Source organism: Vicugna pacos, chromosome 12, assembly GCF_048564905.1.
Source record: "Vicugna pacos chromosome 12, VicPac4, whole genome shotgun sequence".
Taxonomy (NCBI): Eukaryota; Metazoa; Chordata; class Mammalia; order Artiodactyla; family Camelidae; genus Vicugna; species Vicugna pacos.
In genome coordinates, this window is record NC_132998.1 from 12627236 (window position 1) to 12839358 (window position 212123).

The 212123-nt window shown below is 46.6% G+C and overlaps 6 protein-coding genes, 3 long non-coding RNA genes, 1 other non-coding gene and 1 pseudogene across 33 annotated transcripts; 7 read left to right on the plus strand and 4 right to left on the minus strand.

Annotated features, from left to right (window-relative positions):
* The first annotated feature begins 11236 nt into the window (after positions 1–11236).
* On the plus strand, positions 11237–16105 carry BCDIN3D (BCDIN3 domain containing RNA methyltransferase). The gene is made up of 2 exons (XM_006202948.4): positions 11237–11491; positions 14788–16105. Exons 1-2 carry the CDS (start codon positions 11258–11260, stop codon positions 15430–15432), a joined length of 879 nt encoding a protein of 292 aa, XP_006203010.1. The 5' UTR covers positions 11237–11257; the 3' UTR covers positions 15433–16105.
* Positions 16106–24612: 8507 nt separating this feature from the next.
* LOC107033424 (exosome complex component RRP43 pseudogene) lies at positions 24613–25532 on the plus strand (annotated as a pseudogene).
* Positions 25533–28519: 2987 nt separating this feature from the next.
* Positions 28520–58649, plus strand: NCKAP5L (NCK associated protein 5 like). 4 transcript variants are annotated; one of them, XM_072972831.1, is made up of 14 exons: positions 28577–28652; positions 33435–33496; positions 45386–45447; positions 46525–46683; positions 47392–47460; positions 47573–47611; positions 48294–48413; positions 51118–51231; positions 52349–54978; positions 55909–56071; positions 56348–56429; positions 56913–57221; positions 57296–57438; positions 57735–58649. In XM_072972831.1, the coding sequence occupies exons 4-14, from the start codon at positions 46561–46563 to the stop codon at positions 57945–57947; spliced, it is 4005 nt and encodes a 1334-aa protein (XP_072828932.1). In that variant the 5' UTR covers positions 28577–28652; positions 33435–33496; positions 45386–45447; positions 46525–46560; the 3' UTR covers positions 57948–58649. The 4 variants fall into 4 exon arrangements, with proteins under 4 accessions (XP_006203009.1, XP_072828933.1, XP_072828932.1 ...); XM_072972833.1 differs by having other exon boundaries at positions 46555–46683; XM_006202947.3 differs by lacking the exon at positions 33435–33496 and having other exon boundaries at positions 28520–28652.
* A 13173-nt stretch (positions 58650–71822) lies between these two features.
* Positions 71823–89747, minus strand: TMBIM6 (transmembrane BAX inhibitor motif containing 6). 3 transcript variants are annotated; one of them, XM_006202946.4, is made up of 10 exons: positions 89641–89747; positions 80986–81073; positions 80471–80579; positions 77917–78037; positions 76648–76696; positions 76444–76541; positions 76167–76246; positions 75635–75735; positions 74890–74965; positions 71823–73840 (listed from the first exon to the last, which is right to left on the minus strand). In XM_006202946.4, the coding sequence occupies exons 2-10, from the start codon at positions 81039–81041 to the stop codon at positions 73817–73819; spliced, it is 714 nt and encodes a 237-aa protein (XP_006203008.1). In that variant the 5' UTR covers positions 81042–81073; positions 89641–89747; the 3' UTR covers positions 71823–73816. The 3 variants fall into 3 exon arrangements, with proteins under 3 accessions (XP_006203008.1, XP_072828935.1, XP_072828936.1); XM_072972834.1 differs by lacking the exon at positions 89641–89747 and adding an exon at positions 88899–89187; XM_072972835.1 differs by lacking the exon at positions 89641–89747 and adding an exon at positions 82908–82929.
* LOC140700125 (uncharacterized) lies at positions 89082–89867 on the plus strand. Its single transcript, XR_012078352.1, has 2 exons — positions 89082–89224; positions 89613–89867. It is a non-coding gene; the product is annotated as an uncharacterized lncRNA (long non-coding RNA).
* Positions 89868–92359: 2492 nt separating this feature from the next.
* On the minus strand, positions 92360–107387 carry LOC140700124 (uncharacterized). Its single transcript, XR_012078351.1, has 3 exons — positions 107255–107387; positions 99637–99828; positions 92360–92649 (listed from the first exon to the last, which is right to left on the minus strand). It is a non-coding gene; the product is annotated as an uncharacterized lncRNA (long non-coding RNA).
* Positions 107388–107633: 246 nt separating this feature from the next.
* Positions 107634–159627, plus strand: FMNL3 (formin like 3). 5 transcript variants are annotated; one of them, XM_072972836.1, is made up of 27 exons: positions 107634–108021; positions 137704–137787; positions 139774–139854; positions 140130–140206; positions 143316–143399; positions 146511–146663; positions 147845–147953; positions 148136–148212; positions 148563–148656; positions 149743–149817; positions 150399–150509; positions 150951–151100; positions 151530–151631; positions 152636–152915; positions 153373–153441; positions 153525–153649; positions 153850–154052; positions 154797–155031; positions 155169–155237; positions 155369–155449; positions 155551–155680; positions 156345–156505; positions 156830–156931; positions 157289–157381; positions 157660–157783; positions 157887–158003; positions 158704–159627. In XM_072972836.1, the coding sequence occupies exons 1-26, from the start codon at positions 107896–107898 to the stop codon at positions 157976–157978; spliced, it is 3087 nt and encodes a 1028-aa protein (XP_072828937.1). In that variant the 5' UTR covers positions 107634–107895; the 3' UTR covers positions 157979–158003; positions 158704–159627. The 5 variants fall into 5 exon arrangements, with proteins under 5 accessions (XP_072828937.1, XP_031538879.2, XP_072828938.1 ...); XM_031683019.2 differs by having other exon boundaries at positions 150954–151100; XM_072972837.1 differs by lacking the exon at positions 157887–158003.
* On the minus strand, positions 143690–143796 carry LOC116282715 (U6 spliceosomal RNA). Its single transcript, XR_004192297.1, has one exon. It is a non-coding gene; the product is annotated as a U6 spliceosomal RNA (small nuclear RNA).
* A 271-nt stretch (positions 159628–159898) lies between the features above and the next one.
* PRPF40B (pre-mRNA processing factor 40 homolog B) lies at positions 159899–180208 on the minus strand. Of its 8 annotated transcripts, none has more exons than XM_072972842.1 (26): positions 180075–180208; positions 173928–174008; positions 173026–173169; positions 172659–172724; positions 171969–171996; positions 171728–171753; positions 171483–171593; positions 171076–171196; positions 170969–170993; positions 170533–170739; positions 170174–170303; positions 170026–170090; positions 169352–169516; positions 169146–169254; positions 168633–168783; positions 167813–167946; positions 167052–167166; positions 166812–166903; positions 162549–162665; positions 162187–162324; positions 161883–161978; positions 161548–161634; positions 161152–161329; positions 160831–160892; positions 160575–160718; positions 159899–160474 (listed from the first exon to the last, which is right to left on the minus strand). In XM_072972842.1, the coding sequence occupies exons 1-26, from the start codon at positions 180075–180077 to the stop codon at positions 160382–160384; spliced, it is 2688 nt and encodes an 895-aa protein (XP_072828943.1). In that variant the 5' UTR covers positions 180078–180208; the 3' UTR covers positions 159899–160381. The 8 variants fall into 8 exon arrangements, with proteins under 8 accessions (XP_072828943.1, XP_031538886.1, XP_072828945.1 ...); XM_031683026.2 differs by lacking the exon at positions 180075–180208 and adding an exon at positions 179014–179067; XM_072972844.1 differs by lacking the exon at positions 173928–174008.
* On the plus strand, positions 165539–169272 carry LOC140700127 (uncharacterized). Its single transcript, XR_012078356.1, has 3 exons — positions 165539–165630; positions 167957–168036; positions 169164–169272. It is a non-coding gene; the product is annotated as an uncharacterized lncRNA (long non-coding RNA).
* A 159-nt stretch (positions 180209–180367) lies between the features above and the next one.
* FAM186B (family with sequence similarity 186 member B) lies at positions 180368–204715 on the plus strand. Of its 8 annotated transcripts, none has more exons than XM_031683022.2 (8): positions 180368–180595; positions 189245–189470; positions 193371–193553; positions 195480–197142; positions 197664–197856; positions 199620–199798; positions 200487–200672; positions 203396–203723. In XM_031683022.2, the coding sequence occupies exons 3-8, from the start codon at positions 193448–193450 to the stop codon at positions 203535–203537; spliced, it is 2469 nt and encodes an 822-aa protein (XP_031538882.1). In that variant the 5' UTR covers positions 180368–180595; positions 189245–189470; positions 193371–193447; the 3' UTR covers positions 203538–203723. The 8 variants fall into 8 exon arrangements, 7 of the variants coding, with proteins under 7 accessions (XP_031538882.1, XP_006203201.2, XP_072828940.1 ...); XM_006203139.3 differs by lacking the exon at positions 180368–180595 and adding an exon at positions 188196–188426; XM_072972839.1 differs by lacking the exon at positions 180368–180595 and adding an exon at positions 188196–188426 and having other exon boundaries at positions 200487–200677; positions 203396–203532.
* Positions 204716–212123: the final 7408 nt, after the last annotated feature.

Below are 212123 nucleotides of genomic sequence, written 5' to 3' on the forward strand. Positions count from 1 at the left end.
TCTGGTAACCACTACTCTTTTCTCTACAAGTTTATTTTTGTTTGATTCATTCATTTATTTTGTTTGGTTTTTTTGTATGTTTTTTATATTTATAAATACAAATATGATCCATTTATTATATCATAGGAGTGAAATCATGTGGTATTTGTCCTTCTTTCTTTTTTTGTGAGTCTAGCTAAAGGTTTGTTAATTTCATTTATCTTTTAAAAGAATCAGTTCTTAGTTTCATTGATCTTCTCTATTGTCTTTTTGGTCTCTATTTCATTTATTTCTGCTCTGATCTTTATTATTTCCTTCCTTCTACAGACTTTGGTCTTCATTTGTTCTTCTTTTTCTAATTCCTTTAGGTGTATGGTTAGATTGTATATTTGAGATTTTTCTTGTTTCTTGAGGTAGGCCTGTGTTGCTATAAACTTTCCTCTTAGTACCACTTTCGCTGCATCAAATAGATTTTGGTATGTCATATTTTCATTTTCATTTGTCTTCAGGTAATTTTTATCTCTCCTTTGATTCTTTATTGACCCAATATTTGTTCAGTAGCATGTTGTTCAGACTACATGCTTGTGATTTCTTCAGGCTTCTTGTTGTAGTTGATTTCTAGTTTCATACCACTGTGATCAGAAAAGATGCTTGATGTGATTTTGTTACCGAGTCCAAACTTGTTCTGCTCGCTGCATGATAGGCCAATAAACTGGGAGACGAGGTGTTGGAGCAAGGAATAGCGACTTTATTTGGAAAGCCGGCAGACCGAGAGGATGGCAGACTAATGTTTTGGAGAACCATCCTGCTCCAGTCAGAATACAGGCTCCTTTTATACAAAAAAAAACAGGGGAGGGGGGTGTGGTTGGTTGTTGCATACTTCTTGGTGTAGGAAGTCTCTGTTCCTTCAGCTGTCCACATCCGCCAGGTCACGGCTCCTGCAAAACCTCCAACAAAACAAAGGCTACCCTCTATTCTGCAACTTGTTGTCTTTATATAAGTGCAGAAGTGTTAATATCCTTAAAGGTTAGAGCCTTGAGCAAAGGCTCTCCTGTTTACCACATGGGCTAAAGGCAACATCCATTTACAAAAGATGCAGAGCTAGCAAGAATGAACCCAGAAAAAAGGGCACAGAGGCTAAAACCAAAGGAACAGATCCAATATAGAGTCAGATCTGTTCTCCTCTATTACAATTTCAATCTTCTTAAATGTATTGAGACTTGTTTTGTGTCACAGTATACGGTCTATCTTTGCAAAAGTTCCATATGCACTTGTGAAGAATGTATATTCTGCTGCATTTGGATGAAATATTCTGTACAAATCTATCTGGTCTAACATTTCATTAAGACCTTTGTTTCCTTATTGACTTTCTGTCTGAATGATCTATCCATTGATGTAAGTGGGGTGTTAAAGTTCCATAGTATCATTGTGTTGCTGTCAGTTTCTCCCTTTAGGTCCGTTAATAATCATTTTATGTATTTTGATGCTCCATTATTAGGTGCATATATATTAATCACTGTTATGTCTTCAAAGAATTGTCCCATTTATCATTATATATTGTCTATTTTTGTCTCTTGTTTGGCTTGAAGTCTATTTTGTTTGATACAACACAAGCACTGAGTATGGCTCTTTTGGGCTCTTATGGCCATTTGCTTGGAGTGTCATCTTCCATACCTTCGCTTTGAGCCTATGTTTGTCTTGAGAGCTGAAGTGAGTCTCTCAGGCAGAATATTGTTGGATCTTATTTTTTAATCCATCCAGAAACTCTGTCTTTCGATTGGTGAATTCAATCCATTCACATTTAGGGTGATTACTGACAGATGAGGATTTGGTACTGCCACTTAATCTTTTATTTTCTGGTTGTTCTATATCTCCATTGTTTCTTTTTCCTTATGTTTCTATCTGCCTTTTTGGTTTGGTGGTTTTATATGAGGTTTTTCTCAGTTTCCTTTTTTTTATGTTTCGTGTCTGTGCTCCAGATTTACGTTTTGTGGTTACCATGGGGTTTTGTATACAGCATCTCATAGAAAAATAGTCCGTTTTCTGCTGATAATATCTTAGATTCTTTTATCTATCCGGGTTCCATCCTTTTCCTCTTCCCCTTTTGTGTTTTTGTTATTCCAAATTGTTTTTCATTTCTTTTAAACAGCTTTATTGAGATATAATTCACCCATTCAAAAATACACAATTCAATTTTTTTTTTAATATTCAAAGGGTTGTACAACCATCACCACAATCTAATTGTGGGACATTTTTGTTCCATCCTTACAGTCAGTCCTCACACTCACCTTTCCCCTATCCCTTGACAACCATTAACCTACTTTCTGTCTCTAGACATTTGCCAAATCTGGACATATCATATAAATAGAATCATACCATATGTGGTCTTTTGTGACTGGCTTCTCTCACTAGCTTAATGTTTTCAAGGATCATCCATGTCATAGAATATATTAGTACCTCATTTCTTTTTATTGCCAAATAATATTCCACTGCATAAATATACCACATTTTATTTATCTATTCATCAATTAATGGACATGTAAGTTGTTTTCACTTTTGGCTATATGGACAATACTGCTATTAACATTCATGTGCAAGTTTTGTGTGGACATGTTTTCATTTCTCTTGAGTACATATGTGGGAGTAAAATTACTGGGTCATATGTACCTACATTCAACCTTTTGAGGAACTGCCAAATTGTTTTCCAAAGGAGTGGTACCATTTTACATTTTCACCTGCAATGTATGAGGCTTCCAATTTCTCTACTTCTCACCAGTATTTTTATTGTGTGTCTTTTGTATTTTAGCCATCCTTGTGGTGTGCAGTAATATCTCATTGTTTTGATTTGCATTTCCCTGATGACTAATGATGTTTAGTATCTTTTCATATGCACAGATTTTTTCACAGACTACTTTTTAATCACAAAGGGAAAAATGGTAACTTTACAGCAGAAAAACCTGTTAGATTCCACCTTAATCAAAGTTAACATACAAATAATTGACACCATTGTGCCTTCTGATGTGATGTACTGAGAAGGACACATTCTACAGTATTAAATATACAGTAAAGGGAAGTTCAAAAACTAAAAAAACAGAGAAAAAAAAGGAAGGAAGGAGGAATGGATGATAAGAAAGAAGGAAAGGAGAAAAGGAAGGAGGATGGGAAGGAAACTGGCAGTAGTGACAGTTACCAAGTATCATTTGGCATATCAAGTATCCTTTCCTTAGTCTTATTTTCTTTGTCCTCTTCGTAAAACTGTACACTGTGGAATTAATTACACCCAAGCAGTGGTACATGCTGAAAACATAAGTAGGCTCAGATAACGATAACATTTACAAAAATTCACAGATGCTAAGTTCAAGGTGAATTAAGGAGAGGAGCTGAGGATGTCTGGGGATACATTCCCTAACCTTTTCTTTATAATAACCTTTATTTGTCTTTTTCTGACTACAAAACTAACACATACGCGTTATAGAGGGCTTGGGAAATACATTACTTTGAAGAAGAAAATAAAAGGGCAGTCAGAGAAAGAAACAGAAAGGATTTAAAACAAACTAGGGGAGAGATGGAAATCAAGTGTGTGTGTGTGTGTGTGTGTGCGCGCGCGTGCGCAGGAATAAACATTCTTTCTCTTCTCCCACGACCCCCCTTCCTGAGTTCTTCTGATTTGGTTATATCCATAATCATGTCAGTAAGTTTCCCCAAAAGGCTCTCTAAACCTCCTATTTCAAGAGTATAATCCTGGCTGCCAGTTATCTAGAAAGCAGTAGGGCAAGAAATCTGGGGTTTTCAACATTCAGTGTGTATACTTTCACTTAAGCCTGAAGCAGGTGATCCTTGCCTCCAGTGGGCTGGTATCCCCCAGACCAGAGATCCTCTGTTTCACCCTGTTCACTTTGCTGCCAGGGCTGGAAGCAGGCAGAGACGCAGTCAGAGGGCTACATCGGGTGGTGGAAGGGGTGGAGGTATACCTGCTTCTTAAATTGATTCTCTAACAATTCCTCTCATTTTTAAGATCTTTTTATTTTAAAACAATTATAGACATACAGGAAGTCACAAAAAGGTACAGTGAGGTCCCTTGTACCCTTCACTGTTTCCCTCAATGATTACATCTTATATAATTATACTGTACTACCCAAACTAGGAGATTAACATTGGTACAAAATGTGTACATAGTTCTCTGACATTTTATCACACAGATTCAAGTAGCCACCACTATAATCAAGATACGGAACTATTCTATCACAACCATCTCCATTAAACTACCCTGTTATGGTCACATCCACCCCCTACCATCCCTAACCCTAGCAAACAATTCATCTGTTTTCCATTTTCTGTAATTTTTTCACCGTGAAAATGCTATACAAATGGAACCATATAGTTTGTATCTTTTTGAGTTTTTTCACTCAGCATAATGCTTTAACATCTACCCAAATTGTTGCATGTTATCAGTAATTTGTTCCTTTTTACTGCTGAGTAATACGTATCATGCTGTAGACTACCACGTACCAGTTTGTTTAACCATTCACTTACTGGAGGAAATTTTGGTTGTTTCCAATTTTTAGCTATTACAAATAAAGCCACTGTGAATATTCATGTAAAGGTTTTGTGGGGGATATAAGTTTCCATTTCTCTAGGGTAAATACCTAGGAGTGTGATTGCTGGGTCATATACTACGAGTGTGTTCATTTTCCAAAAAAAGTTTTATTGAAATATAATTCACATACCATACAATTCACCTATTTAAAGTGTCCAATGTAGTATTTTTTAGTATATTTAGAAGGTGTGAATAAACCATCAGTGTTACCAACCTGGGTTCTTGGATTCTTTAATCAATAGAAATTGTTAAGAGGCTAGAAATTCAGGTAAGGCTTTATTGGGACTCACTGTAGCATGAGGGAGTGAAAACAAGTAACAGGTTCCCTTGCTCACTCTTTGAGAGGGGATGAGCTAGTCCTTTAAATGGGGTGAGGGCAGGGGCAGAGGCGTGGCTCAGGTGGTCTGCCCACCCCCTTGGAGGGGCTGTGTGCAGGAATCATGCGTGTTACTCTGCTTTTGCTCTCGACAACTCAGAAGCGGCCAGTGGGTTTTCACCTCTTTGTAGCTTGTTGTTCATAATTTGCCCCAGCTGCTGCATGCATGCTGTTATTTTTAGTTCCTTATAGTTTCTTTGTATTTTGTTGCTCCAGGAGTACAGGCACTGCAGTAAAGGACCCCAGGTCCCAGGTCCCAGCCTGTCTCATCACCATAATCTAATTTTAGAGCATTTTGTTCCCCGTCAAAAGAAACTCTATAGCCATCAATCCTCATTCCTCCCAACTCCAGTTGTTGTTTGTTTGTTTATTTGTTTGTTTTTTAAGAATCTGTAAAACTGTTTTCCAGAGTGGTTGTGCCATTTGCATTCTCACCAACAATATATGACAGATCCAGTTTCTCTGTATACAAGATTTCAAGTATTCAGTGTTGTCAGTATGTTGTTAAGTTCACTCATCTAATAGATGTGTAGGGATATCCTGTGGTACCCTTAGTTTGCATTTCCTTATTGGTTAGTGATGTTTAACATCTTTTCATGTATTTATTTGCCTTCGGTGAAATGGTCTCAGACATTTTTTAGAGCTGAGTGGGTCCATGAAGCCTGTGAGAAGCAGAGGCCCCCTCTACCCCTCCCCTGACCCACACTGAATTGAGACACAAGGAAGAAATAAACCTTTATTGTGGTAAGCCACTGAGATTTGGGAGTTGTTTGTTATAGCTCTTAGCCTACCCTGACTAATTTGGTTCCATCTTTGGAGAAATTGCCGTTACCTCCTGGGTCTCAGTTTCCTCATCTGAAAATGAGGGGTTTAGAACGGGTACTCTATTGGTTGCCTTTCAGCTATAATACTCCATTTATAAGTTGCGTGGCTACTATTTCCAAGTGGTCTAAAACTCTATAAGAATTAACTGCAGAACTTCTCAACCATAATAACAAGTAAATTTCTCCATTTATAGATGCTTTGTGTTCCAAAAGTCCAGGTATGAATCCCCTATTGGAACATAGTTTCTGTGAGAAAATAGATCTAATATTTTAAAATATACATAAATTCCTGCTTAACTCCCAGTTCTGAGGCCCCCTCAAACCCCAGCTGGAGGCAGTGAGTGAGGTGGGAGAACAGGGACTGAGCAGAGGCTCTGGGCATGATTAGCAAGGGACAGGATGGGAGGATAGGATGGGCTGGAGCATGGGCCAGGATATCAGCTACACAAGGTTCCTTGAGAGGCCTCAGAAGCCATTATACCTGTGAATAGTTCCTAACTTGGATATTTTCAATTCTATGTATACTTCTTCACTTTAACTGTGCTTGGGTACATGTTCTGGGCAGGGCAGAGATGGATTTACTGTGGAGTAAATAAAGCTCAAACTTCAGGGTCCTCTCTCACACCCAGGACCCTTCCAAGGCCCTAGAAATGTGATAGTAAGGTCATTTGATTTTATAAAATTTGAAAAAGTAAGCTATTTTAATTGCAGGTAAGACTGCTATTTCCACTTTGACTTCCCCTCCTTCACATTTCCCCTTGTGTTTGAATGGCACTGGAGTGGCCACAGGCATGCCTGGAACCCAGCTAAGGAGAAGTTCAGTTGGGGATACACTCTGTTTGGGGTCTATTCACAGGGTTTATAGTTACTTCCACGCATAGTTGAGCTATTACAGCTATTACCTGCCGCCCAGACGAAGGAACAGTTCCAGGAATCTCTTATTCACCTAACATGCTGACTCACCTGAAGCTGTGACCTGAAGGTGCAAGGCCAGAGCTCAAATCAAGACCTAGACGTGTCCTATGACACCCAACATCGGAAGTGTGTGGGAGCAGAAGAAAATCAAGTTTTGAAAATGTATGAAGCCAGAAGCTCGTATGAAGAAAACTCTTCCAATTGTCAGCTGTACAAAAATATAAATAGAGGAGTCTGTCCTTATTGACAACCAGTCAAAACAAGTTTTGTCCTGTCAGCAATATACTCAATAACACAGCATATATCGTTACAAATGTACCATACATGCTTTTCTTTTTTGATAGGAACTGTTCGAAATACAATTTATCAAAACTCCTATCTTTACACTTTTTGATGACTTGACACAAATTTCTGGTATCAATGCAGATAATGAAAAACTCATAATACACCATTTATAATGAGGTTTTCAAAGACAAATTGTCTAGAAAATGTTGTCAATTTGAAGAGTGTATCTAAGATTAGTCCCTGCACAAGAAAATTTGAAATGCTCTAAAATAGTATAGCTCTTAGATGAAAGAAATTTGATCAAGGTTTTCCCCCAATTTGATAACACACGTAAACATTTACTTGACATTGCCAGTAACAAATCATGAACCTGAAAGAAACTTTCCCAAACAATCAAATAATAAAAAAGACAAATTTAATCTGCCATGCTAAGAAAAGACTGAATTATCTTTCTAGTCATCTCAGTAAAATGGTATTATCAAATCATTACCATATAAAGAAGCAATCAAAGTGAATGCAGCCCAAAAATTTAAGAAAAAAGTAATACTCAACTGTGACTTGCATTTGATTCATCAAACTAGTCTGGGAATTTCTGTGATGTTTGTGGTACTTGTCAGCTTTTAAAAAATTATAACTTGTGACTTATTTTCTCATTGTAAATAAATATTCACTTTCATACCAATCTTTATGTCTGTAATTTTTTTTTTAAAACACTACCCACCCCCACAATTGTCTAAGCATCAGACTCCACAAACTCTGGCCCATAGCAGTGCAAAGCATGCTCTTAGGTACTACTACAGCAACAGAGGTATTGGGGTGGGTTACTCAGGCCCCAGGCTCAGGGACTGAGTATTGTCAGGTCACTGGGGCTGATCAGGCTCTGAAAAATGGGCACAGGTTCAAAAAGTCACCAGAGTGAGTCAAATTAAAATGCCTCCTTATGGGCTCACCTCTGAGGCATTTCAGGTCCCCAGTAACATTACCAGCTTCACGCCTATCTTTGCTTCTTGAGGATCCCAGGATCAGAAGGCACCAGCCCTTTACCACCTAGGACTGTTGCCTATTTTCCTTTCAGTGTTTTGAGAACTCAAAAATCATGCCTACGTCCTTAATGAAATTTAACTCTTTACTGGCAAAAATATATTGTGTTTAAACAGGCAAACAAAAGAGTGTTTACACAAGCAAGGTGGTTCTTGATTTTTGAAAATTAAGGGTTGTTGAGTGTTTGTGCTAGCATCATCTAGTGACAAAAAGGGGTAAGCTCAGCTCACCAAAATCTATCACTGGGGAGAAAGATAGTTGTGCTGCTGTCTCCTACCCCCTCTTTCCTAGAAGTTGTGCAGAATATTGTGGTTAACACAATTCCACTGTGCCTTCTGGTCATTAACTTATGTCCCCAAATAGATCAGACAGAGAAGAAAGTATTAAGCAAAAATTGAGAGGAAGAGAGGCAGGGCTTATTTTAACCTCTGATGGCACTGTCTGCAAAACTCTTGCTTAAATCCTTGGGAGAAGTTCAGCAAACTGCTGGCTTGATGAAGCTGGAGGCCCCTTTAAGATGGCTGGCCAAGTTGGGAGAGGTCAGCACAACTCTGCAGATCCTTGGCTGAGCCTGTTGGATATTCTGGGCCATCATGGCTTCTGACTTGAACCTGCTACCTAGACTGACCACCCCACCACCAACATCCCAACCCCAGTTTCTCACCCTACTAGCTATTTTTTTCTTATCTCTGGCTCAGCCCACATCTTATCTAGCTCCATTCCACCACATCTGGTTCAGTTCAGTTCCTTTCCTTCTTCCTTTTTGATTTTCCCAAAACAGACCTGGCTTTTGTTGGCTACTTACAACCATTATGGTGTTTGGGTTTTTTTTTTTTTTAATTCCATTGCAGCAAGAACACTAAACATGAGATCTACCCTCTTAACAGGTTTTTAAGCATACAGTACAGTATTGTTCTCTATAGACACAATGTTGTACAGCAGATGTCTAGAATTTACTCATCTTGCATAACTAAAACTTTATACCAGTTGATTAGTAACTCTTTCTCCACACCCCAGCCCCTGGCAACTACCATTTGATTCTTTGCTTCTGAGTTTGACAATTTTAGATACCTTATATAAGTGGAATCATGCAGTAATTGTCTGGCTTATTTCACTTAGCATAATGTCCACAAGTTTCATCCGTGTTGTCATATATGGCAGGATTTCCTTCTTTTTAAAGATGAGTAATATCCCACTGCATGTATATATCACATTTTAAAAACTGAAATATAGTCAGTTTACAATGTTGTGACAATTTCTGGTGTACAGAATAATGCTTCAGTCATACATATACATATATATTTCTTTTCATATTCTTTTTCATTATAGGTTACTACAAGATATTGAATATAGTTGCCTGTGCTATACAGTATAAACTTGTTGTTTATCTATTTTATATATAGTAGTCAGTATCTGCAAATCTCAGACTCCCAATTGATCCCTTCCCATCCCCTTCCCCCCGATAACCATGAGTTTGTTTTCTAAATACCACGTAACTTTTATCTATTCATCTGGACATTTTAGTAATTTCCATACCTTGGCTATTGTGAATAGTGTCACAATGAACATGTGAGGGCTAATATATCTCCAAGAACCTACTTTCGATTCTTTTGGATAAATACCCAGAAATGGGATTGCTGCATCATGTGGTAGTTCTATTTTTATTTTTTTGAGGAACATCCATACTGTTTGCTATAGAGGCTGCACCATTTTTCATTTCCACCAACAGTACACAAGCATTCCACTTTCTCCACATCCTTGCCAACACCTCTGTCTTTTGTTTTGGTTTTCATAATAGTCTATCAGCTGTGAGGTGGTATCTCATTGTGGTTTTGATGAGCATTTCCCTAATGATTAGTAACGCTGAGCATCTTTTCACATACTTTTTGGTCATCTGTATGTCTTCTTTGGAAAAATGTCTATTCAAGTCCTTTGCCCATTTAAAAAATCAAGTTATTAGTTTTTTGCTTTTAAGTTGTAGGAGTTCCTTTAATTAATTTTGGAAATTAATCCCTTATCAGATATATGATTTGCAAATATTTTCTCCCATTCCATAGGTTATCTTTTTACTCTGTCAGTGGTTTCTGTTGCTGTGTAGAAGCGTTTTAATTCAATGTAGTCCCTCTTGTCTACTTTTGCTTTTCTTGTCTGTGCTTTTGGTGTTACATCCATGAAATCATTGCTAAGATCAGTCTTGAAGCCTTTCCCCTGTGATTTTTTTTCCTAGAAGTTACACAGTTTCAGATCTTATGTTCAAGTTCTTAATCCATTTTGAGTTGATTTTTGTGTAAGGGTCCACTTTCATTCGTTTGCATATGATGTTTCCCAGTACCATTTGTTGATACTGAGTATTCATTCAACAAACGTTTATTGAGCACCTTTTGGCCAGGCATTATGGTAGGGAGGCACAGGGGATTCAAAGCTGAGACTAACATAATGGTTGCAAGTACAAAGTGCTTGGGTTCAAATCCTGGTAGCATTATTTCTAACTGTGCCACCTTGGGCAAATTACTAATTTCTCTGTGCCCCAATGTCCTCATTTATATAAAAGGGATAATAATTATGGTTCTTTCCTCACAGGGTTGGTGTGAGGATTAAACAAATTAATACATGTAAAGGGCTTAAGAAGGTGTCTGGCGCCTGGTAAGGACTCTTAGGTGCTGACTCTTAAGGCATAGTCCATATCTCTCAAGGAGCTCACAGTCTACAGTTGCCCTTGTTCTCCTGTCCCACGTGGCAGGCAGAAACATCTGGGTCTTCTGGCACCTCAAGTGACCCATAGCTCCTGCCTAACATTTCCGGGAATCACAGGATGAACCGGACGCAAGTTCCAGTGTCACAGATTCGCCGTGTGACCCTAGACAAGTAGTTTCTACTCTCTGGGTCTCACTTTATGCATTTGTAAATGAAGTTAGACCAAAACTGATTTCCAAATCCCAACAAACTCCTTGTTCTTGGTAGCCCAAGTTAAAACTATGCTAGCTTAGGCAAGTCATTTAACCTCTCTGCACTTGTTTCACCAGAAAAATGGGATAATATTACTAACCACCTCCTACGTTACAGCGATAGTTCAACAAAGTAACGAAAGCCCAAGCATCCGCGATCGCTTAGGGTAGGCGGCCTTTAATACACACCCGCCTTTGCCATTCAGCGCACGCGCGCTGGAGCCCAGACCTCGCTCGCCGGGCGGAGGTCCCCGACTTCCGGTTCCGCGGGGGTCCGGAGGCCAGATTGAGACTAATGGCGGCGTCCATGAAGCGGGCCACCGGGGGCGTTGAGGAGGCCTCGGCGGAAAAGGAACAGCGAGTTCTGGAACCCGGGGCCGCCCCATTCGGAAATTTTCCTCATTATTCCCGGTTCCACCCTCCAGAGCAACGGCTCCACCTCTTGCCCCCAGAGCTACTTCACCGGCTCTTCCCTCAGGGTCCCGAGACGAGGCCGATCCTGGGGCTCGACGTGGGGTGTAACTCCGGGGTGAGTGACGGGGGAGGGATCCGACGTCGGTTGAGATGAGAGGTTGGCAGCTTTCACGTCCACTGGTGTTCTGGTCTGGGCGTGGCATCACATCCGTCACAACTTTCCCAAAATGAGTTTAAAGGCGTAGAGTTCGATCCCGAGCTGCTGCTGTCTGACCTCCAGGGTCCCTGCACCATCTATTTTAGGAATCTTGGGGAGGAATCATTTTCAACTACGTTCCAAATTCCTGCGTCCCCGCCTCCTCTCTACTCCTCACGGCCAAACCCCGGGTGGGAAGGGCCATCGTGTCTGGGCTTCCGGCGCTTGCCTCCTGTCCAGCGTGGCTGGTGACTTGGCTGCGGAAGAGGGGGCCTCCCAGACTCACGTTGCGAGCCTGGAATTGGAAATGGTTTACTGGGAGAGATGAGACAGAGGTGACAGAATCATGTCTGGAATTAAGATTCGTGTGAAACACGGTGCAGAATGGACCCTGGAACCAAGTGGGTATTTATTTTAAAAGCAATGAGTTGGCCAAGTACAGTGGAGAGGATCGAGAAAGAAAGCATCCTACCAGAGGAAGGCATTGCCACGTTTTCTTACCACAAAGTATTCTTAGTCGTACAATGATTATAGTCAAACCACAAACACAACAGTGAAATGTCTCTCTGACACCTATTTGTAGCCACTAGGATATCCCAGAGGAGCAAGCATTCTGACCCTATGATTATAAATGCTTCAAAAGTTAGTACCCCGACTCCATTCCAGACCAGGAGCGGCAGAGGGTGAGGAAATTTTTACTGTGTTGCTGGCCTTAGGCAGAAGAGACTTTGGTTGAGGGTTGAGGGCTGTAAGGACTCAGCTGGTAAATGAGAGGGAGACATTTAGATACAGGCTAAAAGTTGGAATGAGCAGATGGGTGGGTGTCTGGCTATCCCTTGCAAACATTTCTCTGCTGTGATTATATAGGAAGTCTGAGGGGGAAAGTAATGGAAAAGAGACTGGGCTTAAAGACTTGGAATTTCATAAAAGGCAATAGCAAACTACAGGAGATTTCAAAGTAGTATATATGCACCTTAGGGGCAAGAACATAGTTGCAGTTAACTAGGGCAGTGGTTCCCAAGCCTGCCTGTACATTTAGGGAATTTTTTATTTTGTACTTAAGAAAAAAAAAATGCTTGCACTTCATAAAACAAAAAAATTCAAAATACAAACGGGCATATAGTAAAAAGAAACTTCTTCTGATCCTAAGTCCTCTCCTTCCGCTATGCAATGGCAACTCCTGTTTATAATTTCTTGAGTGTACACAAGCATTTCTGTATGTATAACTATCCCACTTCTTCTAGTTTTACAAATAATAGTACACTGTTTTGCACCTTGCTTTTCACTTAATAATTTGGAGATCACTCATGTTACTGCATTGTTTTTTAGCAGCTTCATATTTCATTAATAGATGTGGTATAATTTGTTTGTTGTTGTTTTTTTTTAATTTAAAAAACTCCTAGGCCCCACTCTAGACCTAATGAATCAGGATCTTGGGGGATTGAGCCTGTGAGTCTGAATTTTCTTTTTTACTCTAGGGGACTCTAGGACTGGGGAATTGAGGATGGAGAGGATGAAGAGATGTGGAAGATGTGACAAAATGACTGGTCAAACATGAGGCACACCCAAGATCAGATAGGAGGAAGGAGACAGCAGAGAAGTAAAAGAGATATGGGGAGAAATTTTTAAGCAGCATAGTATAGGACCTTCCTACTCAAAATGTGGTCCTTGAACTACAGCATTAGTATGATTTGGAAGCTTATTAGAAATACAGAATCTCAGCCCCACCCCAGATCTACTGTATTAACATCTTTATTTTAATAAGATTCCCTAGATGATGTGTGTGTCTATTAAAGTGTGAGAATCCTGGTATAGAGGAAGGAACCTAATGTAGCCTAAATCTTGCCGTGCATTAACCATGTGACATTGGACAATTCACTAGCCTCTGAACCATAATTTTTAAAATACAGGGTTTTTTGTGAACCATGCCACACATGGAGAACGTGCATAAAACATAAATTCATACTTTATGAATTATTTTAAAGCAAACACCTTTATGACTACTGTCTAGATCAAGTATAAAAGGCTGTCAGCACCCGCAGAAGTCTCCCATATGCCTTTTCCTGCTCATAAACCCCTCTCTCCACCCAGAAGTGGTAACTAGCCCAACTTTTATTATTATTCTTTCCTTGCTATTACTTATAGGTTATAAATAAATAGTGAATTTTTGTATCCCTAAACAATGTAGTTTAATTTCATCCATTTTTTAACTTCATATAAATGGAAGCTTGCCATGTATTTTCTTTTGTGTCTTGCTGTTTTACTCAGCATTATGTATTTGTGTGAGTCATCCATGTTGCTGCACTGAGCTGAATTCCTTCATTTTTAATTGCTATCTGGTATTCCATCTTAATCCATGCTACTATTATTAGACATCTGGTTGTTTCCAGCCACACTTTCTTCACCTGCACAAAGGGCATAGGATTGTTGCACAGAGCAAATGAGGTAATAAAAAATGCCTTGAAAAAATAGATTAGAACAACACAAATTTGAGTTAGTTATAATGGTTATAGAAGTCAAAGTTAGAGAAAGGAGATAGTGACTTGTTTAAAAATTTAAAAAGTACTAAGATGGTGAAAATCACAAATCATTGGATTTGGCTAGAAAGAGGCAGCAGTGACTTTTGAGAGTAATGGATGCAAAAGCAGAGTAAGTCTCAGAAAGGGTGGTGAAGCATAAGACAGGTAGTAAAACTGAAGCTGTAGAGCGAAGGCTGAATGTGGACTTTTTGGAATCCAGACTTTCCCAACCACAGGTCTGAGAAGTAGATTTTTATAAGGTGGTGCTTGCTCTGTTCCTCACCTTCCTAGTAAGGAGCTCTGGTTATGTCCCTGAAGCTCTTTCATACTCCCTGGAATCTGAGATATACAAAAGAGAAAAAGATGGTGAGTTTACCAGCATATTACTTAAGCTGGAAAATACTGCTCTGTACTCCTTTGCTGCATCCATTGGGCTGTAACTTTCAACCATACAACCCATCAGTGTCAGCAAAGTATAGAGATGATGCATTACAGCCTGAGACCCCTGGAGGGCGCTGACGGCCTGCTCTGTGGAAAACTTTTTTGGGGCAACCTCCTTAGCCTATATTTTAGGAACCTCACGTCTTATAAAGCCAGGTGTAAGTTGCAGTCTGTATGGGAGGATAAGAGATATAGGTTTCTCTTCCATTCACTGGTTGAGAACTGCAATGACAAAGCTCTTTTGGATTCCTCTAGGATCTGAGTGTGGCTCTATACAAACATTTCCTTTCCCTACATGATGGGGAGACCTGCTCAGATGCCTCAAAAGAACTCCATCTCCTCTGCTGCGACATAGATCCAGTCCTGGTGGAGCGAGCTGAAAAAGAATGCCCTTTTCCTGATGGCTTGACCTTTATCACCCTGGACTTCATGAATCAGAGGACCCGGAAAATTCTCTTGGGCTCTTTCTTAAGCCAGTTTGGACGTTCGGTTTTTGATATTGGCTTCTGCATGTCAGTAACCATGTGGATTCATCTGAACCATGGAGACCAAGGCCTGTGGGAGTTTCTGGCCCACCTTTCTTCCTTATGCCGCTACCTGCTTGTGGAACCACAGCCCTGGAAGTGTTACCGGGCAGCTGCAAGGCGTCTCCGGAAACTAGGCCTCCATGATTTTGACCACTTCCACTCTCTTGCCATCCGAGGTGATATGGCCAATCAGATTGTGCAGATCTTGACCCAGGACCATGGTATGGAATTAGTATGCTGCTTTGGCAACACCAGCTGGGACCGAAGTCTTCTCCTCTTCAGGGCAAAACAAACAACAGAGACTCATTCATCCCCTGATTCACTGATAGAAGAGGGGAAAGAAAGGAACAGATTAAGATTCTGGAGACAGTGAGATGAGAGGGTGGGAAGACCAGGATACAGATATTGAAGGAGTTTTATACTAAGAATTAAGTTCACTCTCCTTAAATCTTGGTAGTTAGGCAGCCTCAAAACCTGGCAGAAGCTTTTAAAATGTCCAAGACATGCAATGAAAAGAATCAGTATCTGTTCCCCATTTGGGGGAATGATCCTCAAGGAAAATATTTCTGTGGAGCAGTCATCTGGGCTATCTGGAATGAGATGGCCTAGAGAAAGTGATCCTGGTTCTGGGATATGGAAGGGGCTGCTTTTAGTGGTAATTTAGGAAGACTTAGACCAGGTTGGCCTTAGAATGTATTCATTCCCTGAACTCCTTGAATCTGATCTGCCTTCAGGCTTCTGGACTTATTCTGTGAGTCAAAGTCTCACAATACAATCTGGAATGAAAAGTCACTGGCTTGGCTAAAGGAGAGCATTGGTAGGAAAAACATCTTTCCAGAGCAGGCCAAGTTTCCAACATGCCCAGGCTGAGCACAGCAGTTACATATACAGAACTAGCTAAGATGCATTGACTGGCACTTAAAAGATGTTTTAAAGATTTAAATTATGAACTCAAAATCCAACTGGTACAAATGAAATGAATGAAGTGGGACTGTATACAGAATATACAGTTATATTTTATATATAATAAAAGTGACTGGAGTATGGTTGAGAATGCCCTGTGAACCTGGGGTAGATAAGAAGCTTCTGCTTTTAATCACTCTAACCATGAAGGTTTTCACTCAAGAAAAAACCTCACTCAATCTCAAAACAGAAAATACGCTAGTGAGTAAGTTAATTCAGGACTCTTTTGGCAGTGTCCTCTGCCGGAGCACACCAGTATGGGGGTTGGGGGCACACACCAGTCAGTATCAGGGTGGGAATAGGTACAGGGAAGCATAAGCAAAATGCAGTCTGCAATTGGATGGCTACAGCATCAGTCCTGTGGAATAAGTGTCACTGATCTGGCAGGTTTTTATTTTTAAAACACCCATGAGTCCACTCCAAGGGAAAGTGGAAGATGGAGAAAGATTTGGTGGAGAGAAGATGGAAAAATAAAACATACCTAGCTAAGAAGGGAGATTAGATTGACGAGCTTCAAAATCCCTAAGGTCCTATTATTTATGTTATAGATGGAGGAACGGGGAACAGAAGAGTCTAAACCACCAATTGGAGGTTGGACCTCTTGAAGGAAAAGTTAGTAAAAGTTCCTACTAAGGAATTTGAACTTTATGCATGAGAGAGCAGAAGCTAGAGCAGTCGCTGAATAATAGAAGGGTGGAACCAGAACCTTCATTTAGGAAAACCAATTTTTCTATTTTGTGCAGGATAATTGTATGGTTGGTGCCATTTCCAATCTCATTTAGACTCCAATACTACTTCTCAATCTTTTTATATTGCTGCTCCTGATCACTTTTATTCTAGTGACTCTTCCAGACTTTTCCCCTTCTGCAGGCTCTTGACTCTATTTCTGCTTCATTAATCTGAGTAGGTGACCTAACCACAAACTAGTGGCATTCTTGCTTGCTGTGTCAGGAAGTCTTTTTGAACACCTACATCTTCCCTCCTTTCCACTTCTAAACTTACCCAGTGAGCTTTTACCCAAATAACCCCTGCCTAAGTCCCTGATCCCAACTTCTACTACCTCTCCTAAATTATGTTTTATTGAAGATCCTTTTGGTGTCTCCTTGGCCTCATTGACTCCTCCCCTATACACCTATCAACATGCTCAGGTCTCTCTTCAAAACGACAAACCTTGTGTCCTATCTCCTCCTCAAGCTTTGCAATCTTTCGCTCCATCTACTTACCACCAAACATGAGCAAAGCCCTTGAAAAAATAAGACTCCACATCCTCTGTTCCCTCAGCCCACATTCATCAGTGACCACCTGAACGCTATATCTGAGACCTCTTTTCAGTCCTCCTCCTGGGCCATGGAACCATTCAACACGCTTGACCCCTTCTTCCTTGTTAAACCACTCTTCCTTGGTTTTTCTGCCATACCTCCCTCCCTTTATTCTCCTCTCTACCCATTAAGCAATTGGTTCAGATTTTAATTTGCATAAGAATTACCTGGGGAGTCCTGGATTCATCTCCAGGAGCTGTGTTTCAAGTCAGAAATGGGGCTTAGGATTCTGGTTTGGTTTGGTTTGGTTTGGTTTATTTTTTTTGCATTTTTTTTATTGTAGTAAGTATACAATTTTAATTATTTTTAGGTGTATGTTCTGTGACATTAAATACATTCACAACGAGGAATCTTTTTAACACATTCTCCATATGATTTGATGCAAGTTGAAACAGACCAAGCTTTGATGCTTACAGTTCATTAGGGTCCATCCAATCCTCTACTACATATTTTTTCCTGGGGTGAGTTCCTTCACTCCCATGCCTTTAACAACTACCTGTATGATCATAGCCCCCAAATATATTGGTAGCCCTACCTCCACAGTTCCAGATTAATATTTTTCCTGTTTTATAGTCATATTCCCCTAGACAGTTCTTTGGCACCTCAAATTCAACATATCCCGAAAGCAAACTCATTGCCCTCATTCCAAACCTAATCCTATCTCAGCTGTTGGCATCCAGTCATTGCTCAAGCTGCAAACTTTAGATAACTCTCCTCACATATACTTCCCACACTGAAATAGTCACAAAGTCCAGTAGATTCTACCAATAACATGTAAGTCCCATTTATTCCATCCATGTGGCTGGCGCCTACCAAAGGTTTCTGTGTTAGGTCAACTACCCTCCAGTCCATTCTGTTGCTGCCAGTGTTTCCTTTCTCAAATAACTAGCTATGCTAGTATTATGCTTAAAAACCTTCAGTGGTTTCCTGTGGCCTAGAGTCCTGTCCTTTATCCAGTGCCTAAACCAATTTGTTCAGTAAAATAGCCGCTTACTGTTTAAATTTAAATTAAGCAAAATGAAATAAAATTTAAAACTCAGCTCTTCAGTCCTCCTAGACACATTTCAAGTGTTCAGTAGCCATATGTGACTAGTGACTATCTTATTGGACGGCACACATATAGAAAATTTTCATTATTGCAGAAAGTTGCATAGGATGGTTCTTGTCTTCAGGCTTTTCCTCCACGCATCAGCCACGCTGAACTTCTTAGCACAAACTCCTGCTTCCTTTCTCTCTCCCCCAACTCTCCTACTCTCAGACGCTACATTTTCTCAGAAACCTTCTCCAACTCCTAGAGCACTTTGCATTTGTTACTGTATTCTAGTGGGAACTTTGCATAGAAGCCTCTATTACAATATTCACCTCATCATATTGTAATCGTTCATATGCCTCTTCCCCACCAACACAAGACTAAGCTGTTCAAGCCCAACTTATTTTTGTATACCTAGGCCTAGCTCAGTGTCTGACATGTAGCAGACAGCTGAGAAATGTTTGTTGGATGTATGAATGAACAAAAGAGAAATGCACCTGAATTCAAGTATTGAGAAGAAAAGGGAGATCTATGATTGGGCAAAAGACTGCCCAGGATACTGTGAAAATGGGAAGAAATTAGAAAGTTGGAAAGAGAATAAGCATAGCCTTTGGCATGGAAGTTTGAGTTGTGTTTCTCAAACATATCTTTAAGATAAAATGTCCATTTCAGGGCATTCATTATTGATGGTTTGGAAGAGGACAGCAGATAAAGACTAGATATAAAAATTCAGAAGTCATTCACATAGAGTGATATTTAATGAGTAGTAAATTCAAAAAATAAGTGAATATGACAGGAGGAGACCAGATCCTAGGTCTGAGGGCTGCTGATAGTGTTTGAGTGAGGGGAAAAGGAATAACCAAAAGAGGTCTGGTTGGAAATAGGAAAAAAGAAAAAAAGATAATAATAGACCATGTGCTGGACAACATAACTTTAAATCCTTGATACAACCCCATGGGTTAGATACTATTATTATCCTCGTCTTGCAGATCTGGGAACTGAAGCACATAAAGATTAAGTGACTTTCCCAAGGTTATGCATCTAGTAAATGTGGACTTTGAACTTAGGCAGTGGGGTTGCAAAGACTGGGCCTTGGCTGCTATGCCTTGAAATGTAACAGAAATTGAGACTGGGAAGAGACTCTAGAGAGCAAGTGTAAAAGAACATGGGCTTTGGGGTTACTGGGTTTCCTCAAAATGTGTGTTCACACTTGGGAATAAGAGACCCAGCCAGGCCACTCTTAGCTATCCCTGATGTTCTTAGAATTCTCACAGAAGTGATGCCTAATTCTGGGTTGAGTACCTGAGTAGTACCCCTGCTGCTGCCTACCAGTTAAACAGGCGCATGTAGCAAACATAGACACTTACATCTCCATAAGTCCCAGCTATCCTCTCACTGTACCCTTGACTTGCCAGCAACCCTAACCTTCCCCTGAATTCCCAAAATTCCCAATCTGCCACTAGCTTTGACTTCTGGGTAGGACCTCCTAAAATGGGTTTCAGTCTGTTTCATGCTTGGGAAGTAGGGATTCCAAGGCCAACTCCCAGATGTAATAAGATCTCAAGCTCAGTCAGATCCTTCTCAGCCCTCTGGGATTCAGTTTGGCCTGGGAACAGTGCAGTGGAAAAAACATCAGGTTTGGAATCAAGATGTGCCAATAACTCATTATATGACCACCGTATTCAATTCATTTAGCCTCTTTGAGCCTCAGTTTACTCATCTATACAATAGCAATAACAAAGTCTTCCTTTTCCTATGCCCAAATGAGCTAAAGGATATGAAAGTATTTTACAGAATATGAAGTGTTAAACAAAAACAAGGTATTACTACACTCTATGCATGCACAGACCAGAACTATGCCTGTTAGATCAAAGGCTTACGAGAAAAGCATCTCATCTGTGTAGAAAACATGCATCCTACTATTTTGAATAATTTGTTCTTAAGATGAGGAAGTAATAAGGAGTTCAGCTTCAGCCTACAGAACATTTTAAAGGAAGCGATGCTGGGAGGGAGTGATTGTTGCTAATAGAAATAAGGTTTATGATGGTCTCAGAGTAATAATGGTGATTACAGATGTGAATTTACCTACTTCTCTGTGGGTCTTAATTTAAAAACAGTTTGAAACCTTATGACCCTGCTGATGCTGTCTCTCCTCACCAAGGCAGTGCAAAGAAATATAAATGGGGGCTGTGGCAGGCTGAATAATGGTCCACCAAAATGTCCTCATCCTGATCCCTGGAACCTGTGAATGCCACCTTAAATAGCAAAAGGGACTTTGTAGATGCATACAGATGTGCAGATTAAGGATCTTGATTAAGGATTAAGGATTTTGAGGTCAGGAGATTAATCTGGATTATCAGGGTTGGCCCTAAATGTTATCACAAGTGTCCTTATAAGAGAGAGGCAAAGGGAGATTTGACCACAGTACACGTAATGACAGAAGCCAGAAGTTGGAATTATGTAAGGAAGGGCTGCAAGCAAAGAAATGCAGTTAGAAAAGGCAAGGAAATGGATTCTCCCTGGAAGCCTCCACAGCCCTGCCAATACCTTGATTTTAGACTTCTGATCTCCAGAACTGTAAGAGAGCACATTTGTGTTGTTTTAAGCCACTAAGTTTGTGATGATTTGTTACAGCAGGAGAAGGAAACTAATACAGGGGCTCTGACTATAATGAGACTAGACCACAGGCCAGTGATACCTGTCTCACCTTCCTTGATGGCAGAAGATGGCCACAGTGACCAAAAGAACAGGCTGGGGCTCCATCTGGGTAGGTAACTGAGGAATCTTCAATCAGTAAAAGCTTCAAGAGATGCTTCAGCATCTGAACCTGACCTCTTCCCTCCTAACATTTTTATTGGCTGAGCAGTTACCTGACCTGTTGGAACTGTTGTATTTGAAGTCTGTGGCAGTTAGTTTCAAAAAAAGATGTGTAAATAGTGCTCATAAAGATGAGGCCCTGGTACCAAGAAGGCAATGATTGTGTAATGGCCTAGGCGAGCCCTTGAAGATGGTGAGAATATCTTTGGCTCCAAGAAAAGATAATCTTTATTCTTAAGCCAGCCTAATTTAGGAACCGACACCAAACATGACAAGAGACTTATTGAGGGAGACAAGACTAGAAGGTGGTCCTGGATATACTTTAACTTTAAAAAAAATATGTAATCCAATATTTCCAAAAATTAGCATTTCAACATGCAGTCACTATAAAAATTATTAATGAGATATGTTATATTATTTTTAATACCATCTTTAAAATCTGGTGTATTTTACACTTACAGGTCATCTCAATCTGGACCAGCCACATTTCAGATGATTAGCCACATGTCTCTAATGCTACACATTTATGGCAAATCAAAAAGTAATTTATCAAATCCCTTTCATATATTCAGCATGCTTTTAGCTTCTGTTGGGGGTAAGGAAAAGTCAGTTAAACAACCCTGGACTTGCAAAGGTTAGATTTGAATCTTTCAGCAAATATGTTAAAGTTGAGATGAAAAGGAGAGACTCACACATGGTAGCATGTGATCATGTGAGCTTCAGATAAGGAAAAATCTTTGTGGACTACAACAGGGATGGGAGACTTTCTGAAGGATATGGGATTTGAGCTATCCCTGAAAGTCAACCCTCCGTATCTGCAGGTTCCGCATCCACAGATTTAACCAACCATGGATTGAAAATATTTGGGGGGGAAAATTCCAGAAAGTTCCAAAAAACAAAACTTGAATTTGCTGTGCACCTCCAGCATAGCATTTACATTGTATTTACAACTATTTACCTAGCATTTACACTGTATTAGGTATTATATGTAATCTGGAGATGATTTAAAGTACATGGGAGGATGTGCATAGGTTATATGCAAATACTACAACATTTTATATGAGGGACTTGAGCAAACATGGATTTTGGTATCAGTTGGGGTCTTAGAACCAATCCCCCATGGATACCAAGGGACAACTGTATAGCTTTTCCAATGATGACAAGAGGGAAAGGAACATGCCCTATAAGCCATGTAGAAAGGAACCTCTTGGCAAGGGTACACAGGAGTGGGTGTTTTGTACATTGAGAACAGACAGGACTGGCTGGTCTAGAATGGAGATATCAGTATTTATCAAAAATGTTTACTGCACATACCCAGGAGTTCCATTGCTAGGAATTTATCCTGCGGATACACTCACATAAGTAATGCAAGGATTTGTATACAATGTTATCCATTACAGCTGGTTAATAAAAGTGAAAAGCTGGAAACAACCTAAATGTCCATCAGTAGGAAATAAATAATATGGTACAGCCATAGATTATTATGCAAATGTTTAAAAGAACAAGGTAGATCCATATATGCTAATATCAAAAGATCTCCAAGATAGTTTAAGTACAAGAAGGTGTAGTATAGTATGAATGGTTAGATCCCATTTTTGTACCTTATAAAAAGTATATATACATAGAGGATAATAAAATATCTAAAAGTGAAAAATCAAAGAATAGCAGTATAACCATATTTAATCATATCAAAGAATCAGCCAAAAAGTTAAAAAGGCTCATTGTTGAGAGTGGGAAATGCAGCAAATAATTGCTTCCATATTTTTTGATACTTTAACCACATGCACATAATGTTTTTTAAAAATAATTAATTTTAAATAAGTAATTTTGAAAATTAAGTAGTATCTTTCAAAAAATAATTTTCTAAAATAACTCTCATCCCCCATTGCCCCACCCACCTGTCTAACTTTTCCCTCAAATCATAGCCAAAATTCTTTTTTTTTTTAAGCCAAAATTCTTGACAGAGTTTTAAACACTTCTTGTCTTCATTCCTTACTTTGTACATCTTTCTCAACCCTTCAAAATTTGGTTCTGCCAAAGTCACCAACCACATGTGGCTGAAGTCAGCGGTTATATCTTAGTCCTGATCCTGCTTGATATCAGCAATATCAGGAACTATTTGGTCCTATTTTGGAAGCCACTTGGGCTCTGGTGACAGCACTCAGCCGATTGTCTTCCTCCTTCTCTGGAGACCCCTCTGTAATGTTGCTGTTCCTTAGGGTTCTGTTCCAGTCCTTCTTTCCTTGCATGTTCTCCACTCCATGGCTTCAGTTGCCACTCATGTTCTGATGTTCAGATGATTCATAAACGTCTTATCTCTAGTGCAGATCTCTCTCCTGAGCTTCAGAATTACTTATGCAATCCATTATACACCAGTACTTACCAAACTCTTCCACATCTGGCACACATAGAAAATGATGGTGTTTTCATGGCAGTCCACCTTACTGACACCGCTGTCTGTTGAAGGGAGCTTGTGCTGCTCTGAAGGTTGAGAAGATCAACATGCAGCACATCTTTAACCTCTTCCTGAGGCACAACAGTTGGGAAGCTCTGACCTCTTAGACATTTCTACTTGGATGTCTCCCAGCATTTCAGTGTCAACTTGTTTGGAAGTGAGCATATCATTGCCCAGACCTGCTCTTCCTCAAGTGTTTGGTATTTCAATGAGTGGTCCTACTACCTGCAAGTTACCCAGTCCAGAGGTCTTGGCTTAGCTCTCTGCTTCCCTCCACTGCCAATCCCAATACCTGCTGATGCTAATGCTATTTATTTCTTGGGGTCAACTCATCTCCATTATCACTATCATTTTCCTAGTCCAGAACACATCATTTCTCATTTTTTCCTCAGTTACTATAAATATTTTCTGTCTAGTCTCCCTGACTTCAGTCTTGCTCTCTTTAACCTGTTCTCCACACTGCAACCACAGTTATCTTTTTAAATAAATGCTGTTCTGATTGGGACAACCCCCTGCTTAAAACCATGTAAAAGCTCTGCACTGCTTTTAGGATAAAGTATGATCATCCCACTACTTACCTTTCCAATGTCATTGCTTATTATACCCGACATGAATTCCTTATTAGTTATCTAATACTACATGCGTAGTGCCTAGCATACAGTAAAGATTCAATAAAAATTTTTGAGTGATGAAAATGAGAAGAAAGGGGTTCAATAACCTGAGCAGATCCATCATTATCTGTGCTAGGAAGGTTTCAAAACACATACTGGCAATGTTGTTAGAATCCAAGGAATATGTTGTCCCACGTAGAATTAAGCAGCACTAGCAAAGATCTATTCCTATTCAGCAAATGGACCAAACATTAGCCTCTCCCCAGCTCCTTTCTTCTTCTAAGCAGGGAAGACATGAAGAATGCAGAATGCACTCAGAGTCAATCCAATCTGGAGAATAGTCAGATTATTAAAATGTTTTGAGGCAGACGCGTAGGCGGGAAGATGGCGGCTGGGTTCAAAACTGTGGAACCTCTGGAGTGTTATAGGAGATTTGTGAAAGAAACCTGCCATCCTGATGGAAGAGAACTTGGTGAATTCAGAACCAGAACTGTCAACATAAGTTCATTTGGTACTGCCGATGGTTCTTTAGTGAGATGGAAATACTACAATAATTTGTGGAATTTGGATCACTACCAACAGATACCCCTGATAAACTATATGTTTTTCCTAATGTGGATTCATCACCTCTGTGTTCATGGAGTTTTTCTTCTGGACCTCCTGGAGAAGAGGTCCAAGTGGCCAACCAGTTCATTGCAGATGTCACTGAAAATTCACAGATAATTCAGAAAGAAGACTTAATGCATTTCTCCAGGAAAGCTTGCTTGAGTTCTATACTGTGATCTCATTTGCCTCAACCATGATGGAAACATTTTGGATGCCTGTACATTTGCTTTGTTAGCAGCTTTAAAAAATGTACAGTTGCCTGAAGAAATGAAGAAACTGCTTTAGCAGAAGTTAATTTAAAGAAGAAAAGTTATTGGAATTTTAGAACTCATCCACTTGCAACTTCCTTTGCTGTGTTTGATGACATTCTGCTTATAGTTGACCCTACTGAAGAGGAGGAACATCTGGCAACCGGAACCTTAACAGTAGTAATAGACGAGGAAGACAAGCTATGTTGTCTTCACAAAGCAGACGAAAGTCGACTGACTGGAGTGAAACTTCAGGACTGTGTGAACCTAGCAGGTACAAGACACAAAAAAGTTAAATAAAAAAAAAAGATGATGAAGCATTTGAGACTATGAAATTCAAATAAACAACCACCACATTTTCAAAACAGATTTGTAAAAACTATTTGTTACACTGCACTTTTATACTAAATAAATATCAAACTACATTCTTCTGGGGAAAAAAATGTTTTGAAAGGTCAGTTACCAACCTGACCATCTTCTGATGTCAGGAATTCTAAACTGGGGTCAGTTCATCAACCAACTTAACACAGTAGCCAAATGGCTACAGTGCCAAACTGAGTCATGAAGCTGCTCCAACGCTGAATGAATGACCACATAGTATTGAAGCAGATGAACCCATTCAAAGTTCTGATGTGAACAGTGAGGGCGTGGTTCTCTGAGATGCCATACTAGTCATTCATCAGCACTAAATGCACAGTTAGACCATGCCACCAAACTGGTTTGTTACCAACAGCTTGCAGCAACCAGAGACCTCAGAGACATAGTTTGTTTTATAACACAGGTAACCCAAGTAAAGAACAGTTTATGATCAGTGATACATAACAAGGGTGGAAAACCAACTTTGGGACTTCGGTATAATTTTTAATAAGTAAATAATACCCGTAAAGAATTAAAGTGTGTTAAGCCTCATCAAAGGCAGAAAGCAACCATGGAGCAATGATAGCTATATTTCTTTCACCCCCTGTCAATGAAGATAAAGATCTGTGAAGCACAGAGAATCTGCCAAAATCTGACTGTGAACTTTCAAGTGTGCAAGAGCCTTTAAGTTAAGGAGGGCAGGTATTTGCTCTGACAAGTGCAGATGTTCTGGCTGTGTTTATTAAACAAGGGTAAACATCTGAATGAAAAGCAAAAAAATCATCTAGATGGTTTGTTTGCTTCCAAAATTTAGTTATTTGGAAACATCCAAAAATAGTTAGAAATAATTTGACACAACACTGTAAAATGATTATGAATCAATAAAAAATGTAAAAAAAAAAAAGAAATAAAGAAGACAGAGCCTCAGACTATCATAGAAGTCAAAAAAAAAAATAGTTAGAAATACCTGGGAGACTCTTAAGGTTTTTCCACCCCATGGCTTTGGAATGCAATAGATTCGTGGCCTTTTACTGGACTTTTAAGCCCTTTGAGGAAATTATCATGTCTAATTTTTGTGGTAACCCTAGGGCTAGGACACTGATCCCTATTCAATAAATGTTAGATGATTGAATGAATAATAATCAATGCTGTAGGATTACAAAGATGCCACTATCTACCATCAAGAAATAAGGTGAGCTTTCTGAAAATGAAAACACATTCACAAAAGGATTTGCACAAGAATGTTTACAGCAGCAGCATTCACACTAGCCCCAAACTGGAAACACTTAAATATCCATCAGCTGGAGAATGGATAAAAAAATTATGATATATTCATACAATGGATTATTACTCAGCAATAAAAAAATAGACTATACATGGCTGAATCTCAAAAACATTACTAAGCTAAAGAATATAGACACAGAAGAGTACAAACTATATGATTCCACTTATGTGAAATTCAAGAACAGACAAAACCATGGTGATAAAATTCAGGAAGCTGCACAGTTGGCAGATGCAGGGTAATCAACTATACAGGGGCATGAAGGAATTCCCCGGGGTGATGGTTCAGTGTCTTGTTTCAGGGGTTACATAGGTGTATATTATTATTGAAATTCACCAAACAAAACACCTAAGATCTGTGCATTTTATTGTATGTGAAGGATAAGTCAATTTTTAAAGTTGTTTTAAAGCAAGGATGAGAGAGCTAGTGGGAGTAACCTCCATGACATCTTTTAGGCTCCAGTAATCACTGTTCTCAGGCACTCTTTTCATCAAGCTACCCCTATACTCAAGAAGTCAAAATGACTTTTTTATAACCTGTCCTGTCAAGTCCATATCCTCATCCTGGTCTTCAAAAAAACTTTCTCCATTAACTTATCCCACTTCCAACTCTATCTGCCGATGTTATCTGCTCACTGTCCCATGCAGATAATTTGTTCTTTCCTACCTGAATTTCCTTGTGACCTTCCCTTGCCTGTTCCTACTCAGATTCTCTCTGTGCCCTTCAAATCCCATTTTAAATCAAGGAGCCTCTTTCAGAGAGGAACTCTTGGTTAATCCTAGCCAATCTGAGCACCCTATGTTCCCTCAGTTTTTATGTTCATTTATCAGATAGTGTGATGCTTTAATACATCCCTAGTGTATCAGCAACAGAAGCAATTTTAATAAAATGGGCAGAGACTGTGGCTAGGGATCTTTGTATTTTCTCCGCAGAATCCTGTTCAGAACCTGCACTACTGGGCCAAACTGTTAAGATTATGTGATATCAGGACAAGGGCAAATAGTTGTTTAACCAAGGACCAATGATAATGGTATCGAAGAGAGCTCTGAGGCCCTGTAGATGTAGGTGGGTTGTTCGCTTTTCCTCTTTTAAGCACGCAGTTACTTGAACAGGGAAGAAATTCATCTCCACGGAGATAGCAAGTGGCTGAGAACAAGGCTGTATCCTTTTTCTACTCAGTTTTCCCTCCTCCTAAACCAGTGAGGAAAAGGCCAGCAGCGCTCTAAGAGGCTCGGAGCCTGTTTCCAGCGCCCAGGTTTCCATATTGCTGAAAGGACCCGATCTGGGAAGAGGAAAAGGGAGGCGGGAGCATTTAAGGCCAAGCAGGCACTTAAGCCTCTTCCCATAGATTTACACCCAACACGTATGCAGGAAGGCAAATTACAAACACCGACGCTCACAACCACATACACACGTGCACGCCCAACCCCACAGAAGCAAACGCGCATGCCTATGGGTCCGCGTGCACCTACTTAGTTTTCTCTGCTATAGGTGCCCCTCATTCCACCCCCGCTCGGCCTAGCCCAGCTTCTCCTATCCCGACACTGGGGAGATTTACCAGACCGGACCTGGCCAGGTCTGGAAAGACTGTTTCTCTGTAGGGGGGAGGGGAGGTCCTTCCCTCTAGGGCGGAAGCCGCGCGCTCGGGCCGGGCGGACTTAGCTTTCGTCCTGGGAACATCTGGAGGGGGCTGGGAGGGGCGCGCATTCAGGGTAAACGTGGATTGGCTGTGCAGGAGAAGGGGGCGGGGTCTGGGCGAGGGGCGGGGTTCACTGGCCCCTTTAAAGCCTTGACATCAAGAGGCGGCCCCAACACCCCCCTTTTTCTCTGCCCCCCGCCCCTGGAGCCGCGGCCATGGACCCGGCAGATCCGGCCTGCCCTGGCCCAGCTCAACACCTGATTTCGGTGAGTTCTGGGCCTACTTGGGATATAAAGGACGGCAAATGGGTGGTCTGTAAGCCCTGGGCTGGGGGTGGGAGGTATGGAGGGTAAGGCTCTCGTGGCAGCCTTGGGTCAGAGAGAGCGGCGCAGTTTCCTGCCCGACCTCGCTGCCCGCCCCTCCCTTCTGCCTCACCTCACCCCGGGGGTCTGGCTGCGACTCTGTCCACCCCCACCCTACCCCCTCCCGCCCCCCGCGCCGTCCTCGCGCACACTCCGTGGCCCCGGAAGGGAAACTTTCCGGAGAGGGGGATGTTCCGGGGGCCGGTCTCCCTCCCTTTTGAAAGCACTGACCTTGCCCCAGCTGCGCACCCCACCCCACGCGCATCCCACCGTCCGGGTGCCGCTTAGCGGTGTCGGGTTGTTGCAGTGGGGAGACTCTCCCCAAAGCGCAGGCGCGGAGGCGAGCCCCGGGCTCCTCTTCGCACTCCTTGCAGTCCTGGTGGCCTGGGGCGGTAGGGCGTGGGGGAGGTGGGGAGAGGCGGAGAGATCAGGGTCTCCCGGAGCGACCCTTCGATGGCTTTGGGGGGCTGCGGGAAGGGGAGCGCGGTGGGCTGAACACTAAAGAGAGGTTGAGAAAGGGAGAAGGGCTGGTCAGGGAGTGGGGCCAGGGCAGCGCCTGCAGGAAAGGCTCTCTGAGTCCTGGCTGCGGTGCCAGAAGAATGCAGAGAATTTATCTGTGCCCGACACTCCCCTGGCCTAGGCCGACTAGGAAAGCGGCCGTCCGAACCCCAGCCCCCCTCTCCTTAACCTCGGTCCAAGGCCCCGCAGTCTCTCCAGCCCTGGCACTGCCCCCAAGGGCACGAAGGACCCTTACCTCGTACAGGCCTGGTTTTCCAGGTGTCACAGCGCTGTCCATCAGCTTATCCAGCTGCTACTCCTTAAATGCCCGCCTTCCTGAGAAGCCAGGGGTCTTAGGCTGCCAGGTTCTCTGGCTGTAAAGGCAATCCTTCTATTCCCTTCCTACCACTGCTCGTCCTCCCTCACGGGTCCTCCTGCTTAATTACAGTTGTTTGCCAGCGGTAATGGTAGAGGCAGATGCCTGGGACAGGTGTGGTCCTGGAGGACAGAAGCAAGGGATTAACATCTAACCATTCTATAGGCAGTACTTTGGGGAAAAATAAACCTAGCCCATTTGCCTTTTTGCAGACCCTCTCTTGCAAGACATGCCAGCTGACTGGGAGATCCCTTGTCTTTCAAAAAAGGAGACACAAAATTCACTTCTCATATTAGGTCCCTGCCTTTCTAAGAACAACCTGGGGTTAGCGGGTTTCTTACTTCAGAGAAACACTTATATTCGTGTCTGGGGAGATATTCCCACTTAGTTCAACTTTGTTTTCAGTCTGTGGTCTGTGCATGAGGTGGCATGAGCCCTCCAGCATCTCTCTCCAGCTCAGGCCTTTGGAAGAGAGTGAGAACCAGAAGGGGCAGATGGTCTGGGCTGCAGCGAGGAAGGCCCTTCTACAATAGGCAGGCAGACACCAATGTGTACGAGGACCAAGCTGCTATCACTGTGGAATGGGAGTGAGAAGCTCTGTCCCCTGCTCTTTCTAGCTTGCTGTGTGATCTTAGCCAAGATAATTTGCCTCTCTGGTGCTCCTTTCCCTCAACTGTAAAATTTGGCGGTTGAACTTAGAAAGCTCTACCATTCCCTTTCACTTTTTGACATAGTATGTTTCCACTGATGTGTGAAGTTGGAGGGGAGTAAGGTCCTCCAGCAGGGTGGCTGAGTTTGGAGAGGTAGGTTACTTAGGATTAGAACCTTGGGTGGAGGGGAGCAGACTCCCTTATCCTGCCTGACCTGCTCACCCCTGGCGCCTTGGCGTATGAACTCCTCCTGGCTGGGATTTGGCCCACCCATCAAGGCCTCTAGTGAGACGTCCTGGCAGACCAGTCTTTGAGCTGGGCCTTTGGGGAGGGGTTGAGAGAGGAGGAGGCAGCCAAGGGCCAGCAGGGTGAACAGATTCCCAGGAGACAGTTTGTATCTCAGCTGTTGGGACTTGTTTTAAGATCTAGGCAAGGGAATACAGTACACTCATCCACCCTGTTATGGGAAGAGGACAAGGAGAGCCCCACTGCTGTTGCCCATCCCACCCCTTGGCCCTACTCACCTCCCCCAGCTCCAAGGCAAGGGGCTTAAGGAATCTCTGCTGCCCTCAGCCAGAAACCTAGACCCTGCCCTGCCAGCCAGGCATCAGCAGGGAGAGGCTGCCGCAACCCCACCTTTCCAGACTCCTTCCCTCCTGGGGGTAGAGCTTTCTCAGGAGTCAGACTCTCCAGGTTGGGACTTGCTCAATAGCCCAAGAGCCAAAGGCCTTCACGTTCTCCTTGTTTGTTTTCATCCTTGGTCTCCCAGGTACTGAGGGGGATGTGGAAGAAGAGGTGGTGTTTAGAGAGGCCATGGGATTGGTTGGACGTGGGGCACATTCTTCTGCATTGCCTGCCCCTCTGCTGGCTCCCCTGGGCCGGGGGAGCCCTCTTTTCTGGACCCTGCTGCCTGTGGGAGTGAAGCTGCAGCAGGAGGTATTTAGGTTAGACCCCAGGGAAACCTTCCTCACTACTGGGAGCTGGGAGCCCCTGGAATGGAGAATGGCAGCTCCCAGGGAGGTCAGTTTCCCAGAAAGTGGTTAATGGTGGAGTCCCTGTCAGAGTGAGGGATGCGGCTGTTGCTAGGCAGAAGCTGCTGTTTCCTCTTGGGGTGTGGCTCTGAGCCCTGCCAGCCAGAGGCCCTGTTAGAAGCAGGAGGAGAAAGGACCCTTGCCTGATAGCTGAAGAGAGGTCCCTGTCCCCATCAGCCCTGGAGCACCAGAACCGCATCTCTCAGAACAAGTGCTGCTGCCACCCCTGCTTCCCCGGCTCCTCCCCTAATTCACCACCACTACCACTGTCTGCTTTGACAATCTCACCCGAACCTGGCAGGCTCCTCCAGCCCTAGTCTGGCTGCACTAATAGACTGATTGGATTTTCTATACTTGGAGTTTGGGATTTCTGATTGAACATGCAAATTTATGTAAATCAATCTGGGATCTGTCACCACATCTAAACAACATAGAGTCATAGGCTGGAAGGAATCCTAGAGACAGTCTAGTCCAACGCCCTCATGTTAAAAATGGGGAAGCTGAAAAAAAAAGTGGGGGGAGGGGGGTGCACTGAATTCAAGGGGGAAGTGATTCATACAACGATGAGTGTCAGAGGCAGGCCTCCTGACTCTGGTCTAGTGTTTGACATTGTACTATTCTGTCTTAATTTCTTGTGCATGAGGGGGCCTGACTGCATTAAAAGCCAAGAGGGCAGTTCTTGAACCTGAGCTTTCAGAGGGCTGAGTTCTGAGATGGTCAGAGTGTTACCTCAGGGTGCCCCAGAGGCTCTGGTCTGCTCTCTTAACATGATGAAGAAAAACCACTTCAAGTCCCTTAGAACAACACCCTTAATATTTTTCCCCAGGCCCTGCTCTGGAGGGTTGGAAGACAAGGTCATTGGCTGCTGCCTGCCTGGCTTGGCCGGCATGGTTTCCCAGAGCTGAGATTGTGTCTGTTCCTAGCATCTCTCATAGTACCAGGCATGTAGTAGGCTGCGGGTGGGTCTGCATGAGCAATGCCTCCGTCTTTATACTTCCATCCACATTCGAATCTCTGCTGCTTCCCTCGATGGCCATAGTGGGGAAAGATCTTTGGTCTTCTGTGACTCTTTGCCCACACTCCCCTATGCTCCTGGAAGAGGCACAAGCCAACTGAGCCTCCTCTGCTGGTTTCTAAAGCAGTGACCACTAGGCAGGTTTTGCTGTAGGAAGATCTCAATATTTTAAGATCAGTACCCAGAACAAGGGTAGGGTATTGTGCATGTGCACGAGGTCCTGGGTTCAATCCCCAGTACCTCCATTTAAATAAATACATAAACTGAATTACCTATCCCCCCCAAAAAAAGTTTATATAAAAATCAGTGCCAAAGATGGGTGAGGACTGCAGAGATGGTCTGGGGTCCAAAAGAAGCAGGCTTTCTACTTGACATGATTTTGATGTGACCTAGCCACCTGGCTGCCAGGTACCCCCTGTACCTGTGGTGCAGGGGTATTTGGAATCTCAGCCCTCACCCTGTGGTGCCTGTGAGCATTGCAGAGATGGCAGAGATGCTCAAAGCAGCTATTGGCCTGCTTGCAGTACTTTGGGAGAGTAGTGTTTTTGGCTCAAGATCAGAACCCCAGACTTCCAACCAAGGCTATCACCAGGCCCTGTTGCAGCCTGGGGAGGGGGCTTGGGACATATACCTGGGGTCGTCCTCACCTTCACCCCAAGCATGGGTCTGGCTGACTCTGAAAGGAGTGCCTTTGTCTTCAGCATCCTCCCAAAACACAGCAGGTATGGAGTGGGTACCTGCAGTTCCTCACTGCCCTGTGGCCCTCATCACCTATATCCTTATTTCCATGTGAGGGAAAATCCTTCTCCCTGGGCCTCAGTTTCCCAGCTTATGTTGATGGATTAATCATACATCATCTTTGAGGCGTGGCACCTGCTTGATAATTACCGTTTCCCCTGCTCTGGGAGTTACACAGATGAAAGAGGCCTGAAGAGGCCAGGCTATTATTAAGGTGAATTATCATTGCTGTTATTCCTGATTTCTAAAAATCCAGCAGCTGCTGAAAAGAGCCTAGTCAGGCACAGCTCCCTGAACCTTATGCTGGTCCTTAAGCTCTGGGAGTTCTCCATTATTCACTAAGTGTTTTGTTTTGTTTTGTTTTGTTTTAATGTATAGATATTTGCAAAGGAGAGATGCCCCATTCTGCTGCTCATGCTATTGCCTGCAAGGCTTAAGTGGTGAGTGCTGCTTGAGGCGTTGGCCTACAGTTCTCACTCTCATTCAGGGCTTGAAATTGTCCTCCCTGAACACCCTCTGGGTAGGAGAATAATGAGGTTTTTCCTTGACAGGACTGTGAGGGGCCCTGGAACTCCTGGGATGTGGCCCTGGGGTTCTCAGCAGCTGCAGTTCCCAGGGACTGATTCATTTTACTCCAAGCTGACTTGATGTGGGGGCTGTAATTGGCCCTTTTGTGTGAGGATCTGTTGAGACACCCCCAGAACCTGCCTACAGCAGCCCCAGGTGCTTCCAGGAGTTGTTTTCCTCACCTTACCTCCACCTGCCCAAAGCTTTCCCCTTGCCCAAGCTCTCACCTCTGCCTCTGCCCTTGGCCAGACTTACCCCCTTCCCAGGGGTAAGAATGAACCTAGTTCTCATCCAGGTGGAAGTGTCCCCAACCAGCTTCCAAATAGTTTGTTGCTACCAGCGCACACCACAGTGTGTGTGTGTGTGTGTGTGTGTGTGTGTGTGTGTGTGTGTCAGGGGATCTGCCCTAGGCCAGGGAGAGATTTCTGGAAAGAAAGGGAGTGAAAACACTGGTGTTCCTTGACTGATGCCCCCACACTCATCTATCTAGACCTCCTCACCCCTCCCTTGCCGCAGGAGCTTGGTCCTTACTTCCTAACATGGGAAGAGAGTAGATGGCCCCAGCTGGAAGGGGCTTTAGAAATCACCTGGTCAAGTGGTTATTCCTTCTAACTTTAAAAAAAAAAAGTCATGTTTTTGTTTTTTTCATTTTTTAAAATAAAGTCCAAAAATCAAAATGATACGAAAATGCATACATTGAGAAATTGCACTCCCTCCTCCACCCCCTTCTCCCTCCATAGACAATCACATATTAATTTTCTTACATATCCTCAAGTTTTTTATACAAAAATAAATACAAATATTATTTTCTCACCCCTACCCCAAAGATACCATACAGCGACACCTTCATCTGTCACTTGTAGGCAATGTCTGCATGTGCAGAGATTTCTTTTGCCACCTCTGTCAGTTCTCTGGTTTCTGACCTTCACCACCCACCTCAGGATCCCCCAGTTGACCACAGGCCAAGATCAGGGTTCATTCACCTTCATATACTTCATTCAGAAGCCAAAAGCAGTCTCTGAGGAGTTCTCAAGCTATGGCCAGCATTTACTAGGTGCTAGGTATAGGCCAGACTCAGGGGGTACAGTGGTGATCCCAAAAGTCCGCATTAATCAAATAATTAAAGTTATAAAGTTATAGCTGTGATGGAGACTGCAAAGACAGGGCAAGTATTGTCAGACCAGGTCATCAGAGGCCCTGCCCAGCCTGGTGTGTGTGGGAGTATGCGTGTGTTGGCATGATGCAGCACAGAGCTGGGGCAGGAGTCTGGGGCCAGGACTGCAGATATGGTACCATGTGACCTGGAAAGCTGGGTTTCTTAACTTGACTTCAGTGGCTTTTCTTCCTTCTACCCCAGTCTGTGGGATGTCCTGGGTCCCTTTGAGTTTTATCATGCCCAAGATGAGAAGCCCCCTTCTCTGCCAGATAGTGCCACTGATGCTTCCTCTCCTACCTCCATGCCACTGCCTCTGTTTCTCCAACCTGTGCCTGTGGGCTCCTGAAGCTGGAGCCTTCCTTTTCACTGCAGGCTGAGGGGAAGTTGGGGGGTATTTGCTTCTTGCTTCCTCTGTAGACAGCACCTCACTTCCTGTCCCTGGGGCTAGAAAGCTAAAGCTCTTGATTTTGCTGTCCCTTCCTCTCTACCCCCTTGCTTTCCTCGGAAGCCTGTGTTGCCTGTAGGAGGAAGGCAGCATCAAAGCTAATGGCTTCTCTGTAAAGGTCCTGCCATGCTCCTCACCCCAGCACCCCCCACCCCATACAAGGAGACCTGTCTTCTCAGCTGCAGTTCCTTTCCAGATGTGAGCTCATCCTTCTCTTCTATGCCCTGCAGGAAGAGAGGAGTCATAGTTCACCCATTTTACAGATAAGAAGACTGAGTCCAAGGGATTCTAGGCTTCCCCTAAGGGGAAGGCAGAATGGCTGAGCCAGAACCGAATCCAGGGAGCCTGACTCCCATTTGTGGGCACAAATGAACAGAGCCCAGTGGGACCTGTGGGTGAACCAGAGCTACTATCTCCTCCCAGAGCAGAGCTGGCAGCTTAGGAGATCACCTGTGGGCTGTGGCCACATGGTGCCCACTGAGTCAACATTGAAGCTGCCTCGACGTGGAAGGTACTTGGCTGGCCAGAGCCTTTCCCTTAGAAGAAAGAGGCCATTATCTGAACCACTGAGGGCTGAGCATGGGGACCTAGGAGAGTACATGCCCAGCTCTTTGGGGCCTGCAGGTATAGCCTCCCAGGCCCTTTTTCCTTCTGGATCTGAGAGCAGATAGCTGCCATTCCAGTAGTCAGCTCTGCCATCGCCTGCAGGATCCTCTCTGCCTTGGTTCCTCCTAGGGGACCCAGCATGTCTCTGGTTACACCCAGGACGTTGAAAAGATGCTGACTCTCCTATTTGGTCAGGGAATAGGAGAGGAGTTAGTAACTGGTATGGGCCAGGGTACCAGGAAACACTCACCTTCAAACACCCTTCAGTCCAACTGCACTGTCTTTCTGTTCCCATACACACCCAGAGAGTTCTGCCTCCCACTGCCTGAAGTGACCCCCTTCCCTTTCCCTTGTACCTAAACCCTACCTGTCTATAAAGGCTCAGTTCACTGGATGCCTCAAATTTGGAAAAACTCTTCCAGCTCCAGCTTAATATTTCTTTCCTGATTTTTAAATTTCTCCAGACTTCTCTTGTGGCACCTCCTTCACTGTACAGCTATGTGCCTGCATGTCTTACATCCCCTACTAATCTGAAAGCTCCAAGAAGTCTGAGAAGAGCTGTCTCATCTCTAAACTGCCCCCCAATACCCAGCACTGTACCTCATACTGAGTGATCTGCCAAGAGTATCTGCAGAATGAATAGATTAGTCCCTTTGCCAGAGGGCGTCACTGGGGCCTGGGCATAGGTTGAGAGCTTGGACAAGATCACATCAATGTTGGGGACAAATCTGAAAATGTCCCTTCCTTAACACCTCATTATGGCTTGCCTTATGGTCCTTCAGATCCACTCGGATGGAGGATCCTTGGGGACCTTTAAGGGAACCTGATGAGCCCACTATCCATTCTCACCTATCCCTTCTTTCTAGTCTTTTTCTGTCTGGAATGAAAGGAGATCACCAGGCCCAGGGTCTCATTGGCAGGAAGTAGTGAGAGAGAACAGAAAATAAGCAGGGCGCCTCAGGGAGCTCCCATTCTAACAGTGTGGAAGTGCCCCCTTCTCACAAGAGTACTAGAAAACAGGATGCATTACAGCTTGAGGTACTGACCTGCAGGAGGCACTTGAGGAAGAGAGATCAACATGGGCCACATCAGTCCAGACAGCTTTTCAGAAGAACTGCTCTTGGGGCCAGACCAGGGCAGGGTTTCCAGGGTCGTGTTGAAGGCTTTCATCTGTCCCTGAAGCAGTAGGAGGTCATGGGAAGATTTGAAGCAGGAGGGACACAGTCAGATTTACAGTTTTAGAAACAAGATTGCTCTGCTGGAGCTTCTTGGAAAAGAGATTGTGGCAGGGAAAATACAAGACAAGCCTGGAACATCTTTATAATTCCAGAAAGTAAGCAAATGTTTTTTAAAAATGATTTTTTTTTAAATAAATGGAGGCGGGTTGAAAGAACATAGTAGCCAACCTGAGAGAATGGCTGGAATTTAAGCGGCAAAATAAGGACTCATGATTAATATTGGTTTATAATCTAAAGAATGAAATAATGCCTAGGAGTCCATACTAATATAAATAAGTAATTAAGTGAATAAATGGGAGTTAAGAGACAGCTTTTCCTTACAGAAAACTTCCAATTAGTAAAGTACAAGGAATGAGGGAAATTGAAAATTATCCTTGAAACACCATAGTAATTGCTACAAGCAGGATCCACTGATGAATCCTAAAATTAGTGAGTGAAAATTGAAGCAGAAACAGGATTTTGCATGGTCACAAAGTATTGCCACCCATCCCCCAAATATTTATTAAATACAAAAGAAAAATATTTTATGGTGGAGGAAACCACTAGTAAATGCCACTTAACCTTAAGTGATCAAGGCTAACATCACCAGTAATAAGACATCTCAGCATCTTGTATACATACCCCCTGATATTATGCACTGAGAAAGACACATCACCTCTGTGGTGTTCTTTTCAAAAATCCATAACCTCAATCTCGTTGGAGAAAACATCAAACTCACATTAGAGAATATTCTCCAAAATACTGCCCAGTTGCCTTCCAAAGGGTCAAGGTCACAAAATACAAGGGAAGACTGAGGAACTGTCATGGATCATAGGAAACTAAGGAGACATGGTGATTAAGTACAATGTGGGGCCCTGGATTGGATCTTGGAATAAAACCAGTGGAAAGGACATCAGTGGAAAAACTAGTAAAATCCAAGTAAAGTCTGTGGTTTGGGGTTTTATTTAATTGTTTTGCTAACAAACAATGTAGAAGAATGAGAACATGCTGCTATATCTGTTTTTTTTTTTTTAAAAAGCATACACACCACTAATAACACAGAAGTAGAGGTGGAAGATGGCTGCAGGGAGAGGAGGAGCGTAGTAGACAAGGGAAAAGTTGTCTGGGGGGAAATGGTCACCATCAAGACAGTGAAAAGACAACCACAGAGTAGGAGAAAAGTTTTGCAAATCGTATATCTGTAAGGGGCTTTTGTTCAGAATATATAAAGAATTCTTCCAACTCGATAGAAAAAAGACACAGAACCCAATTAAAGAATGGGCAAAGGATCTGAATAGACATTTCTCCAGGGAAGACATACAAATAAATGTCCAATAAGCACATGAAAAGATGCTGGACATCATCAATCAGAAATATAAATCAAAACCATAATGAGATACACTAGGGTGAGTAGAATCAGAAAATCAGACAAAAGCAAGTGGTGAAGATGTGGAGAAATTGCAACCCTCATACACTGTTGATAGGATTGTAAAATGGTGCATCCACTTTGGGAAACAGTTTGGCGATTCCTCAAAAAGTTAAACCTAAAGTCACCATATGACCCAGCAATCCCACTTCTAGGTGTATACCCAAGGGGAAATGAAAAAACTTTCATCTACACAAAACTTACACACTAGTGCTTATAGCAGCATTATACATAATAGCTCAAATGTCCATCAGCAGATGAATGGATAAACAAATTGTGGCATAGCCATACAATGGAATATCATTTGGCCGTAGAGAGGAATGTAGTACCAGTATATGCTTTAACAGGGATTCACCTTGAAAACATTATGCAAAGTGAAAGATGCTAGTCACAAAGACCACCCATTATATGATTCCATTCATGTGAAATGTCCAGAATAGGAAAATTATACATTAGGACAGAAAATAGATCAGTGGTTGCCTAGGTTTGGGTGTGAGGGGGTGATAACTAAGGGGTAATGAAAACGTTCTAAAATTGACTGTCGTCATGATTGCATATATCTGAATATACTACAAACCACTGAATTGTGTACTTTAAATTGGTGAGTTGTGTGGGAGTTGAACTATGTCTCAAAGCCTTAAAAAAATAGTCCAGCAGGAAATGGCCACCAGGGGCACTTGTGCCTAAGAAGGCAATGGTGACTGAAAAATACTGTTTGGATTTAGCATTGTGGCAGTTACTGCTGAAGCTGGACCAGGTTGAGGAAGGAGTGAGAAGTGAGGACGGCTTGATTTTTGAGAAGTTTGGCTGTGAAAGGCAGAAGAGGGCAGTATCTAGAGAAACATAGGGGGGGAATTATTTTTAAGATGAAAGACACCAAAGAAGTTGTAAACGCAGGTAGGAAAGATCCCTTGAAGAGGGAGTTATTGAAGACATAAATGAGGAGGGTCTGCGGCCTGAAGGACTGGCCTGACCTGGGAAGAGGGCAACCCCGCTGCTGTAACTGGAGGAGAAGGGGAGGTACAGAGGTATTCCGATGGGGCTGGGAGGGTGATGGCAGGAGATTGGAGAGGTTTCCCCTGTGCTGGCTTTAATCTTCTGGGGGAATAAAGAGGGGAGGTGGTAAGCCAGAAATTTGAGGCCAGTGGAGAGGGTGTGAAGTAGTCATTGCAGAGAATGAGAGAGCAACTAACACTAAGCCTTGGTAAGAGTGCCAGTCAGGGCTAACCATCTGGCTGAGATGGCCTCTGGTGAGGAGAGAGTGAGAAACAGTGTGAGCAAAAGCCTGGGGACAGGAGTGCCAAGACCTGTCCTTTCCTACCCTGAGGCTCTAGGCTTGGTGAAAGAAGCAGTGACTTCTTTCCATCGAGGAATCCCAGGAATCTTCTAGAACTGCACTGTCCATATAGTAGCCACCAGCTGCATATGGCTATTTATTTATTTATTGACGTATAGTCAGTTTACAATATTGTGTTAATTTCTGGTGTACAGCATAGTGATTCAGTTACATATGTACCTTTTCATATTCTTTTTCATTATAGGCTATTACATGTATTGAATATAGTTCTCTATACATAGGACCTTGTTGTTTATCTACTTTACATATAGTAGTTAGTATCTGCAAATTCCAAACTCCTCATTTATCCCTCCCCACCCCTTTTTCCGCCTGGTACATGTTTGTTTTCGATGTCTGTGAGTCTGTTGCTGTTTTGTAAATAAGTTCATTTGTCTAATTTTTTTGATTCCACATGCAAGTGATTCTATATGGTATTTTTCTTTCTCTTTTTGGCTTACTTCACTTGATATGATAAACTCCAGATCCATCCAGTGCATGTGACCATTTAAACCGAAAATTCATACCACTATATGTAAAACAGATAAACAACAAGGATTTACTCTACACTGTAGGGAACTATATTCAATATCTTGTAATAACCTAAATGGAGAAGAACTGGAAAATATATATATACATATATATGTAGCTGAATCACCTTGCTGACTTGAAACTAACACAATATTGTAAATCAGCTATACTTAAATAAAAAAATTATTTATAATTCAGTTTTTCAGTTGCACCAGCCACATTTCAAATTCTCAGTAGCCATGTGTGGCTGGTGGCTACCATATTGGAAAGCACAGAATAAACATTTTCATCATTGCAGAAAGTTCTCCTGGGCAGCACTGTTCTAGAAAAGTGATTCTTTTCAAACTATTTGGTCTAAGGACCCCTCTACGCTCTTAAAAATTGAAGACTCCAAAGAGCTTTTTTTCTCCCCAAAGAGCTTTGGTTCATATGGGTTACACCTATTGACATTTACTGAAATATAAATTAGAACTGAAAGTTTCCGACATTTATTTAAGTCATTTAAAATAACAATAAACCTATTACATATTAACAGATTTTATGAAAAATAATTATATATTTTCCAAAGCAGAAAAAATAGTAAAAGCATTGTCCTTCATTTTTGCAAATCTGTAATGTCTAACTCAATAGAAGGCAGCTGGATTCTCATTATCTGCTTCTGTATTCAATCTGTCATGTTGTCACGTGTCTCTGGAAAATGCCACTATATACTCTTGAGAGAATGAGAGTTAAAAAGGCAAATAATGTCTTAGTGGTATTATGGAAACAGTTTTGACCCTATGGATTCCTTGAAAGGATCTCAGGGTCTTTGAACCACCCTTGGAACCACTGTTTTAGAAAGGCCTCTACTTGGAGTGAAGAAACTTGTCCCTGAGAAACTGAGTGATTTGTCTAAAGTCACATAGTAAATAAGTTATATTGGGACTATCAACCTTCTGCCTTCTGGTCTGAGGCTTTTTCCAGTACCCTTGGCTGGGCTAGGATGGGCCCAGCTGGGCTTTTGGGAGTGTGGCCTAGGCTTCTTGGCTACAGAGCCCCTGGCGTGTGGCCCTATAAATAAACCCATTGTGTCTGTGTCAGAGCCCCTTCCCTCTCCCCACCCCCAGCAGCTGCTTTTATTATTGTTGGGTTATGCTGTGGACAGGGAACATGAAGAATCAGGGGAGGAGAGATAAGAGGTGTTGAAATCTGTAGGCCTTTTGGACTTGTAACATTACTGCCCTTCCCTCCTGCGCTGCCTAGAAGGGCAGGAACTGATCTTACCATCGGTTCAAAAGAACCTACACCAAGGTCTGAAGGCTCTTGGAGTGCCTCTAAAGAGGAAGTTGGAGGAGGGATGTAGTGGGCCCCTTCCCCATGGACACAGGCCTCTCAGAAGGGCTATTGTGTTGTGGGGCCAGTTGTCAGGAGGAGGGAAGGAAATTCTTGTCTGCCTCTTTCCCTGAGGAGGGAGGAGACCATTTGGAATACTTAGGACTAAAAGGTGCCTTAGGCAAGATTAAGGTGGCCACTTTCAGGCTAGGAATGCCCTGGTGCCTCAGTCCTTATTTTCTTCCCCACACCCTACCCCGGCCCAGGGCTGATCTTGTCTGGAAAGGAGTGTTTGCTGTGGGTGCAGAAGTTGCTGTTTACAAGTGGACTCTTGGGTGTGACGGAGATTCCAGAAAGCAGCTGGGGGGTGGGGGGAGCAGAGGGAGAAACGGTTGGTGTTACGGATGATTCTGTTATTAAAGTGAGCTCGGTCTTTGCCTTCCCACAGCTGCCCACCCCTCCCCCATCTCCTGGCCTCTAGCTTTACTCCCTAGAGGACTCTGGGGGGAACAGCTTGTGAGTGAGGGGCTCCTCAGGGCCCGAGTCCTTGGCTAAGGGCCAGAGTAAGGGAGCCTGGAGGACAGGCTTGCTGCCATCTCTCTGGCCCCATCCTCCCAGGCCTGGACTCTGAGTTTAGGGTGGGGTCTTGCCTGTGCCCTGGCTGGGGAGGGGGTGGGAGCAGCAGGCTCCACTCCTTTGATCTCACCGACTGAAAGGCCAGGACAAGCCGATCTCTTCTGGGCTCCTGCATGACTGACTAGGCTGTAGAGATAGTGGTCACCTGGATTCACTCAGTGATTGGGCTGAACCAGCCTCGTCCCTGTCCCCTGTCACCCAGAGACCCCTGAGCAGCTGTTCCCTCTTCCCTGTCTCCTCTGAAGGAGGGCCAGAGAGGCTCTGCTCTACCTCCCTTCCTCTTCCTCCCTCCCCTCAGCACTGAGGTCACCTCCCTCTGAATCAGGCCTTTGTCAGGGGCGGGGTTGCCCGTTGGCAGTTCTGGCGGGAGAAGCCTCCCGCTTCAAGTTCTGAGCTCCCACCCACTGCAGCTCCATCCCTACTCATCCTGGCCAGCATCATGTGTTCCAGACCCACATCCAACATCCGGGATATGTTGTGGGACCACCAGAGGAATGTTTGAAACCAGGGCCATCCTGAAAAGCCCAGGCTGGGGGTTTTCCTGGGCCCAGGGTGGGGCTGAACACAGAAGACGTGAGTAGTAGTTGAGGGGCCTGAGGAAAGAGGAGGATGCGCAGCCCCCTGGGGAGAGGGGCCTCACTGACACCCAGCAGGGACAGCCGCTGGGGAACACTCGGGTGTTTTTTTTTCCCTCATGAGATTTATGTCTAAAACCCAGACTCTGAAGGGCCAAATTCATAATTGGGCTCAGATTGGGAGCTGGAGGTGGTATTATCTCTCTGGATTTTAATATTCCCTAGAGGAGGGTAAAGATACAGGAAGTTTTTTTTTTCACCATAGAAATCTTGTGCTCAAACTCACCCTACTCACAGTGGCCCTCCTCCCTAGCGCCGAGTTTAAATGCAGGCCTCTTCCAAGTGACTCAACAATCCTGGCTGACGGCTTCCTGCCCCCTGCCTGTGGCCCTGCAAACAGAGAGGGCTGGTCGTCCTGAGTTGGCCAGACCACTCACTTCAGCTGAGGGCAGAAAACTTCTCCCCAAAATGGAGCTGAGTCACAGCCTCCCTTCAGCCAGCACTCCTGGAACCTCTCCTGGGCCCGCTCGTGATACACAGCCTGACCCACATGACAGAGCTGTTGCTCTTGGGTGGCTTGTCACTTGGAGGGTCACCTTCAGGTCACAGTGGGGCTCAGGCTTCCCTGTCCTGCGATCCTCAGGGGCTCCGATCAGGAGAGTGGCAGCAGTTGACTTTTGGGGGTGTATTGGGTCCCTGCCCTCCTCAACACGCACAAAATCACACATATATCCTGCACAGCCAGCCCCTGCAATCTGGGCCTCAAGCCTACCCTGGATACTTCTTTTTTTTAAATTTCTGTTTTTTTAGGAGAAGATATTCTCCTGAACCACCTTCACCCTTAGTTTAGTTTTTGTTGTTGTATAATGAACACAAAGATTTGGGGTTTCTCCTGCTTTAATCCTTCCCTTTTTTGGCTCCCGGACGCTGCCCTATTCATCCCAGTCCCTTCCTTCACCCTCCCAGTGTTTTTTCTCACACTCCCCAAGATGCCCCCGCACCCCGCCCTTCTAGTCCTGGAGGTGTCCACCTGGAAATAACGCTGGTGATCCGTGGGCACAGGCCTTGCCTACAGCAGTGGGAGCCTCCGCCTAGCAAGAGGATGGTAGCCCCGAGATGAGCGTTGTGGGGTGGGCTGGAACTGGTCCAGTGGTGAGGTAACTCGAGGCCTTTCTTGGTTTTAACCCCTATTTGTGTTTGTGGGAGGGAGTATTTTTCTTGAATTTTTTTTTCTAGGCCTGTGCATTTCTAAATATACCGAGCAAGATAATGTTATAAGCAAAGTTATACTTGATACATTTTTATAATGTTAAAATAACAAAGGACTTTGGATTGTGGTGGAGTGTTAAAAATAAATATTACACAGTTTTCCCTTTTTACCAAGTTTTTCAGAAGCCCCCTTCCCACTGTTGTGCACACATCTCCCCACTCCCCAGAAGAAGCATTCTCTCCTTCATTGTTACCCTTTCTCTTTCTGGGGTATCTGGCAGAGAAGAATGAAGGCTGGCAGGGAGGGGATTGGAGAGGAGGTGGCCCCTGAGGGCCAGGCAGTGGGACAGCACCTCAGATCATCAGGAGCCCCTCCTCTTAGGACCCCAGGGTGAGGGGCTTGGGACTCAGGGTCAGCTTGCAGGTGAACAGCTGGAGTAGCAGCAGGCTCTGAAATGTGAAAAACCTCCACTTATTGAGTCCCTGCAAGACACTCTACATGCATTATTTCACTTCATCCTCCAACAACCCTATGGGCTAAGTATTCTTACCCTTATTAGACAGGTGAGGAAACAAATTTTGCATAGTCAGATTCTAATCCAGATCTATCCAACCGCAAAGCTCCAGGAGCACTGGGACTAACTGTACAGAGATGCAGTACAACATGTGTGTAGAGAGGCCACACAGGAAGGGGTCATCCAGGCCTGTCCAGCGTGCTTTGTGAACCAGCCATATGATTTGGGCAGCATCCTATGCCTCTGGAGCCTGCATCCTCACCCAGGTTGGCACTCCCCTTGAAAGGTCAATAGGAGAATCAGGTGCACTCAGTGGTGCATGGAAAGTGCCAGCACACAGCACACACTCTGGGTGTGTGAGTGTAGCTTCCTGTGCCTCGCTTTCTTCATCTCAAATATAGGTGTTGCTAGTAGCATTTAATTCCCTTTGTGGCAGTGAGGATTAAAGATGACAGTGTGTGTTGTGGAAGGACTGAGTTGCTGTTCATTCCTGTCTGGCTGAGAGCTGAGGAGGACCCTTGCTCTGGCTCTTTCCTCTGCCTGGAATGCTTTTCCCACTTCAGGATTCCATCCAGCCTTCATTCAGGTCCATACCTTGCTATCACCTCTCAGTGCCTTCTCTGGGCCTGATGTATGTTCATTGGTTTATCTGATACTACCTGCCTCCCCCAGTAGAATGAAAGCTTCATCATTTTGGCTTGTTCATCCCTGGGGCCCAGGATGCCATGCAGCAGGAGCCCAGTAAATGCTGGTGGAATGCGCAGCTGACATTGTCTCTCTCTCTCTCTCTCTGTCTCCACAGGCAAGGTGACCATTCTGGCTGCTAGAGTGCGTGTGCCAGCCTGGGTGAGGAAACAGAGACAGGTGAGGGGCTTTGGAGCCCATGTGTGCTGGTGATGGGGGCTGGAGGAGGAGGGCTGGGGGTGGGACAGGCAGCCCCTCTGCCCCACTGAGGGGAGAACGTTCAGGTACCTGATTCATGAGCTGCCGAGGGCTCCTCGCTTCCTTGGTCCAAAATTGCTAACTAACTAAGCCCTTTTTGTGGGAGCTTCACTGGGTCAGGGAGGCAAGTAGTTGGTAGACTGGGGGCCTCCACCCTTTTACATTAGGAAGGGCTTCCCATCTATTGGAAATTTGTACAATGTGTGTGCAGAGGAAGGAAATGAGTACTTTTCTCTAGCTGAGAAATTGAAACTTAAATGGAAGATGAAGACTAGTCAGATAAGCCAGGAACTGTGGCAACAGTTTGAGGTGAGGGGGATCACATAACACGATCCACGTCAGAACCTTGGCTCTGTTGTGTTCAGACAGTGACAAACTAGTCTGTTCAGTCATCTGTCTGTGACACTCCAGGTATCACACCAAGAAGTGTGAGTCTAGACCGTGAAATAAAGACAATATCCTGCCCTTGCAGTTTGATAGTCTGGGGGGGACAGTTACAGAACCAGGCAGGAGTGGTTCCTGATCCAGCCTTAGAGCGGGGGCCCTGAAGAATGAATAGGAAGGAGCTGGCCAGGTGGAAGCAGAGTGAGTGGGTATCAAGAGACTCTGCAGAGGGCCCGGCGTGCACAAAGAGGCTTGTCCCCTGGGGCCTCGTGGAAGATGGGATCCTTGGAGGCATGCAGGCTGCCTCCTACTCTCCGCAGGAGGATACAGGGTGCCAATTTGAGGTCAACCTCAGTGGAGAATTCAGGTTTCTTGGCTTCTGGCCAGTTCTGTGTGACCCGTGATAGGGTGAGGGCAATTATAGGGGTTTATAAAACAATGGTCTCTGTTCTTGAGATGGGAAGAGTCCTTGTGTGTCTGTCCCTTGAGCAGGAGTCTTAGCCTGACCCTGAGTTGTTACAGTGTCTTTGGCACATCGGTCACACTGCTGCAAACTCTGAGAACACTGACAAGTTTCATCTCTGTCCTTGCTCACCTCCTTGTGCCCTGGAGTAGCCTGCCAGGGCTTCTCTCACTTGTCCCCAGGGCCTGATGTCGGAGGCCATGGACCAGCCTGCTGGGAGTCCTGGAAACCCGAAGCCAGGAGAGGGTGGTGATGGCAGCATGGAGCCGGGTACCTGCCAAGAGCTCCTGCACCGGCTGCGGGAGCTGGAGGTGGGGCACAGGCCAGGACGGGGGCAACAGTGCTGGCCAGAGCTCTGGGGGGCTTGATATGGGTTCTGGGTGTGGGTGGACCTTCCTCTTAGCCCGCTTTGCCAGGCTGGAGCAGAGCTGAATGTTTCTTTAGCAGAGCCCCTCTGAGAAGCCGTTTCCTTGCTCTTAGCAATCCAGCCCGAGTGCCAGCTCAGGACAAGAGGCATGCACAAGGGTGGAGCTGTCCTAACCCCCAAAGTGTCTTTCTTCTTTATCCTGTTTCTCCCCTGCTTTCATGCCCATGCACCTCTAGGCAAGGTATGGGTCACAGAGGCGACAGGAAGAAGACTCTCAGGAGTTGAGGGACGAGGACATGGATCCCTTTACCATACTCTTAAGACACTGCCCCCTCTCCCTCCAGCCTCCTCTGCCTTCTTCCCAGGGAAATAAGGGTTACTTTCAGCACCTCCCACATTAGGTCCTCCTGGCCAGCCTCTCCAACCTCATTGACTGAAGTTGGGGTAACAAAAAAACAGCCATCTCAGCTCTGCCTTCTTGATGCCCTTGGTCTATCTTCGCAGGCCTCTCCCTGGCAGAAACAGACCAGAGCCAAGAGCTGGGGCAGGGATGTAGCTAGTAGACTCCTTGCCTCCCCTTTCCCAAGAGGAGTTTGCACTGGGGAAGGATGATCCCTTAGCTTCCTATGTGCCTTCCCCATCCCTTCTGCAGGCAGAGAACTCAGCACTTGCCCAGGCCAACGAAAACCAGCGGGAGACGTATGAGCGCTGTCTGGATGAGGTCTGTGGGACTGAAGCTTGGGTTGCAGGGAGGATTGCTTGTCTGCTCCAGGCAGAGGCTGGGTTGGCTGACAGCTCTTCCTCAGCTCTGCCTCGGGGCTTTCTGTCCCCAGGTGGCCAATCACGTGGTACAGGCGCTGCTGAACCAAAAGGTAAAAATCCACAGGAGACATTCTCACCCGTAGGCCCAGACACCCTGGGAGGAGGCCCTGGGTACAGTAGGAGAAGAACTTCCTGGGACCCCCTGAGCCTGCTCAGCTAGGGCATAGAGGAGGGAGCTGGTGGAAATGGCCTCATGGTCCTCCAACGAAGTCCCCTTTCTCTGTTTTGGGCAGTCCATACTGTTCTACCTGGAGCCACGGGTGAGCTAGGTAAGGCCAGGTCTCTAAGCTATGATAAATTTGATTTGGACTTGAATCCTTCCATTTTCCTGGCCCCAGCTAGTTTCTCCAGGTTGTGATGGCCCTGATAGTAATGTTGCAAAAACTTTTTGACACATGGGCCACTCTGACCCCCAGGTCTTCCTCTGCCTTAAATGGGCCCTTCTTTGACTTGTGGTTTCCAAGAGGCAGGGGCTTGGCTCCAGGGATGGGAAAGTTGCCACAGAGAATGGAATTACCTCCAACCATGGGTGGTAGACTTTAGAAAATTTACCCTGCAAGATGTGATAGCCATAAATGTGGGCAAGCTCAGCTCCCTCATAGAAGAAGGTTGCAAGAAAAGGGCATGCCCAGCAGGAGTGCCCGCCACTCTGATGAAAGCGACTGTGCTCACGTACTCTCCCTCTCCCCACCATCCTCTCCTTCTGCTCCCTTCTGGGCGGGCGGGCGGCAGGACCTGCGGGAGGAGTGCATCAAGCTGAAGAAGAGGGTGTTTGACCTGGAACGGCAGAACCAGATGCTGAGCGCCCTATTTCAGCAGAAACTCCAGCTCACAGCAGGCTCCCTCCCTCAGGTGGGCACAAGTGATTCTCCGTCCTTCCTCATATCTCAGCTTCCTGCCTCCTACTAACCCCATCATCATTATCATCCTCTTTTCTCCCAGAATCCTACAGAAGCAGGCCATCAGCCATTCCCCTCCATTCTGGGGGCTGTGGCCATCCAGGGCAGTCCCACTTAGCCTGATAGATCTGAGCCTTAGATGGGGGGAAAACTTCCTGAGTCTCCTTAAGCTTTGCTGTCCCCCACCTCCCAGGTGCTCCCCGCCCAGCTGGATGGTATCCTTTCTTGTTGACAGAGGAGGTCCTGGCTTGCTCCGCCCTGTGTGGGGAGATGGGTGGAGGCTCAAAATGCAGTCATTTCAATCTCCCAAGGGGCCCCTTTGGCCACTGCCTTGCCTCTTCTTGGCCAGGGGCAGGGGTGGGGAGGGTGTAAGGCACCCCTGCTTGGTGTCACAGAGAGGTCAGGAAAGGCACTTTACCCAGATGACTGTGTCACACCTAGTTGCTTATGTCCACCACTGACAACAGCATGGCTACAGATGCCGGTCCTTGCTTCTAGCCCTGACACCTGCCTCACTCAGGAGAAGCAGGAGGCTGTTGGGAGGGAATCCTGGGCTCAGTGAAGATGTCCTTTGGGGTCCACTCTGTCAGGAAGCCCCAAGGGTAGGGTGACACCTGGGGGGATCAGGAGCATCTCTAGGTTCCCAAGGTGAACAGTGGGTTCTGAGGTCAGCCAGCCACCCCCATCTTGACGAGAAACACCTTCTGTGTGTGCATCTGAATTTGTGTGTCTGGAATGCAAACCAGGCAGCTCTTGGCCCCCAGACCCTGAGTAGGAAGCCCTCAGCTCCCTGGGAAGCCTGACCCCTGGCAGAGGAACGCTCTCACCACCATGGCCTTTTTACAGCCCGTCTCACTAGGCCGGTGCAGACCTGGGTGGATCAGTGGCCATGACTCTGCGGCTGCCCTTGCCCTGGGTCTGTCCCTGCCATAGGGTTTACCCAGGAATACCTAGAGGCCTAACCACACTGGCCAGGCTTGCCCCATCCATACCCTTCTCAGTGACTGATGATAACAGAGGTGTAGATCATCCATAAATCATTTCTTTTTTACTTAAATGAATTCTGGGATTTGAATTGGGATTTTTAAATGAATCTGGGTCTTTGGGGCAATAGATTTATCTTCCCCAGAAGTAACATGACATAATGGAAAGAGCACGAAACTTGGCCTCAGATAAACTTGGGTTGGGTCCCTAACTTAGCTAATTCTTAGCTGTGTGACCTTGGGTAAATTATTTAACCATACAAACCAGTATGGTTATAAATGGGGATAAAAATACCTATAGTGCAGGTTGTTGTGAGGAATATCTAGTGCTTGGTTCACAGTCAATAATTGGCAGCTAGTTATCATTATTAATCTTATTCCCAAGTTGTGCTTTGCTGGGATGGAAGCTCCACTGAAGCAAATGCTCATGAAGCTATTGTTGTGAGCAGTGCCTTTGCCAGCACGTGTGACATCAGACAGGGCTGTGGCCCATGCAGAACGAACGTAACCCCTGAGAGCTGGGCAGTAAGGCAGGGCACAAGCGGGACAGTGCTATCCAAGAGCCCAGAGGGGAGAGAGGCCGTCAGAGATGGGCTGGGGAGCCCTTGAAGAGGTGACGTCGGTCCTGGGCCCTGAAGGATGGGAGACTTAAAAAGAGTAGAGTAGGGATTGGAGAGAAGGGATTCCCTGTGGAAGGAACAGATCAGGGAATCCCAGGGAGCAAAGAGCTGTTCAGCTGGACTTGAGCAAAGGATACGTGAAGAGCAGTGAGCGAGGCAGAGCTGGGGACGGTGTCAAGGAAGAACCGGCCAAGATACCGGCAGAGCCGTTCAGACTTCTCTCCAGAGGCCTTGGGCAGGCAGAGGCTTTAAGTGCAAAGATGCTTTAGACGAAAAAGAAAAAGATGCTTTAGGCTGCCTGGTGCACAGGAGATTGAAAAGCCACCCAGCCAGGTCAGGGAGACTGAAATGCTGAGCAGTGTCCAGGCCAGGGGTGTGAGGATCTTTGGCTGAAAGAGCTGCTGCGGATGGACAGACCAGAGAGACGCCCCAGAGACAGGATTTAACAGCTGTGGAGAATGAGAGCCATAGGAGAGTTAAAGCAGACTTGTTTCTAGTCAGGATGCCTAGGAGAAGGAAATGACACTCTGAGGGACTAAGAAAGAGGTGACCCATGGTTAAATACTACTTTCATGATTCTCAGAATAGAGGTTTCACATGCGACCAGTCAGGGGAGACAGAAGTGATAACTCACGCCATCTTTTTTCTGCCTGTTCTGTTAGTCTGAGCCATCCTTGTGGGTGCTGGGTCACAGGTGGTCAGAACAGGAAGAGGCCTCAAGGCTCACCTTCTCTGTAATCAGGGAGGAGGCCCCACAGAAAAGTGGAGGGTCCTGGAGGCATAGTGGACTCCCAGGTTAGATCTGCCCTGCCCCACCTCCCTGCCTCCTGGGCTTGCGTGCGCTTCTTCAGTCTGCCTGTGCCATGGTCTCCCAAGGCTTTTATGATCAAGTGGTGGGACAGTGGTGAAAGCCACACCTTGGGCCAGGAGACATCACTGAAGGAGCAGACTTGGAAGAACATTTCCCAACCCCTGGATGGGAAAGCATAGCTTCGTGAGTGAGTAGGGACCTGGGACAGACAGGACCTTTGCTAACCTCGCCTCTTCCCTGCAGATCCCACTCACCCCACTCCAGCCACCATCAGAGCCACCAGCCTCCCCCTCCCTGAGCTCCGCCGAGGGACCGGCCACCTTGCTGCCTTTGGGGCGCTGTGCTGGGCAGAGAGAGGTAGGGGGGCTGGGTACGGTGGTCTGTGGCTTCACTGGCTCCAGGCTCGTTAGTTTGTGCTTCACAGCTGTTTCCTCTTGAGTCCCAGGGGAAAGGTTGCTTCTGGATGCAGATTCTTGTCCAGACTGGGTGTGAGCCCTCAGCTAGCTGTCAGCCTCATACCAAGAAAAATAGATCCCACCCCAAGCCACTGGCCTCACAACCAAAGGCATTAGTACTGCAGTAAGACTCATGATTAACACATCCTTAGCTCTTACTCTGTCTGTGCCAGGCACTGTGCTGAACACCTGGATCTCATTTATCTTTTTTTTTGTAATTTTTGGCATAAATTTAATAATCTTACACATATTTATTTATCCAGACCCAGAACTATGATTATTTATTCATTCTTTTGCATATCTGGTTTCATTTACCTTAATTTATGAGATTAAATGTAATAACCATTCTGTTGTGCAGATGATACAATGAAGCTTAGAGAGTAAATAACTTGCTGAAAGTCACATGACTAGTTAAGCAGTGTACCTGGGACTTGAACCTACACAGTCTGGCTCCAGATCCCATGTAGTTAACCACAATACCAGACTGGACTGGGCCTAAGAAGGGGCAGGGCAGAAGCAGGAAAGGGCATGCAGTGGAGTCATTCCCAGTTTCCTTCTCCATGGGGATCAGCTCCACAGGACAGCTGTCTGACCTGAGAAGGCCTGGGGTTGCCTTCAGTGACTGACTTAGGACTTGGCCACGTCACATCTCCTTTGTGAGTCTCTGTGTTCTTTTTGGAGCCTAAAAAATGAACAGGCCTCCCTCCCCTGGGACAAACATAGATCTCAGGATTGTAGGTGGTCAGCCCTGCTGATCCAAACAGGGGTGGGAAGTGGCACTGGGATAACCAGGAAGAGGGGTAGGTGCCCACCCAACCCCCAGTGCACCAGGAGGAAGAGTTGGGGTAACCAGGGCTCAGAGACTCTTGAGGGAACTGAGCTGGCCTATCCCAGAAGCTATCAATTCCTTTTGGGGACACAGACAAACCAGGCCAGCTGTGTTCCTGACATACTCAGTTTTGCCCAACTCAGGTCCCAGGACTGCACATGGTCTCCTCCTCGTGCCATTTCTCCCCTAGGTGTGTTGGGAGCAGCAGCTACGGCCAGGAGGCCCAGGACCCCCAGCTGCCCCACCCCCAGCACTGGATGCCCTATCCCCATTCCTTCGAAAGAAAGCCCAGATCCTGGAGGTGCTGAGAGCCCTGGAGGAGACTGACCCTTTGCTTCTCTGCTCACCTGCTACCCCCTGGCAGCCTCCAAGCGAGGGTCCTGGCTTCCCAGAGCCCATCAACGGCGAGCTGTGTGGCCCACCCCAGCCTGAACCCTCTCCCTGGGCCCCCTACCTGCTCCTAGGCCCTGGTAGCCTGGGAGGCCTGCTGCACTGGGAGCGTCTCTTAGGGGGCCCAGGAGAGGAAGAGGGTGTTGGACAGCCCTGGGGCCCTAGTCAGGGCTCCCCACAGGCCCAGGGCACCAGTTCTGGGCCACCCTGTGCCCCAGGCAGCAGCTCCTCCTCCTCTTCTGATGAGGCAGGTGACCCCAATGAGGCACCCAGCCCCGACACCCTGCTCGGGGCCCTGGCCTGCAAACAGCTGAACCTAGGCCAGCTCCTCGAGGACACAGAGTCTTACCTACAGGCCTTTTTGGCCGGGGCTGCTTGCCCTCTCAACGGGGACCACCCAGGTCACAGGCAGCCAACTTCCCCAGACCAGGGGCCCCCCCAGCTGTCCAAGTCCAAATGCCTCCCCAAGTCAACCTGGGGTGGGGGTACCCCAGAGGCCCACAGGCCGGGCTTTGGTGCTACCTCAGAGGGCCAGGGGCCCCTCCCCTTCCTCAGTGTATTCATGGGTGCAGGGGACACCCCCCTGGGCTCGCGGCCTGGCCACGCCCACTCCTCATCTCAGGTGAAAAGCAAGCTCCAAATTGGCCCCCCTTCTCCTGGAGAAGCCCAGGGACCCCTTCTGCCCTCTCCAGCCAGAGGTCTCAAATTTCTAAAGCTGCCTCCAGCCTCAGAGAAGGTCCCTAGCCCAGGAGGCCCCCAGCTCAGTCCCCAACTCCCTCGGAATTCCCGAATCCCCTGTCGGAACAGTGGCTCAGATGGCAGCCCCTCCCCGCTGCTGGCCCGCAGGGGCCTGGGTGGAGGAGAGCTGTCCCCGGAGGGGGCGCAGGGTCTGCCCACCAGCCCTTCACCTTGCTCCACAACCCCAGACACTGCACAGCTCAGACCTCCCCAGCCAGCCTTGTCCACTACACTTTCCCCAGGACCAGTGGTATCTCCTTGCTACGAGAACATTTTGGACCTTTCTCGGAGCACCTTTAGGGGGCCTTCCCCAGAGCCACCTCCATCCCCACTGCAGGTGCCCACCTATCCACAACTAACTCTGGAGGTGCCACGGGCCCCTGAGATCCTCAGAAGCCCTGGAGTCCCCTCCAGCCCTTGCCTCCCAGAATCCTGTCCCTATGAGAGTGGTCAGGAAAAGAGTTTGGACAAGGTAGGCTCAGAGTCTCCCCATCCTGGCCGCAGGACCCCAGGCAGCTCCTCCAAGAAGCCTGGCCAGGGGGTGGGGCGGCGACCTGGGGATCCTGGCTATACACCTCTACGGGACAGACTGGCAGCCCTGGGAAAACTGAAGACTGGCCCTGAGGGGCCCCAGGGCCCAGAGAAGAACGGGGTACCAGCCAGGCCTGGCACCGAGAAGGCCCGAGGAGCAGGGAGGTCAGGGGAGAGCACCGGAGACATGGGACCCCCGACCTCCAGGCCCCCTGAGCAGCCAGAAGCCAAGGGGGGCCTGCGGGGGGCAGTAGCCTTAGGCACAAGCAGCCTGAAGCAACAGGAATCAGGGCTCCTGGGGGACCCTGGGACCCGAGTCTACTCTTCTCACTCCATGGGGGCCCGGGTAGACCTGGAGCCTGTTTCACCAAGGAGCTGCCTCACCAAAGTGGAGCTGGCCAAGAGCCGGCTGGCAGGGGCCCTGTGCCCCCAAGTACCCCGCACCCCTGCCAAAGTGCCAACCTCAGCCCCCAGTCTCGGCAAGCCCAATAAGAGCCCCCACGGCAGCCCGACAAAGCTGCCTTCTAAGTCACCCACCAAGGTGGCACCCCGACCTGTGGCCCCACCAGCCACCAAGGAGCCCCCCAAGCCTGACAAAGGGAAGGGCCCACCTTGGGCAGACTGTGGTGGCACCACAGCCCAGCCCACACCCCCAGCACCTGGCCCTGTTGACCCAAGCCCAGGCCCCGAGGGGCAGGCCCCACACTCAGCCATTGAGGAGAAGGTGATGAAGGGCATTGAGGAAAATGTGCTGCGGCTCCAGGGCCAGGAGCGGGCGCCTGGCACTGAGGCCAAGCACCGCAACACCAGCAGCATTGCCAGCTGGTTCGGCCTTAAGAAGAGCAAGTTGCCAGCGCTGAACCGCCGCACAGAGGCCACCAAGGGCAAGGAAGGGGCCAGCGGAGGCTCCCCACTCCGGAAGGAGGTCAAGATGGAAGCCCGGAAGCTGGAGGCTGAGAGCCTCAACATCTCCAAGCTGATGGCTAAAGCGGAAGACCTGCGCCGGGCGCTGGAGGAGGAGAAGGCCTACCTGAGCAGCAGAGCCCGGCCACGACCCGGGGGACCAGCGCCAGGGCCCAGTGCAGGCCTGGGGCAGGTGCAGGGCCAGTTAGCCGGCATGTACCAGGGTGCTGACACCTTCATGCAGCAGCTGCTCAATAGGTGAGAGCCTGCGACCAGTTAGCAGGTAGACAGTGGCTGGGGCCACTTTTCCCTCCATGGGAACACCTGAGGCTAGAGCTGGGGCTTCCCAGAGGCCAAAGGGGGTCGGTGGTCAAATGGCCCCAAAGCATCTGGGGATTAATGGCCTGCCCCAGAAGAGAGATCCGGGGCTTGAACCAGAATCTGGGGGTTTGTGTCCCAGTGCCCTTCCTCCCTGCTGTCTGACATTAGACTTGCTGAGACCCAGTTTCTCATTTGAGAAGAGTTAACAGTCTACATTTTCAGAGATCGTCTCCAGTGTCAGATGAGGCAGCCTGCCTACGTGCCAGTGTACAGCAGTTAAGGGAATGCTAGTACCTAACCATGTTAGAAGATGAAGGTCTTCCCTCTCCAAAGTTTTCTGCCTTATAGAACAAGAAGGGGACCCTGCCCATCTTGCCCTTTGGCACCTGCCATAGACTCAGCAAAGGGAGCTGTGGTTGAGAGAAGAGGCTACCCTATCTTAGGGTCACTCTGTCTGGGTCAGGTAAGGCAGAATGTCCACAAGAATCAGGCCCCAGGTAGGGTGTGGTTTTGACAAGTGCACACAAATTCAGCTGGGGCAGGCAGGCTGTGTCACATGTGGACCAGGATGTGACCGTGTCTGCTCTCTACCAGCAAACATTGTCAAGAGGTCTCTAGGCTTGACCCTGGGTAGCTTCAGGAGAGTTCTCCCATCTCCCCTGTCCCAGCTGGTCCTCTGGGGTTTTCCCTGGGGTCTCTGCCTGTTCCAGTGTCAGGAGAGGTTGATAGGGGCAGCTACCAGAAATATGTCCCCTTACCTAGGGGCAGAGGGTGCCTCACTAGGCCCAGCACCATTGAAGGGAGCAAGGCCAGAATGTCTGGGTGCACCCGGGCCTCCCTCACCTCCATCTGCCCTGCTGCCCCTAGGGTGGATGGCAAGGAGCTGCCCCCCAAGAGTTGGCGGGAGCCCAAACCTGAGTATGGTGATTTCCAGCCAGTGTCCTCTGACCCCAAGAACCCTTGGCCAGCCTGTGGGCCCCGAAATGGCCTGGTGGGCCCTCTTCAAGGCTGCGGAAAATCTCCTGGGAAGGTAAGTCCTGGGACAGGGGCTGAGTGGAAGGCCTGGCTTTGTGGCCCTGCCAGGTCTCCTGCTCCCTGGGGGGCTCCCTTTCCCTGGGGGGCTCCCTTTCCCTGGGGCTTGGAAGCTTCTGGATGCATGTCTGGTCTTCAAGGAGCATGGGGAGGGGACAAGGCCTCTTGAGGGCTACAGGTTGCCAGGACTCTCAGACCCATTCTCCAGGGGTCCTAATGGAGGGGACTAGGGTGGAGGGAAAATGGGCTCTGAAATCTCCTGTACCCCGTACAGCCAAGCTGTGAGCCAGGGAGGCGGGAAGAGATGCCCTCAGAAGACAGTCTGGCAGAACCAGTGCCCACTTCACACTTCACAGGTCAGCAGGGTCAAGAGCCAAGACTAGGGGGAGGGTATATAGCTCAAGTGGTAGAGTGCATGCCTGGCATGCACAAGGTCCTGGGTTCAATCCCCAGTACCTCCTCCAAAAAAAAATAAATAAATGAATAAACCTAATTACCTCCCTCCCCCCCCCCCAAGAAAAAAAGAGCCAAGACTAGGACCTGCCCCCACCCGCTGCTCACTCTATTCCTGTCACTGCAGCAGGTGCCAGGCCCTGAGTGCCATCTTGGTGTCAAGCACCAGTGGGCCCTGGGGCTGCACAGGAATAAATCACTCCCTGCATAAGGTAACTGCCCTGCCCCTCCAGAATGGGGCAGGGCAGGCAGGGACCACTGAGCCTGTGGAGCCAGGAGAGGCCCTAACCAGGGGTGGAGCCTGGGCGGGGGCAGGAAGCTAGAAGAAGGCAGAGGGGCTCAGCCGCCTGCAGCCTCACATCCCTGATTTACCCTCTTCTCCCCAGCCTGTGGCTCTTTGACTCGAACCCTGGACAGTGGCATTGGGACATTCCCACCCCCAGACCATGGCAGCACTGGGACCCCCAGCAAGAATCTTCCCAAAACCAAGCCACCACGGCTGGAGCCCTCACCCGGGGTGCCCCCAGCTCGGCCCCCACCCCTTACCAAAGTCCCTCGCCGTGCCCACACACTGGAGCGTGAGGTGCCTGGCATAGAGGAGCTGCTGGTGAGCGGGCGGCACCCCAGCATGCCGGCCTTCCCTGCCCTGCTCACCGCTGCTCCGGGCCACCGGGGCCATCAGACCTGTCCTGACGGTGAGTGTCTGGGCAGGTGGGTGGGCCTCTCTGGGAGCTCCACCTACCACCCACCTTCCCTTTGTCCCGGACAGATCCCTGTGAAGACCCAGCACCTCCCCCTCCTGTCCAGCTGGCCAAGAACTGGACCTTCCCCAATGCAAGGGCAGCCAGCGGCTCCTCTGACCCTTTCCTATGCCCACCCCGACAATTGGAGGGGTTGCCCAGGACCCCCATGGTGAGCATGGCCGAAGGGGACAGGGAACAGCACTGGAGGGCAGAAGGGAATGACATGGGGTGAGGTACAGCCCTGTTCCGGAGTAGGAGCGCCTGGATGACCCTCTGGTCAGCACACCCCCATGCCTTCTCACACCCCTCTTGGGGAAAGGGATTCTCTCCCTTCCGGGAACCTGGTAGGACTGTGCTCAGTTGTGCCTCCAGCACAGCTGCAGCGCCCCCATCAGGTGGACGGCGCCTCTCAGGCCGGCTGAGAGGAGAGAGGAGCTTCCTCCCCAGCCTCCCTTCCTTTCCTAGGCTCTGCCGGTGGACCGAAAGCGGAGCCTGGAGCCCAGCCGCCCAGCTGCTGCGCCCCAGGGCCCAGCATTTGGGGGTAGCCGCACCCCCAGCACGTCGGACATGGGCGAAGAAGGGAGAGTGGCCAGCGGGGGCCCCGCAGGGCTGGAGACCTCAGAGTCTCTCAGCGACTCGCTCTACGATTCGCTGTCCTCCTGCGGGAGTCAGGGCTGAAGGGCTGCGCGGGGACATGGGCCCTCTCTGGAGTTGGCAACCACAGACTGGACCGGCTCTCCTCGCACCCGCCCCTTTGGGGCCCTGGAGGCTTCTCCCAGAAGGGACCAAGGAGGCAGATGGACAGGAAGGTGAAAGGGGGTCCCCGGCACACCCCACTGCCCCCCGCTGCTGTGGAGGAGATGACCGTGCTCAGCTCAGGGAGAGACCCCACCCTTGGTCCCTTCTCTCACCCAGAATAAGGCTCTTCCTTGGAGAGACTGGGGGTTCAAGGCTGCTGTGTCCTGGCCCCCAGCTCCCACTTCAGGCTGAGCCATCTTGTGGTGCTGGGCTTCCTGCCCACCGGCCGTGCCATCTCCGCCCGCTCTGGCGGCTCCCCTGCCCCGGAGGCCCTGCAGGGCCAGCCCAGAAGCCCCATGCTGGTGGAGTTTAGGGGCAAAGGGTCAAGTTGCCTTCTTTCTCTGTCTGCCCTGGTCCTCCCTGCTGTCTGGATGGTGCTGCCCTCCCCCGCCCCAGTTCTTTGGGGTCCATTTGTCTGTCTTCTTATTTTTTATCTTTTATTTTTTATTTTTTATTAAAGCGCCTGGCCCAGTCCCCATCCCTCATCCCCGCGCTGCGGTTAATTTATCTGTCGTTAAAATTGCGGCTGCTCTGCTTCCAGCCTCTACTTCTGCCGTATCCCTAATAAAACGTGGAGGCCTCTCCCTGCCCCTGATTCGACTTGTTCTGTGGGAGGACTCAGGGATGGACAGGTGGGTGGAGACTGTGTGGGCACCAGGGTGTGGGACTCTAGGGACCTGGACTCTGCCCAGGTACCCTTGTGGGACAGCCCCCCACCACCAGGGGCATGGGGCAGCCCCCACCACTAGGGTCGTTGGCTGGCGTCGCCTGAGAAGGTAACTCAGGGTTGGGGAAGTGGGGCGTGTTTAGGCCTAGATGGCGCTTGGGGGTGTGGAGATGCTGCTGCCCCACGGCTTGATCAGGGCAGAAGGCTTGGGCTGCCCCTCGGTGGGGGTGGGGTGGGGTGGCTGTGGACACCCACTCAAACCCTGGACATACCAAATCATGTAGGTTGTGCAAACTCTGAACCTCAGGAGCCAGAGGGTATACAGAGTTGTGTCTGCAGCCTCCTGTTACTACAAAGGGAAGCACAAACGGGTCTCAAACTTGCCACCTTCTGATCTCGCCTTAGACTTGGGCTTTTCCCAAGTCTTCTTGCCCCTATTTCTACCTCAGATTTCAACCAGAAGTTCCTCTGGCTCTCAGATTCTCACTTCAGGATGGGGAGGCCAGGAAGAAGGCTGTGCAGAAGGATCTAGGCTTCTAGGAGTTATTTCGGGCCCTCCAGGTGACATGAGAAGGCTGTGGGGGTGGTCATGGCTCTCTAGCCCATGGATTTCCTGTTGCGCATGGAACTGGGCAGTGACTTAAAAGTGAACCAGGTGGCACCAGCCCACCTCACACTGGCCAGCCAAGTTGGGCCTGGGAAGGATGCAGGATAACTTGCCCAGAGTGCCCACCTGTCATAGTCTGCACCTGCTACTTCCCCTGGCATGCTGTCTGGGGGCCACCTGGGCATCGTACATGCTTAACACCCCCGGCCTTGTGACCGAGACCCTGGACATTTTGTCATGGAGGTAGGTGGCTCTGTAATGAATACCTGGTCTGTTGACACCACAGGCTTGCCGAGCCAAAGTCAAGAGTTCCTGGATAAGGAGTAGTGCTGGGCCCATTCACAACTTGGTTATACCACTGGACACCGTCCTGTGCTCTGACCAGCCCAGGGGAGATTGGGGGCAAGGAAGACGTCAGCGCCTCCTTTATCCTAGCTCCTTCCAGCAGTGTCTTTCCAGCCCTGTGAATGCTCTAGAGAGCATTTAACTCCCTGTTAAATATCTACCGTGTTGCCGACCTCCTGATAGTTAACCTGCACCCTAGCCTTGCAGGAGGAAGCAGCAGCATTCTCATTTCACAGATGAAGACATCGAGGCTCAGAAACGTTCAGTGGTTTTCCAAGGCTGAGAAGAAATGGAGCCTGGCGGGAGTGATTCTTTTCTGGTGTGTAGCTTTGCTTTCCAATGCCAGGATTTTAATTTCCTCTTCCTTTTTGTCCTTGGTTCACACCTCGTGGACAGAGCTTGAGGACACTAGACTGGGAGTCAAGAGTCTTAGCCATTGAGTCGGGTTTCGTGGGGAAAGTTACATCCCTTCTCCCAGTCTTGGTTTTCCTTATCTATGGAAAATTGGGAAGTGGGGCCAGACCAGCTTTCCCCGTAGCTCTCTGCTGTTCCCACCCCTCCCCCGGTCTGGCTGATCTCCCTCCTGTTTCCCTTAGTTGATTTCATCACTGGGGAAATTAACAAGACACGGAGAAGGGTCAAGTCAGATGTCTTGATTTTCTTCAAATGTCAAGATCCCATTTTCTTACTTCTGTCTTCTATTTCCAGGTATTTATCTCACTGTCCATTCAGCTTTTATGGGCTTAAGGATGTTATTGCCAAGCTGTAGATCTCGCCTCTTGCCAAGCAGGCTCAGAGAAGTCTACATCCTTCTCTTAACTTTTCATTTCTTGGTTTCTCAAGCCTTTTTCTGAAACTATTTGAACCTGATGGATTACCTCATTTCCTTGTTAGAACTGAATTGTTTGCCCACAGGATATTTATCCTATTTCTTTTCCGGGAAGGAACTTGGCATGGTGGGTTCGACTCTGGACTCCACCTCTTACAAGCTGAGACCAAGGGTCTATGCATGTTTCTGTCAGCAGGGTCTGCTCGGTCTGCTGCCAGGCTCTGTCCTGCAGTGTCTGCAAACACGTAGTGGCACCATGGGCCCCGGGGCAGCGTGGACTACCTGGGGAAGTATCTCACTGTCAGTCACCAGAGCAGAGTAGCATCAGCCACACCTGGTACCTGGAGCCAGCCTTTCCTGACAGACCGTTCCAAGGTGGGCAGCTCTCATTCCTGAGTCCCCCAGTGTGCTACTGAGGGGTACTGGGCCCAGACAAGCCACCCACAGCTCACATAACTGTGTGTGCCCTCCACACACACTGAATATTCCATCTGAAGTAATTTTGTGGAGGGGGACATAACAGGTGAGTTCAAGACACTCCCAGGAAACCGATTTCTCCTTGCACTTCAAGGAAGGGTTTGGCTGAAAGACCGCTCGATCCTCATGAGGGCAGAATACTTCATATCTCAGTTTGCAACATCTGTTTGCAGGATTAAGGTGACCTTACGGTTTTCTCCGTGAACAGTAAATGGGTGAATGTTTGCCCTACTACTGTGACTGACCCTGGTCTTCTAGATTTCCCAAAGAAAAGAAGCCAAAACTGCCAGGCCCCACCTTGACCCCCAAAAGTGGCATCAAGGCACCGGCAAGAGACTTTGAAAAGGTTCTAGGTTCCACCTCACTGGGCACCCTGCCTCTTGCAGGAAATGTCTCAGAATGTTAACTGAGGCTTTCTGTGGGTTGCCAGTGGTTTTTATTTTCTTCTTTACCCTTTTCTAGATTTTTCTACAAATAGTATGTTTTGTTTTCTATATCAAAAAAAGTTTAAAAAAAGAAACCATTATTCTCTGCAGCAAACTCCAGATACATACCCCCATTTGATAGTCCTGGGTAAGTTAATTCAAGTATATAATTACTTTTTTTAAGACATGTGAATTTAAAGTAAATATAAGTGAGCATTTCTATGATCTTGAGGTAGGAAAGAACTTTTTTAAACCCTTTTTTGTTTATTATTAAAGACATAGAGATTATAAAAGTGAATATTCATGGTTAAAAAGAATAATTGAAATTGAATAAAATATTATACAAGGAAGAGGAAGAGTCTTTCATACTCCAGCTCCCAGTCTCACTCCCCAGACATCACCCAAGTTGACTGGTAATCTTTTAACTCACTTTTTTTTTTTTTAATTTCCTTTGGTGTGAGAGAATTTGCTTACATGTCATTATGCATTCTTCCAAATCAATTTTTTTAAGGAATGTGATTTTATTGTAGTATAGCCAACCCACTTTTTAAATGCACAGACACACAGAGCATGTGTATGTTGACTTTTTATTAGGCAATGGGATTATTCAGTAATTACTGATCTGCTTCTTTTAGCACTTACTAATACATCTTGGAGATCTTTCTGAAGCCCACGAATCTCCATTATCATACACGGTCTTCCATTGTACAGGGGCCATGTTTCTATGTTTTGCCATGACAGACAATGCTACAGTGAGCATTGCATGTGTGTCTTTGGCCACTTGTGTATTTCTATAAGATAAATTCCCGTAAGTGGAATTGCTGGGTCATAGAATATGCTTACATTTTTTATAGATATTAACACATTGTACTTCAACAATATGTAAGTGGAACTATCTTCCACATCATTGAGTATTATCAAACTTTGTATTTTTAGCCAATTTAGCAGGAGTAAGTGATCATGTAGAATCTTGGAGCCCAAAGTAGGGACTTTGGCTTTTACTCAGAGTGAAATGGGGAGCAATTAGAGAGTGATAAGAATAAACTGTGGAGGGCAAGTATGGGAGGAGACCAGTAAGGAAGGCTCTTGGGTAACTTCATTGGGAAACTGAGGCCTGTTCCAGGGCTGAGACACTGTAAACAGCAAGAGGGATTTGCTAATGTAATTGACGTGAGGGAAAGAGAAGAGTCAAGGATAACGCCAAGGTTTTTGGAGCAATTGGTAGGGAGAAGTTGCTATTAACTGATACAGAAAAGACTGATAGAGCAGACTTGGGGGAGGGAAGATCAGGAGTTAAGTATTGGACGTGTTAAATTTGAGATGTCTTGGCCAACATCCAATGGAAAACATGGAGTAAGCAGTTTGTTATAGAAGTCCAGAGTTCCGAAAAGAAGCCTGGGCTGGAGATAAAAGTTGGTAAGTCATCAGCATATGGCTGTTATTTAAAGCCAGGGGACTAGATGAGATCACCAAGGGAATAAGAAGAGGAACGGTCTGAGTCCTAAGCCCTAGGATGCTCCATCTCTTTAGAGGTCAGAGGAAATGAAGCAGAAATAGCACAGAACACAGAGGGGAAGTACTTTGAAACAATATACATATTTCACTTTCATCAAACTTTCTATTTATGCATTTATTTATATCAGTATGGACTCATGGTTTCCTATTTTATTCAATGGTTTGTAATCCATTACAGTCATTATTTACTTTGGTGCTTGAACTGTCCATGATTTGACCAGTAGGAGCTCCTTCAAACTGGCTTGGTTTCTGGGTTGTTTTTTGACAAATCCCCATCATTCTTTTTGCTTACTTACTTACTTTCTGGCATAACATGTTCAAGATTCACCTTCCCAAACCCGGCTCCAGAGTCAGCCATTTTTCCAAACAGCCCTGATTTCTTTTTGTGGGAAAGATATCCAGAAACCAAGATCTGGGAGCTGGGGATGCTCATTGTTAAGTGGGAGTTTTGCTCGGCTCTAAGAGAAGGTTTCTTAAAGACAGAAGAAGTTAAAGCATTTTCTTATACTTCTAGGAATAATAGAATAGAGAAATTTTGATGATGCAGGAGAGAAAAGAGGAACTTATTGGGCTCTAGTGCACAAGTGGCCTTAAGCAGCATCCACGGTACAGGAAGGAGGAACACACAGAGGCAGGTGGGTGAGTGTATATGGTGGAGTCTACTTATAGAAGAACTTTTCTGATTGCTTCTGTTTTCTCATGAAAATAATCAAGATCATCAGCCAAGAGGAAGGCTGGGAGAAAGAGGTGTTGGAGGTTTGACAAGAGAAGATAGTATGGATAGTCATTTAGGAGCTCAAGAGTTTATGAGTAGGCTAGAGGATGTAATGGGAGTCCCAGGCAGCAGGAAGGGTCCACTTGAGGTGAGGAGGAATTAAAAGTGAGAGTTACTAACATGAATGTGTTGGGGGGTGTTCTGCAATATTAGGTACAGAATAGGCAGCAAATTGGATTAGCCAGGGCTGCCAGTTTGCCAAATGAGTGCAGCAGAGAGAGAGAGAGAGAGAGGCAAGGCAGTTAAAGTTATGTGCAAGGGAGAGATTCTATTAACTGGCTGTGGGCTTTACATTGGTTAAGGAGGGAGAGAGAACAGTCAAGGAGAGAGAACAGTCAAGGAGAGAGGCATGAAAGAAAGTAGAATCCGTAGACTGAAGGTCTTGGTGAGATCAAAGGAATTTGGGAGATACAGTACCAGTGGGAATGAGATGAAAAGATGTTGGGAAAAAATGAAGTGGTGGTCAGAGGGTGGGATGCATGAAACTGAGATTATGGGAGAATGGGAGATGTTATGGGTTGAATTGTGTCCCTCTCCCACTTAAAAAACATTGAAGTCCTAAACCACAGTGCCCTGGAAAATGACTTTACCAAAGTAATCAAGTTAAAAATGAGGTCATTTGGGTGGGCCCTAATCCAGAGTGACTGATGTCTTTATAAAAGTGGAAAATTGGACACAGGGAGAATTCCATGTGGACATGATGGCAGAGATCAGGGGTGCATCTACAAGCCAAGGAATGCCAGTGACTGCCACAAACCACCGGCAGCCAGGGGAGAGGCCTGAGGAGCACAGATTCTTCTTCAATAGCCCTCAGAAGGAACCAACCCTGCTGAGCCCTTGACCTGAAATTTCTAGCCTCCAGAACAGTGAGACAATAGATTTCTGTTGTCTAAGCCAACCTGTGATACTTTGTTACGGCTGCCCTGGGACATTAACACAAGGCGTTGCAGTTACCAATGTCAACAAGGTCCAGGGAATAACCATGGGAGTGAGAGGCTCAGGTAGGGTGGAGGACAAGGTCATTGGAGAAGAGATCATGAAACTGAGAGGCCAGGAGACTGGGAGGATTATCTATGTAGATCCTGAGACCTCTTAAGAATTAGGACAGAGCTAGCATCAAAGGGAGTGACAGTGAGGCAGGAGCCAAAACCTCAAGAGGAAGTAACCCAGAGATTGGTAAGTGAGGGGGGAAGGGAAGCATGGTGGGTGGAACAGTCTGAGTCGCGAGATTCAAAGCTGAAGGACTTCAGGGAAGAATGATCTGAGAGCAGCGCTGAAGAGTAAGGAGGGCACGTGGGCTGAGGGAGAGGAAGCAGCACCCACTTGAGAGGAAAGAGGGAGAGCCAGGAGGGCAGAGGGACTGTGTCCGTGCTGATGATGAGCCGTGAGCCCTGGAGGGCCAGGTGGAAGGGTTTCCGAGACAGGAACAGAGAAGGGAATGTGTGGGGCTGTGAGGGTCAGAGTGTGGGAGACAGAGAGTCATCACATGTCAGTGGGAGCAGTGACAAAATATGGTGGCCACGCTTACCAATTTACCACAGAGGGACTCTTTCTTCACTGTAACCTTTATATCTTTTGAATTTCATACCATGTGGATGGGGAAAGTGGTGATGATGTAGAAGAGTCACTGCAGATAGAGGAAAGGAGCCAAGCTAAGGCCAAGTGAAGAATTTTTCAAAGGAGGCTGGAGCCCAGTGGAGGCTGAGAAGCAGGAATGCCCAGTGGGAGAATCGTCAGGAAAGTGGGATTTTTGTGGCGCCTGTTTCTTCTCTGAGCAGGTGCAGAAGACTGGTTCTAGGACTAGAAAAGGAAGATTGTGGGATTAGTACAAGGATGGGCTTTGCTGATGAGGGAGTCGAGATGGCTGGTGAGGTCATCCTCTGTAGGCTCCAGCTTGAGCAATAGTAATGACATGTAAGAGCAAACACATAAACAGCATTTAGTGTGCCAGGCACTGTTCTAAGTGCTCTCACATACTAACTCAGTTAGTCCTCACCACAACCTTTTAAGGTAGGTATTGTTTTTATCCCCATTTTAATATGAGACAGTGAAGCTCAAGCTTAAAAAGTTGCCCAAGGTCAAAGCTTGACTGTGGAAGGGCTGTGATTCCCACCCAGGCAGTTCAGCTCCAGAGTCTGCATTAAACAAAGAAGGAGATGCCAGGAAGGCACTGAAAGGAGCAGGAGGGGTTAAGGTGCAGGACTGGCGTTTCAATGCAGACAGAGTGCAGGTGAGAAGGGGAGAGAGCATGCCAGAGCTGGAACCACGCCGGCCGTGGGCTGTATGCCAGATGCGGCTGGCAGGAATGAGCCAGAGGTGACCGTCCTGGGAGGGAGAAGATCTAGGAACTGGGGGGCTGGGTGACGGAGGGCCATCCACAGAAGCTCTGAAGTATCCCAAAGTGATGCAGACAGAGGGAGAGGACAGTTGGAGACAGGTCTCTGAGAAGTGCAGAGAATGATTCCTGCAAGAGTGAGCAGGCAGGGCAGAGTCTGGGTAGAGGGCAGCTGGGGCCTAAGGCAGCAGAAGCCATCAGGAAATGGAGTTTCTGTTGTTGACCCGTGTGGAAGCCAACAGGGTAACCCTGGGGACCTTCTCTAAGGCAGGAGCCCTCCAAAAGTTATTTAAAAGTTACAAATTTAAATTTGCTGCACACGTTCTTTGTTGTGATTCTTTGTACTTAAAAAATCATTTCCTACAGAACAAAAATCATTTCCTACAAAACATATGGCCACCAGGTGGGGCAATATTGGCAGCGCCCATCTGAGAGGTTTGAACTGCCACCCTGTGGCGAGAAGAGCAAGTGCAGGGTGTCCTCCCTTGGTGGTGACCAACACAGGGAATCCTGGCTCCTCTCTCCCCACACCCACCACATGCATTGCAGAAAGGACAGAGAACATGCATATGTGGACGAGGACAGACATAGACTCTTCCCTGTCAGAGTCCGTTTCCCCTGGAAGCTACCCTATTCCAGCCCCCCGCTTTTTCCACAGCCAATCCCAAGGTAGGAGCAAGGGAGCAGAAGGGACTCTGGGCCTGGCTTGCCTCTCTTCCTGCCCCTTTTGAAGTCAGGACACTCTGCTGGGGGCCTGCATCCCCTTTCATTCCTTCATTTCCTCATCCACCCACGCTGTTGTTTATACAATAATCATTTGTGTGTGCACTTAGTAGGTGTGAAGTGCTGAGCTGGACCAGGGATCCAGAGATGAACGTGGCGTGACCCAGCCCTTTGGACACACAGTTCTAGTGGGTGACGCCAGTCACTGGGTGATCGGTCACAGGAGAATGTGGGTAGTGCTACGATGGGGGTAGTGCTACAGACACTATGGAGGGCCCAGAAGGGGCTCAAACCTAGTCTTGGGGGCCCAGAGACGGCTTCCTAGATGAGGTGGTGTCAAAACTAAGACTCGCAGGGTGAGTGAGGAGTCAGGCAAAGAGGGTGGGGGTGAGGATTCTCAGCAGAGAAATGAAAATGCCAAGGCCTAGCAGTGATGGATCAAATGGAACATTCTAGCATAATGATGAGTTTATGATGTCTGGAGCACTGAAAGATGAGAGGACAGAGGTGAGCAGGAGACCTGAATGTACGATGAAATGTTTGGACTTTGTCCTGGTGGCAAAAATTAGCCATGGAAAAAGTTCAATGTTCACCATCAGAAAGAGCCATCTAGAAATAGTGTGCAGAGTGCATGGGAGAGACCATAGGCTGGGGACTGGGAGGCCAGTGAGGAGGCTGGAGCAATACTCCAGGCAAGATTCAGTGGGGCCTGAACTAGGGGCTGGGTTAGAGGGCAATGGACAGACTAAAAATATTTCCAAATGCTCCTTAAATGATGAGGTTCCTGGAGTTTTGTTGGGTTCCCTCATTCCTCATAAAATAATGAGGAATTTTAATTATATGAGATCCATCTAAGTTGTGTTTATCTATGACTTTTTATTGCAGAGTAGTATTCCCTACAGCGGTGAGGTGCACAGTTTGTACATTCCCCTGCTGAAGGATGTTTGGGCTGTTTCCAGGTTTGGGCTATTACCAGTAAAGCTTCTCTGAACATTCATGGACAGAGAATGTTTTTTGTGTAAACACAAATTTTCATTTCTGTAGTATAAATACCCAGTAGTGCGATTGCTAGTTTGTATGGTTAATATATTAAATTTTATAAGAAACTGCCAATTATTTTTCAGAGGTTGTACCATTTCACCTCACCACTGTGAGGGATCCAGTTGCTCCACATTCTCACTAGTACTCGGTTTTATAACAATTTTTTTAAAAATTTAGCCATTCTCATTGGTGTGCAGTGGTATTTCATTGCTGCCTTGATTTGCATTTGCCTAATATCTAGTGATTTAACATCTTGTCATGTACTTATCTGCCATCTGTCTCTTCTTTGGTGACGTGTCTTGAGTTCAAGGAGCTGACTCACTTGTGTGGTTTTAAAATGTACCAGATCATCCACATCTCTATCCCTAACTTCTCCCCTGAGCTTCAGACTCATATGCAAACGCCTCCTGGCATCTTTGTAGAAGTCCCTGACGGCTGTCATCTCCACATGTCCAAAACCAAAACCGCCATCCCACCCCCAGTCCTGGGCCTCCTCAGTGGAAGAACTAACACTTGGAGGATTTACTATGGGCTGAATGCTGTCCTGAATGCTTTATGTATTTTAATAAACTTAATCCTCCCAACCATCCTATGAGGTAAGTACTGTTTTTACCTCCGTTTTACACGTGGGAGAATGAGGCACAGAAAGGTTGAGTAACTCACCCAAGTTTGCAGAGCTGGCAAGTGGCTGGTAGGACTGTCCAGACTCCTGAGAGTCACCCTGGGGTCTCCTGTCTTTCTCTCTGCGTCTGTTCAATCACTAAGGCCTGGACATTTCACCTCCTGAATATTTCACTTCATTGCCTATCTTTGTATCCTTATAACTGCTGTTCTATTTCAGACCATCTTTTCTCTTGTCTGGACCATTGTTAAGTACTTTTTTTTTTAACTCTTTATTATAGAAAATTTCAACCCTACAAAAACTAGAAAGAATAGTACAATGAATATGTCCATTGCCTGGTTACAACCAATATAAACTCATGACCATTCACTTCTACACCCTCTACTCCCTGCTGCCACCCAAATGCATTATTTTGAAGCAAATCTTGGGCAGTGTATTAATGCATGTATAAATATTTCAGTATGCCTCTCTAAAAGATAACTTTTAAAGAACACCGTCACAATTACATGACTAGCATTATGCATTAGCAATATTTCTGTAAATCATTGACTGTCTAGTCCGTGTTGGAATTAGTTATCTACTGCTGTGTAACTTAGTGGTTTGAAACAATAATAAACATGGTCATTCCCAGTTTCTGTGAGTCAGGAATTCGGGAGCAGCTTAGCTAGTTCCGGCTCAGCGTCTCATGAGATCGCAGTCACTTGGAAACTTGACAGGTCCTGGAGGATCTGCTTTCCAGGTGGCTCATTCACACTGGCTGGCAAGTCGGCACTGCCTGTTGGCAGGGGCCTCAGGTCCTCTCTGCAAGGACTCTCCACAGGGCAGCTTGAATGGCCTCAGAACCCGTGCCTGGTTTCCCCCAGAGCAAGTGAACCAGGGAGCCAAGGAGGAAGCTGCAGTGCCTTTCATGGCCGGGCTTCCTAAGTCACAAATGCTTCTGCAGTGTCCCTCCCCTCACACATGCCAGCCTGTTTCAGTGTAGCAGGTGTGGATACCAGGAGGCCAGGATCTGGGGGGCATCCTGGAGAATGGTTATCACAGGGTCAAAGTGCCCCAGTTCCCCTCTCTCTTTCATTTCATTACAGTTGGTTTGTTTGAATCAGGATCCACAGAAGGTCTACATCACTGCATTTTCTTGATATGGCTCATAAGTCTTAACCTCTAGTCTCCTTTCCCTCTTTTGTGATTTCGGTCTTGCTTCTTTGCCTTTTTTTTTTTTTTTAAGAAACAAGGTTGTTTGTCCTTAGAGTCTTGTATTTACTAAACTTTGCTGCTTTTATCCCCATGTCATTTAACACGGTCCTCTCTCATCCTTGTCTTTCCTGGTACTTAGATTAGAACTTAATAGTGATTCATATTCCATTTTCTTTGCAATTAAACTTTATTGGTAGTGTTTGCATCCATCAGAAGGCATCAGGTTGTGTCTCTTAACATGATGTTGGTGGCTAGCAATTATCTTCACCCAGCTTCATTGTTTCATCAGAGGTTTACAAAATAGTGATACCAACCCTGTAATCCTGTCATCTATTAGTGAATACTTCTACAGAGAGAAGCTTTTACCTACTTTTTGATTACTCTATAGTTTATACATAAAAGAAAGGATAAATGCTTCTGTTTATTGACAAGTATTCAGAAGTGACAGGTTCCTAGCTTTCTCCAAAGGAGACCAATAAAATATTTTTAAAATATCATGAACTTATGAGTTTAAAAATACTTGATTTCAATCCGTTGCACTTATAATTCCTGTTGATGCTCAGATTACTCCATCTTTGGCGGGCAGGAGCCTCTTTAGATTAGCCTGAGTCCTTTCGAATTATACTGAAGTAGTCGGTCGTCTTTAATAGATAGCTGCTTTGCTTTCTGACATAACATTATGTGCCAGGTTTATCTTGTTTATTTCCTGTGCAGACCTCTAAGCATCATTTTTCCAAGGAGCACTGGTTCCTTTTAGTGAGAAATGAGAGACCACAATCTGGGCATTAGTGTATAATTGCCTGTTAACTAGTCCCTTTCCTCCAGTCTGTTCTCTAGTCACCTGAGATGTGAAAACACAAATCTGACCTCTCCCTTGCTCAAAGCCCTTCTGTGCTCTCTGCCGCCCTCAGGACAAAGCCAGCGCCTTAGCGCCAAAAGTCAGGTCCTGTTACTGCTTACCTCCTCCTCCTCATTTCCTACTAGTTCCCTCCTTAAAATTTACAACCCCGCAAAACCTTTTGGCCGCTCCCGCGCTCCCCATGCTGAATCATACTCCTGTGCCTTTTCTCATACTAATCCCTTGACCTGAAAACACCCAGTCCCTCCATGGCCTTTCTGAACCTGGTCACCCGTCTCACTTGACTTAATCTCACCTGAGCTCAGTATCATCTCCAACGCTTTTCTTGGAATCACAGGCGGGGCTGTGTCTCTCACCGCTGCCCCACCTCATGGCCCTGTGCTTACGTTTAAGTGCTTCATGTCTGCACGTAGCTCTCCTGTGCTGCTCAGCTTGATGACCAGAAAGTAACTGCCTTATCCATCTTGACCCCCAGCATGAAGCACGTCACCTGGTGTGGAGTGAACGTCCCCACCTGAACCCCCCGCCCAGGCAGGACGGACTGTCTCTTCTCCCCACACCGTGGTCCTGGACTTCCGCCGCCCACCAGCGCCTCCCCCACTTTAGTTCAGCTTGCAGGTCTGCTAGGCATGGAATGAGCTGCTATGTTAACCTCTTCTGTCTAACTTGTGATTGGTGGGCCAGTTGGGGAGAAGACTAAAAGGGAGCTCTTTTACTCTGGTTACAAAGATTGGGGGTGGGGAGATTTTGCCTCAAACACCTCACATTTCCTGCTCCACCCCAGCTGGAGCCTTGGCCAGGAGTCAGAGTAACAGGAAGCTCTGCCTACAATGAAGGTGACAACCACAGGGCAAGTGTGCCAGAATGAAGTAACCTGATCGTAATGCAAACTCGGGTTTCTAATTTCAAATGTAAACACTAGGAAGACAAGGATTTTTATATTTTTACTGATAATTCCTAGCATCAATAGAGCCTCTCCACAGTGGGTGACCACAAATACTTGTGATGCTTTTCCCATTATGCATCCCCAAATTTCAAAGCTTGGCTGTACACTGGAACCAACAAGACGTGCCGCTACCACGAACCCCCTACAAAAAAGGCTGGGCAGAGGGAGGAGCAGAGAAAGGCCTGGGCTGAGTATGGGACATAAAATTACCGACATCTGTGGCAAACTAGGGCTACAGAGGGAGGCCTAAGTGGGGGTCTCCTTGTTTCTACTTATGCCTAGAGCAGAAACGTAACCCTGTCCCACTCCCAGCCCCGAGAACAAGAAGTCAGATAGCACCCCAAACCCCATGTTCAGCTGTGGCCTTGAATTTCACACACACACTTACACCAGGAAAAGGTTAAGGAATTTTCTTTATTTTTTACAAATTAAGACTATGTAGATTTCATATATTTCTGAATCAAAAACACCTTTGTCTTCACAGTATGAGTTAGAGAATGCAGCCTGAGCTGAAAACCAAAGAACTAGAAAAGAAAGTGATAATTACAGTGATTACTGTATTAAAAACCTTTTAGGCATTTTCTTTAAAAGTAGTTTTATATCTTGTCATTCTTGGCACTGTTTCTAAAGAAAAACTCCTTTATCCCAAGCAAAAAAGCACAAGAGGTGGAGTTTGGCTTCAAGAGATGTAACTCAGACTCTCAGGCCTAGCAGAGAATCAACAAATTTATGGAGAGTTGCTTTAGGGGGTTTAGCAGGAAGGAAATCCCTTTTAGTAAATTCTCAAGCCACACACTGGAGACAACGTCTGAATCAGAGGGCAGCATCCTCTGCAGAAGCAAGCCATTCTGGGTGGCATGCTGCTCCAGGAATCCACACAGCCTGGGAAGAAAACTGCTTCATGGGATGGCAGTGATGTGGTGCGCACTGAACCAGTACCCACCGGGTCAAACTGTACTGGTTGTGAACAGTGGAAGCCAAAAATGGTGTCTCACTAGCAATGAGCTTTCGATGGCTCAGCCCCCCTTACACTAAGCCCTGTGAGCTCCCAAGGCTGCCTGCCCTGCTGTGCCGGCTGACTGTGGCAGCCCACGGGGAAGGAGCTGGGGGTCCCCATTAGTGCTGCCCCCCTGCACTTGCAACCACAAAGCTGTAGGAAATTAGAAGTCTTGCAGGTTTCATCACTTAGCCCATGCCTGAAAGAAGGCTGCAAATTTCTAGAAACAGGTGAACAGACCAAAAACTAAAGTGCATCTGTACAATGGACATTTATCCACGGCCCCGAATCTCTGGCCTGACACTACCTATTAGTGCCCAGGTGGGGTAAGACAAAAATGCACACAGACTGTTACGAATGCTGCCTGCTAAGTCATCACAGCCCTGTTCCATTGGTCTGAACAAAGATCCACTCAGTTAGAGATTTTGTTCTCCCCTGCCACAAACAGGTCCTTAATCTCAGTTTGTCTGGCAGGATTAGTTACAATCACCCCCAGAGGCACAACCATTCCCCTTCCCTATCCTTCCTCTCCTGGGACCCTTAATCATAGCCACCTGGTAGAGGCCACTCAGTAAGGTGATAACCAAGAAGGAAAAAATAAAGACCAGGGGAAGTTTGGGAATTCTACATTATCTTGCCAGACATAATCAGCCTTTTCATAAATGCTTGACAAGAATCAGTCTTCCCTTTGTGCTGAAATCCTCCCACCCCGTGGATGGGAAGCAGGCAGATTCCCTGAGGCTCAGACGAGGGATGGGAAAAGGGAACACACACAAATCCACGCTCCTTTTGTGACAGCAAGGAAGAAAGGTGCGCTTGCCAGACCAGCAGCAACTTGGGCAGCTCAGAGGAAGCAAAGCGTCCACCAGAAGGGGCTTTTCATTTTCTTTGCGGGGTTGATCACTCAGATACAATGAGCCCGAGTAACAATGGGACCAGCAAACGTCATTCCAATGGAAAACACACCGCCCAGTCCCACAGGAACTGCGCACAAACCAAACAATGCTGAGGAAGGAAGGGCCGGGGTGGCTCTACCAAACAGTTCAGGTCCACTTGGTGAAGCTCAGTCGGAAAGCGGACTCCTGGAGTTTGCTTCCTCTGCAGCTCTGGCTCCTCATCCTGGTGGACTGGCTGCCTGAGCAGAAGAGGAGGCCAGGGATGGGGCTGACAGAAAAGGGAGTGGGGGAGAACCCAGGAACACGAAGCCAAACTCCAAACTATAGTCTGCTAATCAGTTTTTTGATCAAAAAATTCAAAATAGAGAAAACCACAAAGTACAAAAGCTTTTCTGATGCTTTCATTATCATAGAACACGCCACCTGTAACGTGTGCAAAGAGGAAATGAGGAGCAGAGGGAGAGAAAGTCAAACTGGGGAAGGCTGGACAGTCATTTCACTTCTTCTCTTTCTTCTTGTCCTAGAAATGGAGGAAAATTATCCAGTTAACTTCTGGCATTGACAGTCAAGCTAAAACTCTTGAGTGAGCCAATACTGCACTGCCTTTGGTTAGGGATCAGGACAATAAAAAGAAGAAATGTTTCTTCAGTGTAGAAGGAACCAAATCTTAACCATCTTCCACTGTGGTGGTTGCCCAAGTTGCTGACAGACTTGACAAAAATATAGGTTAAGCAGCTGTCCCCACTCCTACCCCAAGAGTACAGAGGTGGGCGGCCTGACCACTCCTGGCTACTCACAACCCTCACAGCTCAGATCCCCACCAGTGAAGGCTGCAGGCTGGCAGTCTACCCTAAAAGAACTAAACAAGAGGCCATGACCGAGCCAAGATCAACTTTCCATCAGGCCTGAGAAGGAAGCATAAATCTTGGGTATAAACTCAAAATAACCTAGTCCAGTTCATTCTGCTGGGTAGAAGCCCAGTATACCATCACATGAATGAAAGGTGAACTGTTCTGACTGAAACTGAGGGGCCTGCCTGGTGCTCAGTCCAATCACAGCACAGGCCGGACAGAGAACCACCACTCCCGTCTGGTTGCCTGCTTCTCACCACCACACTGTCTCTCGTTCCACAGTATGTTCTGTAAAGAAAAGCCTATGCTTTCATTTGTCCCCCTACTGGAGTGGACTGTGTTTGCCACTCACTAACCCTGCAGAGAATGCCTCTCGTAAATTACAAAAGCTGGCTGTCAATATTCTACAAATCCCCTAGGATACCTTTTTGAGTCACAACTATCTTTACAGCCTTTAAATTCTTCTTAGATTGTTTCGTGCTGCCACTGAAGCTCTTCCCCTTTTGATACTCATCTCAGGGATTAGTTTTTTTAAAAAAGGATTGTTTTTCCTTGCTCCTTTTCCTCCAATAGCTAAAGACTTCTGGTTCACCTTTTGCTCAGTGGCCTGCCTTACAGCCACCCTGGACCCAGAGTGTGAGCAAGTTCTCATGTATGAAGTGCACACAGATGCCGAGCTCAGGAGCCCGTCTTTCATCTTCGGGTGGTACTGACTAACCTTCTCATTCATAGCCAGGATCATCATGAGTTTTCTGAAGAGGGTAACGAAATCTAAGAAGAGATCAATGCAGTGCCTGAAAGAGAAGAACCAGATTTCAGGCTGCACCGCCCACTTTTCCTTCACGCCAAAGCCCACAAAGGGGCAGCACATAAAAACCCCACCCCATCGCCACGAGCCAGCTTCCCCAGCACTCCACCACCGCTGAGTAAAACTCCAGTTTGGGATCCTTTTCAACTCAGTGAAGCCACGTAGCATAGAGAAAAGAAAACATGGGCTTCAGGCTCTGCAGAGGGCCAAGTCCAAACCCTGAACTATCACTAACTAGTTACGAGACTGGAGGGATTACTACATTAAGAAAATTGTATCTAAAAGGTTTAAGGAATACAACAGTATAGAGAGTAAACGGTGAAAGAGCCCTTTCCCTCCCCTCTGCCCAGAGGGAACCACTATTCAAAGTATGGATTAATATTATTTGTCCAATTTTTAAAAATGCAATGTCATTCAGGGACTGAGGGAGGTGACACTATTTGGTACACAGTGCCAAAACCATGGCTATCCTATCACGTACACCCCTGAAGGCTGGCCGCAGAAATCAGCCAGTGCCATCTGGTCCACGCTTAGTCTGATGTGGAAAGAAAGGTGAGTCAGGCAAAGCGTCATCCCAGAGATTCAGAAAAGAGCCGTGGAATGAGAGAGTATACCAAACCCTTCATACTCATTAAAGACCAGTTTTCACACTCACCAGATATAGTCTTTATCTCCATGTTCAGCCTTTTCAATAATGAGTTGAGTATCAAAAAGGACAAAGCCACACATGACCACCAGCCCCACATACAGGTTTGCCTAGCAAAGGAAGAGTGAGATGCGGTCACCACCCGGCTGACACTGCGGAGATGAAAACCCGCCACGCTCTTCTCTGGTGCTTGGCCACTTGAGAGTACATCAAACGCTAACCCTACTGACAAACACAATCCTGCACTTAATTATTTTTTATGTCACTGTAAGAGCTTCAATCATTTTAACAAGGAGCCACTGTTGGACTGGCTTTAGAAAAATGCTCTCTGAGCAAACTATCCTACCCACTGCAATGCCCAACCACTGCTCAGTCTGTACTTTCACCTGTAGCAGAAGGATCCACCCCAGGAGGGTTAGTGGGGAGGCTTTAAGGGCACTGCCAGCAAAGATGAGAATTCTGGAGAATATCTTGCTTTAGGGGGTTAAGCAAGAAACAGAAGAGGCAAATGGCTGCTGGAGAGTTATGTGCAAAGTCTCACCTGGAAAAGCCAAACGGATCCAAAGAAAAGATTCGCCAGGGAAAAAAGGAGCATCAGGCTCATGGCCGACATCAAGATACCTGTAAGAGATGACAAAATGCCGTCCTGAGAAAAGCCAAAGCAGAGAAATCTCATTAAGTTCATTCTTTACTTTCCCTTCAAAACGAAGGCTTTCAATTTCAACCCAACAGTCTCAAGTTGGAGGGTAGGGAAAGGGTCCTTGTGAGAATCCTGGCTGAAGCGGAGACCCTCTCCCTGCTTTCCAATCCACACATACCTCCCAGAAAGAGATAGCTACGGCGCCTGGCATAGAGTGCACTCAGGGTGAAGCAGGTGAAGATCACTGCTGTGCCTATGAAGGCAGTGGGAAGGATGCTGTTAAAGGAAAAGACCATTATACCAAGGGCATAGGTATATCACCTACATTTAAAAGGTATATTCATAAAAGTAGAAATACGTAAGACACTACTAACATAGTTACCTGGGGTTGATGGCAATGCACAAGTCCAGAGCAGGGCCCAGGCCACCTCCTAGAAAACAAAAAAACCCCAGAACACAGTATTACCACCAATTCTTGAAGAGGACCCTTATCCAAGAGCTGATCATCAGTAGCTTAGGCATGCCTACGGTCCTAGAAAACAACAAAACATGTGGGCTAAAGTGATCAAATCTCTCTCTCTCTCCCCCATCCTCAACTGTTTTCCAGAGAACATATACTTGACAGAGCTGCAAAACTGTCCTCTTGGCTAAAAATCATGGATGACCCAGGAGGAATAGAGATTAGGAAAAATGAAGCAGGCACGTCAAACATTTTCGAGGTAAACTGCAAGGCTGAAAACTCTGAAGAGCAGTGATGTGAGACTAATGTGGGCCAGACCAGGAATTAGAACAGAAGAAAAGGATAAAGAGCAAAACAGTGCCTTGTGGCCGACAACCTGTAGTCATGAGGACTGACTTCCTTTGTAGCAGAAAAGGCCAGACCGGTTCTGCAGGTGGACACCTGCCAAGAGGAGGGTGCAGCAGCAACCTGCTCCAGCCCCCACATCTCTACTCTGGCTATTCTCTCTCCTGATAATCCAACCTCTTTAATACCTGCAAGCACAAGCTTTCCCTGATCTAAAAATCTTAATCTCTAAATCCCTTCCCTTCTACAATTTCTTCAACACTGTATAAATTAGACATACTAAGAACAAGTTGTACTAACTCAAATACTGCTTTGCAAGTATTTTTATTATGTAGCTTGAGACCTGTTTCCCTTAATGATAATTCTAGAAGAGCTGTGCTTTTAATTCTTTTCTTGAGAATCAGCAAAGTGCCCTGTAGGATGGATCTCAATGAATGGCTTTAATTAACTGTCTGCAAGATTTAGAACAGATGCTCCTAAGGTAGTTGCCAGTATGGGTCCAACTAAGTCAGATTCTTAGGCCTAGTTTAGTCCCATGTCCACTGTTAACAAGTTTTGCTATGTAAGCTCATGAACCTCATTCATTCAAGCACACAAACGCTCATTTTTGGGTACAAAAGTAGAAGTCACAGTTACTAGGCACAAAGAGCTTACTGTCCCGGATGCGGAAGCAAGACGCACCTATATGAAATGAGAAAGCAGTACAAGGCACACTCAAACACAAGGCAAGACAGTGCAGTGTGCCAGATGGGGTGTCTCAGAATAAACACATTATCTTGGATCTTAGTCTAAAGAGTATTAAAAATAGTTTCCCTCCCTTAAAATTAAACCAATCCCTTAACATACCTGTAAGGAAAGCAAATCCAGCAAGAAGTACCAGTCTTTTTTGCTCAGTTTCACGGCTATGAGGTGTCGCCATCAGCCAAATCATCAACCCCAGGGAGCCCAAGGCAGAGAGCAGGCCAGCCTGTCAGATGCAGAGTCAATAATTAAATGCTTGAAAGTATCAAATTTATTTTGCAGGAGACCTTACTGGGTTCAAACAGTCATCTGAACTTCCTAATATTTGCTTCTGGAAAAGGCAGTGACGGCTGAGGATAGAAACCAGAAGCCCTGAAGGACAGGGTTAGGACCACAGTGGATGCTGCAGGCTCTTCTAGCCTCTTCTTGTCCATCAGCTACAACTACCCAAGTCAAATTATGAGCTTTGCCCAAGAAATAGAAAAGATGAATCAAAGTGACAAGTGCTTGAAGCACATTCCAATCTGCACAAGTAGAAATGACCCCTTCCTGATCACTTTAAAACACACACAAATAGATATACACATACAGAGAGAAAAAAACTGAATGTCTGTGTCTCCCCCATCACAAATTCATGTTTAAATCCAACCCCCAATGTAATGGTATTTGGAAGTGGTATCTTTGGAAGGTGATTAGGTCACAGGGCAGAGCCTTCACGAAGGGAGATTAGTGACTTTATAAAAGAGATCCCAGAGAGCTCCTCTGCTCTTTCTACCATATGGGGATACAGGAGAAGATGATGATCATTTACATAGGAAGCTGGCCCTCACCACACAACAAATCTGCCAGTGCCGTGATCTTGGACTTCCCAGCCTCCCAAACTGTGAGAAACATTTGTCATTTAAGCCACCCAGTCTATGGCATTCTGTTACAGCAGTCTGAACGAAGTGAGATGGAGGGTAAGAACGAAAAGGTTAAGAGTAATTTTGGTGTGATGGGATTGTGGGGTTTTGTATCTCCTTCCTATCGCTAGTTTGTTTTCCAAATTCCCTACAATAAACATGCATTAGTTTGTAAGAGAAAAAAAAATTTTTTTTTCTTCAAAAGAGAGCAAGTGGGAAAAGTAACAGGCATTAGAGAGGAAAATCATTAAGGATGTGTGTAGACACTGAAGTCTGTTCCTTCTTTTATTTTTATTTATTTATTTTTTTGTTCCTTCTTTTAAAGATAGGGTCGATCCTTATTTTTCACAGTAGGCTCCATAAAGTCACTGTGAGCAATTAGTTAGTGAATACTGAACAAATGCTCCTGGAGGAAATAAAGGTTTAAGTTCTTTTGAGCCTCTCATCACAGTATTTTCAACAACTGATCAATACATAACCTTGTTTTATGTGTTTTTTGCTTAAAGACACTTTGATATATACTGTTGACTCATTAACACAGACCTCCTGCCCAACAGCACTGTAACTCATGCCTGAACAAAGCTTATCTCACACACGTATTTTCTCCAAAAGGCGTATCACAGTCCTGCACGTGGCTACACCAGACAGCGCTTTAGCGCTATGCCTGGGGCCATTTTAAATATCAAAATCACCAACAAAAATGCAAAAAATGTGGCACTCAATAAACTATGAAAAGGACACTTGTTTATAGTATGAGAGCTTGGAATAAGGCAGTGCTGCCTTGTTCTACCTCAGGTAGAATATGGTGCAACGGGCAACTCAAATTTTTTGCTGCTCTGTGTACGGCAGCAACTGTTTGCAAAAGCACCGTGAGGACTGACTTTAGGGTTACAAATGAATTTTGGCGAGCAGGTAAATTCACAGATACGGAATCCACGAATAATGAGAATGACTGTATTTTACTACATTACTTAAACAAACAAAACAACCAGAAACCAAAAGGGCCACCTTTGCCTAAAAGGTGGAATGTGTTTTAGTCTAAATCTGAGGGACCAAAGCCCTACCTGAGTGTTTAGAGAATTTTTCATACAGCGCCTGCAGAGGACACTTCTCCTCAGCAGTGGCAAATGCCAACACAGGCACACCCCTGTATTACGCTAAAAAGGACACTAAAAGGGACGAGTCTTAGTTAGCGAGCCTTCAAACTTCTTGGCTATTCCTCAGCTGTCCGTCTTATTGCTGCCAGTCAAACCCAAACTCCCCCTCAATGAAGGAAAACAAGTTGTTGAAGGTTTTCACTCAATCACGCAGATAGAAGTGTATCAAAGAATAAAATGGGTCAAATTCTTTAAGGTCTCAACCCTGCCTCTCCTGATAATTAATCATACAATCAGTGTTTTGTATCCAAGTACTCCACAGTCATTACAGCAAAAAGGAGGAAGAATGGAAGAAAAAAGGCTACTGTGAAGAACCATCCCAGCACGCACGTCAAGCCTCTGCTCAGTGGGTGGAGGTCCAGTACGTCAGCAGCACACCACTCAGTGTCAGGGTCAAGACATCCTGTTTGCAGTATCCAGAAAGGGCACAGCTGCCAGAAATGGCTTGGCATGTCCTGACTTACAGATTGGCTCTGGCTAGGTTCAGATCCCAAACTACTGAAAAGGACTAAGGAGGGGCATAGGCTTGTACCACCCTGCTGACCTAGTTTCTTCCTAATGCAATGTGCCACAGCAACTAGAAGAAAAACCTGCTCTTACCTGAATGAAACGGGTGACCACATGGACATAGGCCCCCGCGGCTGCCACAAACATACAGAGGGCAAAACTGGCATAGACCTTCTTCAGGTGCTGCTGCGTCGACGGGGTTCTAGGAAAGAATGTTAATAATGGCCATCACTCTGGGACCAATCTCATCTCTAAGCTAAGAATAATTTTCCTCTCTTCTTCCCAGGGTATATATGAAAGTTATAATACAATAACAAAAAAATAAGGCTTTGAAAAATAGGTTAACAAACAAAATCTTAAATGCTGAGGAAGAGCCCAAAGCCCCAAATTATGAACAATCGGTACCCAAATTAGAATAACTAAATGGCTTTCCAGTGACCACACAGTAGCCCTTAGAATTTGCTGCTTTTATCAGATCCTCTGGATTCCAGCAAAGTTAGTATGTTAATTTATACATACGAAAGTTAATACACTAGGAAAAGGAAAAAAAAAACCAAGATATGAAAGGAAATGTAATAAGGAAATACAGCCAAGGTCAAAGCACTTACATGTGGGAAAATTTTAAAAGTGCATCAAAGTTGATCTTCCGATCAAATATGTTCATGATGCTAGAGTCTGTGGGACACAGCCTCCACTCTGTAGAATCAAGGATATAAGAAAAGTTATTTTAAATATACAAGGACATATAAAATAACAACTTTCTTATAAAAAATAGCAACATATAAGTTTAAAAAAATGAAAGTTATCGAAAGTCCCACTGCCCTAACACCACTTTCATTTTTATATATTTCCTTCTAAAGTATATTTGCAATCATACCCAACCATTTTAAAGGGGACAAAGGAAACGAACCTATCTTCTTTTTTTAACATTTTTTATTGATTTATAATCATTTTACAATGTTGTGTCAAACCTATCTTCTTCTCCCCAAATTGTTTCATTACTAGAATTTGATTTCTATTCTTTCAGAAGGTAACTTGCCCCTTTAAAAGACAGTTTGTATACTGTATACCAGAAATTGACACAACATTGTAAACTGACTATACTTCAATAAAAAAAGAATGCAAAAGGGGAGGGTACAGCTCAGCGGTAGAGCACATGGTTAGCACACATGAGGTCCTGGGTTCAATCCCCACCCAGTCCCTCCATTACAAGATAAATAAATAAATAAACCTAATTATCTCCCCACCTCCAAAAAAATTAAGACGGTTTGTTTGTTAAGAAATTCTCAATTAGCAATCTAGTTAAAAGGGACTCATTCTTACTGGAATATAAAGCAATTTATGTCATTGTTTAAAGATGCCAGAGAACTCCCTCAGCAAAGGCATAGACGCTTAAAGATAAAAAAGAAAAAAAGATAAAGCTGGGTCTGGCCCTAGGACTTGCATTTTAAAAATATACATTTAGAAACTTTCCACCTAATGCATTTTAGAACTAAAATGAAAGGGACCTACAATTTTAAAAAGAAGGAAGTTCCTCTATGAAAAAGGGATTTTTTTAAAAACACAATTTCAGAACCTTTCCTACCAAACAGACTAGTACAAGGAATTTCTGCATTCTTCACCCAGATTTCCTAAATGTTAGTATTTCACCATATTTGCTTTTATCCCCCACCCTCATACACAGCAATATATAGACTTAAAAATTTTTTCCTAACCATGCAAGACACAATGCCCCCTTACACCTAAACAGTACATATACCCTGAAAACAATGATCAAAATCAGGAAATTAACAATGATAATACTATCTTCTGATCTACAGATCTTATTCAGATCTTGTGAACTGTCCCAACTGTCAGAAAGGGCATTTCAAAACTGACCTATACCCAGGTTACATTACATTGATACCATAAAGTCAGGATCTTAGGTTTCACTCACTCCCCATGCCACATGCACATTATATAAACACATTTAATCTATAGAACTAAAAATCTAATCAAGAGCTTTCATCTTTCCTAAATATCAATCCTCAAGATTCTTATTAGACCCATAATAATCCATTCATTTCAAATCAGCCAAAAAGGGGAGGAGATGAGGGGATTAAAACACGAAAGGTTTAAGCTGTTTGAAAGACAGGCCAACTACTCATGCTCACTCTATCAGCACCTAGCCCAGGGCTCAGCAAAGTTAATCTAGGTAGTAAGAGTTACAATCTCGGGGGAAGGGTATAGCTCAAGCGGTAGAGCACATGTTTAGCACGCACAAGGTCCTGGGTTCAACCCCCCAGTACCTCCTCTAAAAATAAATAAATAAATCTAATTATACACCCCTCTTAAAAAAGAAAAAAAATAAGAGTTACAATCTCCAAACCAACTTCCTGAGGAATCCTGGGCCAGTGGAAAGATGCCATTCTTAGAACTCACAAGCAACACTACCATTTGTTTCTGGAGGCTCTCTCTCACAAATGAAACAAGTTCAACGGCTGGCTTGCTTTCATTTCCTCTTTCCTTTCACACCAGCATCCCTACTCACCCCAATTGTATTCTTAGTTCTGTTCTGAAGAATGGTACAGTGAGAAGCTGCAGAATCTACTAAGGCTGTTCCTCTCACCTCTAAGTCACTGGGCTCTGGGCCCTCTTGATCTAGATGGTGCAATTATTGCATGCTGTTGCACAGCCAACCACAGCCTTCTATAACCATGATGAATATGTCCTCTAGAGAGCACACTTACAGGATGGCAGAATCCAGCACCTGGAAAGTGTCTTTGTTTAAAACTTCCATTAACAGCCCTAATGACATCCCTAGACAGAACTTGCAACAGTACTGAAGCAACCTTCAGAGCCAAGTTTCTCAGTATTCACAACAAAGCTAGAGTGCCTCTTGCTTCCAATTTCAAGAGTTAAAAAGGAGGGAGGTGTTTCAATTCTCAAATACCCTGGGGATTTCTAGTCAGAAAGGGGCAATGCTCTGTAACCAGACCCCACGGAGTGGGAAGTGTGGGAGGGGAGAATGGCAGAAACTCTTCTTTCCTGGTTTGCTCTTTGCCATTTTCCAGGGGGTACTAACTGTTTCACTTAGAAGTGCAGGTAGAAAAGCCAAAACCATCAAAAGTTGGGAGGTAGGGAAGTGTCAAATAAGAATTCCTCCATGATTTAGCGCCTTGTGATTTAAAATCATTAAAAAATTAATTAAATACAACCAGTTTTGCAACATTACTACCAATTCTAAAATTTAAAAGAAATATGTAACTAACAAATTTTCTAGATGCAAAGGTCCACAGCAATTTTAGTAGCAGTTTTATGGGGAAAAATGCAATAAAGTATACATTTATTTCAAAACTGTTAAAATTAGAGGGGGAAAAAGTTAGGTCTTAGAACCAAGGAAACATATGATAGTTTGCTCTTGGTCTGTTCCAAATAGACAAAACTAATATACAGATAAGTAATGAGTTAAAACTGTTCTTACAAGTTTTGCCAGACAGACTAAACTTACCAGTTTTCTATCTTAGCTTCAACTACTTGTGCTCAGAAGTTGCACATAAAAGATATTCACATTTCAAGGGTTCATATGCAAACTCAGCTGAACAAGATTAAATTGCATTCATAATTCAAAAATAGCAGCTCCCATACCAAAAATATTTTCAGTCCCAGGAAAAGTTAGCTCTCAACAGGGCTTGAAGTATTCAAATCCATTAAGGGGAGGGGGAATCCGGTGGGGGAGGGCGGGGCTGGCAGGTATAGCTCGGTGGTAGAGTTGTGTGCTTAGCATACACAAGGTCCTGGGTTCAACCTCCAGTATATCCATTAAAAAAAGATAAAAATAAATCTAATTACCAACCACCCAAAAAACAAACAAACCAAAAAAAACCCCCCAAAACAAACAAAAAAAAAAAACCACAAAAACACAACAAAACCCCCAAAACAAACCATTAACTAGGTAACTTGGCTAAAATTCCAGAGGGGTCCCTAAGTGAAAAATCTTTCTTGAAAAAATTGTACATTAAAATGATAAGTTTTATGTTATGTATACTTTACCACAACAAAGGGAAAAACTACATTACAAGTTACTTTAAAATTATTCAATATAGCAATCCCTCTAATAGACATCTAAGCCCATGACAAAGTGGATACCTACCACAGCAAGTGTTTAAAAAAAAAAAACAAAACAAAACCCAAGGTGGATACAGTATTAGTCTGTTTCACCCTGGACCACAACTCATCAAATCTGGAAACTGGATCCTCTCTCCCACTCCCCAGTTCTATGCTCAAATCAAACAGGGAGGTAGACAGTGCCTCCTAGACTCATGGGAAATATGCCTGCATTGCGTATGTAAATGAGAAGTAACCGTTCGGTGCTAAATCATAACCACATTCCTTTAATTTAGTTCAGGATTCATTTTATGCCTTCATCCTTAGAAAGGCAGAATACCAAAACTTGTCAGAATCTGTCAAAATTTGTCATGCATATAGCGCTGAAGCTTTGTTGGGAGTGTCACCATATGTGGTTCTCCAGGCTGGCCTCCTCTGCCAGAGCCACCCCAAAACAAAACAAAAAAACTTACTGTATAGTTTTATCAAGAAAAGAAAAACTTAAGGGTCTGCTTTCATTTGAGGAGGGAGGGGCAGCAGGAGCAGGCAGGAGGAGACAGATATTTTTAACAATGAACATCTACATCTTCTTACATATTGTTAAATCTCTTGTTTTGTTCTAGGAATATTCCTTACCCTTTTCCTAAAACAAAATATTATTATCAAGGGCCAAGCTTTAAATTAAACAAACAAAAAAATCTCCTCAATCTTTATGCCAACACCTATTAAGTACAATGCATATGAAACATGGCTGAGTGGACAAAAGCAATGCAAAACAATCATGTATTTAGCATTCATTTAAAAAAAACCCTTTGCCTTTGAAAAAAAGAAAAGCTTGCTGACTGCTGAAGCCAGCACAGAAGCTGCCTCAGCATATACAATTTAACAACATTAAACCAGCAAGTCAAAGAAACACAGTTCACACATTTAATTAAACATTTAGTTGTGAATTATATGGTTCTTCATTCCTGTTGTTGTAATTCAGCCATCTTGAATCCTGTCCCCACGCATCCAGAAGGACCAAATTGATACTTGAGAGAAGAAAAATCCCATTTGATTAAAAAGAGAAGGGGAAGGGACTGTAGTAGTAGTTCTTAGTTAATTTTAGTAGTTCTTCCTACTGAATAGTTTTAAGACTCTGTATAACCACATCTCTAGCATCGTGGTTAAGAGCATGGCCTGCTGCGTTTGAATCCTGGCTATTTCCTTAGCTGTGTGATGCAGCAAGTTTTTGGCACATAGCATCACTGTGCTTCTGGTTTCCTCATTTGTAAAATAATTACACATAATATTCCCTACTTCATAGGGTTGAGGACTAAGTGAGATAATACAAATAAAGTGCTTAAAATAGTGCCTCATACATAAGACCAGCTCAATATAACAACCATTATTTTACTACTGTAACTCATTATTCATGTCCTAAATGCATGATTTTCCCTTTTAAAAGTCTGATTTTAGAAGATATTTATCATAGGCCTAATTTACATATGCTCTGTATTTTAATTTTAAAAATATTATTCAACCATAAACCCAGAGCTAGCTATATCCTGAAGGTTTAATATCTACCCAAAAGACAGAGTAAAATTAAATGGGGGTTGGGGGAAGCCTAAGAAAACTATAAACTGGAATTTAAGAGTCTCTTGCTCTACCAACTGAGCTAGCCAGGTGCCTATAAACTGGAATTTAAAGGAACTTGATAAATCTTACTACTGATTAAAATGATTTTTGTTTCAATGGCATGTCTCTCCTCTGGCACACTTACTCTACCTCCTGTCCCCCAGGACCACAAATGTGTTTTGAGACAGCCTAATAACAACTAAGTGATAATCTGATATGGTAGAGAATTTGATGAAGTAAATGTTTATTAGCCTGATGCTTTCCTTGCCACCCCTAGGAGATAGGTCAGTTTGGTTTCTGGAAATCTAAGGAATTCTGTTTTGACTAGTGCTTTGATCGTCCTAGATTTGGACTCCAGATGTCCCAGCCCATCATTAACTTGGACCAAAATCCCTGGATTAGGTAGCACTGAATCTCTAGGGGGCTGTCTCAGAACCAAACCAGTAATTGGAGATGGAATGGCTACTGCCTTCAATAAATTATTTTTTTTGCACCACAATGACTCTACTGAATCTCCCTCTCTATCAGCCCAACTGTTTGACAGACACTGAATCATAAAAAGGTCCTAATGTCCTAAATACATAATCATCCTCCAGTATAAACCAGCAATCCCTCCCTAATAACACCATATTTAGCCCAAATGGGAGCAAGCACAGATTAGGACAAGCAGCACACCCACTTCACTCAACCCTCAACCTTGCAGCTCTTTTTTTCAATTTGGATTCCAGCTACTTGTGCACACACTTTTCTCACACATTTGGTTTTAAGCACCTTGAGAGAAGAGCTTGCATGATTCATCTCACTATCCCCCATACTTAGGCACAACCAGGAGTCTCCAGAGTAAATCTCGACCCCATCAGCTAATCAAGAGTGCAGCAACTTAAAAGCAACACTCCCTAGCTGGCTCACAGAGGAACCTACCTTAAAGAGGTCACTCAAGTGGCCCTAAAAGTCAATCTCTATAGTGTTTCTCTCCTTGACTGGAACACTGTTTTGAAAAATATAAATGTGTATAATATAAAAGCTACTCCACAAAATTTGGTTAGAAACTCTAGAGGAAAACAGGGTGGAGTGAAAGACACTTCTACCAGATTCTACAGCCAAGTCAGAGAAGCAAAGGAAAATTTAGCAGAGAGCATCAAGAGAATATTCGGTGTTTTCTCCGAGGAGACTAATACCCTTGGGTAGTTTATGAAATAAAGTGAAACTCTTCAGGCCAGCAATAGTACCTTCTATAACAATGCCACTGACTACGTGTATATGAAATTTTACAACTTTCAAAGTGTTTTAGTATATAGATTACCCATTTTGATCTTCAATCCATGAAAAAAGGGCAAAAATGATTAGTCCTACTTTAAAAGTTCAAAAAGAAAGTTCAAAAAGGCAGCATAACAGTGGCACAAGCACTGGAGTTGGAGTCACAAGTCCTGCCATTTTTCTACCACATAACTTTGGGAAAATCATTTTACCTAAGGTCACCTAGATTTCCTTATCTGTAAGATAGGGTGATTAGCTAACATCTCCTCTACCAAGTTTACTGAATGCCAACACGAAAATCTGCATGAGGAAGAAAAAATCTGTGTGAAATTACTGTTAAGTACTAAATACTTTATAATGGACATTAAAAGGACATTAGTATTGGCCAACCTCAGAAAGTTAAAATAAAAAGTAGAGCCAGAAGCAGGTTAGAGGTCTTCTGACCTCTAAAGTCTGGTGCTCTATTATTACACCCTACAGTAGAAAAGCAAGTTTTCATTAAGGCAGTTTCAACTATAGGTCAAGAGAAATCTTAAACAACAAAAAATGCTGATTCCCATTATACTTTTCTATACTTTTCAGCATTTCTACAACAAGTATGAACCACATGAATAATCAGGAAAAGAAACCATAAATGCTGACTAAAAATCTGGATTAATTTTCCCTTTCCTATTCTTTAGGAGAGTGAGACTTCAGTGGATCCAAAGTGGGGAAGGGAGAGAAAGGAAGAGGGTACTAAGCCATGTTTCCACAGCAAGATAAATGGAAGAAGGAAACTCTGAATCCAAATTACAGACTGCATTTCTCAAGGATTCAACCATTCTGTCCCCACTGGAAGAAAATGGCAGAGAATCTAAATGTCAACATATTCTTGAAGCCAGAACAAATAGTATTAGGCAAAGAGGAATAAGAAAACACCAAAGAGAGTAAATCTAATAATTACAGACGTGTGTTTGCAGAAGCCATAAGAAATGTGGTTACGCAACTTTAATCTTGAACTGAATTTTTTCTAAGTCTGCTTTTACTTTTAATTTTTTTATTGAGTTAGTCAGTTTACAATGTTGTCAATTTCCAGCGTATACATGAACGTACATATTCATTGTCGCGTTCTTTTTCGCTGTGACCTACCACAAGATTGAACTGAATTCTTTAACTACACATTTAACCAAAAGATAAACTTGAAATAAGTATCAGTAAATAACTACAAAAATCCATTCGCCATTAACCTTTAACCTTGAAATCTTTGTCTATGTTTTCAGGCACAGTCAGCTCTTCTATGCGGTTACACATTCACAAGTTAATTATTGCTAGAACAGAGTCTCAAGTTCAGAGGTTTTTGTTGTTCGGTCAATGAAAGGCTGATGGGGCAGGCAATGCAACCTGGGCTGGCACGAGCTTGCAATTCCTTGCTTAATAAATACACAAAAACACCACAGCTCCAGCAAGTAGGTTCAAGAAAAAAAAAGAACAAAACAAAACCGCCCAACTACGCCTTTCCACAGCGGACTTTGAGAAAGACGCCCACAAGGCTCAGGACCAAGCAAAGCCAAGGCCACCTCACCTGTCCAAAGGTAACCAATCAGACCAGAGCGGGGCTGCTCTGTGGGGCTGGCAAGCCAGGCCTGGCCCCGGTCTCTCCTCACCTCCCGCCTCTGCTGTTGGCTTCCAAGTAACTAAGGAGCCTCGCGTGTCACAGAGAAGTGTGACATCACTCGCCCTGCGGTGACAGGGCAGCCTGCCGGACCAGGCCCTTCACCGCTCCTGGCCCTCGCCGCTCACCGAGAGGCGGCCTGGCCCAAAGACCCGCAGGAAGCCAGGGATCGGCTGGGTGAGGCGGGGAGGACCACAAACCCGTGAGGTTTCGCTTCCATTCTCCTCCGAACGAAGGTGTGGGCGACGTGCCCTGAATTCAAGGGATCGAGGCTGGGTCGGGGCCAAGGAGCCCCTGCATCTACACTTGGCGGAGAAGGAGGGACGCGGACTAGAAGGAGGCAGGGGCCTTCACTAGCTCTCCCGTGCAGAATTGGGGGCTTCGACGCCCCCCCGCAAAACCCCGGCGGACTCGCGCCCGCCCCTCCCCCGCGCCAGTACAGTTGCGCGTGCGCGGTACTAGTTCCCCATCTCCTCCCCCCACCCCCCACCCCGCCTAGCTTTCCGGAGTCCTGTCGCGGAGCAGGGCCCCGTTCCCGCAGCGTGCAGTCTTCCCAAAAACAGACACTACTCTCACTCTTGTTCAGGCAGTAACTGCTAATCCCCTTTCTATTTCTCACTCCAGGCTTCAGCAACCCTAGCTTCAGACGTACCTTCTGCCTCGGCTCTCAGGAGCCCACACTGTTCTTCTGACACCGGATATGCTTCTGACTACCAGGGTCCGCTCCAAACTCTTTACCTTGAGTCCGCCCCTCAAGGGAAGCTCCGCCCCCACGTTCCACCTAAGGCCAATTCTCATTGGCTGTTGATTGCACTTCTGCCTTTTCATTGGTTGTGAGTGCATAAACAACGGCCGCTTACTTCAGAGCCGTTTGCGTAATGCCCGTGTCAATCAAGCCTCTGGCCGCCAACTGGCGTCGTAGCAAGAGATCTCCGCCTTCTTCCCCTCATAGTAAGGAAGGGTCGCAGTCCAAAGTCGCCTCTAGTGGACAAGAGAAGAGAGGCAGGCTCCACCCAAGACAGGGCAAGTAACGCAGCCTCCACCACACGCGGTGGGACTCTGCAAAGTCCTGGGATTCTGGTTTTAGGCTTGTCATGGAATGTCAAAGGGGGAAAGAGATTCAGAGAACACAGAGAAGCGCTCTTACAGGGGCCAATTTACAGTGAATCTAGTGAAGCTTAAGCTTCAGAACACCTTTGAAGGTTCAGCGAATTCTCTAGGAACGCGAGGAGGACTTAGCAGCCCCAGTCCTGCATTGGACGCACGGACCCCACACTGGAGGTCACCCTCTAAGTCCAAGTGGTGGTCCTGGGGTCGCGGAGGTGGGGGGCGGTGGCAGTGGGCTGCCGGGCCACCTCCCCTTCCATCTTTCTTGAAGGAGGTGGGTGGTAGTGGGGTGAGTGGGAGGGAACAAGGGCGGCTACCTGGCCGAGCTACCCTGGCAGCCCTGACTAAGTCAAAAGAGATCAAAGAGCTGGATCTCCCGGAGGACTTGTTCCCAAAGAGAAGCAACACCTGTGTAGGGATTTATAGTGAGGACTTGTGAAGATGATTTAAAAAAAAAAAGTTTTTACACTATCAGTTTTTTTCAAAAACTTTTTTTTTGTTTTTGCTAATTTATCTTTCTAATATCTTTATAAAAATAATACAACGTGCATAGGAAGAGGCAAAGTATATGCAGCCAAAAAAATTAGTAGAAAAAGAAAAAAGAGATTACAGCGGTTCTCAGGCAGTTAATAAGAGTAATGTGAGGTTTTTGGATTGTGTGATGTTTGTGGTTTTGTGCGCATTTTAAAATCTGTAATGATTTCTTGTTCTAAATTAATGTTGACTTTATTACATAATTTTGTATTCTTTTTCTTAACTATGCCTTACAAGTATAGATGTTTCAGGCTGCACAAAGCATAGATCTACACCTGCCTCTCATTTTCCAAGTGAGGAAACAGGTCCATGGACAGAAAAGGTTCTGGAAAAATAAGATAGGAAATTTAGATTAAGCATTTGATCAGTGGAGATTGCATCAGAATGCAGGTTTTAGGAAACTGCTTCCTAGAAGGATAGAATATCTTCTGAGTAAAGAATACAAATGTGCGGGGTATGATTCTCAGTCCACAAACTCAGATATACAATAAACATTTTATTTTCTATAGTGCACCCTAATGTTTACTCTGAACCTTATACCACTGGAATGGGAGAAAATGTATTATCAGTCTTCCCTGGAGTTTCCTCTCCCTACCTGACCCTAATTTCTGCCACATTTCTGGGGCTAAAGTGCTTGGGAACAGGGCCTATCTGGTTCCTGGTCATCAATTCACACAAGTTGCTGCAGAGGTTTTTACCTTTGTATTGGTGTGGTCCTTTTAGGTACAGCAGTAGCTATTTCCATGCTATATTTAAGGCACAAGAAATCTTTTGTCAAGCAAATACTGAATTATCCACTTAGAACAAGCGGTTACTAAGAGTTTGACCTGTACAGTGTTGACTAACATAGGTTACTCATTCACTGATAACATAAGATTATTCACTCCATTTCTGGTTCAGGGTCTCTCATGAGGTTGCGGTCAGATGTCAGCCAGGTATGCAGTCATCCAAAGGCTTGACTGGAGCTAGAGGAATTAACTTCCAAGCTATGGCAGACAGTTTGGTGCTGGATGTTGGTGGGGGGCCTTCGATCCTCTCCAAATGGGCTCCTCCATAGGGCTGTTTCAATGTCCTTACAGCATGAGGGCTGGCTTCTCTCAGAGGGAGCAATCCCAATGGCAGAGAGAACTAGATGAAAGCTTTTTTTATGACTTATTCTCATAAATTGCATAGCAATCACTCTTTCATAATAATACCCATATTCCCAGACCCCTGTCCAGGGTTCTGTGCTTCAGAGGTCCTCATGCTTTGGAGGGCCTTCGTGGAAATTTTCTAAATCTCCCTCATGTGCCTCGGACCAGCCTGCGCCAGTAGTGCTTTGAGGCTCAGCCCAGACCAGGTCCTGTGTGAGCCCTTATCCTAATTTCTCCCTTGCATGACATTCTCCAATCCCAGGATGCTGGAGGAACTCTGGAACTCATGCCTATGGCATTTTTCCAAGACACTGTGACCAGGTCTCAACTCCAAGAGGGCATTCTGGTGAGCTGATCACTCTTGCTAGCCAGCACAGTATATCTTTTGTGGAATTGCATGAGACTGAGCCTCCAGAATCATGTTCACATGCCCACTTAGTGGCCAGACAGAAGATGAGCTCGGGGCTCTGGGTTACCAACCGTGCTCCACCAACCCTCGGGCCTGTGTCATGTGTGTTGGTCCCTGTATTGATCCTTTCCTGTCAGTGTTCTGACTGTGGAGCTATGTGTGGTCCATTGCACCAGAGGACAACAGAGTGACAGCAGGCATGTTTTATCCAGTACATCACCACATACAACCCCTGCCCCAACCACCCCATCACTGCCATGCAAGGCAATCACTCCGTTTCCTCGAAAGACTCTGGGACATATATCAGACAGTCCTCTGGGAGTAGTTCCACCTTTCTCCTCCAAGATCATTTCTGGGTGCTTCTGAGACTTGTTCCACAGTGCTGAAAGTGCCCAACTAATGTCCTCTTTTGCTTCTGAATGATGTGATAACAGTGTTCTCCCCCATGCCAGTTGTGGTGAATCACTATGCTATACACCTGAAACAAACAGAATACTGTAAATCAACTATACTTCAATTAAAAAAAAAACAGGGTATAGCTCAGTGGTAGAGTCTGTGCTTAGCATGCACAAGGTCCTGGTCTCAATCCCTAGTACCTACATTAACAACAACAACAAAAACCAGTGTTACTGTTACTTTTCTCCATGTAGGAGATCTGAAATTAGCCAGGAATGACATATTTAACTGTAGAGAACATGAAGAACTTGAGTCCTGAACATGAACAGGAAGGAATAGTACCTGGACACTGAGGAGTCATCACATCCTCTGATATGTGCAATAAACTGTTATCTCTTCTCTATCCATTATTCTAAATCTTCATCAGTAAATCATATACCTCACACAGGCTCATAAGTTTAGTCAGACATTTTTAAAATGAGATATAATTCACATACTATAAAATTCATCCTTTTAAGCTGCATAATTCAGTGTCTTTCTAGTATATTTACAAGGTTATGCAACCATCACCACTATCTAATCCTAGAACATTTTCATTGCCCCAGAAAGAACCCATTATCAATCACACCCAACTCCCCTCTCTCCTCAGTGCTGGCAACCATTAACTTACTTTCTGTCTCTGAATTTACCTATTCTGGACATTTCATATAACAGAATCATATAGTATGTGGCTTTTTGTATCTAACTTCTTAAACTAAGTTTCATTCATGTTGTAGCATGTATCAGTACTTCACTCCTTTTTATGGTTGAATCGTATCCCATTGTATGGCAATACCACATTTTGTTTGTCCATTCATGCATTGACATTTGGGTTGTTTCCACTCTTTGGCTATTGTGAGTAATGCTGCTGTGAACATTTGTGTATAAGTTTTTGTGTGGACATATGTTTTCATTTCTTTTGTGTATATTCCTAGAAGTGGAATTGCTGGGTCACTGAAGCCATAATTGGGGTTTTTTTTTTTTTAATGACTTCGAATGCTTTGACACTTATCATGTCTATTTCCTCTCTTGATCTTATGGCTACTTCACATAACACACTACAGAAGAAGTGATGCTGTGTGACTGCCAAGGCTAGGTTGTGAAATACTGTGAAGCTTCTGCCTGTTTTTCTTGGAGCACTTGTTCTTGGGACAATTCTGGAGACTCTCTTAGAACCCAGCTGCTGGCCTGTGTGTTTAAGTTACTTGAAGGGGATCATGTTTAGGTGCTCCCATTGACGGTCCCATCTGAATCCCACTTTGGAGTCATCCTAGCCCAGATGCTACACATGTGAGTGATGGAGGCTTCAAATGATTCTAGCCTCCAGATATTTCTAGCAGTTCAAGTCTTCCCAGCTGATACCCTGCTGAGACCTGTCCAAACTTGTCTCATAGAATCCACAGGCCTAATAAAATGGTTGTTGGTTTATGCCAAGTTTGGGGTGGCATAGATAACTGTGTTATTTCTACAGACCAATAAGAAAAAGACCGAAACCAACATTAAAATGAGCAAAGAGTTTAAAGAGGCAATTCACCCAAGAGAAAACCCAAATGGCCAATAAACACATGAAAGTATGTTCATTCACAATAGTAATTGGAAAAATGCAAATTGAAACAATTGTATACCATTTTACACAAGATTGGCAAAATCAAAAAGCCTGACAGCTCCAGCATTGGTGAAGAAATGGAAAAACAGGAAATCATCACTCTTGGTATAACGGAAAACTAGCATAAACATTTTGGAGAACAATTTAACAAGGCCAAGCAAAGCTGAAATGAACTCACCCACAACTTCTAGGCATATATTTTAATGTATATGTATAAAGGTGCCTCAGAGGAGGATGGTTGGTGTATGAGATTAGAGAAAGGAGATTTCACATATTTATAATAACCTACTTACATGAGAAATTATCTGAAGCAAAAGTTGTGTAATACTAAAATTGATTAATTTTGAACAATGGGCACTTGGGCATTTATTATTATTCTTAGTGCTTTTCTGGGTTTCCCCTTCTAAACTTTTCAAATTGAAGGAAAATAAAAATTTAAATATTAAAAAAATTCCTATTCGTTTTAGGTATATGTGAAGTACTTCTATTTTGAGTGGGCCTGTGTCAATAAAATCCCATTTAGGAAGATAGAATACAAATGGGTGAAGCAGACAAGGTTTGCCTATAATACAAATAGTTTTTAAAAACTCTGCCTGCTTTACGCCATTCATATCATCCTCCTGGCTCTGAAGATATTTGGGTTTACTGACTCTCAGGCCCCTGTAGACTTCCCACAACCCCTGTCCTGTCTCCAATCCAGGAGAGGGAAATTCTTCTTAGTTTGGTGGTCCTTCTCCTTTCTTATCTTGCCAAGACACTATGCCCACACCCTTAAGGACTTTGTCAAGGAGGGATATGCTTGGCAGGCGTTATTTATTCATCAGCTCTGCCCTACTTTCCTAATCCCCCCAACCCCTTCCCCAACCAAGGCAATAAGCATAAAGCCAACTAACTGCTTGATAGGGGAAAATAGGGGAGAAACAAAGTAGAATGTCTTAAAATGGGATTTAAGGCATTCAACCATAGCTGCCATGTTTGGAGAAACTACCATCTCATAGGCATTATATGCTAGATCCTTTTACAGTGTCGTGAAATTTAAACAGACAAGATTCCTAAATTAGACTGCATTCTTCCCCCTTGCTTCTTTATTTGTCCACATCACTGTCTACCCTTTGGTTCCTATTCTACCCACTAATGCCAAGCTCAATTATATAAAAGTCACCTCCCAAGAGAGCTTGGAACCTGGCTTTTAGAAAGCATAGAAATATTCTTGGAAAATGGTTCAAGCAGACTGTTTCTATATAGGACAGAGGCCCAGGGAAATCAGTCCACCTGAAAATCCTCAGTGTATATGTCCAACCTAAAGTTAAAGGAACAGGAGACCAACCATCCATTTACCTGGGTCTGAGGGGTTTTCCAGGATGCAGGATGTTCAGTGCTAAAACCAGGACAGGCAAATCATGCTGATTGGCAGCCCCAAACCTGAGACAGAGTGGAGGTTGTAGGATGGAGGGCTACGTAGGGAAGATGATAGGAGAAGAGAGAGCTAAGTAATCTCCTCTAACAGAAATGAATTTGAAGGAAAATTCTGTTGGGTTTCCAATTATTTCAAAGAGCATAGATGTAACTAATGATGAAGAAGCAAAAGACCTCAGGAAGACCTCTTAGACTTTGCAATTTCTTCATATTTGTAATTTGTTATCCTTTGTCTGTTTTTTTAAGTGAGCAGGAGCAAAACACTTGTGATTATAGGTAGTTTTATTTTTTTTCTTTTTACTGTGCCATCTATAAGAATACTAGTTAATATGTATAGTATACTGCTTCTTACATGCTAGACAGTGTCTAAGATGCTTTGTATGTATCAACTAATTTAATCCTTGCAATCACCCAGGGAGGCAGGAGCAAGTATTACATTTAAAATGAAGAAACTAAGACTCAAAACAGTTTGCCCAAGATCACCAAGCAAATTTGAGTTCTGAATACCTCATTCCAAAGTACATACTCTTAATGATGAAGCTATACTGCTTCTCATTGTAAAATTGGCATATATTGTTAATATGATTAGCAGGCTGGATTCCTCAGCATAGGGCAAGGATAGACAACTTGGAATGACTTGGTACCACAGTCTCAACTCAACTGTAGGAAGGCTGAGTGGTTCCCCAACAAATGGCAGTAAACATGGGTTCCTTGAGGTCATTTTTTTCTGTATCTCACACCTTTCCTTATCTACTTTTATAAGCCCAATCCCTCCTTCAAACTCACTGACCTTGTTCTGCCCAGTGGTTATGAGAACAAGCAGCTAAGAGGAATGAAACCCACTAAAATCCACACCATCACCTATAAATGTGTGAGTATTTAACACTGTTTAAGATTCAGGAGGAGCCTTTCACATACCAGATCTTATTTGCAATTCTGTTAACATCTGATGGACAGGAGTGAAGCAAACTGAGCTATCTTTTTCCAATTATGGGCTATTTGTATTATGGTCTATTGTTACTGAAGACTGACAGGAGAAAAAAACTACAAAATACAGTTTGCAGTATTTTGCACTATTCAACTCAACCCCTTCTAACTTTTCAGAGTGCGGTGATAACAGTAACAAAGGTATTAGAAGAATATTTTATTCTTTTCAAAGTAATTTTCTGTAATTCACTTTATCTGTATAACAACTCAGTGGAGAAGGTAATGCAGATATTATTAATCCCATTTTACAGATGAGGAAGCTGAAACTCAACAGTTTCCGTAAAGAGCTATGGGAGAGGCTTCATTTTAGAAGTAATTATCTCTCTCCTTTTCACTGTGGAGCCTCAGTCTGTTTCAGATCAATTTCTTCAGTATTTCCCAGTACTTTAAAGTCTACACTCTTCTAACCCATTACCATTTCCAAGCCCCAAACACTTGGCCAACCTTTTCATCTGCTTCCCCTGGTCCTGCCTGTCACTTAGAGAAGGTAGTGAAACCAAGCAAAGGGCTCATTTGGCTGCAACATAGAAAGCCAACCTCTGACAGTGCCAGTTTGCAGCAAAGTGAGGATTTATTGCAGGGCACCAAGCGAGGGAGTGGAATAGAAGCCTCAGGTCCACTTGCACTTGGTTTTTGAGTTAGGGTTTTTGTTTTTTTTCTTAACGAGAAAGAGCAAAGAGGCTGGGATTAGTTATCATCGTGCGACATTTCTATGACATTTCTTAATTGTAGTTTTGGGAGTCAGGATATCTCTGGTTTTTGATCCTCTAGCCAGGTGGTCCATGGCTCAGGGGTCTGTTAGCTCATCTTTCCCTGGAGAAACTACCTGAGTTTGTACAGTAGTGATGTTATCTACAACAGCAGTTTTAGTCATTAATGTCATTATTGACAACAGCAATTTTAGCCATCTGATTCTGACTGATTAGCATTAAGTTAGTACAGGATTGAGGTCAGAGGGGACAAGAAAGGGAATAAGATTTTGGATAGAGAGGTTAATTATTAACTCAGCAAGGGAACTCAGTTTTAGGGGAACTTGGTTTCAGTAGAAAGGTACTACATTTGTGTAACCATCTCTTACTGCACTCACTCCCTAAATCACTATTCACAACTGATGAGCCAAATCATTTCTTCCTTAAGGCTTCCACGTCTTTTTTTCCTTGCCTTACTGTGATGGTTTTACAGTAGGTCCACAAGTTCTTTGAGACTCCTCCTTTCAAGAGGTGGAGCTTGAGTCTCCTTTTACGGGTGAACTGGACTTAAATGAGTTGCTTCTCATAAATAGAATGCAGATCTTCCTCAACTTACAATGGGGCTACATCTCAATAAACCCATTATAAATTGAAATTATTAAGTGCTGAATAGTTCATGTAATTTATTGAATGCTGTACTGAAAGTGAAAAGCGTAATGGTTGTGTGGGTCCAGAATGGTTGTAAGTGTGTTGGTTGTTTACCCTCATGTCACGTGGCTGACTGGGAGCTGCAGCTGCCTGCTACTGCCCAGCGTCAGGAGAGAATATAGTGCTGCATATCAGTAGCCTAGGAAAAGATTAAAATTTAAAATTTGAACTACAGTTTCTACTGAATGTTATTGCTTTCACACCATCACAAAGGTGAAGAATCGTTAAGTTGAACAATGGCAAGTTGGGGACCTTCTATGAAGTGGAAGTGGTGACAATCAGGAGAACTAGGTTAGAAAAAGCGCTGCACCTTCTTCTCTGCTCTCTCTCTGATCACTCATGACCAGCAGCCATGTCAGGAGGACACTCAAGCAGCCCTGGGGGAAAGGCCCAGGTGGTGAGGAACTGAAGCCTTTTGCCAGCAGCTAGCAAGGAAGTAAGGCATCCTGCCAAAGGCCATGTAAATGAGGCATCCTAAGAGCAGTCAAGCCTTCAGATGACTGGAGCTCCAGCCAATAGCTTTATTGCAGCCTCATGAGCTACTCTGAGCCAGAAGCACCCAGCTAAGCCTCTCCTGACTCTGAGAAACTGTAAGATAAATAACTTTTTGGGGGGCAGTTGTTGTCTCAAGCCTCAAAGTTTTGAGGTAATTTGTTAAGCAGAAATATATAACTAATACCCTTAGTCAGTTTCCTTTCCTGATTCCAGCTAATAATGTGATAAAGCTTGAGGTTTTCACAGCTTGAGCACAAGGGTGCCAACCATTGGAGTAAAGAGGGCAACTAAATGACAAGGAGATTCTGTGGAAGAACTAGGCACATGACCCAATTATTGTTTTAAAACCATCTTTCTAGCTAATTTGTGGCAAATAGATTGTGAGGGTGTAACAGGGAAGAAAAAGGATCTGACTCCATATTGGATCTGTTTCTTTTACTTTAATCTTTGTATTCTATTGCTTTTGCTACAAGTTAATCACTAAAGGGATGTTGCCAGAAGTTTAATTTATACATAATGGCCCATCTCTGGGAACCCTGCCTCTCAGGTAATGAGTGTTAAGCTAAAATACCCTCCTCACAGGAAACACCTAACCGGGCCCACCTGTGAATGAGTACAGGAAGAAAGAAATTAACATGCCCCTCCAGAGGCTGACCGGAAATAGGAAATGTTTGACTTTACTTCCTCCCCTTTTAGTATAAAAGAAGCCTGAATTCTAACTCAGGCAAAAGTTCTTTGGGACACTAGTCTACCATCTTCTCGGTCTCCTGGCTTTCCAAATAAAGTCTCTATTCCTTGCTCCAACAACTCATCCATCGATTTATTAGCATGTCATGCAGTGAGCAGTATGAGCTTGGACTCGGTAACAAGAGAACAAAAGTGGCATTCAAAAAAGGAGTTATAGGAATAGAACAAGCAAGAGAGAATGTGGGCTTGGACCAGAAGGGCAACGTGTGAAGATGGAGAGAACCAAATGGACATTTTACAGAATAGGGAAGTTTTGTGTTTTGTGTGTGGGGAAGGCTGGCTTCTGTCTAAAATCACTTTCTTCAGGGGAACCAATGCCTTCTAACTGCTAAATCCAAAAACCCAATGGCCTTTTTCTAATCATTCTCCTCCTTGAAATTACCTCTTCCATTGGCTTTGCTGGTGCAGCAGTACCTGGCTCCCCGTCATGCACTCAGACGTTCCATGTCTGTGTTTTTCTCCTCATTCCTCCATAACTCTCAATAACACCACAGTCTCTCTTTTACTCGGATTGAGACTTGGAGTTATTCTCAATTTTTCTCTCTTCTTTCTTCAACAAATATTTGTCAGCTCCCTAATATGCACCAGATGATATATTGAACGTTAGAGATACATTTGTGCGAATAGGCACGGCCCTAGCCTTTATGCAGTTTTCACTCTACTGGGAAAGACACATCAAACAATCGCATAGTGAATATATACAAAGAGTTCAGGCTTTTTTTCCCCCCAGTCTCTGCTTTATTTTAATTTTTAAATAACTTTATTTAGGTGTAATCGACATATTTAAGGGAAAACAATTTCATGAGTTTTGACATGAAAGCATCATTGTAATAAAGATAATGAATGTGTTCATTATGCCCCCAAACTTCCTCATGCCCCTTTGTAATCTCTCTTGCCTTCACCCTCCCCTATCGCTAGGTAGCCACTGATCTGCTTTCTATCACTATAGATTAGTTTGAATTTTCTGGAACTTAATGTCAGTGGAATCATACAGTTTGTACTTTTTTTTTTCCTTTGGCCTCTTTTGGGTTAGCATAAATTTGAGATTCACTCATTGTTATGATATCATAGTGCATTTCTTCTTATTCCTGAGATGTATGGATTACCATAATTTGTTTATCCATCATCAGGTGATGGACTTCGGGATTTTTTTTTTGCTGTTATACATAAAATGTCAAGAATATTTGTATATAATTCTTTGTGTTCCCATCTGTTTGCTTTTCATTGGGGTGACATCTAGGAGTAGGATGACTGAATCATATGGTAGGTATATGTTTAATTTTTTTAAATACTGCCAAATTGTTTTCCAAAGTGGTTGTACCATTCATTTTACATTCCCACCAGTATATGAGAGGTCCACTTTCTACATACACATCCTTACCAACACTCAGATAAAACGTTTTAATTTTAGGTGTATAGTGGTATCTCATTGTGGTTTTAATTTTTGCATTTTCTTAGTAACTAATGATGTTGAATATCTTTTGATGTGTTTATCTGTCATCCATATATCTTCTTCGGTGAACAATCTCTTTAACTCTTTTGCCCAATTTTTCTTTATTGGGCTGTTTTGTTTCTTATTGACTTTTGAGAGTTATTTCTATTTTCTGGATATAAGTCCTTTGTCAGATATGTGATTTGCAATAGAGTCTCCTAGTTTGTGGCTAATTTTTAGTTCTCTTAATAATGCCTTTCAAAGAACATTAGTTTTCAATTTTGATGAAATCTGGAATATACATTTGTTCTTTTAAGTACTAAGGACAGCTAAGAAATTTTGCCTCACCTAGGTCATAGAAAAGGACAAACTGTAGCTTGAGGGGAAGACTAAAGAGACCAGAACCAAAGACTAAATCAGCCACCAGGGTGGGCACTGGGCAAGGTGGGTGAGGGAGGAGGAAGAGACCCAGTTGCTGATAAGACTCTGGGTGGATTTTCATACAAGTAGAGTGAATACGGTTAAATAGCATTCAACATATATCCTCATATTCCCAGCATGTGTTCTCCTTCTAGTGTGCTGTCTTATACTGCAGAGGCTGGAAAGTTACGGATTATATTTCTCGGAATAATTGTAGGCAGTCAGATGTACTCAGGTGAGAAATAGAAGGCAGAAGTGAGACAAAGGCCATCATGCTGCTACTTTGGCTGTTTCTCTGGCAAGCAAGGCCACAGAGATGTGATGTATTTCTATTGCAGTAATCCAGTGATGCCTCAAGCTTTGCAAATATTGAGAGGCGGTTGCATCAGAGTGTAGCAGGGGCAATGTCCTGATAATAGCTTCCAGATCCCTGGATCCCATTTGTAACCATTTGTAATTTGTTATCAAACCCCATCATCAGTGGAGCCCTCCAGGTGCCCCACCCTCTCTGACTATGGAAGAGGTAGCAGCTTTCCTGGCTTTTGTCTTGTTCTGCAGCTCATGGCTAGGGTCTCAGCCCAGAGTGGACTCCTCTACAATTTCCAATTGATTTTGTAAGCACCTATGTCCTCATGTCCTTATGCTACTTGGAGGGGTTTTTGTTTCTTGCATTGAGCCCTGAGTGATACAAGCAGTCAGACTGTATCTGACAGGAATGATAAAGAATCAAAGGACTCCCGTGGTGTGGGAAGAATGTCACAATATATGAAGTCATTCATTTATTCAGTGAGCATGTAACAGACACAGAGTGGGTGCTATTGCTAGACGCTAGGAATGTCTGCCTGCCCTGAAGGAGCTTATGCAATCTGATGATTCATGATATGATGATAGAGATATGTTGGAACACTACGTGCCCCCGGACATGTTCTCATCGAATTTGGAGAAGTCATGAAAGAGGTGACCTGTAACCCTGGCTTTAGTAGATGAGTAGGAATTAGCCAGCAAAGAGGAAGGGGAAGATCCTCTGTCATGAACGGTGTAAATTTTTAAGAAAAACTTTAAAATGTCTGTATTCACATTTGCCCCTCTTCCCCGAGAGAGAGGAGGAGAGAGCAGATGTGTGTTTCTAAAGATCTTAGAGGAGGGGGCCAGGGATAAGGTAGGAGCTTCGTAGGTGGGGAGGACACAGGTGGAGGCAGAAGTTTAGAAGCATTTTGAGTAAGGAGGTGGAAGTAGTTGACCTAAGAGAGAATTATGGGTTTCCCTAGCTACTAAGGGTAAGGCAGCCTCAAGCTGGCCTCAACTTAGTCTTCTTTACTCTCTCACATCTCACAAGGGCATCGGAATGGCGTGGGATTCCAAGTCCAAGGCCAGGTTCAGTGCCAGGGTCTCTATTTACCAGCTATAAGAACTTGGACATATTACTGAACTTCTTTTAGTCTGTTTATTCATCTACGCAATGAGAATAATAATATCTTCCCCCCTCACAGTGTTGTGAAGGTCAAACCAGATAATGGATGTTAAAAGACATTATAAATTATAAAGCACTATAAAAATTTTAGTAACTATTATCTAATAGGTAACTAAGTCTTGTTGATTCTACCTCAGGTGTATCTCTGTTATAGACTGAATCGTGTCCTCCCTAAATTCATACATTGAAGCCCTATGCCCGAGTGTGACAGTATTTGGTGACAGGGCCTTTAAGGAGACAATTAAGGTTAAAGGAGGTCATGGTGAGGCACTAATTGGATAGGATGGTGTCCTTATTAAGAAGAGGAAGAGACACTAGAGCCCTCTCTCTATGTGAGTGCGGAGGAAAGGCCACGTGAGGGCCCATCGATAAGGCAAACACCTATGAGCCAGGGAGAGAGGTCTCACCAGAAACCAACCCTGATGGCACCTTGATCTTGGATCTCTAGCTTCCAGGACTGTGAGAAAATAAATCTCTGTTGTTTAAGGCACCCATTCGCTGGTATTTTATTACAGCAGCCCGAGCAGACTAATGTAATCTTTCCCCCCAACTTCACTTCTCTTCATCCCCCCATCCTGATTTTGTTCAAGCCCTATCTTCTCCATATCATCTCTGCAGACCTCTCTGCATTCTCAAATGCCGCTAAAGGAATCATTCCAAAAACTATACTTAAAAACTGTCTAGGACACAGGACTATCTACAGCATGATCACGAGACCCCTCTGGACTTGATTCACCTGCCTTTCTAGCTTTGTCTCCTGTCCTCCCACTACATATCCTATGCTCCAGCCTTACTAAAATTCTTACCCTTCCTCTGAAATTCCACACTCTTTCACAGCCCTCCATTTTTGCCTGTACCCTTCCTCCTCTCTGAGCTGCCTTTTCCCCTTCCTGATCACCCCTCCTTCCATCACCTTCTCACCGCACTGTCTCAGTTTTTCCACTGGCACATCTATTTCTCCTTCAGCCCAGACTCGAGTGTTAATCTACTCCCCAGAGCCTTCAGCAGCACTTGGCACACCCCTCTATTACATCACTTATCACACTGTTCTGTAAACATTATTTTGAGAGTCTTTTCTACTAGAGTCTGAGAACCTGAAAGACACCTATTCATCACTGAATCTTCCTTTGTACTTGAAACAAAACAGGTACTGGATACATATGTCTTACATAAACAAATAAGAAAAGCCCACAGTCCAGACAAGACATACACAAAAAAATTGAACAACAAAAGGCAGTAGAGGAACCATGAGTTATATATCGGGTATCCTCCACGGCACCTAGCCCAGTGTCTTGCATGCAGTAGACTCTAGTAAATGTTGCTGAATTAAGTTTCAAAGAAAAAGTAGAGAAAGTAAGAGTCATGATCATTTAAATCTGGGAGAACTCCAGGATGGGATTTAAAAGCTGGTACCCACTAATGTAATGCCAATGATCCTATCTGGTGCCTTCAAACTTGCTCTATCCTCCTCCCCCTCTCTTTCTTATCTCCCTTGCTCCAGACTCTGAGCTCTTTGGAAGTTGGGGTGGGGGTGGGGGTGGGGGGTTGTCTATTCCTCATCTTTGTATCTTGCATGCTTTCTTTATGTACCGGTATCTAGCCAGATGCTTTACACATGATAAGCATCCAGTAGTGTTTGTTGCTTTTTGTTAAAAACCAACGATTTTGCTGAACCTGGGGGAGATTTGAATAAACCACATAGAAGAAAGCAGAAATCCAGATCAGGGACCCGGCAGGAGTTATTTGTTTCCTACTGCTGCTCTAACAAATTACCATAAAGTTGGCTTAAAACAACACAGATTTATTATCTTACAGTTCTAGAGGCTAGAAGTCTGAAAATAGGTCCTACAGGGCTAAAATTAAAGTGTTAGGGCCACGTTCCTTCCAGGGGCTCTAGGGGAGAAACTGCTTCCTTGTCTTTTCCAGTTTCTAGAGGCTGCTGCATTCATTGGCTTATGCCCCTGTATCACTGTCACCTCTGCTTTTGTTGTCACATCTCCTTCTCTCATTCTGTGCCTTCTGCCTCCCCCCTTCTTCCCCTTTAAGTACCCTTGTGGTTACACTGAGCCCACCCAGATAATCCAGGATTATCTTTCCATCTCAAGATTCTTAACTTAATCTCATCTGCAAAGTCACTTTTGTCACATAAAATAACATATTCACAGGTTCTAGGGATTAGGATGTGAGCACCTTGGGGAGCCATTATTCTGTCTACCACGACAACCAAAGCTGAAGACACAAGAATGAACACACAGCTAATGTTTGGAGATGGACCTTTCCAGCTGAAGCAAAGTGTTCATGAATATTAGAGCCAAGTAAGACAGGGAGAGTAGATTGAAGAGGTACTGGGGTTTGGAGATGATACGGATAATTAAACCCGGATTAAGTTTTGGCTTTATCCTGCATAAAGTAAGAAAGCTTTGAAGGTAGGTGAGCAGAGAGTTAACAATGAAAGAAGTAATTTAGCAGCCTCCAGAAGACTGTAGAGTATGTAAATTTGGTGGTCAAACAAGACCAAAAATAAAAGGTTTGGGACCAAGAGATCACACAAGGGTGAATACCTTGCTGTTTACTGTCTTGTCAAGTCTCTGCTAGATGTTCCTTAAGCTTCCATAATGAATGACTGATGAATTATTTCCCCTACTGAAGTCTCAATTTTTTTTTCTAGTGTTAAGTCCTCAGTTGTGTTATAACTCATCTGTCCTAGAAGAGTCTGCTACAGCAATTGGGAAAGTGCATGTTTGGGGTGGCGGTGGCAGGGAGGAAAAGAGGGGATAAGATGTGAGTTAATTGATTTGTCCAACCAATTGGAAGAGGCTGACCTCGGCAGTTTCAATGGTCTGCAAAGACAGGGACTCCACTTTTTGGTTGTAAGCAATAGAAACCTAACTCAGACTGACATGCAAAACTTTAGAATTTACCAGCTTTAAATTCTCCAGTCTCGTACATATCCAGTTGCCTAGTGGCTACCTCTACTCGGATGTCCAATCAGCAAATCAAACTCAACATGGCCAGAACACTATTCCTGATCTTCCCTTTCTGGCTTGCCCTCACCAGATCTACTCCCCCCACAATCTTTCTCCATTTCAGTTAATGAAAACTCCACCTTCCCAGTTGCTCAGGTCACATGCTTTGGAGTTAACTTTCATTAACCTTCCACATTCAAATTGTCAAACAATTCTATTGGCTCTACTTTCAAATCCATCGAGAATCTGACCATTTCTCTCTACTTGTACAGCTACTACCCTCCTCCAAACCACCATCATCTCTCACCCATATTATTGTAATAGCCTCCTAACTGGTCTTCCTACTCATGCCTCTATTCAGCTTGTTTTCAATGCAAGAGCCAGAAGCTCCTTTAAAACATAAGTTAGATCATGTCACCTCTCTGCTCAAAATCTTCCAATGGCTACCTATCCTACTCAGAGAAAAACCAAAGTCCTTGCAGCAGCCTACAATGCCCTGCACAATATGGCTTCTGGTTACCTTTCTGACCTCATCTTTTACTACTCTTTCCCTTGCTCATTGCACTCTCACCACACTGGCCTCCTTCCTGTTCCTCTAACACATCAGACATAGAATGCACCTGACATTTCCTCTGTCTGGATCATTCTTTCCCCAGATAGTCACATGGAGTACTTCCTTTCTTCAGATCTTTATCCAAATGTTATCTTAGCAGTGAGGTCTGCTGTGATTGTCCTGTTTAAAATATTAACCCCCTTCCACCTCTTTCCCCTTTCAGTTTTATTTTTATTTACACTTAATCACTAACATCTATACATTTTACTTATTTAGTTTGTTGTCTACCTCTTTTCCTACCCAGAGTGCAAATTCTGAGAGCAAAATGTATGCCTTTTTTATTCACAGATGTACCTTCAATGCCTAAAACTATATCTGACATATAATAAGCTTCTTAGTAAATATTTGTTCAATAAATGAATGAAAAATCAAAGTGATAACTTCAGGCATGGTTGGATTCAGGTTCTCAGCGTGTTATTAAAACTCTCTATCTTTTAGCTTTGCCTTCCTTTTCATTGGCTTTATTCTCAGGCAGTCTTGAGGTGTTATAGTTGATGGCATAACAGCCACCGGCAGCTCCAGATTTACAGCCTTAATGGGAAGAGAGTGCCTCTTTCTTGATTATTCCAGTGAAAGCCTTAGAAATGAGTGTTATATTCTGGGCTTAGGTCAAGTGTTAATCCCTTAAACAGTGTCTAAAGGTAGAGGAAGAAAATACTGTAATTGGCCAGGCCAGGGTCATGGGGCCTCCTGGAATGGGGGTGAAGTCACTGAGAACAAGGGAACATAGTCCCCTAAAAGGAAATGGCGTGCTGTCACTTGAAGAAGAAGGAGGTAGGCCTGGCTGGCAGCAACAACAGATGTCCATCACATCATAAATGATGACCCACCAGGCAGACCTAGCCCAGAACAGCATTCTCCTGCCCCTCCATTTCCACATCCAATCAGAACAATCTGAACGCTGGTAAAGTCCTCTCCTAAACGCCTTTTCATCTGTCTCTGTCAGTTAAAGTATTCCCCACCCCTGAATGTCCGGTTCAAATATGATCTCCCTTATGGTGACTTTTTAACAGATGAGGTCTCTCCCCCACTCCTGGGCAGCCTAGTTGTTCCTACTTCTTTGGTAGTTATCTTTTCTCACTATACCCTGTATCTTACCTAATTGTACACATTTTGAGCTGCTGTGGAAAAGGACCGTTTCCCGCGTTTCCGAGCAGACATCTATCTCAACGCCCTCAGCAACTGCGAGGATTAGATACGCACCAAGGCCGCCAGGGCGCGCCAAGCGTCAGGCGCGAGGCCGCCAGGGGCGGGAGGCACTGTGATTGGCAGTTGCGGCCGTCAATCGGGCACAGGCGCGGGCGGGGCGGGGCGGGGCGCCCGGGAGGCCTGTGGGTGAGAGGCGGGGCCTGCATGAATGGGGCGCGCGGCGCGCGGCTGCAATCGGCGCTCGGGGGGGAAGCAGGAGTCCCGGCCGGGAGTGGGTGGGAGGAAGCGAAGTGGGGGGGAAGGGGAAGAGCGCGGGGGGCGGGGAGGGGCAGCGTCGGGGCGGCGCGCCGAGAGCGGCGAGGAGGAGGGTGTGAGCCAGAGCCGTGGCCGTGGTGCCGGTCGCTTTGGTGCCGCTGTCCGCTGCGTCGCCTCCCGCCGGACCCCGAGGAGCCCCCGGCAGCCCTTACCCAGCAGAGGAGTCGGGACTGGGGTAGCCCGCTCTGAGGGAGGAGCCGGGTCTAAGCGGCCGAGCCCAAGACCCTCGGGCGTGGGGGTGGGGGGCTGAGGCCCCTGAGGGGGCCCCCGCCGCGATGGGCAACCTGGAGAGCGCCGAGGGGGGCCCGGGAGAGCCGCCCTCTGTCTCGCTGCTGCCGCCGCCCGGCAAGATGCCGATGCCTGAGCCCTGTGAGCTGGAAGAGAGGTTCGCCTTGGTGCTGGTGAGAGCTGAGCCTGGTCCCTTCCCCCTCCTACCGTCCCGCCAGGTCCTGGCGCTCTGGGTGGGATTTTACCCGGGTTCCCCAATCTGGCCCAACACTTCAGTCAGGGCGCCGACAGACGTCGGGCCCCAGTGCCTTCCCAGGAACTTCAGAGCAGCCCCGACGGGGACCTCCCGAACGACGCCTCATCTGCTGGACACTTTAGAAGGAGGGGTCCCCAGCCTGGGACCGCCCCAGGATCCAGAATTCTTCCTCTTCCCTCCCCCTTCTGCCTCCCTTCCCACTTCTTGCCACTTCCCTGACAGTCTCCCCGGGTCCCTTGAATTCTCATGCCAAAGCCTCTGGCGGGTGCGGGAGAATTCAGAAGCTCAGGGCCAGCCCACCCTTAAGCGTAGGTCCGACTATGACTCTGACTAGGGAGACTGCCTCTCATGTTAACATGGAGGCTTTCCAGGGAGTGGGTCCTACTCCCAGCCCGGACCAGATGTTTGGGGGAGCGGAGGGGGAATAAAGGGGGCCTGGCAGCTCTTGAAGGGGGTGGAATAAAGAGTGATGCCATTCTTCTTATTTTCAGAACGGCCTGCAGGCATCCTGCAAAGTTACAGTGGGTTTGCCTAAAAGGGCTGAACATGTGGATGAGCCATTTCACTAGTGTATTTTTCCAATTGAAACAATACACACAAACCATCCCGCCTCCTCCTCCCCTCCTTTTTATGTTAAGCCCTAGTGGCTGTTGTGCTTTTTGCCTGTCCTTCTTTTTAGTCTTTCTGTAGGTTCTTAAGTGATCTGTATGGATGAGTTTTTAGAGCTGACTTTGAGACTCTTCTTTGGTGTGGGAATTGGACCTTAATGTCAGTGGCTCTGTGGACAGAGAGGATCTGTTGGAGCTAAAAATGAAGTTTTGGAGAAAGAAAGTGAACTACGTGATAGAACATTTGCTAACAGAGGTAAATCTTAGAGAAACTTAGGGAAATAGTTCCCAGTTCTTCAAAGAACTCTCTAAGAGGCAGTGTTAATGCTGCAGTTATTGTTACTATGGCCTGAAGGGCTGACTTTGCCTTTGCCTGTAAGGAGGGATAAGCTGTGGACTTAGCAGCCTTATTGGATTTCATCTGCTTTGGAATAGGAAGATTAGATCTGTTGGCATCAGTGAAGCTGTCTAGAGATCCTGGCCTCTCTGATAGTGCAGAGCCTGACATCAGCCCACTGGCACCACAGCCAGATCAGAGAGGGTCCATGGGGTTCCCAGGGGAAGCTGGCACCTCTCTGCCCATTAGCTCTGTGAAGGGCCAAAGGGATCTGGGCCACACATCCTGTGGCTCTCTGCATTTCCCCCAGCCTCCTCAGGGCAATGGCGTGACTCAGTGATTACTAATGTGCTGTGGCCATCTCAGAGCCTGAGGAGGAGAGCCTGGGACTCGGTACCCTTGAGAACAAGAGCTCAACTGTTGGGGAAAAGAGTGGGAGGGAATCTGCACTCCAGTGGGGGTGTGAAAATCCCCATCGAGTGGCATGAGGTAGCTACAGAAATTGGAGAGAAAAGGATGGTCAGAGGTGGACTGGGTAGGGGGCTACCTTAGGTAGGGGCCCAGCTGTTTGTTGTGAGAGCTCACAACCAGAGTTGATCTTATCCTCATTGGAGTTTGGTTGACAAGTTTGTTTAGTTGGCAAATTAATGGCTTGATATTCACAAAATGCACATGGTATCCTGATTACTAGCCCGGACCACCCACTTGCAAACCTTCCTTTCTATATAAAGTTTTGATTTGTTTCCTTGTGGCTTTTGGTCTTGTTTCTGTGTGCCTGAGCTGTTGCTGCTGGGTTTGGAACAGGGCAGGCCAGGGCTAGTTAGCTATCTTAGAAGAGAAGGGGATTTTACCTCTGTTTTCCAACACAGGGGAGTCATGCTTTCTTGGGGATTTGAGTTCTTCTCTGGGGGCTCTTAAAGACCCCTCTTTCCTCTGTTCCTGAAACATGCCCTTTTCCACCATCCTTTGAAAACAGTGCTGGCTGTTGGATGTTTGACCCTGGAATAGGCTCAGGTGTATTTCCTGACAGTCAGGAGAAGCATAGCGTAGTAGGAAAAGCAGGGGTTCTGTCTTAGCAATTGTCTTAACCTCCCTAAGCCCAGATTTCCTCATCTGTACAATGGGGCTAATAATTCGCATCCTGGGAGGATTTTGAGAAGCAGGTGAGCCATGTATATAAGGTGCTTGGCATCCAGTAGGTACTCAATATAGATTAGTTTCTTTTCTTGATTGTGTAAAAGAGTCAGATAAGTTTCTCCATTTTCACCATTTTCTTTCCCAGATTGTCAGCTTCAGTATGATTGATCTGGTTTATGTAAAAGCTATTTGGTGGTTTTATTGAGATGATGTGCTAGTGTCCTGGTTAAACATATAGATTTTCAAGTCAAAGTGGGCTCAAGTACTGGCCCCTCTTAGTCTCCAGTTAGAACAGTGACTTCAAACAAGTTACTTAACCTCTCTGAGTCTTAGTTTCCTCTTATAAATGGAGATAATAATAGTATTTGCCACATGAGGTTATTGTGTGAATTTAACGAAATTAGAAGTCAGGTACTTAGTGAGCAGAGTCTGACATCTACTATATGTTTAGTAAATAGCCATTTAAAAATTTGTAGCTTTTAGCAGTGACTCAGGTCTAAGATCACTTGTGTTCCCAAAAAGGCATTAAGTTCAGAAATCTCATGAAACCAATTACTGCATTCTGTATAGCCAGTCTCAGAGTATGCTGCTGCTGTCACATAGAGGGCTTCCCCAGTCCCAATATATCTATGGAAAACCCCCCTGAAAAGCACCCTGGCTGGGGAAGTTGTATCATTGCTGAGTCAAGACCACAGGCTCCTAGCTTTCTAGTGCTGACATATGATCTGACCCACAGCCTGTCAGCTGAGGTTGGAGAACTCGAGGTCTGAAGCTATGAGGTGATTTGTGCAGGACATTGATCCCAAGAGTCCTAACCCAACCCAGTGCCCTAATCCAGGGCTTCCCTACTGGTATGCTGGGATACTGACCCCCTCAGCCCTGGGGGCAGCTGAGATCCTGAATCGGTCCCCTCTGGCCAGATCTGCTTCCAATATTTACCCAGTTTACTGTACAAATAGTGTTATTTTCTAGTTGTGCTCTGATATTAAAAAGATTTGAAACTAGTGTTTCCTCTGGATCCTTTGTTACTCCCTGTCTTGGCAGCAGCCTCCATTCTCTTGAGGACTGAGAAGTTTAGGATGGACAGTTATTGGAATTCCTCTTTATTAATTCTTGTATGAGAGCTGATCTCTAGTCTGGCAAAGCCGCCCTCTGTAATTTGGTCCAGACTAGATTACTACCCAACCTTAGTTACCCAGAAACTAGTATACTGGCCAGTACTGGCCTTTCCTTAGAGAGGGGAGGCAGAGGGCTTTAATGGTTTAAAAGGATAGCTGCCTGCCTTTGCTGGGTTTGCACCCTGATTTTTCTGTTTGCTGGCTTATTACAAATTTGAAACAAAGTCTAAAATCTAATGCCAGAAAAAGCTCTGAATATCCCTCAAGAGGAAGCTCTCAGGGCATGAGGATGGGGTTGTGTGACAGGCTGTCCCTGCTGTGGCTCCTCCTTTAACATTTCCCTCGTGATGACTGATGAGTTGCGGTTTTGCTGTAAGTGTAGCATTGATGTGGGGGTTAAGCTGACCTGGGTGCTAGTTGTCAAGAGCCTTTGAGGGGCCTCCTTTGACACAGAAAGGGGCTGGGAAAAACTTGGACTAAATATCAAGTTCCAAATCGCCATGATGGAAATGTTTTTCCCAGCTCTGGGGATTGTGGTGAATTAGTTCAGGCTGGAATAAGACTTGGGGGAGGGAAAGGGCCCTTGACAGCAGCTGGTCAGAAGAACCCCCTTGTTTAGAGACCCCACTGAGAAGACCCTAGGCCACAGAGAGGAGCCTCATTCCTTGACCTTCCCCTGTGACCCTGCTTTAGACTGGGGGAGGTGTGGGGAGTAGGTGGGAGGGAGATGAAACTGCTGCGGTGGACTCCTTGTCATTGGGAATGTTTTCATTGCTCAATGGGAGACTCAGCTTTTTTTCTTTTTTCTCTTAAAGTAATACTCATTCTCTTAAAAAAAAAAAGTGTGGGCAATTTAAAAATTAGAAACGATCAAAGATTTAGATTGAAGAAAAAAATCCATATTTTCTCCATTATTTTAGCAAATGGAGACAATGTGTTTTAAAACCTTTCAATTTTTTTTGTCTACATAGGGTTTTGTACAGTGTTGCAATTGTAGCATGTATGTGTAGATATGTGTACAAACACATATATATATCCAATTTGGCTCCTTCTCCCCTGCTTTTGTTATTTCATTAGTTTTTCCAGGGTAGTCTTTGTAAACATTTTTAAATGCTTGTACAATGGTCTGTAAAGTAAATGTTCCATTGTTTACTTAACTGTCCTCCTATTGTTGGACATTTAGGCTGTTTGCTTCTGTTTGCCATGGCAAGCAATGCTATAATGAACATCTTGGTGTACCTTTTCAATAGTTAGTTTTCCTTAGGATAGAAACCCCAAATTGAAGTTGCTAGATTGTGGGATATAATGTTTTTAAGGTCCTAAATATGTATTTCCAAACGGTTTTTTAAAGAGATTAATGCATGTGAGTGTCCTTATAGCGAGGCAGGAGGATTAAGAAAAGCTTTTCTCCAGATTATGGAAGTAAGACATGTTTATTAAGCAAATTTAAAAGTAAAGAATATAAAAAGTATAAATTATATAGAAAAGTATAAAGAGAATTAAAATCACCTGTAATCTCTCCATCTACTATTAACATTTTGATGTACTTATTCACATTTTAACAATTAGAGTCATACTGTGCATATTGTTTTATAAACTGACTTTTAATTTCACTATTTTAAACATTTTCTCATTTGTTTAAATATTTTTCAGTATCGTGATTTCATGGCTGCAAAGTACTACAAAATATAGTATTTTATTACCACCTTATCTTATATTTTTCCCCTTTTGTTGCTACTGTAATTAACACTGATGACTATCCTGTGCATAAATATTTGTGTGTATCTCTAATTATTTCTTTGGGATAAATTGCTAGAAGTAGAATTATTGGACCAAAGGTATATGCTTTTTTTAAATTGTAGTATAGTAATGTGGTTTTTCAAGGCCTTTGAGAAGTATGCCTTCTAAAAATGTTGTATCAATTGGTTTTTCCACGGATAATGTGTCTCCCTTTCTCTGTAAGCAAACTAGTACTGAATGGTTTAACTTTAAGAATTTTTGTCAATTTAATCAGTGATAAATGGTATTTTGTTTTACTTTGCATTTCTTTTAACATTTCATCATAAGTGTTTTGGCCATCTTTTGTTTCCTTTGCTGTCTGTTGGGGATTTACTATATATTCATATTTCTATGTAATTCATTCATTATTGTAATGATTCATTCATTATTATATATTCACATTTCTATGTAATAAAGGTATACATTTTCCACACTTTTTCATTATAAAATATTTTTCAGAGCACATATAACTATTATGTAAGATTAAAATAATAATAAAATGGATACTAGTGTATCCACTGTCGAGTTCTTAGAATTACTTCCTGCCGCATAATTTCTCCTCCCTGCTGTTTTATCTGTGATGAAAAAAGTCCTTTAGCTCAGGACTTATTGGGTCTGTTTCTGCAGCTGGGACAGTCCAGGTGGCAGCCACACCAGTGCTTCATAGCTCTGTCTGTGGGGAAACAACCGCTACAGCTGGTGAGAACAGGAACTGATCGTGGTGGAAATAGCTAATCTTCAATGAAGTGAAAAAAAGAAGCCAAGGTAGAGAGGAAATGAGACCACAGATCCTCCCGTGCCCCTGAGGTTGCCTGGGAAGGCTGGTCAGAGCCGGGGCCCTGGTTCTGTGGTTAAGACCAAAGTATCTGCCCCAAAGCTGGCTACAGTCAGCCCAGGGCACAGCAGCACTGGCTGCCTGAAGTCAGCGTGTTATCTGGTCAACCAGGCTGGTCACCTCCATTCTGGGGAAATGTTTCTCCCAAGTCTGAGCTGAGCTGATGCAGTGCCAGGGAAAGGCCAGAGGTTCATTCCAGTTCGGAAATGTACTTCAGAGAAAAGGAAGGACCTTTTTCTTTGAAGATAAGAGAGGGTGCTGTCTCCACACAGCCCCCGCCCCGTGCTCCTTGCTGGGGACTTTAGGGCCCCCTTTCTGAATAACACCGTATGGGAACTTAAGGGCTTTAGGATTGTCATCCATGAAGAAGAGAGTTCCAGAATAAAGATAAACTAGGCAGCTAGAATTCCTGAGTTCCCATTCCCAGTCTCTCTTTTGTCTCCCTCAGCAGAGCCACATTTTTGTATCCTGTTTTCCTTACACAAGGAAGAATGCATCCCCCAAGAAAGATGTAGAGGTGGCAAGCTGCCCCTCTGTCCTCGAGATGCTTTGGTTGTCTTTGCCTGCCACCCTCCTCTCTGCTTCTTCTTTTCATCTTTCAGAATCCTCTTTCCAGATTCTCTTATCCTTTCTGTCTTCCATCACCTCACCACAAAGTTGAGGGGTGGAAGTTTGTGTGTTGGGTGGATAAGGTTCTGGGGGAACCTTTACTGATATGCACCCTCTTCTCAATTTATAAAGTACTTTGAGGTCCTTGAAGGGTATTCTAAGTAATGTTCAGAATCACAAGAAGATGGCCGAATTATTTACGTGGCAAATTTTGCAAGTAGAAGAAGGAGTTAGGCTGTTGTACCCGTGGTGGTTCAATTCTTGTCCTCATCTCTTTCTCTTGTCCCCTCCCCATCTTTTACCACCTTCTCATCCTCACCCAGGTTATTGCCAGGACTCTGTGGGCTGGTGGCCCTGCCTCTGACTCCCTAAAACATTAACAGGGAAGGGATATATTCTCTTCCTCCTCTGCTTGCTCATTTCTACTCAGATGTAGACTGGAGAATATCATAGCTTCCTCCAACTGCTCAGCCCCTCTTAAAGAGCTGGGCATAAGCCTGGTGTCTGGGTACTTTAGGAGATGGTTATCCTGTTTTAAGAACTATCTACAGCTTACAGCAGTTAGTTTCTGCTCAGTTTTTACCAGCTTCTTTGCAAGGAGCTGGGGAGCCTGTCCCTAGATCGACCCAATATTTCCCATGAAACCTTAAGAAAACATCTGTCCTGGATGGAAGTAGCTGATTTGAGACTCTTGCAGGCTAAGGATGTTTTGAAAGAAAGAACATTAGTTTTGGAATCAGAACACTCGGGTTCTGATCCAGCTTTATAAACTCTTCTTTTCCCCAGCTGAATGACCTTAGGCATAGCCAATTTCTGAGCCAATTTCATCCTTATGAAATGGGTGATGATAATACCTACTTTACAGGGTTTTGCAGTTGTTTAAAGTAGACAACATAGTAAAAATGCTTTATAATCTATAAAAGCTTTACAAATAATATTTATAGATTACAGTGGGCATGTACGTTACCCACTATACCACCTCTATTCCTATAAGTTAAAGTGGTTTTCAGCTGGTGGTGGTATTGTCCCAGGAGGGAGTTTTTGGTGAAAAGTGAGAATGTTTTGGTTATCCTAGTGACTAGGGGTGCTTCTGGCACTTAGTGCCCGAGAGCTAGGAGTGTTGACCATCCTGTGGTGTTTGGGTCAGTCCCACACAATAAAGAATGATCCTACCCACATTGCTGATAGCATGTCTGCTGAGAATTAACTTCTGTCAATCTGTACCTCAGTCGACTTGGGTCGCAATTGGGGATGAAGCTTCAAGAGGAGTAAAAGTAAAGGAAGGGCAACAGTTTTTGGTGCTGTCTTGTTTTCCCATTTCCTATTACACCTTCAGTCAAGAGGTGGACTTCCATCTTCTTATTACATCTTTCTGTAGGTTTAAGGACTGATTCCCTGATTCCCTCTATACTGTGGGTTCTACCCTAAGACTTATCAAGAAGCAGTTTGGGGTATACGTGCTTCACTGCTGACTTTTACTAACCCCATTAGCTCCTCAAGCTGGGGTAAAGTTCTTTTAGTTTGAGAATATATTTGAGAGCTCTTTCAATCATGCTTCTGGATTCTTTGGGATCTAATTAAACCTGTGACCCCTAGTTCTTTGCACACATGCAATACTTTGGGGGTTTAAAACTCATTCTTAGATCTGCTAGGGAATCCCTGGCTTTGGGCCTAGAGGAAGGAAGAGCTGGATGAGGAGAAGTCACTGCAGTAGCTCCTTAATACAAACAGTACTCAATATTTTTATAAGGGGAAGGGAGCCCTGGTTGCCAGTTCAGATAAAATGTTGCCTCTGCTGCAGTTCCAAAAAAGGGAGCTTGTTGAAACTTGGTTGACTCCCATTCAGAGGGAGATATTCTGGCCCCTGGATGTCTTAATTTAACTTTGACTAAGGATACTTTTTGGTAGAATCTGCCCCTTTGGGCCAGAACTTCCAGGAAGATCCAGGTAGAGATGACAGAATGCACTCTGACAAGCCAGGGGAAGCAATGCCATCTTTGCAGTGAGGTTAGGTCATATCCTATGCTTGCAGGTGCCACCCGCCCAAAGCCGCAACTGCCTCCCATAGGCCTAAGGTCTCTGGGAAAATCCAGACAGTTAACTTCCTGGGGTGTGCCTGAAAGGGGACTTCAACCATACAGTCTCTAGCAGTTACTTCTACCCTTACATCCTTTTGCTTTCTACCTTACCCAAAACAAAAACAAAACAAAACAAAAAAACCTTATACATTTTTGACTGCTTAGGATATTTCATACTAAAATTTTTGAAGAAAAATTCAGATCTTTTGGGGGCCTTATTTATTATGAAAAAAGATTTTTCAGGACAAGGTTAAAAATCTTTTTTTTTTTCTGGGTGAGTCTCCCATTTCATCTTTATAGGAATGGCTCAGTTTTCTGGTCTCCACCAAATGCTTGGATTTAACTTGTATAGGTTAAGAAAAGAGAATTCACCTTTGTTGAGTGTATGCCATGTGCTTTTACATGTGTTTTCTCATTTAATTTGACAACTGTGCTGGAAGGCAGTTATTTCACTTCTGTTTTACAGGTGATGAAAACGGCTCAGAGAACCTGGAGAAGGTCTCAGCTTAAATGTCACTTACTTAGACTTTAAGTAAAATTTTTGTTAGATTTTTTTGTTCATGCTAAAAGGATTGCTAGAAATACAGCTTCTAAAAGATGCTTAATCCTTGACTTTATATGTATATTTTTAAATGTGTAGAAAAATTTCTGGAAGGATGCAAATAAGACTAATAACAATAGTTATCTCCGAAATACGTAATAGGAAGAACAGGAAAGTCATAGGGAATTTAGCTTTATAATGTTGACATTTTTTACAAGGAGCATGTATTTATATGCTAGTTATAGTATTAAAAGTTAAAGAAAAAAATTCTCAACCTCATTTGAAATCAAGGAAATGAGCATTTCTCTGATACACTTTTATACCAATTGTCTGGATAAAATTTTAAAGACCGACAGTGTCCATGTTTGTCATTAATGGTACATTAATATACCACTAATGGTAGTGTAATTTGGTACAGACATTTTAGAAGACATTTTATAGGGTCTGTCAATTTCAAGTGTGCCTACCCCTTAATCTGGGCATCTCACTTCCCAGGAAACTGTCCTACAAAACTGTTCATACATGTACATAGAAGTGCATGGAAAGGGTCCTCAGGTCTGCATTGTTTAGCAGTAAAAACCTGATTGTCCATTTCCTGTCCAAATCTATTTCTTTTCATTCATCTAGTTACTCAAGGCAAATACTGGGAGTTATCCTTAATTTTTCCTTCTTCCTTCTCCATACCCAGTCTGTTAGCAAACCCTGCCAATTCCATCCCCCCAAATATGTCTCAAATCTATCTATCCATTCTCCTATCTCTACTACCACTGCCTCAGTCCAAGCCAGTATCAACTTTGGCTTGTATCATATCCAATCAACTGGCCTCCCAACTTCCTCTACTGCCCCTTTCTCCATCCTCCCATCCATTCTCCACAAAGCAGCCAAACTTAAAATACAAGTCAAAGAGCATCACCTTTCATGGCTTCTCATTGTCTTTAAAAAAAAAAAAAAAAAAAAGCGAACTCCTCACCTTGGCCCTTAAGACTGTGCATTATTTGGCTCCTGCTGACTTCTTAAACCTTACTCACTCCTGATTGCCAGCCTCCACGTTAGCCTTCCTTTAGTTCAGGACAATCTCCTTTCTTCTCTCAGGGCTTTTGGACAAGCTGTTTCCTCTCCTGAAATGCCTTGTTCCTGGATCTTCAAATGGCTCAATCCAGTTTATGCTTCAGGGCTCAGTTTTAATAATACCACCTCTCAGAGAGTCCTCTCTTCCTTATTATTCTCTATCTTCTCATCATATTAACTTCTTTTGTATTATTTTAAAATTATTTGTTTAATTACTTGTTTATTATCTGTCACCCCAGACTATTGGCTCCATGGGAGTGGAGACTTTCTGTATGCTTATCACTGTCCAGCCAAATACCCAGCACTGGGTAGATACTTAGTAAATAGTTGTGGCTGATGGGAGTCTCCAAGATATGTGTGTGTGTATAAATATAATCATCTAATTCCTCAAAAAACTAAAAATGGACTTACCATATGACCCAGCAGTCCCACTCCTGGGCATATATCCAGAGGAAACCCTAATTCAAAAAGATACCTGCACCCCAGTGTTCATAGCAGCACTGTTTACAATAGCCAAGACATGGAAAAAACCTAAATGTCCATCGACAGATGACTGGATATAGAAGCTGTAGTATATTTATACAATGGAATACTACTCAGCCATAAAAATGATAAATTAATGCCATTTACAGCAATTTGGATGGCCCTGGAGAATGTCATTCTAAGTGAAGTAAGCCAGAAAGAGAAAGAAAAATACCATATGATATCACTCATATGTGGAATATTAAAAAAACGGCAAATGAACTTATATATAAAACAGAAACAGACTCACAGACATAGAATACAGACTTGTGGTTGCCGGGGGCGAGGGGGGCGCGTGGGAAGGGACAAACTGGGAGTTCAAGATTGGCAGATACTGACTGGTATATATAAAATAGATAAACAAATTTATACTGTATAGCACAGGGAAATATATTCAATATCTTACAGTAGCTTATGGTGAAAAGGAATATGAAAGTTAATAAGTGTATATTCATATATGACTGAAGCATTGTGCTGTACACCAGAAATTGACACAACATTGTAAACTGACTATACCTCAATTAAAAAAACAGAAAGAAAGCAAAAAAAAAAAGAGGCAATTAAAGGGAGACCATAAAATGCTTTATAAAGCCACATGTTTGTATGTAAATGTATAGTAAAAGGGCCTGGAGCAATCAACACCAAGCTGTTGGTCACTGTGGTGACCTATGAGGGGGATGGATATGGTTGGGGGCCAACAGTGACTCCGTTTTTATTCTGTAAGCTTTTGAGCTGATTAATTTTTAACAATATGTACCCATGTATTTGTTCTTCCTTTAAGGGAAAAGGAGGAATAAAAATAGGGGAGGAGGGCTCAACTTTTATTGTAAAAAAGAAAACTCCTCTTTCTTGCTCTCTGCACTGAGCCAAAAGAAGAGAGCTAGAGGGAGAAAGGTCACCAGTGGGGTCATTCCCTGCCCTGTGCCGAGCTTGGCATTAGTTTTTATGGTAGAAAGAACCCTAAGATATGCTCTTCTGCCCTGAGGCTGTATTTTAAATTCTTAAAAGTAGGCACAATCTTGGTTCCCCAGACACAGCCAGATTGTATATTTTTAGCCTCTTTGATTTCCAAGCCAGTGAAAGCTGCACCTCTAGTCTTAGCAGAGCTGGAGCAGGTGAAGTCAGCAAAGAGAATAAACATGAGCTCTGGGCTTCACTGCAGCTAAGCTTCTCAGAGTCAAGTCAGTTCAGCAGTCCCGACCCCCAGGGAAGCCCTGTTCTCTAGATTCTTGTCTCCCAGAAATGTGGATAGCTAATCATTTTCATAGCTAACGTTTATTGCATGTTAATTGTACGGCAGGCACCTTGCAAAGCTCTTTACACACATTATCTCATTTAATCACCATAACTCTATGAAGTAGTTATTATTATCTCCATTTTATAGTTGAGGAAATGGAGATCCAGGAAGGTTAAACAGCTTGCCTAGGATCACACAGTTAATAGGTGGTGAAGTCAGAATATGAACAAGCAGTTTATCTCCAAAGCCCACATCCTTAACCATAGTCTCCTTCTCTTTTGAGGGTCAGTCCCTCTTGACTTCAGTACTGCTTTGGTGAGGATTGTATGGATTACTGCAGAATATAGGGAAAGTAGAACCAATTTTCCTTTGCTGAGAGGTGAAGTGGTCAGATTTGGGCTTTGGAGTCAGCTATCCTGACTCCAGGGTTTGAGTCCCAGCTATCATATTGGGACATTCACTATTCAACAAATATTTCTTTTTTTTTTTTTACACTTTTTAAATTGAGTTATAGTCATTTTACAACGTTGTGTCAAATTCCAGTATAGAGCACAATTTTTCAGTTATACATGAACATACACACATTCGTTGTCACATTCTCTTTCGCTATGAGCCATTATTAAACAAATATTTCTTTTTTTTAAATTTACTATGTGCCAGTGATACCACTGGGGATACAGTGGTGAAAAACAAATACCAACTCTGACTTCATGAAGTTTAGAGGGAATGACAGATGTTAAACAAATAAATATAAGCAAAGAACAGGTTGTTAGGAGAGGGCATAACCAAGGCTCCCTCCAAATGAAGACCAGGGGCAGCCTTGGAATCTATGAGAGACTTTCTACTTTCATTTAATTTTCTTTCTTTTCTTGATTTATTTAAGGAGTATGTCTTAGGTGCCTGCTGTATATACAGCACTTTCTCAAGTGCTTTGGAGAATACCAGAGAAATAGAAGATGATGCTCTCTAAGTTGGAGGGACAAATATATGTATATTTAGAACTGTACTTTGAACAACTAGAGAATTAAAACAAGTGCGTGTCCTCAGGTTATCTGTGAGGCTCTCTGTGTGCCTCAGTTATTTCATCCATAACATGGGGATACTGTTTGTCTTGCCTAATCACATGTTTTTGTGAAGACCAAATGAGATCATGAGGTGATGAGGTGGCACACAGCTCTCAGCACAGGACTGGAGAGTTAGGGAAGGATTAGTGTGGCATAGGATCGCTAATCAGGCACTCTCAGGAGGATGTGGACTTTTAGTCAGGTCTTAAAGGTGACAAGTGTGGATCAGGAGAGAGGAGGCTGTAGGCTGGAGCATTATGGGAGGGGATTAAAGAGGAAGAATGAGCCAGATACATGAGGGGCAGCCAGGAGCCCTACCTGCTGGGATAGAAGATCCTAGTTAGAGACAGAGAGGTGAGCTTGGATCAGAATGGTTTGTCAGTTCAGAGTTTTGTCTGAAGAGCCCCTGATTGTCAGAAAAGGCTCTGGATGCCTGCCTAGTCTTTCCACGGGGAATAGAAATTAGCTGGCCATTCATGAATTTGCTTGTCAAGTTGAATGATTGAAATGTACAAGAATTAGGCCACTCTCACCTTCTGAAATGGACTGTATTCTGCCTATGGAATGTGTAGCTCTCTAAATAAACTTTCTTTCACTTAGAAAAATATATACAAGAAATAAATGCTCAGTCCTTACAGGTTAGGGGAATCAGAATTATTTGATTTAAGTAAAACTGGATAAGAGATGATCCCACATGTTACCCCTGAATTGCAGATGTCTAAAAAATGCTTCTATTTCAAGTCACTAAGTTTGGGGCTAATTGTTGCCTTTGCCAAATCTTTCTTGCCTTCTTTTAAGGTAGAATGTTGTCTTGTACTAGATAATTTGTATTATTAGCAATACTTTGTTCATGGTAGGTATTCAATAAATACTGCTCACTGCAGAGTGTCCAGTGTTTTTGACCTACTTTCTACCTGCTGGTGTTTTCTTGTACTCTGAACTAGGGTGAGGGGTTGGGGAATGTCACGTCCTCCAGCTAGTCATCCAGGCCAGACACCTGGGATTCACTCTAGGCTACTACTCCTCTCACCTTCTTTCCCTGTGTACTACCACTGCTGTAATTGGTCCTCATCTCTTGCCTGGTCCATTGTAGTAGACTCCTTAGTGGTCTCTCTACTGCAGTCTTGCAGACCCAGCTCCCGCATTCCCTCCCATCCATCCTCATAGCCATATGTAAAGATCTAGGTGAGGGATTTTCTAGGAAGAGCAAACAACCTGAGTAAACCTTGTGGTGGGAAAGAACTTTGCACATTCAAGGAACTGAAGGAATGCCAGATTTGTGGACCACGACGCTAAAGAGAGGTCTAGGAAGGCAGAAGAGAGGTTAGCAGGGCTCAGGTCATGGGAACCTTGTCAGCCTTGGTAGGGAGTTTGAGGAGTGACCTGATCTGCTTTATAGTGTAAAGAGTTCACTGTGGCTGCTGTGTTGAGAGCCCTGGGATCTGGCCTCCCTCTGGGCAGCATGCTGGCCCGAGTGAGAACTCCTCAGTCAACTCTGGCCAGCAGAACAATCAATCGTGCTCTCTGCCTTTTCAGGTTTGACTGGTGCTCAGCCCTCCCTCCTGTACCCGCCTCAGGCCAGAAAGGGCAGTGCCTCTGCTAGGCTGGCCCTGGTGTTTGGCGTGCCTGCTCGTGGACTGAGCCTATAATTTGGTGGGTTGGCTGGTTACAAAAATAAAAAGTATGACCTATAACTAAAGCTGAGTGGATTCAGTAAAGAGAGAGCTTTTAATTTGCAGAGGTCCTGGACTGTATTTAACTGAAGGAGAAATGTGTCTCCTCCCTAGTCACTGCTCCATTTTCTCCCTTGAGTACCTGCTCTGGGGCGGGTTGGGGTTTGTGGGCCTAGGGGTGAGTTTTAGGGAGATATTTAGAAGGAATGTTAGGGTCCAAAAACAGGTTTGATGGGGCTTCCTGGGAAGTCAGCATTATTTAGTCTTGCTTCTCATGTAGCCCACTGAGAGGGAAGTAGAGTTTTCAGATGTTTGTGTGATCACTCATTTATTCATTGAACACAAATGTATTGAGCATTTACTCTGTATTTTAGACTTTAGAGATCCCACTGTGAACAGGAGGGACAAAGGAGACTTGTCACATGGAGTTGAAGTTGTTGGGGACAACAATAAACACATATACAAGTTTGTAATGGAATGTTAAGTAGGAATAAGTGAAGAAAAAGAAGGTCAAGAGTTAGAGAGTAATGGGGGCAAAGTTTTAACGAGGTGGCAGTTTCAGGGGTTGAGGTATGAGAGAAAAGCAAAATAGTGAAGGCAACTTTCTGTGGACTCTGGATCCCAACTCTGGAGAGTTCCTCCAGGACAGGGGCTCCCAGAGCAGCACAGCCAGTCTGGGCAGAGTGGGATCCATGCTCTTCGGGGGCTGGGCTGGCTCCTAGCCCCAGGTGGGCCACTTAGAGCCTGTGGTTGCCTCTTCCTGGCTCCACTTGTCAGAACTGTCTTCGGGGCTGGGCAGAGTGCTGATTAACTGCAAACAGATACTTGTCTTTCCAGGGCTCCCCAAGCCTGATTCTCTCAAGATTTCCTGAAGTCACCGTGTGCTCTTGGCTAGAGGAGGACTAAGAAGTCTGGCCTGGGAAGTTGCAAGGAGTGCAGGGATTCCTTCTGCCCGTGACCACTGCTCAGCCAGGCCTTTTGCAAGGGCTTTGGGGTTCAGTGGATTGGATTTGAAATCCTGGCTCTGTCATTTATTAGCTCTGTGACCTTGGGCCAGTGCTGTAACTTCCTTGAGCCTCAGTTTCTTTATCTGTGTAATCAGGATAAGAATACTTAGCTTCTAGGGATTTTGTGAGGATTAAATAACATATGTGAAGAATCCAGGACAGGGTCTGGCATAGTGGGTGCTCAGTAAATTTTAAGTAGAAATATTATTTTAAGACCACTAACCTCATAAAGTCAGGGATCTGCTATTAAAGAGTCCAATGAAGATATCCAACAAATACGGATTCTTGTTGATGCATAAGAGACTGACCGATTCTACGTACCTCGAAGTTGTAAAATCACTGAATTGCACACCATGTTAGTCACCTTGCTTTCCTGCTTGATGTTGCTGGCCTTGTCATGACCTCACCACTGGCCTTAGGACCTCCGGAAACCAACACAGCCCTTGGCCTGCCCTTTAGCACATTTTGTCTCTAGCACAGCCTTCAAAGAATAAGACTTTAAGACCCTTCTGGACTAGGGCATTTACCAAGGCTGGACTAGCTACTAAGGTCCAGACCTGTGCTCCTGGGACTGTATTGAACTCTGGAGTGGTGGTGGCCACTGTTATGTGGGCTCATTTGCAGACTGAGGAGATCACAGACTCTCTCCCCCTCAAAACCAGCCTCAGAGTCAGGCCCAGACAGTGTTCTAGTATGGGTGGACGAGATCTTTGTTTGAACCTTCTGTGTCCAGAGTATGCTTCGGCCCCTTACTTTGGACAGCTTTCTTGTTTATGGTTGTGGTTATTTTGTTTTTACTTGCCGCTCACTAGAATCAGCATCACACAAACACTCATTATCCTCAGGCCCTTGGCAGTCAGGGCACTTTGAGAATCCCTTATAAAGTGCTCACGTCTGCAGATTATTTTCTGATGCATCTGGCATGAGTTCCAGATTGATGGTCCAATAGCAACTATAAATTGCTCCCTTTGGGCTTGGCTAATTACTGCTGGCATCGTGGATGAGTAAGGAATTAAGAGTCTCTTATGCGTTTATGGGGCAGCAGGTCCTGATGAGCTCCCAAAGCATTTATCTGTCATTTCCCCCAGAATATCCTTGTTGAAAGTTGTGAGCAAAACTCCGGGAGTTGAAAGGTAGCCAGCTAGACAATGTCTGGTGGCATCTGGTTTCTCAGTTGGTTCCCTCCAAGAATTGTAAAGAAGTCATCTAGTACTTGTTGCCTACAGATGCCTAGGGAAATGTCAAATGTTGTCGTAACATTATAAAAGCACTCCCAGCTGCTTCTGATTGTCTTAGAGGCAGAAGGACAGAGAGGTTGCTCCAGCCTTATTCTATGGCGAGGCAGGTGAAGATTCACTCAGAACTCAGGAGGGCCTCTGAGGCTGCGAACTGAGAATGGCGAAGGTGTCATCTTCCTTGCTTGGAGACAGGGAAGGGGATGCAGTACCAGCCCTTGGAGACTCCCAAGTGCAGCCTGGTGTTCATTCACTCAACAAGCACTTTTTGAGCACTTAGGATTGTGTTAAGTGCCAGAGAAATTAAGATGACTGAGACAGTGTCTGCCCCCAGGAATTCAGTCTGGAGGGGGAGACAGACACATTAAACTTCTAATTGCAGTCTTCAGCTTGTGAAGTGCAGTGGTGTAGATATGCAGGAGCATCTGGGGAGCACGGAGAGGAGGCTTGGGGAATACTGCCAGTAAGAAGAAATCTCTACTGGTTAATGGGATAATTAGAAGTTGGAGAGAAGTGTGGAAGAGAAAGCATTCCAGATAGAGCAGGGACATCAAGGTGAGACAGCGTGATGTGTTCAGAGAATCCTCCTGCAGCTGCTTGGGACTATTGGAGTGTAAGATGTAAGGCAGAGAGTGGTGGGAGGGGAAGTTAGTGTGGTAAGGAGGGTTTTGAATGCTGTGTGGAAGGAACTGTACTTCATGCTTTTCATAGGAAAGTGGCATGATCAGATTTTGAGGTCTGGGTAGGTCAGTGTGGTGGCCAGGGGAGGGGGATCAGAATTGGAGGTGGGCAGCTGAGTGAGAGACCTTGGTAGTGTGGTGATGACAATGGCTGGTTTGCATGGTGGAGGTGATGGGATAGACTCATAAATAGTCAAAAGTCTTAAATTTGGGGGACTTGTTGGATTAGATTTGAACTTGGAAAGGTTAAGATAAGGGAAAAGGGAGGAATTCAGGATGACACCCAGATTTCTAGTTTGGAGTAGAATACATATTTGAAAGTCATTGGTGTCTACTGGTCAAATAAAATTTGGGGCCGAAACATTCTCATGCCTCTCTCTATGTTCCTGCAGATAGCACAGGCCTTCAGTGACTGGGAGGGACAACTCCTAGGACTTATGCAATGTCACAATGAGAGAAACAGAGTTGTTGAGAAGAGTAGTTAGCTGAAAACAGATTTGTGGTAGATCAGACCTCGCGTTTGCAGACCGCAGATTTAACCTGAGGAAGTTAGGAGACAATGGGGAAATGAGAGATTTGAGATAAGCGGAAAGCTAAAGACAGCTTACAAAAATCTCATCTGAAAGCTTAGAGGAGGTGTCCTAAATCACTCAGTAGAGCACCTTAGTCAGTGACTCAATTCTGTCTCCCCAGATTCTGGTCCCAGCTTTCCTGTGAATCCCCTGGCGGCTGTTTGTGTTTCAGTCTTCTCTTTCTAAGGGGCATGTGTACAACTGCTCTAACCTAGACAGTTAATAAGCATATAAATTAATGTATTTAACCTGCACTGTTCAGCTACATTTATGCGCTCTCTCTTATGTATTTCACATTCTTTTTTTTTAATGTACTTTAAAAATTTGTCATTGTTGTTGTTTGTTTTTTTGGGGGGGGGGAGTAGGTAATTAGGTTTATTTATTTAATTATTTTTTAATGGAAGTACTGGGGATTGAACCCAGGACCTCATTCATGCTAAGCATGCACTCTACCACTTGAGCTATGCCTTCCTCCTGCTCTTATGTATTTTGAAGTACTGTGAAATTGTGTTTTAGCTTTGTGCTTAGAAGCTATCTTGAGTCACCTGCAACTCCTGGAGTCACTCATCCAAGTTACTATCTACCCTTCTGGGTCAGGCACTGTGCAAAATCCTTTTCATTCATTCATTCCTTTACTTAATTCTTATAAGAGGTAGATATTATGATTCACATTTTACAGATAAAGAAACTGAAGTTCAGAGAAGTCTAGTAACTTTCTCATTGTCTCTTGAAAAGTAGCAAGATTCAAATCTAGGTCCTCTCTGATTCCAAAGCCCATACAGTTATCTGTAGTACTTGGAATGTTTAAAATGCCATTCAGGTATGAGAGAATTGTCACCATGTGGTGTCCAAGAGGGCAATTCCCTTGTCCCTTTTTCTGCATGGTCTCCCTCTTACTCAGACGGAAGCCTTGAACTTCAGGTGTCCAGCACACATACCTCATTCAGCTGGTTTCACCCAGTCTTGTTGGTTAGGGAAATAACCATTTAATGATTAACCAAAGCCAGACAAATCCAGGTGGACCCAAATTAGAAATGGAGATTTGTTTTCTTGGCAAGGAGATAGCAGGATACAGTTGAAAAAGCCATGTCCTGGCAAAAGTTCTGTTAGAGGTCACATATCTGGGTTTGAATCTGGGTTCTGCCACTTTCTGTGTGACCTCCAGCCAGTTGGTCTCAGATACTTAAATTTCTCACCAGTTGAACAGGCATAATAATATTTACCTCCACTGGTTATCGAGAGCAGTAAGTGAGATTATGTGAGGAAAGTGCCTGGCATATCAGATGCTCGGTAATGTTTTCCTCACCATCCGTGACCCTGAGTGAATACGGCACCTGTGATGCCAGAAATTTAGAGAAGCAGAGAAGAATCAGGGTCTCTTTGGGTCATGCAGCATGAACTCTCAGAAGGCTACCTCCAAAGAAGTGTTTTTCCCTAGCTGGACAATCAGATGAGATGTAAAAAAGCTGGAACTCTCAAAGATGTCACTATGATTCCCCCCCAAAGAGGGCAGGAGCACTGAGGCACTAAGCCAGCCCTTACTTGAGAACAACTGGAAAAGCAAGGAGAGGCAGAGGACTTGCAGTGCCTCTCCCCAGCTGACGTGACTTGTGACAGCTGTGGGCCCATGCTGGGCCTCAGTTTATCCTTCCTTAAAGCAGGAGTCATGCCCCTCCCACATGTCATCTGGATGTAGGAAGGGATTCATTAAATTTTATGATTTGATAACAAACTCCTGGATTTCTAATGAGTCTCCAGGCAAGCCCGAGCTGGGCTCCTCGCTGGTATACTGGACGAGGTGGAGTACTGCCCCCAGCCGGCCTCTGTGTCCATGTGGGCAGCCCACAGCATCTGTTAAGCTTCTTCTGTGTGTTAGACATCCTTAGGAACAGGTCTGTTTAAGGAAAGTCCATGCCCTCACAGAGCTTACAATCTAGTTCAGGAATTAATACAGAATGTGAAAGATGAATAATTATATGAGAATGAAATAATTTTTTCATTAAATTAAATCTTGTCATTAAAGGTCTAGCACAGTGCCTGGCCCAGAAAAGATGTTTATAAGCCATAATTTTCCCTCTTTTGGTAAATATATGAGTCATCACAAGGCAAAACGGGTCTTCTAGTTGGCATGGTGCTTGATACCTAGAAGATACTAGTGTTGAAGAATGATTGAATATGATTGTCAATAGGAGGCAAGGGCAGTAAACCCTGCTCAAGGTGAGAGAAAGGACTGTGCAGAGGTCTGGGTTGTCTAGGGGAGGTTTCGTGAGGAAGGTTGATTATACTGCTCCTGAAGGATGCGTACAATTTGAAAAGGCGCAGAGAAGGGCTAAAACAATTGGTTGTCTTAGAGGAGGCATTGTGTGGGATTACAGACTCAGGCTTTGGGGTCAGACCTGGGTTCAAATCCCAGCTCCATCACATACTAGCCATGTGACCTTGGGCAGCTTCCACAGCCTTCCTGAGCCTTTGCTTCCTTACCTGTAAAATGGAAACACTAGTCCCAACGTCACAGAGTTGTTGTGAGAATTAAATGAGACAATTCATGTAGAGTTCTTATCACAGGTTTGTCAATAAATGTTAGCTTTTGTCATTATCATTTTTTAAATTTTAATAATAGTATCATTATTATCCTGCTCATGCCCACCTACTTATGTTAGTTCCCAAGACCTTGTGTCGTCTGGCTGTTCCCTGACTGCTGTGGTTTCCTCCACTGTTGCAAATCACTTAGAGACTCCTGGGATTTTTATGGTGTTTTGTGCTTCTATATGCTGTGTCCTTGCCTAGAAAATCACCATCTTCCCCTCCTTCATTGTCTTTGCCTAACTCCCTCCTGCTTGCTGTTTTAAGACTAAGTCCTATAGCATTTCTTCCCAGAAGCCTTACTTGGCTCCTCTGTTCAATCAGAGGCTGTCTCCCTGGGGTCCCACAGTGCCATGTGCAGCTGTTTCATAGCTGTGCTGTATGCACTCACCTCTGGTTTGCTTATCTACCTTGCCCTCTGGATATGAACTTCCTGAACATAGGGATCCTGCCCTATTAATTTTTATATCCCCAGCTCGTATCTTAGTGCTTGGCATATAGTTGTTTTCCAGCTAAGTGTTAAGCAAGAAATCCAAACAGCAACCAAAAACATAGCTAGCGTGATGTATAACATTTACTACCTAGTTCTGATTTAAATACTTTACATTTATAAACTTATTTAATAATCATAGCAACCCTATGAAGTAGGTACTGTTTCTACCTCCATTTTACAGATGAGGAAACTGAGCCTTGTGGAGATTAAATAACTCTCCCAAGGCCACACTAGTAAGTGGTAGAACCAGGATTCATACCTGAGCAATGTGATTCCTCATCCTTTGCTTTAGCTGCACCATGAGCGTTTGTGATAGGATATTTATTGAATGCCTAAGAAAAGGTGAAGAGACATTAGCTATAAATCACAACTCCATGAACACATTTTAAAGGCATTAGTATAAGTGTGGAGACACTGTTTTTTGAGGGGGTGAATGTAGACCTTACCACTCTCACTCATGAAAGATATGCTAGGGAAGGTGGGATTCCATCTGTTGTGACTCGGAGGCAGGGCATGGCTGGCAGTTGGGAAGGGGATGATCTCTCTGAGGTCTAATGGAGTGGAAAACTTAGGGACAGCGAGAAGAGAAGTATATGTATGGGGAAGTTCAATTTGCCCAGTCTTTATTGAGCACCTGCTGCAGTGATCAACAAGCTGGCAGTGATGATCCCTGCGATCAGGAGCTCGTGGTCTAGCGGGCTGCAAGAAGATGAGTCTGGTTACAAGATGCGTCAGGGGGGTGGCTTAGATTTATGGCATGAACTGAAGGACAGAATTGAAACTCAGAATAAGAAGTAGGAGTTTGCTAAGGGAGAAACGGCATATAAAGAAAGTGATTTGGGCTGTAGCACATAAAGCAGATTATAGGCGAGACCAGAAATAGCAAGGGCGATTGTGAGAAGTTGGATAATCCCCTCCAGAAATAACCAGGGGCTGAACAAGGGACCTGGTGATAGGAGAGGTAGTAGTAGGATCAATCAGCTATTTTTTTAAGCCCCTGCACATGATTCAAAGAACGATAAGGCATGCCCCTACCCTCCAGGAGTTCATATTCTAGTTGTAAATAGAGGAAAAACACACATGAAAAGACACTATATGACGTCATTCAATTTCTGTTAGGGTCCATGGTATCACTACCAGATATTTTCTTTCTCTTTGCTTCAGCCATCTGGACTTCATTTCCAAGGTCACCTCACAGTTCAGAATAGCTACTGAAGTTCCAGCCATTACCTCTGCATTCCAATCAGCTGGAAGCAGAAAGGGTGTACTCGCTCTCTTTAATGATACTTCTCAGAAGTTGTACACACTACCACTTGCATTCCACACGGTCACATAGCCACATCTGAATGCTAGGAAAGATGAGAAATATATTCATTCTGGGTTTCCAAGTGCTTAGCTGAACATTGGAGGTTCCTTATCAAGGAGGATGAGAAGAGGTTGGGGGATAACAAGCAAGTCTGCCATATCATTCTTCACATATGATTATGCTTTGGAGCTCAGAAGAGTGGTTGATTATTTTAGGTTGAATAGTCACAGAGCTGGGTTTTGAGTCAGGTAATAATAGATAGGGATTCAGAAGATTGCGGAAACATGAGTTACAAGTTACAAGCAAATCCTGTGTCAAGAGTGGCTGTTCCAGGAGAGAGAGTCCAGGAGAGGATGAGCTGGTTAGAGATGCTCGGGCTATCCTGGGGAGAATCTTACCCCTGAAGCTCTTTCTTATTTTAAGATGCTAAGAACAGCAGGCAAAGGAGTTAAGGTTTTCTTGTGTAAATGGTGAGTCAGAGAAGACTTCTGAACTAAAAAGAAACATGATTTACCTTATGTGCTAGAAAGTTTAGAAATTTCATCCACATGCAGGTTGGAAGGAGGAGAGGGCTGGAAGTAGGGATGCCAGCTAGAAAGTTATCTCAGAGGGTTAGGAATGAAAAACAAGGGCCCATCTGATGGTGACAGTGGGATGGAAGGGAAAGGAAGGTATGGATGAGAGATCCTGGGCGGACACGCCCTGGGTCTTAGTGAGTAATGGGCTGTGATCTGAGGAGAGAGAGGAAAATACTCTTTGTGGAATGTAACCCCAGAAACGTGTCCTCTGAGAAGTAGCACTGCGTATTAGGGCTCCCCAGGCGAGGGCAGAATATGGTGAAGAGAAGGGACGACCGTGGTTGGACACAGGGACAATGTGAGACTCCTTAGCTTTGGAAAGCCAGCCGCCCCCAGCGGAATAGTTTCCATTCTGCGTAACTGGGGAGTGTGTGGGTCTGGCTAACCGCGAGGAGGGGCTGAGGAGCCAGCAGACAGATCAAGTTGCTGTGGCAGTGGCTTTTTAGCTGGGGGCTTGTAGCTAACAAGAGTTCTTCTGTCTGAAAGTTTGTGCTTCTTGACTGGGTAGGCCAGAAGGGGTGTCCTCAGCCAGGATCTAGGGGCCAGGTTACTTGTTGTGGTTACCTGTTGTCAGGTGTGAGGCCAACAGTGTGGCAGAGGGTAGGGCTGGGGGGCTTTGCTGGCCCTGGGGGCAGGGCCAACTTCCTGTGCCTGCTCAGTTTCTAAGGCAGGAGTCCTCCAAGGTGAAGAAGAGGCCGTGGGGGTTTAGTTGTATTTGGATAAAGCCACCTCTCTAATTGATGCTGGACTTCTAGGACCTCTCCTTTACCCGACTTCCCCGGTGTGAGTTGCAGAGCTCAGCCTGAGACATCTGGCAAATCCATCTCTTTTTCCTCCAGACTGCTCAAGGACTTGGCCTGTAACTGCTCAGCAAGTCATTTCTGGTTATAGAGTCATCAGTGACCACAGAAGCACGTTCTCCAGACAGGGCTCTGAAAGCTGGCTTTTCTCTGGCAGCTTGTCCCCAAAGTGATTAGCTTCAAGTAAACAAAACCAGAAAGCCAGACCTAAGCCATTGCCGACACTTAAAGCAAGGAGCACCCACTTTTCTGATGTCTTTGGTCACGAGGTACCCCATGACCCCATGACAGAAGTCTAGTAGGGCAGCTCAGGCCACGAGGACACAGTGTGTATAGCTGGAGTGTGTCACACCCATGAGCCCCGGTGTGTGGGGTTGCAAATGGAGGGAGATGAGGAGGGAGGGGGCTGCACTGTGAAGGCTGTGGGGTTTGGCGGCACCAGGGCAGGAGGCCTGGAGTCCAGGGAGGTGACAACTGCTGTCCACCCCTTCCTATTCTTGAAGTGTTCACCCCTCTCCATCATGGGCAGGGCTACCTCTCCCTGCAGCCAAGTGTCATGAACCATTCATGTGATTTCCTTTTTGCTGCAGGATACAGCTTTTCTCCCAGAGCCTTTCCCAGCTGACTCAGGCTCACCCAGGCTCTGTCTCAAGTTATCGTCTCCAAACCTGCCCTCTGAAAAGGATGGGAGGGAAGCAGGCAAGGAAAGCTGTCTTGGGCTTCATCTCCTGGGTTGGCAGCAAAGCCAACCTCGGCCTCGGTCCGTGGGGGCTGCAGTGAGACCTGGCCACGGATCTGTTCCGCTTCCTCTCCTGCGCCACTCCCGCCAGTCGCAGGGCGGGAAGAAGTGTGGGTGTTTGCAGGGGCTGCTGTGCTTCCCATGTCTGGACTTTCTTAATTTTGGCACTTGGACCTTTGATCAAACTCTGATTTTTTGGTTTCCTCTTGCTGGGATTGTACTTTTGGTGGGGAGTTAGGAGGAGCTGTGCTGAAACGACGAGATAAACAAACAGTGACGCAGGAGCGGCAGCAGCGTAAGGAACAGGCTGGGCCAGCCGTCTGGGCGGGCTGGGTGGAGGAGGACTCCCGCCCTGCACACTGGCCAGCTGGCTTGTGTTAAAGCGCCAGCTGAAAATAACTCTCATTGTCTGGGAGCTGCTACTGCGGCAGGGCTGGCAGGGCTGGCTGCGGCCGCCAAGGGGGCCGAGGCAGCAGGAGCTGGTACCTCCCACCTCCTTGGGCTCTTGCCCTTTGGGAGCAGTGCCCAGCTGGCCACAGCTGTGCCTCCTGCCCACCAGTAGAGACACGTGGAGGGTGGACTGGGCCACTCCTCACATTGTCCTTTTGGTGGCTGGGCATGGGCCTTTGTGCCCGGTGTTGCCTGCTTCACCATTGGCTTGAGGGAAGAGATGTTGGTTTGGGGGAGGGGGGTCCTGGCAGGAAGGCAGTGCCCCAGCTCCTCCTCCAGCAGTCCTCCGGACTCCCAAACCTTGTACCTCCCCACCGCAGTCCACCTCTGCCTGTCTGTACAGCGGGCTGATCTATGGACGCCTGAGAGGACTTGCTGTGACCGGGGGCACATGGGGTGCCCAGGACAGTGCCCCATTTCATCTCTGGGGAAGTTCTAGACTCAGCTTCCCAGGGCTCCCCACCCCTCTACCACACTGGGGAGAAGTGGCCAGCCATCGGGGCTTGGTGAGAGGTGGTTCTTGAGAGGGAAAACATTGAGAAAACCACCAACTCACAATCTGTGTTTGCTCAAAATAAACAACCCCTGCCTGCCTTCCCTAAAGCCTTCTGAATCCCCCTTGCAGGAAAGTTTCAGACATCTCTCTCCCAGTCTCTCAGAGGGGCTAGGCCGTTTTTATCTCTGTTCCTAAGATTTATCATGATTCACTGGGACCAACAGAAGCAGTTGGGAACTTTTGGTGTTTCCTATTTCTGTTTGTTGGGTTTTCCCCAGGCCCAACCCAAGGAGACTGACAGAGTCAGGGGTGAGTCCCAGAGAAGGACCCACAGCTTTGGAGGAAACTCCAACCCCACCGGCATTTCCCTTTCCCTGCCGTGGGAAGGAAGCGAGGAGGGGCTCACTGGCTGGGGCTGCAGAGCAGGAAAGGGAAGGGAACCTCTGCAACCAGGGCCACCCCCTCCTCCTCCTCGGCTTCTCTGGGGCCGACAGGGGTCATTGGGGTGTCAGGAAGCCTTGCCAGAGGGCCTGGGCCATTGCTCCCACAGAGCCCAGGAAGGTGTTGGCCACTGAGCAGAGCACACTGCCTGGCCTCAAACTGGCAGCAAACCAGAGCGGTCTTGCGAAGAAGCATCAGGTCCACCCCTTTCTGCTTCTTCCTGTTATAGGTTTTTTATTATTAGGCTTCTGGCTGGTTCCCTCTGATTTAGGAATCAGTCCCAGATTGCTTTCAGTCTGAGTTCCTCTTCCCTCTCTCCTCCCATCCCCTGGGGTCTCTCCCTCCCTCCCCAAGGTTGGTGGTATTTAATTGCCTCCTAGTCTTAGAGGAAACCTGAGAGGGATCAAACCTGGGTTGAGAAGTGTGTTGAGAAGCAGTGCTGAAGGAGGGACAGAGGCAGAGATAGAGGACAACCCAGGAGCAAGAGAGCAGATCCTCGGATGTCAGAACATTACCCAGGGTTTTTAGGAGGAAGGGGGAGGAAACTGTGTTGAACACTCGCAGTGTTTCAGACACATACAGACCTAAAGTATTTATCGTTTAATCCTCATAAAACCCTGTGAAGTAGTGAGATTATCTCCGTTTTATGGATGAGCTCACGAGGTTCAGGGACTCTGAAGCGCCCGAAGTAGATCTTGGGCTCTCTGATTCCACATCCAGTGCCCTCTGCTCCAAGACAGCTGCGCCTCCTTTCTGTTCAGCAAGAATCTCAGTGAAGAGTTAGCAAGAACTCAGCCCAGCTTCTGCCTTAAGAGAGCCCGCGGTCCACTGCAGGAAACAAACCTCTGACGGAGACCGGAAGGAACCGTGTCAGGTTTGCTCCCTGGCTGTCCCCGGAACTCAGGAAGCTGCCCTTCCTCAGGACATTGAACCCTGCTAGCCTCACACGCATTATCAGAACTCCTGATGCCCTGGTCTGGCAGGGAGAGGGCTGCCCTGCCAGGCCCTGGTCCTGCCTCCTTGGTGCATCACTCCTACCCTGCAGTCAGTGATTGATTTCTTGTAAAAGTGTTGGAAGCAGGGGGAATTCCCCCACCCACTTCCTTCCCCATTGCCACACTTCTGCCTCAAAGGAGCAGAGAAGCTGTCCAGAAAGTGCCACCCAAAACCCTAGACTGAAGGATGTGGGCCTGCGGTCAGAGAGGCTTCATGCTTCTGCCACCTGTTTCCATATTCTGGGGTCCCTCTGTTCTGGCATCTAAAGTTTGGCCAGGTTCCTGAGATGCCTATTCTATGCTCTCAAGCTAGGGTTCCCAAAGGTGATGACTTTGCTCTGTCTTTGAAGCCCCGGGGGGACCAGACATTTTTTCACCAATTCACCTGGTGGGGAAGTATGAGGCCACAGCAGCTGACTGAGGGAGGAAGTTGGTGTAGACGGGATGTGATTCTGCCACAGTAGCAACAGGCCCTCCCTCCCCTTCCCCGGCTGCTTTCTTTCAGGGGAGACGTTGTTTTCTGTCTTCGTGACACAGACTTGGGAGAAATAGACAGATGACAGTGAAGTCATCTGGGGGTGTGCAGAGCCAGAACCAGGGCTGGACTCACTTGGGCTCAGCTGGCAGCTGCCTGGCCCCAGTTAGGTGGAAGACCTCGCTCCGGGCCATCTTTGATCTTTGGGTCCTTGTTCTGTTGTGGCCTCCTGCTCCTTTCCTGCTATCCACACAGACATGCTGAGGTTGGTCCTTAGCAAAGTAATTCCAGAGAAAACATCTGGAGTTGTATTTGCGCGTCTGGCCATCCCTGCTATGTTGGCAGTGGCAAGGGTTTGGCTTAGCCCCTCTACCCTGCAGAAGTTCAGGTAGGTCCACAAGGGCAGCAGAAACCAAGGGGAGAGGTATGATGTGGTGGTCTCTTCCCCTTCGTTTCTTCTCTCACCTGCCCCTCTTCTGTATTCCTCAGCTCTTCCATTTCTAAACACTGAGCAGAGATCCCAATCCTACTGCCTATTTTGAGCCATAGCGACCCTGTTTCTAGCCAGGAGCTGGGCCCAGAGCTCAGAATTGGGACATCTTAACTATAGATTTATCGTCAACTTACTCTCTACTAGGTGCCTGTCATAGTACTAGACATTAGTGGGGGTTGGAGATCATATGAATAGAAACAGTCCTTTAGGCACTAGATGAGCGTACAACTGGCTTAATGGTATGTGTGTAAATAAATGCATAAAAAGTAGATATATGTAACAGAAATAACGGATGTTTAAGGATCTTTAGTTTCTTAGAAAATGGAGGGCCCACTCTCAGAATACTCCTGCTGCTTCTGGAATAATGCAGTGAGTGACTCCTTGGGATCCTGGACACACACAGTTCACGTGCCCGGGGATGAGGATGTCAAGGAGTGGGCAGAGGAAAACCATGGTCATGCTTGGTTTAGCTGGGAGTAGAGCTGAACTTGGAGCAGAAGGTAAAGGAGAGAAAGATGAGAGGAAGGCCTTCCAGGTGGCCTGCAGTGTACCTGGGGAAGAGGCAGGATTTGTGGGAGGTCATGTGAGTTATCAAGCAGATGCAATGCTTCAAGTAGGAGATCATATTTGATTCAGGAGTTGGGGGTGGGAGGCAGGTGCAGTGACCTGCCTTTGCAGGCGATGGCTGTGACCTGCAATATAGACATCTGGACTGGTTAAAGGAGAGGCTTGGCTGGAAGGGAATAAGGAGGGGAAGGCAGGGCTCCTGGCCTGGGTGGGGCTTGCCCATGGATGTCTTGGGCTTTTACTCACTCACTTAGCACCTTTATTCACTTATTCATTCAACAAATGCTAATGAACAAAATAAAAATGACTCCTACTCTGACCTGTACTCTAGGTTAGAGTGTCTCTTTAAAGGGTTGAAACACTTTACTGTGTCTTAAGTAATTGGGAGCTGGGTCATAAATAATTATACCAATAATTAAAGTACTGAAATTTTGTAAATTATTTCCTTAAAATTTTAAGCAGTTATCTTTATGCTAACGTCCTTCTCATTCACTTGTATCCTGATGTTGGGGGAAGGGGTAGAGTTGTAGCATCCGCACAGGCTGTGGGTGGCTCAGGATCTGCCCGTGAGTCTGCATGGTGCAGGGCAGCCGCCCATCCTGGCTGTGGTGGAAAAGCGATTGAAGGTTGTTGCTTTAGACTGGTGGCTTTCAAACTTTTTTGATTTGTCCCATGCTAAGAAACACATTTTACAGTGTGATCTATATGTGTGCATGTATGTGTATATGTATACATAAAATACAAAAGAAACAAAAGCTTCATGAAACATTATTTGTACTTCCTACTTACAGTGAATTCCAATATCTTCAGTCCTATTTTAATCTGTTCACTTTCACTTAAAATAAAGTTACTTTCGACTCACGAAATCTATTCCACGACCTGTGGTTTGGAAAACATTCACTGAACCAGATATGTAGGGGAAGCAGAGGGATGCTGGCGCCTCTCTGAGCCTTCCTCACCAGCCTGGAGAGTCATGGGGAAGCCTGAGGGTCCCAGGGCAAAGGTGGGCTCCTTTCATCGAGCCTTTCTCTCCTCTGAGTAGTAGTGGGGTTTCGGCCCTTTTGACTCAGGTTCTCTCCTCAGAGCTCCATGAACCTGCCTCCCGACAAGGCCCGGCTCCTACGGCAGTATGACAACGAGAAGAAGTGGGATCTGATCTGTGACCAGGTACAGGGATGGGGCAGGGCGGGAAGTAGGGGTTGTGTCTTGGGCTGGACAGGGCAGCAGGGCCAAAGGCATTTCCTTTGAGGTCCTTCGAGGAATCCTGGCCTGGACTTGGCATCAGTCCTGCTCCAGTGCCCTCTCCTAACAGAGACAAGGCTGGTAGGCCAGGTTCCTCTCTAGCTCCTGCAAAGAGCTGTTTTAATTTCTTCCCACTGAGCAGCAGCCTGAAGGAGGTTTGTGTAGGGTCGGCTGTGGAGGAGTTTGGTGGTTTTCCCAGCAGTGCCCGTTTCTGCCTTTCCCCAGGGTGAGGGCTGTGCCTGGCTGGGGAATTCAAAGGACCATTTTTATCTTACTCTGCTCCAGTCTGGCAAATAGCGAGGTTTTCCCATTATTTACAGGCCTCTAGGAATGAGAAGCCCCGGTCCCCTAGTGTTTTGTTCCCAAGTCAGAGTATGAGGATTGGAAGCTCTCCCCACGTGAACAGTGTTTAGAGCTGCAAGACATTATAGAGATTACTGCTTAGCTCAGAATCAAGAACTAACAGCTGCGGCCTTGCTCTTTGCCCTGCACACATCTGAATATGACAAGTCATGAGCTTCTGAACTCAGACAGGCCTGTCTGCACAGCTGCGAGAGCCGGCCTTTCCTTCTTTACCTCTTGGGAGATGTGGAAGCACCTGGCAGAGAGTGTAGGCAGTCTGTTTACCCGGCACTTTCTGGTGGAGCTTTGTCATGAACATATTTAGTGTTCCTTTTCAAGCCCTGAGCAAAATCACAATAGCTAACATTCATTGAGTGCTTATTATGGACCAACCACTTTCTATACACTGAAATATCTCACTTAATCCTCACAAAAACCCTGTAAGGAAAGCACTGTTACATTTTATAGAAGCAGAACCCAAGGCTTGGTGCCTTGTCTGACACTGGTAGGTGATGGAGCTGGGGCTCAGGCAGCCACCTCCATCTGTGCGAAGGGTTCTGCTCCTCTGCCCCCCTAGTCATGCTGCTTGACCTAAGGTAGACTCATGCTTCAGAGAACCTAGTCCAGGTCCCTTCTTCTCCAGGGAAGGCCTGTTTCCTCAAGTCCTGCATTCAGAGGGGTCAGTGAGCACCTACTTGGAGTTTGGAGAACAGTAGCCCTTGGGTACTGAGTTTCTCTAACTGATGATCTCTCAGTCTTTTCTAGGTCTCATAATGTCAGCTCTTCCTCAAATCTTTCTTTTTTTCCTTCTATTTTGTTTTTAGATTTTATTTCCTAACATTATACATTCTCCTGGACCCTTTCCAGCCCCTCCACCCCTTAACTTTTCAGATAACTCAGTTGTGGAGGCCCTTATCAGACCAGAATGCTTAAGAGTTTTCCTTGAGTTTTCTCTTGGGTTGGATGAGTGGGTTAGGGAGGGCATGGTTCCATGCCCTGTGTGGAAGGGGACCAAGGGCTCACCTTGTGGAAAGCAGGCTTCAGCATTTGGGGTTGCTTGGATTGTTGGACTCTGAGGCCTGGGCAAGGAGCAGAAAGTGTGTTTTCAGTCCTGAGCTGTGTTGACACTGCAAAACCAGTCCAGTCCCAGTCTGGGTTCAGTGATGAGAAAGTTGGATTCTACAAGGCCTAGCTCCCTTCCCCTTGGCCTTCCTAAATCCCATCCATTAGCTGGGTAGGCAGTGAACAACATTTCTGTTTACAGCTCTGTAATCCCTACATCTTCTTAGGAAGCAGCAGGTTCTTAAAGTAATTTTTAATATAGAAAAATATTTTAGGCTCAGGGAGTACTAATTAGAGGAGAATATGGTAACAGATGGGAAGTACCTGAGGCTACGTCAAGGAAGGGAACTTATGGTTTCAGTGATGTTAAGGGCCAGGTGTTTCAGCTTTAGGAGGCTAAGGCCCCCCAGATCAAACACTGTGAGTTCTACTCATATGAACTCTACTTCCTTAACACTCTTCTTGGAACCCTGGGTGTCTGTGCACACACGTGTGTCTCCCTTACAGGAACGATTCCAGGTGAAGAATCCTCCCCACACTTACATCCAGAAACTCCAGAGCTTCTTGGACCCCAGCGTAACTCGGAAGGTGAGGTGCAAAGCAGGGAGGCCCCATCTTGCTGCCTTTATAGTCCTGTGGGGTTCAGGGGCAAACCCTGTGACTTGGGTTGGGACTGCTTCTGAGCAATGGGAGTTGGGTTTCTGTGTTCTGAGGCCATGGGCCTGGAGTGGCTGGTTAGTAGCAGAGGGAAGGACTATAACTGCCTTCTTGAGTGCCTTTCTTTTCCTTTTCTACCCCTTTTGCTTATATTGTAAAGTTGGATTGTTGGCCTCCGTCAGTGACAGAAAATTCCATGTTTACAGAAGTTCAGGAGGAGGGTGCAGGAGTCAACCAAAGTGCTGAGAGAGCTGGAGATCTCACTTCGTACCAACCACATTGGGTGAGTCAGATCTGGCCATCAGAGCCTCTTCCCCTGGCCCCTTAGGACCTGGTGTCCCCTGAGGATAGTTTGCCTGTTAATCTCCCTACCATGGGGCAGAGTTGCCCCTTGAATGGCTCTTGATTCCCCAGAGAGCTTCAGACTGTTCCTTTTCTGGCTTTTCTCCCCCTCAGCTCTGCCAGCTGCTGACTGGATGCTGCTGGCAAGCTAGGGGCCTCTCCTGGGGTCCTCAGCCTGTGGCTTTGAGTGGAAGACATTCCCACAGCGGCTGAGACTGGAGTCTGCCTGTGGCCTGGGGCTGGGCCAAGGGAGGCCCAGAGAAGGCTGGGGAGAGGGGAGCACATTGCACTGGGTAGCTGAGACCTAGTTTGTGGACTGTTTGTGTACTGTTTGGTGCCCAGAAGATTATTTGCTTGATTGTAAGATAATTTAATTCATGGGCAGCCAGCAGCTTCCTGAAGCACCAGGAAAGATCTAAGGCACTAGGGGCTAGGAGTTGAACGTCTTCTGTATTCACAGACCCCAGTACTGCCAACCCATTGACCGGGCCCCTAGGAACTGCATGAGTCTTGTTTTCCAGAGGAGTGGGGAACCAGACCTGCTGAACAGGCAGAGGGTAATGCATGGAGTACAGTGAAAGACGGCAGTGGTCTCAGTTTCACAAAGCCGTAACCAGCCAGAGTAAATAGAGTGAAAGTGAGAGAGAGAGGAAGAGTGGGTGTATGTGTGTGTGTGTGTGTGTACACAAAGGACTGAGGGACTCCTGATGGAGAACTGTGGGCAGGGTTGCAGTCCTGACCGAGGGGCCTGGCACGAATGTTGAGAGCTTATGTGAGAGAGAAGTCAAGCCTAGGATGAGAGAGGGTGTTGCTGGGCAGGTGCCAGCCCCAGGGTCCTCGGCTTCCTGAGAGCCAGGGTATAACGAGCCAAATGACATCATCTGCCTTCCCCGCCCACTTGTCCACCCTCAGGCTGAGCCTGCCTGGGGTTCTTACAGGGCTACCTGTATGCAGCCAGCTGCCACCCCAGCAGCCACAGAGGAAGTGGCTCAGGAGAGAACAGAAGAGGGACAGTTCCTGTCTTTAGTAGCTGTGCTTGGTGGCCAGAGTTGGCTTTTGCACCTCATCTGTGATCCAGACACTGAGAACTGACTTGCTAGGAAATATGTAACTAAGCCTTCACCTTTATTTGGTGAATCCTCACAGAAGGAAAAACAGCAGAGCCTCATCAGCTACCGCATGTGAGGAGGGCAAGAGCAACTCGGATGGCAGCTCCAGACACCACCTGCCACGCTGCGTTCCTCCATGGGGCCTTTTCCCCGTTCCTTCCCTCTCTCTCTCAGGCCCCCCTGTCTTTCTTAGTAAGTCTTGCTGTGTGAGGATGGGGGTCTGCTCTTCTCAGGAGAGGGCCACAGAGAAGTGTGTGGCAGTCCCCCCTGCCTGCCCCTTCTACCTGGTGCCGTCGCCTCTGGGCATTGGCCGGGAGCTGGGGCCCGAGCAGCACGATTCCCAGGCCCAGGCCTCTTGACAGTTGGCACACAGGTTAGAAGTCTGGACCTGGTCCTTGGTTCCCAGGGAGCAGCTTAGTGTCTGGCATTTTAGGAGCTCCTGTCCTCTGAACTGTGGCTTCTCTGGTGGAGTGATGTGGGAGGGCCAGGATCCTTCCCAGATTTCTGGGCAGGAAGAGTTTGTCAGGCTGTCCTGCGAGGATGTGGCTGCTCCCGGGCAGAAGGAGCCCGGGGCAAGGTGGGGAGAGGAGGATACCGCTCAGCCCCAGGCCTGCAGAGCAGGGCGGGCTGGGGAGTAGGATTCCAGAGCCTCTCCAGCTCCTCCTCTCCTTGGTTTGTATTGGTTTCTCGGCCTTGCCCAAGTGCCCTTTAACCTCTCCTCAAAGTGTCAAGATCCCGAAAATAGCAGTGTAGACTCAGACAGGAAATGAGAAGGGGGTGGGGAGCTGGAGAGCAGACAGACAGGAAACGGGAGGCCTGTCGGCCCCCAGAGAGGAAGCTAACTTCAGGCAGCTCCGGTGTCAGTCAGCCTCAGCCAGAGCCTGCTGCCAAATCTTAGCCGGGCCTGGTGCTGCAGCCCGGCCGCTCTCTGTAGCCCGGGGTGTGGCCGTCAAACATGGCGCTGGGGCTCCAGCTGTGGAGGAGAAGCTGCCCAGAGGGCTGTTTGGCACACCTAGCCTAGAAAGACCCCCGGACACTCAGAGGGGACAGAGCAGTCAAGAGAGTTAGGGTTCACCCTGAGAGTTTCATGTTTCTCTGGGTCCTGTCTGTCTATAGGACAGGAACAAACCTATCCTGTAACAGTCCTCCTGGGACTTGTTCCTGACTTTCTTTCCAGGGATATCTCAGCCCCAAAGGCCTGAAGGCAGAAGGTTGGAAATGCCCTGGTCCGTTGTCTTTAGGTGCCTAGTTGTCTGCTCTCCTGCCTCCCTGGTTCAGTCTTTGAGTGATCAGAGCCATTCTGGGGTTGCTTGAGTTCCTGACTGTTCCCTCATCCTTTTCCCATTCTGCCAGACTCGACCAAACACAGAACTCCCACATATCCCTCTTTGCTCACTACTTCCCCAAATACCTCCACTGAACTTGGTGGAGAGCACTTTGGCCCATTACCCCTCTGTTCCAGAGCTCTCTTTGACCCTTCCTGACTGTCTCTGATTGAGACTTCGGTCAAGTTGGGGACTTGGTGGCCTCTGTCAGGCACAGCCCTGCACAAAGGCTGCAGTAAATGCTCTTGATAACCACCAGTTCCTCCAACGAGCGTCATGCCAGGATGGTGTGCCCAGCCTCGTGCTAGACACCAGGGACCCAGAAAATGATTGAGTGGGGTCCTGACCCTTGAGGAGGGGACTCCTGAAGGATGGTTGGCTGACATGGTGTTGGAAGGCCTGTATCTTTTTCCATCCCTGGCTCCCCCACCTAGGGGAGATCCAAGCCAGTGATGTGACCATGGCGGGGTGCCACGGGCTTTCATCTTCAGAATTCTCCCAGTCTGGTGCTGAGTTCCAGAGGATCCAAGAGGGAGTGCTGTGTCAGAGATACCTTGCCTGTCACCCCCTCAACCCATTTTAGCAGAGCCCTCCACTATGTCTCTGTTATCTGCAGGTGGGTGCGGGAGTTTCTGAATGATGAGAACAAAGGCTTGGACGTGCTGGTGGATTACCTGTCATTTGCCCAATGTTCTGTCATGTGAGTACCACCTGGGACTAGGGTTGGGGACCAGTGAGGAAGGACAGGGTCCCATTCTGCCTTTTTTTTTTTAACATTTTTTATTGATTTATAATCATTTTACAATGTTGTGTCAAATTCCAGTGTTCAGCACAATTTTTCAGTCATTCATGGACATATACACACTCATTGTCACATTTTTTTCTCTGTGATTTATTATAACATTTTGTGTATATTTCCCTGTGCTATACAGTGTAATCTTGTTTATCTATTCTACAATTTTGAAATCCCAGTCTATCCCTTCCCACCCTAAAAATATGGAACGCTTCACGGATTTGCGTGTCATCCTTGCACAGGGGCCATGCTAATCTTCTCTGTATCGTTCCAGTTTTAGTATATGTGCTGCCGAAGCGAGCACGGTCCCATTCTGCTCTGATGAGGAAGGGTGAGCTTACAGTAGTGAAGATGGGAATAGGAATCCCAGGCAGGAGGGAGGGGCCCAGGCAGCAGTGTGGGAGTGGACAGGCAGCGAAGGAGTTGTCTGGGATCCGTGAAGGATGCCAGGTGGCTGGAGAGAAAGTGCATTTTGGGGAGCAGGAGGAAAGATGTGGAAAGAGAGCTCAGAATCCGAACCCAAAGGATCCAGACTCTAGGCTGGGGCAGTCCACGGAAATGCCCCGGCTTCTGAGAGAGATGCCTGTGGGATTCATTTGCTTTGGGAGAGCTAAGCCTTCAAGAAGCTCCTTTGGGTCTCCAGTTGTGAGAGGGTTACTCCAGGTCACCCTGGGAGCAGTGAGCATGACCTTTGACGCAGACTGAAAATGAAGCATTCAGGAGCTTTTTTCAAGCAGGTTGGAGGCAGCAGGAAGTGAATTAAAGCAGAGGAGAAGGCAATGTGGAATAGTGAAAGGAATGAGGGCTTTCGAGTTAAGACAAAGCCCAAAGCCAGATGTGGGTCTCTTCTGTCCTTTGCTATCTACGTGACCTCAGGCAAGTGTGCCTCCTCTTACATGAAGGGATCCCTGTTCCAGGATGTTGTAAGGATTAGATGATAATGCAAGTGAAGCACTCTGTAGTATTTAGAACACAGTCTATACTGTGGAAGCCACTTAATTGTTATTATTTAAGGCGGTGTTCCCTGCCATAATTACCTAAATATATGGAAAGAGGGATTTTAGTGATCATTCACGGCATGACCAACACATTCAGACTTATACTCAAGACTTATGTCAGCCCTAGAGTGACTGATCATCCCGGTTTTCCCATGAATTTCCCCAGTGTAAGAGATGAAAGTCCCTTGTTTTGGGGAACTCCTCAGTCCTGGGACTCAACCCCAGCCTCCACTTTCACTTTCCTTGTTGCTGTCCTTGCCCACTGGCCATTCTCCTTTGCCCAGTAGGAATTCACTCTCATCTCATTAGGGGTTTGAACTAAACGCCTCTCCTCAGTTGGCCTCTTTCACTTTATCCAGGTCATCTCCTGTTAAAATCAAACATGGCCCACTCCCCATTCCCATCCCTGTAGAAGTCATGCCTCATGATCCTCCTATCCCTAAAAAAAAACACACTCTTTTTATAGAAAGAAATGAAAAACATTTGCTGAAACAATTTTTTTAAATTCAGGGCTTTTATAGTAAAAAGATGTAGATCATTTTTCCAAATAAGCCTATCTTGTTTGAAAAGCAAACAAATTCCAGCTGCTTTAAACCAAAATACACTGGAACCTCAGCACTGTAGTGTCCATGGCAGTACCTTTGACTCTATTTTTAAAAGAACGATTTGGGGCCGTGGTGAGTGGGAGGCGGGTGGAGGAGGGAGACTGTGTGTTTTGGGAAGGGTTGAGAGGAAAAAGGTGAAGCCAAATAGAGTTTGAGCGAAGGCACTTATTTGTACACTGCATGTCCCAGCCGAGAGAATACTATTATTGATGGAGGGAAGCCGCTGGCAAGCAGTCTCCCTCTCAGGGAGACCCCTTTGATGTCTGCTCGAGAGCTCCATTAAACATCTGATCACCGGGATTCTGAAGCCTGCTTCTGCTTCCTTTGGAACATTCAGTCAACTGCAGATATCGCTTCCTATTTCAGGAAGCCTCATCCTTGGTGCCTTTGACCCTGGGGCTGAGCGTGTCTGAACAGAAGGCTCCTTGGGGGAAGAGCCTGCTTGCTCAGTCCTGGGTGACCTAGTGGGGGGAGGGGACAGGAAAGAGGAGTGGGGCTTGTTTCTCAGCGAAGGTAGATCCCGAAGTGGGGATATGTAATGGAGAAGGCCCTGTGGGTTTGTGATCTTGAGCTGCCCTCATTGCCCTGGCCATGGTCCCGAACTGCTGATGGTGGGAGATATCTGGCCCCAGCAACACAAAGGGACAAGCAGAAACCATTCCAACTCCTGTAGGGACTAAGGACCCCAGTTCACACACTTCACCTGTTATTTCTTCCCCCAGGGATGCTAAAGCCCCAAGGAGCCTCTAAACCAGAAAAACCTAGAAGCCTTAAGTAGAACCATAGAAAACCTGGTCATTAAAACCCAGTGCTAGGATGAGACCGTGGTGCTTTTCCTAAACATAGAGGCATTTCCACTCTGGGTTTGCCAGGACCTCCATTCCCTTCCACTCAGACTGGCCCCTCATGAGCCCGATCCAGAACAAACCAGGCCCCCTTAGGGAGGCCTCTTTGGCTGCTGCCGTTTGCCACCAAGCAAAACCTGCAGTTGGCCTGTTCCCCACCACTGCTCCACCGAGCAGATTCTCCAAGGGGAGCCACAGCTTCTCTGAGATGTCCCATCTATGGCTGAGAGTGCAGAAAGACTCCCAGCCCCCTGCGTCCCCTCGGGCCCAGGGGGAGGTCACTCCTCCTGGAGTCACCTGGCCAGTGGGGAGCAGCGGCTGCCTCTGTCAGAATCCCTGTTTCCTCAGGGGTCCCTCCACATTGCTGCCTGTGCCTACTCTGCCCCGCTCAGCCCTCCTGTGCTGGTGGCTCCTCTGACCAGGGTTGGATCTCTGTTGCCCAATTCTGCTTTCTCTTCTTGCTGCCCTTGCTTCTTGTTGCCCTAGAGGTCTAAAGGGCAGGGGTGGACTCGCCAGGGGGCTTGGCACTGAATTTCTCCTGTGTGTGCGCTGTGTCCTTTCCTGCTCCAGGTTTGACTTTGAGGGTCTGGAGAGTGGTGACGATGGTGCATTTGACAAGCTCCGGTCCTGGAGCAGGTCAATTGAGGACCTGCAGCCACCCAGCGCCCTGTCAGCCCCCTTCACCAACAGCCTCGCTCGCTCTGCGCGCCAGTCTGTGCTCCGGTATGTGTGCTCTCGCTCTGCGCGCCTGCCTCCCACCCCAGCCCCTGTCCAGGTTTGGGTATAGCGGTGAGTGCTCATGCTCTCCCTCCACTCTTGCTTCCAGGCTCAGCTCTCTTGCCCTCTGCCTGCCAGTCTGTCTCTGGTCTGTCCTCTCTGTCTCCCTGACTCTGCCCAGCGATCTGTCCTGGGTAAGTACATCACCCTCGGCTGTGCCCATCCCTTTTGGGGTTCCAGCCCTCCCCTCCCCTCTCCCCCTCTCTGGGGGCCCCTCCATTCCTCACTCTCGCTCTGCCGTTCCTTCCTGCCTCTGCACAGGCCTTGTCCTCATCTGGTCTTTGCTGGCTGGTCCAGTGCCTGCCCTCACATCTGCTTCCCTCTGCTCTGCACTCTGACCCATCAGCTGCCCGGAGACCAGCTCCCACCCAGCCTGCTGCTCACCTTCCCTTCCCTTCTTCCTTTAGGCCTTTTTTCTCCAAGGCTGAAATGTATTCATTCATTGCAGTATCTGAAGAGCCGTCCTGCCCGGAGGCAGGTGGATGGACTGGATGACTTCTTAGAGCCTCTCCCATAGAGGGAGGCTTTCCTTTGGGTCCTGTGGCCCTTTCCGTGGTTTCTGTCTCTCAGCCATGCTTTTCATCTAGTCTCCTTTAGGTTTTGCCCCCCTGACACTGCTCATCATTCTAGTCATGCACAAGCAGATACCATTTGTGCTTCCTTTTTCTTCCATGAAACATCATTGGAGGCAAAACCAGATGTAGCCCCTGGCCCTCCTATAGCCTTTGGGGTCTGCTCTGTCTTTCCTAGGACATAGAAGTGGGATGGGAGCCAAGATGCCCCTGCCCCAGGTATTGTGGGAAGATGCACTGACTGGAAGGAGGAGGAGGAGAGGCTCAAGTGAATGTTTCCCTGGACCCATCTTGAGGTCTAGGAAGGCCTGCACACTTACTGTTGTATTTTGGAGGATCTCTGGGATTAGGATGGTTTGGGCACTGATTATAATGCTGGAAGACCTGTTCCAGGGAGGCGAAAACAGTGGAGTGCCCTGTCCCTGCCCTCTCCCTCTCTGGGCTATTGGTGCAAGGTCCTCTGTCCCCCTTTTCTGCTGCTTCTGAGGGGCAGCCTGTTGTCTGGGTGACAGTGAGCACTCCTAGACCCTTCACCCGAAGCCCCCTCTCCTCCAGGTATAGCACTCTCCCCGGGCGCAGAGCCCTGAAGAACTCCCGCTTGGTGAGCCAGAAGGATGACGTCCATGTCTGTATCCTTTGTCTCCGAGCCATCATGAACTATCAGGTAAGGTGACAACACTAGTCACAGGTGCTCTGCCTCTTCTGCTGCATCTCCCCAGCCAGAAGAGCTCAGAAGGCACCAGCTTGTGAAAGACAAGTTTGCTGGTGGGTCAAGGTGCTGTGGCTGGGACCTGCCTTCCCCACCATCACAGTCTCCCCTCCTTCTGTCCTTTCCCTTTGCTACAGTATGGATTCAACCTGGTCATGTCCCACCCCCATGCTGTCAATGAGATTGCGCTCAGTCTCAACAACAAGAATCCAAGGTGAGTTCCTTCCCTCCGTTTCCTCCCTGCTCTGCCCTGGGCTCTGGAGATCTGGGCTCCACTTGTCCCTGTCAAGGAGACCTGCCTGACCCCGGTCCTGAGGCTAGGTCAGCGCCTTGGTGTGGCCCCCTCACCTCTGCTGAAGAAGGCGTGTCCTGCGTCCCGCTGGTCTACACGGCTTAGTGAGGGAGCAAGCCTGCCTTCGCCTGCCTTCTTCCCCAAACCCACCTTCTCCCCTCACCACTGAGGCTGTCTCTCCTCTCTGAAAGGACTCACCCACTTGTGGAAGTGAGATGTGTGGTGGCTAGGGTCAGGGGCTAGGGTGTTAATCTTCATTCTCCACCCTTTAGGACCAAAGCCCTTGTCTTAGAGCTCCTAGCAGCCGTGTGTTTGGTGCGGGGAGGACACGAAATCATTCTTGCTGCCTTTGACAATTTCAAAGAGGTCAGTCTCCTATATTCAGGGGTGTGTGTGTGTGTGTGTGTGTGTGTGTGTGTGTGTGTGTTTGGCAGGGAGGAGGTGGGAGCCAGATAGGTAAGCACCCTTTCCTGTGATCTCACATATCCCAGGGATTTTAACAGCCCAGTAGTTAGCTAGGTTGTCCGCCCACTGCTTTTTTAAACCAAAACCAGAACATCAGTCTTACTGGATATCATCTCAGGAAAGCTCCTGATTGGCTAGCAAAGGATGCCCTCTCTTGAGGGCTATTGTTCAGCAGTCCCATCCTGCCAGGCAGCAGAATACCTGAAGAGCCGGTTACACGGACAGACCCCCTGGCAGGCCTGCCTAATTGTGCTTTAACAGGCTGCCCAGGTGGTTCTGAGGTTTACCTCAGAACCACTGGTAGAACCTGAGGCAATCGTATTTGTAGCAGGAGGAGAAGGCAAGCAAGGATTCTCCTGGGTTGTCAGCTGTTACTGGTGAGGGAAGAGGGAGCTCCTACTTGGAATTTCCCCAGCCTCTGGGCCTGGCTCTAAAACCCCCATCTGCTTGAACATAGGATTCCTCGACATCCAGCCGCAGCTGCTGGTACCACCCCTTCCTCCTCTTTGGACCTCTTCCCTAGCATCCATTGTTCAAGCCAGGAAACGGCTCTTCCTCCTTGAAGCCAGAGGCTCGGAGGAGTCTCTGAACCCCTCTCATAACAGGGGCTTTCCTGCACCCTGGCCTCTCCCCTGTGTCCCCACTAGGACTTCAACCTCCTGTCTCAGCCATGGCCCACAGCCTTCCTCCTCCCTCCCCCCTTCCTTCAATAACTCAGTAACACCAGACCCCCGTGTTTCTTCTTGGCCTCCCCAAGAGGCACCCAGAGACCAGACTAAGGGCACATGCTTTACTGAGCTCATACCAGAGCAGTACCAGGTCCCAGGCTTTCTTCTATCATGTACCAAGTGTTCCATTACACAGAAAGAGTTGTGGTTACAGTTGGTCTGAACCAGTCCCTTTGCCAAATGTTCCTGAGAACCAGGGCTCAGGGGCTTGGGTTCTACATGGGACAGATCCTGTTACTGAGAAAGTTTGCTTGTTCAGGTGTGCAAGGAGCTGCACCGCTTTGAGAAGCTGATGGAATATTTCCGGAATGAGGACAGCAACATCGACTTCATGGTGAGGAGCTGGGCCTGGGTCGGGCGCATCCCCAGCAGGGCTGCCTGCTCCTTGAGAACCGTGGCCAGGCCCACAGCTGACTCTGATATTCTGTGTAGGACCTGGAGGGATTCTGTACTCAGTAAATGCTCCTTGTCCACTCGCTCACCCCAGGGCGCTTTTAGAAACTCCAGGACAAAGTCATTTTTCTGTCTTGGGTCTACTTCCTTTCCCCCTTTTTGTGACCTTACTGTCCCTGATTGGATCCTTTCCCAGCCGCTTTCCTTTTCCCCCTGCTTTTCATCTAGCTTTTCAGTTTAGGGTCTTCAGCTAAGTAGGGTTGTCTCAAGAAATGTCTCTGATGTGCAAAGGAAATCAGAGAACTGTATCTTCATTTACACCTATTTCTCGTATAATTTACTTGTCCCCATACACTGAATAGTAAGTTTGACATTTTTTGAGTTAAAATACTCATTGCTCCCAGAAAGACTTGCCTTTTTTACTCACTCCTTTTGATTATCCATCTGGTGATGCTGGTTCTAACAGCCACCTACCCTCCCTGTCTTGGCTCTCTCTGCCCCTCTGGGCTGCTCCTTCCCCAGGTGGCCTGCATGCAGTTTATCAACATCGTGGTGCACTCAGTGGAGGATATGAACTTCCGGGTCCACTTGCAGTATGAATTTACAAAGCTGGGGCTGGAGGAGTTCCTTCAGGTGAGCTGGGCTGCAGTCCTCACAAGGTGGGGTGCTTTGGGGCAAAGGACCAGCTTAGCTGTATCACAAAGGGTTTTTCTTTCTTTTTTTTCTTTAATTGTTTTTATTTGTCGGGGGAGGTAATTAGGTTTATTTATTTATTTATTTTAATGGAGGGACTGGGGATTGAACCCAGAACCTTGTGCATGCTAAGCACATGCTCTACCACTGAGCTACATCCTCCCCCCACAAAGGGTTTTTCTTGTACACATGGGCTTAGTCATAGATGCTTGGAGCCTGGAACCCAGGTCCTTCCTCAGAGGGCTCCTCAGTCAGTCAGCTCCATGGGGTGAGACTCTAACATGGCCGAGGTAGGAACTCCTGGGTCTTAGGTTCCAGGAAGGTGTCATGGAGGGCGAGGAGGAGGCTCCCCCAACTACTACTGTCTCTGCTTTTTCCCAGAAGTCAAGGCACACGGAGAGCGAGAAGCTGCAGGTGCAGATCCAGGCATACCTGGACAACGTGTTTGATGTGGGAGGCTTGTTGGAGGATGCCGAGACCAAGAATGTGGCCCTGGAGAAGGTGGAGGAGCTAGAGGAGCATGTGTCCCATGTAAGTGGTCCTCCTTTGCTGCCAGAACCACTTTGAGGGTGGGGAGAGGATGGGGACATCTGAGTCCCAGGAATCCTGAGCTGACCCACTTACCTCCTGACTAAGCCCCGGGAAGCCTCAGAACCCACTGGGTGGGGCTCTCTAGAGCATGCTCTGGCTGAGGCACTGGCTCATCCACAGTGGAACACACTGACCTCAGGGCTGAGTGTGAGGTGGCCTCAGGCTCTGGGAGTCAGATGTGGCCACTTGCCTTGTACTATTTCATATGGTCTAAGACCGTGGGCCCACAGGAGTGACACAGCGAAGCTACCAGGCCAAGCTGCCTTTGGAGCACTGGAGGGGTCGGTCCCAGGTCCTGACTGGGGTTCAGGCTATGCCGAGTCCCCAGGCGTTAGGGCCAGCCCCAAACCTACCCTTCCCATCCTGCAGCTCACAGAGAAACTTCTGGACCTAGAGAATGAGAACATGATGCGTGTGGCAGAGCTGGAGAAGCAGCTGCTGCAGCGGGAGAAGGAACTAGAGAGCATCAAGGTACCAAGTCACCTGAGGAAGGGCATCCCTGACTGATGCTGGGTGCTGGGGCCCGGGGATCTGGCTTCCTGAGACATGTCAAGTCCTTGAGAATCCAGAGTCTTGATTCACCCATGAGGCACTCAGATGAGGGTGGGCTGATGATTTTACCCCATGGTTTAGTTTGAGAGAGAAACTGGAACCAGAGTGGGCCAGACACAGAGAGAAGGGTGGGAGCAGATGGGGCACATTTGGAGTCCACGCCCCCTCCTGCCAGCCCATCCCGTTGCCTCTCCCTCACCTGCACCACCCTGTGCTTCCCCAGCCCAGGGCACTGGGCAGGCTCAGAGTGGCCCAGGCACTCGGGGCTATTTATTAGGATGTCCACCAGGTATCCTAAATCAGAGAGCAGCGGCTCCTCATGTTTCAGTGTCTTCTCTGTTCTTCACTTAACTGTTTGTTAGTTATAAAATCATGCCCCAACCTACCTCTTCTTCCGCAGGAGTACAGTTATGCTGCCTCTGTTGAGCTCAGTTTATATCTGCCAAGCCCCGACTAAGAGTCTAAAGTGCTGTATGGGAAGTATGGAGGATTCAGAGGTGGGTTAGGCAGGGTCATATCCTGAGGGGGCTTCCAGTTGAGCGATTGTACAAACCAAATGAAATGAGAGCAGGACTGAGGCACAGAGGTCTGAGAGCAGCCATAGCAGGCTGCTGGCGGGTCAAGGAGAGTTTCACAAGGGCAGCCTTCTGCCTGGGCCTTGAGGGGCCAGCGAGATTAGGCTGGAGTTGAGAGGAAGGACACTTCAGTGTGTGAGCCAGGCAGGCCAGCTCTTCCTCTTGCCTCTTTTGTTCTACTGCATTCCAGCTTCCCCAGGTCCCTACCTGTGTTTCTGCCACTCTGCCTCGGAGCACCCTCCCAGAGACCCCAGTTGGGAGACCCTTGGGCAGGAAGTCTCACTCCCAGGGGCAGCGCCTACTGTGCCTTCAGCTGTTCTTTTCTTAATGGTGCTGTCTGCCCAATAGGAGACTTATGAGAACACGAGCCACCAGGTACACACCCTGCGGCGGCTCATTAAAGAGAAGGAGGAAGCCTTCCAGCGCCGATGCCACTTGGAGCCCAGTGTCCGGGGCCTGGAGTCAGTGGGCAGCGAGGCCCTGGCCCGGATAGGCCCTATGGAGCTAAATGAGGGCATGCCCTCTTCTGACCTGGACCTCCTGGCTCCAGCCCCACCCCCCGAGGAGGCCCCACCCCTGCCTCCACCGCCAGCTCCTCCCTTACCCCCTCCACCTCCCCCATTACCAGGTAAGCAGGACCCTTACCTGGTAAGAGGTAAAAGGGGCAGCCTTATTGAGTGGCCAGACCTCAGCAGCGGCTTCCACAGGGAGAAGCTGAGGATGTGGTTCGAAGGATGGGAAGTCAGGTGGGAGAGGGCTAAGGGAGGGTTAGAGTCTGAGGAAGGCTCAGGTTACTAGGGAAGGGATGTCTGAGAGCAGGTGTGGTTCTGTTTAACGGATCATGAAGATGCTGCTCCTGATTCCTCTGAAGACAGCCAAGAAGGGGGCTTAGGCCAAAGCAGGAAAGAGTGGGTCAGAGACCAGCATGACCTGCCCCTAACCGTCAGGGTTAAGACCCCTGGGAGCCGCTGGGGCAGGGAGTTCATGTAGCCTCCTTCCCTGAGAATCTTTAAGGACAGGTAGGGTAGGCAGAGGGGAGGAGCCTCTAGGCCACTGGGTCACTGTGCCATTTCTTCTTCTCCCAGACAAGTGTCCGCCAGCCCCACCCCTCCCTGGAGCTGCTCCCTCTGTGGTGTTGACAGTAGGCCTGTCAGGTGAGTGTCCTCAGGGCTCTGGGCAGGGCTGGTGGGACGGAGTCTCCTTGGCTCCTGCCTCACTGATCCTCCTTCCAAATTAGCCATTCGTATCAAGAAACCTATCAAGACCAAATTCCGGCTGCCTGTCTTCAACTGGACAGCACTGAAACCCAACCAGATCAGTGGCACTGTCTTCAGTGAACTTGATGATGAGAAGATCTTGGAGGTAGCAGGGCCTGGGGCCCTGAGGGGTGGAGCTGGGGGCTGGGGACCAGGTTGCCCTTTTAGCCAGATCTCCTGGCCTTGGAAAAGTCTTCAGACTCAGCTCTTTGTGAACTAGAGCTGAGCTAATGCTGGATGTGCTGCCAGGGGGTCCTCTTACAGAATAAGGCCATAGCATTTTCCCTTCTCATCAACCCCTACCAGGACCTGGACCTGGACAAGTTTGAAGAACTGTTCAAGACGAAAGCCCAGGGCCCTGCCCTTGACCTCATCTGCTCCAAGAACAAGACAGCACAAAAGGCTGCCAGCAAGGTGACCCTGTTGGAAGCCAATCGTGCCAAGAACCTGGCCATCACCCTTCGCAAAGCTGGCCGCTCAGCTGAGGAGATCTGCAGGGCCATCCACACGTGAGGCTCCCACTGACCTCACCCTGGACCCCAGTTGATAACCTACCTAGGATCCTGGCCTTCCCTGGATTCCAGGGCATCAACAGAACTCCTCACACCCCTCAGTCATCCAATGGCTAGGCCAGAACTTACTGCATGTGTGCTGTGTGCCAGGCACTGTGTGAGGTGCTGGGGATTCAGCCCAGACCTTTACTCGAGGAACTTACAGTCTAGGGGGAACAGTCCAGTAACATTGGGTGATAACCACCAAGATGGTAGAGGTACAGGCAGCTTTGGGAAAACAGGAAGGGCCAACTTGGTGATCAGGGAAGGTTCCCAGAGGAGGTGATCTCTCATCTGCAACCTGAAGAATGTATATAAAGTCCAGATCAGGGCCTGGAGGAAGAGGCATGGTACCCTGGGGGCTGAAAATCAACTCTGGCTTTAGTGTAAGACAGAGTAGAGAGGTGAGCAGAAGTCTTTCCGGCTGGGCTTCGTAAGCCATGCTCAGATGTTAGGACTTCTCTCTCGGTGCAGAGGAAAGACACTGAAGGGTTCTTAAACAGGGCATGGAATGTGCCTCTAGGATTGTTACTGGTGCAGAGTAACTCCAGTAAGTTACTGGAGGTGAGGCAATGGGTCCTCTCCCTCTGGCTGTGTCCTGCTCACAGACCCCACCCTGTCTCTGTAGGAGCTGGAGAATGAAGGGATGACAGGTAATGTGGGCAAAGGTGAGCCCTGAGGTGGTTCCTCCCTCCTACACAGGTTTGACCTCCAGACACTACCAGTGGACTTCGTGGAGTGCCTGATGCGCTTCCTGCCCACAGAGGCTGAGGTGAAGCTGCTGCGGCAGTACGAGCGGGAGCGGCAGCCCCTGGAGGAGCTGGCGGCCGAGGACCGCTTCATGCTACTCTTCAGCAAGGTGGAGCGGCTGACCCAGCGAATGGCTGGCATGGCCTTCCTGGGCAACTTCCAGGACAACCTACAGATGCTCACGCCGGTACAACTCCCACCCCTACTGTGGTCATCTGCAGCCACCCCTCCACCCCTACCTGCTGGTCCCCTGCCCTCCCAGCCCCTCGCTGACTGTGCCCCACCCCGGCCTGGGGTTACTCAGCTCTTCATCTTGCCTTCCAGCAACTCAATGCCATCATTGCGGCCTCTGCCTCTGTCAAGTCCTCCCAGAAGCTGAAGCAGATGTTGGAGGTGGGGCAAGGTTGTGGATGGGGCAGCAGGTGGTTCCTACGTCCTGGGCGGGGGGGGGGGGGTCTGGGGCTATAGAGAGGAGGAAGGAGCCCTCAGCTTGGCCTAAGTTCCTCGCGTGCATCTTTGGACAGATCATACTTGCACTGGGGAACTACATGAACAGCAGCAAGCGGGGAGCTGTGTATGGCTTCAAGCTCCAGAGCCTGGATCTGGTAAGATGTGGGGGCAACGAGGGGCCAAGGAAGCCTGGAGGGCGGTGGCCATGGAGCCAGAGTGTTCAGCCCTTTCATTGCCCACCGTCCCCTCCTCCCAGCTGCTGGACACCAAGTCCACTGACAGAAAGATGACATTACTGCATTTCATCGCCTTGACGGTAAAGGAGAAATACCCAGACCTGGCTAACTTCTGGCATGAGCTGCACTTTGTGGAAAAAGCTGCGGCAGGTAAGGGGATCCTGGCCCAGTGAGCCCGCCCTTATGTCCAGCCTGGGACAATCCCAGGAAGCTACGAGGAGAGAGAACACTTGAGTGCCTTTGTTTCTGGCTGTTTTTTTTTTTCCCTGACCACTTCAAAGCTTTCTGCTGGGGCCATGGGCAGGGGCCACCGCAGAGGGAGCTTTCCTCCAGGCAGCAGGCCCTGCCCGGTCCTTCCCATTTGGGTGCTGTGCTTGCTGGCAGAGAAAGGCTCTTCACTCCCAACTCCCTTAGGCTGGCCCCAGAGCTTGCATGTCTCTGTGATGTATGTGATGTGCTTAGAAAACCCATAAAGCCCTGCACAGACAAAAGGTACCTGTTATTTTTGCCCCACTCATGAAATCGGGGGCAGGCCCAAGGCAGCTCTCTTTTGGAGACCAGCATTCTCTCTGGCTTGCCTGCCTTTGCTGCCTTGCGGGTCATGAGCTTACAGCCTCCATTCCTTTTCCTGGCCCCGGTGAGAGCCTGGCTAGCTTGGTGCCCCCTCTCTGTCCAGGTGGGTGGCTCTGGAAGCAGGGCGTGAGAAACTGAGTGAGCCCAGGCCAAGGGGAGGGCTGGATCTCGCTGTAACCCTGGGCTGGGAGGTGGGCATGTCGGGCTGGACGGGCCTCAGCCTACGCTCCGGTGACAACAGTGTCCCTGGAGAACGTGCTGCTGGATGTGAAGGAGCTGGGCCGGGGCATGGAGCTGATTCGGCGGGAGTGTAGCATACATGACAACAGCGTCCTGCGGAACTTCCTTAGCACCAACGAAGGCAAACTGGACAAGCTCCAGCGTGACGCCAAGACGGCTGAGGTGAGCACAGGGTGGAGGTGGGTGTGAGCAGCCAGGGGTAAGGCACCGTGCCCCTCTAGGTGGGCTCTGTTCTGGCTCTCGGATCAAAGAACTTTCTTCAGGTGGCTGGCTGGCTGATTGTGGGGGAGAGGGGGTATTGGAGGGGGCAGGCAGCTGCCGCTGGAGATGCGCATTCCAGAGGCTTTGGGAGCCCCAGATTCTCTTCCCTCCCACAGGGGCTCCTCCTTTGGCCTTGGCCTGCTTTCTGTGGGCCTCCTGTCCTGGCGGGAGCTGGGCTTCTCCTTCCTTGCCGGGCTTGACCCCTTCTGCCCATCCCTTCCCCAGGAGGCCTATAATGCAGTTGTACGCTACTTCGGTGAGAGTCCCAAGACCACACCTCCTTCTGTATTCTTCCCAGTATTTGTCCGATTCATCCGTTCTTACAAGGTGAGCACAAGAGGGGCTTTTAAAGAGGAGTCTGGCTGAGAGAAAACTGGTAGGGGGAGAGAGGGTTGGGCTTCAAGTCTGGGCCTTTTCCGTCTCCTCCTCTGAGTCCTGGGAGGGAGCTATGGAAGCTGGCCACAGGCCTCTTAGCTGTGAACTGGTGGGCAGGGTGGGGGCCCAGGCCCTTCCTGTCATTGTTTGGGGCAGGAAGTGCCCCTCCAGAGGGTGGCCACCTGGGGTTGCTGGTCCCACTGACACCCACTCTCCACTCTCAGTGTCAGCCCCTCCCCTCACAGCCTGTGTGAGCCTCACTACACACACAAACACACACACATCGCCCCCATCTTCCATGGTTCTTAGGAAGCAGAACAAGAGAACGAAGCCCGAAAGAAGCAGGAGGAGGTAATGCGGGAGAAGCAGCTGGCTCAGGAAGCCAAGAAACTGGATGCCAAGGTGGGTGGGACCAAGAGCTGAGGCCTGGAGAACAGGGCAAAGGATTAGGAGGGGGTGGAGCAGAGGAGATGGAAAACCGGAGCCCAGGGACCACCCAGAGGGCCTGACGCTGGAGTCCAAAGGGATGAGGAGAGGTGCTCTGGAAGGGGATTCCTGGGCAATGATGGGGGCTGGGCTGCCAAGCACAATCAAGGGTGTCCTCAGACTGCTTCTTGGGACAGGAACCAGCCCCATGGTAAGGATGGTGACTCCCTTTCCCTTCAAATGTTCGACTCTAGACCCCATCCCAGAGGAACAAGTGGCAACAACAGGAGCTAATTGCAGAGTTGAGGCGGCGCCAGGCCAAGGAACACCGGCCTGTTTATGAGGGGAAGGATGGTACCATTGAGGACATCATCACAGGTGGGGCCCTTTTCCCTCCCTGGTGCCTGGTCACTGGGCCCAGCTCCCAAACCCCAGCCCCATCCTCATGGGGCCTGACCACTGTCTCTTTCCTGGGCCACAGTGCTGAAGAGTGTCCCTTTCACGGCCCGTACTGCCAAGCGGGGCTCACGCTTCTTCTGCGATGCAGCCCACCATGATGAGTCAAACTGTTAACCCCCAAGGCTGGGGCTCTTGACAGGTACTGGGCACTACAGCTGCCCTCTCTGCATGCCTACCTCCCAGGACTCCTGCTGGGGCCCTAAGGCACCCCCTCTCCTGCATGTCCTGCATGACTTGGAACTATCCTCTGGCAGTCTTGTGGTGATGGGGACACATACTTCTTCCCTTGCATGCCCCATGCTCTGAGAAGCATGGCTTATCCCCTGCATGTGCCCTCAGGGAAGCGGTATCTCTCCCACTAATGCTATCCTGGCTTCTACTAAGACCCAAGGGGTAGGGAGTTGCCAGAGCAGGCAGGACCAGGCCGCCACCTTTGGTCACAGAGGCGGAGAGGCTCTGGTCCTGGGCCCAGGTGTCCTTTGTTCCTGCCTCCTCAGAAGAGCTCTGGCAGTGGCTTCTGCCCAAGGGTATCAGATGACCCTTGACCTGTTGCCTGATATCCAATCTGCCTGGGGTTTCTTCCCAGCTTCTAGCTCTTGCCGAGTCTACCTTGTTTCTGCCACTCCCCAGGGGCCTCTAGTTACCCCTACCTGTTCCTCTGGAAATGCAGAGCCTGCGGCAGAAATCTCCCTGACTATCCCCTCCAGCCTCTCTTTAATCTTCTCCCTCACTGGCCTCATGGCTGGCTCTTCGCTGGCCCTGCCTGTGAGGCTGGGCCTACAGAGGATGGGCCCAGCCTGGCCTCCTTGCCTGTTCACAGGCCTCTGTCTTCCCCGTAGGCCTCCACCACCAGCCCTTTGCTGTTTGCCACCAAGCCAAGAGTGCCGCACCGCCCACTGGCCCGCCTCGGGCTCCAGGCCCCCACTGAGACCCTCTTGGAGGCAGAAGCACTTCAACCTTAGGAGTCCTGCAGGTCCAGCAAGTGGACCTGAAGCCCTGGAATTGGCCAAGGGCGCAGCAGAAGGCTGTGCTGCTCTCAACGCAGTGTTCACCCCAGCTCTCAAAGCTGCATCCTGCCTGCTGCCACAGTGGGCACTAGGTCCTTTGGGGCCTGGCACTTCCCTGGTGCCTCCAGTACTGCACTTTGCTCCCAAGGTCTTCAACTTCATTTCCTCGAGGGTCAACTCAGGGCTGGAAAAAACCATTTCCAGTTTTAGGCTACATAGGGGCACCTAAGAGCCAGAGGGATGACAGGAGAAAGCAATTATCCTTCTTCTCCTTCCTTCTTGCAGCCCCATGGTCAGCTGTGATCTAGAAGTGTCCAGGCTTAAGGAGCTCTGGGATCCTGCCAATCTCAGATCATTTACAGGAGCAAGGCTCTCCTAAGCTTGGGCCTGCCCAGCTGTGCCCTAGTGATAAGGGTAGAGGAGAGATGCCACGCTCCCTACCCTTGGTCCTTTGCATTCTAGGCTGACTCTGTCCTACGGTGGGCAGAGGAATGGTTTTCTCTGCCCTCCTAGAGAAAGGGTCTGCCAACAGCATCCTCACCTCCTTTCCTCAGCTAGGTTTTTTTGTATTTTGTTTTTTAGCAGGGGGCAGGGTCATAGTGGTCTTGGCTGACGATTTTCAGTCCCCTGCCAGTTTCTTCTCAGCCTCTGGAAGGGAAGACAGGGGCCCACTCCTTTTTGTACATGTACCACTTCCCTTCTCTTTTGTATATAAACTCCAGACCTTCCTTCTCTCAACAAAGGCTTCAAACACCAGGCCTGACTGTTCTTTCTGGGTGGGGCACTAAGGTGGCTGTTTAGCCTGACCTGAGCCACGGGGATAGAAAAGAAGCTGGGCAGAGCTGCCGTCTGCCTCGGGTAGGTGGGTACAGAAGCCTGGGGAAGGGGAACCTGGCTAGGTGGGCTCCAACCACACAAAGGGAGGCAGGCCTGCTGAGACACCAGTGCCCTCTGCTGGCCATGTGTGTACCTGTCCAGTCCCCAGCCTGCCTCAGTAGCACATGGAGAAGACAGAAGAGCCACTGGCCACGTTATAAATATTGTTATTTAAAAAACCAAAACCAAACCAAAACAAAACACACATACACTGGGCCCTGGGGCTGGAGGAAGGAGTGGTGGAGCCCCAAGGGCCCTGGGCAGGCAGGAGCAGGCACTGATGCTAGAGGGTAAGGATCCTGCCCTCTGCCACCCAGGCTGTGTCCACCAGCCTGTCCCTCTTCCTAGAGGCCCCCCCCTCACATTTTATCTACTGGCACCACCCACCCCGTATGGCATACACCACCAATCTCCGGTCAGGGGCTGAGGGCAAGGACTGCACTAGTTGTCCGGGAAGTGGGGGACCCTTGAACACCACGAGCAACCTTGGTAGGTGCCTGCAATGGTGTGATGGGGTTGGGGTTACTTGAGGAAAAGTGGACACAGACCCAACTAAGGAAGAAGTCTGGGGCAGACGGTGAGGGTGACCTAGGCCACAGCCTCACACAGACCCGAGGCAGGGTGGCTTGTCAGGTCACTGGTGGTCATCCAGCTGCTGCAGGAGCGTCCGCCGCCGTCTTTCCAGCTCACCCTCGCTCAGCTCGCTTTCCGACGTGTCCCAGCCCGTCTGGTGGAGCAAAGGCACAGCTCACCCACCGCCTCCCCCGAGGGCTGCGGAGGCCTGGACAGAGCGCTGACTGGGCTGGGGTCGGGCGCCTGCCTCTCACCTTCTCCTTCTTAATTCCAAAGCCTGGGGAACGGTTAGGGAGCTCTGCCCGACGGAGGTCCCTGTCCTTGTCCTGTTCTGGTTCTTTCTCATCACTCTCCTTGCCAGCTTTCTCCTCAGGGTCTGTCTCACTCTCAGGACTGTTCTGTAAGAGCCCAGAGCCCGCCTCCTCAGTTCCCGTGGAGGACAGCCCAGGAGGCGGGCGAAGACATCTCCTAAAATAGCAGGGCCTTGGATGGAGTTCCTTCTCTACGCACCGACTTGTGTCTTCTCTTCTTCGTTTTCTTTTTTGGTTTCTTGGCTTTCCGAAGGCCATGATCTGGAGATAAAAAGTCCCCACTAAGTCCCATGGGAGAAGGGAGGCCTCATCCTTTTCTCTGCTCCTTCACAGACAGGGACCAGTCGGAGGAAGTTAGTCCAGTTTTCCTACCTTCTCCCAGTTTCCTGCCTGGGCAGGGATGGGAAGTTCTCTCTCTGACAGGTCCCACCCTTCCAATCCACTCCACCCTCAGTGGGGTGGGGCTCCCCCAAGGCCTCCTCTTGGTCTGGGCCAACCTGTCCAGTTCCCAACTGCCTACCTGATCCAAGGAGAAGGCGGGAGGATGGGGAACCTCGTCCTCCAAGGGCAGCACCCCCACTTTCAACAGAATCAAGTGAGGAAGAGGGCTCGGAGCCTGACTCCGAGGGGTTCCGCCGCCTCCGCTTGGGGGGCCGGAGAGATGGTGGGGGCAGCTCCTCCTCTTCCGACTCAGAGCCCTGGGGAGAGCAGCAGACACACGTCAGTGTAGAGGCTCTCTGCCCTCCAGAAGCCCTCAAGTCTGGGAGCTGGGGACAGAGACGAGGATGCAGGACCAAAGGAATCCTCAAATCTCCCTCCAGGGGAGGTGATGTAGGGGAAAAGCAAGAAAAGTGGTTCTTCTTTCATCCCCAGACAATCCAGCCTCACCCCACGTCCTTTCTATCCGCCAACTCACTGAAGGCGAGTGGGAACGCTTGTGATGGTGCTTCTTGCCCTTTCTGCTGTGTTTTCGGCCTTTGGTGTGGAGGTGCTGGCATTCAGTCTGGTGGGGGCAGAAGGGGTGGGGAAGGCACCAGGGTTAGCCCCAGGAAGGACCTGGCATCCTAAAATCTGGTTTTGCCTCTGAGGCTAGGGCCTTAGGCCTATCCAGGGCACCCTAAGACCTCCCCTTCCTTAATTGTCCAGAAAAGGAGAGCCCTGGGGGTAAGAGGTCACTGAGCTTTCTGTCAAGCTAGCCTTGGGTGTTCCAGAGCCCAGGACAGACGCAGAGAACCAGAAGCTCTGCCTCACCTCCAGTACCTGCAGGAACTCTCGGAAGAGCCGGATCCGCTCCGACTCCAGGGTGATCTGCTCAAAGGCTGAGTCGCACACAAAGCGCTCACGGACCTTGAACAGGAGAGCACTGCTGATCAGACTAGCCCCAGCACAGCATGGATGCCGCCATGAGCACAGGGCAGGGCTGGGGCAGAGGAAGGAAGGGAGCCGGAGCTGGCCCTGAGCTGTGCTATGACTGGGGTGGGCCCCCAGTGGTGGAGAAGCACCGCTGCCCTCAGGACTGAGGGGGTGGTGTTTGGTGCCAGGCTGCAGTCCTGACCTCTTCCCAGGCCGTGCCCAGCTCCAGAGCAGGCACAGCCTGCCTCAGCATGCTTCGGAAGGCAGCTTCCCTGCGCCGCAGCCTTCGTGCCTCCTCCTTCTCCCGCTCTCTCTCCCGTGCCTCTGCTTTCTCCAGCAGCTGAGGGCAGACAGGACACACAACAGGGTCACCCAGGAGGGTGGGTGCCCCAGCCCCACGCAGGCATACCTTAAAAGGTGGGAAGATGGAGTCTGGGCTCTTACTATCACCCCCTGAACTGAAGATGGAGTCACACTGGGGCAGTGAGAAGGAACAGAACGAGACCGAGGGACGAGTTTGAGAACAGAGCCCTGGCTACAGCCCCACCCCGCGCGGCCCCTCACACTATTGAAAGTCAGCTTGATGTTGCCTGCATCCAGCGCAGCAGCCCTCTTGTCAAAGCTTATGACGTGGGCGAAGTCCTCAAAGGCTGTGTTCACCTCCACGCAGAAGCCCCGGTCCTGTGGGCACAGCAGCGCATGAAGCAGGGGGCACCGCAGGCCTGAGCCTGAAGCTGGCCAGCCTCCAGGGCAGGCGGAGGGGTCAGACTACAGGATGCCCGGGAAGAGAGCCACAGCACTGGGACGCACTTCAGAGACCAAGTCGTCCAGGTCCTCACCGTCTAATAATCAAGCCTCCCACGCCGACCCCTGGTTTGGCTGTCACAGGGAACTGGGGGGTTGGATCACAGGGGAGGGGAGGCGGCGGGTATGTGTGCCTGGTCTGCTGATTGATGCCGAGTTTCTCACAATCAGTTCTTTGTTCCTTTGGCTTAAAGCTTGGGCCCCTGCTGGGTCCTCCTGCTGCTCAGTAGCTTCCTTGCATTCTCTTGCGGGTCCCACCCTTTGGCTATATTTATTGATTGCTTACTAGGTACCAGGTACTGTGTGTAGTGCTTCACACACATTATCTCAGTTAATCCCCCCTCATTTAATCTGAATTTAAACCTAGGTCCTAGTCTCCTAATTTTATGTGGAAGGGGAAACCAAGGTTTAGAGAAACTAGACATTTGCCCAAGGTCTTCAAGGCTAATATATAGCTGAACAAGAACGCTACCCCAGGTCTTTCTAACAACAAAGCCCCTACTTTTAAGCACTACACCCATACAGATCACTTAGTCCACAGGAGAAATAGAAGCCATCAGGTGTGCAACTCCTGAACAATATTAGAAACACCTCTCTTTCTTGAAGCACCAGGGACCAGGCTCTGTGCTTCTCACCTAAGCCTCACAACACTGCAAGGCTTAGGAAAGTTATCTCACTTGGACCAAGACAACTCAGTGGAAAGTAGAGCCACTAGAGTCTGGAGTCTGGCTCTCGAGTCGGCTTGGGCTTGGGCGTGGGCCCAGACTCCCTTCCTCTCCCTCCACACGGTTTTAACTTGCTCTGGCCTTCCTGCTGACAGCAGAGGCATACTCTTCTTGCTTCTTCCAAGAGGACCTCCTCAAGCCCTGGCCTCCAGCCCTTCTCCTCAAAACACACCATGCTCTCCCCTAGGGAACTGCAAACTTCAATCTCACCTCTTCACTGGCTCCTTCCATCAAGTACACACCTCACTTAACCTGGAGCATCCTTTCCACCCTCCCCTCATCTTCCTCAGGCTAACAACCTCTGCTTCTTCCCCCTTGTGTCAAAATCCTTAAATGCAGCACAAAGGAAAACAAATAAACATGTATTGAGCCTGCTATAAGCAAAACACTACAATTATTATCATTTAATTCTCACAACCTTGCATAGATTAACCCCATTTTACAGATGAGGAAACTGAGGCTCAGAGATATATAAACTTCTGCGGTCTCGACCAATAAGCAGCCAGAAGGTATCCCACTCTAAAGCCCATGCTACACCCACTCTACTCTCTTCACGGACACTGCTCTCCCAGATGTTTCTCATGGCCCCCGAGCCAACTCCAAGGACATTCACTTCAGTGCTCCCCTCTCCAGGGTCCCCTCCTGTCTCTCTGATCTTTTACCACCTCTCTTGCATGTGCTGGTTCCCCTGAGAACAGCAGTTAGTCTTTACGAACTACATTGTCCCTAGCAATCTCATCTCCCGCCTCTCTCCTGACTTCCAAAGCCAAACCAGACTGGATATTTCACAGACACATCAAATTCAGCAGATTCCAAGAGCATTCATTTCCCGCAAGCCCCTCACCCCACACCCTAGTTCCATGGATCTCCCAGGCCCGGATCTTCTGTCTTCCAGCTTTCCAAGTCCAGGAATCTGCGTTACAATACGGGATACGAGGTGCCATCACAGTCTGCCTGGCTACTGGATGGCCACAGGGATCCCTGGGCTCACCTGCCTTTCACAGACAGAAGTCCAAAACGGGGAACAAGGGGGACACCTGTCTAAAGAACATTCTTTCTCAGGGGGCGTGGAGAGACAGGACTCAGCAAGGACAGGACTCCTACAGGCCTGTCAGCAGTACCAGCCAGTCTTTGGCTAAAAGTTAAGTGTCCAATAAAATTTAGCTCTCTTGGGATTAGATATTTCTACTTTATACGATTATCTGATTTAAATTATGATATTTGCTTTACTCATCTCTGCCCCAGGTTGCTTTTGGGACTAATTCCCCAAATAGAATTCCGATTTTCTCCAGCCCTGTTCTTCCTGCTTAATCCTTACCAGTGGTATCATCAGTCCACTCCTGCCACCTCTGACTCATTCCTTCCTTCTCTCAATTTCACCAAAAAAATCTGTTAATTCTGACTGACTCTAGCCTACTGGTTTTAAACTTTTTTTAATAGCAGAAACATTTTTTTCAATAAAAATCTTATGTAGAACCTCAATGTAAAAGAGAAATAAGCTTTTACACTTGAAAATAAAGTAAGGGGCATAAAGTCCCCACCACCCTCTCCTTGCTTGAACCAAGGCACCTCTGAGGAAACCCAGGGTGCTTCAGAGCCTGGAGCACTACACCTCTCTCCTCACCCACTGTCCCCACTGCTTGCCCTGAGCTCCCTCCCACCTAGATCACTGCAGCAACTCCTGCCTCATCTCTGTGTTTCTAATCACCCCACCACTACCGCTTCTTACCCTGCCTCAAGAGTCCCGGACTTTTCCAGCAAATGGCCCCAACAGCAGGGGAGAGGTCTCGGGGTGAGTCAGAAGCTCAGAATTTGAATCACTTGCCACTATCGCTTTCAGCATCCTGAGGCTTCAGGTCCTGCCCTCCTACCACCGCCCACCCCTAAGGACGCCAGCACTCGGGCTGAGAGGTGCTGCCCTACGCTACATGGGCTTCTCTAAGACATTGCCTGATCATATCATTCCCCAGCTCCCCATGACTTACAAGAGAAAAATCCAAATTCCTTATTTTAGCACTCAAGGAATTTCACATCCAGGGGTCTCCTTCCCACCTGGGACACGTGGTTCCAGAGAAACAGAGGAAGCCACAGGACAATATGATACATCTTACTTAATGGTAAGTAATTTTAAAATATTAAGTTTGTATTAAACAGAGAGGTATTACAGTATTAAAATACAACACCTGCATGAATTTTTAAGGCAAAACACGGGACTTCAAAGAAATGTGTGTGCAGTGGGACGTTTCTAGCTTTATTCTCAGACCCTCCTCACCTCAGGTACCAAGTTATTCCCCTTGGTAATCAGGTGCCGTCTGGAGGAATCCTCCCCATTTTTCAGATGAGGAAACAGGCTCAGAAAGATTAAGTCACCTGCCCAAAGTCACACAACTTGTGGCAGTTAAGCTAGACACTCACCCCCCAAGTCTGCCTTCACTGTCTTGCTCCTAACCACTTCTCTACACTGCCCCCTCAAAGGCATCGGAATGCTCTTCACTGCCACAAAGAAATATGCTTTCTCTTTGTTATCTTTTTCTGAAACACAAGGCTCTCTTAGTCCATCACTCACTTCTCCCTTTGATAGCCATGGACATTGAGAATTCTCCAACGAGCACGTGTGATGGTAAATGGCAGATGGACTTCCTCCCATGTCATGGAGGTGACAGGGAAGAGTAAGGCTAGATAAGGATGACATGCCCCCTCTAAAAGGCAGTGGCGTCTTGGCTCAAGTCCACTGAATGCCTCACAAAACCAGTCCAGTGCTGCTAGGTAATCCAAATTTCCAAGAGAAGCTGAAGATGCAGATTTTAATTGTAATCACTTGATTTTAAAATGTTAGCAACAAATTCCAAATTCCTCTAAAACACTGTGCAGGCAGAAGGAACATACCTGTGGGCTCCCAGTTTCTGATTAGCTGTGCTTCTTGCTGCTCAAACCCGCCATGCCCTGTGCCCCTTGCCTTTGCTCCTGTAGTACCCTGTGCCCTGGACATCCACCCTCCTCCACCTACTCGTTCTTAGAGGTACAGTTCGATTCTTCTGATTCTCATCTCTGTAGTAACACTTGCCCCTCTGTATTGCTGCTGTCATGTCTGTCTTCCTAACTAGGCCATGAGCTCCTTATGGGCAGAAATGGTGTCTTATCCATTTCTGTGTCCCCAGTGCACAACAAAGGATCACAGTAGCTATCTCCTGAACCAGGCTGCAATGCTCCTGCAAAACAGGACTTATTGGGCAGTCCTGTCCTGGGAGCGTGCCCTGTACCCAGCCTGTATCCATTGGCAACCCCAGGCCTCCCTCACCTTAAGGATGTCCTTAATGATCTTCTTCTCATCATGGAATCGTGCCTTCAACTCCTCCACATAGAACTTGAACAAGTCCAGAGGGGTGGAGCCTGCGGGGGAGGGAGGGAGGGGGGCCTGGCGGGCGGCAGCTTCCCAAGGCCTGGGGGAGGGGTCGAGGACAGGACCAGGGAATGGGAGTCCAGAGAGGCTGGCAGGGCAGGAAGCCAGGCCAGAGGAGGGGGAGCCCGGCTGCCTTACCCGGCTGGCCCAGCATGTTGGCAAAGCGGACATCAGTGCTGACAGCTGGGTACAGCTCCATCCAGGTGGACATAGAGTGCAGCTGCCCTGTCTCGTGCAGCTCATCCAGGAAGGTCTGAGCAGGGAGAGGCCAGTTACAGGGGGAGTGAGAAAGGGGGAGAGGCAAAACTAAATACTGGGTAGGAAGAGAGGGGATGGCAGGGAGACACAGGGACGACCCAGACTGAGGAAATGCAGGCAAGGGAGGCAAAGATGAAGAGATACAGGTAGGGAGGCAGAGAGCAATGTGAAAAGAGAGTGTAAAGAGAAAGGGATAGACTCAAAATGAGAATGGGCCACACTGGGAGGCAAAGAAATGGAAACTTGCCTATAGCACAATCTTCCCATGACTTGGTTTCAACTTTCTAAAAGTGTTACAGCTAAGTAACCCCAATGCTACCTCCAAGCTGAAGGACAAGCTAGCTATGCCTGTCTGGCTCCCCACCGAATGGAAATAAACTAGCTGCCGAGCCATGCTTTTAGGGTGCTCTCTACTGGCAGGTTCTGGGTGGTGCAGACGTCCAGTCTCCCTAGAGGAGTATGGCCCAGAGCTGAGGGGACACAGAAGGAGCAAAACTGTAGGTATAGAGAGGCCTCGTGGAGGTGGGACAGGGCTGGGCACAGACAAAACAGTGGGCCCGGCAAAGAGGAGGCAGAACATGGGTGAAGCAGTGACGGCCTGGGGCAGAGATGAGCTCTAACCCAAAGGGTAGCAAAGATACCTGGAAGGCCTCCCGGTTCTTGCGTTGCTGGCGGCGCTCCCGAAGCCGGGCCCGCTCCCGCTCCTCCTCCTCCTCCCTCTCCAAAGCTCGGATGTGCTCCTCAAAGCATATCAGCGCATCTTCCTTGTCCATGTCTAACCACAGGGAGGAAGCTCAGTGGGCACTGCACCAGTGGGACACCCTCTCAGACCCAGGACCCCCAGTGCTTTAAAGATGCTACCCTGGTAGGTGTGGGGGACACCCAGGGTGGTGGGGCAAGGGGAGCAGGGGGCTCTGTGGGAGAGGCTACTGGAATGGTGGTTTGTGAGGAGGGTTCATTAATTGTATGAGAAAAAATTAGCAACTATTCACTTCTCAGGAATTTGGTTACTAAAAGTCATCATAAGAAACTAGTTATCTCAGGATCTGAGGTCTTACTTTTCATGGACCTGGGAATCAATTGGGCTTTGATGCAACTTTAGAAAGTGAATAACAGAAGGTATGGCCAGTGGTTATAGGCTTACTGCAACATGTGACCACTTAAGGCCTACAGTGCCATGACGATTTAAAACCGTATTCACATGAGCTATAAAAATGACCTCCAAGTCTTCTGATTCCCACCCCAGAGCTCTTCCTCCAAAGACACACAATGTCTAGGTCAACAGTAAACCCTGGAGGGAGGGAGGGGGTGTCCTGAAGCATTCTGGGATCTCTGGAATCCAGAGAGGTTCAGGGACTGACTGAGTGCTGGGGATTCCGAGACGTCCAGGAGGGCAGGAGGTGCAGGGGAGTGGTGTGAGGCAGGTGCTGGGGTCAGTGAGGATGAGAGGAGGGAGCTTACTCTGAAGCTGATGGTCCTGAGCAAAGCTGGGATTATCCATGAGGTACTGCTGGGCCTGGGACCATGTGGTTTGGAAGTTGACACTACTCATCCCATCCAGGATGCTCTTCAGGGCCTGGATGTTGCGGCGCCGGAGCTGCTTGGCCTGTTCCTAGGGAGCCACAGGGTCTCCGTGAGGCAAGACAGGCCAGACTACTCAAGTGGGCCTGGGCAGAGGGGCACTCAGGGAAAGCCAGGAAGCTAGAGAACTCTAGGATGGTCAGACTCAAGGCTTTCATGTCCCCGAAAAGGAGAAGGAGCACAGGTTACAGATGAAGCCCTGAGAGACTCCCTCCCGTCCTCCCATGCCCAGAGCAGAAATGGTGGATGTGCAGGTGCCACACCAGCTTCTGAGTAAAGAGCTGGGACCCCGGGGCAGCAGAGAAGTGAACAGCCAGGGGTCCACAAGGAAGCAAAAACATGGAGGGTCTAAGATGAGACTAGGGCTGATGGATCCAGCCCAGTGACTGTTACCTTCTCCTTCTTGGCCAGGAAGAAGAGAACATCATCATAGACCTCTTTCCGATCCCTCTCGGGGACCACAGCCCACACCTCCAGCTCGCCAAAGGTCTGTTCCGCCCGCCTGTAGAGTATATGGGCTGTGGGTAGGCAGGCAGAGAACAGACTGGGCCCATGGGTTCTCAGGGTGTCCAGGCCCCACCCCAGCCCGGCCCCCTGACCGATAGCGGGTTGTGGAGGTCATGCGCTCGTGCTGCTCCAGGAAATGCTGCAAGGTCTGCTTGGCCTCCTTGGCCCTTAGCCGGGCCTCTTCCTTCTCCTCTTTCTCCCGTTGCGCTTTGTAGGCATTGAATGCCTGCTTTTTCTCACTCAGTTTGGGCAAGGCACTGGGATGGAAGAGTGGGAGTGGGTGGAGACAGAGGAGTCAGCCTGAACGCCACTGCACAGCCCACAGAGCAGAGCTGACTGAGGTATCCGTGCATGGGCACAGCAGGCGGCAGGGGCTCCCAGGGCACAGGGACGCAGGACAGGTCTCTGGACATGGGGAGGGGTGAGAGGCAGTGAGGGGAAGAGACAGGGCTCCACGGCACTGCAAATCCTGGGCCCTTTGGCTCTGGGGTTCTCAGGTCGCAGTCAGGCCTGCCCTATCCAGCCCCCTCTTTCCCCAATTAATTCAATTCAAATCAATTCAATTCAACAAGCATTTATTGAATGTCTCACGACAGATCTCTTTCCCTTCCTTCTCCTGAAGGCCCTCCAGCTTCTCTTCCCCTGGCAAGCTCACCCATCCATCACTCTCCTCACTCTGGCACCCTTGGGGTTCTCAGGGAGTCCCTGGCTCAAATGCTCTCATGAACAGGGTCTGGAGGGCCTGGCTCCCTCTGCCCAGGCCTACCTGTAACGGGGGTCGGTGACCACCATCTTCATGGCCTGTTCCCACGAAGCGTTGGAGGGGACAGCCTAGAATGGAGCAGGCAGGGGTCACGGGGCCCGCCAACCTCCAGCCCCCTCCAGGCCTACCCTGGGAGCCCCACCCTCAGCACCTTGTCCCTCAGTAGCTCCTTGAAGGCCTGTTTTGCCTTCTCCCGGCTGCTCCAACTGAGGCCAGACCTCTCTGGTTCTGGCTTTGATTCTTCTTCCTCCTGCTGTGGTGCCTGACGCCGTCCAGCAGAACTGGGGGCAGAGGGGATTCAGCCACAGTGTCCCCCAATCCCTATAGCCTCCAGCACCCCGCGTGATCAGGACACCCCCTCCTCGTTCCCCAGGGCAGCCCTTTTCTGCTCTTCAGAGGTCACACCCAGATCTTTACACCCTTCCTGAGAAACTTGGCAGAGGTCAGGGCTTGAGCACAGCTGGGAGCCTGAGGTCAGTGCTGGGAATGTTGCAGAGGGGCAGCCCTCACCTGCTGGGGCCCTCCTCCAGCTGCTGCAGGAACCCCTGCTCCAGGGGCTGGGCAGCCTCTGACACATCGCAGTCTTCACTCCCACCTGGCTCAGGTTCTAGGAGGCCCGTGGGCACCGAGGTGGGGCCAGGTGGCACAGGTGGGGGGTCAGGCTGTGGCTGAGAAGGCTGTGGCTGTAGTAGTGTCTGTGGCGGCGGCTGCTGTTTCCTGCAGGTGACCCGGAAGGGCAGTGTCCAGTACAGCAGGGATAGAGGTGGTCAGGGGCTGGCTGGTCCCTCTAACCTGCGCAGGACTGGGGCCAGGGCAGACCACTCCACAAGGAGACTGAGAGCTGGCTCTTCCTCCCAGAGTAGGGATCATGGGGAGAGGCCACTCCCACCCCTCAGGTGGCCCCAAGTACGGATGTACAGGTGGGCAAGGTGGGCAAGTCACTCACCCTGCAGCCTCTTGTTTGACCAGAGCTGCAACAGGAAAGGATAACATAGTTATAGGGTAGCAAGGGCCACGCCCCAGAGCCCCTTCCTGGGCCCACCCCCTCCTCACCCTCCAGGTCATCCAGGTCCTTGGGCCGGGTCCAGCGCGACTCCTTACTCTGGTTGTTATAGTAGTAAGGTTTGCCTGTGTCCGACTTGTACTCTTTCCAGGGACACTGGGACAGCAGCAGCTGCAAGAGGATGGGTCAGAGAACATTAGTGGGCGGGGCATACCTTCCAGCCACAGGTAGGGAAGCTAAGGGGACCCAGTGAGTACGGGACACAGGACTGCTTAACTACCACCTGACCTGGCTCAACCTGGGGCAAGGTGGACTTCCTGAGATCCTAGGGAGGTTGGGGTGGTCAGGGATCTTGGGATCAGAGGAGCCATGTGTATGGTTAGAGACTCAGGGGAGGCCAAGGACTTGGAAGGGTCAGGGCAGCTGAAAGGAAGGGCCAGAGAGGCCCACTCAGGACCTCTGCCTTGGACTTGAGCACGCTGGGCTTCTCCCACACGGACTGCTTGTCGTCAGCATTGTAGTAGTAGATGCGCCCATCAGGGGCCACATGCTCACTCCATAGGGCCCTCTGGGGGAGGGGGGGCACAGAATGGTGGTCAAGGCCCCTTTCCCAAAGCTTCTCCTCCTCACCCCAAAGATTTAACCATCAGCCCCCCACTTTCAGCCTTTCTACCCAGAGACCCCTGAGCTGAAAGAACTCACCGGAGGGCCTGTCCCAGCCACAGCAGCTACAAAGAAGTCAAAGGGAACATATTAAATCCTTGCTCCAATTCTCATCTTGTTCCCACTTATTCCTCCCTTATTCCATCCCCAGTAAATATCCCCATCAACATCCCAGGCTCCCTGGCACCCCAACAGGCATGATCCAGGGTGGGCTCTAGTCCATGGTCCCCTTCCCCCCCAACCTCCGAGCCTGGGGGGAGCAGGCCCCCAGAAGACTCACAGCTGGCGGTGTCCGCACCCGGAGCCGTCTGCCGAAGAAAGAGGAGGGGGAAGGGTTGGGGCCAAGCCCGGTGGCCCCCAAGACCCAGGCCATGGGGGATGGAGAAGCAGACCAGGCCAGGATCCACGTGTCCTGCTCCCAGGGATCTCTGCTCCCTAACAGGCTTCCCCCACCCTCCGGGGCCATGGCTCTAGGACCCCAGGAGGAAATCACACAGCAGCAACTTTCTTCGTTTTCCTCAAGTGAGAGGATTTTGTTGAGTCAACCTCCACGGCCAATCTCTTCCACAGCAAGTACCAAATGCCACATCCTACCCAGATTCTACTACACTGAGTAACAGCACAAGAAGGTACAGTGAGATCCCCAGATACTGCTGCTTCCTCCAGCGACAAAGATGTGAAAAGGAAACTGTGCTCAAGTGTCCACAGTGGTAACTCATGAGTGTGTTCCTCAAAGGAGCTGAACGCAGCAGGGGGAGTAACCAGAGAGAATGTACATGCCTTTGGGGACAAGTGAGAAACTAGAAGAGCTGAGTATGTGACTGGAGAGGAGGACTCAGCATGGGGAGTGCTGGGCCCAGGGTGGATGTGATGAGAAGAGGGAAAGAAAGGAGGCCATGTCCCTGTACTCCAAGTCAGACCCACAGGGCTGTGGGGCAGAGCCCACTTTCTGCCCCTACTCAGGGCTTACCGCTGCGGTGACAGGCACTGCGGGCATCAGCATTCCTGGCATCATGGGAGGTACCATTCCCGGTATCTATGGATACAAAGAGACAAAAACCAGCTACTGAAGGCAAGCACGGGCTGCGTAGGGTGCTGAGAGATCCTGCTGGGGCCGTGACTCTCACGTGGGCACCTTCTCAGCAATCCCCAGGCTCTGAGCTCTCAGCCTAGCCTGAGAGTGTTCTTCAGTCATTCAGCAGACAAATCCACAGGGGCTTGGCCCCAGGTTCCCTGCCTCCCCTCCCCAGTTTTGAAGTCCAGATATCCACTCTCATCTCTATCCCCAGCTGACATGACAGGGTTTTCTGAGGCCCTGGTGCAGGGGAGAAGATTACCTGTGTGAGCGGTGGTGGTGCCCCCATTGGTGGAAGCATTGGGGGCATGATGCCAGGTGGCATGGGAGGGATGGCTGGTGGTCTCTGACTCATGGGGGGTAGCCCCATTGGAGGAAAAGGTGGGGGGATTCCTGGAGGGGGCATCTGGAAAGGAGGAAAGTTAGAGATGCGGAGCAGAGAAGACACTGATTTGTACCTGTCAGAAAACAGCCACTCATCTCGCACCCCACCCTCCACCCGACTCTGAGACAATTGCAAGACTTTAGTTTGAGAGGCATGACACTGCCTCCCTCCTCACCACTGAGACTGATAATAGGCAGGTTCTCTGGGTCTAACAGGCAAGTACACAGCTTCTTGAGAGGCAGGGAAGGGAGAGGGAAAAGGCAAGTGTAACCACCACCAGACTGTGACTGGAAGGCTCCACTGCTTCAGCAATTCTCCCCAAAGGGGCCTCTCAGATGCAGGACCAGAAGCAGGTGTCCAGGTACCCATATCCCCTAGTCCCCTGCCTCCTACCCCTTTTTCCCCAGCTCAATGACTATCAGTTGCTATTCCAGCCTGACCTCGTGGTGTATTCAAAGATTACAGACAAGGAGTAGTGAAAGAGAAAGAGATCCCCACCCTGCCCTCACATTAACGGGGACTTTACCCATCCACTTCTCCTTCCCCCAGCCCCAGTGTGTCCCAAGGCCAAAAAGACCAAGAGGGAGCTGTCAGTTTTATAGACTGGGAGTTTAACAGCAGTCCCTCCCATCCCAATGCCCAAGCAAAACCATCCCTCTTCAAGGACAACACAAGGGGGCATTACACAAAACCTGTGCTGGTGACACAGCAGTGCTAGGGACTAGGGAGCTGGGTTGCAGGCTGGAAAAGCCAAGCCCAGGGAAAGACATAAAACTTACGAAGGGTGGTGGCATCATGGGGGGCCCCGGTGGGAAGGGGGCAGGCGCTGCTGGGGGCCGGGGACCAGAATCGGGAACCGACTGTTGAGGGAGAGAAAAGTCATAGGACCCAGGCTGGGCGAAGAGATGGGCTTTTGCAGAAGGGAAGCAGAGGGGTGAGGATGAAAAATGAGCACAAAGTTCAGAGGAAGGGTCTCCAAGGCAAGTTTCCTACCCACCCCCAGCTCTGAGCCCTGGGTAGGTCTGTTTTCTCTTCTGCCAGCCCAGAGCCAGCTGCCTGAGTCCCTTCAATGTCATCTTTATTTTGGAAGTCTCCATTTTGCCCAAATCAAGAAAAGATGAAGGAGGCTCTACTACAGGCACAGGTGGGCTCTTCTCAAGGCTTTTCATCCACTCTCTGCCTGTGGGCAAGGCTGTGCCTCCCTCAAACCAGTTAGAGAGGTCTTTCATTCCCAAAGTATCAGGGAGGAACTGGCCTCTTTTCCTGTTCACCTATCTGAATTCAGCCAGTTATAGAGATTCAGCCCAAATCCCTCTAAACATAGTCACTAGTCCTTCATAAGTACTATTTTCCCTAACTCTCCTCTCTTCACTACCAGCCCCTCCCCTAACCGGCCTCGTCTTTAGTGACTCACTCATTCTCTCTGACATGTTACATTCCCATTTGCCTCCCTCTTTGCTTTAGCTCTACTTCTCTGCCCCTCTGCCCCTCTTCCCCTCTGCCCCTGCTCAGTGGTCATCACCTTCCCTACAGATTCTGAACTCATGTCCCAGTGGATGAGGCTTTGAACAGCCTCGGTCTCCCTGTCCTACACCTAATGGCTAACCATGTACATCCCTTTAGTTCTCAGCTTAAATATCACTTGCTCTAAGAAGCTTTCCTGAATTTATTTAAAGCACTTCCAATTTATTCTCTATTTGATCCCCTTTTTAGTTTCCTCATGTATACAATTTTGTAATTATTATATTTGCTTGGAAATGTGTTTCCCCTCACTAGAGTAGTAACATTTCAGAAGGCAGAGATCATATCTGACTTGTTGAAAACTGGATTCCTGGTACCTGCCACAGTGTCTGGCACATAATGGGTACTCAACAAATATTAAGTGAATGAAAGAACAAATGAAAGAACAAATCTTTATATAGAACCTTCCAATTCTAAAAACTCATCCTATAGATATAGCCCCACATTTCAAATCAGCATTATTTGTAAAAAACAGAAGGCTGCAATCAGCCTAAATATCCAACAGTGAAGAACTATGAAATTTTACACACAAAAATGGAATATGATGCAGTCATAAAAAAGAATGAAGAGGCTCACTGTCTTGATAGGTAGTAATCTCTAAGACGCATAACTGAATGGGAGAAAAAAGCAAAGTGCAGCAAAGTTTTACCACCTGTACAAAAATCAGAGACAAAAGATGACACAGAGGGGGACAGAGAAAAGAAACGAGAAGGGGGACAGAGGCTGAAAGGAGAATTCTCACTGTATGCCCTTTCATAACTTTGAACATGCACCCACATGACTATATACCCATTCAAAAAAATTTTTTTAAGTAAACTGGGGCACAGAGATGCAGCTAAAAGACCTGGCCTTTCTTCCTCTTTGCTTGGAAGGTAGGAGGTGGCAGGGAGAAATTCCATGGGAAGTGGGAACTGGCTCACTGCTGCCCGATTTCCCTACTTTCCCAATTATCCTGATGGTGAAAAGGCTCAGTATTTAAAAATGCTTTCTAATCTCCACCTTCAGCAACATCTGCCCTTCCTCTCTTCCCACCCATCTTGTTCTAAGAAGAGAAGGGGATAAGTCTAACTACACCAACTTGAGTCACCTTTTCTCATTGTTTAGCTACTCTTATCCATGTATTCAAACCTGCTCCTGCTCCCTGAAACTTTCCTCAGCATGGGAAGTCAGAAACAAATCAACATGAGAGGAAATCAATTCTCTGGGCCACACTTTACCACCCAAGGTGCCTCAGGGTCTTCTCTAACCTCCCAGACACCACATATCTTTAGGTCCTACCAGGCTCCAGGGTTGCCCATCTCAGAGACTGGTGCCATAACCAACACAGTTGTCCAAGATAGAAACCTGTGAGTCATTCACCACACCTCCCTCTTCTTGTCAGTACATCAGCGTGTCATGTTAATTTCACCTCCTAAAGATTTCTTGAATCCATCTATTTCTCTCCATTCCTCCTCCACCCCTACCACCCCTCATTTCATATGACCTACTGCAGTGGCCTCCTGACTGGTCTCCTCATATCCACTCCAACCTCAGGCCATGACACTTCCCTGCTTAAAACTTTTTAATGACTTCTCACTGTTCTTAGGGTAAAGACCAGAACCTGTGCCCAGGACCTTGGAGGCTGTGGGAGGCTGGCTTCCCAAATGCCTTTGCCTTCCTCACACATGCTGAGCTCTTTCTCTCAGTCCTCCCGCCTCAGACATCAGCCTTTGCCTGGGGCGATCTTCCCTCTAGCCCTACACACTTGCCTCCATATCCTTCACATTTATCAGTCATCATTTCCTCAGGAAAGCCTTTCTCCCAACCCAGCAGACTAGTCAGAGCCCTCTTTTATAGGCTCGTACACCATGTACCCTCCTCTTCAGCAATTATTCACTGGAATTTTACAGTTATTTATACAATTCTGATTGTACTATTATTTTATGTGTCATTAATGAAAAACAAATGCTACCAATGAAGTTATGATACTCCATTGATTTTAAGATGCACCTTAACTTCAGAAATGTTAAAATATAAGTCTTGGAATCAATGAAATATCTGCTACATCCACTAGGCTGAAAATGCCAAGCAGCAGGGATTTGTTTTTGCTTACCCAAATATCCTAACGCCACTGTATTTTCCCACCACCCCCTCCTGGCATACAGTGCCTGCTATTAAGTATTTGTTGACTTAATGACTCGGCAGGTCCCACAAAACCACTGGAAGGCCTAGCGGTTATTCAGGGAACACAGAATGTCAGAGCTGGAGGGGACTCTGGCAACCACCCTAGGCAGTCTCCTTTCTTCAGATGAAAAAGCAAGGGAAATTAATCGGTCCCAGGTCCCACTGCTGGTTAGGGACAGAGCCAGGACTGGATCCAGTCTGCCCTCCAGCCCTACTCCCTTAAAAGCACAATTCTTGCCACAGGAAGCAGGTCTGTTTTTTGACTCCAGCATATCCCCCAAGAACCATGTGGTTCAACCAGGAATGTTCCAACACTTTGTTGCTTGAGAACCAGTGGTGGCTCCCTACTGCCCACCCTATAGAATCTCTTATCTAATATTCAAAGCGTTTAAATAAGACCCATCCCACACACGTCTTGGCTCCTCCTGACTCTGTGATATCCTCCCTCCCCTCTGCACAGGAATTGTTAAGAGTACTCCATGTTTCTTTTATTCTGCTTTGTTGCTCAGTTTGCTCAAGATGATCCAGCATTCACCTCCTTCAGGTTACCTTTGTGATTATCCTCCACACATACACACACTCCTACCTGTGTCCCCTCAGGATAAATGCTGCACGACTTCGCCCAGATTGGCATGCCAGTCTGTGGATGTTTGCTGGGTGTTTCACATGATTCTGCCTGTCTCCCTACTCAGGTGAGAACTTCCCTACATTCAGCAATTTTTTCTCCTTTTAAGCCTCCTCTGAGCGTCTAGCCAGGCCCCTGCGCACAAAATGCTGTGATAAAATGCAGGCTTATCCCTAATCTTATTTTTGCATACTGGAATATCCTAAAAAGAGGCAAATGTGTGCGTGTGTGCACATGTACCCAGGTACATTTGTATAAATTCTCTGGGTAAAAGCTAACTGTGATGAGAGGGACATAGGAGGCAGAGGTCTGTGTGACTGGGGATAGGGAACTGGCATAGGCAGACCTAAAAAAACACCCCAAAAAACCTAACTGTAAATGACCATCTTTAACTTGGAAAGGAGCCCCCCCCCGGGCCAGGATCCAGACACTAGCCTGTTTTGGACAGTTCCCTACAGAGGACAGAGTAATGGAACGAATATAAATTTCTATGGAACTTTGGAACTTCCAAAGCCTTCCCTTCCCTGAGCCTCCCCTGTGTGATATGTATACGTTCATCCTTTCCTGAAATCCCCCTACCCCATCTCACTTGCTCCAGAGCCTTTACAATGTTAGGTCTTATTACACTTCCAGGTGAGAATCTGAAGAAATAACTCATGTGAGAGAGGGACATAGGAAAGGGGGTTAAAAGAGAAGCAGATCGTGTGTCTTCCTTGGAACAAAAACACATTTGTGGGCTGGGAACAGAAAATGAAGAGATAACTGATCATCTGATCATCATGTGTTCACCTGGACCAGTGGAAGGACCCCCCCTCCATCCTCCCCAAAACACAATCAATTCTTCTCAGAACTGAAGATTCAGAAGAAAGAACAAAAGGAGAAAAGGAGAATGGAGAGACAGAGGAAGAGAACAGAAAGAGGGAATAATAACAGCTAATAGCTAATATTTACTGAGTGCTTATTATGAGCCAGATACTATGTCACTCATTTAATCCTTGCAACCATCTTAGAGCTTATTATCCTCATTTTATAAAGAAACTGAGGTTCAGAAAGACCAAGTAACTTGACCAAGGTTCCAAGACATTAAATGTTAAAGGCAAGTTTGGAATCCAAGCAATCTGACCCCAAAGCCTGTGCTTTCAACTACTCCATAAAGCAGCCTCCCAGCAAGGACGATGGTGCCACAGGTGTTTCTTACATTCAGATTCATTCCCCTGTTTTCTTTTTACCCCAATCCTCACACAATCCTGAAATCCTCGGACAGCCAGGTGATCCTAAGGTTGACCGGGCCTGACTTACTCCCTGAAGGGATTTGTTTTGGAAAACGAAGGCTGGGAGGCACACCTCTCAGAAAGAGGTCTCAATTATCAAAAAGAAAAGTAACATGGAGGCCGAGAGACCAGCCGATTACCTTGTGGTCTACCTCTACTTGCTGCCCTAAACAGCACCAGCCTCCCCCTCCCTATTTTCAAGCTCATCCTAGTCTCCACTCTACTGTACCAGCGTTATTATTACTCCTTCTCCCCAAAGACACTGGCCATCTTATTAGAAAATACCTTTCATTCCTTCTCTCTGATCCTGCCATCTCTTCATCACTCTCCCTGATAAACAGAATGTTACTTCTTGTCTTCATCTTTCTCAGGTGAGGTCTCAACCTCCTCCTCTACTTACAGAGTTCTCCCATCCCTCCAACCTAATTCCAGAGGTGCTGGCGAGCCTGCCCCAGCCTTGCTTTGTGCCTACCATCCCCCAACATCCCAGGGGATTGTCTGCAGCCCCAGTCGAAGGCCTGCCTCCATCTTCATCCTTTTCCTTTGCTTCACCACGTCCCAGAACCCATTCTCCTGAACTCTCTCCTCAAGAACCACCCCATTTTGGAGCAGGAAGAAATCGAGGATATCATTCTCATGCATCTTCCTTTTTTTTTTTTTTAATTGATGGGAAATATGAGGCCCAAAGAAAGGTAGTGACTTGCCCAAGGTCACACAGAGTTGTTACATCTGTTGACGTTAGAGCTAGGGTTGGGACCAAGGGGCCTCTGCTCTCCCACTTCTTGGTCCATCCAGCATTGGGTGGGGGCCAGAAGCCTCTCTTTCCTCAGGAGACAATGCCCCCTCCTCACCTCAGGAGACAATGCGAGGAAATGAGGGAGGGGGTCTCCTAGAGGTTTTATGGGGCATCCAGGGGTTCCAAAGCACTAAGTCCCGGGAAGGGGCATGCCGCACGCCAAATATCCCAGGTGGGGCAACTGTGGCCCCCAGGTTTCCCCTTGTCCGGCGGTTCCCCCATCTCTCGACCCTCTCTCCTTTCCCGACTTTTCTCCACAAACCCACCCTTCACTTCATCCCATCCTCCTCACCCAGTCCCGCAACTCGAGTTCTTCTCAACCCCCCACCCCCAGCCATCCTCCATCATGGCCTCCCCCCGCCCCATCTCCCCTAAATCCCAGCCCCCTCCCCCGTCCTGGACTCCTCTCCCTAACCCCTCATTCCCCTAGCTCTCCCCCGGGGTCCCGGGCACCCCCGGCGGCCTCCCCGCTCCCCCGGCCCCGGCCCGGGCCGCCGGGGGCGCTGTGGGACCGCCCCGGGCCCCCTCCACCCCCGCGCGGGGACGTTACCATGCCAGAGCCTCCGAGCAGCTGGGCCGGCTCGGCCCACCCGCCAGTAAAAGCCGCTCTGATTGGCCGGGTCGCAGCCGGGAAGGCGGGGCCAGTGGGGGGTCGCACCCCTTGGTGGCCGGGACTCCGGTCGCTCCCGCCGATCAGCCGGGTCCTCCACCGGCCCGGAGCGTCCGGGCTCGGCCCCGCCCCCGGCGCGGAGAGCCAGGCCCCGCCCCCGCGCCGCCGGGCCCGGGGCCCGCCCACCAGGGGGCGGGGCACGCCTGCTCCAGGCGCTCAGCTGCCGACGCCGGGCTGCACCGAGTGGCGTGAGTGCGGGTCCTGGCCGCTCAGCGCGCGTCGGCGACTCTTCTGTCTTCCTGCTCTTTCCGCCGGCGGCCTCCAGACCTCGGCCTGCCGCTTCCCGGCCTTCGCGGCTCCGCTGGCGCGTCCGCCCCACACGGGCACTCGAAGCGGCAGGATCCCGCGTGCTCGCTCCCAGGACCAAGAGCTGAACCCAAGTATACACTCGGAATATAGGGGTATCTTTGCACTTCACAAAGGATTTTTTTATGCGATGCGTAGTTATTTTTAGCATTTTAATTAATTCACTTACTTGACAACTATTTATTGAGCACCTGTAATATGCTGGGAATTGTTCAAGGCACTAGGCAACTAGCAGTTGAAAAAAAATAAGCAGACAGAGCCCCCGAAACCCCTGCCCTCATGCGGCGTACACGTGCTTCTCACGTGACCCAAAGTTACTTCTTGTGAGACTTGGCTCCCACCAGGCGGTGAAATGGTGAGGCGAAGGGCCTAATTTATTGTAAGAATAAACATGCGGTAAATATTATGTTGTTCGGGTAGAGGAATTATAACCTAAAGCTATTTAATGACTATGCTGAATGTCTACAGAGCTTCAGGCAGAAAAGTTGAACACCTCTCCGTAGGCTGGGTAAAGGTGCTTCCTCTTTCTTTTATTCAACACTTAGCTGAGCCTGTGCTCTGTGGTTGGTATTGTCCTGAAGATACAAAGAACTCTGAGGCGGGTCGCCGAATGCAAGGAGCTTAGAGTTTAGCAGGAAAGAGATAGGAAAACAACTAACCCAAAGTAGAAGTCCTAAATTAAAAGTGACAAACGGGTGGAAAGGAGGAGAGAGTCATTATCGGGGTCGCTGTAGGAATTTCATTGTGGTTTTCATTATAATACCTGCGTGGCCCTAGTCCTGTAGTTTCAAACATTATTAAGACCTCTAGCAGAAGTGGTTCAGAGATTCCATAAACTTTTATCAATCACATTTTATTTTTACAATTTTTTTAGAGGGGAAGGTAATTAGGATTTTTAATTAATAATTATAATGGAGATTCTGGGGATTGAACCATGTGCATGCTAAGCATGTGCTCTACCCTACCCCCCCCCCCCGCTTTTCTTTTTTTAATGAGGTTTCTTTTAGGATACAGACAGCTGTTTTAAAATGTCAAATTATTATTTAAGATTTGTTAAGAAAAACAGCAGAACCCTGTCTCCATCTTCTCTCCCCCTGGGAGGCGGCCATATTCAGCTCTTTTAAACTGTTAATATTCGTATCTCTGGTCCGCCTCCGGCTGTGTCCCTCCGAGGAGCCCAAGAGTATATCCCCAACCAAAGCCCACTTCCCCCCTTATAGGCCATATTCTGAATACCTAGGACCCTGGAGTTCCTTGCCCAGCTTGCTTGCTGGGCCTGCACCAGGTTCTTCCTTGGATCGCTCCTCCCCAGGGAGACTTGCTGATAGTGTGGACAGCCAAGGAGCAGCAATTTGCTGCGAGAGGAGTGTGCGCAAATGGGAGTGCCCACAGGACCCTGTGTGAGCTCTCTAATGCAGGACAAAATCCAAGAGCAGAAAGGAAGGGGGTCAGGCAAGAGCCGGGGGTTGCTATATCCTAGTGTAGAACTCTGAGGATTCCAAAAATTCTAATCTAGAACCTGGCCTACCAGGTCCTTATGAAGGTATATTTATAAAGTTAGAAGTTTAAACAGGTTTTTTAGTGGAACAGTTTGTGAGCTTAATTCATAACATTAAGGTGTGTAGTGTGTGAGTCTCCATTTATAGTCTTGCCCCAGCTCCTACAAATAACAGGAGCAGATTTGAAGATTTATCTCTTTTTCCCTTTCTGTCTCCCCACTGCTTATACCTCACTCCCGTCTCCTATCTGCCAAGTTTAATTTGATAATTTTTAGTTCAATTTTCAGTTCTTAGAACACTGTGACTACATATCCTATTGAGAGTTGAGCCATGTGGAAAACTTTGATTACTCTTCCTTTCCTGCACTTTTCATGTTTCCTGGAAGTAATAATTATCTTGTGGTTTATTTATTTAGTTAGTTAGTTAGTTAGTTAGTTAGTTAGTTAGTTTTCTATCTATTAATCACAAAATCTGCCTCAAAATCTTCCCCCAGTTGCCTAAATCTCTTGGAATATTCAGGTACAGCAAATCTTCTGTCAACTTCACGTACTTGAAGACATCTGTGCTGAAGCCTTCTGACCGGCTCCGGTCTCAGTTCATCCTCCCCTCTTGCTGCACATCTGGCAACCTGGCATCTCGTCTCTCACCCCCCGGGCATTTTCTTTGCCTCTCTTCTTTGTGGGATCTTTTATTTGCCATATTCTGTTTCTTTCTCTTTCTTGACTTATTCCCTCTTTTTGGAGGAGAGCATCTTCCAGAAGCTTCCTCAGAAAGGAGGAGGTAAATTGTGTTGAAACTTTGCATGTTTGACATTACCATTATTCTGTCCTGACACTTGATCTGTTCTTTGGCTGGGTCTTGAATTTCTACGACAGCATTGTGACATTACCTTCTAGCTTTCACCATTGCTCTTGAGATATCTGAAGCCTTTTAACTCCTTATCCTTTGTAAGTGACTTTTCCCCCCTCCCTGAACCTCTCCTTGCGTCCAGTATTCTGAAATGGCAGTGATGTGTCTTGAAGGGGCTATGTGTAGGTCTGTGCACTCAGTGCCCCTCACTCCTAGGAAGTAATCTTGAATCATCCCATTGGTGATTTCTTCCCTTCCATCTTCTTTTTTGGAACTCCTATAATTCAGACGATGGATCTGCTGGACTCATTTCTTGTTTTTCTCTCTTACTTTTCACCTTTTCACTTTGTCTTCAGGGAGATTTCCTCAACTTATCTTCCCATTCTTCTACTGAGTTTTTCAACATTTTAAGGAATTTTATTAGTCTCACTTTATTTTTGTTCTCCAAATATTCCTTTTCGTAGCATCTTATTTTGTTCCAGAGTTGCAATAGCTTATCTCTGACATTATTAATGGCTACTTTATGTTTTCTTCTTTCTGCATAATCACTGTTCTCTCTAAATTTCCTTCCCTGTGGTTTTGGTCTCTTTCATGTTAGAGTCTTTGCCTGAAGTTCTTATCATCCTTGGTTATCACCTCACATTTAAGGATGGGTTACCAAAATGCCAGTTAGAAGCCTTTGTGCTCTGTGGGCTCAGGTACACAGGCAAGGCTTGTCGGCCAAGAGCTTCACTGCAGGGAAGCTCTGATCTCACCTCTTTAGTTCTTCCTTCTCTGGATGGTCAGCATTCTGGCACAACCAGTTCCGTTTGCCATATGGTAACCCCACTACTGCCTTAAGATTTATCCTTTTCTAGTCTGTCAGCAACCACTCACCCATATGCTTAACAGCTTCCTAAAGTATTTTGCTCATCTCTCCTATTTCCCTTTTTGCATTTATGCCTTTTAAAAAATCCCTTTGCTATAGTTTTAGTGTATTTTTAGTAGAGCAAAATTAGATACATGTGTTCAGTCTACCATTTTTACCCAGAAACTAAATATATTTTAACTATTTTTAAAACAGTGGTTTAAAAATATATACACTTGTATGTCCTACGTATCAAATTTTTTGGGTTCCTCAAAACAGGCTTGTTGGCATTGAACGATTCTATAACACGGAGATATCATGAAGTTGAACTTATAAATGTATTCTAATAAAATGTCGCTTTTACCTGTTTTAGATAGTGAGGTTCTACAAAAGGCTTGCTTGGAAAAGAGGTTTTGTTGCTTTTTTTAAAAAAGGTTTAGCTGGAGTGTATAGCTCAAGTGGTAGAGTACATGCTTAGCATACACAACGTCCTGGGTTCAATCCCCAGTACCTCCTCTAAAAAGAAATAAGTAAACCTAATTACCTCCCCCCACCAAAAAAAAGAGAAAGGGATACATGTGTCTCTCCTGGGCGATCATCTGTGGTGAAGGTGCTGCTACTGGCCTGAACTGCATGGGAGAGGGGCTTGGAGGAAGGAGTGTCCCAGCCCCAGGGGTGACATGAATGAAAATAGAGAAGACTTGCCACCTGTGAGGAAAAAGAGTTATTTCCTTATACCCCTGACTAACTTCCAGCCCCTTAACACTGTCTGCCCACAGTCCCTCCACAGTCCTGGGCATAGTAAAACATTGCATTTAAAAAAATCAGCTTTATTGAGGTACAGTTTACATATAGTAAAATTCACCAATTTTAAGTGTACAGTAGAGTGAATTTTCAGAAATGTCTACAGTCATGTAAACACCACCATAATCATGACATGAAGCATTTCCTTCTCTCAGAAACTTACAACCTCTATCTTTTAATTGCTTCTTTAGGTCATTTATATGTTTTGGTTTTTTTTTTAAAGGCAGGAGAGGGTATAGCTCTGTGGTAGAGCGCATGCTTAGCATGCCCAAGGTCCTGGGTTCAATCCCTAGTACCTTCATTAAAAAAAAACCTAATTACCTCCTCTCTCTTTTTCTTCTGGCTCCTGGCATCTACTGATCTGTTTTCGGTCATTATAGTTTTTGCCTTTCTGGAATTTCATATAAGTGGAAACATACAGTTCGTGGTCATTTGTTTCTGGCTTCTTTCACTTAGTATAATACTTTGGGGATTATCCAGAAGTATTGCATGTATCAGTAGTTCATTCCTTTTTAAGGTGAAGTAGTCTGTTTCATTGCATGGACGTACTATAATTCGTTTATCTATTCACCGGTTCGTGGATGTTTAGGTTGTTTTTTGGTTTGTGCTATAACAAATAGAGCTGCTTATGAATATTTGTGTATAGGTCTTTGTGTGGACGTATGTTTTCATTTCTCTTGGATAAATGAAATCCCACTTAGTGGGATTACTGGATTGTATGGTCATGTATATTTAACTTTAAAAAAACTGCCAAACAGTTTTCCGAAGTGGCTGTGCCACTTTACATTCTCACCAGTAATATACAAGGGTTTCACTTTCCCACCATCCTCCTCAGCACTAGGTATTGTCACACTTTTTATCTTCTGACTCATCTTTGTCAGACTTGGCAACCCGATGTGGTTTTAACTTGCATTTCCCTAAGGACTAATGATGTTGAGAATCTTTTCATGTGCTTATTTACCATTTGAATATCTTCTTTAATGATGCATCTATTCACATCGTCTACTTGTTTAAAAAACCGGATTGTTTTTCTTCTTGTAATTGAGTTATAGTGTTTATAGAGTCTGGATGAGAGTCGTTTATCAAATACATGTCTTGCAAATAACTTTTTTCCTGCCTGGGGGCTTCCATTTCATTTTATTTTGTGTCTGTGTTTGTCTTGTAAAATGTTGTCTGTTTTTTGTACCAAGGTAATGCTAACCACGTAAAATGATTTGAGAAGTGTTCCATACGGTTCAATTTTCTGGAAGGTTTGTATAGAATTGTAGTATGTTTTCCTTAAATGTTTGGCAGAAATTACCAATAAAGCTGTCTGGGGCTGGAGTTTTCTTTGCGGGAAAGGTTTTTAATTACAAATTCAATTTATTTAATAGATACAGGGCTTTTCATGTTTTCTGTTTTTGGTGAGCTTTGATTGATTGTATCTTTCAAGGAATTTGTCCATTTTGTCTAATTTACCAACTTTATTGGCTTAAAGTTTTTTTCATAATACTCTCTTATTATTCCCACTATAGAGTCTGTAGTGATATCCCCTTTCTTATTCCTGATGTTGAAAAGTTGTGTCTTCTTTTTTTTTTCCCCCTGGTAAAAACTGGCTAGAGCTTTATCAGTTTATTAATCTTTTCAAAGAACCAGGTTTTGGTTTCATTGATTTTCTCCATTTTTGTTTGTTTGTTTTCTGTTTTATTTATTTTACTCTTACCTGTATGATTTCCTTGTGCTTATTTTGAGTTTCTCTGTTCTTCCTTTTCTAGTTTCTGTCTCAGCACTGCTGTAGCAGAATCCCACAAGATTTGATATGTCATGTTTTCATTTTCACTCAGCTCAAAATATGTCACAATTTTCCTTGTCATTTCTTCTTTGATTCATGGGTTATATAGAAGTGTTTTGTTTAATTTATAAATATTTGGGAATTTTCCCAAATAGCCCTCAATTATTGACTTATAATTTAATTCTGTTGTGGTCAGAGAACATATTTTGTAAGATTCCAATCCTCTTACATTTATTGATATTTGTTTTATGGCCCAGATTGTTATTCCATATGCATTTGGAAATAACGTGTCCTGCTTTTGTTGGTGAGATGTTCTATAAATGTTGATGGAGTCAAGCTGGTTGATGGTGTTTTTCAAAACGTCTTTATCTTTACTTATTTTTTTCTCTTCTACCCATTCCTGAAGGAGAAGTGTTGAAATCTCTAGCTGTAATTATGGATTTATCCATTTCTCCTTTTACTTCTGTAAGTTTTTTATTTCATGTATTTTAAAGTTATGTTATTAGATTTGTACATATGTAGGATTATGTCACCTTTTTAACTGACACGTTTATCATTATGGAATGTCCCTCCCTTTTTATTTTTGCTAATCTCTCTTGTTCTAAAATCAGAAATTAATATAGCCACTCTAGCTTTCTTTTGATTAGTATTAGCATGGTTTGTCTCTTTCTCCGCTTTTACTTTTAACCTATATGTGTCTTTGTTTAAAGTGTGTTTCTTGTAGACAGAACATATTTGAATCTTGGGTTTTTGAATCTTATCATCTCTATCTTTTAATTGGCTTGTTTAGGTCATTTATATATAATCTAATTATCAGTATGATTAGGCTTAAAAGAAAAAAAAGGGAGTGGGGAGAGAAAAGGGGTAAAAGAGGAAAGAACCCCAGATTGGGAATCAGAAAAGCTGGTTAAAGTCCTGCCTGTGTACTTCCCAGCTCTGTAACTTTACATAAATCTCATAACTCCTCTGAGCCTTAGCTGGCTCTCACATGTTTATAAGGATGAGTAAGTTATTTGTAAACTCAACATGCTTTGAAGTCATAAGGGGTTAAAGGACCATCCAGTGTCAGATGTATAGATAGACAGATATCCATAAACAAGGTGTGAGAGAACTAGGTCTCACTCTTTTCTGTATTTCCAGCACCTAGCCCCAGGTCTGGCGCATAGAATGTTACCAGTAAGTGTTCGTTGAGTGATGAGGCAATGAAAGAATTAACTTTGAATAAGTGAATGAATGATAGTCTATAAAAGACAAATGGGTGTCAGGTGAAAAGTTATTAAGTGGCTATAGCACTGCTAAGAACTGAACGTACAATGTTTAATTCCTTATTTGTTAAATGTTCAGTAGCATGGAAGAATAATTTACATGTATATGTATTTTTACTTACATATTCAGTCAATAAATTTTTATTGAATATCTACTGTGTCTAGTCCTAGGCATACAGCAAAGTCCATTTTAATCATTTGTTTTTTAAATGCCTTCAGCAATGGTAATTACCTTCAGTGAAAATGTTGACTAAGTCCTTACCCCTGGTGCAAACTGAAATATATTCCCACTAGTTATTGATTGGCTATAATATTTTAAAAAGTCTCCTTGGTGAGGATGGTATAGCTCAGTGGTAGAGCATGTGCTTGGCGTGCACGAGGTCCTGGGTTCAATCCCGAGTGCCTCTGTTAAGTTAAAAAAAAAAAATCTTCTTTGAGAAAAGAACTCTTTGTAATTGCTTTTTCCTTTTAGACTCTGATGTTTGGTTTGGGAGCATAACATTTAATGATTTTTAGAAAGTAACAGTTCAAGTTAATATAGATTGGGTGATGGATAAAAAGCTAGATAATCAAGCAGATAGATGACAGAGAGTCATTCTTCCAATCCAAGTGATGATGTCATTGGAGAAAAGAAGGTCAGTTGGAACCTGATGTCTGGCAGTTACAGGAGCTGTAGCTAGGAAGAGGGTCCTCAGGAGCTGCCCTGGAGCTTAACCCCCCAAGCAGCCAAATCATGTGTCCAGGCCTGTGTACCAGAGACACAGGACATCTTTGTGACAGACAGAGTGATCCAAAATGGAGAAAGATACACCTCCACAGTTGGTGACCCCTGCATCAGTGAAAGCCATCATCTCGAGGATTGAGGCTGCCCAGCTAACCCGGGCTCAGGAGGTAACCCCTGAGATGACAGTGTCACCCTTCTTTTGGGGTCTAATGTGGAGGCTGGGGACTGATTCCAGATTTGGGCAAGATTCCAGCTCTGGGCAGGGTCCTGGGATCCTCAGCAAGTTGGGTTTATAGACAGATTAGTGCAGGGGCAAGCAGAAATCAAACTGTGCTCCCCACCCCAGGCAGGGATGGGCCCAGGAAGGAGACAGCCCACAGGGAAGCCCTAGGATGACCCTGAACCACTTAGTGTTGGGTCCTGCCAGAGCAGGAGAATCGGTCTAGAGTTTGTGATTGGAGGTCTGTTCTTGGAAAGCTGTCAGAGTTCTTCAGGCTGACCCCTAGGAGCTCACAGAGAAATGGGCAAAGACTTGAATCACCCTGCATGTGAGCCTCTAGTGCATTTCTTTATGGGAACCTCTGATTCTGAGGTTTCTTAGGGCCTCATTTTTCTAATCTGATGCCTCTGGAGCCTGGTGAGGAGAGATGTCCTAAAGTCCCCAGCAAATTCTGAAATTCTGAAGAACTATGGATTTTTAGTTTTTTCTCCCTTCCTGATCTGGTCTTAATAATCAAAATGACAGTAATAAGAGCTAACACTTACTTTATGTGCCAGGTACTGTCCTAAGTGATTTACAAATATTAATTTGTTTAATCCTTATGAAAACCCTGTGACATAGGTACTGTAATGACCCCCACTTTACAAATAAGAAACCTGAAGCCCCGAGAGGTTAACTGACTTGTCTAAGATCACACTTTAGAACATGGTATCTGGTGCCTGAGTTCACCCCTCTAAACACTACAATCTGCTGCCTCCCATTTAGGATATTTCTTCCCAGCTCTCAGACATCTTGGACAATGTCAACTGTGTCATCAGCCGCTTCCAGGAAGAGTTAGGATATGATTTTAAAAAAAAGGCAAACTCTCACCAGACAGAGCAAAAGGGCAAGAACAGATTCATCTTGCTGGAGAAAATTACCTCCTTCTCCAAAGATGCTGAGACTAAAGAGAAGCACTTGTATGAAATTCTCCACTGGCTGGGTGACTGGGGTGAGTTTGCAGATTGGGTGCAGTCCTGAGGGTAGGTGTCTCCTCTGCAAGACCCTGGTCCCAGCTCATTCAGCCTCCCCCTTTCCCCACCCTAGGTCAGCATTCGTTGGGAGGGGAATGCAGGGTGGTCGGTGCAGAGGAAGCAAAAGACATATCGCAGTGCCTCTCCAGGGAAACTCTCTTGTCATAGCACATCACCTCTCCTCCCCAGAGGGGCAAATTGTCCAAAACATAATAGACTGTGACATTAGGTGCTTATGGGATGAGGCCTAGGTCATGAGTTCACTGTTACATCTCATTTTTTAGCAAGATAGAAACTAAATGCAGACTCACATTCGCTATTTTATTTTATTTTATTTTTCCAGCTTTATTGAGATATAATTGACAAACAATATTGTGTAAATTTAAAGTATACAGTGTGATGATTTGATATCCATATATTGCAAAAAGGTTATCATAGTAAGTTTAGTTAACACATCTTACCACCTCACTTAGTTACCATTTTTTTGTGTGTGGTGAGAACACTAAAGATCTACTCTCTTAGCAAATTTCAAATACAGGCATACCTTGGAGATATTGCAGGTTTGGTTCCAGACAACCACAATTAAGTGAGTATCACAATAAAGTGAGTCATACGAATTGTTTTGTTTTCCAGTGCATTTGGAAAAGTTATGTTTACACTATACTGTAGTCTATTAAGTGTACAATAGCATTATGTTTAAGAAAACAATGTACATGCCTTAATTTTATATATTGCTAAAAAATGCTAACCGTCATCTCACAATGCAGGGTTTTCACAAACCCTCAAATTATGAAAAATGCAGTATCTACAAAGAGCGATAAAACAAAGCACAATAAAAAGGTATGCCTGTATACCATTCCGTATTGTTAACTATAGTCACCATACTATACATTAGATCCCCAGAACTTATTCATCTTATAATTGAAAGTTTGTACCCTTTGACCAGCACCTCCTCATTTCCCCCACCTCCCAGCCTCTGATAACCACCAATTTACTCTGTTTCTATGAATTCAACTTCTTTTAGATTCCACATATAAGTGAGATAGTACAGTAGTTGTCTTTCTCTGTCTGACTTATTTCACTTAGTGTAGTACCCTCAAGGTCCATCCATGTTGTTGCAAATGGCAGGATTTCCTTCTCTGTTATTACTGAATAATATAGATCTTCCTTGGCTTATGATGAGGTTATGTCCTGGTGAACACATCGTAAGTTGAAAATACTAAGTTGAAAAGTGTATTTAATAATACAACTAGTTTACCAACATCACAGCTTAGCCTAGCCTACCTTAAATGTGTTCAGAACACTTACATTAGCCTACAGTTGGGCAAAATCATCTAATACAACACTTATTTTAGAATAAAGTGTTGAATATCTCCTGTAATTTACTGAAGACTGTACTGAAAGTGAAAAACAGAATGGCTGTGTGTGTACAGATGATAGTCAGTGTATTGGCTTACCCCTGTGATTGTGTGGCTGACTGGGAGCTGCACTTGCTGCCACTGCCCAGCCTCATGAGAGAATATCATGCCCCATATTCAAATTCAGAATTCAAAATATGATTTCTAAGGAGTGATGTCACTTTTACACCATTGTAAAGTCAAAAAATCCTAAGTTGAACCATCCTAAGTTGGAAACTATCTATATTTCATTATATGTACCACATTTTCTTTATCCATTCATCCATTAACTGACACTTAGGTTGTTTCCATGTCTTGACTCTTGTGAATAATGCTTTAGTGATCATGTACATGCAGATATCTCTTGGAGATAGTGATTTAGTTGCCTGTGGTTATACACCCAACAGTGGGATTGCAGGATTATATGGTAATTCTATTTTTAATTTTTTGAAGAACCTCCATTGTTTTCCAAGATGGTTATACCAATTTACATTCCCACCAACAATATATAAGGGTCCCCCTTTCTCCATGTCCTCACCAACACTTGTTATCTCTTGTCCTTTTCATAATAGCCATCCTAACAGGTATGAGGTAATATTTCATTGTGGCTTTGATTTGCATTTCCCTGATGATTAGTGATGTTGAACACCTTATCAACATCCTTGTTGGCCATTTCTGTGTCTTCTTTAGAAAAATGTTGATTCAGATCCTTCACCCATTTTAAAATTGAATTATTATTATTTTCTTTGCTGTTGAGTTATATGAGTTCTTTTTGTATTTCGGATATTAACCCCTTGTTAGATAAATGATTTGCAAATATTTTCTCCAATTCTGTAGGTTGGACCTTTTCATTTTGTTGATCATTTCTTTTACTGTGGAGAAACTTTTTAGTTTGATGTAGTTCCACTTATTTATTTTTGCTTTTATTGCCTTTGCTTTTGGTGTCCTATCCAAAAAAAATCATTGCCAAGACCAATATCAAGAAGCTTTTGCCTGGTGTTTTCTTCTAAAAGCTTTATGGTTTTGGGGCTTGTATTTCAGTCTTTAATCATTTGAAGTTACTTTTTGAGAGTGGTAAAAGGTAGGGGGTCCAATTGCAGTTTTTTTTGCATGTGAATATACAGGTTTACCAACACCACTTACTGAAAATACTGTCCTTTCCCTACTGAGTGTTCCTGGCTCCCTTATCAAATATTACCTGGCTGCATATGCATGGGTTTATTTCTGGGCTCTTGATTCTGTTCCATTTGTCTATATGTCTGTTTTTATGCCAGTACCATACTGTTTTGTTTACTATACCTTTGTAATATAATTTGGAACCAGCTTGTGTGACGCCTCCAGCTTTGTTTTTCTTTCTCAAGAATGCTTTGGCTATTTAGGGTCTTCTATGGTTCTACATGAATTTTAGGATTGTTTTCCCTAGTTCTGTGAAAAATGCCATTGGGATTTTTATAGGGATCACATTGAATCTATAGATGGGTTTGAGTAGTATGGACATTTTTATATTAATTTTTCCCATCCATGAACATGGAGTATCTTTCCATTTATTTGTGTCTTCTTCAGTTTCTTTCATTAATGTCTTATAGTTTTCACTGTAGAGTTCCTTCACCTCCCTGGCTAAATTTCTTTCTAAGTATTTTGTTGTTTTTGATGCTATTGTAAATGGGATTGCTTTCTTTACTTCTTTTTCAGATAGTTAATAGTTAGTGTGTAGAAATGCAACTGACTTTTGTATGTTGATTTTGTATCCTGCAACTTTACTGAATTTACTTATTAGTTCTAATAGTTTTTTGGTGGAGCACACTAGCTATTTTATAGAGGAAGCCAAAGGTGGGTACTAGGTCAAACACCACTGATGCCAGCTGTAAGCAACTGGTATAGCCATTTGGGTGTGGACCAACTGCATGCAGGCCTGGAGCCAGGTGCTGCCCAGATTAAGATCAGAGTTATCCCATCAGGAGGCCTCAGTCTGCTGTGAGGTGTGGTGACTGATGCAGTGTTGGAGGAAGATGGTATAGGGATGTGCCCTCCTCGCCTCACACTGCCCTGCCCCGGAGGACCTCTCAGTTTAGCGGTCCTTCAGCTGCCCCCAAGAATTAAGCAGGGCTGTTAACTCTGAGTAATTCATGTAATTGTCCAGATATTGGACTAGGCAATGAGGGTAGAGCAATAACAAGGCAGATACATCCCTGGCCTTGTAGTACAACAATACTGTCTAATGTCTGTTGTACATTTTCTATATGGCAGGTCTCATGTTAATCGTTTCCCTTGCATTATCTCATTTAATCCTTACCCAGCCCTTTTATTGGCAAGGATACTAAGGATTAGGGGAATAAGTGACTTGCCCAAATCACACAGCTAATAAGAGGTGAAACCAATCCAACCTCAAAGCCTGCTGGTGTAGCCCCTGTGCTGTAGGGCTGTTTGGGTCTCCCTAGAGGACTGCTTGTTCTCAGCCTGCTCCTCCCACTGTCTCTCCAGGTGACAGTCTGACCTATGAGATCAGGAACAGGAAGAGTGAGGAGGAAGAAGAAGCCCTGGATGAATGGATCGAGGTGATGGAGAAGGTGTTACCTCTCTCCCTCATTGCCACCAAAGGAGGCATCGAGTCTCTCATTTCCCTTTGCTCCACTCTCATTGAAGGACAGAAGAAAGGGGCACAAAGTAGGTTCCAGGAGCATCTCGGAGAGAAGCTTAGTGGGGTGGATGCCATCTCAGGGAAGAAGTCACACAGCAGGGTCTATGGGAGTCTTTCCGATTCTCCTCCATAAAAAATGCTGAGATGGATGGGCAGTGGTAAGAGGTTGGGGTGATGAACCCAAGCTGAGCACTGAGCAGTTATGGGCTGTCCCTCAGGCTGAAGGAAGGTATGATGTGGAAATAGGTTCCTGTTGGTGCTCCCTGGAGCTGCTGCCTCGCGGCTCAACCTTGAAATATTGCTCCTATCAGCACTAAAGGGACCTGAGATTATCTAACTCCCACATTCTGTGGATGAGAACACTGAAGCTCAGAGAAGAGGAGGGACCACAAGGAGAGCCTGTGGCAAAACCAGACCCCACACATAGGTTTTCTGGTCTCCTAATCTTACTCAAGGACATGGGCTTCAGAGCCAAACAAACTCAAATTTGAATCTCAATTCCTGACAGTGGGGCTTTGGACAAGTTACTTCATCTTTCTGAACCTCACTTTCCTCATATGCAAAGTGAGGAGAACACCGCCCACTTACAGGGTTTCAGTCAGTGCGAGGCATCTGGCACTTTGCTTAGAACGTGCTCGGGGTTTAATGGACAATAGCTGACATTAGCGTTTTACCGCTGATTGTTGTGGCCTGGTTCCTTCCAGTCAAGCAAGGTCAATAGTTAGCGGGGGCATGGGGTAGGTGGAGGAGCAGGGAAAAGTGGAGGAGAAGGAGACAGTCTCTCTTACAGTCCTCACAATAATCCTATTGTATTTGTATCCTCGACTTATTTCCTTGCTAAATTATAAACTCCTAGAGGGCAAAGGCTGTGTCTTTTTTTTTTTTTAAGGGATTAATTATGGAGCTCTTTCAAGGCACACCTTGTTCTGTACTTGGTACTAAACATGCATAATCTACTTAAGTCCTATGAAGTAGATGGTATGATTATCCCCATTTTTCAGGACTGGAGACACAGAAGTTAGGAAACTTGCCTAAAGCAAGTGGGAAGTACGGGATTCAAGTTATCTGATTCCAGAATCCAAGCTCTGAACCATTAGGCTGTATGGCCTTTCTGACACTATTAGCTAGATGCTAGCTTGACTTCAATGTCATTTAATTTCCATATTTCCTTTAGTCCCTCATCTAACGTTAGACAGTGTTTTTTCTGCCAGTGATGTTCATTGAATAGGTAAATGAATGGATGCTCCAAGATAACCACTCCAGCAGCTCTGCACATGGTAGATCCAACTATGACCATCAACCATCCCCAAAGAGCTGAAGTCTATGAATAGGTTTGACCACAAAGTGCACAATCTGTGTTTTTGTATGTTTTCCTGCTTTCTTCAAAGTATTAAACGAGTTCATGACCCTCAAAATAGAAAAAGACACTAGGCTTTTTTTTTTTTACTGTGAACAGTTAACAGAACCATGTGATAAATTCTCTACAAATATAGTCCAGTAGTAACAGAAAAAGGATTAAAATTTCCCAGGTGATCTGGAGTCCAGGTGCCAGGTGGGCTTCCAGAGTTTGTATAGTTGACAATAGGTAGCCAAACACAGATACTGAGGCTGGAAAGTAGCACAATTAGAAAAATAACTCTACTTCAAGGAGATATGGAGGATCAGGAATGTGCTGAATTGAGTTGAACTGGATCAAATAGGTCCAGACCCCTCTGGGCCCTGCAGATGCTGCAGAGCTGACAGACCCTGGTGCGTAAGCTCTGGGCGAGCTCTGAGCCCAGCAGACATCTCTCCTGACAGTATCTCTCCTGGCCTCATACGATGGCCCAGCTCCAATTATTGCCAAAGTCTAAGAGGGTTGGATGGGAATTTGGTCTAGCAGGGTCTGGAGAATCAGTATAATCCTTGGATCCATAGGAGCTTATTGCCTTTGTTCTCTCCACCTCTCCTAGTGGCCAAACACACCTTCTGGCAGGGCTGGCAGGAACAAAGCCAGCAAAAAGCAATATCCTGTCCTCAGCCCCTGAGCCCAGAGCAGATGCTCCAGGACAGGCACATCACCTGCACCATGGTCTCCGAGGTGAAGTCCATGCTGCAGGAGCTCCTGGACTCTACCATGTTCAACCAGGGGGAGGTTAGGGCCATTAGGTACATGTCAGCTGTGGTGGAGAACCTCAACAAGGCCTTGATCCTCCAGTACAAGGAGAACAGGAGCCTGGAGACCAAATACAGGTACCTAAAAATAGAGATGACCAAAGAACTCAGCAGCCAGAGGCTGTACTTCCAGAATTCCCTCCAGGTCCTTGAGAGTAAAAGAGATGCTCTACTAAAGCAGGTAGAAGTTCTAGGGGGAAAATACCATGACCTTCTCCTGATAAAGCATGCCTTAGAGTTCCAGCTGAAGAAGGCTCAGTCTAACAGAGGTCAAGCAGAAGTCTCGGCCAAGGTCGTTGTTGACTCCCCAGCCCCCACTGAGAAAGACACCCTCCCAAAGAAAGAAGCAGTCATAGAGGAAAGCCAACAGGAGCCCAAAAAATGGGAGCAACTTTCACCACTTTCCCCAAGTCCCATGGCCGTGGCCTGGGAGAGTGGCACCAAGCCTTCCATGTATCAGCCACTTTCTACCATGACTGTGCATTCAAGGATCGCAGATGTGTACAGCAGCAGGGACACTGAATGTCTTCAGCCTGTGTTACCATCCTCTGTGGATCACAAGTTTCCTAAGAAATTGGAAAGACCAGAGGCAGAAAGTCCTGGCCACAAAGTCAAAGACCAGAAGGATTTCTTCCAGGAAGCAGTCCAGGAGAAGGAAGGACTCCAAATTAAGTCCCATTTGCAGAAGCAGCTGTCCCCAGAGGGCTCTTGGAAGGTGGCTGTGGAGAGCAAGGCAGAGCACCAGGAAGAGGAACTCAGCTGGGAGCGCCGGAGGCAGCAGTGGCTGGAGGAGGAGGAGATGTGGCTGCAGCGGCAGAAGATGTGGGCCCTGCTGGAGCAGGAGCACCAGGAGAAGCTGCGGCAGTGGGAGGTGGAGGAGGTGGCAAGGGAGCAGCAGCAGAAATTGGACCAGGAGCAAGGGGGCCCATGGAGGGAGCCAGGACAGCCAAGGGAGGAAGCGGAGAGAATGATCTTCATGCCCACCAGTCGATGGAGGGCCTTGGAGGAGGTATCGCTGGCACCTCCCCCAAGCCGGGCCCAATCTGCCCAACAAGACAGGAGGCCACACTTGTCCAGGTCCACTAAGACCCAGCAGCCTGTGCCCAAAAACCAGAAGACCATGAGTTCAACTGAGTTTACCCAGAAACCATGGACCTACCAGGTTCCCACGAAGCCCAAGAAATCAGCCTCCTTTCCTGTCGCAGGGACATCCCTCCGGAAGGTGACCCAGCTCCCTTTGCATATATCCCCGGTAACTTCTAAGAGGAAGGTCTACCACGTGGACGTGGAGGCCCAGAGGAGGAACCTGCAGCTCCTGAGTGAGGAGGGTCAGCTGGGGCTGCCCGACTACCTGCGCAGCAAGGCACTGGAGCTCACCACCACCACCATGGAGCTGAATGCGCTCCGGCTGCAGTGCCTGTGCCATAAGTACATCCTCTACAGACGCTTCCAGGGCCTCCGGTAGGTCCTCCCCAGCACCTACCCACACCCACTGCGATGTGTGGGCAGAGCCAAAACTCAACAAGAAAAGAAGAGCACAGGGCAGGGGGATCAGGGAGAATCACTCCAGGACTGGACAGGGTCCCTCTGAGGGAGGAGCCTGGCAAAGGATGCCTGACCTCAAGGCCCTGGGTAGCATGCAGATGTGGGAGGTTAGGCCCTCACACGCTGCTTTTCCTCTACTGGCCTTTTCCTCTAAGCCCGCTTCCTTGTTTCTTCCTCTCTTCCTACTGTCCTGTCCAGAAGCCCCCTAACATGCTCCCCCCTATCTGCCTTGCTTTTTCTTCCTGTTTCCAGCCCAGCCCAAGGCTCCTCTCCTGACACCACTCCTGCTTCTCTGTTCCCTGTTTTTCCCAGCTCTCACCAACCACCGTTTCTCTTCTTGCTCTCAGGGATTACAAACACAGTGTCATCCCTGGTTAACGGAGTTAGGGGCAGGAAAAGGCCCCTTCTCCCACTGAATCACTTCCCTCTCCTCCCAGACAAGAAATGATCAACCGTATACAAGTTGTGCAAAAAACTGAGGCTGCCTGGAGGGCCCAGAACCTCTACATCTTCCTGGAAAACATCGACCACCTGCAGAACCTCCAGCTGCAGGCCTGGACGGACAAGCAGAAGGACCTGGGGGAGAGGTGCCGAGAGTGCTTGAGCAGCATGGTGACCATGTTCCCCAAGGTGGGCCTCCCATCCAGCACCATCAGGGCTCAGTTCAGCCAGCAGGGATGGGGCCAGGGAATGAGCCATGGGGATGTGGGGTGTGTCTGGGGGCAGGGGGAGCAGATGGGAAATAAGAGAGCAGATTAAAGTCTCTGAATCGGGAAGAAGTGAAGGCCAGGAGGAGGCCTGAGTGTAAGGAAGGGCAGTTTTCCAATCTCCATATATGGGGAGAGCATGGCAGGGAGGGATCCTCAAAAAGAGCCGGAGAAGAAAGGCTCTTCTGGAAGGGCAGGTAGCGGGAGACTGCAGTACTGACTCTGTGCTCAGGTTCTCCCTCCCTGTGGGTCTCCCTGCTCCTGTCCAGCCTGGTTGCTCTCCAGGCTTGGTCACAGCTGTCCTCTTCACCCTCCTGAAGGCTGGGGACTTGCTTCTCTCTGGGGACGACTCCTCTGTTTTCTAGATGCCAGGTCTCCCTTGTTTTAGTGGAGTACCTCCTCTAGTCACTTCCTGACAGAGGGTTCGTGGCAGGTAAAATCACTGAGACCCTGATTGTCTGGAAATACCTTTACCTAGTATTTACCCTCAGCTTTTTTTTTTTTTTTTTGAAGTATAGTCAGTTTACAATGTTGTGTAAATTTCTACAGCGCGTTGCTTCAGTCATACATGAATATACATATACTCGTTTTCATAGTCTTTCAACTTTTTAAAATCAGTTTTATTTTGAGGGGGAGGTGATTAGGTTGGTTGGTTGGTTGGTTTGTTTGTTTATTTATTTTTAATTTATTTTTATGGAGGTACTGGGGATTGAACCCAGGACCTCATGTACCTGTAACTCTTAGTTGGCAGTTTGCCTGGATATGGAAGTCTAGGTTAGAGTTCATTTTCCCTCACAATTTTGCAGGCAGTGCTCATTGCCTTCTAGGTTTTGGTGTTGCTGCTGAGAGTCCAGTCATTCTGAGTTCCAGTCCACTGAGTCTGATCTATTTTTATTCTCTAAGGGCTGGCTTCAGTTTCCTCCACTCTCCCCTGCTACCAGGGTCAGAGAAGCAGCGAGTGCCAAAAGAGTCCATAGGGGGCTAACCGACTGCTTGGAGGAATTGGAAAATCCCACAGCAATGACTCAGAACTCCTGAGATTTCCCCTAGGGTTGGGCCAGGAGGTAGCCCCTCGAGTCCTGAGTGGTAATGGCCTGAGTCTGGGGGAGGCAGTGTCCTGAGGGGTATAAGTGCCAGCATCAGGCAGGTGGAAGAGCCTTGGCAATGGAGGTATCTCCCAACTCAGTTTCCTATTGCCTTATACTAGACTAGTCCTGATCATCTCCTGTAGAGGTCTTGATTTGTTAAGTTGGTTCTGAGGTTGAGAAGGAAAGGGACCATATAATTCTTTAGGTGGCTGTGAGGGTTTCCTCAGCTCTTTGTCCAGAGCAGGGACTGGATGACAAGATACTGAGAACATTCTGGGCACAACCTGGCCCCATGTCATGAACTCTGTGAGTGCTCTCACAGTTCCAGCTACCCTGGCTTCCTTTAGTTTTTTCCTTGGTTTTTTGCCTGTTGTCCAGATTCTCCACAACAAAGGAGAAAATAGGAACTAACCCAGCAAATAATGATTCAAGGAATTTCTAGGAAATGCAACACCCTGGGGTTCCAGGGTTCTCTAATGGGAGGGATTCCCTGGACCCTACCCTTTCTGCTCAGCCCTGAGTCAAGCAATGCCTCCTCCCACCCTAGAGAGGGAATATCTTCCTGTCCCCCTGATGCCTCTCTGCCGGTTCCTCTTAGCTCCAGCTGGAGTGGAACATTAACCTGCACACCCCTGTGGTCACTTCCCCAAAGTCAAGAAAAAGCAAGCCGCCTCCATCCTTACTCCAGCACACTCACTCCAGCAGCTCCTCCTGCAAGCAGCCCCTGGAGCTCTTTATGTCTAGGGGCCAGCAACTTGTGCCCCTGCGGGTGGCCCGGTAGGTGCACAGAAGCCAGGGGGCAGCCGACTGGATGGGTGGGAAGGCAGGGAGGAAGGGTGGCCAGACTGGGAGGCTGGCAGCTCTGGGAAGGCACAGACAGGCAAAGCTCACCCCATGAATTGCAAAGAGCCTGTCTTCTCAGCTGCCAGGCCGAGCTCTGGCCATTGGCCCAAATGGAGGTATGTGTGCACGTGCTGTGTGGGCTTCAGGAGCCAACCTGACCAAGTAGGTTTCAAACTATGCAACTGAAAGACCCTGAGGACCCGCAGCTGAGAACTTACAACCATTTCTATGCTGAGCATTGATCCATCACCTGCCATTGGTCCATCCGTATAAACAAACCTGATGCTTCCCACCATGTGACCCCCCCAGGCTCAAAGAGAGACACTGTGAGCCTTTGGGCAGCCAAGAAGGGCCACCTTCACAGCCTCACTAGTGTAGCCAGTTCAGGGCTTCTGCCCCAGGGCACGTGGGCTACCCCCGCAGCCTTTTCCAGTAGTGCCTCAGCTAGAGGAGACCCAGCGAGGTGAGATGGGGAGTTAAGGGGAAGAGACGTGGCAAGGAGGGTGTGACACCTATTTGAGAAGGGAAGAAAACTGTGGAGAGCTTGTTGCTTCTCAGTCTCTCCCTTTCTGTTTGTCTAACTCTTCATCTCTTTTTTACACTTTCAACCCTCACACCCCAGCCAACAGGGGAACCATATGGAAGCCATCTGGAAGGTTGATGTAGCCTCCTCCAGTCACCCAGTAGAAAAGAAGACCCCTGCCAGCCTGTCCTGGGATCAGCTAGGGGGGTACCCAGATACTCCGCGGCTGTTGGCATTGGATGTGCATTCCTCTTACCACAAAAGCTTGATGTCCCTCCAGGCCTAGTAAGGTGCAAGGCCGGTTGGTTAATCTGGATTCAGGGAGACCTGCCCAGCAAGGGCAGGAGCCAGGGTACACACTATCTGTGTCCAGCTGCTCAACAGATCTCTTTCCACACATTAATAATGACCTCATTACTGTACCACATCAGACAGAGATGCTTACCTGCCTCACTGGCCATGAGCTTGGATCCCCATGCCAACACCATTCTAGTTCTCTCAAAGGACTGACTGCATGTGGCATCTCAGATCACAACAGAAGTCTTTCCTTCCCATTTGCTTTCTGGGCTGCACAGAAATTGCTCGAGAGGCATATCTGCCCTAGGTCTGGGGATTGTTGTCAAGGTGAGCTGGATGCAGGAGTGAAGAGTTGAGAGAGACCAAGAGTTTCGGATAAACCTAGGCCTGTCTTTGGCATCGGCATTGCCTTACTGCCTTCAAGAACTGCCCCTGGGAAGAGCAGCTGAGGGGACAGAGGCAGGACTCAGTGGGCCAACAAGGGGCTTTTCTGGTTGGGAAGGTTCAACTCTGCCTCTCTTGGCTTAAAGATGTCAGTATTGAAGACGCAAGTCTCTTCCAAGGAGTCTTTCTAGATTACTAATCCCAGCCACCCTTCATGGCCCTGGCCCTGCCACAATTAAAGATCTTTGGTAGAGAGAGGGCACTGATGCCTGCCAGTATAGACCTAACTGGAGCCGAGGCTGTGAGATGCTGGTGCCGGCCCCATCCTCTAGATGGACTTGGGGAAGACAGTGGGGCGTGGCAGCATCAGAGAAGGCTGGTTCTTGTCAATGCTTCTGCTCTGAAGTGGGCCTGAGAGCCCCAGCTGGACTTCAACATCATGGCTCACCTAGTACATAGATAGCTGGTTTTCAGTTCCTGGAGCGTTCCCAAGGGCTGTGTGTGTGTGGTGGTGGTGGTGGTGGTTGTGGTGGTAGTTAATTTGGATATTTAAAACACAATTGAGAATAACCAAAACAACAATGTAGCAGAACTCAACTGGGGCCCTGCCCTGCTGAGATTCGGCTAAACTTGCTCCCTGCTCTCTCACCCCCGTGTTGGTATCTCTCCTCTCCGAGCTCCTCTCCCTCTGCATCCCTGCCAGTGCCTGGGCTCTGCTAAGCATCTATTTGAATCCAAGGCCCCAACCCCTTGGTTCTTACCTCTCACATTAATACATGCACCTACATGTCTAGTGTGCACACTCCACTTGACTCCAACATTTCGTGATGCTAGTAACTTTCTGAAAATTTAGGGGAGGTGATGGGGAAAGGGATTCACAGTGAACAGCATCAAACGGCAGCCTCTTTCTTACATTCTGTCTTTGGTATAACATGCAAAATTCAAAAACTCCTTCCTGTCTCATGCAGAGCTATTCCACCCACACCCCGGCCTCCACTGGGATCTCAGCTTCAGACTTAAGCACTAAATCAAAATATTGTTCCCAGCAAAGACAGCTTCCTCATTCCAGGGGAATTTAGGTGAATACAATTTTCTTCCCCTTTCTCTAACTCTATACAGGTTTGTTCAGTTTATCACACTGCCAGGTGTAGAGGCCAAGCTCTGCTGCTTCTGTCTTCGTTATCCACATGCCAGGTTGGCACCAACTACCTGTGTGTCGGGCTGGTCCTCGGTGTTTCAGTGTGGGGGCTCCCCGCACAGCCTTGGGAGCTCATGGCTGTGGCGTGAGAATCTGCTGCTCCTTAATGAAAGTTCTCTGCTGCTGCTCCAGGGGTGGTGGGCGTGCTGCTTTCCTTGTGAATACTCCGTGTGTGTGCCACTCTGGAGACACACTGCTTCCACTCCGAAAAGTGCACCTTCTCTTTGGCCGCCTGCCCCGGCCCACCTCGAATCCACACGTCCACCTGTTCTGTGAGCCCAGGTCACTTACCTCTTTGTGATCCTCATGACCTCCCCAACTCCCCAGCTGTGCTGTCCAGTTCACAGCACTGTCTAGTTTCATAACTAGGACCAGCCTGACGCCGACTGCCCCATTCTTCTGGTCGGCCTGCCATTGACGGCCTGTCTCATCAAAGTCCCGCTGGGGTGTCCTCTCAGCATGTAGGGAAGGGCTAGTCATCTTTCCTCTGTAGTTTGGGACTGTGTCCCTCACAAATGAGCAGATCCCCTTCTCCAAGATCTTTTTCTGCTTTGTCTTATAAGTGTCTTCCCTGGGCTCTTTTGTCTGCCAGGTTAAGATAGCTGTGTGCCTCTATGCACCAAACACTATCTGCAGTTGGAGAAGACTCTCAACCTTGACTCTAGCTGCCCTGGCCCTCCCTTGCTCAGAGCCCATTTCTGCACAAAGTCCACAATGGTTCCCATGCACGCGCCAAGATGCAGTGAGCACAGACACACAGTCGTACACAGACTTCCAACATGGTGCAGACAGACGGGAGGGCTTATAACTTGGTTTCTGGGAAGGAAACAAGATGAGGGTGGAGAGGAAGAAACATGGATGGGTAGGAGGGAGCAGGGAAGAGTGAAGGGAGGGAAGAGGGAGTCTTCTGTGACGTGAAACCAGAGGAAAATTCACAGGAAAAGAAGCAGAGCTCTGGGATATGGCAGAAATGTATGTTAAGCAGTTCCACTTCTGGGTCAGTCTGGGCCCAGGCCTGGACTGGTCTCCCAGAGACAACCAGGGAAGCTCTCGGGTGGGCTGTGGGCACTCACATCTTGGGACCTTATCTTAGCGGCTCCCCAACCCGTAACTGTATTAACTCTTTCAGTGCTTCAGTGACCCAAAGAAAGGAACACCAGGAACTCCCAGACGAGTCAGCTGAGCTTATTCGTAAAAAGTCTAATGAATCCTTCCCTGAAACAAAGAGCCAGAAGGATCGAGACAATCCCAGTCCCCATGCCATGCCTTAGCCAGTGATTCGCAAACTCCAGAGTGACTAAAAATCACATGGAAACTTGTTCCAAATGTTGGTTCCCTGCTGGTGTTTTTAAACAAACATTCTGGGTACTGCTAAGTAGTCCTAGAACTTTGAGAAACACTATTTCCCTCCTTCAGTCCCCAAACTGTACCTTTTTAATAAAATAGAGGTGTGTTTATTTTTTTAATTTCCTGTTTCATTTCCACACTTTCCCAACTCATTTTTGGAACCAGGTCCATGACCACCTGGCCACTGACTTGGACACCAGTCACAGAAGATTCCCCAAGTGTGGTCTCTGCCTTCTGGGAGCTGACCAGCCACAAAGGCCATGATTAGTGCCTGGCGCACAGTGGGGATCAGTAACCCTTCAATTTATCAGAGACAAAGATGAGTAAGTAGCGGATATACTGATGATTAGCATGAAAGCTCAGAAGATACGAGCAAAAGGAGATACTGAGTACAGGTCAGAGCCAAGTGAGACTGGGTCGGGGGCAAAGGCAAGTGGGCCTCTGAGGATTGGGGACAAAGATGGAAGAAATGGGGACACGGAGTTTCTAAAACTAGATGGTGAGGGCTGAGGAGGCCATCCCTGGCAATTGTCTGGTCAGTGAAGATACTACTTTGGTTAGTTCACTCAGCTTACGAGCACCATCCCACCCTCACTCTCCCTTGGACTCACCATCTGCCTGTCTCCCAGGCGGCCTCTGCCCCCACCCTCCTCCTCCTGTCACCCAACCAGACCAGGCATAATAAAACATTAGCTAGGAAATTACCCTGGCCTCAGAAAACCCACAATCCAGTGATTCTGTTTCTTAGGAATGGCACCCATCCTTGCTTCCAGCTTAAGGTTGAGACTCTGGAAGTAAGAGGAGGATGTGGGATGCAAACAGATGGCCCTTGGGTGAAGCTGGAGAAGGATTTGATCTGAGCCACAGCTTAACATATTGCAAGGAAGACCGTTGAGGAGAGGAAGGTGAGAGGCATTCCTGATGCAGGTCACACGCACAGGACAGCTGTGGCAGGAGACAGCTGTTTCTAGCATTTCAGGCTCATTCTTTTTTTGGGAGACCTCACCCCAATTGTAGCCAACATAGTAAAATGCCTTCATGCTAAATGTATTGCTTTGTAAATAATTTGAAAGGATTTTTATAATGTTGCTTTGGAAATTAACTGGCTATGAGTAAGTTTTTTTTAATGTGTAGTTGGCTAAGTGTATTTCTCAGCAATCATGATGCATAGAGATGAAATCTTAACAAGTTTTATAAATGTAATGGGAATATTTTTGAATATTTGACAGTATAGTGAAACTGACAACATTATGTTTTATAAACATCTAATTTTTTGTTTTACATTTTTATGTTTTGATACCAATGACATTTTTAAAGGTTTCATACATTTTCGTAGGCTCTTGGCTCTGTGTTTAAGGTGCCCGGCAGCTAAACCTGCTCTGGTGATGGAGGACTTTGACTTTCTGGATGTTCTCTAGCAAGCTCTCTGGCAAGCAAGCAGAGTATCTGATAGATGCACCAAACTTCAAAGCCGAGAAGGTTGAAAGCCAAGGAAATATATAGATAAAGTATACGGTGTTTTTCGGGTGATGAGGTTCTTTGATAATATGCACAAGCCTGACTTTTTTTTTCCCTCAGAGCAAAATTGATGTATTTGGTTAAACAAGATACTGGCTCCACCCTCAAAAAAACTTGGGGAAGCCAAGGTGTGGGAAGGAATACTTCTTGGCATATTTCTTCAAGTCAGATTTGGGGCTGGCCATAGCTCGGCTTGTGTGGCCCATGGCTCCAGGAGCTTCTAAGATGAAGAACCAACACTTACGTGGAAGGGTCTACTTTAGCACCGACTGTGACCTTCAAGGAGGCATTGGTGAAGTGGAAGGAAAAAAAACCTTTTGTAAACAACCCAGCCAAAGAGCCAGGGAGGGGAAAGCTATGTGGGGTCTGGTGTGTCCCATGTGCTAGGGAGGCCAACTTGGAAAAAGTCAGAAAAAGAATGAGTATGACTCCACGATTAGAGGAGTCATCTTCTCAAAAAAACAGTATGAGCATGGCTAAGATGAAACTATCATCTGGGGACTTTGAAATGGCTATTTTTACCAAGTTACAGGAGAAGTAGTCTAGTAGAAAAGGTGGACGATATGCATGAACAGATGGGGAATTTGAGCAGAGAATAGGAAATTGTAGAAAGGAAATGGAAGAATGGAAATAGTAGAAAGGAAATGGAAGAATGGAAATAATAGAAATGAAAACCGTAATATCAGAGATGAAGTATTCCTTTGACAGGTTAATCAATAAACTGGACAAAGGCAGACAAAAAAAAAATCTATGAGCTTACAGCTAGGACAGTAGAAATTAACCAAACTAACACAGAGTATAAACAAAGAAATAATTGTGCAAACCCCAAACTAAGCACCAAGATGTGTGGGACAATGACAAATGATCTAAGACACATAACTGAAGTCCCAGAAAAAGGGAGATAGAATGGGACAGAAGAAAGAGTTGTAGAGATAATCACCAAGAATTTCCCGAATTAATGAAAGACAACAAACCACAGATCCTGGAATCTCAGAGAACCCCAACCAGGATAAATACAAAGAAAAAGAAACCTAAGCATATCCTAGTCAAACTGCTGAAACCAAAGGTAAGAAGATATCTTGAAAGCACCCAAAAAGAAAAACAAATTGCATAGAAAAGTAAGAAAGCAGTCTTTTCATCAGAAATTTTTCTAGCCAGATGGTTCCTGAGGCCCAGCTGTGTCCCTGCCTTATAGGTCCACAAGGCAACCCAGTGGTGTTCCAGGACCCCATCTGGGGGCTGATGCTAGCTTAAGCAGGTTTTTGTTACCTGCAGAAACAGCAGTGGGCTGGAACTGAGCTAAGCAGCGTCCTCCAGGGCATTGGATCCGGGTGTCCACAGTGCCTAGCCCTCCCTCTCTTGTCACACCCAACACCCCCACCCCCTTTAAACTCACCTGGCCCTGAGCCAGCTGGTGGCTGCATCAACCCTTAAAGACCATTTACTGGCTGTGATTGGGAGCAGGCAGAGTAGGTAGAGGCTAGATATACCAGTCGGCTGGCCTGAATGCCCCTCAAGGTGGGCCCTGGGATCTGACTGTTGCCTCAAATTCTTCCCCCAAAGGTGACCTGCCTGGAACAACCAAAGCCTGAGTCCAGCTGGCATTGCTGTCAGGGCTCTGCTGAGGGCATGGTCACTGCTATTGGCTGTAATATCTGCGGCGGGGGGGCAGTGGCCAATAATTCATGGTCACCGTCAGGGTCAAGAAGATTTAAGTTTCCTCTCCCACAACCCCCATTCTAAGAGTCCCTATGTGCCTCTGTCACCTCACTTTCTGGAAAAGAGTTCCTTTACTGCAGGAGCCACAAGGAGGCAGCAGTGTGCTTATTTAAGGGCCTTGGCTGACCTGGATGGGAGCCGCTGAAAGATGGACACAGCTGAAGCTGGGTGAAGTTTATCTGAGAAGGTGCACGGCCCAGTGAGGAGCGCAAGTATGGCAAAGGTCGGTGAAGAGACAAGGGATTCCTGACCCATTCTTTGGACATCTAGATCCTGCAGACAATTCCTGGTGGCCAGAGTCTTTTCTCCCTCAGCCTAGGTCCACTTCCTCCCCACTTGACCACCCACCCCCAGCAGGGTCTGCAGTCCAGAGATCTGTCCTTGTGAATGATTCTGCAGGCAACTATATTTTAGGAACTCCGCCAGGAGGCCCTACCTGCATACTTCTTCAAATATGTATCATGTCCTCATTTAGTCATTCAACAAATACCTGCTAAGTACCTAATACTCGGCACTTGTAGGCACTAGAGATACAGTACTGAAGAAGATTGTTTCTTTTTTTTAAGTGCTTTCACACAGCTTACATTCTACTGGGGGAAAACAGACAGACAAAAAATTAGTAAAATACACAGTATATCAGATGGTAAAAAATGCCATGGGGAAACAAATTTCCGCAGAGGGGTAAAGTCCCAGGATGCAGAGGTTACCATTTAAAATAGGGCATGTCAGGCCTTGCTGAGGTGACGTTTGAGTCAAGATTTGAAGGAGATGAGGACGTAAGCCCTGGAGAAAGCGTGCAGGCCAAGGGAACAGCCTGAGGTGGGAGCGCGCCTAGCATACTCAAGGATGGCCAAGCCTCCAGTGTAGATGGTGCCAGGTGAGTGAGTGAGAGGAGAGAAGCAGGGAAGGTGCCTGAGAATGCCGGGGCGGGGTCGGGGGAGTAGATCATGTAAGACCTTGGAGTCGACTGTAGGGACTTTTTTGTTTTTCACTCTGAAAGAATAGGAGCCATTTTTACTCTGAATAAAATGGGAACCACTGCAGAATTTTGAGCAGAGAAATGACGTAATCTGACCTACACTTCAAGAGCATCGCTCTGGCTAGAGTGATGGGAACCGACTGGAGGCTGGGAGGGGGAAGCAGGGAGACCAGTCAGAAGCTATTACCATTCCCTTTCCATTCAGGAAAGCTTAGTAAATGAGCTCACGTGCTACTCCACCTACCATGAAGCCTCTCCTGATCCTCCCTAAGACGCTGCGCCCTTCTCCCGGAGGCTTTCTCCACCTTTGTTCATGCATCTCTTCCAGCACTGGTCAGTCTTGTCTTTGTTGCGGGATCATCGTGTGGCTGTCTGCATTCCCACCACACCTTAAACTCTCTAAGAGCAGCTGCCCAGTTGCTTTCAAAGCAGTAGCTCCCCCCAACACAGAGTGCTGTGCACATGGTTGAAACCAAGTCAGACTTTTCCCTGAGGAACAAGTGAGCCCGTCCCTCCTTAGATGAGCTGCTTTGCTCTTGCTTCGGAGGCTTCTTCCTGGCTGTGTTTCTGCCTGGAGAGCCACATCTCTTTATGTTACGCGCTTAACCACCGTGACAGCCTTAATTCGGTCTGTTAGCCACACTACACGACATAGCTTGTTTCTGGCCTGAAGAGGCAGCCTGTCAGAGCCGGCAGGAAACACAAACCAAACACTATTTGCCAAAGCCACTGGCCTCTGGAGGCTTGAGAGCAAATTAAATAAGTAATAATATATTGAGTCCTTAAACATTTATTGAGCACCTACTGTAATGCTATGCTCTATACTAGGCAGCAAGGGCATAAAAGGCCATAAAACAAATTCGTAAGGAGCTTGCTGCACATAGAGTGCAGGCTATATGGAAAGCACTGGAGTAGAAACAAAAACATATAGAACTGGGTCCTTGTATTCCCAAGGATTTACCATCCACCAATCCACCCATCCACCCATCACTGTTCAGCAATTACCTAGTACACTGTGCTAAGGCTGGACATGTGATGATGACACTGAGACAGAAATCCCTCTTCACACTCCAGTGTGGAGACGGAGTAAGTAGTAGATAGTAGGGAGCTGGTGTATGTAACAAACACAACAGTACAGGGCAAGTGATAAAATACAGGTGCAAAGTAAAATGAAGAACAGGAGAAGATATTCATTGCAGTGAGGGTCTGGAAAGGCCTTCAGGGCTAAGTGGGATTTTAATAGAATGCTGAAGGATAGGTAGAACTAACACAGGTGGCTGAGGTGGGGGAATCCAGAGAAATGCAAGGGAACAGAACCCTGTATATGTTTATGGACCAAAAAGTGGTCAATGTGGCTGTAGTTCAGTGGATAGAAGCCAGGTGTTACAGGAGCTAAACTGGGCTGGGGATTGGGTTTGGATGGGCTTAAAGGCCAAGCTGAGATTTTCCTCACAGGCAGTGGAGACACACTGATGATTTTTAAGGAAAGGAGTGATGATACTATATCTGTGCTTTAGAGAGGAAGCTGTGGCAATGCGGCGAGGTTAGAGAATGGATGCAGGTAGACCAATTAGAGGAACAATAATGAAAGTTTGAACTAAAGTAGTGTAAAGACCCTGCTTTGATTGTATTTACTCATTCATGCCCTTGTTTGTTCACAGACATCTCTATTATATGTATTGTATTGAAACTTTGTATTGGCGGAAGGTAGGGATGGAGCAGACAGGAGAAAACAAAGAAAAATAAGACCCAGTTTATGTCCTCAAGGATATTACAGTCAAGTGAGAGACAGAGACCCCTAAAACACTACCACAATTTCCCTTGACTGCTGTCATGTGATGCCTGTTTTCCCTACCATGTTCCCCATGCTCCTCTGACACTTGTAGGAGTTCATTATCTTCTGCCTGTACCCCAAGGGTCACTTGAGTACCTCGACTCTTCTGTCCTCATGACACAGGATATCCCAAGATGACTTCATCCTCCCCTACGGCTTCAAACATCAGCTATATGATGATGATTCCCTAATGTATCCCTAGTTCCAGCCTCTCCCCTGAGTCCTAGAGCTGTATACCCAAACACCCAACTGAATGTCTCAACTCGTTGTCCACTGGCACCTCCAACTCAATTCATCCGAATAAAACTCATCTCTCCTTCTTACCCAAACCAGCTTCTCCCCTTGTGCTCCCTATCTCAATGCATAACCATCACTCTCCATCTACTGCCAAAGCCAGAAACCAGGGTATCATCAGTGCCACTAGTCTGTCACTAAGCCCTATCCAGTCTACATCTTCTGTGTCTTCTCCTTGGTAACTACCCTAATTTAGGCCACTGACTGATCTGTCTCTAGTTTTACTTTGTCAAGGTATGCTCCATACTAGGCCAGAGAGCTCTTTCTAACATCCAGATCTCATACCACACCCCTGCTTAAAAACTTTTTCATGGCTTTTCATGGGTTTAATCATGGCCTATAAAGATTTTTGTGACAGCTCTTTAGCCTGGCTATATGACATTCCATTGTATGAATGGACCATAATTTAATTAGCTTTCTAGTGATAGATGTTTGAGTTGTTTGTAAACTTTTGCTACCATAAATAATGCTATAGTTGAAATTTTTGTATATACTGTATTTGAATGTGTGCAAGTAAACTGGATCAGAAATTATATTCATTTGTAATTCTGGCAAATATTGACAATTTACAGTTCTACCAGTAACACATAAGAGGGCCTGTTTCCCCATAACTATGCCAAGGGCATATTGTCAAACATTTCGATTTTTTGCCAATCTGTAGGTGAAAAATGATATCTAAATGTAGTTTCAATTTTCCTGTGAGCCCAGTTGGGAATTTTCTCATATGTCTAAGAGCCATTTATGTTTCTTTTTATGTTAACCACCCTATTTTGTTATTGGATTTTTGTTTTCATATTGATTTGAAGGGCTTTTGTATATATTAAGCAAATTAGTCCCTTTGTCTATGATGTGAACTGCAAACATTTCCCCCAGTTTGGCATTTGTCTTTGTTTATGGTGTATTTTTCTCTGCAGAAATTATAGATTTTTTATGTTAACAGAATTGTCTTTTTTATGCTTTGGGAAATTTTGTGCTGTTCTGAAAGACGCTTTCTCTGCTATGACATATAAATTTATGGTTTTACTATTTTACATTTATTTAAACACAACTGATTCGTATGGATTTATTTTAGCATAAGGACTAGAGATACCACATTACTTTTTTTTTCAGGTTGGGTATACAGTTGTCTCAGTACCACTTACTGCATAATCCATCTTCTCCCTAGAGACAGACAATGCCATCTTTATCATATACTAACATTTTCAATGTCTTGGGTCTATTCCTGGACTCTCTATTTTGTTCACTTGATCAAATTGCCTATGCATGTGCTAGTGTCCTCTGGATTTTACTATTTTAGCTATTGTAGCTTTTAATGGTTTAATATGTTGTAGAGATACGCCTCTTTCATTACCTTCTTTTTCAGAATGTTCATGGTTATTTTTGATGCAAAAATTTCTGTATGAACTTTATATTCAGGTTATGTAGTCTGTTGGTATTTTTATTAGATTATGTTAAATTTATAGATTAATTTATGGAGATCTGACATCTTTATGATAGTGATGTTTCTACTCAAAAATAGAATATGCCTTTCCATTTATTCATGTCTCCTTTTGTGTCCTTCGATTGCGTTTTAGTTTTGGGCACCTACATGTAGCACATTTATTCTTAAGATTACCCTTGGTTCGTTTACCTTTTCGTTGCTATTGTAAATGATACATTTTAGTCCCTTATACATTCTAATTGACTGTTATTCATTGGCTTTTTGTTTATTAGTTTGTACCCACTTTGCTAAAATGTCTTATTTCTATTAGTTTTTCAGTTGCTATCCTTGGATTTTCCAGTTAGGGTATTACATCATAATTAAATAATGGTAATTTCACCTCTTATTTTCCAGTTTTTATATCTCATTCCTTTCTCTGTAGTTAAGTAGGCTAGTACTTCCAAAGCAGTATTAAATAAAAATAGTCACAAGGGCTATCTTTGTGGACTACCTAACTTTAATGGGAATAATTTAGGTTTCCTCATTAAGTGTGATCTGGCCTTTGGACTGAGGTGTATACATTTTGTCATGTTAAATACGTTGGATATTTCATGAAGTTTGTCTGTGGTTCTTTTCCCTCAGGATTGATATTTCAGAGAGATTCAGTCTCTGTATGAGACTATTCTTTTGCAGATGGTTTCTCCTCCCTTAGAGGAATAAAAAAAGTGAACAGTTATCAAGTAGAG

Bases quoted from the DNA above. Each gene is read 5' to 3' on its own strand.
- BCDIN3D (XM_006202948.4), top strand. From the start codon at position 11,258: ATGGCGGCGTCCATGAAGCGGGCCACCGGGGGCGTTGAGGAGGCCTCG. The intron at 11,492-14,787 runs GTGAGTGACGGG...GGATTCCTCTAG, and splicing joins ACGTGGGGTGTAACTCCGGG to GATCTGAGTGTGGCTCTATA.
- NCKAP5L (XM_006202947.3), top strand. From the start codon at position 46,561: ATGTCGGAGGCCATGGACCAGCCTGCTGGGAGTCCTGGAAACCCGAAG. The intron at 48,414-51,117 runs GTGGGCACAAGT...TCTTCCCTGCAG, and splicing joins CAGCAGGCTCCCTCCCTCAG to ATCCCACTCACCCCACTCCA. The intron at 57,222-57,295 runs GTGAGTGTCTGG...TGTCCCGGACAG, and splicing joins CCATCAGACCTGTCCTGACG to ATCCCTGTGAAGACCCAGCA.
- TMBIM6 (XM_006202946.4), bottom strand. From the start codon at position 81,041: ATGAACATATTTGATCGGAAGATCAACTTTGATGCACTTTTAAAATTT. The intron at 80,580-80,985 runs GTAAGTGCTTTG...ATTCTTTCCTAG, and splicing joins CTTTTAAAATTTTCCCACAT to AACCCCGTCGACGCAGCAGC. The intron at 75,736-76,166 runs GTGAGACTTTGC...TTCCTTTGCTAG, and splicing joins GATCCGTTTGGCTTTTCCAG to GCAAACCTGTATGTGGGGCT.
- FMNL3 (XM_072972836.1), top strand. From the start codon at position 107,896: ATGGGCAACCTGGAGAGCGCCGAGGGGGGCCCGGGAGAGCCGCCCTCT. The intron at 155,238-155,368 runs GTGGGGCAAGGT...ATCTTTGGACAG, and splicing joins AGCTGAAGCAGATGTTGGAG to ATCATACTTGCACTGGGGAA. The intron at 156,506-156,829 runs GTGAGCACAGGG...TCCCTTCCCCAG, and splicing joins GTGACGCCAAGACGGCTGAG to GAGGCCTATAATGCAGTTGT.
- PRPF40B (XM_015238095.3), bottom strand. From the start codon at position 179,050: ATGAAGAGATGGCAGGATCAGAGAGAAGGAATGAAAG. The intron at 170,994-171,075 runs GTGAGGAGGGGG...TTCCTGTTGCAG, and splicing joins GGACCTGGATGACCTGGAGG to CTCTGGTCAAACAAGAGGCT. The intron at 168,784-169,145 runs GTAACAGTCACT...GTGGCTCCCTAG, and splicing joins TCCTGGCCAAGAAGGAGAAG to GAACAGGCCAAGCAGCTCCG.
- FAM186B (XM_006203139.3), top strand. From the start codon at position 188,331: ATGGAGAAAGATACACCTCCACAGTTGGTGACCCCTGCATCAGTGAAA. The intron at 188,427-189,244 runs GTAACCCCTGAG...CCTCCCATTTAG, and splicing joins AGCTAACCCGGGCTCAGGAG to GATATTTCTTCCCAGCTCTC. The intron at 193,554-195,479 runs GTAGGTTCCAGG...CACCTCTCCTAG, and splicing joins ACAGAAGAAAGGGGCACAAA to TGGCCAAACACACCTTCTGG.